The sequence below is a fragment of the Pelophylax lessonae genome (genome assembly GCF_965119305.1).
Source record: "Pelophylax lessonae genome assembly, chromosome: 1".
Classification (NCBI taxonomy): Eukaryota; Metazoa; Chordata; class Amphibia; order Anura; family Ranidae; genus Pelophylax; species Pelophylax lessonae.
The window spans coordinates 448,480,636-448,768,993 of record NC_138768.1 but is presented as its reverse complement, the minus strand read 5'-3'; the positions used below and the strand labels follow the sequence as shown (position 1 = coordinate 448,768,993).

At 44.4% G+C, this 288,358-nt stretch overlaps 2 protein-coding genes across 4 annotated transcripts in view; one reads left to right on the top strand and one right to left on the bottom strand.

Annotated features, from left to right (window-relative positions):
- Positions 1 to 13,373, top strand: part of TRABD2A (TraB domain containing 2A) — a gene marked incomplete at its 5' end in the record, with an annotated part of 160,586 nt that extends 147,213 nt beyond the window's left edge. The window contains one exon of the mRNA XM_082261235.1: positions 13,143 to 13,373. Coding sequence (XP_082117361.1) covers positions 13,143 to 13,326 — 184 coding nt within the window. The 3' untranslated portion in view covers positions 13,327 to 13,373. The remainder of the gene's footprint in view (positions 1 to 13,142) is intronic.
- Positions 13,374 to 63,845: 50,472 nt separating this feature from the next.
- Positions 63,846 to 212,832, bottom strand: HOOK3 (hook microtubule tethering protein 3). Of its 3 annotated transcripts, XM_082273736.1 has the most exons (24): positions 212,642 to 212,832; positions 186,406 to 186,491; positions 186,203 to 186,275; positions 184,981 to 185,031; positions 168,864 to 168,996; positions 154,422 to 154,489; positions 149,395 to 149,457; positions 149,208 to 149,291; positions 146,370 to 146,432; positions 140,386 to 140,549; positions 129,132 to 129,272; positions 127,452 to 127,653; positions 127,249 to 127,359; positions 127,025 to 127,112; positions 118,681 to 118,750; positions 103,324 to 103,464; positions 103,105 to 103,192; positions 83,470 to 83,504; positions 75,794 to 75,876; positions 74,390 to 74,490; positions 74,170 to 74,274; positions 72,707 to 72,778; positions 69,126 to 69,262; positions 63,846 to 64,224 (listed from the first exon to the last, which is right to left on the bottom strand). In XM_082273736.1, the coding sequence occupies exons 1-24, from the start codon at positions 212,696 to 212,698 to the stop codon at positions 64,209 to 64,211; spliced, it is 2,232 nt and encodes a 743-aa protein (XP_082129862.1). In that variant the 5' UTR covers positions 212,699 to 212,832; the 3' UTR covers positions 63,846 to 64,208. The 3 variants fall into 3 exon arrangements, with proteins under 3 accessions (XP_082129862.1, XP_082129863.1, XP_082129864.1); XM_082273737.1 differs by lacking the exon at positions 146,370 to 146,432; XM_082273738.1 differs by lacking the exons at positions 63,846 to 64,224; positions 146,370 to 146,432 and having other exon boundaries at positions 68,790 to 69,262.
- Between the last annotated feature and the right edge of the window lie 75,526 nt (positions 212,833 to 288,358).

Sequence of the window (288,358 nt, the reverse complement as noted above, 5' to 3'; positions counted from 1 at the left end):
TTCCTCTGCCTGCCTCCAGTCCAAAGACTTCGGGAGTTTTATAAAAGTAAGCTGTTCTCACTGCTGCAGCCATCCAGACATACATGACCCGTCCCCTCGCGCCCTGCCTTTACTCGCCTCAAGACTCCGTCTCCGGGAGTTGTCATTTCCTGCTGCTCAGTTCTCTCCACCCACCGCCACCAAGAACTTGAGCACTGTCCGGCGGCGGCCGTGGCAGCGGATTTCCTCAAAAAAAAAAAAAAATGTCAACAGACAGCGGCTGTGAGAGCGGCTGTTTTCAATAAATGTTAGCGGGCGGGATACTTGAATTCTGCGGCCGGTGGGCAGTATTGCCGGCGGCCCGCGGGCCGCAGGTTGGACATGCCTGATTTACACCATAGTTTGTAGACGCTCTAACTTTTGTGCAAACCAATAAATATACGCTTATTGAGATTTTTTTATCGAAGACATGTAGCTAAATACATTTTGGCCTAAATGTATGACAAAAATTGAGTATATTGGATATTTTTTTAAAGGAAAAAGTAGAAAATTAAATTTTTTCTGAAAATGTTTGATCTATTTTCATTTATATCGCAAAAAAAAATAAAAAATGCAGATGTGATCAAATACCACCAAAAGAAAGCTCTATTTGTGGGGGGAAAAAAAGACAAATTTTGTTTAGGTACAGCATTGCATGACCTCGCAATTACCAGTTAAAGTCACGCAGTGCCAAATTTAAAAAAAATGGCCTGGTCATTGAGGGGGCAAAACCTTCCGGTCCAGAAGTAGTTAAACTGCTGCAGGCTATACAGTGGCATACTTCAACAATATACAGTAGAGAATTCAACAATATGCATTAAGTTGCTTAAATCTGATGTACATCAAACAAGACCAGCAGCAACCTGTATCAACATGTGCTTGTCTTACAATCTCTTACATATGTCACTTTAAAATGTCAGGGTTTTAACCTAGAAAATATTCTGCAATAGAAAATATATAACATATATTTGTCCCTAGCACCGTTTTAAAATGGCACCTGGACACAGCAGCTTCTGCGGATCCCAGCTAGCATGTAGGCTGAAATGCTGACTATCAGTGACTGGCATGCTGCACTAAGCCCAAGAGCTGAAGCGATCAGCTTCTGGGCTTCAGATCTTGTTAAACAGCACTCAGTAGGAGAACTTGTAGCAGGTCATTATAAACACTCATTGGTAGTGTAGTGATGTCGCAGCATTTCCTCTTAATACAGAGCTGTGCAGTTCTGTCCTGCATCTCCATGCAGTAATAGTTCACTGATCTGTTGCTGCCAAATTGCAGCCAGCAGTAGATCACTATGAGGAATGATCTGTTGCGCATAGGAGGACTTGATCATATAATATATACAGTATCTCACAAAAGTGAGTACACCGCACACATTTTTGTAAATATTTTATTATATCTTTTCATGTGACAACACTGAAGAAATTACTCTTTGCTACAATGTAAAGTAGTGAGTGTACAGCTTGTATAACAGTAAATTTGCTGTCCCCTCAAAATAAGTCAAACACAGCCGTTAATGTCTAAACCGCTGGCAACAAAAGTGAGTACACCCCTAAGTGAAAATGTCCAAATTGGGCCCAAAGTGTCAATATTTTGTGTGGCCACCATTATTTTCCAGTACTGCCTTAACCCTCTTGGGCATGGAGTTCACCAGAGCTTCATTGGTTGCCACTGGAGTCCTCTTCCACTCCTCCATGATGACATCACAGAGCTGGTGGATGTTAGAGACCTTGCGCTCCTCCACCTACTGAGGATGCCCCACAGATGCTCAATAGGGTTTAGGTCTGGAGACATACTTGGCCAGTCCATCACCTTTACCCTCACATTCTTTAGCAAGGCAGTGGTGGTCTTGGAGGTGTGTTTGGGGTCGTTATAATGTTGGAATACCACCCTGGGGCCCAGTCTCCAAATGGAGGGGATCATGCTCTGCTTCAGTATGTCACAGTACATGTTGACATTCATGGTTCTCTCAATGAACTGTAGCTCCCCAGTGCTGGCAGCACTCATGCAGCCCCAGGCCATGACCATGACACTCCCACCACCATGTTTGACATTAGGCAAGACACACTGGTCTTTGTACTCCTCACCTGGTTGCCGCCACACACGCTTGACACCATCTAAACAAAATACGTTTATCTTGGTCTCGTCAGACCACAGAACATAGTAATCTATGTCCTTAGTCTGCTTGTCTTCAGCAAACTGTTTGCAGGCTTTCTTGTGCATCCTCTTAAGGGATGACAGCCATGCAGACCAATTTGATGCAGTGTGTGGCGTATGGTCTGAGCACTGAAAGGCTGACCCCCCCCCCCCCACCCACTTCAACCTCTGCATCAATGCTGGCAGCACTCATACATCTATTTCCAAAAGACAACCTCTGGATATGTCGCTGAGCATGTGCACTCAACTTCTTTTTTGACCATGGCGAGGCCTGTTCTCAGTGGAACCTGTCCTATTAAGCTGCTGTATGGTCTTGGCCACCGTGCCACAGCTCAGTTTCAGGGTCTTGCCAACCTTATAGCCTAGGCCACAGGTGTCAAACACAAGGCCCGGGGGCCGAATGCGGCCCCCCCAAGCCATTTCATGTGGCCCTCGCACCTCTCCTGCAGCTGCAGAACCCCCTTGTCTGTGCACTCACCTTGGCTCAGTAGTCGGCAGCAGAGGGGACAGAACTCCTTTGCCAGATCCTGTCCTTCTCTGTGCTGCTGCAGAAAGGCTCGTCTTTGCCCACCCCCCCCCCCTTTTTAGCAGTCTGCAGCAGAGAGGAGGGAAGAACTCCTCCTACAGATCCTGTACCTCTCTCTGCAGCCACAACATCTCCTTGTCTCTGCCTCCCCTGGTCTCAGCATTAAGCAGACTGTTAGCTGACTCCAGTCCTCCTCTGGTCGTCCTCCAGACCTTGCAATTTCTTCTTCCCTGATCCACCGCATCTTCTTTCTGGCAGTAGCACAAGGTAAGGGGGTGCATTGTGATGTAAGAAAGGGTGGGGGACTCTTGACTTCTGATAGTGTTGGGTCTTGACATCTCATGTAAGGGTGTAAGGGGGCGTGGGGTGCTCTGGACATCTAATCTTACAGATATAACCGGCCCTTTGGGGGGCAACCATAATGCTGATGCAGCCCACGATGAAATTGAGTTTGACACCCCTGGCCTAGGCCATCTTTATGTAGAGCAACAATTCTTTTTTTTTTTATTTTTTTTACATCCTTAGAGAGTTATTTGTCATGAGGTGCCATGTTGAGCTTCCAGTGACTAGTATAAGAAAATTAGAGTGATAACACCAAATTTAACACACCTTACTTCCCATTCACACCTGAGACCTTGTAAAATTAAAGCGGTTGTAAACCCCCCCCAAAAAAAAAAAAAACCTGCAAGACAAAGGCATAATGAGCTAGTATGCATCTTAGAACGAAGCCCCCCGTCACAGCTGCGGGCGCTGCCATGATCCCTCGGCGTCTCTTCCGGGTTCGGCGGCTCCGGCGCTGTGATTGGCCGGAGCCGCGATGACAACAAACAAACTGTGATTTTCCGGCAAGCTCCCGGCAAGGAAAGCTGAAGGTCCCCCCGGACCTTCAGAGCGCATGCGCCGCTCGAGTGAGCGGTTGCATGCACTGCAAATATCTCCTAAACCGTGCCGGTTTAGGAGATATTAATTGTACCTACAGGTAAGCTTTATTATAGGCTTACCTGTAGTTAAAAGTGTCAAAAAGCGGGATACTACCGCTTTAACCACTTAAGCCCCGGAGGATTTGGCTGCTAAACGACCAGAGGGCATTTTGCGATTCGGCACTGCGTGACTTTAACGGACAATTGCGCAGTCGTGCGACGCTGTACCGAAACGAATTTGGCGTCCTTTTTTTCCCACAAACAGAGCTTTCTTTTGGTGGTATTTGATCACCTGTGCGATTTTTTGATCACGCGCTATAAACAAAAAAAGAGCGTAAATTTTGCAAAAATAGCAATATTTTTCCCTTTTTTTTATATGAAATTCCCCCAAAAAAAAATGTAAAAATCAAAATTTTTTAATATTTTCGGCCAATTTGTTTTATGCTACCTATGTTTGGTAAAAAAAATCGCAAAAAGCGTATTTTGATTGGTTTGCGCAAAAGTTATTGCGTTTACTAACAAAGGGAAAGATTTTTGTCATTTTTGTTGTTTTTTTTTTTAACGCGTAATGGCGGCGATCTGCGATTTTTTTTGCGGTACTGCGACATTGCGGCGGACAGATCGGACCCTTGACTGACATTTTTGGGGTTACCAGTGACATTTCTACAGTAATCAGTGCTATATATATGCACTGTTACTGTAAAAATGCACTGGTAGTGAAGGGGTTAACTTTATTTGAGAGGGAGGGGCTGTGTGTGTCCCTAGGGGCGTGATTCTAACTGTGATTGGCTGTGGCTTCAACTGTATGCAGAGTGATCAATGGATCTACATAGTAGATCCATGTGATCATCTCTCATACAGAGAGGAGAATGACAGGCAGCTTGTTTACACAAGCTGCCTGACTATCTCCCTCTCCCCCGCCGATCGCAGAGTGGCCGGCGGCGATCGGGTCCGCCGGTCACACACGCGGGGGGGTCCGTGACCACGCGGGAGCGGGAGCGCGCCTCCGGCGGCGCGCGCTCGCTCCCTAAACCCTCACAGGCGAGCGACGTAGACCTACGTCACTTTGCCTGTGAGGGGCTGACCGCCGCCGTAGATAGTCGTGCGGCGGTCGGCAAGTGGTTAACGAGTCACATGACACTGGGGAGGGAAAATGGCTAATTGGCCCCAATTTCGACATTGTCCCCTAGGGGTGTACTCACTTTTGTTGCCAACGGTTTAGACATTAATGGCTGTGTGTGGAGTTATTTTGAGAGGACAGCAAATTTATACTGTTATATAAGCTGTGCACTTACTACTTTACATTGTAGCAAAGTGTCATTTCTTCAGTGTTTTCACATACCGTAGTGACAAGTTGGGGTTTTCTAGCTCATTGGTAGAATTTATTTAAACAAAAATAAAGTTTAATAATGAATATCTTACCACGCAGGGGGTTCTTACCATCAATGTAACAAAACCTAGAATTTAGCCTCCTGGCTCTTGATCAGCCCTGCGACTCATGCCTCGTGCCTCCAGACGGTCAAAAACAGACAGTCCCAGTGCTCGTGCACACATGCTTCCCAGCGGTTCGGTCTCTCATAAAATGTCTCACTCAGGATTGGGCCTTTGCCTGTTCTGACCTGGACAATATGGTGCAGACATGCACCGCTCACTGCTCCCTTCACACACAGACCCCTTCGGGAGGGTGGGGCACTGTTCTGTACTTTTCATTCTAACATAAAGCCAGCACACACCTGTGCCATTAGTGTGCCTGTTTCCTGATAAACCTGGCCCAGACAGCTATAATAAAAGGCTACAGTGTGGGCTTACATTGCCTGGAGGGAGTCCAAGGATGCCCTCCCTTGATCACGCTGCCCACGCGCTCTGTGATTACTGCATCCTTAGGACACAGCTGATCACAGATTGATGTAAAGGGCCAATCACGACGGTCCTTTACCACGTGATCAGCTGTGTCCAATGACAGCTGATCACAATGTAAACACAAGCCGGTTATTGCCATTCCTTTCCTCGCGCTGACAGCGTGAGGAGAGGAGAACTGATAATCTGCTTGTGTGAAAGGGACATCTACACTGATAATCAGGACACTGATTGGCAGAACTAAACGGGGCTGCACTGATAATCACCTATCAGTGTCCTTTTGTGCCGCCTATCAGTGCACATCAGTGAAGGAGAAAAATTACCTGTTTGCAAAATTCTATAACAAATATAAAAAACTTTTTTTTGTTTGTTTTTTTTTTTTTACAAAAATGTCAGTATTTTTTAGTTGTTTACCACTAGGTTTTTCTATGTTTTGCTAATTAAATACCACCAAAAGAAAGCTGTATGTATTTGAAAAAAATGATAAACATTTCACATGGGTACAGTGTAGCATGACCACACAATTGTCATTCAAAGTGTGACAGCGCTGAAAGTTGAAAATTGGCCTGAGCAGGAAGGGGGTAAAAGTGCCCAGTAGGCAAGTGGTTAAATAACAGCATGGCCTTGCCCTGCCAAAATATATATATATATATATATATATATATATATATATATATATATATATATACACACACACACACGCTTTTTTTTTTTTTTTTATAATCCCCAGGTCCCAACAATGAAGTTGAATGATCTGGATGGCATTTGTATTTACTGCATCAAATGTTTACACAAACAACACAATGTCATTTGGATTTTAAGTGATCACATTACACCCCCCCCCCCCCCCCCCGCATATGTCACAGTGTAGCATAAGAAGGTAAATGAAGCTCTGGTAAAGTAAAATGCAAATGTTTATTTAAAGATTTACAATTCCACTATGTTAAATGGAAATCACACTTTATTTGTGGTTATTTTTGGTGGAGTTCAATTACTGGAGTGCTCAAATTATGAAGATCTTGCATTAGGGAAAAATTACAGAAGAATTTATTTTTTTCTTATTTTTCACCATTTCTTAAAAAAAAAAAAAAAAAAAAAAAAACACCCTAAAACATAAAAATGTATTTACACAAATGTACTACCGAACCAAAGTCCTATCTTTCCCTAAAATAAAACAATGAGGTTTATTCACTAAAGGCAAATATACTGTGCACTGTAATTGCTCCAGTGCTTAGTAAATGAGGTAAAACTTCACGGTGCAAAGAATACCAAATCACATGCAAGGAAAATAAAAAAATTGGATTTTTGTACTTGCTGTAAAATCCATTTCTCTGAGCTCATCAACGGACACAGTGCTCCATAAATCATAACTAGTGGGACGTCCAAAAGCAGTGGCAAAAGGATAATGAGGGGTGGAGAAGATAACCCCAAGGCTAAACATAAGAGCCCTTAACTAGGACACAGGAGCCTTAACCTGGTCACAGGAGCCTCGTCTGAAAAATAAAGGTTTAAAGAAAAAACACTTAAAACTTAAGAGGGAACAGCCCCTCAAAGAGCAGCCAGCAAAACGTTGCGGCCAAAAGAAGCATCCGCAGATGCCAAAGTATCTTACCTTCAATTTTGTGAAGGTATACATGGACGACCAAGTGGTCACCTTGCAAACTTGTGATATTGAAGCCTGATGACAGAATGCCCAAGAAGCACTTAGCGCCCGAGTAGAATGCGCCGTGACAGGAATAGGTGGAACCTGGTCCTTAATGGAATAGGCCTGAGTCATCCTCAGTCTGATTGATCTAGAGATGGTAGCTGAAGAAGCAGCCAGCCCTTTTCTTGGTCCGTCCGTAACCACAAAAAGCGAGTCTGACCTCCAATATCCTGTGGGCCGAGGTAAAGGGATTCTCCCAAATATTTTCAAATGGAGGTTTCGAAAGTACTAAATTGAAATCCCATGCTGGCAAAAGAGACCGTACAGGTGGAGCCACATGTTGAAACCCCCTGAATGAAGGGACTTACTAAAGAGTGTGTGGCTAGGGGTCACTGAAAAAAGATTGCCAGGGCAGACACCTGGCCCTTGATGGTACTCAAGGCCAACTTCCGATCAACGCCCTGTTGAAGAAAGGTTAAGACCCGAGCCACAAAAAAGGATCGAGGATGAGCGACAATCGACTCAAACCAAGAAATGTACGCTTTCCACGTACAATAGTATATCTTGCTGGAAGACAACTTCCTCGCCTTCACCATGGTAGGGATCACTGATCCAGACAGACCTCCATCCCTCAGTACCTGGTTTTCAATAGCTAAGCCATTAAAAACAGTGACTGTAAAGCAAGATGGTAGATCAGCCCTTGGGACAACTGTTCTTCTCTGAGAGGAAGTCCCCAAGAGACGTTTACAGTCACCAGGATGACTGAAAGATCCTCGCTCTTGATTCCTCGGAGGAACTGCAGAAGAAGCCTCAGCCGAGGATATTACTGGCCTTACCATGGCTCTTGGACGCCTGCGGCGTCTGTCAGAGGACCCTGTGACCTCGCCAAGAACTTTGATATCCTCCTGCGGAGCCGAACCTGCTAAAGGAGCTGCATGTAAGACTGTGCAAAATGGGAGAGAGAACTATCTGTGTGACAGCAGCTGGTGAATCACGGCCTGTGGTCCCTGAAGTTTGTGCAGAGGAAGGACCACCCTGGTCAGAAATAGAATCAGACCTACATAAATCAATGCCCTGGACAGGGATAGGGGGGACCTTAGGTAGCTCAGACATCCCCTGAACCTTTGCAGGAATTAAATCCGCACAAGGAGACTCAGGACCTAAAAAAAACCTGAAAAGGACAAGCTTTATTCCCCTTTTTGGGTACCCCCAAAATAAACATTTTGCGGATCTCCTAGACATGCCTTTTCTGCCCCGGGATCCCCACCGGACTCTAGGTCCAGACAGGGGGGAATGGGAGGGGGGGAAGCCCAGCTCAGTGAGCGATTTAAGGATGGGAGGAGGGAACCTGCAGGCAGGTCTGACCTTCCCTGGAGGTTACCCGTGCCAGTCCCAAAGAAAACCACCAAAAGGGGAGAGGGGGGACTGTACTTAACCTTCCATGGTGTGGATAACGCTCCAGGCAGAACTCCTCACCACCAAAGTAGGGAAGCTGTTGGCCAGGGGACCGCTGCGACTCAGACCCAAGCCCGGTCATATGCGACCCTGCGAGACGTTTAACTCACGGGCCAGCCTCTGTCCGTGAGGCTATGTCGTGGCCGACCTATCGCGTAGCTGCAGTCTGCATGCGCTTGCTGGCTGGCTGGGCTGGGGGGACCACTGGTTTTAGATTGCCCAGCCCGGCAGATGCTTGTAGATCTCCCGAAAGAAAAAACAAAAAAGATGTTAGGAAGGAGAAAATAGATAGGACCAGAGATCCCAGCCGGGAGCCTAGGTCCTTACTCCTGACTAGACAGATTAAAACTGATTACCTAGAGCAGAGAGGCAGGTTATATACCTGCTGAGGACAGCTTGTGGGCGTAGCCAGGTGTTTTTTGTTCTGCCTAGTCCTACTCCTGGAGGAGGCAATATAACCCACTAGTTATTATTTATGGAGTGCTGTGTCCATCAATGAACGAAAGAGAAATATATGTCACCCCATTTTTTTTTTTTTTTTTACTACTGACCCTGCAACCAGAATGTGGATGTCATGGCTACACATTCGCAAAGTCTAAAGGGGACAAACAAGGAAAGCAAAACAGAAAACCTTCAGCACTAAGGTGTGAAATGACCCAACAGAAAAGCAGCTAAATCTATTATAGCCGCATGCATAGCTATGTGTGTGTTTTGTGACATAATACCTTGGTGTCAATTGCAGCTGTCCATTTAATGAACAAAAAAGTGTCTGCTGCTTACCTACACACTGCAGCAAGAACTGAAAAAGCCCTTTATGGAACATCCATTTTCTACATACAGGTATTTGTGACGAAATCAGTAAAATTTAGGATAGTAACACATTATAATTTGATCAACCACTAAACTACATATACGATGACTTGCACTAAAGACTTTAAATGTCAGGGCAAAATAATAAACAAAACAGAAACATATGTAAACTAAACTCTGGTTTAAAAGAAAAATTATATTCAAGTATGTATTTTTAATGTAAAAGTTCCTTCTATTGCTCTCATCCTCCAAATTCCTTTTTTTGTTGCTGTGATCTGACTTCCTGTTAGAGGGTGGCTACATTTGTTTTACATGGACCTATTGGTCCTAAATGGTCCCATTGTATGTTGGAATGTAGCCACCCTCTCTTGCTCACTCCCAAGATGGATTAGGGAATCAGGACTTTGGGGTTTGTATCATGCATAGAGCAGTGCACATGACCGCAACAAACGTTCACTGCTTGTTCCTATTGATGGAAATGGGGGAGAAAAGAAGAGCAAAGTCAGCTCACAGAGAACTTTAACCACTTAATCTCCGAAAGTTTTTACCCCTTTCATGAATAGGCCATTTTTTGCTACTCAGTACTGCGCTAATTTGTAATCTGTAGACAAATGAAATTTGTATTCTATTTTTTACACAAATAGAGCTTTCCTTTGGTGGTATTTGATCCCCACTGGCTTTTTATTTTTTGCACTATAAACAAAAAAAGACTGAAAAAAAATTCCGCATAAACTTAGGGCAAAATGTATTCTGCTACATGTCTTTGGTTAAAAAAAAAAAAAAAAAAAAACAGTACGTATTTTTTTTTTTAATACTTGTAATGGCTGTAATCAGTGACTTATAATGGGACTGTGATGTGCGGTGGGCAATCCAACATGGACATCACCAGTGACACTAATACAGTGCTAATAAATATACACAGTCATTGTACTAATGACACTGAATGGGAAGGGGTTAACATCTCAGGGTAATCAAGGGGTTCAGTGTGCGCCTAACAAGTGTTACTGTGTGCCATGAATCATTGACTGGGACCTGCTAACAAAATCACACTATGCCCAATCACAGCAGGAGTCGTGGGGGGCGTACACACCCAGGAGTAGGGAATGACATACAGGTACATTGCTGTGCCTGTAGGAGCCGTCCATCCTCAGCACAATGCGGGCAGGCAGTCCTGAAGTGGTTAGAGGTGGCAGAAAAATACAGTGAGAAATGGTTTCATTAAAAATAGATCACAGGGCCAATAACCAGTGGATTATTATGTATATGGGTTTTTTTTTTTTTATTGCAGAACAACAATATTGTATAGCGTCACTTTAACCACTTAAGCCCCGGAGGAATTGGCTGCTCAAAGACCAGGCCCTATTTTGCGATTCGTCACTGCGTGATTTTAACGGACAATTGCGCGGTCGTGCGATGCTGTACCAAAATGAATTTTTTTTCCCACAAACAGAGCTTTCTTTTGGTGGTATTTGATCACCGGTGCGATTTTTACTTTTTGCGCTATAAACAAAAAAAGAGCGACAATTTCGAAAAAATAACAATATTTTTCACATTTTTTTATATGAAATTCTCAAAAAAAATAAAAATAAAATTTTTTTAACATTTAGGAAAATTTGTTTTCCGCTACATATTTTTGGTAAAAAAAAAAAAACAATAAGTGTATTTTGATTGGTTTGCGCAAAAGTTATTGCGTTTACTAATTACGGGAAAGATTGTCATTTTTATTGTTTTTTTTTTATTAACTAGTAATGGCGGCAATCTGCGATTTTTTTTTGCGGGACTGCGACATTATGGCGGACAGATCGGACCCCTGACTGACATTTTTGACACTTTTGGGGGTACCAGTGACATTACTACAGTAATCAGCGCTATAAATATGCACTGTTACTGTAAAAATGACACTGGCAGGGAAGGGGTTAACTTTATTGGTGATCAAGGGGTTAAGTGTGTTCCTAGGGGCGTGATTCTAACTGTCAAGGGGCGTGGCTTGTTAGATCATAACCGAGACATACGATCATATATAGCAGGATCGCATAGCCTCTGTCATGATCTAAGGGAGAATGACAGACGGCTGTGTTTACATCAGCTGTCTGCCTTTCTCCCTCTCCTGTGGGAGATTGCGAGTGGCCGGCGGACATCAGAGCCGCTGGTCACACGCGCGGGGATGTCAGGAAACAAGCGGGGGCAGGAGCGCTCCGCCGGCGGCGTGCGCCCGCCCCCTACGGGCTCGTGGGCGAGTGACGTACCCATAAGTCACTTTGCCCAGGAGGGGCTGACACCCGCCGTATAAAGTCGTGCAGCGGTCGGCAAGTGGTTAACCACTTGCCGACCGCCGCAAGTACATATACTGCAGCAGTCAGCCGCTCCTGGGCAAAGTACTACGTCCGCCGGCCTCTCGCAATCTCCCGCAGGAGAGGGGAAAGGACGGACGGCTGATGTAAACACAGCCGTCTGTCATTCTCCCTGATGTAAGTGCAGAGGCTATGCGATCCTGCTATGTAGGATCGTAGGTCTCTGTGGTTTCATCACAAACCACGCCCCTAGGGATACATTTAACCTACTGATCACCAATAAAGTTAACCCCTTCCCTGCCAGTGTCATTTTTACAGTAACAGTGCATATTTATAGCACTGATTACTGTAGTAATGTCACTGGTACTCCCAAAAGTGTCAAAAATGTCAGTCAGGGGTCCGATCTGTCCGCCGCAATGTCGCAGTCCCGCAAAGAAAAAAAAATTGCAGATCGCCACCATTACTAGTTAAAAAAAATGACAAATCTTTCCCGTAGTTAGTAAACGCAATAACTTTTGCGCAAACCAATCAAGATACGCTTATTGCAATTTTTTTTTACCAAAAATATGTAGCAGAAAACAAATTAGCCTAAAATGGTAAAAATTTTGATTTTTACATTTTTTTTTTGAGAATTTCATATAAAAAAATGTGAAAAATATTGTTATTTTTTCAAAATTGTCGCTCTTTTTTTTGTTTATGGCGCAAAAAAATAAAAATTGCACAGGTAATCAAATACCAGCAAAAGAAAGCTCTATTTGTGGGAAAAAAAGGATGTCAATTTAATTTGGGTACAGCATCGCACGACCACGCAATTGTCCGTTAAAGTCACGCAGTGCCGAATCGAAAATAGGGCCTGGTCATTGAGCAGCCAAATCCTCCGGGGCTTAGTCCCCGTTCACACTGGGGCGACCTGTGAGGCGACCTGGTCGCCGTAGGTCGCCTTCCATAGGGAAGCTGCGGACCCGTTCTAATAGGAGCGACACAAGTCGCTCCTACTTAGATAAACGGTCCGGCCTTTCCGAGGTCACGGCGCGCTGCTCACACCGCGACCTCGGAGGTCGCCCCGGGAAGTCGGATCGCCCCAGTGTGAACGGGGCCTTAAGTGGTTAAGGCTTACATCACTGGCAGCAGAGCCGTGTAAACAACCTTTAGCCACTGCAAGTTTGTTTACATTTCTTCAGCTGGCTTTTTGTAGAAGTGATTTGGGAGTCTGTAAAGCGGTCTGGTCATTCTCACAGACCCCAGTAGTTACCACCTTCTTGACGTGTATACTTGGCTCTGCTGCCCCTTCTGGATGCCAGGGATGTCCCGATGTCTATGAGAACCTGTCATATTATATATTATTTGTAAAATGAAGCTTCTTTTTATATACACAAACCCTAAATCATGATAGTTTCCCCTTTTTATCTCCTGATTGTTTATTGGTCAGTTGAATTTACAATTTTTCCTGTCTTATTTTTCAGTGTTACAGATCCTCCTCCACAAATCCAAATTAAGAATGGATACAGTACAGCGGAGCCACAACCCAGAGGACTTGGAAATGTGCACTCTATACACACAACAAGCAGCAGTTCAGCCATTTTACCACTGCTACCTCATCTATGGTTTTTACTTTGGCATTTAAAGCAACTTTTATTAGTGCAATGAGGATGGGAAACAATAGAGCCAATACACAAACTGAGACGGAAGGGCAAGCTTGTAATGGATGATTAGGTGTTTTCAGGCACAGGAGGATGTCTAATGGAATACAAGTAACTTTCTCAGGTGGCCTTGCCCTAACAGCTTTACCCTGTACTGGACCTTTAAAATCACATACTTGGAAAATGTTGCCTTTTATTTGAAAAGTATATGTATTTTTCTCTTCTTTTTAAGAAGAATGATCCCATATTAATCCCATAATGCACTTGGGAAATGTAAAAATTCTACTGTGATATAGATTTACCTTAGATTTATAAAATGTGAGTAAAATGACTGTTTTCTAATAAGAAAAAATAGTATTTTTGAACAGATCACTTTATTTCTTAATGACAGTATATAATACATTACACAGAAAAAAAGAACTTTAAGATCCAGGGTACTTTTACTATAAAGGGAGCTTGTACTTTTTTTGCAGGCAGTTCCCTATGAGAATTCTGCCACCATGTGGTACTGATGTAATATTGCAGACTGAGAAAATGCAGAATTTACCTCTTTGGGAGGCAAAACATATTCTGTGCAAAGAAAATTATATGAATATATTTAAAACTTTTGGGGACACAGGTGAACTGTTTGCACTTCAATGTGATTTATTTTCATTTGTCACTGTTACTAAACATAAAAGTGGCACATTCTGTTTAGGGTCTTGTCACACCTGTGATTCTTGTGTGATGGTGACAGGATCCCTTTATAGGGCAGATATACACTCATAGGCCACTTTATTAGGTACACCTTGCTAGTACTGGGTTGGACCTCCTTCTGCCTTACACCAGGATTGGAAGTATTCCATGGGGCTTAGGGCTTCATTTACTGATCTGCAGTCGATAAACTGGCATATATTACTGATGATTGTTTTGTAAATTATTTTTAATGATCAAAATGTGTTATATCACAGCTTTCTGTTCTATCTGAAATAAAATCACTCTATTTTGCTAGCAAATGAAATGTAGGTTTTACAGTGTTTCTGACTTCAGTATGGCTGCCATGCAGCTCGCGCCATTGGAAAGGTTGAGAGGCACTAAATGAATTACCTTTATAAGAGCACTCATACAATTTTGGAATCATGTATGGAATAAAAATAACCGCTATGGAAGTTAACTGGACACCTTCAAATTGCCATTCAAGTTTTTATTTTTCCTTCGGGTTCTAGAAAAGTTCTGTATTTTATGTGACAACATGCGCTGCACTAAAGTGTCAACATTGATTATTTTAAATCATTATGCTGCTAGTATTAGTAAATAGATAGGAAAGTAGGAAAGTATATTATATTTACTTGTTTTTTAAAAAAAAAAAAAAAAAAAAAAAAAAAAAAAAATCGAATTTTTTTAGTTCCTTCTTGGTTTCTTGTCTAGGCAAATGATGTCATACATGTCCTCCCAGGAGATTTCAGGACAGGAGGAAGTGTTTTATCAAATTAGCACACCCTCCTGCATGCATTCTTGAGCTAAGGGCAGATGGATTACAGAAAGTCAATGCTACATGAACCATTTGCCCTTATTCACGATGGCCACAGCCAAAAATGCTAGAGAAGTGTTTTTTAAAGTAATTTCTCAACAAAATAAAGTATGTAGACATGAATAGATCAGGAGTTTGCTTTAAATATTAACCTCTTAACACTGACGTAATGCAAATTTGCGTCCTTCGGCTTCAAGGGGTTGTACCAGGGGGGGGATGCCTGCAGCTGCAAATATCCCCCTGCCACTGTTTTTTAGAGCGGACGGTTGACTTTCTTGTGAAAGCAACTGATGCGGCTAGGCAGCCGCTCAGCCATTATCACAAGCAGCATGAGGGGATGTACACCCCCCCCCCCCAATCCGCCTGGGTCTCACATGTGACCCCAAATCCCTCTTTCTCTGTCGCTCATTGACAGACTTAGTCCTCTTTGATTCACATCAATAGGGTTATGCTGCCCTCTACAGGAGTAGGACTAGGCAGAAAGAAAACGTTCTGGCCACACCCTAGGGGCAGTCCCAGAGGGTATATCCTCTTCCTGTTTGCTACAGGAAATCAGTTTTTTTCTGTCTAGTCAGGAGTAAGGACCTAAGTTCCTTGCTGGGATCTCTGGTCCTGGCAAGATTTTTTAGAAAAAATTTTTCCTTTTAGGTAGTTTTTTGTCTCCAGTTTTTCCTGTGAGATCTTCAAGCAAATCACGCCGGATCTGGGCGACGGGCTGGATGTTGAGATCCAGTGGTCACCCCAGCCGGCCTACGAGCGCGCGCAGACCATAGCTCCGCGCTGGGTCGGCCGCGACACATTCAAGTAAGTATGCGGGGCCGGGCGACGGGCTGGATGTTGAGATCCAGTGGTCACCCCGGTTCAGCCTACAAGCGCGTGCAGACCATAGCCCCGCGCTGGGTCGGCCGCGACATAGTCCCATTGGGGGACTGACCCTGCGAGTTAAACGTCTCGCTTGGACGCCAGGAACCAGAGAGTCAAGGCGTCCGTATTGGTCGACAGCCCCCCACCCCGGTGGAGAGGGTACTGTGAAGAGAGGGTGCCGTCAGCCGGTATGGTGAGTAAATGTTCCCCCTTCCCCCCTGTGGGGTCTTTGGGATACGGGCCCCTCTGTGTATGGTCGGATCCTTTCTGACATTAAAGTTCCCCCTTGTAGCCTATGACATGTTCACATATCCCCTGTGATAGTGTGATCTAATTTGGAAGCTGACACTCCAGCAGGCTTGGTTTGGGAGCTGACACTCTAGCAACCTTGGTTTAGGAGCTGACACTCCAGCAGGCTTGGTTTGGGAGCTGATACTTCAGCAAGCCTTGGGTTCTCTAGCAAGGAAGCCGAGTTCGATTTGCTATAGTAAACACATAGGAGGTATAGCCTACCTTAGATCGCCATACTCCCGCAGGCCGACAGGCCGCCATCAGCTGTTTTCAAAGCATGCAGGCCGCTGTACTGGAGGAGCCACGCTAGATCGGCAGTCCGCCGCCATTTTGTTGTAGACCACATGTCTGCATTGTCTACACAAGCCGCCCGCAGGTCACGCAGGCCGCCATTTTTTCGTAGCCTATTGTCTCCTTCATGGGGGCGGCCATGTTTGATGTGCCCAGCAAACCTCGAGGAGCAGCTGGAACGCCGGAAGGCGTACACAGGGGGCGGAGCCACTTCCTTTCACCCGGGAAACCTAGTGCAAGACTTCCCAGTCTGCACAAGACAACGCTGACAGAAGTTTTAATAAGAAACTTCTTTGCATCTGGTGGTGAGCCCTTGGGGTCTCTCTCTCTCTGTGGGGGTCCAAAGCAGGTACGCTGAGGGGCGCTATTGCGCTGGTGAATTAAAAAAGGTATTTTTCTATTTAAAAAAAAAAAAAAAAAAGGTATTTTTTTATTTATTTAAAAAAAAAAAAAAAATTTTTCTTTTTTACTGGCAAAGTGTCCGGGATTAACATGGACCCTGCCACACATGTATCTCCACCTGATCCCCTCGAAGTGGCTGCAGGACCCTCCAGTTCCCCACTTAATAGTGAGTCATTGTCAGCAGTTTTGGAAACTTTTTGTCTATCCCGGGTGGAATTGGCTTGTCAGGGACAGGGCGCAAGGAAGCGACCCCCGCCTACCCCCATTTTCATCTGAAACTTCAGATTCAGAGTCTGAGCCTATTCCTGCAGTTGCAGGTACCTCATCTGGATGTTTCGGCATCTACCATAGCCCGAGAGGAAGCGTTAGTAACGCATTAATTGTATCTGTTCGGAGGTTACACCATCAGAAGTAGCTGATACTGAGATCCCATTTGGTACTAATAAACGCACCAAAATGGCGAAAGTATTTCCCTTACCCAAGTGTTTCGGTAATGTAAGTAAGGAGGAATGGGGTCATCCAAGATGAGCCCCTACTATTTCCTAAACGCATTAATAGGCATTATCCGTTCGAGGAATCATTCCTCAAGAGATGGATAGTACCATCTGTGGTGGATTTTCCAATCTCCAGATTGAACAAAGCTACAGTTATCCTATTGGAGGATTCTCCATCCTTTAAAGATGATCGTAAGGTGGAAGCTGTGTCTCGCGCCATCTTTTCCCTAATTGGGTCAGCTTTCAGACCAGTAATTGCTATTGGTCTAGAATGGACCAAGTGGCTTAGAAGGGAGAGATATCCCCCAGGCGGTATCAGACCTGGTGGAACAGATGATACAAGAGTTACAGTTTGTCTGCGACGTTGCACTAGACGCCACTCCACTATTGGGGCGAGCATCAGTTTCAACAGTGGTCCTCAGGCGTACACTGTGACTAAAATATTGGTCGGCAGACCAAGGCTCCAAGTTAGATGAGATTATTAAGGATCTCACTAGAGGAAAGAGCACTTTCTTGCCACAAAGTACTAAGGGTAAAGGATCCCGTCAGAGACGGGCGCCTTCTTTTTCCGCTCATAAAAAGTTTTTTCGCCCCACGGGCGAAAAAAAGCAAAGTCCTCCAAAACTCCTTCGGGAGGTTTTTTTAAGGGGCGTTGGTCGGGCAAGCAAAAGCCCGGCTCTTCCAGACCTGAAGATAAGACTACTAAAGCCTGAAGGTGCGCCCCCGCCCATAGCTGGGGTAGGGGGACGTCTTCGCCGGTTTCCGGATCCATGGCTTTCCAGAACCTCGGACAAATAGTTCGCGAGGTCATACGGTCAGGTTACAAGATTGTATGTCAATCTCTCCCAGTGCGATTCTTCCTTTTCAATGTTCGACTATCCCCGGATCGCTTAAGAGCTTACAGGGGGCAGTCACGGATTTAATGCAACAAGGAGTGGTGGTCCACGTTCCTTGGACAGAGCATTTCAAGGGTTCTATTCAAACCTTTTCACAATACCCAGAAAAGAGGACAAGGTGCGTCCAATTCTGGACTTAAGAGCATTCAATCTTTTTTGTCAGGGTACAAAAATTCAAGATGGAGTCCATTCGCACAGTAGCGGCCTCCCTGCGTCAGGGGGATTTTCTGGCATCCATAGACATCTAGGATGCCTATCTTCACTTTCTTATTTATGCAGGACATCAGCGTTTCCTGCGTTTTTCCGTAGAAGAGTACCATTATCAGTTTGTGGCGTTACTCTTTGGTCTCGCCTCGACTCTCCGGGTCTTCACAAAGGTGTTGGCCCCAGTCTTGGCGTTGTTACGACAACGGGACATATCGATTCTAGGTCACCTAGACGATCTTCTGCTCCGTGCGGCTCTATTACTAAACTTAGAGATCACCATGACCTCTTTTGCAAGAGTTCGGGTGGCTGGTGAACCTGCATAAGTCATCTTTGGTTCCCACCAGGAGGCTGGAATATTTGGGTCTAATTTTAGACACATCCAGGCTTGCATGAGGGTCCTGGGTTTGAGGGTGGCTTCCTTTGAAGCAGTACCATTTGCCCAGTCCCATACCCGAATCCTTCAAGGAGAGATTCTTCTCAAGTGTAACCGGAATCCAGATTCCCTGGACAATCGGATCCGGCTGAGCGAGCGGACCAGGGAGTCCCTGGTCTGGTGGCTTCGGTCTCCGATGCTCAGCCAGGGGAAGTCATTCCTACCAATATTTGGACGCTTATCACCACGGATGCCAGTCTATCCGGGTGAGGAGAAATTCTCGGCTCAGGGGCTTTGGTCCCTGGAAGAGTCCAGGTTACCGATAAATGTATTAAAACTGAGAGCGATCAGACTTTGTCTGATTCACTGGACCGAGCAGCACCAGGGCAGCCCGGTTCGGATCCAGTCGGACAATGCCACAGCAGTGGCTTATGTCAATCATCAAAGGGGCACCAGGAGTGTCCTGGCGGCCATAGAAGTGGCCAGCATTCTTCGTTGGGCGGAACGATTGTTCCAGCTCTCTCTGCGGTATTCATTCCGGGGGTGAATTGGCAGGCAGATTATCTCAGCCGTCAGATTCTGGATCAAGGGGAATGATCTCTTCATCCAGGGATATTCCACCAACTGTGCCTCCGTTGGGGCACCCCGAATGGGAGCTATTGGCATCTCAGCTCAACAGGAAAGTGCGGAGGTTTGTGGCTCGCTCCCACGATCCTCTAGCAGACACCGCAGACATGCTGATCGCCCCGTGGGAGCAGTATCAGCTACTTCCCTCCTCTCAAGTTACTGCCGAAGCTTCTTCGCAGGATAGAGGTGGAGGGAATCCCAGTTATCCTGGTAGATCAGGACTGGCCTAGTCGGGCTTGGTACGCCGACCTGGTCAGGCTGGTCGCAGACGTTCCTTGGCGACTTCCTCTTAGGGAGGATCTGCTGTCGCAGGGACCGATCTTCCATCCTGCTTTACAATCGCTGGTTTTAACGGCCTGGCTATTGAGACCCAGGTGCTGAAGGACAAATGATTGTCAGCTTCAGTTATTCCTGCTCTAGTTAAAGCAAGGAAAGCGACTTCCAGAAAGATTTATCATCGCACATGGAAGTCTTATATTGCGTGGTGTGAATCCCTTGGGTTCCCTCCACGTTCTTATTCGGTGGCCCGAATATTGGTTTTTCTGCAACAGGGAGTTGAGCAGAAGCTGGCCTTGAGTGTTATCAAGGGTCTGTTTTCAGCATTAGCTATCTTCTTTCAGAAGTTTTTGGCTACTCATTCCTTGGTGCGGAATTTCATCCAGGGGGTGCGACACCTGGCTCCGCCAGTGAGCGCCGTTACCACCCTGGGATCTTAATTTGGTGCTGTCGGTTCTTCAGAAACCTCTCTTTGAAAATATCAGGGAGATTCCCTTGCTTACTTTATCCCAGAAGGTGGCCTTCTTGGTGGCTATCACTTCTGCACGCAGGGTGTCAGAACTAGCTGCATTATCCTGTTGTTCCCCATATCTGGTGGTTCATAGGGATAAGGTTGTTCTTCATCCGAATCCATCCTTCCTTCCTTCCTAAGGTGGTTTCAAAGTTTCATTTGAATGAGGACATTGTATTGTCCTTCCTATGTCCTAAGCCCAATCATCCTCGAGAATTTGCGTTGCATTCCTTGGATGCAGTTCGGGCGATCAGGATATATTTGAATACTACGGATTCAATTTGTAAGACGGATTCACTGTTTGTGATCACGGATGGCCCTAAGAAGGGGTTGCCTGTTTCTGCCGCGACCATCTTTAGATGGATCAGACAGACGGTGGTATAGGCTTATTCTATCTAAGGGTCGGGATCCCCCGTTCCCCGTTAAGGCGCATTCTACTCGGGCGCTTAGTGTTTCCTGGGCCTTCCGCCATCAGGCGTCAGTGGTTCAGGTTTTCAAGGCGACTACTTGGTCGTCGGTTCATACCTTTAGGCTCGGTTCACATATATGCGATGCGGGAAGGCTGCGAATTCGCAGCCTGTTCCCGCATCGCACACGCACCCCCGGCAGTTCACACTGCCATATGCGATACGCTGGGGGTGTCAATGTAATCTTAACGGCACCCCCAGTTTGATCGCATATCGCAGTGCGATCGTGCAGCTCGCACAGGATCGGATCGCACAAGTGTGAACCGCTGTGCGATCCGATCCTGATGCGGCTAGAAAAAAGGGTCCTGTGCGTGTTTGGTGCAGCTGCGGTGCGAATTTAGCCATACAAAGTGTATGGCTAAACTCGCACCGCACAGCCGATCGCATGTAATGTCGGAGCAGTGCGCTCCGATATTACATGCGAACCCCGCACACGCACAAGTGTGAACCGGGGCTCACAATATTGTATAAGGTTTATGTGAGGGCATCGTCAGATGCCTCTTTTGGCCGCAAGGTTCCTGCAGGCCGCTGTTTGAGGAGACTGTTGGTCTACCTCGAGGGTTTGTTGGGTAGGTCTCATCTGTTTGCTCGATGAGTCCCTTGATACTTCTGGTTGGCTCCGGTTGGGCCTTCTAGATTGGATTTTGATTTCTGTCAATCCCACCCCTCATTTGTGGCACTGCTTTGGGACATCCCTATTGATGTGAATCAAAGAGGACTACGTCTGTCAATGAGCGACAGAGAAAAAATGGATTTTTGTAAAATCTTACCGTAAAATCCTTTTCTCTTAGCTCATCGACAGACGTAGTCCTCGGTGATACACCACCTTCGGGTTATGTTACCTCCGCAGGAGCAGGACTAGACAGGAAATTAAAAAGCTCTGGCCACACCCTAGGGGCAGTCCCAGAGGGTATATCCTCTCTCTCTCTGCCTCAGCAAATCAGTTATGTGAAAAAGCAGTGCTTAGAGAATTTAACCCAACCCAACTCCAAAACAGAGGGGCGGGGACTACGTCTGTCGATGAGCTAAGAGAAAAGGATTTTACGGTAAGATTTTACAAAAATCCATTTTTCTCTAGCGCTCATCGACAGACGTAGTCCTCGGTGATACACCACCTTCGGGACGTCCCAGAGCAGTATCACAACTGAGGGGTGGGAAAATGGAAATCAAATCCCAATCTAGAAGGCCCAACCGGTGCCAACTAGAAGTTTACAATGCTCATCCTTAATGATGAGACTCAACCAAAAAAAGAGAAAACTATTTTTTTTTTTTTTTTTTTCAAACAGAAAAAAACCCTCGAGGTAGACCACCGGTCTCCTCAAATTGCGGCCTGCAAAACCTTGCGGCCAAATGAGGCATCCGCCGATGCCGTCACATCAATTTTATAGAATTTTGTAAAGGTATGTACCGACGACCAGGTGGCCGCCTTACATACCTGGACCACTGACGCCTGATGGCGAAAGGCCCAGGAAGTACTGAGCGCTCGAGTGGAGTGCGCCCTAACAGGGAACGGAGGACTCTGACCCTTAATAGAATAAGCCTGTACCACCGTTTGTCTAATCCATTTGGCAATGGTCGCGGCAGATGCAGGCAAACCCTTTCTGGGGCCATCCGTGATCACAAAAAGTGAATCCGTCTTACGGAATGATTCCGTAGCTTTCAGGTATACCCTGATTGCCCGAACCACATCTAAGGAATGCAACGCATGTTCCCGATGATGCTTGGGCTGAGGACACAAGGAAGGTAGTACAATATCTTCATTCAGATGAAAATCTGAAACCACCTTGGGAAGAAAAGATGGCTTAGGATGAAGTACTACCTTATCCCTATGAATCACTAGGTATGGTGACTGGCATGATAATGCAGCCAGTTCTGACACCCTGCGAGCAGAAGTAATAGCCACCAAGAAGGCCACCTTCTGGGATAGAGTAAGCAAGGGAATCTCCCTGATGTTTTCAAAGGGAGGTTTCTGTAGAACCGACAAAACCAAATTAAGATCCCAGGGCGGTAAGGGCGCGCGGACTGGAGGAGCCAGGTGCCGCACCCCCTGGATGAAATTCCGCACCAAGGATTTGGTAGCTAAAGGCTTCTGAAAGAAGATTGCTAATGCTGAAACTTGACCCTTGATGGTGCTCAAGGCTAGCTTCTGCTCAACCCCTTGTTGCAAAAAGGCCAATATTCGAGTCACCGAATAGGTACGTGGAGGAAATCCTAAAGATTCGCACCACGCAATATAAGTCTTCCATGTGTGATAATAGACTTTGCTGGAAGTCGCTTTCCTTGCTTTAATAAGGGTAGGAATGACTGAAGTAGACAAACCTCTGTCCTTCAGTACTTGGGTCTCAATGGCCAGGCCATTAAAACCAGCGACTGTAAAGCACGAAGGTAAATTGGTCCTTGAGACCACAGACACTCCCTGAGACGAAGTTCCCACGGAACGTCTGCGACTAACATGTCCAAGTCGGCCAGGCCGGCTTGAGGAGGCCAGCCTAGAATTTCTAGGACCACTGGCGCTGATTGGATCTGAACCAGGCGTCCCTAGAGCTATCTGGCCCCGACCATCCGAGAAAGTCTGGTCGTTTTCTGTTCCCACACATTTATCAGATACCTGATAGTTATCAGGAAAGGTGATCTTTTCTGGTTGAACCTCAGGGACCGAAGTCACCCGACTAGAGGCTACTTGGCCTATCTGGTCAACCAGATCCGATTCCTGTGAGGTATCGGGACTAATCTTAGGAAAAGGTAAAGGAAAAGATCTTTTCAGGGAACGGTAACTACCGCTTCCTGTGGTACTTAAATGTTGGAAGGGAAGAATCGCACCGGTAGTAGTGGTTGATGCTCGATCTAATGTCCTGAATACCGGTGAAAACGTCCCCCCACCCTGAAACCGGGTGGGGGCGCACCTTCAGGCTGTGTACTCCTTTGCTTCGGGTTTGGCTGGGTTGGTCCCCTTCTTGAACCCTCCTGGAGGAGTCTTGCCTTTCCCGCTAGTACCAGCCGGGCGCCCTTTATGGGCGGTAAAGAAAGGTCCTCGCTTGTTGCGAGGTCCCTTAGCTTTTGCAGCCTGTGGCAAAAAAGTGCTCTTGCCCCCAGTGGCATCCTTAATGATTTCATCTAGGTTGGCTCCAAATAGACGATTCCCCTGAAAGGGGAGATTGGTCAAGGTCTTTTTGGAACCTAGGTCAGCTGACCAGCATTTTAACCACAGCACACGTCTGAGGATCACTGCTAACTTAGATGCATGCCCTAATAGGGGAGTAGTGTCCAAGGCTGCGTCACAGATAAACCGTAGCCCTTGTATGATCTGTTCCATCAAATCAGATGTCTCCTGGGGAATATCTTTTCCCCTAAGATCTTGGCGTACCATTTTCGCCCATTCCGTAAGTGTCTGGGAAACTAGACCAATAACGATTACTGGTCTAAATGCTGACCCTATCAGAGAAAAGATAGTGCGGGACTCTGCTTCTATCTTTCGATCCACCGGATCCTTAAAGGACAAAGTGTCCTCCACTGGAATAACCGTGGCTTTATTCAGCCTGGAAATAGGCGGATCCAGGACTGGTGGTACCGTCCATTTCTTAATGATGGATTCCTCAAACGGATAGCGTCTAGCAATACGCTTGGAAATAGTAAAGGTACGTTTAGAATGCTCCCATTCTCCTTTAATCTGATTACCAAAACATTTAGGTACAGGAAAAGCCTTCGCCGTCTTGATGGGCTCATTAGTCCCAAAAGGCCTCTCTGTTTCAGTTGCCTCTGCCGGTAAAGCCTCAAGTTTTAAGGTTTCTTGCACTGCCACAACTAGTGCGTCCACCAATGCTTCTTCCTGAATTATAGCAAGAGAAGAAGCGTCCTCCTCACTGTCTGAGGGGGCTTTACCTGGGATAGCAGCCCTTGCAGAGGAACCTGCAACTGCCGTGACCATCTCTGAATCTGAGTCAGAGGTGTCAGATAGTATAGGGGTAGGCGGGGGTCGCTTCCTTGACCCCCGTCCCTGACAGGCCGCCTCCACCCGAGCCACCATAGACTCCAAAATTGCTGTAAATGACTCTATACTCTGTGCACCGGCGGGTCCCGAGGCCCCCTCGAGGGAAACAGGTGGGGGAATATGTGTGGCAGGGTCCATAATAACTCCAGTTACTTCCTGGATAATATAATTCAAAAGTAAAGAAAAAAACTTTTTTTTTTTTTTTTTTTCTTTTCTGACCCCCAGCGCCACAAAAAGCCCCTTAGTGTTACCTGCTTAGGGATCCCTATCGATCGAGAGAGAGAGAGATAGACCCCCAGGCTCACCACTTGATGCTCAGAGTTAAACTGCAACAGCTTACAGCGCTGTCTTGACAAACAGGAAGTCTTTTGGCTGGCTGCCCAGGAAGAAAGGAGGCGGCTCCGCCCCTCTGCACGCCTTCCGGCGCCTCCCCCAAGCTCCACGAGGTGTAGGATCACCTCAAACATGGCCGCCCCCATGCTGGAGACACGAGGCTACGCCAAAATGGCGGCTCGTGCGATCCAGCAAAAAAAATGGCGGCGGCCTAAACTGAATAGCGGTGTGCTGCAGGGCACACAACACTCTCTCTGCATGGGGATATGGCGTGGTTGGCGGTACCGGCCCTGGCGGACCGCGTGGCCGTTCGGGAGGCCTGCTAATAGCTGGAGATCTGATTTGGAAGGCAGTCTACATGTCCGTGGCTTCTGACTGGTAGGTAGCTTATACTTAACCCATAAGATTCCCAGAATGCCACAGATTACATCTTTAAAACATGTATACAATAGATTGTTAGCTCCCAAGCCAAGCCTCCTGGCTTTTGCACACATAAATCACACTCAAAGTAGGAGGATTTGTGACATGTTATAGGATAGAAAGGACTCTTTCTTACCATACAGAGAGGGGCCCGCGTTCACCACAAAACCCGTCAGGGAAAAAGGGGGAACATACTACTCACCATACCGGAACCAGGCGGGCACCAACTCCTGACAGTACCCCTCTCCACCGGGGCGGGAGGGCTGTCGACCGATACGGACGCCGTGACTCATGGTCTTTGGCGTTTCGGCGAGACGTTTAACTCGCGTGGACAGTCCTTTAATGGGACTTTGTCGCGGCCGACCCAGCGCGGAGCTATGGCCTGCACGCGCTCGTAGGCTGAACTGGGGTGACCACCGGATCTCAACATCCAGCCCGTCGCCCAGTTCAGCTTTCTTGCTTGAAGATCTCACAGGAACACTGGAGAAAAAAGCTGTCTAATAAAAAAATCCTTTAAGAAAAAATTCTTGCCAGGACCTAAGATCCCAGCAAGGTGTCTAGGTCCTTACTCCTAACTAGACAGAAAATAACTGATTTGCTGAGGCAGAGAGAGAGAGGATATACCCTCTGGGACTGCCCCTAGGGTGTGGCCAGAGCTTTTTAATTTCCTGTCTAGTCCTGCTCCTGCGGAGGTAACATAACCCGAAGGTGGTGTATCACCGAGGACTACGTCTGTCGATGAGCGCTAGAGAAATTGGATTTTTGTAAGATCTTACCGTAAAATCCTTTTCTCTTAGCTCATTGACAGACGTAGTACCCGCCCCTCTATCATTGAGTTGGGTTGGGTTAAATTCTCTGACACTGCTTTGTGACAGAACTGATTTCCTGTAGCAGACAGGAAGAGGATATACCCTCTGGGACTGCCCCTAGGGTGTGGCCAGAACGTTTTCTTTCTGCCTAGTCCTACTCCTGTAGAGGGCAGCATAACCCTATTTATGTGAATCAAAGAGGACTACGTCTGTCAATGAGCTAAGAGAAAAGGATTTTACGGTAAGATCTTACAAAAATCCAATTTTTGCACTTAAAAGCATTCAAAATGCAAGTTTGGCTTTTTTAACCACTTAAGCCCTGGAAGATTTTATCCCCTTCCTGACCAGGCCCTATTTTGCGATTCGGCACTGCGTGACTTTTAATGGACAATTGCGCGGTCCTGCGATGCTGTACCTAAACAAAATTGGCGTCCTTTTTTTTTCCCACAAACAGAGCTTTCTTTTGGTGGTATTTGATCACCTGTGCGATTTTTACTTTTTGCACTATGAACAAAAAAAAGAGCATAAATTTTGCAAAAATAACAATATTTCCCCCCCAAAAAATGTAAAAATCACATTTTTTAACATTTTAGGCCAATTTGCTTTCTGCTACATATGTTTGGTAAAAAAAAACAAAATCGCAATAAGCGTTTTTTGATTGGTTTGCGCAAAAGTTATTGCGTTTACTAACTAAGGGAAATATTTTTTTTTAATTTTTGTTGTTTTTTTTTTTAACAAGTAATGGCGGCGAGCTGCGTTTTTTTTTTTTGCGGGACTGCGACATTGCGGCCGACAGATCGGACCCTTGACTGACATTTTTGACACTTTTGGGGGTACCAGTGACATTACTACAGTAATCAGTGCTATACATATGCACTGTTACTGTAAAAATGACACTGGCAGGGAAGGGGTTAACTTTATTAGACATCCAGGGGTTAAGTGTGTCCCTAGGGGCGTGCTAACTGTAAAGGGGCGTGGCTAGTGGTGTAACAACAGAGACATACGATCCTACATAGCAGGACCATATGATCTCTGTTCTTACACAGGGGAGAATGACAGGCGGCTTTGTTTACATCAGCCGCCTGCCTTTCTCCCTCTGCACCGGACCATCACGAGTGGTCTGCCGGTCACACGCGCGGGGATGTGCAGGAGCGAGCGGGGGCGGGAGCTCGCCCCCTAAAGCCTCACAGGCTAGTGACGTAGTCCTACGTCGCTTTGCCTGTGAGGGGCTGACTGCCGCAGTAAATATACTGTGGGCGGTCGGCAAGTGGTTAAATACTTTCAGATTTTTAAAAATGGTGCCTTTAAGACTCCAGTAAACCCAGAAGTGACATTGTCGCTTCCGGGTTACTTTATCAGAGACCCGATCAAAGCCAATTGCGGGTTTGTTCGTGTCTCCGTCCAGCCGGCGGATGTGCCGGATGGTTGCTTGGGTCTCTGGGTGGGAGGGGAGATCCGGGACAGAGCGGCGAGGGGGAACAGGACATCCTCTCCCGCTGCTTGCAATAACAGCCGAGCGGCTGCTTAACCACATCAGTTGTTATTACGAAAAAGCTGACCGTCCGCATTAAAAAAAAAACGGCAGCTGCAGGCATTACCCCGATACAACCACTTGAAGGACAATGACGTACAGCTACGTGAGTTTACGGCAAGGGGTAAAGACTTTATAGACCCAAATACCGAGGCTGTGGGTTTCCTTTGGACATTAGTTATAATTTTTCTGTTATGGAAATATCTGGGCCTATCAAAATCAAATGTTGTTAATGATAAAGTTATAGAATTCATACAGGCATACGGTTTTGCCTCTAGTTATACTTCAACCACTTTAGGACTGCTCACATTGTTGCTACAGCAGCAACGCTGCAGCCCTGGGTCTGGCGACGTAGACGTACTTCACCAAATTCCCCCCCTGTCTCGGCGCCGCCTGAGGCTAGCTCCCGCTGTGTGTTTAGACACAGCGGGAGTCACACAGCGGGAGTTGGGCCATGGGAGGAGATGCGGTGATCCCCGTCTCTCCTCCACCATCATCATTGTGTAAACAAAGCGGGCGGATCTCCTCTGTGACAGGCAGGGACAGATCACAGGATTCAGCATAGCTGAACCTGCGATCTGTCTGTGTCTGTGTCACAAAAACCCCCTCCCCCCACACACGTCAGTAAGCATGAGGCACACATTTAACCCCTTGATCACCAACAATGTTAACCCCTTCCCTGCCAGTGTCATTATTAAAGCAACAGTGCATATTTTTAGCACTGATTACTGTAGTAATGTCACTGGTCCCCCCAAAAGTGTCAAAAATGTCAGTTAGGGGTCTGATCTGTCCGACGCAATGTCGCAGTCCCGCAAAAAAACGCAGATCGCCGCCATTACTAGTAAAGAAACAATAAAAATGACAAATCTTTCCCGTACTTAGTAAACGCGATAACTTTTGCGCAAACCAATCAAAATATGCTTATTGTGATTTTTTTTACCAAAAATATGTAGCAGAAAACAAATTGGCCTAAATGTTAAAAAAATTTGATTTGTAAATTTTTTGGGGGGAATGTTATATATCAAAATGTGAAAAATATTGTCTTTTTTTTTTCAAAATTGTCGCTCTTTTTTCAAAAATTAAAAAATCGCACAGGTGATCAAATACCACCAAAAGAAAGCTCTATTTGTGGGGGAAAAAAAAGGAAAATTGGATACAGCGTCGCACGACCGCGCAATTGTCCGTTAAAGTAATGCACTGCCGCAAAATATGGCCTGGTCAGGGAGGGGGCAAAATCTTCCGGTCTTAAAGTGGTTAAAAATACGCTCATTGAGAATTTTTTTGTCAAAGACAAGTAGCTAAATACATTTTGGCCTAAATATATGACAAAAATTGAATATATTGGATATTTTTTAACTGTCAAAGTAGAACATTTTTACGCAAATTTTTCGCTCTTTTTTTATTAATATCGCAAAAAATGAAAAGCGCAGAGGTGATCAAATACCACCAAAAGAAAGCTCTGTTTGTGGGAAATTTATTTTGGGTACAGCATTGCATGACTGCGCAATTGTCAGTTAAAGTCGCACAGTACCAAGTTGAAAAAAAGTGGCCTGGACGTTAAGCAGGAAAATCCTCCGGTCTTAAAGTAGTTAAACATTCCTTACGCAGACAAAACACCGCCATCACACGAGTGTATGCCTAAACTACAACTAAAAAGGCAAAACTTAGGTTTGGATAGAGTGGAGATGTGAATGGATTAGAAAACCTGTCAGTTTTTAGTTTGGTCGCTCCTTCTCCCCGCCCCACACCACACACACACTCACTTAGGGAGATTTACCCTCTTTATTTGTCCTGTTTCCCATTATCATTGAAAATGAAAGTTAAAAAAAAAAAAAATCCCAAATTTGGGGTTGTCCTCAGAAAAGTAATAGAGGGGAAATCTTCCAAAACTAAGGAGACTAGTTCTGGTGACCTAGGGGGGCCCAACGGATTCCTTTAACCACTTGCCGACCGCCGCAAGTACATATACTGCGGTGGTTAGCCCCGTGCAGGCAAAGTGACATATGTGTACGTTACTCGCCTGCGAGCCAATAGGGGGTAAGCGCGCGCCGCCGGAGGCGCGCTCCCGCCCCAGCTCGCTCACTGTGATCCCCGCGCGCGTGACCGTCGGACCCCATGTCCGCTGGTCACTCGCGATCGTCTGTTACAAATCGAGAAAGGCAGGCGGCTAATGTAAACAAAGCCGCCTGTCATTCTCCCTTGTGTAAGTGCAGAGATTATACGGTACTGCTATGTAGGATCGTATATCTCTGTAGTTACACAACAAGCCACATCCCTTCACAGTTAGAAGCACGCCCCTAGGGACACACGTAACCCCTCCTTCTCCAATAAAGTTAACCCCCTTCCCTGCCAGTGTCATTTTTACAGTAACCGTACATATGTATAGCATTGATTACTGTAGTAATGTCACTGGTACCCCCAAAAGTGTCAAAAATGTCAGTCAAGGGTCCGATCTGTCCGCCGCAATGTCGCAGTCCCGCAAAAAAAAAAAAAAAAAAAAAAAAAATCGCTGATCGCCGCCATTACTCGTTAAAAAAAAAAACAAAAAAAATGACAAAAATCTTTCCCGTAGTTAGTAAACGCAATAACTTTTGCGCAAACCAATCAAAATACGCTTATTGCGATTTTTTTTTTACCAAACATATGTAGCAGAAAACAAATTGGCCTAAAATGTAAAAAAATTTTGATTTTTACATTTTTTTGGGGGGGAATTTCATATAAAAAAAAGTGAAAAATATTGTTATTTTTGCAAAATTGTCGCTCTTTTTTTGTTTATAGTGCATGATCAAAAAAACGCACAGGAGATCAAATACCACCAAAAGAAAGCTCCGTTTGTGGGAAAAAAAGGACGTCAAATTCGGTTAGGTACAGCATCGCACGACCGCGCAATTGTCTCTTAAAGTCACGCAGTGCCGAATCGCAAAATAGGGCCTGGTCAGGAAGGGGGTAAATTCTTCCGGGGCTTAAGTGGTTAAATTGCAGGGATTTCCTCTCATCACCTGTTTTAGGTAAAGGACATGAGGTAAAAGGTAAACCTCCCAAAAAAAAATGCCTATATTTCTGCTTTAAAGGAGTTGTAAAGTCAGAAGGCTTTTTATCTTAATGCATTCTATAAATGGGATTTTTTCACTCACCGTAAAATCTATTTTTTTCCTCGACAGACACAGCGTTCCACAAAGCATGAAACAAACCAAGGGGTGATTTTATAAATCACGTGACCGCGCCTAGGAAATTAGTGTTAATTAATTATAAATTATACTAGTGATAAACCATAAATTATAAAATTGTTGGTGGGCTGCTAGTCCTAAAACAACACGTGTTTAATGAATATTGAAAAAAGGAGGGGGACAGCGCACACAAATTAATAAATTATCACTTCCCCTGGTTCAAAATTTGTGCTTATAATGAAAACAGTCCTTATGTGCAAAATTGCAAATGCAGTATCAATAACAAAAAATTAGTCCAGTGACTTAAAAAGTGCTCAGTGCTGTGAGAAAAGGTGCCTTCTCATGGCGAGGTAGCAGGAGGAAAAAGAAAATCCACCACCAGATGTCCAACACACTTACCAGATTCTTTTTCCTCCTGCTACCTCGCCATGAGCACTTTTTAAGTCACTGGACTAATTTTTTGTTATTGATACTGCATTTGCAATTTTGCACATAAGGACTGTTTTCATTATAAGCACAAATTGTGAACCAGGGGAAGTGATCCCTTTTGAATATAGAAGCACCTTAAGTCACTATATTGAATTTTGCTGCTAATATTGCATCTTTGCATATAAGTGTTGTCACCAATTTTATATATTTTTTATATATAGAGTTTATGCACTGTCACTTTTATTATTGCGACACTTGCACTGTCACTTTATTTGATTACTCAATTAAGAATATTTATCTGTGTAGATTTTGAATAATTTATTAATTTGTGAGCGCTGTCCCCCTCCTTTTTTCATTATGTTCCACAAAGCATAACTACAGGGATATATCACCTTCTGCAGGAGTAGTACTAAGCAGTAGGGATGATCAAACTTTTCAACAGTTCGGTTCGACCAGAACACCCGAACTTCCCGAAAGTTCAGCCCGGATTTCAGAACCCCATTGAAAACAATGGGACCCGAACTTTGGTAATCAAAAAACACCATTTTGAAGCCCTAAAACCCAATAAATGCCCCTAAAAAGTGCTTAGGGTTCTGGGTCATGCCCCATGGACTATTAATCACACAAAAAAAGTTCTTAAAAATTGTAATTTTTGATAGAGAGCCAATTATTGAAAAAATTATTGAAAAAAAAAAAAAAAAGATTTCTTTGGATTTAGCGTCTGGTGGGTCTAAAAAGTGTACCTGTGAAGTTTCAGCTCTGTAGCATGTTCAGAACCAGAAAAAAAAAGTTTTTTTGTATTAGAATTAATATAGAACAGGTTAGTAGCTTCGCTACTTTTACACCCGGCTTTTTGTTGCAGGCGTTTTATTGGGCTTTTTTGAGGACATGTTTGGAGTCAGGCATGACATCAGAACTTCTGTGTAGGGGTATATATACACACACACACACACACACACACATGTATGTATATATACACATACACATATATAGGTGTGAAAGTAGCAGAAACCTATGCCTGCGCTAATGAAATAATTAACATGCATATGGCTTCTCTGCTATAACACCTATATGTGTGTATGTGCATAAATGTGTGTGTATATATACCCCTATACAGAAGTTCAGATGTTATGCCTGCCTCCAAAGACCCCCAAAAAATGCCCAAAAAGAACGCCTGCTGCAAAAACACACCTGGGCGTTTTTGTAGCAGGTGTTTTTTTGGGCGTCTTTGGAGGCAGGCATAACATCAGAACTTCTGTGTAGGGGTATATATACACACACACACGTATGTATATATACACATATACATAAATAGGTGTGAAAATAGCAGAAACCTATGCGTGCGCTAATGAAATAATTAACAGGCATATGTCTCCGCTCCTATCACACCTATATGTGTCTATGTGTATAAATACATATAAGTGTGTGTGTATATATACCCCTATACAGAAGTTCAGATGTTATGCCTGCCTCCAAAGACGCCCAAAAAAACGCCTGCGCCAAAAAAAAAAACGCCCAGGTGTGTTGTTGCAGGTGTTTTTGGAGGCAGGCATAACATCTGAACTTCTGTATAGGGGTATATATACACACACTTATATGTATTTATACACATACACATATATAGGTGTTATAGCAGAGAAGCCATATGCCTGTTAATTATTTCATTAGCGCAAGCATAGGTTTCTGCTACTTTCACACCTATATATGTGTATATATATACCCCTACACAGAAGTTCAGATGTCATGCCTGACTCCAAACATGTCCTCAAAAAAGCCCTATAAACGCCTGCAACAAAAAGCCGGGTGACAGGGGAGAAGCCACCATCCTGTTCTGTAAGTGTTCTAAGAGAAACGATCTTTTCTCTATAGTGGTCACCCTGACATGGAAGGGTTTTGTCACCCTGCCATAGCAGTCAGAGTCAGTTAACCCTACACTACACTACAGTCACCCTGGCACTTAACACTTTCCCTACAGAAACTAGATTATTAAATCTAACTATAGTGGAAAATAGTACCCTAACTACACTAGATATCCCTTTCCTCACACCAATAATTGCTAAATGACACTTTGAGAGCAGAAGTAACAGAACTGCTTCCACTCTCTTCCACAGCCCTGTATTAAAATGCTAGAGATTTGGCGGGGCTATCTTATATACTGGGGGGCGTATTCACTAATGATTGGCCTCTGGACCCCCTAGTTACTCCAATCACATTCCTAGCATTCTCCTGCCCCTTCAATTGGCTTTTACTGATGGTTCTGGTCCAAACACGGGCTTTTAAAGCCCAGTTCCTGTCCCATCGCATTTTGGTCGGTTCTGGTTGCCGAATTCCGAACTTTTTCAGCAAAAAGTTCGAAATTCGGCCGAATTTCGAACAGTCAATGTTCGAGTCGAACCGATGGTCGACCCGAACCGTTCGATCATCCCTACTAAGCAGAACAAAAAACTTGGCCACGCCCATGGAATGTCCTCAGCTGGTATATAACCCCCTCTCTGCTATAGGTATTCAGTTTAGTAGCAAGCAGTATCAAACACTCCTTAGAGGGGTGGGTGCTGTGTCTGTCGAACTCAGAGAAATGGATTTTACGGTGAGTAAAAAAAATCCCATTTTCGCTTTCGTTCATTGACAGACACAGCACTCCATAACTCATACCTACAGGGATGTCCAAAAGCAGTGCCAAAAGGAAAATGAGGGGTGGGGAAAATAACCGGGTCACAGGAGCCCCATCTGAAAAAACTGAATTTTTGTAAAATCTTACCTGTAAAATTCCTCTCTCTGAGTCCTCCGACAGTCGCCGCCATCTTCATATTCGTCACAATGGGGTATTAGACTTTGCTCCGAAGGAGTAGCTAGGCAACAGAATATGTTAATATAAAAGCTTTAACACATCCCACCCCCAGGGGGTGGTCCCCTCAGTCAATACCCTCCTACTTCCTGTATCCATACTTCAGTTTCAGTGGAATAGCAGTAGAGTATACAACCAACCCCAAAAGAGGGGCGGGGGCGGCGACTGTCGGAGGACTCAGAGAAAGTAATTTTACAGGTAAGATTTTACAAAAATTCCGTTTTCTCTTACGTCCTCCGACAGTCGCCGCCATCTTCATATTCGTCACAATGGGGACGTCCCAAAGCAGTGCAAACATGAGGGGTGGGAAACGCAGCCGCGCCCAAGGCAACGCCGTCTCCACAGCAGAGAAAGGAACCTTACCAAAGGAAGGAAACCATCTGGGCAACAGGAGAAAAAAACTTGCTCAACAGAAGCAAAAACCCAGGAAAACAAATAACCCAGGGATAACAACATGTATCCCAAACAGCCAAGGAGCCCATACAAGAGGCTCTAAGGAACTGCCGCACTAAGAACCTTGCGGCCAAAGGAAGCATCTGCCGATGCCTGAACATCCACTCTGTCGAATTTTGTGAAGGTGTGAACGGACGACCAAGTCGCCGCCTTACACACCTGGGCCACAGAAGCCCCATGACGACAGGCCCAAGACGTACTCAGAGATCTTGTAGAGTGCGCCTTCACAGGCACAGGGGGAACTTTCCCCTTCAAAGCATAGGCCTGTTCCACAGTCTGTCTGATCCATTTGGCAATGGTAGAGGCCGACGCAGCCAAGCCCTTCCGAGGTCCCTCAGGAAGGACAAACAAGGAATCCGACTTGCGGAAAGATTCAGTCGATTTCAGGTAAACCCTAATCGCCCGAACAACATCCAAGGAATGCAGCTCCACCTCCTTCGGAAGTTTGGGCTTCGCGCAGAGCGAAGGCAGGACAATGTCCTCATTGATGTGAAAATCCGAAACTCTCTTCGGAAGAAAAGAAGGGTTAGGTCGCAAGACCACCTTATCTAGATGAAGGACCAGATACGGAGACTTGCAGGACAAAGCTGCCAGCTCCGAAACCCTGCGAGCTGAAGTGATCGCCACCAAAAAAGCGACTTTTTTAGACAACATGGACAACGAGATTTTCCTGATCTGTTCAAAGGGAGCATGTTGTAGCACGGACAGAACAAGATTCAAGTCCCAAGGAGGTAAAGGTTCCCTCCTAGGAGGGACCAGATGTCGCACCCCTTGAACAAAGGTACTAACCAAAGAGTTAGACGCCACAGGACGTTGAAAGAGAACGGCCAGCGCAGACACCTGACCCTTGACCGTAGCCAGCGCCAAACGCTGGTCGACACCCGTCTGAAGGAAGGACAACACCCTAGACACCGAGTAAGTGCGAGGTGAAAACCCCCTGGACTCACACCAGGCAAAATAGGCCTTCCAAGTACGGTGATAGACCTTCCCCGAGGAAGACTTCCTCGCGCTAATCAAAGTGTGAATGACCTCCGGAGAAAGACCCCTATCCTTCAGGACCTCGGTTTCAACAGCCAGGCCGTCAAAGCCAGCGACTGTAAAGCAGGATGGAATATCGGCCCTTGAGACAGGAGATCTTCTCGAAGAGGCAGACGCCAAGGAGCGTCGACCGCCAAATTCACGAGGTCCGCGTACCAGGACCGGCGAGGCCAGTCCGGTGCCACAAGAATCACCATGTGTGGTTCCGAGATCACCCTGCGAAGGAACCTGGACAGCAATTGAATCGGCGGAAACGCATACAGCAGCCGATACTGATGCCACGGGGCTACCAACGCGTCTGCCCGAGGATCGCGCGTTCTTGCCACTAACCTTTTTACCTTGTTGTTCAGACGAGACGCGAACAGGTCCACCTCCAGAAGACCCCACTTCGCGCACAACATCTGGAAGACATCCGGATGGAGAGACCATTCCCCCTGATCCAGGGTCTGGCGGCTCAGATAATCCGCCTGCCAGTTCTCCACCCCCGGAATGTGTACCGCTGATATCGCCGGGACATGAGTCTCGGCCCAGGAAAGAATGTCGGCCACTTCCCGAGCCGCGCGGGCACTCCTGGTGCTCCCTTGGTGATTGACGTAAGCCACCGCCGTGGCATTGTCCGTCTGAACCCGAACCGGACAGCCGCGCAGTCTGTCCGTCCAACGTTGAAGGCAGAGATTTATCGCACGCAACTCCAGAATATTGATCGGAAGGGAGGATTCCTCCTCCGACCAAGTTCCCTGGGCGGACAGAACGCCCAGAACACCACCCCAGCCCGACAGGCTGGCATCCGTGGTGATCACCGTCCATGAGAGAGGACGAAAAGACTTTCCCCCCCGACACCGCCGGGGACTGGAGCCACCACAGAAGGTCCCTTCTGGTGCGATGACTCAACGAAATCTGGATATCTAGAGATTGCGGACGCCGTCCCACCTGGACAGGATCTCCGCCTGGAGACCCCTCGTGTGAAACTGGGCAAAGGGAATCACCTCTAAAGCCGAGACCATCAGTCCCAGACACCGCATGCACTTCCGCAGGGATGAGCACGCAACGTCCCTGAGGGACTGGACTTCTCCCTGAAGAGTCTTGAGTTTGTCGTCCGGTAGGAAGACCTTCGCCTGGACCGAGTCCAGGATCATCCCCAAGTAGGGAAGACGAACCGACGGACACAGCGTCGACTTTGGATAATTTATCGTCCAACCAAACTCCTGTAGAGTCTGCACCGTGACGGACAGATCCGACTCCAGACCCTGGCTGGTCGCAGACCGAACCAGAATATCGTCCAGATACCCCAGGACAGAGATGCCCTGGGCCCTTAACAAGGCCAGCAGCAGTGCAAGCACCTTGGTGAAAACCCGCGGAGCCGAAGCGAGGCCAAAAGGTAACGCCACGAATTGGTAGTGATCCTCCGCAATGGCGAATCGAAGGTACCTCTGGTGACCCTCGAAAATGGGGATGTGTAGGTACGCATCCTTCCAGTCGATGGAGGCTATGAATTCCCCCGGAACCAGGGCAGCCACCACCGACCGCAGAGATTACATGCGGAACTTGCGGACCCGCACAAAGCGGTTCAGAGCTTTTAAGTCCAGAATCAGACGTACCTTGCCCTCCTTCCTTGGCACGGTGAACAGATTGGAATAGAACCCCTGAAATCTGTCCCGATGAGGCACCAGAACCACCACTCCCTGAGCCCTCAGGTCCCGCACCGCTAGGTGCAGATCCCACAAACGCTCCGGAGACAGTTGAAGATTTGAGGGAAAAAATCTGCTCTCCAGCCGAGAGAGAAACTCGATCTTGTTACCAGATCGAACGATTTCCTGAACCCACCTGTCCCGAACCCGGGACAGCCATGGTTGTGGAAAACCGAGCAAGCGTCCCCCCACCCCAGAACCGGGTGAGGGCGCCCCTTCAGGCCGCACTGTTGTGGGCAGCGGATCCGGACTGGCCGGACTTACCTGTCCACGGCTTCTTCTGGGAGCCCTGACCTTTGAACGGCTTGCCCTTATAGTGCGACCGAAAGGCACGAAAGGACCCCTGAGAGGGCCGAAAGGAAGCATGCTTCTTAACGGGAGTCGCCTTAGCCTTGTGGGATTGGGGCAAGAGCGTGCTCTTACCCCCCGTGATCCCCTTTATCAGTGTATCCAAGGATTCGCCAAAAAGGCGAGAACCTTCATAGGGCAGATTGGCTAAGGTCTTGCGCGAAGATTGGTCCACCAACCAACACTTCAACCAAACCAAGCGACGAGACAACACCGCCACACCGTGTACACGTGCGGCCAACGGGACCATATCCAAGTCCGCATCGCACAAATACATGACACCCTGATGGATTTGATCCACCATATCCAATGTCGCCGATGGGGCAGAATCAGCCACCAAAACGCGCCTAAGCACCTGCGTCCAGCTCGCGACCGCCAGGGCCGCCATAAGGGAAGCAAACAGAGCTTTCAGCAAAGAACCAATAATAGAATATGTATGACGGGCAAGAGACTCCAGCCTCTTTTCCGTGGCATCCCGGAACACCGGGGTATCCTCAGCAGGAATCGCAGTAGACTTATTCAAAACCGCTATCGCGTGATCCACCGGAGGCGGCACGCACCAACGCTCATCAGTAGCGGGCGTGAAAGGATAACGCAGTTTGAACCTACTGGGTACCGCAAAAGGCTTGCGGATATTACGCCATTGTTCCTTAACAGCGCTCTGGAAATCATCCGTGCAGGGAAAAACCTGCGATGTTTTGCGTCTTCTCTTTGTCCCATAAGCTGCCAAGGCAGTAGGACATGGCTCATCCTGCAAGCGCAGCGTCTGCTTAATAGAAGCAACCAATTCATCCATGAGTGCAAGCTCTTCAGACGAGCCAGGGGGAGAATTATCCACCCCTTCAACCTCAGCCTCCACCTCGGACCCCACAAGATCCAGGGAGGAACGGGACCCCGATAAGGAGACCCCAGCCATATCAGCCCCATCACCATCACCCTCTGAACCAGAGGAAATTGAAGCTCTGGACCTTTTTGTGGATTGAGCAGCCACAAGCATTTGCACTTGAGCAGCAAGGTTAGCCACAATCGCAGCCAAATCCCCCCCTGGGGGGGAAACAGCAGTCCCCTGGCTTCCCACCAAGGTGGCAGGAAATTTGCCCTCCTGAGAATCCATTGCCCCAAAAAAATCTGCCGGAGAATAAAGGGTTAACTGCCCCTTTAACAAGCGCGGCGAGCGCAGCCCACCGCACACACACACAAGCACAATGAGACCCCCACAGGGATAAAACAGAACACAGGCAATGGATATAGGAAGAACAGAAAGATAAAACCTGAGGGGACCCCTGCTGCTGCTGCTGCTGCCTAAATCGGTGCACACCAGGAAAGAGGAAGTGATGAAATCAGGGCGCTCTATCAAAGCCTATGGAAGGCTACAAGAAAATGGCCGCCCACATTGAAAACATGCGGCTGGGGCGAATGCGCAGGCAAAATGGCGTAGTTTGGCGCCGAAACCGCCGCTCCCCCACTCCTGTGATGTAGTACACCACCACCCATGCAAAAAAACATGGCGGATCGCCGCAGCGATCGCTGTATTGTGCCCCAACATGCCAAAAACATGCCCCACAGCACACAGCCCTTCACACTGTACACAGGCTGACACAGACAGTGCCACACAGCCCCCCCCCCCCCTGCAGCCCACAGCGTGCAGTCAGAGTGACAGGGAGCCAAACAGTGTGAACAGAGGCAGGTTACACAGTCCCAGACTGACACCCCCCCCCCGACAGACAGGTCCCCACATAGATACACTTACCTCCTAATGGCGTGGGGAACCCGCACAGGCGAACAAGCCGCTGCACATGAGGCAGGGAGAGTCGCATCCAGGACGCACAAAATCGGGGTTAAGAAACCGCACAGCGTCCAGTGAGGTAGCCACCTCACCGATCATCCCTGCACCGAACAGGGATGGGTCGTTCACTGTGCCAGGAGCGTTACCTGGCTGAATGCTCGATGGCAGGCTAGGAAGCCACTGACCCACAACCTGCGACCAGGGGGATCAGCCCGAGACCCAGCCCGCACGAATCCTCTTCATCAGAAGAACTAACTAATGCTGACAAAAAGAACAGCTAAGTAAAGAGAGAGAAAAAAACTCAAAACAAAAACTCAAAAAAGAGAAAGGCTGAGACAAAATGCCCCAGCATAGAGACATCCAGCTACTCCTGACAAGCTAGACATTGAAACTGGAGTATGGATACAGGAAGTAGGAGGGTATTGACTGACAGCAGCCTGCAAAACCTTGCGGCCAAAAGAAGCATCCACAGATTCCAAAATATCAACTTTGTAGAATTTGGTGAATGTATGCACCGACGACCAAGTGGCCAACTTGCAAACCTGAGATATTGACGGTTGATGATGGAAGGCCCAGGAAGAAGCCCTTAAGCAGAATGCGCCGTGACAGGGAAAGGAGGAACCTGACCTTTAATACAATAGGCCTAAGTAACCATCTGTCTGATCCAGCCCTTTCCTTGGTCCTTGTATAACCACAAAAAGCAAGTCTGAACTCCGTAAGGAATGGCTGTCAGATACACCCAAATAGCTCAAACCACATCCAAAAGTATGCAGAGCAAATTCCTTGGGATGAGCTGGCTTGGGACATAAGGAAGGCAACACAATGTCCTCATTCAAATAAAAGTCAGACACAACTTTGGGCAGGAATGATGGATAGGGACAAAGGACCACTTTATCTCTATAGACCAATAAATAGGAAGTACGACAGGATAGTGCCGCCAACTGATACCCTCCACCCTGAGGTAATAGCCACCAAGAATGCCACCTTCTGGAACAACATAGGCAAAGGAATCTTCTGAATATTCTCAAATTGAGGTTCTGGAGAACCGGGAGTACCAAGTTTAAATCCCATGGTGCCAAAAGAGACCGTACAGGTGGAGCCATATGTCGCACCACCTGAATGAAGGTACGAACTAAAGAGTGTGTGGCTAGGGGTCGCTGAAAGAAGACTGCTAAGGCAGACACCTGGCTCTTGATGGTACTCAAGGCCAACTCCTGCTCAACGCCTCGAAGAAAGGCTAAGATCCAAGCCACAGAAAGGGAGTGAGGATGAGCGCCAATCAACTCACACCAAGAAATGCACGCTTTCCACGTATGATGGTAAATCTTGCTAGAAGTCGACTTCCTCGCCTTCACCATAGTGGGGATCACTGATCTAGACAAACCTGTCTCCCTCAGGACCTGGCTTTCAACAGCTACGCCAATAAAACCAGCGACTTTAAAGCAGGATAGTAGATCAGCTCTTGGGATAACTGGTCCTCTCTGAGAGGTATCCCCAAGGGATGTTTACGGCCACCAGAATGATTGGAAGACCCTTGCCCTTGATTCCTCGTAGAAACCATGGAAGAAGCTTGAGCCGAGGATGATACTGATCTTACAGTGCCCCTAGGACGTCTGCCACATCTGCCAGAGGAACCTGTGACATTTCTTCCTGAAGGAGCTGTATGCAAGACATTGCCAATAGAACCGTCTTGAAGGTGTATACCACCAGACCAAGAACCTTTATGTAAGTCGGGAGAGAGACCTGTCTGTGTGACAGCAGCCGGTGAATCACGGCCTATGGTTCCGGAAGTTTGTCCAGAGGAAGGACCACCCTGGTCAGATTTAAAACCAGACCTAGGTAATTCAATTTCTTGGACAGGGATAGGGGGGGGGGGGATCTTCTATCCACACAAGGAGACTCCAGGCCTAAAAACCCCTGTATGGACAAACTTTGCCCCCTTTTTTGGTACCCCCAAAAGGATCATTGTGGATCCCCTTGGCACTCATTAAGAAGGTCCACAGGGCCGGAAACCAGCAAAGATGCCCCCCCCCCACCCTAGTTATGGGCTGAAGGGGTCTTGTCTGCGGATCTGGAGAAGCCAACTGTAGGCTTACCAGACCAAGTTTGCTTGGAACTGCCCGGGGAAGACTTGAAAGATCTATTTCCCTTACCTGTAGTCTCAAAAGCACAAAATAAGTTTGCAACGAGGCTCCTTCCCTTTCCTAGACTGTGGCAGGAAGGTACTCTTCCCTCCCGGGAGACCCTTAATGATGTCATCCAGAGTAGCCCCAAACAGACAATCGGCTTGAAAGGGCAGATCAATGAGAGCTTTCTTGAAGGCTTGGTCTGCAGACCAAATTCTTAATGCCCCATACACACGTGCAGATTATCTGCAGACTTTTGTCTGCAGACTTACCAAAACCATATAATATGAGGTCAAACCTAAACACTTTCAATTTGTATGCAATCCGGCAGGCCCTTGCACTACATAGAAAAGGTAAGTCTGCAGACAAAAGTCTGCAGATAATCTGCACGTGTGTATGGGGCATAAGCCACAGAATGCGCCTCATCATCACCGCTGAAACAGAAAGCTTGGATAGCACAAGAGCTGCATCACAAATAAAACTGCAGCCCCTGGACCAACTGGTCCACTAAATCAACATAAGCGGTGGCAACCTGCTCACTCCCCAGACCCTGGGGTAAGCGCTTTGCTCATTTAGTAAGGATCTGAGACACCAGGGCCAAGGTCAAGGCTGGTCGCAATGCCGAACCAGCCATAGTAAACATGCCGCATGCCACAACCTCTACTTTCCTGTCAGCCGGGTCTTTAACCACTAAGACCGGAGGACTTTCTGCTTAATGACCAGGCCACTTTTTTCAACTTGGTACTGCGTGACTTTAACTGACAATTGCGCGGTCATGCAATGCTATACACAAACAAAATTTACGTCCTTTTTTTCCCCACAGAGCTTTATTTTGGTGGTATTTGATAACCTCTGCGCTTTTTATTTTTTGCGGTATTAATTAAAAAACAGCGAAAATGTTGCGAAAAATTGACATTTTCAACTTTCACCGTTAAAAAATATCCAATATATTCAATTTTTGTCATATATTTAGGCCAAAATGTATTTAGCTACATGTCTTTGACAAAAAAATTCTCAATGAGCGTATTTTTAACCAGATTTTACCCCCTTCCTGACCAGGCCATATTTTGCGATTCGGCACTGCGTTACTTTAACCACTTAAGCCCCGGAGGATTTGGTTGCTCAAAGACCAGGCCCTATTTTGCGATTCGGCACTGCGTGAATTTAACGGACAATTGCGCGGTCGTGCGACGCTGTACGCAAATGAAATTGACATCTTTTTTTCCCACAAACAGAGCTTTCTTTTGGTGGTATTTGATCACCTGTGCGATTTTTATTTTTGCGCTATAAACAAAAAAATAACAATATTTTTCACATTTTTTAATATGAAATTCTCAAAAACAAAATGTTAAAAATCAAAATTTTTTAACATTTTAGGTCAATTTGTTTTTTGCTACATATTTTTAGTAAAAAAATCGCAATAAGCGTTTTTGGATTGGTTTGCGCAAAAGTTATTGCGTTTACTAACTACGGAAAAGATTTATGTCATTTTTGTTTTTTTTTTTTTCAACTAGTAATGGTGGAGATCTGCGATGCGGCGAACAGATCGGACCCGTGACTGACATTTTTGACACTTTTGGGAGTACCAGTGACATAAATATGCACTGTTACTGTAAAAATGACACTGGAAGGGAACTATTGGTGATCAGTGGGTTAAATGTATCCCAAGGGGCGTGATTCTAACTGGGGGGGCGTGGCTTGTGATGTAACCACAGAGACATACGATCCTACATAGCAGGATTGTATAGTCTCTGCACTTACGTCAGGGAGAATGACAGACGGCTGTGTTTACATCAGCCGTCTGCCTTTCTCCCTCTCCTGCGGGAGATCGCGAGTGACTGGCGGACATCGGAGCCGCCGGTCACACGCGCGGCGATCACTGCGAATGAGCGAGAGCGCGCATCCGGCGGCGGGCACTCGCCCCCTACAGGCTCCTGGGCGAGCGACGTAGCCCTACGTCGGTTTGCCCAGGAGCGGCTGACCAGCGCAGTAAATAGTTGTGCGGCGGTCGGCAAGTGGTTAACGGACAATTGCGCGGTCATGCGACCCTGTACCCAAATGAAATTTGTTCCCCCAACAAATAGAGCTTTCTTTTGGTGGTATTTGATCACCTGTGCGATTTTTAATTTTTGAAAAAAAAGCGGTACAATTTTGAAAAAAAAAAAAAATATTTTTCACATTTTAATATATAACATTCCCCAAAAAAAATTTACGAATCAACATTTTAGGCCAGTTTGTTTTCTGCTACATATTTTTCGTAAAAAAAAAAAAAAAATCGCAATAAGCTTATTTTGATTGGTTTGCGCAAAAGTTACTAACTACGGGAAAGATTTGTCATTTTTATGTTTTTTTTTTTACTAGTAATGGCGGCATTCTGCGATTTTTTGCGAGACTGACATTGCGGCGGACAGATCAGACCCCTAACTGACAATTTTGACACTTTTGGGGGGACCAGTGACATTACTACAGTAATCAGTGCTAAAACTATGCACTGTTACTGTAATAATGACACTGGCAGGGAAGGGGTTAACACTGTTGGTGATCAAGGGGTTAAATGTGTGCCTCATGCTTACTAACGTGTGTGGGGGGAGGGGGTTCTGTGACACAGACCGTAGGTTCAGCTATGCTGAATCCTGTGATCTGTACCTGTCTGTCACAGAGAAGATGTGTAAACAAAGCGGTAGGATTTTCTCACTCTTTCTCCGACGATTGGGGAAGAGATGGTGATCGCCGTCTCTCCTCCTCCTGCCCGACTCCTGCGGTGTTTAGACACAGCAGGAGCGAGCCTCCGGTGGCGTGCGCTCGGCGCTGAGACAGGGAGGAATCCAGTGACGTAGGTCTACCTCGCTGGACACAGGGCTGCCACCTTGCTGCAGTAGCAGCAACGTGAGCAGTCTTAAAGTGGTTAACCACTTGCCGTCCGCCACACGACTATATACTGCGGCAGTCAGCCCCTTACAGGCAAAGTGACGTAGGGGTAAATCGCTCGCCCACGAGCCTGTAGGGGGCGAGCGCGTGCCGCCGGCAGTGCGCTCCCGCCCCCGCTTGTTCCCTGGGGAGCCAGCGCGTGTGACTGATGGCTCCCATGGCCGCCGGCCACTCGCAATCTCCCTCAGGAGAGGGAGAAGGACAGACGGCTGATGTAAACACAGTCGTCTGTCATTCTCACTAAAGTAATCACAGAGGCTATGCGATCCTGCTATGTAGGATCGTATGTCTCTGATTACATCACAAGCCACACCCACCCACAGTTAGAATCACGCCCCTAGGGACATACTTAACCCCTTGATCACCAGTAAAGTTAACCCCTTCCCTGCCAGTGTAATTTTTACAGTAACAGTGCATATTTATAGCACTGATCACTGTAGTAATGTCACTGGTACCCCCAAAAGTGTCAAAAATGTCAGTCAGGGGTCCGATCTGTCCGCCGCTAAGTCGCAGTCCCGCAAAAAAAAAAAAAACGCAGATCGCCGCCATTGCTAGTTAAAAAAAAAAAATTACAAATTTTCCCGTAGTTAGTAAGCGCAATAACTTTTTGCATATTGCGATTTTTTTTACCAAAAATATGTAGCAGAAAACAAATTGGCCTAAAATGTTAAAAAATGTAGATGTTTACATTTTTTTTAAAAAAAATTTCATATAAAAAAATGTGAAAAATATTGTTATTTTTTTCAAAATTGTCGCTCTTTTTTTGTTTATAGCGCAAAAAAAAAAAAAAAAACGCACAGGTGATCAAATACCACCAAAAGAAAGCTGTTTGTGGGAAAAAAAGGACATCAATTTCATTTGGGTACAGCTTCGCACGACCGTGCAATAGTCCGTTAAATACACGCAGTGCCGAATCGCAAAATAGGGCCTGGTCTTTGAGCAGCCAAATCCTCCGGGGCTTAAGTGGTTAAAGGATGGAGATACCTCTACTGGAATCATAGTTGCTTTATTCAACCCGAGTACAGGAGGGTCCACCACTGGTGGACTAGTACACTTTTTAAAAAGTGGTTCCTCAAAGGGGTAACGTACTGAGAAACATTTGGGGACCACAAATGGTTGCTTTGGTTGTTCCCATTTCTTATAGATAAACCTGTCAAAAAAAGGAAGATAAGAAAACCCCTTAGTTGTGCGAGGTGACTTGTGTGTATCAAAAGAGACAGTCATGCCCATTGCCACATCCTCCATTTTTAAAGTCTCACGCATTACATTAATAAGTGCATCTACCAGCGCATTCTCATTCGCTGCTGCGACCATGGAGGAATCATCCTCACTATCTGACGTATCAGGAGGTGTGATATCAAGTCCCCTTAGACGGGCCATGTCCACGGCAGCATTAGGCTCAGAATCAGAGGCGGGAGATACTCCCTCCAGGCCTTTGCCCACACGCCACTTCCACCAGTGATACTAAGGACTGTAGGACCGCCATCAGCGCAACAATGGGGATCTGGGGTTCCGAGGGACCCGCCACCTCCATGAGGGTCAGTGGGGGGGATGTGACCCTGAGGCTTCATCAGGATAAGGGAGACCCTGCAGCACAAAATAAGTATTTTGGCACCACTAAGGATCCCCCTATGCTCAGTGGCACTTATTAGCAGAGAGAGAGATAGGGACCCCCAAGGACTAACCACTACCAGCCGGAGGAGTGCCGCAATTCGGACCCAGCAACCGCCATATGTGCCATCCAATTCATATATCCTGGGAGAGAGGAAGAGGTAGAGTCCCAGCATCACCACACAGCTCCGGCTGTCTTCAGCGTCCCGCCAAACTGAGGGAGAATGGCCGCCGTGGAGTAATGGACCACACAAACATGGCCGCAGGCTGGAAACCAAGAGAAAATGGCTGCCATGATATCACAGGCTTCTCAATCATGACCGCCGGCCACTCTGGACCCTAAGAACAGGCTGCAAGGATTCTCCCTGTGCGATCTGCATCACTGCGCCCTCTGAAATGGGACCCCCTCCCCAAGGTACTGTACATTACTCTGCACCAGACAGGACACACATTAAGGGTACTCCGCTGTGCCCTCTGCACCGGGATCTACAACTGCACCATATCCCACACTGCAAACATAAACAAAGAAAAGGGCGCACCAGCCTAGCGCATTATCCTCAGTGGGCTTTTATTAAAGAAGTGTTAAAAATTAGCTACTCACAAACATGTGATATAATCCAGCATATCAATTCCATAGAGCAACGTCCATATTATAAGTCCAATGTCTCGTAAAGACGAAAGGCTGACGCGTTTCGAGGCGATGCCTCTTCCTCCTAAGGGCCACAACTGAGTCCTTGGTTTAAATATAGTGGAGAAGACCTCCACATGACCTTTGAGATTGGGGGAGGAGATACCACCTGTAACGGATCTTTGTACCCCAGGTGGGCACATCCGCCGGATCTGTGTCTCCTGTCCTCCAAACGCACCCACAGCCTGCAGAGAAGCCATATCCAGCCCGTAACCCCTCAATCACGAGACAATCCACACAGGTGTTGAGGGTTAGCCATGCAGAGCTTAAACTGTTTATTACATTCCAAGACAACAGTTACACACAGCTAAGGGGCACTCCCCTTAGCCCTGCAAGGGGGGGGGGGGAATGAGACAAGGACCAACCAATGAGAACTGAACATTTGTACATTTGAACCAGGCAGTCTTAGTACACACCCCCTGCGGAGAGATGTCTCCAGCTCAGACAAGTGTCTGTGTCATGAATACACACCCTTAGACACAGGAACAGGAGGGGGGGGGGGGAGGGGCTGTAACATTACATTACATTAACACAATGCCATGAGTCCTGCCATCTTCCTTTGTTCTGGGGATGAATGAAGAGAAAATAAAATGCAATAAAAGGCCAATGTCCCAAACTCGTAGGAAAATGAAACGAAGGGGTTTACAATCCAGGGACAGGGTGATCCGTCACAGTGCTCCCCCCTTGTGGAACACTCCGGCAGACCCGGCTTGACCCTTTTCAGGTCAACTTGGGGATGTCCGTATTTAGGTTAGGGGCTGAGTTCCATTTGCTGGGACAACCCATCAGCGTTGCCATTTTGCTTCCCAGGGCAGTAGTGGATGGTAAAGTCAAAAGGCTGCAGCGCCAAACTCCAGTAGCTTCTGGCCCATAGTCTGTCGGTAGGAGGCTTGCGCACAGTCCCCTCCAAAACACACAGTGACAGTGGGTTCTGTCACACCACCCTTATGGGCGTGGCTACACATCCAATTGATCAAACCATAACATAGACATATATTCATACAAGACTATACATCTCTATATACATGGGTGCTGTGCTCCCACCTTGATGACTATTTGCACATATCTTACATGTAAAGTAGCAACAATAGTGATGCTTAGCAGGTTCATACCAAACCATATGACCATCCACACATATGAAATCCATAATCCCAAGGGACAGAAATTACTACATAACTCATAGCAATTAGTTGATACCCTCCATAGGGTCAACAAAAGCCAAATATGTATGCACAACATCGATATGAAGGGCAATGATTCAATGTATCCAAAGGGATGGAGGCAATTGAAGCAATTGAGACGAATGGTGGGCGCTAGATATAAGTCCAGCCACAGTGGCAAGGAAATTTTTACCTTTGCTGATCCCATGGTGTATTCAAGCTTTACTCAGCGCCGCTTTTCCCGTGGCACTACTACAATAATACAATGATTACACGAGGTGGAACGCACGCCGTCTAGGTCCGGAACAGCCGTGCGTTCCACTGCGATGACGTCACTTCCGCCTGCATCATGAGCCGGGCAGTGGAACGTAAGCTGTCGAACCCGGAAGAGCCATGCGCCCCGGAGTGACGCCAGCGGAAATAGCATTGCTGTCTAGCTACCCTCCAGGATTGGACATCGGAGCCATGACAGGGGCCTCCCTTCTATTATGTCCCATCAATAGTAACCGGACTTATCCTATCCCTTGGTAAATAAAGGAGTGCATATGTGAGAAGGGTACATATTTCACATTATAAAAGGGAATCCAACAATATATATATATATATGTATAAATAAAAATTATATATTTATATTAACAGTATGGCACACAATAAAATTCAATACAACAAAGTAAGAAAATAAATATAAATAGAGAATAATACTATAATAAATTCATTGGTCCCTAGTTGGTCCAATAAGGATAGAAGGACCCAAATATGCATTCACAATTAAAAATGTATTAAAATCATTCAATTGGTAATATGATATGAACTCTATACAGTATTAAGAATAATAATAATGTAAAAATATATAAAAATATAAGTAATAAAACCTCTCAATATTAAAACCATGGTTGGAAGCTAAAAAGGTGTATAGACTCTAGTATACAGTATATAATAATAAATGGATGAATAGACTTCAGCAAACCGACTTGGCGCACTATATCTCCTCCAAAGTGCTATAGTCTATAAATCAAAATGTATCAGCATGCAGTTGAAAATAAAGAACGACTCAATGGTGTATAAATCATATATGTGAAGGCCGAACAACCCACATAGATCCTTTTGGGTGCATTCCCATGCATATGTATGAACTCACACCTACCTATACTGCTATCATAAGTTCCACCTATTGGGGTTCCATACACATATGAAGACTCACCTACAGGATGGAGAAAACACCCTACCAGCTACCTGATGGTGTAATACCCTGGAACCAAGGAAATAATAAATTCCAATAGTAAAACACTTCCATATCTAAAGCTGAAGGGAAGGAGTGGGACTGATAATTGCCACTCCAAAGGAGAACTAATAGTGAGAACTGCCTAAAAGGAAATGAAAAATGTGCTCAACCCAAATATGCTTGGAGGCATATGTTAATATATTCAAGACTAAGTTAAACTCCGTACCTTTTTAGGAATACAGAGTTCAACCGGGGACATTGTAGAGAGTACTTAGATGGATGTCATACTCAGTGGCGGCTGGTGCTCAAAATTTTTTTTGGGGGGGGGCGCAAAAAGAAAAATGTAATAGGTATTGATTCGTGGCAAAAAATGCGGTAAAAAATTGCGTTCGCCACATTGTAATTGATGAGAAATGACTCTCGCTGGGATACCGGAACTTGGTGCACCTAGCCTTCAGTAGCGTTTTTAAAGGTACGGATGGATTTTTTTTTTACATGACAACGCCAATATATGACCCATGGAACTGTCTAGTTTAGTGGTCTCCAAACTGCGGAATGGGACCAGATGTGGCCCTTTGCTTGCTTTTATCCAGCCCTTGGGGCACTATTTCATCTACTGATACCAACAATGGGGAATAATTCCACCCACTCACACCAATAAAGGGACACAATTCCTCCTAATAACACCAATGATGGGGCACAATTACTCACAATGGAACCAACAATGAGGCAAAATTTCACTGACACCAAATATGGGGCATTATTTTTTCCCACTTCTATCGGGACTCTCAATAGCCACAGTCTGCCCCCCCTAAAGTCTGAAGGACAGTAAAATGGCCCTTTGTTTGGAGACCCCTGGTCTAGCTGGACACTGCACACAGACAAACAGACAGCGTGGCTGTACATAGCATACAGGCAGATATGATCAGAAGCCAAATCCAAAACAGGTCAGTCCAGAATACCAAAGACAGAAGAGATTAGCTCAAATGCAGGAACAGGCAGGCCTGTAATAAGTATATACCTGGCCACAGGTTCTGCTTTAATGCAGAAAACCAAGCAAACCAAATCCATTTTAATCCCAGACCAAATACCATACATACAGTATATGTGGTTACAGATACACACTAGTCAGTAGAGTAAATTCTTCAGCAGATCTATGTTAACAAACAAACAGAAGGAAGTGAGGATAATTAATATCTGCGGTCAGACAGGTATTAAATGCATGTTGATATCTTATCTCTTTCCTGGTGATAACTGCACTGCAGAATCACTTACCTCCTGTCCTGCCCTTGGGCTGGCCTGGCTGTCTCTCTCACGAGTCACGCCGACTGGACGACCGACACTGCCTGGAGGCTGGCGTGCTGCTGGCTGGCTGCTCTGCTCTCTCTGCTCCTGCCTGGGACTCGGAAGAATCGGTCAGGACTCTAGCACTCTGGTGACTGCTGCTGGTCTATCCTCTCACGAGTCACGCCGACCGGATGACCGACTGTGTCAGTGCCTGGAGGCTGGCGTGCTGCTGGCTGGCTGCTCTCTCTGCTCCTGCCCGGGACTCAGAGTCGGGAGACTCGGTCGGACTCTGGTGACTGCTGGTCTCTCCTGTCATCTGGACATCTTCTCTTCTTCCTTCTTCCTCCTCGTCGTCCTGCTGCATGCGCACCGCTGCCCTCCATCGCTTCCCTCCTCAGTCTGACGGCGGGCGGGAAGGCGACGTCGGGACGGTGCGTGACTAACGCACCACCCCCCACCCAACGTCACCCAGGATGTCCTCTATGATTGGTCCAGGCTGGAGTCTGGACCAATCACAGCCAGGACAGCGCCAAAGTGGGGAGTGTCGGGGCGCATTGCTCTGCGCCCCGATGACCCCCAGAAGAGCGCCAATCGGCGCCTCTGCAAGTCGAAGGTGGGGTCAAAACCTCCCCCCCCCATACCCAGCACTAGGTCCGGCGCCCCTAGTGGGCGAAAAAGACATTTTTTTTTAATCAAATCTTTTTTTTTTCCCTTTTTTTTGGGGGGGGGCGCCCCCTGCGCCCCCTATCGGCCGGCCGCCACTGGTCATACTACTAAAAGGAAAGGCGAGGGATGAAGAAAGAAACTCACAGTGAGAATCCTGAAAGGGAACAGGTGAATTAATTGGATTTGGGTGGGATCAAATCCAAACCCAAAATCAAAGGAGGAAAATAGGAGTACTGTTAAATACTATAGAACACCCTGAAGCTCCAGATCTTCGTTTAGGCCTCCTGGGGCCATAGACACTAGGATGAAGATCCAATACGATTCCCTCCTACATAATTTTTGGAATCTGGCTCCTTCATCTGGGTCCTTGGTTATTAATTTGATGCCAAAGACTCTCAGACCCATCGGGTCCCCATCATGGTACTGCTCGAAGTGACGAGGTATGGAGTAACTATTCCGATCCTTAGTGCCTGTTTTGGTTTTGGATCTACAGTAAAACCTTGGTTTGAGAGTAACTTGGTTTGAGAGCGATTTGCAAGACAAGCAAATTTTTTAAATACATTTTGACTTGATATACAAGCGATGTCTTGATATACAAGTAGCGTCATGTATAAAAAAGAAGAGAGGAGCCTCTAAAGTGTAGCAATATGGTTACATTTAATGGAGGTTCAATATTTAGCAACTCACATGGTTGATGATTAATACAGGCACATCTAAGTATGCAGGCATCTGGGGTAAAGCTGTCCACAAAGACCATCCTCCGCACTGCCATCTTCATCATCCCTTCCCCGCTGCACTCCACGAGTGATTCAAAGCCTCACTTTCAGATCACTCTACTGCAGGCTATTCTTCCCGGTCATGATTGCAGACTGACAGTGGTGAGAGCCGGTGGTTCAGAAGACACTCTATGTGGACAGCTTCACCCCGGATGCCTGCATACTTAGGCGTGCCTATTTTCATCATCAACCATGTGAGTTGCTAAATGTTGAACCTTCATTAAATGTAACCATATTTCTACACTTAGAGGCTCCTCTCTTCTCTCTTATATTCTGTAGCTCTGCTAGATTTTGCTTCTAATCCCCTTGAGAAGGCTGCATATTGTGGATGGACATTTTATGGTTACACAACCTATCACATTGCTATAATGTTTGTATATAGACTATAAACCGAAGGACTTGTGGAACGAATCATCTGAGTTTCCATTATTTCTTATGGGGAAATTTGCTTTGATATAAGAGTGCTTTGGATTACAAGCATGTTTCCAGAACGAATTATGCTTGCAATCCAAGGCTTTACTGTATGTGGGTTGTTCGGCCTTCACATATATCATTTATACACCATTGAGTCGTTCTTTATTTTCAACTGCATGCTGATACATTTTGATTTATAGACTATAGCACTTTGGAGGAGATATAGTGCGCCAAGTCGGTTTGTTGAAGTCTATTCATCTATTTATTATTATATATATTAGAGTCTATACACCTTTTTAGCTTCCAACCATGGTTTTAATATTGAGAGGTTTTATTACTTATATTTTTACATTATTATTATTCTTAATATAGAGTTCATATCATATTATCAATTGAATGATTTTAATACATTTTTAATTGTGAATGCATATTTGGGTCCTTCTATCCTTATTGGACCAACTAGGGACCAATGAATTTATTATAGTATTATTCTCTATTTATATTTATTTTATTACTTTGTTGTATTGAATTTTATTGTGTGCCATACTGTTAATATATATATATATAATGTTTTTATTTATACATATATATATTGTTGGATTCCCTTTATAATATGAAATATGTACCCTTCTCACATATGCACTCCTTTATTTACCAAGGGATAGGATAAGTCTGGTTACTATTGATGGGACATAATAGAAGGGTACATCCTGAGATTTTGTTCCATTTTAAGGCCACTTCGGGTTTCCTATACCTTATATCGCAGGACATGCCATATGACATGTGTTGCTACCTTATTTTAGCTGGCATGTGGCAACTCAATATAAATATCGATTTTAGGAAATTACACTCAGTGAATTGAAAAACTGTTTTACAATTTTTGAAGAAAAATGTAAAAGGTGCTTTTATATATCTTCCTTAAAATAGATGTAAAACCCAACAAAAAGTTATTTAAAATGTTCTAAACCCAGGACCCTGCATTCACTATAGCTGGTCTCCTGCAGTACACAGAACATGGAAATGCAATTATTTTAGTAAATATAAATTGCTAAATACCTTTTCTAATCAGTAGTACTGTATGTAGAAGTCTTGTGACTTTTTAGTGTCCAGCCGAGAACTGATTAAAGCTTGTAGGAGGAGTTTTCATTCTTCTCTGTCCTATGAGGCTGCATGACCCCTGACTGTCTAGCCAATGCTGATCACATGCACCCTCCCCAAAAACTTCCTAGCAATACACACCAAACTGAGCATGTGCAGAGCATCCCCAAGGCTCTGTTTTATCAGGAGATGGATTGGGGACAGTAAAAGGGCAGGATCAGAGAAGACAGTGAGTATAACAAGCATGCTTTATTACATACAGAGGAATAAAAGCTGTGCTGTGAAAGTACTTAGAAACAATTGACAAAATAGTGATTCTCAAAAAACGACACCATATAGTGAACAATAAATAAGTGTGATTAAAACAAAGGATGCAAAACAAAACAAACCCAAACATGGGATCTTTAACACCGCGTCATAAGAAGTCAAATCTAATTCTTGTAATTTAGATATTCAGACAGTGGTTGAAAATTGATTTAAAAGCTGCTGTCACTTTAAAAACAAATGAATAAGCCAGATCTATTTAAATGACATAACATCAAAGGTATAGACAGTAGCGCACTTAAATAAATGATACAAATGATGATTAAGAAATGTTCTAAATACACCTGTGACAGAGTATTAAGGTATTAAATAAAAAGTCCAAAAAGCAAAAGTTTTCAGAGTCTTGCTACACTTCCACCACACCAAGTGATTGAGATTAATTGTGACCGCTCCCCTTCAGCTGGGAACTCACCAACTGCAGGTGCCTAATATTTTCATATACGGTATAAAGGTGTAGCACCCTACAGGTAGGTGCTAGGCAAATGCATAGTGGGCCTTGTTTGCCTAACAGCAAGGCCATGATTTATTTTTGGTCAGGGTGTCATGGCTCTCAGGTGTGTATGCTGAAAGGGGAGTTTCCCCACTGGCTCTGTGAGAGGCTTCTCATAGGGCAGTGGAGGAAACCCAATCAGGGACACATTCAGGCTTGTAACTACCCCAGAAGGCAGATTCTGCCGCAGAGGATTCTGGGAGTGGGTATAAGTTTGAGGGGAGTGCATGACTCAGCGTCTTTGGTGGGAAGCAGAGTCCCAGGAGGGAGAGTACGGCTGTCTCTCCTCCTGTCAGAGGAAGTGGATGTCTTGGGGTGTTGCCTGAGGATCCAGAGGGTGCTGAGTTGAGCTGAAAGGGATCCGGTGTGCCGAGAACCAGTGGAGAGAAGGTGGTCCAGTCCTAGGAAAGCTACAAAGGTCGTAAATACTGTGGATTGCCCCTGGGGGTCTACCTAGTGTCAGAGGGGACCACTCCGGAGAAGGTTCTGGTATCCAAGAGTCAGCTAGCAGTAAAGGGGGTGCCTGTTTGGAGGACCCTGAAGCAGTACCTAGGTTGAGGACACTGAAGTATAGAGGGGGTACCTGCAGTTTGGGCCCTGAAGAGTCATTGTACAGTGTGGAGTGTACCAGTTGAGAGTTGCAGCAGCACAGGAATTTACAAAGAGCTACCTCAAGCCAGCGCAGAGCTGGAGGGAGCTATTCAATGACTTTTGAGCAAAGCAGTGTCAGGAGTCAAGTGTTCTATAATCCTGGATCTTCTGGATTAACCACTTGCCGACTGCCTAACGTAGATCTACGTCGGCAGTCAGCCCCACACAGGCAAAGCGATGTAGGTCTACGTCGCTAGCCTGAGGCTCTGGGGAGGCACACTCCCGCTCGCTCACGGACCCCCCCCCCCCCCGCGCGTGTGCCCAGCGGACCCGATGTCCGCCGGGCACTCGCGATCGTCCGTTAGAACGGAAGAAAGGCAGGCGGCTAATGTAAAGCCGCTTGTCATTCTCCCCTGTGTAAGAATTGAGATTCTACGGTTCTGCTATGTAGGACCGTTGATCTCTGCTCTTACACAAGTAGCCACATCCAATCACAGTTAGAAACACGTCCCTAGGGACACACTTAACCCCTCCCTCTCCAATAAAGTTAACCCCTTCCCTCCCAGTGTAATTTTTACAGTAACAGTGCATAGCACTGATTACTGTAGTAATGTCACTGGTAACCCCAAAAGTGTCAAAAATGTCAGTCAAGGGTCCGATCTGTCCGCCGCAATGTCGCAGTCCCGCAAAAAAAAAAAAAAAAATCGCAGATCGCCGCCATTACTCGTTAAAAAAAAAAAAAACCAAAAATGACAAAAATATTTCCCTTAGTTAGTAAATGCAATAACTTTTGCGCAAACCAATCAATATACGCTTTTTGCGATTTTTTTTTACAAAACATATGTAGCAGAAAACAAATTGGCCTAAAATGTTAAAAAATTTTGATTTTTACTTTATTTTTGGGAATTTCATATAAAAAAAATGTGAAAAATATTGTTATTTTTTCAAAATTGACGCTCTTTTTTTGTTTATAGCGCATGATCAAAAAAAATCGCACAGGTGATCAAATACCACCAAAAGAAAGTTCTGTTTGTGAGAAAAAAAGGACGTGAAATTAGTTTAGGTACAGTATCGCATGACCGCGCAATTGTCCGTTAAAGCAATGCAGTGCCGAATCGCAAAATAGGCCCTGGTCAGGAAGGGGGTAAAATCTTCTGGGGCTTAAGTGGTTAAGGTCGAGGTTCTAGCACAGTTTTCAGTGTTACAATATACCCAAGCGTCAGGAAGCATTGGCTAGCGTCAGCTGGCATCAAGACAGCGCTGACAGGCATTTTTCTCTAGAAGAGTCCTGAAATTGTACCTAGTTGAGCCAGAGGAGTATCCCACTCATTCCCTTCTCCTATCCCCAAAACATAATAAAACACACAAATCATAGATGCCGGAATTTTCATTGTCTCAGTTCTCACACCTGGAGTTACAGCTCAAATGGGCGTGGAGTGTTACCGGTAACAATGGCAGACCCACCGCAATGAATCCACGCTTACCGTGGAGGCAACACCGTCTCAAAGGTCATAAGCATGTATATGCGGAAGAAAGTTTAGACAATTTATTAATAAATCAATTCACACATAGTGCACTCACATTTAAAAGCATAAAGAAAAGCATGTAAGTCAGTCTGGCAAGAAGTCTGTCAGATCCTGGTCACAGTGGACCTAATGATAAACGTCATAATCTCACCCGACTCCTCTGAGCACTCCGGAGCGTCACTTCCAGTGGGCGTGTATGAAGAAAGGAAGAGTTGCCGTGCAGCACGTTTGCCAGCCGGCTTTTTACACAATGTCTGATGATTTTTCCTCTTGCTGTAAGTGCATTATCTATTTTTATATCAAATAAATCATCTTACGATTTTACACTATGGCGGTTTTTTTTGGGGACCATTTGATGTCAAGCTTAATACTTCACAAGGAGCACAGCGGAAATGCCCACTGGTCACATATTTATTTGCTTACCTCTGGCGTGTTTGACCCTCATTGGTTCTCTCCTTCTGGGACCATTTAATGCCAAGCTGAATATTTCACAAGGAGCACAGCAGAGAGGTCCATTGGTCACATAATTATTCTACTTACCTCTGGCGTGTTTGACCCTCTGGGTCCCTTTTTTCTGGTAAGCAGACATTCCGTGTGGTGGTGGATACACTTGCCAGTGGTGGACTACCTCTTAAGTCACCATTCTTTTTAGCGTTCAATTCACTGGAATTGTTTTTACCCTTCACTTATTTTGGACTTATTCAGTGCAAATATATGATTGCACACTTATTTATTGTTCACTAAATGCTGTCATTTTTTTAATAATCACTATCTTGTCAATTGTTTCCAAGTACTTTCACAGCGCAGCTTTTATTTCTTTTTTTTTTATATTTGGTGGTATCTCACTGTAATATCCGAGAGTTTTTATGTGGGCACTTAGGTCGCAGGATACCTAGGCTCACAGAAATAGTTAGGGGTGCCACATCCTTGATACTGGAATTGGAAAACAGAAAAGAAGAAATGGGGACTTTATAGGCACCGGTATTAAAAAAGTATATATTTTATTAAAGAAGATCACAAAGAAATATATTTGGAAACAAGAAAAAAAAAAAAAAAAACATACCAAAAATATACAGAAAATCACATATAAATAACATACAGAAGGAATCGGCGGTAAAGCCTCAAAATAGAGTATGCAGTCCTGGCCCCTGCATCTATCTCCACATTGATCCGTGGGTCTGGCCCGCATGTCATCCACCCAGGGCCACTGACACTTCCCGTTTTTCCATCCTGTCTACCTTCTCTTTTTCTGTCTTCCCCCCCCCCTCCCCTCTTCTCTCCCCCCCCCCCTCTCTCTCATGTCCCCTTTCCCATTCACCCTTTCCCTTTCCCACCTCAGTCCTCGTGTCTTTGCCATCCTCACTTCCTTCCTCCCCCCCCCCCTTTCTTTCCCATACCCCCCTCCCTGTGACATAATAAGCCTTTTTAACTCAGCCCCAGAATGTAATCATATGTTTTGGTCTACCGACATCTGTATTCAGATGTACGGCTATAAAACAATTTCTATGCATATGTTCAGGCCTATGTGTTTATGTATATACTAGGTTATTTATTATTAATGTTTTGTCGTTACACAGATGTTTGCTTATATCACGTGCTCCAGAAGAAGCTTGGCAAGCTAAGCGAAACATGTAGGGCAACTGGGATTTAATTCAACATCTGATTACCTATACTGTACAGACGACCTTCGGAGACGGCTACTATCCCTCTCCCTGGCCGTCTCATGTAACACAGGTTATTCTGTGATGTATGCGATTGTTGTTACAATTTTGTCTATCTAGTAGGTTGTGGTATCTCACTGTAAGTTGCAGCTATTTGGATTTCTTGTATTGATTAGCGCAGTTAGGTGTGATTACTATGCTTTACTACATATACAGACTGATTTTACTGTTGTGGGTTTAGGAACACTTTAAGCTGGCCATGCAAGGGATGAAACTTGGCCAGTTCAGCATGGACTGGCCGAATTCTGTTCCATGTATGGCCACTATGACTGAACAGATATTTATCCACTGATCGACTTCTATTCAACTACCCTGTTGAATTCTAGCTGCTAAATCAGTACTGCGGGCTTTAGACTGCAGCACTGATCTGTGTATTCTTGGGGGGGGGGGGGGGTGACAGCAGGAGGAATCCTTCATCCAACTCAAATGTGTGGATGGGGGAATTAGGTATGTTTTGTTTAACCCACTGGTTAAACAATACTATTGTATGGGCAGCTTAAAGCTGGATACACACTATCCAACTTTTGTGGTTAGATTTCCTTCAGATTTACCTTTTCTATGTAGTGCAAGGGCCTGCCAGACTGCATACAAATTGAAAGTGTTTAGGTTTGACCTCATATTATATGGTTTTGGTAAGTCTAAAGGAAAAAGTCTTCAGAAAATATTATAGTGTGTATGGCCCTTAAGTTTGCTATAAGCGTGATGCATAAATTACTCGGTTACCTTTTTGATCCTTTGCTTGCATGTCAGTGCTGCTAAGCTCTTGCAAACTTTTTATAGCCACTTCCTTCTACATGTATGCACTCCAGTGATAGATGCATGGTACTTCTCAGGGTGGGTTTCCTGAAGGAGACTATGCTTGTGTAATGTGTGTTGAAACAGACACTTTTAGCCTCCATCAGACATCTGACAACAAAGGAACACAAATGGCAAATCATAACAGAATGTGGTGACCCTGTAACAGGAAGTGCCTGAAAAAATACCTTCATTGCAGAATTACCAGGTATCATTTGAATAAAAGATGTTCAATATTGGGGGATGAAAAAGAAAAAAACGTTAGAAATGACTTTAAACATATTCATGGTTATATGAGATTTTAGCAATTTGGCTTACATCTACTGTAATCTAAAAATACAAAGTTGTGTTTGTATTTTTAAAGTAATTTCCAATTAAAGTGTTACTAAATCCAGGACCCTGCATCCACTATATCTGGTCTCCCACAGTACACAGAACATGGAAATGCAATAGTTTTAGTAAATATAAACTGATAAATACCTTTTTTAATCAGCAGTGTATAGCAGTTATTTGACTTATATGAGCGTCTAGTGAAATCTTGTGGTAGTTTTCATTTCTCCCATGATTGTCCTATCAGGCTTCAGGACTCCTGACCCTCTGTCTGGACAGTGCTGATTGACCCTGTGTTGATCACATGCAATCTCCCAAGAAAAAAAAAAAATAAACACTCTAGCAATTAACACTAAAATGAGCATGTGCTACTTGCCCCAAAGGCTCTGTTCTATCAGGAGATGGTTTAGGGACTGTGGAAGAAGGGGAAGATCAGAAAAGACAGGATCAAATAGCCTTTTTACACAATGCAGAGGATTAACCCCTTAGGTATCACAGTGAGTATAACAAGCATTCTTTACTACATATACAGACTGATTTTCCGGTTTTGGGTTTACATAGTTACATAGTTACATAGTTAGTGAGGTTGAAAAAAGACATAAGTCCATCCAGTTCAACCTATGATGTGTGTGTGTGTTTGCTTTTAACCGTACATTGTATACCCCTGTATGTTGTGGTCTTTAAGGTGTCCATCCAATAGTTTTTTGAAACTGTCAATGCTCCCCGCTGATACGACTGCTTGTGGAAGAGAATTCCACATCCTTACCGCTCTTACAGTGAAGAACCCCTTAGGTTTAGTAACACTTTAAGAAGTTCAGTATTCGTGTATTTTGTCAGCTATCTTGGTATTGCATTATGCATATGAACATAATAAAATGCGGGCCAAAAAACACATCAAAATGCAGATTCCAGGCACATTTCTTTCAAAATAGTTTATTTACAAGTTCCTTAACAAAAGTACACTTCTGTTTACACTGGAAGAATTGTGTGAAAAACTTACATTTTATGTTCAAAATGATAACCATTCATCATATATACATGAATCTCATCACTTCTGATTGCAACATCCCTGCTATGTACTGCTGACCACAGAGGCTGAATTGCTTATTACAGAAAATGAATTCTAAGACAGTTTGTCTAGATGATATCCAATCTGAGACCAAAATAAGAGACGTAGAACACCAAGGAACAATGCTTGTGAGGCAGCCCTAATCCATTATGCATGACTGTATATGGAACTACAATAAAAATGCTCTAAGCACTCCTAAGTGGACGGAAATTGCAGCTATATTTCACTAAGCCTCTATATTCTATTCCTAATACTAAAGGACTCTATGTCAGTAATAACTGTCAACCTTAGGTGAAATTTTCAATTTACAAATTTTAAAAAAAGCACTGACATTCCAGAGTAGTTGTAGATCACAAAGTTCCATTTTACATGAAGTGTCCCATAATTACAGGGCTTTTCCTGATTTGAGTCACAGTTGTATCTGTAGCAAAAGCAATCATTTTATCTGACCCTTTACCCTAGGAGACTTGACAACTTCTGATGTAGTATAATTGTGTAATACTAAGATTAACCACTCATAGGATTGTTGGACAGTATTTTTTACTGTATCGCCTTTATTACAATACTATTCAAATTTTGCCATGAACGCAACTAATTTGAACAATGTTGAGCTAGCCAAAGATGTCTTTCCTAGAGTGAAAAGCTGGGAGACATCCGCCCATTATCTGTAGTGCCTAGACTCAGCACAACTTTTCATATGGGTTGCGCAACAGACCTAAACTGTGGGCAAGCATGAACAAAAAGGACAGAACTGCGAGAAATACATGACATGGTAGTCTTACCATTACATGAAACGGTTAGGCAATGTGGACAGACTCTCAGGCAACCTTTCTTGATACAATGGGAGACAAATCTGTTGTGAATTACGCAGCTCTTCCTGCAGCTGCTCTCTAGCCCGCTTTTTCATCTATTGCCCATGATACAGTTATTCCGGTTACTAGAACTGACCCCTGATGACACCACCAATGTAATTCAGTAATCAGAAGGAAAAAAATAAAAGTGGCATGCCTATTCCAGATAGGCTATGATGCATCTAGCATAATGGAGAGTGTCTAGGCACTGTTATGTGGAAGTGCCCTGTTGCACCTATTTAGGAAATATATTCACCTACATTGTTCCTATTGCTTTTTTTTTTTTTTGCAATAAACTGTACTAATTAAGCTCCATTAGCCAGCTAGTACGAGTCCACTCTAACCTGCAAGCATTATTAAGCACTGGGCCTTGGGACACTGGGACTACCCATTATTCTTGTGCCAATGATTACCAAAATATTAAAAAATAAGAAATCACAAATTAACATTTTTTCCCTTTTCCTTATCAAAAAAAGGTTTACAGATCGTTCATTGCTCTTTAGTTTTAGAGCTTGAAATCTGCCAGTGCGTTGACTTTACTGTTGTAACAACTAATCTCCTACAGGGATACAAATTAGCAATTATTTTGATTCTTGGAGGCTGCACTAAAACTGGTGCATGCAAAATCTGGTGCAGTTCTGCATAGAAACCAAGCAGCTTCTAGTTTTTATTGTCAAAGCTTAATTGAACAAACTGAAGTTATAAGCCGATTGGCTACACCAGATTTCGAGTGCTCCAGTTTTAGTAAATCTTCCACAGTCTACATTCAGATCCGTGCACTTACTCCTGCTCGCATTTCAGATTTTGACATGTGACTTTGTCCGTGCAGCCGCTGCATCTGCATCCACTTCTGTAGGCTGCCTAAAAGCAGCTCCAAGGCAGATTCACAGATCAGAGGATGGGTCTCAGCGCCCATATGAGTAAGACTAAAAACACCATATGTAGCTCAGGCTTCAAATTGAAGCTACATGGGCAACTCTCACTGAAACTAGTAAAATAACTGAGACGAGTAGCAAATTAATCGCTGACAGAATAAAAAGCTCCCTAGGAGTAAGCTACATAGTAGCATGTAGTAGGGATTATTAGCACATGACTGCACATTGCTGCAATAATGACCGCTAAAACCATAGCCTGTTCATTGTCACATCAGTTAACGATCAAACGCTACTCTTCAGTACTCGGTACTCTTCAGTAATCAATCACAAGTGATTTTAGTCATTTGACTGAGCTACAAAAAAAAAAAAAAAAAAAAAAAAAAAAAACTGCCCTTGTAGCTTAGATCTTAAAATGTATCTGAATAGAGCCAAATTAAAACATTTTACTTTAAACAAAACTCACCTTAAAGCTTATACAACATAAAAGAATTTAACAGTAAGTGTTGAGGTTCTATACATAATACTGTCATAAAAAGTTTAATTATATTATACAATAAAATGGGCAAAATTAGAGCCTTCGGCTCCCTGTTTAGTTACAAATGCGTGGATATAAATATGATAGGTGTTAAGTAGAAATATATTAAAGTATGAGCACAATTTATTTAAATAAATGCTAAGGCAGCCAGTATATGCAAATTAATTACATAGAATATTGAAAAAAAAAGTAATCAACTTGTTATAATAACATACAATAGGCAATATCATATAACTTAAAATATTTTTTTTAAGAGAGGCTACTATGTAAACAAATGTAACAGGCATATGCACAAAATAAAAAAATTATCAGAGGGTGCTATACAACAAAAAGTGTAAAACAAGAATTGACCATCTCTAGATCCCTTCAGCTTGTTTTGAGTTGTTTCTTTATGTAATGTGGTCATATATAACACTGCTTTTCCAAGCATGTAGGCAGCCATGGCCTGAACTACTGGAGGCTGTATTCAGAAGGTGTCTACAGAACTAAGAAAATGAAAAACAATTATACTTTTAGTAGAATTGGTACCACTTTGGTACTTAGTTACTAAGTATTTCATGTAAATAGACTGATTTATGCCTTTCTCCAAAAAAAAAAAAAAAAGTCCCCCAGGACTGTAGCAATTTTTTTCAGCTTTAGGGCTCTTTCACACGGGCGATCAGATCAGATCCGCCTGTCAGTTTTTTAGGCGGATCTGATCGGATCCTCCATGCAGCTCTATGGGGCAGCGGATGTCAGCGGAGACACCTCCGCTGACACCCGCTGCCATCCGCATCCGATCCTGTGCGTGAAATCTGGACGGATGGAAACCCTATTTTTCCATCCGTTCAGTAATCGGATCGGATCTGATGAGAGCGGACAAGCGGTCCGCTCTCATCCGATCCCCCATAGAGGGTAGCGGGGGCTGAGACACCTCCCTCTCCGCTCTGCAAGCGGAGACGGAGCTGTCATCCGCCGGCTCAGCGGGGATCGCGGATCGATCCCCGCTGAGCAACACGGATCCGCCTACGGAGGCGGACCGTGTGAAAGAGCCCTAATTCACAGAACCAAAACCAGTGGTAAAAGATTTTTTGTAGTTCTTTAATTGGGTCTGTCCACCAAAGCTTCCATTCAGGTATGGATGAGAGCTGGTAGGCTTTATAACCCTTTAAATGTATCCCTATGACCCCAGGAAGATTCTTCCACTAGCATTCCTGACTTTGTTCTACCCCAGCACAACCTCAACAGTAGAAGTCATGCTCGCTCTGCTGCATTCAGTGTAATGCAAGATAAAGAAAAAGAAAACACATGAAAAGTAATGAATGGCATGTGGACATAACTGGGTACTGGGTGGTGTGGTCTTTTAGTGAAGTTCCTACTAAATTTTAGAATATAGGCAATTTTTTTTTAGTGCTACATGCACTGCATCCTTAAGGAAACCAGCTGATGGTGTGGAAAACATGACCTATCAATTGTTCCTGAAGACCAAAGTTAGAACACACAGTGTTAACCAACACCTTTAATTAACCAGAATGTGGCTCACTTGATGGACAGGCTACTATTACAAATAAGCTGTTATTAGTAAATTAAAAGTAAAATACACAATACCTGCAAAATCAGGATGTGACAACAGTATGGATCGCTTAATGTAGAAGCAGTAAATGTAAGAAAGCAAGCACTGTTAAACCACAACCCCTAAAGAAGTTGGTTAGTCTGCAGGTTAGGCCGTCCGAATATAATTTTCATGCAACGAGCAGTATTTGACTGCAAAACCATGCCGCGATCATGCAATCACATCACTGAAAATAAATAGTAAGGAAAATGTATTAATAGGATAGAAAAACAAACTCATTGTTAAAAACACTCCCCTGTCTAAAAAGACACTTTAGACACTATAATAAATTTCACCCATAGGCCTTAACAGCTTTTAATGCTTGCTTACCACATTTCCACCTAGCCACTCAGGTTCTCCTCTCCCTTTCCTCTTATTGTCTCTATGTTTCTCTATTCTCATATCATGGTTTAGGACAGCATGCTGAAATATATTTTGCTTTACAAACAGTTGCAAAAAGGTCATTACACCTGCAGGATTCCAAAGTCCTGCACACTGGTAATTCTTGTCCTTATGGTTATTCTGTACATAGTATTAAAAAAAAGTATAAGATAACCTCTGAAGGAGGTTCTCCCAACCCATTTCTCAAGAACTCTTCAAGGTCTAAGTTTGTTCCTCCTGCATACCAGGTTTCCTGTTGGGCACCCATCATCTATTCCAAAACCTTGGTCTTTCTCAATCTAGGCTACTTGCCCACCACATACTCTTACACTATTGCCTACAGATAGGGCTGCTGATAAGGCAGTACAGCTGGCCCTCTTGTAGCAAAGTCCGAGTCCCTTCAGTTCAAAAGGCACCTGCCAATCAGGAAGGCTGGCTGTACTGCCTTATTGCATACACTGATCATCTTGTGGCTCCCCGTGCAGCTCTGCCTGGTTTCCCCTCCTCTCCCTGCGGCTGCTCTGCAGGGGGTTCGGTTCTAGTAGCTGCACCCCCATGCTGTCCAGGCCTGTGTGTATCCTTTTCCCTTGCAGCGCTGTTGGCTTCCCTTCTCTTCTCTCAAACCGGCAGCTGCTGACAGCACACAGGGGGGTTAAGTCAAGGATTTCAGAGGGGGGGGGGGGGGTCAGCAAAAATGTCAAAATGTACAGGCCCCCTACTTTCCAGAAAGAACAGTGAGCGATCCGTACAGATCGCGCCTCTGTTGATCACTGAAACATAGTAAACTGTATGATTTCTAACAGCAGCCATGCCTACAGGCATCCTTATTATATTCATCTCTAAAAGGTAATGGGGGTCTACATTTTCTTCTTGTACCCAGATGCTCTACATTATGTTAAGGTGACAACTATCCCTGCATCAGACTACTGTGTTGTATATTGTGCCATCTTTTTACCACTCAATAAAAAAATCTATTGAAACAGTAAAGTTTAAGATACTGCACCAGCATCAGGTAACGTAGCTTAAATTGTGCTAATGTACCACATCTCAGCTGGGCAGACAAAGTGAACCAGCAAATAGAAGAGATGCACTTCTGTAGCATAAGAGTCAAAGACTAAAAAAATATATCTCCCAGTTTAGGTTTAACCATACAAGAAATGACACTGTCAATTGACACAAATATTACATTTCATGTCAGGTAAACAGTGAAGGCATTGTACATTTTGTCTATTTTTCTTGAAGCAGAATTGGAGCCATTCTTGTGTTTATTAAAAGTCAGCTGCTACAAAAAGTTTAGCTGCTGACTTTTAATAAACACACACTCACCTGTCCCATGGGCCAGCGATGTGACTGCCCCAAAGCCTCTCTCTCCCCTCGGCAGAATCACTAGTGTGGGCACCTGGCTGTGACCAGGATTGTCTCTCAATTTTGTCATACAAACTGAATGGCTTGTTCAGCTCAATATCCTAATAAAGAGAAGCTACTTAATAAAGTAGAAATATAAGCTTTATACCAAGCATGGTGATTACCTTTAAGAAGTTGGTTACAGGTTACTGTAAACGGCTTACTTAAAAGTGGTTCTAAAGCCAAAAGGTAATTTTACCTTCATGCTTTAACTGCATTGAGGTTAAAAAAAAAAAAAAACCTTCCATTAGATGTTTCCCCCTCCCCAAATACTTAGTCCTGTATCGATCCAGCGCTGTACCCCTCTGCAGTAGCGGTGGATCTCCCCCCACTCTCACAGAGAGAGAAACAGCAGCTGGAACCACTGGCTCCTGCTACGGTCAGTCAAATCCTGTGAGCAGGGAATGGGGGGCTGGGCCAGGCAGAGCCATGCTGTGTGCTTCTATGGGCGCACACAGCCTTGTTAGGGGACATGCTTGCACATCTGCTCCCACAGCATAAAGTTTGCTACACGGAGAACAGGGGAGAGTGCCTGCAGAGGACCCCAAATAGGAGGTATGGGGCCGCTCTGTGCAAATCTATTGCATTTTGTTTTATTTTAGGTAAAACATGATGAGCCTTTAGTATCAGTTTAAACATCCTATGTCTACTTGTAAATACATGGAAGCTTTAGAAAAGGTAACTGCTCTACCATCTTGAAATAGAGCATTGTACATATGTTACCTCAATGCATCACCATTAACAAAATGAAATGCTGTTTTGCATTCAGTTTCACTGATCTCAGATTCATTATTGCAAGATTAAAAAAAAAAAAAAATCTAGATTTGCACCATAAAAACTTTTCACACTTTTAAGTTCCATTTAAAGGTTTCACCAAGCGCTCTAGTACTTCAAAGGAAATACATTGTCAAAAACATTAAGGCAATAAAGTTTTAGTTAAATAAGAGGTATTATACCCTGCTACAAACTGCTTGTTTTCAGTTAACAGTACTTTTGTTTATTTTGACTTTATCCGAAGAAAGTCCCACATGGGTACAGCTATACTTCATCCCCTAATACCTTCCTTTATCAGTTGGTTAACTCACTGTCACTGCTGGGTTCTCCTGATACTAAACCCAGCCATAGGCGGTTTGAATCTTGGCCAGTTCAGTGAGTCCAGCCAGAGAATTGAACCCTGTATGGGCAAGGCTGAATGTATCCAAGTTGATCAATCGATAAGCTTTGGTCAAACCAGCTTGGATTTTACATGAAATTATTGCTGCTATTATAGACACTAGCAGTAATGATTGTGTTCTCCCGACAGGGACACTTCCCCTGTTGGGAAGAACACAATGGCTCTGTGGTAGGGATTCCCTTATCAACATTGACCAGTGGTCGCAAGTAAAAAAAAACGCTATGGCTGGCTTTATCTAGGTTTATCTAGATTTGAATCTTAATATTGCAGCCAAAGCGGTGAAACCCTGCAAGAAGCTTATAGGGGTGGTGTTCCAAAGAGGTCAATTCAACCCACTGTCCATTACAAAGCAGAAGCATACATTTCAGGTGGACAACCCTTTTTAAAAGTATATATACATACATATATACACACACAGTCGTTGTAACCATACTGCTGTGTGTGATATGAACTTGCATTGATTTTATTTGCTTTGTATAAAAGCATAGAAAGATATGAACAAAAAGAAAATAAAGAAAATGACTGCTCAGGATATGTAGTTGCCAGATAGGAAAATGGCTCAATGCCCACTAAAGAGAAGTCATATTTTTAAAGGAGAGAAATGATTTGGAAAGTCAGTCATCTAATTAGGTACAGTCTCCCGCTTTGGTTTGAATTCAGCAAGTAACTATGCTGCTAAATGTGTGAAAATACTCTTTAAGATGCCTCAGTTTTGCCCTACTGAAAAACATATTGGTTTCCTTACATTTGGTATTGTTGTAATTTATAGTCCATTGTTGCGCACACATAGCTTAGGGCTAAGTTTTCATTAAAAAGTAACCAATTAACTAAAGCAACCAGTGCACTTCCAGTGACCCACTTTATATTTCCATAAAAACTTGACCTTCTAAAAATTTTAGTTTCCTACACTAAGCACAATTAATATATATACCTTAAAGTGGCTAAATGGGTAAACAGCATTTGGCCATTTACAACTTTAAGAACTCAAATATTTAGGATGCATTCAACCATGTAAAGTGCTACTTTGACATTCATGAATCCTTTTTCAAGCAGACTACGCAAATACTACATATAGTGGCGCAAACTTCACAATAAACAAATATGAAATAAAGTAGTAAGATATAAAATTGGCAATTCAATTCTCAATCTATTTTTTCTTCGATTTTCAAAAAAGGGATTTCAATCAGTAAATTGTTTGAAATAATTCTTCCCTTGTGGTAGAAAACTGAAAAGGGAATGCAAAATTAAATGTAATGTCCGTTCACAAAATTTGTGTGGGGTATTTAAGTGGTCATACAGTACGGTGCATTCTCACAGGTTGCTTGTGCAATGGGCAACCTCTGAGCCAGCTCAAATGCAGCACTTTATTATGTACATATTCCTGAAAAATACACATTCTGTGTATATAATGGGCAGTGCTGGATTCAGTCCAACCAGTCTATGCCCTTCAAACACATTAAGAGATACCACACTGAAGACTGGGCACATGCTTGCATGTCTCTACATCCAAGGCAAGAATATGTACAAAAGAAATAGGTTAAGATGTCCTGAGCCGATGACCTCTATGTATACAAAGGTTATCTTGACTGTATGTATACGTCATCAGGCCACATAGAGACAAAGGCCTGCAGAGCACAGAATACCTTTCAAATGAAGCCACACTGCATGCATTTCATACGGTTACATTTCTTGTCATCTGTGACTGCTGCTCTGTGAAAGTCCTGCCTAGATAGGGTCAGGAGTCTGAGATAGTTAACAGTAAATTGTCCTCATAGCACTGCGGTGTTTGTTTAAAGTATACTTTACACATAAACATCATCTCCACATAGGCAAGTTTTTACTGCCAGTTTGTGTTCCTTATAAGAGTACACCGAAAGACATGTCAAAGAGTATTGTTCTTTGTTCTTAAATTAAAGATTGCGTAAGAAACATTTATGATGTTCTGGGTTTAAAAATTTGGCACAGTCAAAGCAACTTAAAATGGACACATTAATAGGACAAACAAGTCTAACAAAACATTTTAAAAAAGGTAAGAAACAGCTTAAAAGCACACTGGTGACATTTCCTGAAATGCAGTTATGTGCAACATAAGGGTGTGATGCAGATTTCCCGGCCTAAGGGTCTTCTACCTCGCTGTGGCTGACTGGACGTGTCCTGGGTAAGACCTCCTTGAGCTTGTAGCTTGCCGCTGCCTTGCAAGAAATGACTGTCCTGATCCTGTGCTTGCCAGTCTGTCCTCTGCAGCTTTTTTATGTAAGGCCATTCCCTGTGGAAAAATAAAAAAATTAGCAGTGGTTTTTAAAAAAAACAGCTGCACTAATCAATGAGCCTAACAGAAACATATGGTGTAAGGCCTTTAGCACGGATCTTAATTTGAGTAAGTCTCATGCAAGGTATTAAAGGATAAGGTAACCTTTGGGAACACGTTGCATGTTCCACCCGTTTTTAGGGTGGAACATGTAACATGTTCCCACTTCTGCAGCGTCTCCCCAATCCGCTGCATCTAGCAAGTGGGGTATCTTCTCCCCTTCTCGCGGATTACTATTTAAAAAAAAAAAAAAAAAAGAAGAAACAACAACACTCTGCCCGCCCACCTGCATCATTCATTAACAGTGTTCTGTGAATGTGAAAAATACAAGTACCGATAGCCTTTGTGGCTGTCGGCTTGTAGTTCTCAATGATCTACCAGCGCTCTATGTAGTGCATTCTCTCTTCCTGCCTGTGTGTATCTGCCTGCCCATACAGGTTACCAGCAGAAAGATACACGGATGAGGCTGTAGGAGTCCTGCATGGCATCCTGCGATCTGGTCGTCATGGGTGCAATGCTTTCCACGCTCCGATAAAAAAAAAATAACTAAATGCACATTTTTTACCTGCAAAAAGATGTGCATTCATTTTTTTTTTTTTTAAAGGTGAACTTATCCTTTTAAGTGGAAAAGCTTTGTCTTGTCTGTTTTGAAAGGTAATGTTACTGTAAGTAAAAGTATAAATGTACTCCGGGATGGGGTAAAAATGGAAGTCTATACCACAGAAAAAATTGCTTGCATTCGAGATTAGTTTGAGATGTATTCATGCTTGCGGAAGGAAAAGAAGTAAATACAAATGAATACTGCTCCATACTGATCTGAATTAAAGATTCAACCACTACATTTTTAGATCCATCCAAGATGATGGCATAAGCAAAGCATAAAATGTTGTGTACACAAATGCCTACAGCACAAAGATCTGGGACCATACAAAAGCAATCAACTAATATGAATTTTATTTAGAGACTGTTTTTTTGCAATGAAAGGTCTCAAGTTCATACACTGGCAAATGTGGAGGCTTCATACTGAAGCTGCCCCTGGGTTTTAACTGGCATATACCACTGAATTGAGCAAAATATTAGCCGACTTTGCTGTATCCAATTCAAAAAGATTAAAATTCTTCCGCTAACAGAAACAGTAGCAGCACCTCAAAGAATTTAAAACAAGCATCAATGGCGCACAATGGAAGTAGTAGTGCATTAAGGGGTCCATTTATAAAGCAGTAGTGGCCTAACCATGAAAAGCATTATGCAAAGAACATTCCATAGGACACCACAGACTCTCCGCTGTGCATTATATGAATAAAAATGAAAATGCAGAAACCGTGTAGTGATAAACACTGCAGTGTCGAATGAAGAACAGTATCTGCTCTTCCATAAAATAGAGCTGTAAGTGTACTTATGGCCAAATAAACCCCAAAGTAAGCAGTGTTTTGGTAGACACAGGCACAGCTCATTGATATAAAAGGGAATGGAAGGGGACTAAATATACTCAAACCAGTATTTAAGCTGTATAAACAGGATTTCATAAGAATTATAAGTTATTTAAGGAGTAGAAAAAAAAAAACATCTTTAGAGCGCTACAGTTATTAATTTTTCTGTGTTTTGTGTTTCCATTTCATAAAAAAAGATAAAAGATTTAATCCCAACTTTGCGAGTAACAAATAGAATGGACCCGTCAATCTAGAAGAGTTCATAGCTACAAGATACCCACAGGCACTCTAAACCAGTGTAGCTAACTTTAAGGCCTGCTGCACACAGGACGTTTCATTCCCTTCCTTGGACACCTTTGCTCCAAATGCAGCTAAAGCCCCCAAGGGATGTTTATGGCCTCCAGACTGATTGGAAGATCCTCGCCCTTGATTCCTCGCAGGCCTTACTGTGGCCCTTGGACACCTGAAGCATCTGCCAGAGGAACCTGTGATCTCTCCACGAACCTCGGTATCCTCCCGTGGAGTTGAACCTGCTAAAGTAACTGCATGTATGACTGTGCAAACATAACTTGAAGGTGGATACCACCAAACTCAGAACCTGTATGCAAAATGGGAGAGAGAAAACTATCTGTGTAACAGCAGTCGGTGAATCACGGCCTGAAGTTTGTCCAGAGCAAAGGACCACCCTGATCAGAATTCGAATCAGACCTAGGTAAATCAATTCCCTGGACAGGGATTGGGTGGAACCTTCGGTAGTTCGGACATCACCTGAACCTTTGCAGAAATTAAATCCGCACAAGGAAACTCAGGACCTAAAAACTTGAAAAGGACAAGCTTTGTACCCCTTTCTGGGCACCTCCAAAAGAATAATTTTGTGGATCCCCTTGACTCTCATTAAGGGGGTCCACGAGGCCGGAAACCAGCGAAGATGTCCCCCCCTCTCTGCAATGTTAGTACAGCGATCTCCCCTGCTGAGCTATTTTTTTATGAAAGGTGGCCATTCCCCCCCCCCCCCCCCCCCCGCCAGTGCTTTCAGCTTTTGGCAGAGAACGCTGATCGGCAGAGATTTTTCGGTCATGCCCCCTAAACAGAAGCAAGTCTAAGGGCCGGTTTCTGTTGCACCGTCTGAAATACACACGGGTCAAATGTTGGCTAATTCAATAGAAACAGTCGGCCCATCTGTAGCTTTTCTTTTTTTTTTTTTATTCAACCCAGTGGGTTTAACTAAAAAAACAAGTGTTAGTGTGGCAAACTCCCACGCTGTACTATTTTGTTCTGACACCCCCCCACCAGAACGCATTAATCAGCTGTGAGTGCTGATTGGATGCTGGTTTTCCAACATCCTTGTTTGACAGAAGCCGGTCGTGAGGCTTATATCGAACAGGGAGTTGTACACATGGGTTAAAAATCTTTAGCCCGTGTGTACCCACACACGGTACAGTGCCCGATTATTGTGCTCATCAGTGGTTGCCCACGCTTGTGTGTGCACTTACCCAAAGCAATCAATGAGGCTTTAGCTTGCTGCAGTCAGATTAATGTGACATGAGTTCGGATTGGCTGCTCTGAGTAAAGGGCCATACACACAGGCAGAATATCGGGCAGCATCGGCCAGCTCAATAGAAACTTGTAGACTTTTGGCCCACATGTATGGCAGCCGGTCCGACTGGAGGGGGGCTGAACCCGTGTCATAATGCAATAGCTCAGTTGGGGAGATTGCTGTATTAACATTGCATAGTTAGTACAGCGACTCCTCCTGAGCTCTTCAGTTTTTTTATTCAACCTGCTGGGTTGAATTAAAACAGAATGCATATTGTACTAGTCTTTAACATTGCAATGTTTTTAAGAAAACATGCACTAGTTGTGATCTATATTATCTATTGTAATCATTACTATGCAGCGCTGCTATAGATAGCAAACCAAACATTTTTAGTCGCAACCATCTTTACATTAATCTCCACCAAATCATGCTTACCATGTTATACCATGCACTGACAATCAGTTTCTCCTCCTGATCTCTCTGAGTCTTGGTTTTCTCAAACTCTTTCTAAAATGAATATACAAAAATACAAAGAATATGTAAGTTAACAACTATTCAACCACAAGTTTTGACTCTAACTTGACAAGCCAGTAAAGAAACCAAAAAAATAGGATTTTTGACTTGCCTGTAAATTCTTTATCCTGGAGAACAGTACACGACACAGGAGTTGTATTTATAAACCATTGGTAATATACAGCAACCTTCAGGTTATTGCACACTGGCAAAAAACTTGCAAGGACAGCCCACACAGCACACCATATAACCCCACCCACTGCATGAGACCCCAGTGCTTCAGATGGCAATAATGAGTGATCAAGACACAGAGCAGAGGGGCCTTAATCCTGTACTGTACTTCAATATAAGGAATTGACAAGAAAGTAAAAATTCCTATTATCTTAACCATACAGAACTTTTATAGTTCCATAATTTACTTATTTTTTTCCACACAAATGATGTGCGTCAGCCCACAAAAAAAAAATAATTAAGATCCGAGTGTAATTTTTACAGAACAGGTATTTTTTCTGTACCTGCTGGGCCTTCAACCCTTTTACTGCCACTGGCAGCGGAGGGGTTTTACACACGCTCCCAGTGACTGCAGCTACCAGGAGTACGTGTAAACCTGACAAGCTAACACACCAGGTAACATCTGCTCGCTGGTCTTCCCATCCTAATACTGACTGTAAAACTTCACTTCTGGGTCCCCATGTCACTTTCTCCAGAAACGAATGCAGTGCAGATAACTGGAGGGCAGGTGAGACACCTAGGGCTCCCTGATGTCCCATTAAAGAAATGCTGTAAAAAAAAAAAAAAAAATTAACCCCCCCCCCCCCCCTAAAATAGTGAGATACTAATGTTGCATATTGCCACACACGCCAAAGCGAGAGCAATAATTTTAGGCCTTTTTGTTCATGTTTAACTAAGCGTATTACCTGTTGGGGCTTTTAAAGCTAAGTTTTCCGCCATTTAACAGAGTGCATGAAATTTTACAGTTTGCCATTTGCTATTTATTTGGCGCAACCTCATGTTTTATACTTTACCAAATAATTGGGCAATATATTGCGTTTGTGTATCCTAAAATTCACTTTAGTGTATTTTTTACTAAAATTTAGCATTTTTAAACTGTTGCACTAATATTGTGTGACATAAAAAAATTTAAAACTACCATTATTTTATTCTCTAGAGTGTCTGCTTTCAAAAATATCATGTTTGGGGGTTTCATGTAATCTTCAAACCTAAATTAATTTTTTTAATGTGTGCAAAAAAAAAAAAAAAAGAAATGAAAAAACAACTCTGCAAAAAGGGTTAAATGGATAAAACAGAGCTTAAATGTGCATGCATTGCAGAAATGCACTGCACGTTTTTCCTTTGTAATTTCCTATACATATTTGTTTACTCACCTCTAAAGAATGAAACATTTTGTCCCTTTCTTGCAGCTGATTTTTTAAAGATTGTATCTCCGGTCCTGAACCCTGATTTTGCTTTGGATCTAATGTGCGAATAACCTGTAGTTAAGGAGTAAATGTGTAGTAAAACATTTACATTTTTTTGGAACCATGGATTATTACTTAAAACTTTCATAATGTACAAGAATTACAAAACTGGCAATATATTACTCACACTTTTTGCTTTCTCTAGATATTTTTTGTAACGCTCTTCCATCTGTTTCATATCTTCCTCTTTTTTCCGTAACGATTCCTGTAGCTCTTCAATTTTCATTGCTTAATTTTTTTTTGGGAAAAAAAAAGCCAAGATTAAGGCAATGATCTTTTAACATGGTTATTCAATATTTCCAACTTCTGAACTAATGCAGATTAAGAATAATGTGGCAGTACAAGGGACACCTTTACAATACAAGATAAGGCCTGGAAAAATAAAGCATAAACAACAAAGTGTACTAATGCAAAGCAACCAATCAGCTTTCCCTGATCGGTTAAAGCTCTGCACTTTATAGATCTTAATGATTCTTTGGGCTGGTTTGCAAAATAGATGAAGTGTTATGCAAAATTTACTTCACAAGTTCTCATACATTGGCTGTTTGACTTTCTGCTGTATGTTGTCCAAGTCCATTTCAAAAAGACAAATTTATACTATGTTAATTTAACCCCTAAAGAGACTAGCAAAACAACCAGATACAGGTAGTCCCCCGAGTTAAATCCATCTGACTAAAGGCCCGTACACACGTACCGATCGTCGGCATACAAACGTCGGCGGACGAAAGATCTGCCGATTGTACGCTTGTTAGTATGGTGCCTCCGACAGCTGTCTGCGCACATTCTGCGGACAAGAGTCTTTCTTGCAAGCATTTAAATTTTTGTATGCCGACACCAGAACGGACGATTGTTCGCCAGTCAGTACAGAATTCTGCCGACAGACCGCAGATTTGCAAGACTGGGCATGCTCAGAAAAGAAAAAACACAGGGAAAGTTAACCATTACATGACATCACTTCTGCAGTCGGCTGTAGTCGGCGGACAAAATTCTTGGGCAGTCTTTGCACTTTTCAACAGACACCGACATCCCGGGGAGAAAAGACGAACGTTTGTATGCCGACGATCGGTACGTGTGTACGGGGCTTTACATACGACTCATCTGACTTACATACGACTCATTTAACATAGGAAAAAGGTGTCTCCACCTAAGTTTTATCGCCAATTCTTGTTTCCACAACATACCAAAATTTTCAAAAGCCAATTGTCACAGGGACAGAAAGTGAGGTGAAATCTTCTGAACAGGGGCACAGACAGGAAAACAAACGTTACAGGGGTTTTGCTATACAAAAAGAAAACCTTTTTATTTTTTTGGGCTGGAGTTAGACATAAAATGTACCTGTTCCAACTTGCATACAAATTTACCTAAGAACAAACCAACAAAACCTATCTTGTTTGTAACCTGGGGACTGCATATATCCTGTTCAGATATCCTGTTCTTGTTACTTTAAATTCATCTTCTAGTTTAAACTCTGGGACATAAGTAAAGCCTGTGTCCACCTTCAGGTTGCCTTAAAAAATGAAATGCCACTTACAGCTGTTGTTGTAACGTGGCTCCAAATCTTCAATAATTGCACGTTTTTTCTGCAATTCATTGTTAGCTTCATGAAGCTTCTCCCTGTAAAAAAAAAAAAAAAAAACACATTACTTTTAAAATTTCTATTCTGAGTAAAAGTATTGTTCGGTAAAAGGCAAAACTGTACCAAGAGACATGATCTATGATAGTTTTTTCTATGTTTTTGCATTATATTTAGGACTAAAGAACTTTTTAAAAAATGCTACTTTATAGCCAAACATGAAATACTGAGTACGAATATTTCATACCCAACAGTAGACTAAGTAAAATGCAAGATTTAAAACACCCCCCCATTAAATACAATAATATGTATATTTACTTATTTTTGTAAAGAATTTTTCTTCTACCAATAGTTTATTAAAAGCAGGTATTAATTATAGGAAAGGTGCACTATTAGTCCACTTTTAACACCTGAGGCCAAATTGTTTGTGCTATGACTTGTAAGGCAGAATATCTGACAGCATTCACAAGCACATCTTACAAAATTTGCGTTTAGGTGCAGAGAACAAGCACAGAGTTTTCGTATAAGAAAGCTCAACATGCTCTGCAAACAAACAGAGTAAAACATTTTATCTATATAAAAGAACATAGGATGGCAGTTCACAAAGTTGAACATTAAAAAAAATGAAAAACAATTGACAAAACACCATCATCATATTTATTAGGCTAGGTATTTTAAATAACATTTAAAGTAGGTTATTAGATAACACGCTTAGCATTTTAAGCTTGGTGTAGAATTATAAAAAAGGTAGGCACACGCATACAACATTAAAGTGATTGTAAAGTTGGTTTTGCACAGAGTGGCCCAGGTCTTGTGTGTTCCTGAGCCCTCCCTCCTGTTGAGTGCCCCCACAGCAAGCAGCTTGCTATGGGGGCACCCAAGCCTAGTCACAGCTCCCTGTATCCATTCAGACATGGAGCCGCTGCCCGGACCCACCCTCCCACCTCTGATTGGCTAATTGACTTTGATTGACAGCAGGGGGCAACTGAGACACTCCTGCAGCATCGCTGGATAAAGCTGGATATGCTCAGGTAAGTATTGGGGGGGGGGGGGACTGCTGCACACAGAAGGTAATTTTTTTTATCTTAGTGCATAGAATGCATTAGGAGAAAAAAAACTTCTGCATTTACAATCCCTTTATTATTAAAGTTCTGGGCACACCTGGCACATAAACATGTGAATATCGCTCTACTCTTAAATTCTACCAAATAATCATTGGCTTTTGGTATTGGCATTAGACAAGCAGAAGTCAGATCTACAGACACATACCTATACGTTTATACATTTCTTTTTTTTGTTTAAAAACGTTTATTGAAAAAAATTTCAAATACAACATTAGTGATATACAAGTTAGCATTAGAAAGTCACAGTATAGTGAACAAGTGCATTTACATCACCATAAAAAATGGATTTTTGTAAAATCTTACCGTAAAATCCTTTTCTCTTAGCTCATTGACAGACGTAGTCCTTGGTGATTCAACACCCTCGGGTTATGCTGCCCTCTACAGGAGTAGGACTAGACAGGAAAGAAAACGTTCTGGCCACACCCTAGGGGCAGTCCCAGATGGTATATCCTCTCACTTCCTGCTCTAGCAAATAAGTTATGTCACAAAGCAGTGTTTAGAGAATTTAACCCAACCCAACTCAAAAACAGAGGGGCGGGTACTACGTCTGTCAATGAGCTAAGAGAAAAGGATTTTACGGTAAGATTTTACAAAAATCCATTTTTCTCTATCGCTCATTGACAGACGTAGTCCTCGGTGATTCAACACCCTCGGGACGTCCCAAAGCAGTACCACAAATGAGGGGTGGGAAAATGGAAATCAAATCCAATCTAGAAGGCCCAACCGGTGCCAACTAGAAGTTTACAATGCTCATCCTCAATGATGAGACTCAACAGAAATTTTTCAACAGAAAAAAACCCCCGAGGTAGACCACCGGTCTCCTCAAATTGCGGCCTGCAAAACCTTGCGGCCAAATGAGGCATCCGCCGATGCCATCACATCAATCTTATAAAATTTTGTAAAGGTATGTACCGACTACCAGGTGGCCGCCTTACATACCTGGACCACTGACGCCTGATGGCGATAGGCCCAGGAAGTACTGAGCGCTCGAGTGAAGTGCGCCCTAACAGGGAACGGAGGATTCCGACCCTTAATAGAATAAGCCTGTACCACCGTCTGACTGATCCATGTAGATATGGTCGCGGCAGACACAGGCAACCCCCTTCAAGGGCTATCCGTGATCACAAAAAGTGAGTCCGTCTTACGAAAACAAGTTCGTAGTAGTCAAGTGTATCCTTCTGATCCCCATCCAAGGAGTGTAATGCAAACTCCCAAGGATGGCTAGTCTTAGGACACGGGGAAGGTAACACAATACTTTTATTCAGATGAAAAACTCTGAAAACCACTTTACTTTAAGGAAGGATGGATTCGGAAGAAGAACCACCTTATCCCTATGAACCACCAGATATGGGGAACGACAAGATAATGCGGCCAGTTCTGACACCCTGCGTGCAGAAGTAATGGCCACCAAGAAGGCCACCTTCTGGGATAATGTAAGCAAGGGAATCTCCCTAATATCTTCAAAGAGAAGTTTCTGAAGAACCGACCACACTAAATTAAGATCCCAGGCGGTAAGGGTGCGCGCACTGGCGGAGCCAGATGTCGCACCCCCTGGATGAAATTCCGCACCAAGGAATGATTAACCAAAGGTTTCTTGAAAGAAGATTGCTAACGTCGAAAACCTGACCCTTGATCGTGCTCAAGGATAGTTTCTGCTCAACCCCTTGTTGCAGACAGACCAAAATTCGGGTCACTGAATAGGTATGTGGGGGAAATCCAATAGATTCACACCATGCAATATAAGACTTCCATGTGCTGGAAGTCGCTTTCCTTGCTTTAACTGGAGGTAGAAATAACTGGAGCTGACACTCCCTTGTCCTTCAGTACCTGGGTCTCAATGGCCAGGCCATTAAGCCAGCGACTGTAAAGCAAGATGGAAGATCGGTCCCTGAGACCGCAAATCCTCCCTGAGAGGAAGTCTCCAAGGAGCGTCCGCGACTAGCCTCACCAAGTCGGCGTACCAGGCTCGACGAGGTCAGTCCGGAATTTCCAGAATAACTGGAATTCCCTCCACCTCTATCCTGCGAAGAAGTTCCCGCAGCAACTTGAGAGGATGGAAGGCATGCCGTAGCTGATACTGCCCCCACGGGGCGATCAGCGTTTCTGCTGCGTCCGCTAGAGGATCGCGGCGCGAGCTACAAACCTCCGCACCTTCCTGTTAAGCCAAGGTGCCAACAGATCCACATCCGGGATGTCCCAATGAAGGGACAGCTAGTGAAAAACCTCTGGATGAAGAGGCCATATGCGATTGGATCCGAATCGGGCTGCTCTAGAGCTGCTCGATCCAGTAAATCAGACAAAATCTGATCGCTCTCAGTTCAGATACCCTTATTGGTAATCTGGATACTAATCGGAAGAAATGACTTCCCCTGGTTGAGCATCGGAGACTTCCTGGTCCGCTCGCTCAACTGGATCCGATTGTCCAGGGAATCGGAATTCTGATTCCATTAAAAAAGAATCTCCTTCAGGAGAATTCGGGTATGAGACTGGGTATACGGTACTGCCTCTAAGAAGGCCACCATCAGTCCCAGCCAATTGACGGACAGCAACATCCGAATCGTTGACTGAACCTTCTGGAGTTTCTCCGCAAGGAGAAACTCTCTTGCCCAGGATGTATCCAACCTTAGGCCCAGATAGTTCAGTCTCCTGGTGGGAACCAGGGATGATCTTTGGGAAAGCGAAAAAAATGCTGATGTCCTGCGATGATGAGGATATAAAGATAGGCATCCTAAATGTCTATGGACGCCAGGAAATCCCCCTGATGCAGGGAGGCCACCACTGTACGGATGGACTCTATTTCTTCCCAAGTCCAGATTTGGACGCACCTTGCCCTCTTTCCTGGGCATTGTGAATAGGTTCGAATAGAACCCCTGAAACCGTTCAATGTTAGAAGGGAAGAATCGCACCGGTGGAAGTGATCGAAACTCGATCCTGTGTCCTCCAGAAACCGGTGAAGACATCCCCCCCCCACCCCAGAGATGGGTAGGGGCGCATCAGGCTGTATCTTCAGGCTTGGCTGAGCCGGACTTTTTGTTTAGCCGACCAGCGCCCTTTGAAACCCCTCTAAAGGGGCTTTGGAGGGTTTCGCCTTATCGCCCGCCCTCGCGGAACGAACAACTCTTTATGAGCAGAAAAGGAAGGTCCTCGTTGTTACGAGGTCCTTTTATCCTAACAGTCTGTGGCAAGACAGCAGGTGGTACCGTCTATCCTATAAAGAGGAATTCCTCAAACGGATAGCACCTAGCCATGCGTTTGGAAATAACAGGGGTTCGTTTCAAAATGACCCCATTTGGGTAAAGGAAAATCCTTCGCCCTTTTGGTAGGCTAACAAGTACCAAAAAGGAATTTCAGTCTCAGCTACCTCTGCCGGTGTAACCTCAAGACTAAAGGTTTCCCGGACGGACACAACTAGTGCATCCACCACTCTTGTGCTATGGCGGAGGCAGAAACGTGCTCCTCACTGCTGAGGAGATATTACCTGAGACAACAGCCCCTGAAGTATCTGATAAACAATAGGGGTAGGCGGGGGTCGCTTCTTGACCCCCGTCCCTGACAGGCCACCTCCACCCGGGATACCAAAGACTCCAAAACTGCCGATAATGCATTAAAAACAAGTGGGGTACTGGAGGGTCCTGCGGCCACCTTGAGGGGATCAGGTGGGGATACCTATGCGGCAGGGTCAATGATTATACAAGACACTTGCCAGCGACAAAAAATGACAAAGTAAAAAACTTTTTTTTTTTTGTGTCCCCCAGTCGCAAGAGCGCCCCTCAGTGTTACCTGCCTTTTTGGACCCGAGAGAGAGAGAGAGAGAGAGAGAGAGAGAGAGACCCCAAGGCTCATCCCTGATGCACAGAAGTTTTCATCAGCTTGCTCAGTGCTTGTCTTGTTACAGACAGGAAGTCTTTGGCCCTATTTCCTGGGTAAAGGAGGCGGCTCCGCCCCTTAACACGCCTGCCGGCGCCTCCCCCTGGCTCCATGAGGTGTTTGAGTCACCTCAAACATGGCCGCCCCCATGCTGGAGACACGAGGCTACACCAAAATGGCGGCCTCGTGCGATCTACCAGGCAATGGCGGCGGCCTGCACAGAATAGCGGCATGTCTGCAGAAGGATCTCGGCCTCACAACCCTTCACCCTCATGGTGGTCAGCGTGGTCGGCGGTACCGGACCCTGGCGGGCCGTATGCGGTCCGTAGCCGTCGGGAGGCATCTGCTTAGCTGGAGGAATGATCTGGAATGCAGTATACATGTATAGACATCGCCCTGTGGCTTCTGACAGGTAGGATACCTTATACTATCACAGTAAAGTTCTAGTACTGCCACTGACTACAATCATTTTCACATTTTTACAATTAGATTGTCAGCTCCCAAACCAAGCCTCCTGGCTTCTTGTACACAAAAATCACACTCAATTAGGGGGATCTGTGACATGTTATAGGATAGAGGGTAACCCATCCTTACCATTACAGAGAGGGGCCCGCGTTCACCACAAGACCCGTCAGGGGGAAAGGGGGAACATACTACTCACCATACCGGAACCAGGCGGGCGCCAACTCCTGACAGTATCCCTCTCCACCGAGTTAGGAGGGCTGTCGACCAATACGGACGCCGTGACTCATGGTCTTTGGCGTTTCAGCGAGACGTTTAACTCGCAGGGTCAGTCCCCGTCCAGTGGGACTATGTCGCGGCCGACCCAGCGCGGAGCTATGGCCTGCACGCGCTCGTAGGCTGAACTGGGGTGACCACTGGATCTCAACATCCAGCCCGTCGCCCAGTTCAGCTTTCTTGCTTGAAGATCTCACAGGAACACTGGAGAAAAAAAGCTGTCTAAAAAATCTTTTCTAAGAAAAAAATCCTGCCAGGACCGAAGATCCCAGCAAGGTATCTAGGTCCTTACTCCTAACTAGACAGAAAAAAACTGATTTGCTAGAGCAGGAAGTGAGAGGATATACCCTCTGGGACTGCCCCTAGGGTGTGGCCAGAACGTTTTCTTTCCTGTCTAGTCCTACTCCTGTAGAGGGCAGCATAACCCGAGGGTGTTGAATCACCGAGGACTACGTCTGTCAATGAGCGATAGAGAAACAATATTTGAACCATATAGACAATATATATATATATATATATATATATATATATATATATATATATATATATATATTTTTTTTTTTTTTTTTTTAAATAACAGTATCAGAAAAATATAGAATTATTATAATGGTTTTACAGATGGTACCAATGCATAGAGTATCAAAACCAAATATGGAACTATGTATGCCCATAATAGAAAATTCTGGTTTACGTCTCCCTATAGTGGGGAGGGATGGTGTTAGAGATCTATCAAGTATATCTTTGAGTAGACAGTTGAGGAAAGCTGAAAAGGTCAGTATACGGGGAGTACACGAATGGTGATTTAGGCAGGTCTTATGAGACTAATGAGCATTTATAAAGAAACCATGGGTTCCATTTTAATTCGAATGCTTTTTTAGAATTGGTTATTGTATGATGAAGGTTCTCCATGGATCTGATCTCTTCCACTCTATTCAATACTTGGGAGTAAGGGACCTCGGTGTCTTTCCAGTGATATGCTATGGACCATAACATTGCAACACATATGGTGTGGATAAGCTTTGTGAGATGTGGGGATACCTCTGGAATGTTGTGAAACAGCAAGCATTGATTTTTTTGTCTGCCAGTTTCTCTATTAATGCGAAAATCTGAGACCAGCAGTTGGCAAGTTTATTACAATCCCAGAAAATGTGTTTGAGTGTGCCTATTGCGCCACATCCTCTGAAACAGTTTGGAGGAGTATCAGGAAAGAATTTATTAAGTTGTACTGGGGTGTAATACCAGCGGGTAAAAACTTTTAATGCCGTTTCCTTGATATTAAGGGACTTAGTAGATTTACGTATATTTTGAGACATTATAGACCATTCGGCTGGGGAGAATGTTAGTTGAAGATCAGCTTCCCATTTTAACATATATTGGAGCTTTAGTGAGGAGACATTTGTAATAAAATTTTTGTAAATAGCAGAAATAAGGCCTTTACCCGAGGGATTGTTAAGGCAGATGTGTTCACGTTTATACATTTCAAACTAATGGAATATAAAGTATTGCATCTACTCCCTAATTGGTAGTATTTTGTATTTATTTATATTCAACATTTAGAAAAATTCTGAAAATCCATTAATCCTATATGATCCTATATGGTCCTATATGATGAGAACCTTTTCTAACTGGACATGCACTGAATTTTCATGATGTGAAGCTTGCATGCAAGACTGAGAGGTCACTGAGGCGGCACTGAATATTCGATGCAGCATGGAAATCATTATGTTAATATAACAGATCAGTAAAACCTGTGTTTATTAAAGTTCATATATACCCATTATGTAAGCCATTAAATTATGAAGTTCATCTAATTAAAGTAGTAAATTAAAGTGCTGTGCAGCTGGTGCATAAAATTATAAATGTCACTCAACTCTTAAATGGCAAATTTAATATATTAATACTTACAGATGTTCTTCAAGCTTCTTCTTCAAAAGTAGTGACTAAATGAAGAGGTTGGGGTGAGACAAACACAAATCAGGTTACTCACATATCCTGCACATAAATATTATCAGTGTTAAGTGATATAATTATCAAATTTCACCAAAGTTTGCAAAACATGAAAGATAAAGACGAAGACTGCGACCGTGTGAAAGATCAAGACCGCAGTCACCTAGGTAAGGAAGACTTGGCAGATACTTTGACTGCCTTGATTGCCTTCCGTTATGAAAGATACTATACACATACACACACACACACATATTTACTATTCAAATGAATCTATTAAAGCACACCTATGCTCATATGTTAACATAAAGCTATGTTTACAGATTTTCAGAGATGGAAATCATAGAACAACAGGAAGGCTGAAATAACTTTCCAAAAGGAAATTCTGCTCCAGGTTTTTTCCAGTGCTGCTTACAAAACCAAATGTCACAAAATATTGCAAGCAGTATTAACCACTTGCCACACACATGACGTCATAGGACATTGTGGACTTTGAGTGGAGATATCTTGATGAGGTCTGCAGCTACAGGCATCATCCAGATATCTTTTTTTCAGCTGGCGATTCCCTGCAATGTAAAAGCCATCCTAGTGGCTGACCACTGGATTTCTTTTACAGGCAGCAGGAGGGGAGGGGACACCCCACCCTCTGATGTCTCTTCAGGCTCCCCTGTGCGATCAGGAAGCAAGAGATCTGATCCAAAGAGGGCATGGATTACGACAGAGCTGGCCAAGATGGTCCCCAGCCATCTCTATGACCCAGGAAGGCTGGAAGCGATGTCACCACCGGCTCTGGCAGATGTAAACAGCAATTTTTCCCCCTAGAAAGCAGCGATCAATTTTTATTTTTTTTTTATTTTTATCTCATGCTTTCCTTTTCTTATAGACCCCAGATCTCGCCATAAAGAAAAAACATTAAAAAGGGACAGTGTAAAAATAAAAAAAAATAAATAATAATTAAAAAAAATAATTAAAGCACCCCTGTCCCCTCATGCTCACAGCAGAAGGAAATGCATATGTAATATTGCCGCTATCGTCAGAGTAAGAGCAATAATTCTAGCACTAGACCTCCTCTGTAACTCTAAACTGGTAACCTGTAAAACAACTAAGCATCGCCTATGGAGATTTGTAAGTAATGTAGTTTGGCACCATTCCATGACCGTGCACAATTTTAAATCGTGACATCGTTATCTATTTATTTGGCGTAACCATCTTTTATAGGTCACAAAAATGGGTTATATATTGTGTTTTTTGCATTAAAAATCATTAAAGTGTATTCTATTTTCCCAAAAAATTGTGTTTGAAGAATCACTGCCCAAATCCGGTGTGACATAAATTGCAACTATCGCCATTTCATTCTCTAGGGTCTCTGCAAAAAAAAAAAAAACCCTATATAATGTTTGGGGGTGCGGAGTAATTTTCTAGCAAAAAAAATACAGATTTTTACATGGAGAGACATGTCAAAATTGGCCTGGATGAGGAGAACTGGGTAAAGGAATTTTCTCCAGGAATAGTATATCTGCAAGTCCCCCCCCCCCCCCCCAATACTTACCCAAGCCCGAGAGTGGCTGCTCTCCCGAATCTCTGTCTCTTCATTGGTTCCAGCTGCTAATCACAGCCAGTGATTTCATAAACCCATTTTTAATTCACAATAGAAAACATAATAAATGTTTAAACTGAGAAAATGTACCACTAAGACAAAAATAAGCAGTTTTGAAATTAATGGCAGAAACAGGTTTCAAAAAAGTTGGGACCGGGCAACAAAAAGCTTGCAAAGTAAGTGGTACTAACAAGAAAGAAGATGATTTTGCAACAGGTGAGTAACATGAGGAGTATAAAAAGGTCATCTTAGAAAGTCAGAGGTAAAGAAGTTTACCAATCTTTGGAAATCTGCATCTAAAAACTGTTGAACAATTTCAGAAAAACGTTCAACGTAAAATTGCATACTTTAAATATACTATCTATAGTAGACAATATCATAAAAAGATTCAGAGAATCTGGAGAAATCTCTGTGCACATTGAACAAGGCCAAAACACAATATTGGATGCCTGTGATCTCCAGGTCCTCAGACTGCATTGCATTAAAAACAGGCATGATTCTGTAATGAATATCACTTCATAAGCTCAGGAATACTTCCAAAAATTACTGTCTGTGAACACGTTCTCCATGCCAACCAAAAATTAAGGGTAAAGCTCTATCATGCAAAGAAGAAGCCATATCTCTCATCCTAAAACACAGCTAATCTTATCTGGGCCAAAGCTCATTTAAAATGGTCTGTTGCAAAGTGGAAAATTGTTCTGTGGTCAGACAAATTAAAATCTGACATTTTTGGAAACCATGGGTGCCGAGTCCTCCAGACTAAAAGAGGTTGTAAACCCATACAACTTTTTTTTTGCAACCTGTAATAGAAACACATAATGAGCTAGCATGCATCGCATACTAGCTCATTATGAAATACTTACCTTAGAACGAGCCCCCGCCGTGCCGCCCGCTTACCTGTAAGACGGGTGACATGTCCAGTCGCCCGTCTTCCGGGATCGCGGCATCCGGCCATCTGATTGGCCGGAGCCGCGGTGACGTCAGTCCCGCACACCGCGTGGGAGCCGACAGTCACGGCACGGGGCTCTGAAGAAACGGCACCAGCGGCCGTTCCTTCAGAGCGCATGCGCCAGCGACGTCACTGGCTGCATGTAAGGTAAATATCTCCTAAACGGTACATGTTTAGGAGATATTTACAGTACATATAGGTAAGCCTCATCATAGGCTTACCTATAGGTAAGAGTGTTAGAGGAGGGTTTACTTCCTCTTTAAGAGGGGAGGGATCTTCTGGCTTTTTATCAGCGCTCAGTTGAAAATCCTGCACCTCTGATGGTACGGGAGTGCATTTGTGCATATGGAATGGGCAGCTTGCACTTATGAAAAGGCACCATCAGTACTAAAAGATACATCCAGCTCTTAAAAGCAGCATACGGTCAAGCAAGAATGGGACAACATTCCTCCCCCACAACTCCAGTCACTGCTCTCTTCAGTTCCCGGATGTTTACAGTGTGTTAAAAGAAGAGAGGATGCTACACTGTGGTAAAAATGACCCTGTCCCAATGTTTTTGGAATTGTGATTGTACTTTGCCAGCTTTTTGTTGCCCTGTCCCAACTTTGAGACATGATGCTGCCATCAATTTCAAAATTACTTTATTTTTTTTCTTAAAATGGTATATTTTCTCAGTTTAAACATTTGATATGTTTTATATTCTCTATTGTGAATAAAATATGGGTTTATGAGATTTGCAAACCATTGCATTTTGTTTTTATCTAGATTTTACACAGCATCCCAACTTTTTTGAAACTGGGGTTGTAATATGGATAGAGACCGCATTGAAATTACTTTTCACTATACTTGACTGATTCTAATTTAACCACCTCAATACTGGTCACTTTCACCCCCTTCCTGCCCAGGCATATTTGCCGCGTTTAGTGCTGTTAAAGTTTGAATGATAATTATTCAGTCACGCAACACTGTACACATGACATGTTTATCATTTTTTTTCACACAAATAGAGCTCTTTTGGTGGAATTCAATCACCACTGGGTTTTTTTTTTTACTTTTTTGCGCTACAAATGAAAAAGAAAATGAATTTTTCTTAGTTTGTTATAAGATTTGGCAAAGAAGTAATTTTTCTTCATACATTTTGACTAAAATTTATACTGTTACATTTCTTTGGTAAAAATAACCCACATCAGCGTATATTATTTGTTCTGTGGGAAAGTTACAGAGTCTTCAAGCTATGGTACCAATCACTGAAAATTGATCACACCTGTTGTACTGACGGCCTATCTAATTTCTTGAGGCCCTAACATGCCAACACAGTACAATAGCCCCCAAATGACCCCTTTTAGGAAAGTAGAAAGTTCAAGGTAATTTAAGAAGAGGCATGGCGAGTTTTTTGAAGTTGTAATTTTTCCCCACAATTCTTTGGAAAATGAAGAAATTAAATATTTTTTTTTTTCTTCCCCACAAAAATGTCTTATTAACAAGTTGTTTCTCACACACGACGTAGGCATACTTGCAACTTCACTCTAAAACATATTCTGCTACTCCTCGTGTATTACCTTTCACAGCCTGGCCACATAGAAAGGCGCAACATCAAAGGAGTACCTTCAGGCATTATCCACTTTAAGAACAGGCCTTCTTCTGATACTTTTTGTTTACAAGTAAAAATCTGTATTTTTTCTAGAAAATTAGAACCCCCCAAACATTATATATTTTTGTAGCAGAGGCCCCAAAGAATAAAATGGTGGGTTTTGTAAATTCTTATGCCACACGGAATCTGCACAGCAGTTTTTCTAACGCAATTTTACACACTAATGCATAAATATATTTGAATGGACTTCAATGCACACAGACAATAGAAAAGCCACATTTTTGGTCAAATATAATTGGTTTTGCGCCGGGTAAATAGATATCAAACATGTCTTACTTCACAATCGCGCACGCTTGTGAAATGGTGCCAAACTTCGGTATTTAAAATTCTCCATAGTCAATGTTTTATAATCCTTTACTGGTTTCCAGTTTAGAGTTATACAGAGGGTCTGGGCCTAGAATTATTGCGATCTCTGACATACGCAGTGATACCTTGCATATGGTGCGGTCGCCATTTACATATGCGTGCAGGACCAATGTGCACGTTCGCCTTTGCACGGGGTGCTTTCAATTTTTTATTTATTGGTGGGACACTGGTACACTAAACAGATGTTTTTGTGCACTGGTACAGATGTAGATGTTGCAAATAAACACTTTTGCAGATGTTTTTGTGCATAGATACAGATGTTGATTGGACACGGTCAGAGATGTTCATGGGGCAAGGACAGTGGTGCTTGGTGTACTGTGTGGGGATGGCTGCAGTCTGTGTGATCTACGAAAGAACTCTGTAAAATCATTACTTACACAGAGAGCTGTCAGCACCCCCCCCCCCCCCCCCCACTGAGGTCAGCGGGGAGAATTGACACAGAGACACGTGTCTGTTTACACAGTGAAGGCTATAATTGGACACAGCACAGCCATCACGTGATTGGGAGGGCCAATCACAGCGTCCATATTCCAATCTGTGTTTGGCTGTGATGGAAGATCACAGCAATCACAGTATTGCATGACGGCGCACCAAACACCCATTCTGAGGTACGTACGGGTATGTCGACTCAGAGCAACAAAGCTCCCACCCCGCCCTTTAAGTACAGTGGGGGGGGGGGGGGGGGGGGGGAGCGGTTACAAGAAATAAAAATTTGTTTTTCTATGAATAACCATACATACTCCAAACATAATCACTGCATAACTGTATATAGAGCCAAGGTGACTGCTGTTATAGGAGTGATGGTAATCCTGTGTGATTTTTGTGTGTGTATTGTATTCGTGCACAAATCCCTAATGTAAACAAAGCAATGATATAATTCATAATTGACTTCTATATATTCCACTGTGAATCATGAATCACACTACATTTACATGGAATACAAACATTATTAAAGCGGAGCTCCAGGCAAACTGCTAAATATACATACAAATACATTTATGAAAAACAAATGAGAGAGCAGTTTTAGCCATTTAAAAAAAAAAATATTTTTAAGTTCTGAGAGTAATGCAGCTCTGCCACACAGCACGATTCGATCTGGCAGGGAAAGAGGCTTGATTTTTCTCTGCTGTAGTAAAAAAAAAAAAAAAAAAAACACGTGTTTCTCCCCAGCCTGAGACTGGACAATGAAAAGAGAAACAGAAGATGGATTAAAGTGGTTGTGAAGTCATTATGTCTACTTTCTAGTACCCCCTCAGTTTTATCGCGTAATATCACTCAGTGCCTTGGTTTTAAAAAAAATGAAGGGCCGAAATACCTTATTTTGCAGCACCGCTGTGCAATCAGCAGATGTCCCGGCGCTCTCATGCCCGCTCTAAGGACTACAGAGAGAGGGGCTGAGGTTCCCGTCGACGTCAGTCGGGAAGAGAGGAGAGCCTTGGGCGATCACATGACCGCCCAGTGGCGATCTTCAATAAGGTATTGCGCTACTTCATTTTTATAAAACAAAGGCAGAGAGCAATATAGCAGGATATAACAGGATAAAACAGTGGATTCTACTAAGGACACCGTTATTTTACCATAGTTTTATCAGCAGCAGGGGAGGGGCGGGAAGGAGATGGCTCACACAAACAAGCTGACAGGCATAGAGGGAAGGGGAGAGAGGACAGGAGGCGGCACATAAACTGACCTTGGTGCCAAGGCTTAGAGGTCATGATAAACCGTGGTCTGTTTACAGGGGGGTGAGAACCAGGCAGGATTAGCCAGGTATTTTATAAGATAGAAAGGGCCAAATTACACAGCACAAGCACTTTGCTGTATAACATGTGTTAAAGGAACAAGATCATATATATTTTTTTTTTTTTAGGGTTACAGCCACTTTAACTCGTCTCTCTGTGGCTCTGCTGTCTCCTACTATTAGCAGGTTTCTTGCTAGCTCATGAGCACAGCAGCACAACCGATTGGCTTCTTGTGCTGCTTCTCCCTCTCCCAGTGTGAACTCTGCTGCACAAGGGATTGCAAAAAGCTGATAACAGACAAAAATCAGAAACTAAGGCTGGCCATACACTATACAATTTTCTTGTTCAACTTTCCTTTAGATTTACCAAAACCATGTAATATAGGGTCAAACCTAAACACTTTCAATTTGTATGCAGTCAGACAGGCCCTTGCACTACATAGTTTAAGGTAAATCTAAAGGAAACTGAATAAGAAAATTGTATAGTGTATGGCCAGCCTTACATTGCACACATTTAAAAATACATTTATAGACATAATGTGCTGTATGACTGCACTCTTTAAAATAGATGGAGTTCAGCTTTAACCAGTAATAAATTACAAAAATAAAATACTTACTATTGCCTTGTGTGCAAAACAATCCAATTACCAGAAGCATTGAGAAAAAGATTTACCAAATTATATTTCACGTTAATTCCATACAGATGAATCATTGTGCATTAATATTAACTTCCAATACTCCCATACTTAAAAGGAAAGTTTTGCAAACCCTTGCCTTTTCAACTCATTAAACAAGTGATAAAGAATATTATGGTGCAAGGCAGAGATCTACAAGCAGCTCTTGCACTGTATAATGTGTGTTTATACAGTACATATAGTACATTTATTAAGAATACTAAAAAGGTGTTCATAGGAAAAACCTCAACTCAAAAAAAAAAAAAAATAAGGATTTTACGGTAAGACAAAAATCCAGGTTTTTCTCTGATGTTCCTTGACGGAAACACAGCTCCACATCTTGACCCTTGGGTTTATGCTGCCCCCTACAGGAGTAGGACACTAGGGGGAAAAAAAGTTTGACTACACCTATACAGCAGTCCCAGGGGGTTTACTCCCACTTCCTGCTATAGGTCTTCAGTTTTGAAACAAGCAGTGTCAGAAGAACATATAACCCAACTCAATAGAGAGGCGGGTGCTGTGTCCATCAATGAACATCAGAGAAAAGGATTTTACGGTAAGACAAAAATCTTTTCGTTCATTGACGGACGCAGCTCCACATCTTCTTGACCCTTGGGACTTCCCAAAGTAGTGTCAACATGAGAGGTGGGAAGAACACAGCAATAAGTACACTTCCCAAAAGGCTAAACATAGCCAACCAGGTAAAAAAGCTCAACCAGTAACAGGAGCTCACCTGAAAAAAATACACCCTCAAAGAGGAATAATCCTCTCCAACAGCAGCCTGCAAAACCTTGCAGCCAAAGGCAGCAGCCGCACATGCCAACACATCCACCTTATAACATTTTGTTAAAGTGTGCATGGACGACCAGGTGGCCACCTTGAAAACCTGTACCACTGTTGCCTGATGACGGAAGGGCCAGGAGGCACTAAGCGCCCTTGTAGAATGCGCCTTAACAGGGAAAGGAGGATCCTGACCCTTAATGGATTAGGCCTGCACCACCGTCTGCCTGATCCATCTGGAAATGGTCGCAGCAGACGCGGCCAGCCCCTTATGGAGTCCATCGGTATGGACAAATAGGGAATCTGATTTTCGGAATGACTAAGTCGCCACCAGGTACACCCTGATTGCCTGAACCACATTTAAAGAATGTAAGGCAATCTCTTTAGGGTGCTTAGGCTTAGAATACAAGGAAGGCAACACAATGTCTTCAGTTAAATGGAAAGCAGAGCTGACCTTAGGAAGGAAGTACTGGCAGGGGACGAAGCACCACTTCGTCTCTGTGAACCACCAGGTAAGGTGAACGACAAGACAACGCAGCCAACTCAGACACCCTGCGCGCAGAAGTAATATCCTCCAAGAAGACTACCTTCCACGACAAAGTAAGCAGAAGAAGCTCACGAATATTTTCAAAAGGAGGTTTCTAAAGAACCGACAGCACCAAATTGAGGTCCCAAGGAGGTAACTGAGACCTCACCGGGGGAGCCATGTGGCAGACCCCATTAACAAAGGTATGAACCAAGGAATTTGTGGCCAAAGGGCGCAATAAGAAAATTGCCAGGGTCGAAATCTCCCCTTTGATGGTACCCAAGGCCAAACGCTGATCTACACCTCTTCAGAGAAACTCCAAGACCCGAGACACCGAAAAGGAATGGGGAGAAACCCCCTTAGACTCACACCACACAATGTACGCCTTCCAGACGCAATGATAAATCTTCCTAGAAGTAGATTTTCTAGCTTTTAACAGCATAGGAATCACCGATTCAGACACCCCTCTATCCTTCAGCACCTGGCTTTCAAAAGCTAAGCCGTTAAAGCCAGCGACTGTAAAGCAGGATGAAGATTGGCCCTTGAGCTAAAAGATCTTCTCGGAGATGGAGTCTCCAAGGGGCATCGGTGACCAGCCGTACCAGGTCTGCATACCAAGAGCTGCAAGGCCAGTCCGGGGCCACTAGGATGACCGGAATCCCTTCTGCCTCAATTCTTTGCAGGAGTCTTGGCATTAGAGTTATCAAAGGAAACGCGTATATCAGATGATACCGGCCCTAAGGGGCCACCAGAGTGTCTGAGCCGTCAGCCAGAGGATCCCGAGACCTTGCTACGAACCTCTGCATCTTCCTGTTGAGACGAGAGGCCAACAGGTTCACATCGTGAGTCCCCCACTGGAGACACAGTTGATGACACACCTCTGGATGGAGAGACCATTCTCCCTGATCCAACGTATGCCCACTGAGGTAGTCCGCCTGCCAATTTTCCACCCCTGGAATATGCATATCAGAGATGGCTGGAACAAAGAGTTCTGTCCACCTTAGAATGCCAGCTACTTCCCGGGCTGCTAGGGCACTATTGGTGCCCCCTTGATGAATGACATAAGCCATGGCCGTGTCATTGTCCGATTGAATCCTTTCTGGGCGCCCCTGCAGACGATCCATCCAATGGGTCAGGCAAAGTATGATCGCCCAATTTTCCAGGATATTGATCGGCAGGCTGGAGTGGTGACCACTGTCCAGAACAGGGGAAGAAAGAATTTTCCCTGTCGAAATGCCGGAGAGCGGAGCCACCAGATCAGGGTCCCTCTCGTACCCCGGCTGAACAGTATCAGATTGTCTAGAGACTGTGGATTCTTGTTCTATTTGGCAAGAATCTCCTTTTGCAGAGATCTGCTATGGAACTGAGCAAACAAATGTGCCTCGAAGGTGGAGACCATCAGGCCCAGCAATTGCATGCAGGTCCTGAGAGATGACCGCTGGTTGGACAACAGGACCCGAATCGCATCCTGCAACTTCTGGAGTTTCTCCTCCAGAAGAAACACCCGGGCTAACGCTGAGTTCAAGGTCAGGCCCAGGTAGTCCAGTTTTTGGGAATTCAGTTTCCACCCGAACTCTTGCAAAGTTTGCACTGAAACGTCCAGATTGTCTTGGAAGGCATTTGGAGACTCAGCTCGCGGAAGGAGGTCGTCCAGGTACCCCAGTACCGCAATCCCTTCTATCATAGCAGTGCTAACACTGGGGCCAAAACTTTTGTGAACACCCGAGGAGCCAAGGCGAGACCAAAGGGTAACGCCACAAATTGGTAATGCTACTCGCCCACAGCAAAGCGAAGGAAACGCTGATGCCTGACATATATTGGTATATGAAGGTAACTGTCCGTAATGTCGATAGAGGCTAGAAAATCCCCTTGAAGGGATGCCACTACCGTGCGAATAAGACTCCATCCAAAATTTCTGAAACCACCCAAAGCAGTTCAAGGCCTCGAGATCCAGGATTGGACGGACCTTACCTTCCCTCCTGGGAACAGTATACAGGTTTGAATAAAACCCCTGAAAAAGTTCAGATTCTGGAACTGGTACAATGACCCCTTGTGAGAGAAGATCCTGTACCACCCCAAGAAGACCTCATAGGCGATCTGGGGAAAAGCGCAGGTTGGAAGGGAAGAACATGGCTGGAGGCAAGGACCGAAACTCAATCTTGTAAAGTGGACCCATTTGTCTTGAATGAAGGAGGTCCAAGGATCCAGAAAGAAGTGAAGACGCGCCCCCCCCCCCACCCCAGATACAGGTCAGGGTACCCCCTTCAGGCAGAAGTGGGCTTGTCTGCAGTACCGGAGGAACCCACTCTCGGCTTACTAGGCCAGGGTCTCTTGTAACCCCCTGCGGGGTTACAGGCAGATTTTGACCCTTAGATCCCGAGGGACGAAAGGACCGATTTTGGGTGGAGAAGAAAAGGCCACGTTTGCGACGAGACTCTCTGCTTCTGGTAGTCTGTGGAAGCAGAGTACTCTTTCCTCCTGTAAGCCCCTTAGTGATCTCCTCCATGGAAGCTCCGAACAGGCGGCCTCCTACAAAGGGGAGATCAGTCAATACCTTCTTGGAAGCCTGGTCCGCAGACATACTGCAACCCCTAGATCAACTGGTCCGCCCGCTTCGCCAGGGTCAAGAGGAGGCTGTCCCCCTTCCAAATCCTGGCGCAGGAGCTTAGCCCATTCCGTCAAGGTCTGGGAAACCAAGGTTATGGCAAATACCAGCCGCAAAATGGAACCTGCCATGGTAAAAAAGGTATTAGACCAGAGATTCAGCTCTCTTGTCAAAAGGGTCCCTAAAAGGACAGAGTCCTCCACCGGGAGAAGGATGGCTTTATTCAACCTGGAAACCTGAGAGTCCACCATAGGTGGTACTGTCAGTTTCTTTAACAGGGACTCTTTATAAGGATAGCGAAATGCGTAGTTACCCCAACCGTCTTTTGGGGAACCCCACTGACTCGCAACAATGCTGTCGAAATAGGCGGGAAAGGGGAATACCTTTGCTGCCTTTGAGGCTCTGCGGGTACCATAGTGCACCGACGCAGCTGTAGCTGTGTTCTCGAAGTTTCTAAGCTATGCGTGGGTGAATGGGGGGTGGTCTGCAGAGGGACCCCTATAGTGAGGGGGAGCATTATGTGGGAAGGAAGGGCGCTCAGGGGTGCACTAACCCAGAGAGGAGCCCGCATCCACCCCAAAAAGCCACCAGAAGGAAGGAAGACACTGCTCACCACACCTTGGGACCGCAAGGGCACCCCTCCAGGCAGACCACCGCACCATCTTGGAATGGGGGTGCTGCGGGCCAGAGGCATGCTGCTACTCAGGTCGTGACTAAGGTCGTGACCAAGGCTAAGCATCCTCATGAGGCGTTTCCTTGCCGGCCAGCCCCCTTTCAGTGGGGCTATGTCACGGCCAACCTAGCGCGGAACTGAGGTCGGGTCTAGCTCGCTTGCCAGACTGGGGAGACCGTAAGGATCCAGAATATCCATCCGTCGCCCCGTCCAGCAGTTGATTGTAGTTCTCACAGGAACATAAAAGCAGCAAAAAATTACATTTAAAAAGGGAAAAAAAATGCTGGGACCAGAGATCCCAGCAAGGAACTAGGCAGGAAGTGGGAGTATAACCCCTGGGACTGCCCTATAGGCATAGTCAAACTTTTTTCCGCCTAGTGTCCTACTCCTGTAGGGGGCAGCATAAACCCAAGGGTCAAGAATACGTGGAGCTATGTCCCCCAAAAAACGAAAGAGAAAAAAGCTAAAAGAAAGGGGTGGTGTGCTACTCAGGTGTGTGAAATAAATTAATAGTACTAACATAAGCAATACAATCTTCCAAGGAGTGCAATACACTGAAATAACAAATCAGAAAAAAACTGCAAAAATGTAAAAAAAATAAAAATAAATTATATATATATATATATATATATATATATATATATATATATATATATATATATATATATATAAAAATGTGTCCATGTGAATGTGAGCACATGGAACATGCTGCTGTGAATTCATTTGTGAGATTAGGGAAAGAGAAAATCTTTAACACTTTGGAGTCTGGTGTTTAATTCTCTTTGACCTCTTTGCAGCTAATGAGCAAAGAAACTCCAGTGTCAATACGAACAGATGCTTATGCTGAACTTGACCGACAGGTAACCCTCTCTTTTTCATACCAAAGGATGCCAACTACTTGAACATGACTCATAACAGTCCCACATGTCTACTCTTGACTAATCGATGATTCTAGGGATGCACCGAAATGAAAATTTTGGGCCGAAACCGAAAATGCAGGATGCCCTTGGCCGAAAACCGAAACCGAAAATTACTTTTTCCCCCAAAAAAATTTTAAATGGATAGAACAGGGGCATACACCAAAAACAGGCAGCGACGTACATCTGTAGCTGCCACCCTGTCACAGTATATGTACTGTGATGGGTTGGCAATAGGTTAATTTAATTACCAATGGTATTTGTATTATGAAGCATGAGGGGTTAATGTATTGTCACTGCAGGTCACTCATCTATTAGTGATCGACCAGTGGCAGGTAATTAAGCCCTTTGTGCTGCATTAGTGCAACCAGAGTTGTAATTAACACTGATACTGGTTGCACTAATGCAGCAAAAAAGGGTTGATTACCTGCCACTGGTCGATCACTAATAGATGAGTGACCAGCAGTGACAATACACTAACCCCTCATGCTTCATAATACAAATACCATTGGTAAGCTGCCTCGCCCACCCCCCCCCCCACTGCCTCAGCGTCCCCCTCCTCGGGTGTCCTGCATTCAAAAGTCCCGCCTCTCAATGACGTCCCTACTACGATCTGTGCATGAATGGACATACCAGGCGGGGGGGGGGGGGGGGGGGTTTGTAGGGCGGGGCGAGCGGCCGCTATAGAGAGAACTAATGTGATCCTTCACTGTCAGCTCAGCACGTCTGTGTGTGAATGAGAACAGAACAGAACTGAGCTGACACCGGGCGGGGGGCGGGCGGAGCGGCCGCTATTAGCTGTAACTATGTGAGAGCTTCACTTCCTTGTCAGCGGAGATACATGCCTGACAAGGAAGTGAAAGGCTCACATAGTTACAGCTAATATCGGCCGCTCCGCCCGCCCCCCCCGCCCATTGTCAGCTCAGTCCTGTTCTCATTCACACATTGACGTGCTGAGCTGACAGTGAAGGATCACATTAGTTCTATCTATAGCGGCCGCTCGCCCCCCCCCTGCCTGGTATATCCATTCATAATGCACAGATCGTAGTAGGGACGTCATTAAGAGGCGGACGGCCGGCCAGAGGCGGGACTTTTAAAACCTGCCCTGCGCTGCGCTGCGCCCTCCTCCTTCCCCACGGCGGCCATATTTATTTTCGGCACTGTTAACCCATTATCGGCCGAAATTAGATAGGCTCATTTTCGGCCGATAATTTCGGTGCCCGAAATTTCGGTGCATCCCTAGATGATTCTTTATAAATAGTTAAAGAAAATTACTGAAGAGCTAAATGATGCCTTGGCAGCAAAAGAAGAAATTTCCCAGCGGTGCCATGAACTAGATATGCAGGTTAGTATTCCTGTGCAAATGCTTACTGGCTACTATATCTGCAAAATGTTAAAATCAAGCACAATTTGTCATGTGTAGAATATTAAATTATATCATGTCTGGTGGGATGAAATGCCCACCAGCTTCTTGCCTTCAGATTCCTGGCAGTCTTCATAAGGTGTTGTATATATAGTCTTTTAAGAGACCATTGGAACACTGCCTACATCTGGCTGCACCCAGGGAAGCAACCCCCCAACGTGCTGCTTACAAGGTTCATCAAAAACATAAGCAGTAGTTCCTCTTTGTGTATGTGCCCTTGTCTGTTTTCCCAAACAAAATGCAAGAACATGCTGTATTTAGTTGTTTGTCTCTGCCCAGTGCAGGAAGAGCTTAGATGCTCTCTTTAGCCACTACCTTCCCAAGCCTATTCGGACACTTCGCTCTTACATGTAAAAATCTACCTTTTTTTTTTTTAGTAGAAAATTACTTAGAACCCCCAAACAATATATATATATGTGTGTATATATATATATATATATATATATATATATATATAATATAATTTAAATATATATCCACACGTGCAAACAATGAAAAATCAAAAGAAAAGTATTTAGAACTTGATGAAGGGTGTGAAGAAAAATATTTTTTAAGTTCATACATTCAATTGATTAGTCAGGTGTTCTCACCTCTACAATTTGAGAGTCAATACTTGTGAATAAATATAAAGTCTTCCACTCAGTTGAGTGACTTCTCCTCTCAACGTATTATCCCCAGATATGTGAATAAAAAGATAAACAACATATAGTGTAATATGCCAAAAAAGGAGCTAGTGACGTGAGGCTGTTCCACACACGGACCTGTATCACCAATAGCTGTATCTTTTAAAGGAGATACTACAGGATTTAAAGGCTTTTTTACTTTGTGCTTCAGGTGAACGCACATTTTAGCCACACACATTGGTGGAAGAATCTTACCCATTTTTTTGGGGCACCGCACAGTGTTCATAGCACATGTGGATTGGTTGTTTTCACTTGATACCACTTCACTTGCACGGATGTGCTATTAACAGCACGGTTTTTCACATGCACTGTTGGAATAGTGACTGATGATCCAATTATATTTATGTTTTTTTGGCATTTTTTATGACAATATTACACTATATGTTGTTTATCTTTTTATTCATATATCTGGGGATAATACGTTGAGAGGAGAAGTCACTCAACTGAGTGGAAGACTTCATATTTATTCACAAGTATTGACTCTCAAATTGTAGAGGTGAGAGCACATGACTAATCAATTGATGAATAAATGAGAATTAAAAAAATATTTTTCTTTATTCACACCCTTCAACAAGTTCTAAATACTTTTCTTTTGACTTTTCATCGTTTGCACATGTGGATATATGTACTATATATATATATATATATATATATATATATATACACATATATATATATATATATATATATATATATATATATATATATATATATATATATATATATATACACACACACATTTTTTTTTTTTTTTTTTTGGAAGAAATATTTTGCTTTTTTCAGTATATTGCCCTTCTTGGAAGATTTCATTGCTGTTAGTACCATTAGTTTTATTTCAAACACCTGAATAGCGCACCACACCACCCCTTTCTTTTATATTTTACCCTGCAAGCCTTTGAGTACTTGTTTTGGTGAGTGCTGCAGTTCGTCTATAGGTGTGGTTAGTAGCCATCAGAGCAGCCCACCTGTTCCTATACTTTTTTGAAAGAGAAAAATCACTTTATCTAAAAACTTTCTTTGAAGTACATCTAAGCACCAAAATAATGATGTTACATGTTGCAATTTACCAATCCTTAAATGTGGTAGCTGAATTAGTGTTCTGTTTTTAGGCACTTTTTTCCCCTTTATTTTCACCTGGTGATCCAACTAGTAACACACTTCTGGTCTTAAAGAGGATTTCTGTCCCCCACGGAAAAAATACTGTAGCTGCTGACTTAATATTAGGACTTACCTGTCCAGGGTTCCTGCGATGTCGGCACCCAAAGCCAATTTTCGGAACGGCTCTTAGGTGCTATTGCCGCCATTTAAGGTAAGGGAAACTGGCAGTGAAGCCTTTCAACTTCACAGTCAGTTCCCTACTGCACATGCGCAAAGCGTGCTGCCCTTTCTAATTGGCCCAGCAGCGGAGGAAGGAGGAGGGGAGCCGAACGTCTGAGGGACGGCGCTGTCTCCTGGAAGTGGGGAAGGGTACCTGTCAAAAACAGGTACACGCTCCTCCCTCCCCTATGACATCAAATGTGGCACTGGAGGGGGGTGGGGGGAATGGGGAGGGAGAAGAGGCATATAAAACGGAATTTCCACTTTTGGGTGGAACTTCGCTTTAAGGTAATTCCTCTATCTATTGAGGAACAACATATCAACTCCTGCACAAAAGTGCTGCCAGGGGAGGGTTGTTTTAGATGGATTTATAGACTTGTACCGATTTACAGACATTTACATAAGGGACTAATAAATTAAAGAAGAACTACATTTAGGTAGTAAAAAACTGAGTGGGGATTTCTTTATTGCATAAAGGCATGCCGGGTCTCTTCTGCAATATCAAATAACCGCCTGCTTGTTTGCAGTCTTCTCCGGATTACTGGCACACTCTGGCCATGCTAGAATCAATAACCCCCGTGTGCATACGCTAGATGACATCATTCCCCATTGGTCAATCAAGTGGTTAAAAACCTGACACCGAGAAGTGGTTGGGGAGAAGTTGACAGCAGCCAGCAAAGAATGTAACCTTTGCATTTCCTGGAAGGTGGAGGTTAATTCCACTTTAAAGCCTAACTTCAGCTAACACTTTTTTTTTTAAGACGTTACAGAAACTCTTTCAATCCATTTGGGATAAAAGTTTTACATGAATTTGATCATTGCAAGCAATCGTGACAGTGTTAACTGGTTTGTCTCAACACTGCAGGACAGTTTATTGTGTTGAAAAATAACAGATTAACTGGTTAGACCACTAGGTGAAAAAAAAGGAAGGAAAGCCTAAAAAAGAAAAATGAATGCATTCATCACATTGAGGAATTTGTAAGCTGCAATATATTTTCTTTTGGGTTTAATACGGCTTTAAACTTACTGTATAGAAATAGGGCACTCTCTTTCCTTCAATATGCTTGTGGTATCTCAACTGGAGTTTTTCTCAAGTTTAATTAAAGATCTTCTGCTCCTAAACTTTCAGAGAGCTTGCAAAAAGACAAAAAACTTTTTTTTTTTTTAAAGAGACCTTAAGTGAAACTGACCCAACAGGAAAATAGAGGAAAACCTGCACACAGCTGCAGGGACTTGCAAAGATTTTTTAAAGTGCACATTGCAAAGTGAAAGGTTCTTTGCAAAGTGAACATACAGCTCCAAACAGTCATGATGAGGTGTACCTGCCTATAAAGAGTCTTAATATTGTCATAACATATAGCCAAACAAACTAAGGTCTCTTTTAGGCCCCTTTCACACTAGTGCAACTTGTCCCGCGATTTTGGACCGCAAAATCGCATAACAGGTCATTTTCTATTATTTTCAATGAGCCCCATTCATATCAGTGCGTTTTGAAGTCGCGCCGACTTCAAAGTAGTTCCTGCACTACTTTGCCACGATTTGATTGCATTTTGAGCCATAGCCTTAGCTTTCAAAGTCGCGTCGCAATCGCGTCAAAGTCGCGGCAAAATCGCATCGCATAAGTGTGAAAGGGGCCTTAGGCAGAAACATCAGCATGGCTATTGGAAGTGGCGTGTTCGCTTTGCAATATAAAATAAACACAAGGGCCTACTGCTGTGTGCTAGATTTCTTCTTTATGGATTATGGGCTGGTGGAGACTAGGCTGAAATCCAATATTTTTCAATAGCCTTAGCAGAGATAAAGATGTGGAGCAGTGTCACCTTGGTTAAATTGTATTTTACCCCAACATTTCATATTTCTGTTAGGGGTCTGTTTTACCATGTACTTGTATAAAAAAAAAATCCTGTTCTCTTTGCATTGCTTATTTTGTGTGAAATACCTGATGATCCTGCCAGTCCCCCTGCTTTCTTACTTTAAACTGACCAGGTCATGGAAGCACATATATCCCAGCATGTGCAGTTTTCTTCTTTGCATTCTATTTGTGAAAACTTCCTGCCTATAATCCAATTGTCAGACTTCTGAGGACACGTCCCCTGAACAGCTAATCAATGGGTCAGTATTCTGCTGTTTCTCTGCTGACACCACCCCCCCCCCCCCCCACTGCACAGACCTTCACTGGAAGATTGGTGTACAGTATACACACCCCATGCCCAGCTCATCACAGTGTATTTTCCTTTCAGCATTCTACACTGGACTGGGTCTGTGTTCCATTCAAGCTGTTGCGGTCATGCTCCTGATCACCTCAAGCATTCTCCTGATCACCTTAAGCATTCTCCAACCCCACCTCTCTAAGCCCCTTCTGCAGCTGAGAACACTGTATGTGTGATCACTTTTGAACATTTGCACAACAGATACAATGAAGGTTATACAGAGAAAAGTTTTTGTCATCACACATTTCATTTCTCTTTAAATGATTTGCAGCTATGACCATACTGTGGTGTTGTCATGAAGTTGAAGGGCAAAAAATACAGTTATATGTAGACTAGAGCACAGTGGGCCCAATTCGATTGTAAAAAGATTCTACTTGCATCATATTACTTATCTCTGGGTGTTGCTGTTAAAGCCATTTCTACAGTAGTGTGTGGGGTAAGCTTTTTTCTTTTCATTGTAATGCCTCATGCACACTGGATGTTTTTACAACTGCTCCTAAGGGCATCTGGCATTTTTTTTACTGCCTCTAAACTACTCTCCATGTTAGCCTATGTGTCCATGCACAGATACGCTTTTAGCAGCGTTTGGTGTCAGGAGAGTTTAGAGGCAGGACAAAGAACCCCTATGTCCAGGAGTAGCAGAGTTTTGGCAGAAAAAATGCTTGACGCTGCTAAGCATGTCTTAAACACGCCTAAAAGCTAGGCGCATTTAGCATTTCAGCGATTATTCATTTCAATGGCCAGAATAATGGGCAATGAAATAAACGCCCAAATGCTGCTAAACGTTTTTGAAAAAATGCAGCTTGGGTGAATTTTTAAGGCCAATTTTCAGCCAGGAGAAACAGCATTTTACAATAAACCAGTGTGCATGAGGCCTAATGTAATCCAGGGATAGACAAGGGCTTTAAGGTTCAAGTTAGGCTATTTAAATGTAACCAGGGATCAGTAATGGATTACCCACCTTAAAGCATCCAAAAGATATTTGATGGATTATCCACACTTTCTCAGGATAAATCCAGGCATTACAGATTCATTAAGTACATTTAAAATAGGGAAGAAAAAAAAAAAAAGAGGCAAAATGGTCTTTTAAAATAGAGGTTCAATGTCTAGTTTCATAATTTAGGGAGTACCATTGTTTGTAACAAGAGGCTGTGAACAGTTACAACAGTCTATTTTTTTTTCCTATCTCCTACTGTAAATTACAAACGTGGGGGCATATTTAATGTGATATTTACCAAACATTCACTGGTGGTGAATCAATCACTGTATTTTAAAACTTATACACCTGGAAGATTCACCTACACTGGAGGTTTGGTAAAAGTCACATTCACTGCTTTATGAATATGGTGCTTTTAACAGCTTCTTTTATTCTAATTTATGTTTGTTGATTTCTTTTTTAAAAAAAAAAAGGATGTTCAGGCATATTTTCTAACATATACCAATATTCAGGTAACAAATCTGTAGCATAGCTTGGTGGAAATTTCACTTACATCTTCGGCTTTGGCCCCTTGTTCTTGTAATGATTTTTGAAGCTCTTCTACTTGTGACTGTACTTCCAAAAGCCTCTGATTTACTAGCCTAACAATTAAAAAAGAAAAGTACATGACAACCCAAAGATATTAGGTTATTAAAAAGAAAAAAAACAACAAATCAAAAAGTAAAACTATAAGCTCAGACAGAACACTAAAGCACAATCTGGCCTCTGGTACCTGTTTTCTGTCTCCAGCTCATTTTTCCGCATGTTTGCATCATCAAGCAAGCTTTGTAACAAAGCAATTTTTTCATTGTCTGATCCTTCTTGATTAATTTTTAACATCTTATTTTCATGCTGTAGGCGGATTAGCTTCTCCCTAAGGAAATTTAACAAAATGTGTCACACATCTGTTTTTTGTACTCACACATTACTGTAATGCAAATGTGTTCTACTGATCCAACGTATGAAAAAGGACTTCATTCACTTTAGCAACCTCTTAACCGCTTGCCGATCAGCCGCCATACTGTGGCGGGTCGGCTCTGTCCCGCGAAACGACGTACCTGTACGTCGTTTCCCAGGGCCGCTAGTGGGGGCACCAATCAGCAGGTCCAGCAGCCGTGATGTCTGCCGGGCACCCACGATTGCTCCCCGTGGAGATAGAACTGCAGCCTGCCGTCGTTAACAAGGCAGACTGCTGTTCTGTCAGTAAATGTACGCAGGGATCCTGTGTTCCTCCTATTTAGGGACACCAGTCTCTGTGTTCATTCAGCAAGCCCATCCCCTACACAGTTAGAAAGCCCCCCTAGGGACACATTTAACCCTTTGAATGCCCCTGGTGATAACCTCTTCCCTGGCAGTGTCATTAGTACAGTAACAGTGCATATTTTTAGCACTGATTACTGTAGTAATGTCACTGGTCCCCCCCAAAATTGTCAAAAATGTCAGTTAGGGGTCTGCTCTGTCTGTAGCAATGTCGCAGTCCAGCTAAAAATTGCTGATCGTTACCATTACTAGTAAAAAAAAAAAAAATAAAAAAATGACAAATCTTTCCCCCTAGTTTGTAGACGCGATAACTTTTGCGCAAAGCAATCAATATACACCAATTAGATTTTTTTCAATCAAAAATATGTAGCAGAATACATATTGGTCTAAAATGATGAAAACAGTTGATTTTAAATTTTATTTGATTGGGAACGTTTTATAGCAGAAAGTAAAAAATATTGGGTTTATTTCAAAATTGTCGCTTTTTTTGTTCATAGCGCAAAAAAAGAAAGTCGCAGAGGTGATCAAATACCACCAAAAGAAAGCTCTATTTGTGGGGAAAAAAGGACATCAATTTCAATTGGGTACAGTATCGCACAACCGCGCAATTGCCAGTTAAAAACGCAGTGCTGCATCACAAAAAATGGCCTGGTCATTAAGGGGGTAAAACCTTCCAGTCCAGAAGTGGTTAAACCACGTCTGAATCCCATATCACAAAAGGCTTGGGTATGCTAACAGTAAACACCGCTTTATATTGATCTACGATGCAATACCTTTGTGAGCCAAATCCCAGCAACGCATGATTTTTGAACATTTGACATCGCAAATTGCTTTCTTTACCTTCATGGCAGAGAGTTTCGCTATTCGTACATGTTGTTTACATTACAGCTCATAACCATTTGATGCTGTTTGTATGACTACTGGATAATTCAGTTAGCCGACATGTGCCATACAGATACAATATTAAACCATAGCTGCCACTATTTTTACCACATCCTAAAGCCATTTGCCACCCACGTGAGTTTGCATGGATAGTCCTATATGCTTCTACACAAAGTGCATACTATATGTAGAATATGTGTATTTTTCTAGTCAAGCTACTCTCCCTTGTCTCCAAAAAATAAGATCCTGAACAAGCGTATGTGAAACGCGTCAACCTCTAGACAAAGAAGCTATGTAAAGGTTACACTTTTTCATATGTGTTATTGTAAGAGATGTAGCTATATTTGGGATTTAATTTCCTGATTGGATTTTTATCCTTGTTTGTTTAACTTCATAAATAAACTGTAATAATGTAATGTAATAAAAATCTAATAAGTGTAATGTAATATAATAAACTAATTGGATTTTTTATGTGTGTATGTCTTCCTTGGCACCAGTAAAGTCCATTAGTCTCCTTTTGAGTTCATGGATGTGCCCTACAGAATTCCACCTGTACTTGATATGTACGTTGCTTATCATTCTTATTTAAAAACATTGTAAAAGAAAAAAAAAAAGACTTCATGTGGTTTTATAATTTCCACGATTGAACTATAATCACGCATTGTAATTTACGTATGTAGTACTACCTTCCACAGAGAAAAAAAAATACAAATGACACAAAAACATTACAGATGATGTAATCTTTTTGTATACATTTTCATCAATGCACTGGGCCTTTACGGTCTGCTTAAATGGGGCATGCATTACTCACTGTAAATGAGCAGGCCTGGGCATTTTTGAGGCTCAATTTGAACTTGTCACCTGTGAAAACATACTGAATACTGTTTTGTGGTTGGCTGACCTAGGTTTTTTTTTTTTTTTTTTTTTTTTTTTTTTAGGATAGACAGGCAGCTGAGTAATTAATGTGGTATGGCACAGATTTGGATTAACAGAGAAGTGTTTCAGATTATTACATTTATTTCCATCTTTAGCAATGTTTTGGAATGAGTCCCTATTTTTGCTTGGATAGCTATGCTGTATGTTGAACATACAACTCAAATGACCAAAGAAGAACTGTAGTCTATGTAAAAAGCTGTTGCTGTAATTAAAATAAAAAGCTTTTAAAAAATAACCAAACAACTGTTCACCTTGATTTATATCAACAAGACAATATCTGATCAGCCCAGTAACATTGTGTCAGTTTCCAGCCATTCCCTTTTATCATGCTTACTGACCAGCACAGCTTACAATTAGCATACCGGAAGTCTTCAGCATGGTATAAGAACCTTTTTTTTCTGGTTCACAGCACACTAGCAATTCTGTCACAAAAGACAAAATTTCCAGTTGATGGAATTACAAAGAATCAACCTACCTTCCCATACAGTTTTTCTTCCTTGGATGGCTAAAGCAGTCTGATTTTGCTCAGCTGCTACTTCCTAACAAGTTTTGTCTAAGGACCATTTCACCTGATTGGAGGCTCCATGCAGCTCTTTGGACAGGCAGATGTAAGACTTGTGTCAATTTACGCCCGCGTACCTTCCAGTCCGTCCAGCTCCAAAAAGGAGAATGGGTCCCTTTTTCATTTTTCTGGACCTAAACATGGTGTAAACAGACACTGGAGTCCATTTATATCAGTCTACTCACAGAGCTCTGAGTGGGAACATAGGTCAAGAAACTGACATCCATCCTGTTTAGCAACGAATCCCAGAAGAAGCTAGAAAGTAGCTTTGGTGCAGGGAGGTAAGCACACCCTTGCTGGCTGTATTTTCTGTACTAGAATGAGGACAGTCAAGAGTTTTGAGATCCAATATAGGGCAGATGTCCTCTTTGGGCATAGAAATGGTAAAACAAGTAGAAAAATATCCTAGAAACTGTATTGCTGCAGCAACTAAGACAATAAACCTCTAAGGACCCTCAAAGAGGACCAGGTCCTCTAAATAGAAGCCTGTAAAACCTTGCCACCAAAAGGAAGCATCCGCAGATGCCATCACATCCACTTAATAGAACTTTGTGAAAGTGTGCACTGACGACTAGATGGCCGCCTTGCAAACCTGTGTCACTAACGCCCAATGACGGAAGGCCCAGAAGGCACTGAGCGCCCAAGTAGTGTGTGTGCCTCAACAGAGAAAGGAGGAACCTGACCCTAGAGGGAAAAGGCCTGAATCACGTCTGTTTAATCCATCTGGGAAAAGTCACAGAGGAAGAGGACAACCCATTCCAAGGCCTATCCATGAGCACAAATAGTGAGTCTTACTTTCTAAAAGACTACATAGCTGCCAGGTACACCCTAATTGCCCAGACCACATCCGAGGCATGCAAGGCAATTTCCTTCAGGTATTTTGGCCTGGGACACAGGAAAGGCAACACAATGTCTTCATTCAAAAGAAAATCAGAGACAGCCTTTGGAAGGAACGACAGACAGGGGCGAAGAACCACCTTATCTCCTAACCACCAAGTAAGGTGAGCGACTGGATAACGCTGCCAATTCTGACAACCTGCGCGCAGAGGTGATAGCCTCCAAAAAAGCCACCTTCTGGGACAGTGTAAGCAGGGAAATCTCCCGAAGATTCTCAAAAGGAGGCTTCTGGAGGACAGAGAGCACCAAATCAAGCTTTCTGTTGAGCCGAGACGCCAACAGATTCACCTCGGGAATGCCCCACCAGAGACACAACTGATGAAATACCTCCCGATGAAAGGACCACTCCTCTTGGTCCAACGCCTGCCAAGTGAGGTAGTCCGCCTGCCAGTTTTCCACCCCGGGAACGTGTACAGTGGAGAGGACTGGAACAAACCGTTCTGCCCAGCTTAGAATGCTGGCCACCTACAGAGCCACCAGGACACTAAGCTAGGGCCGTGGCATTGTCCGATTGAATGCGCACTGGACATCCCTGAAGACAATCCATCCAATGTTCCAGGCACAGTCTGATCGCTCGGGGTTTCAAGACATTGATAGGTAGTTTGGATTCTTCCAGTGTCCAAACCCCCTGAGCAGAATGTTTGCCGAGGACGTCTCCCCAGCCGGACAGGCTGGCATCTGTGGTGACCACAGTTCAATACTAAAAGTTGAGATAAGATTTACCCAGCCGAAGCGCCTGAGAACAAAGCCACCATATCAGCGACTCTGGTTCCCCGGCTCAGCCAGATCCGATTGTCCAGAGACTGCTGCTTCTTGTCCCATTTGCCCAGAATCTCCCTTTGCAGGGACCTCATATGGAACTGTGCAAAACAGAACCGCTTCAAAGGTAGACACCATCAGATCCAGTGCCGGCCTGCAAGTCCGGAGGGATGATCATCTGCTGGAAAGCAGGAGACGAATTGCAGCCTGCAAATTCTGGAGGAACAAATGTACTTCGTGAACAACTCCAAGAATTTGCGAAAGAGTATTTAAATTGTCCAATTGCCCCTCGAAACAATGCCAGAACAGGTCAGAAGCACAGAGGTTAAGAAATGATAAGCTCAGAGTCCTGTCTACAAATGCTCGCAGTTTAGGTAAAAAAAATATATGAACTTGGGTCAATAATGGCATCTGAGAATGTAGATTTAGTGGCTGTTACGGAGACATGGTTTAATGAAAGAAATGACTGGGACATAACCATACCAGGGTACTCTTTATACAGAAGAGACAGAGAAGGCAAGAAAGGAGGAGGAGTGGCCCTGTATGTGAAAGATAGCATTAAATCTAACCTAATACAAGTTGGTGAGGCCAACAGAGTCAGTTTGGGTTACGTTGCAGTTTGCTAATCATGCAGTAACTCGTGTAGGTGTGATATATAGACCACCTGGTCAAGTTAAAGAACTAGATGATCTACTAGTTGAAGAAATAGCTAAAATGACAATGAAAGGAGAAGTTATTATGGGAGATTTCAATCTTCCAGATATAAACTGGAAAACCAAAATAGCAAGTTCTACCAGGAGTACAGATATTCTAAATTCCCTACTGGGGTTGTCTCTGCAACAAGTGGTTGAGGAGCCAACCCGGAGGGAGGCCATTTTGGATTTGGTATTCACAAATGGGGATTCGGTATATGATGTCATTGTAGGCGAAACCTTGGTATCTAGTGATCACCAGTCAGTGTGGTTTAATATAAGAACTGTGAAAGAGTCACACCACACAAAAACAAAAGTTTTAGATTTTAGAAAAACACACTTTTCAAAAATGAAATTAGTCATAAATGAGTCCTTATCAGACTGGAACGGATTACATGGAGTCCAGGAGAAATGGGACTACTTAAAAGGTGCATTATTGAAGGCAACAGAAAATTGCATTAGACTTGTCAGTAAAAGCAAAAAAAGGAAGAGACCACTGTGGTACTCAGCAGAAGTGGCCCAAATCATTAAAAATAAAAAGCTAGCATTTTGTAATTCTAAAAAAAACCCAGAGCAATGAACATAAGGAAATCTACAAGATTAGGCAGAAAGAGGCCAAGCAAGTTATAAGAACTTCTAAAGCGCAGGCAGAAGAAAAACTAGCTCAGTCTAAGAAAAACTAGCTCAGTCTATGAAAAAGGGGGATAAGACATTCTTCAGATATATAAATGAAAAAAGGAAATTAAAACAAGGAGTAACTAAATTAAAAACAAAGGACGGAAGGTATGTAGAAGAGAATAAAGGGCTAGCCGACTGCCTTAATGAATACTTCTGTTCAGTTTTTACAGAAGAAAAAGAAGGACCTCCACTTGAAAGGATGACTAATGAATCGTTTGATGCATGTGTCTTTACAGAGGAAGACGTTCTAAGATTGCTGTCTAGGGTGAAGACAAATAAGTCACAGGGTCCTGATGAGATACACCCAAAATTATTACAAGAGCTTAGTGGTGAGCTGGCAAAACCATTAACAGATTTATTTAACCAATCATTAGTAACAGGAGTCGTCCCGGAAGATTGGAAATTGGCAAATGTCGTGCCCATTCACAAGAAAGGTAGTAGGGAGGAATCGAGCAACTATAGACCAGTGAGTTTGACATCAATAGTAGGCAAATTAATGGAAACCCTATTAAAGGATAGGATTGTGGAACATCTTAAATCCCATGGATTGCAAGATGAAAAACAACATGGGTTTACTTTTCAGGGAGATCATGTCAAACAAATCTTATAGATTTTTTTGACTGGGTGACTAAAATAATAGACGGTGGAGGTGCAGTAGACATTGCATATCTAGATTTTAGTAAGGCTTTTGACACTGTCCCACATAGAAGACTTATCAATAAACTGCAGTCATTGAGCATGGACTCCCATATTGTTGAGTGGATTAGGCAGTGGCTGAGTGACAGACAACAGAGGGTTGTAGTCAATGGAGAACATTCAGAACAAGGTCATGTTACCAGTGGGGTACCTCAGGGATCTGTACTGGGACCAATTTTGTTTAATATCTTCATAAGTGATATTGCAAAAGGCCTCGATGGTAAGGTTTGTCTTTTTGCTGATGACACAAAGATATGTAACAGGGTTGATGTTCCTGGAGGGAAACGCCAAATGGAAAAGGATTTAGGAAAACTAGAAGAATGGTCAGAACTCTGGCAACTGAAATTTAATGTGGATAAGTGCAAGATAATGCACCTGGGGCGTAAAAACCCAAGGGCACAATATAGAATATTTGACACAGTCCTGACCTCAGTATCTGAGGAAAGGGATTTAGGAGTAATTATTTCAGAAGACTTAAAGGTGGGAAGACAATGTAATAGAGCAGCACGAAATGCCAGCAGAATGCTTGGATGTATAGGGAGAGGTATAAGCAGTAGAAAGAGAGAAGTGCTTATGCCGCTGTATAGAACACTGGTGAGACCTCACTTGGAGTATTGTGCGCAGTACTGGAGGCCATATCTCCAGAAGGATATAGATACTCTAGAGACAGTTCAGAGAAGAGCTACTAAACTAGTACATGGATTGCAGGAAAAAACTTACCAGGAAAGGTTAAAGGACCTTAACATGTATAGCTTGGAAGAAAGAAGAGACAGAGGGGATATGATAGAAACTTTTAAATACATAAAGGGAATCAACTCGGTAAAGGAGGAGAGCATATTTAAAAGAAGAAAAACTACCACAAGAGGACACAGTTTTAAATTAGAGGGGCAAAGGTTTAAAAGTAATATGAGGAAGTATTACTTTACTGAGAGAGTAGTGGATGCATGGAATAACCTTCCTGCAGAAGTGGTAGCTGCAAATACAGTGAAGGAGTTTAAGCATGCATGGGATAGGCATAAGGCTATCCTTCATATAAGATAGGGCCAGGGACTATTCATAGGATTCAGATATATTGGGCAGACTAGATGGGCCAAATGGTTCTTATCTGCCGACACATTCTATGTTTCTATGTTTCTAGGAAGGAGCACTATGGCTAAGGCCAAGTTCAGAGTCAGACCAAGATAGTCCAGCTTTGTGGATGGAACCAGAGCAGACTTCTGGAAAATTCAGAATCCAGCCAAACTCCCTTCATATGGTAATCTCCAAGTTTTCCACCAGAGCAATAGGAGACTCTGCTCACAGGAGGAGGTCGTCCAAATAGCCCAGTATTGCGATCCTCCATTGGTCTAACAATGCTAGCAACGGAGCTAACACTTTTGTAAAGCCCCGAGGAGCAGAAGTGAGACCAAAGGGTAACACCACAAACTGATAATGCTCCCCACCCAGCGCAAGGCGGAGGAAGAGCTGGTGACCGTCACCATATTGGAATGTAATGGTTAGTTGTCCTTGATGTCGAGGCAGGAAAATCCCCCTGATGCAGGGATGCCATGCACCGTGCAATGGACTCCATTCTGAACTTCTGCACCCGCACAAAGCAGTTCAGTGCCTTGAGGTCCAGGATTGGACACACCTTGCCTTTCTTCCTGGGAACTGTAAACAGGTTTGTGTAAAAACTTTGAAAATGTTCCAATGTCGGAACCGGGATAATCACCCCTGGATGTAACATGTCTTGCACCACCCCAAACAGACCCTGTAAGCGGTCCTTGGAAAGGCTCAAGTTGGAAGGAAAGAAACTTGCCGGGGAATAAGAGCGAAACTCGATCTTGTAGCCTGACTTTGTGGACCCACTTGTCTTGTACCAAAGAAGTCCACGGTCCGGAAACTAGTGAAGACATCCCCCCACCCCAGATCTGGGTGAGGGTGCACGTTCATGCTGAAGGAGCCATGTCCCTGGATCTGGAGTAGTCCGCACTCGACTAGTCAGACTAAGTTTGCTTGGATCCACCAGGAGGCGGCCCTGAAAGGCTTTGATCCCTTGTCAGTCACCCCTGTGGGACGAAAAAAAAACGTATGAGTTGAGAAGGATGGCCCACGTCCACGACAAGGGTCCTTGCTCTTACTAGCCTGCCGAAGAAAGGTACTCTCCCCCCCCCCCCCGTGGGACCCTTAATGATGTAATCTAGGGTAGCTCCAAAAAGGCAACCTCCTTGAAAGATGATGATCAGTCAAGGCCTTTTTAGAAGTTTGGCCCACACACCAGCAAGGACCACTGTTGAAACAAGAGAGCCTAGCGACTAGAGGTGCCGCATCCAAAGAGGCATCACAGATAAACTGCAGCCCCTGGACCAATTGGTCCGCCAGCTCAGCAAAGGCAGGGGGGAGCTGCCCCCCCCCCCAGGTTACGGTGTAAAAGCTTAGCCCACCCTGTCAGAGTTTGCGACACCAGTGCAATGGTAAATACCGGCCTCAGTGTCGAACCAGCCACAGTGTACATATTATGTGGGAAAATCCGCGCTTAGGATATATTAAGTTATCTTGTAGATAGTGGCTGCAGCCCCCTTCTGAAACTATATTCCGAAGATATATAGAAAAATAAGAATTCAATAAGAGAAGGAGTGTGGCGCTGCCAATTTGCTCTTAATACTCAATATATATCTTTCAAAGGTGCCGAAGTGCAAAAAATGTAAAAAAGGTTGTAAACGAATGTGCAATCGAATGTACTCCCCCGGTTGGGGGAGTACTTAGACAAATTTCTCCAACCACTGGTATCCAAAGGTAGATCTTATTTAAAAGACAGCACACAATTGCTAAAAGAAATTAGAAATATAAATATTGATGAATCTCAATTTTTGGTCACGATAGATGCAAATTCGTTGTATACTAGCATCAAACAAAAAGATGGGCTTAGTGCAATAAAGAAAGCACTTTATGAGGACAATAGCTTGAAAAGAACCCAAATACAGTACATACTAGAAGGCCTAAAATTGGCGAAGGAAAGCAATTACTTCTGGTACGGAAAGTCATTCTACGTACAAACCAAAGGGGTTGCCATGGGGGCAAGATATGCCCCCAGCGTGGCAAATGTTTTCATGAATATGTGGGAGGAACAGCAGATTTATAACCAAAATATACCGGAAATCAAATTCTATAAACGTTATATAGATGACATAATGATCTGGGAGGGGTCAAGAGACTCTTTACAAGAATTCCTGGAAGAAATTAATTCTAACCCATATGGGCTAACCTTTACTGGCCATTGGGACCTGGAAAAGATAGATTATCTTGATCTGCAAATTTTTAAAGAAGAGGGTCATCTACAAACAAGGAAGTTTTTTAAAACTACAGATAAGAATGGATACATTCCGATGACGAGCTGTCACCATCCGAAATGGAAAATTATCCCCAAAGGACAATTTATGAGAATGAGGAGAAATTGTGGGAGGTTGGAGGAGAACTATGATCAACAAACATCTATTTTAATGAAAAGATTTGAGGAGAAAGGGTATAGAAAGGAAAAAACAAGGGTGGAAGTCAGGAATATGAACAGGGAAAACCTGTTGGAAACCAAAACAAAAGAAAATAGAGGGAATTTTGACTGTGCTTTTATTTCGGGTTACCATAGACAATACAAAGATGTAGAAAGAATATTTAGAAGATACTGGCCAGTGTTGAAGAGTGATAAAACACTTTCCAAAGTACTCCCAGAGAAACCTAGGTTTATTTACCGGAGAGCACCGACCTTAAGAAACAGATTGGTCAAAAATGTGATAGACCCCCCTAAGGATGTAAAAATCTTCCCTGACATGAAGGGGTTTATCAGATGTAGAAAATGTTTGGCCTGCAGGAACAATCTCTCTCAGCCTAGGAAAATGTTAGATTTCAAATCAAAAGTGAATCATAAGAAATACAAAATCAATAATCTTATTACATGTAATAGTACACATGTTACTTATGCTGTGGAATGTACCTGCAATCTACAATATGTTGGGCATACTACCAGACCCCTCCATGTAAGGATTGGGGAGCACATAAAAAATATAAAAAACAGCTTTCCGAAGCATAGCCTCTCCAGACATTACCTAGAAGTCCATAATAAAAATTCGAAAGGCCTGATCTTCTATGGCATAGACTCAATTTCAGGACACTGGAGAGGGGAGAGCAAAAGGAGAAAAATCTCCCAGAATGAAACTAAGTGGATATATTTGCTGGAATCACTCCAACCTAGGGGACTCAATCTAGACATAGACCTGAATTGTTTTATCTCTAATTTTTAATATTCAGTAGATTTATAATTTTAACTTTATTAACATCAGGCTTCAGTCCCTTGGGGTCACCTGCGAGTCCATTTTTTACATGACCAGTACCCCCCTTTTCTGTTTACCAAGCTAGCATCCACAGCTACCACCAGGGTGCCACCCTAGCTCCTTTCTAATTTTTCTGGTACATTTACTCTTTAACACATCCTCCCCCATGAGATATATATATATTTTTTACCTTATTCTCATATTACACTATTTAGATGTATCTAGGCCATTAAGCACACGTATTATGTCATTGTGGATTTATTGAACATATGCATCTATGCACTTTATCTAGCCACACCTTCTAGTCCTCATCTGGTCCAAGCCATTGAGTTTAGGAGAACATAATTTTCCTATAGGTTAAGAATTGTGACCCATGTATTTCAATACCCTTTTAATAATTCTTTCAACTATTATTGGTCACCATCTGACTTATTAATTTTACTAGGGTTTATGACCATGAGATTCATCTTAATTTTTCGTATCCCATTTTATATATTTCACTGGATTGGTGGGTTGCTAAAACCAACCAATTCAATTTTATATTCTAGTTTTTTAGACTATATTTTTAATTACCCATATTTTGTAATTTTTTAATTCATGTCAATTTAGCCCATCTTATCCCTAATATTTCCAGTAATAATTAATCGTTTTAGAATATAAGAGGCGGACTATTCCTATTAGCACTCGTTGACCACAGGCATTTAATTAATTTATTATCATCTTCCAGCAATACCAAATATTGTAAATAGGAAAGGAGGAATTTTTCAATTTTATATTCATATTATATATTTTTATTTCCATTTATTGTCTGTTTTTATAGATTAAAATAGAGGTTTTGGCATAATCATATTAATATATTTCAGTACCATGGTATTAGGACCGGTCTAAATATTTCTACCACCGGGCATACTATAATGTGGAAACGTTCCGCTTTTTAATTAATGCGAAGTATGTATAATCCTATTTTGCCCACATAACGAGATAAAAAGTCTGGTGTTTACAGATTAGGGCAGCCAGCGGCTTCCTAGTAGTTGTGCACATACGAGTTATGTGAAGGGCACACAACCTTTTACCCGGCAACAAAGTGCGACATAAAGATTATTCCATTGGTTGCGCAGTCTGTTGTTGCGATTGGAGCGTTAGAAAAGGCCTGATTACCATGATACTATAAATAGGCGGAGATGGCGTGATGACGCTACTCCTGAAGATGTCATTCTGACAAAACGCATAGAGCGTCATCGCGTCACATCCGCCTGGTTGACACGCACATCCGGTCTGTGGAATGCACGGCATCCCGGAAGTGCGCGACCGCAACAGTGTTTACCTGCCGATTTTTTCCTGATTGTTTGGGAGTACCATTTTTTTGATTTAATAAAGAATTATCAGACGGTACTACCCTATGTGAGCCCTTTATTCCCCATACATACCCGTGGATAAACCCAATCTTAAGGATAGTGTGACGAGGACTCGGGCAGGTTACCGGACAGCACTCGTGTCCATAGGACCATCCAGGGAGACCAGAGGGGGACCCAGAGAATTACTTACCCAAGACTCGGTACCCCTGTAGGGGTGATTGACTCTGGTGAGTGCGGTCCTGGGGGTGCGGGGAGCACGGAGTGATCACCTGAGTTCGGGCACCTTTACAGAAATATCTAGAAGCACCTGCACTGAAGTCACCTTTTTTCCTGAAGATTTTTATTGCACTATTTTTCTATGGACTATTTATTATTGTAGTATTACCCAATCTTAAAACTATTTATGGACTATTTATTTATGTGAGGTTCTGGAAATTACTGCTACATTTATTTATGGTGGTTCTAATTATTTATATTCCATACACCTACTGAGAGGTTCATATACAATTCCCTGTTGATATATTGTTAGTACTTATTCGGTACATTTAAAGATAGATTTGCCCTATAACCACTTAATGCATTTTATCATACGTCACTACTGATTTATTTACTTATCTTTCTGTCACTAATTTGTGACCAGCTGTGGTATCATCATATATTTGCCATTTGACTTCACTAGTTCAAACTTGCACATTGTTGGCTATCACTTTTGTATATCCGGTAGCACGTTTTTTGCATACAACCACTTACCTTTTCATTTCACTTCACCTATTTATTCTCAATAATCACCTGAGTATATTAATTATTATTATTTACACAAAATAAGATTGTTGCACTTTGGCACTTTATAACACAGTCACCTTCTATTTACATCACTTTACGCATTAATTTATTATAGTATTAATCTTTTATTATGATATACATTGCACATTCGTTTACAACCTTTTTTACATTTTTTGCACTTCGACACCTTTGAAAGATATATATTGAGTATTAAGAGCAAATTGGCAGCGCCACACTCCTTCTCTTATTGAATTCTTACAGTGTACATATTCCGGGCCACAGCCTACGCCTTCCTGTCAGCCAGGTCCTTAAAAGCTGGGGACTCTTCAACCGGTATCATGGTATCCACTTTTTAAGAAGGGACTCCTCAAAGGGGTACAGCTTAGGAAATAGTTTAGGGACCACAAGGGGACGTTTTGGCAGTTCAAACTCTCTAGCAACAATTCTGTCAAAATAGGCGGGGAAAGAAAACACCTTCGCCGCTCTGGATGGCTTATGAGTGTCAAAGAGAAAGCCTCCATCGCAGCTTCAGCTGCATCCTCCATTTTAAGGGCCTCACGCAAAGATACAATCAGTGCATCCACCAGCACCTTTTCGTGTGCAGCTACAGGAGTGGAGGAATCATCCTCACTATCTGAGAACTCAGGGCGCGTGGTCGCAGACCCAGCAGAGTGACCCACGTTTGCAGCGACCGAATCAGATTCAGTATCTCAGGAGACAAATGAGGCAGGGGGCACTTTTTGCTAGCTCATCGCCCAAAAACCACTTCCACCCGGGACACAAAGGACTCCAGGACTGCTGACAGTGCATCGATGGATGGTTGAGACCCGGAGTGCCCCGCCACCTCTGAGAGGGGATCAGGTGGGGAAATGTGCTCCAAAGACTCCCATGAGTCAATAGGGAGACCCCACAAAAAAAAGGTGTAAAAAATACTGCTAAGGGCACCCCCACCGCTCCGGCAGCACCACTCAGTCACCAGTAACAGAGCACCTAATCGATCCTCAGCAGACTCACCATCCAGCAGAAAACAGGCACCTGGAGCCACCAGGATAATCTGCACTCCACATGGGTCGATCAGGAAGTGAAAAGACCCAGGAGTCAGCACCAGGGGATGAGGAGGAGCTCCCACCGCTGAAATCGCAGCCCATGGAGCTCCACTGTAATGGACGGTGCTATTTTTAATTGCAAACCTCCGCAAAATGGACACCGGACTACACAAACCTGGCCACCGTGCATTGAGCACACAGGCTACAGCAAAATGGCAGCCCCATGTGGCACCACGAGGCTCCAAGGGGCCCATGGGGGATCCCTAGGCCTCAGAAATTGGGACAGGCAGTATAAGGGGCCCCTGGCAGGAGCCCCTACTAGGTACAGCCCCCCATAGCCATATGCCTGGTCGGACCCCGCCCCAATCGCCAGCACAGCACCCTGCCTCCACCCCAGGAGGTAGATCAGGCCACCCCACAGCCCCAGCGCAAGTGGAGGGGGGGTGGGGAGCGAGATGGCCCACAGGGACCACCAAATAGGGGGCTGCCTAACGGGAAGGAGGTGAACCCTGGGGTCTGACTGTCCCAAGGAGGGGCCCATGTCCATCCCAAAACCCTCCAGGGGAAGAGGGGAGGACGGTTACCATGCCAGGAGGGCACCGGTTTAGACAAAACCTCCTCTTCATCTAAATGGGGGGCTGTCGGCCAGGAGGACCGCTGCGATTCTGGCCAAGACCCGGTTGTATGCGACCTCGCGAGACGTTTAACTCGCAGACCAGCCACTGCCCGGTGGGGCTATGCCGCGGCCGATGTAGAGTGAAGCAGAGTTCTGTGCATGCGTGCGCTGGCCAGACTGGTGTGACCACTGGATCTGGCAGTTGATTGTAGATCTCGGAGGAAAAAAACCAGGAGAAAAAATATCTAGCTAAAAAGAAAAAGATTGCCAGGACCAGAGATCCCAGCAAGAAACTAGGTCCTTACTCCTGACTAGGCAGAAAAAAAAAAAACTGAGTACCTATAGTAGATCAAGAGAGTATACCCCCTGGGACTGCCCATAGGCGTAGCTATACTTTTTTTTTGCCCAGTGTCCTATTCCTGTAAGGGGCAGTATAACCCAATAGTTAGGAAGATCAGGAGCGGTGTCCGTCAATGAACGAAAGAGAAATATAGTATTTAGAATCAAACCAAAGAGATAATGTCCCTTGAAGATCATGTAGAAGAAAAACAGTAAGTATGGACACAGTATTGTGCCAGTAAGTTTATACAAAGTATTTGGGAAGGAGATAGATGCAACACTTACTTTATTTCTGGTGTAACAATTTCTGCAGCTAGACTGTCAGCTGGTTCCTGGTTTCCTAGAGCCATCAAGCCTGATGATGCAAATACATAAATCAATATCAAAAACTTTTAAAAGTAAACTGAAAAAATCACTGTAAATAAAGATTTCAGGTGATGGTTTCAGTTTGGGGAGAGATTAATTTAGATAGTGTAAACATTTTAAATATTCAGTCCTTTATTTGTGTAGGCTCGCATTTTCAGTCTTCTTCTAGTGATGTTCTCCAGTTTGTGAAGGCTCAACAGTTTGTGTGTGTATATATATATATATATATATATATATATATATATATATATATATATATATATATATATATATATATATATATATACACACACACACACACACACACACACACACACACACACACACACACACACACACACACACACATATATATATATATATATATATATATATATATATATATATATATATATATATATATATATATATATATATACACACAAACACATTGGCGTTGATTTACTACAGGCAAAGAGGCTGTTCACTTTGCAATGGAACATGCAAAAAGAAAAAAGTTTGCTTTTGCAAGGAAATTGTCCCCAGAGCTAAGTGAATGTGATGAAGTTTCAAGTATACGAAATCACATGCAGGAAAAATAGAAAAACTGGATTTTTGTCTTACCGTAAAATCCTTTTCTCTGATGTTCATTGACTGACACTGCTCTATATCTTCTTTTGACCCTTGGTTATGCTGCCCCCTACAGGGGTAAGACACTGGGCAGAAATAATTGACTACGCCTATAGGGTTGTCCTCCCACTTCTGCTATAGGACTTCAGTTTTTTAACAAGCAGTGTCAGAAGAATACATAACCCAACTCAACAGAGGGGTGGGTGCTGTGTCCGTCAATGAACATCAGAGAAAAGGATTTTACAGTAAGAGAAAAATTCAGTTTTCGCTTTGGTTCACTGACGGACACAGCACCGTATCTTCTTTGACCCTTGGGACGTCCCATGTGGGGTGGGAAAAAACACAGCAACAAACATACTTCCCCAAAAAAAGCTGAACGTAGCCAACCAGGTAACACAGGAGCTCAACCAGGAACAACTGGAGCTCCCCTGACAAAAAAATTACACCCTCAAGAGGCTTAAGCCTCTCTAACAGTGGCCTGCAAAACCTTGCAGCCAAAAGCAGCATAAGCAGATGCAAATACATACACCTTGTAAAATTTGGGAAGGTGTGCACAGCCTTGCAAACCTGGACCACCGATGCCTGATGATGGAAGGGCCGGGGGAGGCACCAAGCGCCCTCGTAGAATGTGCCTTAACAGGGAAAGGAGGAACCTGACCCTTAATGGAATAGGCCTGCACCACCGTCTGCCCGATCCACACGGAAATGGTCACAGCAGATGAGGCTTGCACCTTACCAGAGCCATCCGTAAAAGGACAAATAAGGAATCCGATTTCTGAAACGACTCAGTCACCGCCAGGTACACCCTGATTGCCTTACATTCCTGTCAGGCAATCTCTTTAGGATGCTTAGGACACAAGGAAGGCAACACAATGTCTTCATTCAAGTGGAAACCAGAAATGACCTTCGGAAGGAATGACTGGCAAGGTGTAGCACCACTTTGTCCCTGTGTGAACCACCACGTAAGGTGACAATGCAGCCAACTCTGACACCCTGCGTGCAGAAGTAATGGCCATCAAGAAGGCAACCTTCTGTGTCAAAGTAAGCAGAGGAGCGTCTGTGGCGTCGGGCAGAGGATCCCAAGACCTTGCCACAAACCTCTGAACCTACACGGTTGAGACGAGAGACCAACAGGTCCACATCGGGAGCCCCCCCCACCGGAGACACAGTTGTTGAAACCCCTCCGGGTGAAGAGACCACTCTCCCTGATCCAGCGCCTGCCGACAGAGGAAGTCCACCCGCCAATTTTCCACCCCTGAAATATGCAGAGAGGGCTGGAACAAAACTTTCTGCCCAGCTTAGAATGCCGGCCACTTCTCTAGCCACTAGAGCACTTTTGGTGCCCCCTTGATGATTGACATATGCCACAGCCATGGCATTGTCCGATTGAATCCTTACGATCCATCCACGAGGACAGGCAGAGTCTGATCGCCCGAATCTCCAGGATATTGATTGGCAGACTGGACTACTTCAGAGTAGTGTAACGCAATCAGGATGTACCTGGCGGTGACTGAGTCATTTCAGAAATCGGATTCCTTATTTGTCCTTACGGATGGCTCTCGTAAGGTGCAAGCCACTTCTGCTGTGACCATTTCCAGGTGGATCAGGCAGACGGTGGTGCAGGCCTATTCCATTAAGGGTCAGGCTCCTCCTTTCCTGTTAAGGCACATTCTACGAGGGCGCTTAGTGCCTCCCGGGCCTTCCATCATCAGGCGTCAGTGGTCCAGGTTTGCAAGACTGTGCACACCTTCACAAAATTTTACAAGGTGGATGTATTTGCATCTGCGTACGCTGCTTTTGGCAGCAAGGTTTTGCAGGCCGCTGTTAGAGAGGCTTAAGCCTCTTGAGGGTGTAATTTTTTTGTCAGGTGAGCTCCAATTGTTCCTGGTTGAGCTCCTGTGTTACCTGGTTGGCTACGTTTAGCTTTTTTTTGGAAGTATGTTTATTGCTGTGTTGACACATGTTGACACTTCTTTGGGACGTCCCAAGGGTCAAAAGATATTGAGCTGTGTAAGTCCGTGAACGAAAGCAAAAACTGAATTTTTCTCCTACCGTAAAATCCTTTTCTCTGATGTTCATTGACGGACACAGCAACCACCCCTCTGTTGAGTTGGGTTATGTATTCTTCTGACACTGCTTTTTAAAAAACTGAAGTCCTATAGCAGAAGTGGGAGGACGACCCTATAGGCGTAGTCAATTGTTTTCTGCCCAGTGTCTTACCCTGTAGGTGGCAGCATAACCAAGGGTCAAAGAAGATATGGAGCAGTTCCCCTTAATGGACGAAAATGATTTTTGTCTTACCGTAAAATCTTTTTCTCTGATGTTCATTGACGGACACAGCTTCATATCTTCATTGACCATTGGGTTATGCTGCTCTTCCTAGGAGTAGGACACTAGGCAGAAAAAGGGTTAACAAAGTTAACAAGGCATTGGACTATGCCCATGGGCAGTCCCAGGGGGGTATACTACCACTTCCTGCTCTAGGATATCAGTTTTGTAACAAGCAGTGGCAGAAGAATACATAACCCAACTCCACAGAGGGGTGGGTGCTGTGTCCGTCAATGAACATCAGAGAAAAGGATTTTACAGTAAGACAAAAAAAAACAGTTTTCTCTTTCGTTCATTGACGGACACAGCTTCATATCTTCATTGACCATTGGGATGTCCCAAAGCAGTGTCATCATGAGGGGTGGGCAAGCAGGAAAAATTTTTTAAACAAAAACAAAAAAACGGCTAATAGAAAAATAGCCAACCAGGTATCAAGGAGCCCAACTAGGAACAACTGGGGCTCACCAACCGGGGAAAAGAAAAAAAAAAAAAAACACACCCTCAAGAGGCCGCAGCCTCCACAACAGCGGCCTGCAAAACTTTGCGGCCAAAACCAGGACGTCCACCTTGTAAAATTTGGTGAACGTGTGTACAGACGACTATGTGGCCACCTTAAACACTTGGACCACCGACGCCTGGTGACGGAAGGCCCAGGAGGCAATAAGAGCCCTTGTAGAATGCGCCTTGACAGGGAAAGGTGGAACCTGACCCCTAATGAATTAGGCCTGCCCCACCGTCTTCCTGATTCATCTGGAAATGGTCGCAGCAGCCCTTACGGGGTCCATCCATAAGTACAAACCTCACAGGAGGGGACACATGGCGAACCCCTTGCACAAAGGTGTGGCCCAAAGAGTTTGAAGCTAACAGTCGTTGGAAAAAAATTGCCAACGTAGAAATCTGGCCCTTTACGGTGCCCAGAGCCAAGCGCTTATCTACACCCCCTTGTAGAAAATCCAGCAGACGCGATATTGAGAAGACCCTCGGGGAGACGCCCCGGGCCTCACACCAAGTAATTTACGCCTTCCAAACCCGATGATAAATCTTCTGGGAAGTACATTTTCTAGCCCTTGGAGTAGGAATCACAGAATCTGACAATCCTCTATCGTTCAGTACCTGGCTTTCAATAGCCAGGCCATTAAAGTCAGTGACTGTAAAGCAGGATGGAAGATCGGACTTTGAGACAACAGATCGTCTCTGAGAGGGAGCCGCCAAGGAGCATCGGCAACCAGTCTTACCAACTCCGCATAACAAGATAGGCGAGGCCAGTCCAGAGCCACCAGGATCACTGGGATCCCTTCTGCCTCGATCCTTCGCAGGAGTCTTGACAGGAGCTGTAACGGAGGGACGGTATAAAATAGATGATACTGACCCCAGGGGACCACCAGAGCATCGGCTAAGGGGTCTCGAGATCTTGCTACGAACCTTTGAACTTTCCTGTTGAGAAGAGAAGCCAGTAGAGCCACATTGTGAGTACCCCACAAGAGGCACAATTGTTGAAACACCTCCGGATGGAGAGACCATTTGCCCAGACTCAGAGCCTGCCAGCTGAGGTAGTCCGCCTGTAAATTTTCCTCCTCTGGAATGTGTGCAGCAGAGAGGGCTGGAACATGTCATTCTGCACATCTCAAAATACCAGCCACATCTTTGGCTGCAATGGCACTCTTTGTGCCCCCTTGATGATTGACATATGCCACGACCCTGGCGTTGTCTAATGGAATCCTTACTGGACATCCTTGTAGACGATCTGTCCACTGAGATAGACAAAGTCTCATTGCCCAGATTACCAGGATGTTGATCAGCAGAATGGACTCCTCCCAAGTCCAAACCCCCTGGGCCGAGTGTCTGCCCAGGGTACCTCCCCACCCGGAGGAACTGGCGTCTGTGGAGATCACTGTCTAGTATAAGGGAAGGAAGGATTTCCCCTGACGAAGGTACAGGGAGTGGAGCCACCACAGCAAGGTGCCCCTCGTGTCCAGGGATCCAGGATTCCTGTCCCATTTTACAAGGATTTCCCTCTGCAGAGGCTTTGTGTAAAACTGAGCAAACAGAACCTCCTCGAAAGTGGAAACCATCAACCCCAGCACTTGCATGCAAGTCCTGAAAGATGACCAGCGGTTGGACAATAGAAGCTGAATTGCATGCTGCAACTTTTGCAGCTTCTCCTCCGGAAGAAACACACGAAACGAGACTGATTTCAGAGTCAGCCACAGATAATCCAACCTGTTTGACGGGGTCAGAGCGGACTTCTGAAAATTCATCGTCCAGCCGAACTCTTGTAAAGTTTGCACAGTGATGTCCAGATCGTTCTGTAAGATGAACGTGACCCTGCTCACAGCAGAAAGATAGTCCTGGTACCCCTGTACCGCAATTCCTCTCCGAGTACCGGGGCCAACACCTTCATAAATACCCGAGGAGCTGATGCGAGACACAAGGGTAACGCCATGAATTTATAATGTTCTTCTCCCACAGCAAAGCAAAGGAAGCGTTGATGGAGATAGGCATTCTGGATGTCGATGGAGGCCAAAAAATCCCCATGATGAAGGGAAGCCACTACTGTGCGAACGGACTTCATCTTGAATTTTTGGACCCTCACAACAGGTTTGAATAAAACCCCTGAAACCATTCTATTTCTGAACTTGTACAATGACCCCCTGTGAGAGCAAATCTTGCATCGCCCCCCATGAGGCCCTGCAACTGATCTGGGAACAGGTGTAGGTTTGAAGGAAAAAACCTTGCCAGAGGCAAGGATCAAAACTCGATCTCGTAACCGAATCGGACATATTTGTGAACCCATTTGTCTGGAATGTAGGAGGTCCAAGGATTTAGAAAGAAGCAAAGACGTCCCCCCTCCCCCTGAATGGGTGAGGGTGTCCCTTCAGGCCGAAGAGGACTTGTCTGCGGGGCCAGAGGGACCAGCTTTTGACTTGCCAACCCAGGGCCTCTTGGAACCCCCGAAAATGCTCGGGAGGGTTATGAACCTTTGTTCTATTTCGGACGAAAGGGCCGCTTGTGGGCTGAGAGCACCAGACCATGTTTGCGCCAAGGCTCTCTGTCCTTTGGGCTCTGCGGAAGCAGTGTGCTCTTACCACCAGTGAGACCTGTAATGGACTTTTCTATTGAAGCTTCGAACAGACGATCCCCCACAAACGGAAGATCAATCAGCACCTTCTTGGAAGCTTGGTCCGCAAGCAGGCGGCAGAGGGTCACCGCAGTAAGCAACGCCCTGCAGGCCAAACGGGCCGCATCCGGGGAGGCATCACAGATATACTGCAACCCCTGTATAAACTGGTCCTTCAATTCTGCCAGCTCAAGAGGATGTTGAGCCCCTTCCAAATACTGGCACAGGATTCTAGCCCATTCCGTTAAGGTAATGGTAATGGTGAACCTGGGCCTCAAGATTGAACCTGTCACAGTGAAAAGATGGTGGACCAAGGCTTCAGCCTTCCTGTCTGCAGGGTCTTTAAAGGACAAGACTTCCTGCACCGGTAGCAAGGTGGCCTTATTCAGCCTGGAAACCTGTGAATCTACCACCGGCAGAAACGTCAGTTTCTTAAGGAGGGACTCCTCAAAGGGGTACTTCCGAGCAAAATGCTTAGATATCTCAATCATGCCTTTCGGGGAACTCCACTGACTAGTGACAATCTCTTTAAAATAGGCGGGAAATGGAAACACCTTAAGCGTCTGACGGTTTGCGGGTACCAAACTGTACCAGCACAGCACCAGCAGGTTTTCCATCTTCAGAGTTTCTCGCACTGATACTATCAGTGCTTCCACAAGCGCCCTTTCTTGCGCAGAGGCCGAGGAAGAGAGCTCACCCTCACTATCAGAGCCCTCCAGTTGCGTTAATGCAGGCCCTGTGGGGTTGCTGGCGTCCGCAGCAGCCACTTCATCCTTAGAATCCGAGGACACAGAGGGGGCAGGTGAGGGCAGGGGGTGCTTCTTTCCCTGTCTTTTCTGCAGCGCTAAATCCACTTTTGATACCAGTGACTGCAGAACCGTCGTTATGGCCGCCAGTGCGGACGTAAATTCAGAGGGTCCCGCAGCCTGTGAGAGTGGGTCCAGAGGTGACACACTCTGAAGGTTCCATTGAACAGCCTGGAACCACAAAATGTTTTTTTTTTTTGCAAAAAATGTGTCCCACCACTTTAAACATGGCACTACAGGACCCAGCTAATGCTACAGCAGGAAAGATGGTTCGCATACACCCCCAGAGACTCGTCACACCACACAGAGTGAGAGCCAGCAGCGTCAGTCAGGCTGCTTCATGCTGTTCTAAGAGGAAATTGAATGGCTGTGTCACCACTAGAGGCCCCCGCAGCACACCACTCCTTTTGACTACAGGAAAATGGCTGCCTATAGACTTCTATGGGAGCCTCCAGAAACATGTCTGCCGAGTACAATAGAAAAAAAAAAAGCTACAAAAAAATGGCCGAGCCACATGGGAGTGTGGCACACTATACCCCAGGGCCTATTGCAAGTATGTTAGTCAGCAAGGGGGGGGGGGGGGCTTACCAGGGACCCCCAACCTGGACAAAAAGCATGCTACTTGTTGTGGGAACTACCGCATTGCGCTCCTAGCTTCTGCCAGCCACAGTTACCTATAGACAGCCTTCACCCCAGCCTAGCCTCCGAGAGGAGGAGTAATTTAGCACGTAGGCCCTTTTTTGGAATGGGGTACCAGAGGGACCGACTACCTCAGAATGAGCCCGCTTCCACCCAAAGTTTCACAGAGGAGAAAAAAAAAAAGGGGAGAACAAAGTACTCACCACACCTTTGGAGACCGCGCAGGCACCACTCCAAGCAGAACACCTCCCCATCTTGGTATGGGGGGAGCTGTGGGTCAGGGGTACGCTGCAGCTCAACGGCAGCAGCTTCCCAGTATAGCTGGCGTGCCATAGGTTCACCATCACTGAGCTAGGTCCTTACTCCTGACTAGGCAGAAAAAAAAAAACTGATATCCTAGAGCAGGAAGTGGGAGTATACCCCCTGGGACTGCCCATGGGCATAGTCAAAGCCTTGTTAACTTTTTTTAACCCTTTTTCCGCCTAGTGTCCTACTCCTAGGAAGAGCAGCATAACCCAATGGTCAATGAAGATATGAAGCTGTGTCCGTCAATGAACGAAAGAGAAAACTGCATTTTTGCTTTCACATGATTGGATGATGGAAATCAGCAGAGCTCCACCCTCATTCACTAAGCTCTTGGAAAAATTCCTTTGCAAAAGTGAGCAGTCCATTTGCATTTAGTAAATCCCATTAACACAACTATTTTTCTATTTTTGTAGTCGTGCACCATACAGAAAACAGACACAGGCTGTTGGAGTTTTACCTGCTGTGGTAAGCTGACCTTCCTGAGCCTGCACACATCGCAGCTCTTCAATAGTTTCCTTCAGAGAATCTCTTTCTGACCGTAGTCTCTGTGGTATTGAAAAAAATATAAGGGAACTAAAAGTAAACTGGGGGACCTCATTTTGTAGTAAAAGATTCACAGCACAGAAAGCTTGCAAAATTCTATGACACTTAAAGAGGAACTTGACCCTCCTCATCACTTACGTCCTTTTCTTTTTGCAAGCTGTCAATTTTTTCTTTCAGCCTTTTGTATTCAAACTCCAGCTTGTCTGCTTTTTTAGATTCCTCTGATAGTCTGTTCTGCAACTCAACAACCTGTTTACAAAGTTGTATACATTACAATTAAAACCAAGAACAGTATCAGTGCAGTTATTAGATCTAATAAAAGATGACTGTATAGGGTATACCTGTCTCTTATAGGTTTCCAGCTGACTCCGAGCAGCATTGGCTTTCCTGAGCTCCTCTTCTAGGCTGACTGTGTTCTGCATGTACATGGTGTTTTTTTCCTCTAACAGCTTTACTTGCCTTCTTAAATCTCCCAGATCTTCCAGCTTTTTCTTGTATGACTCAACCTGACTCTCCAATTTGGTAACTTTATCAGAAGAATGCCTGAAAGAATACATATAGCAAATTGTGCATGCGTGATTTTAAGACCAAAAATGTTACCGCAGAAGAAGAGATCAGTACCATTATACAACACTCTACTACCAACAGCAGGGAACTTGTCACAAAAGCAAAATATCTGATGTTTGAGAAGCCTCAGATGCAAGCTGCCATTCTTTGACACGCTACATATTAATAGAGGATGAAGCAACAGACACTGTAAACTAGTCTGCAAGTACTATATGGACACTACAAAGGAGGAGGAGTGCCATTTACAGTACAACAGGCTCAATATAATTAAACTTCTTAAAAGAATCCAGCCATGACAGAAATATAGAGGATGCCATTAGAGACCTGTGCTTCTGAAAATGTGAATTGCTTGCCTGCCATGTCGACCCTCTGACTTAAATTTTTTGAGTCATCTGCAAAAGTATGTAAATACATTCTGACTTTTGTTCTAACTTTTGTCTGATTTGCTGTATGTGCATGCTTGTTCTGGGTCACTGATTCAATAAAAAAAGGATACCCCCACAGGTATATGGGACTTTAGACATTTAAATTTACGTGTAAACATACATTTTTAAGTATTACAATTTTACAGTAGATAATTCAGGTTTCAAAAAGCAATTGGCTGAAGTTACATGCATATATTGAATATATGAAAAAGCACTTTCTCCACACCAACGACACGTTTCAGGAAGCGGTGGATCCTTTCTTGCGGGGTATGCGGGGGGAGATTCAAATATTCTACGTTTCAGTGATCAAAATCGCATTAAGCAGTATGATGTTAAAAGGAATCAAACTTGCTTTCGCCAGATGTAAAGACCAACGGTATGTTGCTGCCAGAGGGCCCTAATAGAGGCGACCTCTTTTGGGGACCCCCATGGGGTCGATTAGGGCCCTATGGAGGCAACATACCATTAATCTTAACATTTGAAAGAAAATTTGGTTTCTTTTAACATTATACGGTTGTATGCGAATGTGATAATTTTTACTGGTGTAAAATTGACCCGACATCTAAGATAAAAGCAGATAAAGGGCCTAGGTTTACTTAAACATAGCTCAAACAAGAAACAGCGCTACAGAAAACATAGTGAAATCTCTCTAATCAAGATATGAGCAGTCTTCAAAACTGGTAACTAGAAGCCCAAAACATAAAAGAGTCACTTATTAGACCCAAGCACACCATCACTGCAGGGATAACAACTTACGTAAAAGTTTAGCAAAAAAATGCTTGTTCATAGATATGTTTTAGGACCAGAGAATGCTGAATATATATAACAGATTGATATAAAACAAACAAAAAGAGGGGGTTCAATATCATGTGATGTACTCTACAAATTTTTTGCCCTATTTTTTTATATTAAAAACATTATAATTCCATTATTCCTTATGGCAACATTTTGAAATGGTTATATCTTAATATAACCCAATATTAATATAATGTTATATTATGTAATCATAAATAAGAAATGGCTATGTACCGAAGCACGTCCATTTCATCTTTCAATGACTGTGCCTCATCTGCAAGTGTGGTTAAGTCCTCATTTTGTTGTCTTAGTTCTGCAATCTCCTTCTCCAACTCTTCACAGCGTATTCTGTAATCATCTTTGGATGCTTCAAGCCTATAAAACATTAAAGCATGCTTTATAAACAACTTTTATAAGGCTTACAGATCAAAAGCATTTGACATCTTAACAACTTGAAAAAAAAACATTATGCAGAATACCCACTTGTGTATCTACTACAGTTTATAAACATCATGGACATCCTCTACACACCCAAGATATTTATATGAAAAGATGCAACCCATCTCTCCCTGAGCATGCGGTTACTGGGGCTTGGGGGCCACTAGGCAGCTGAAGTGACAAACTGCTGGTGCTAAATGAATCATGAATAATAATAATAATAATAATAATAATAATTTGCTTTATAAATCTGCACCATGCTTTGTACATGCAACCTGATTTTAATGTTGACAAACAAGACAAGTAGAATTGACTAGATCTATAGTAACACTAGTGTATTTAAAAACAGATAGACTAGGTGCACACTAGGCTACAGGCTAAAATGCAGTACTTTACAGTGCGGGCTAATTGTAGTGCCAACTCCAGCAGACAGTGGTGCAACGCGCATTTCAGCGCATCACAATTCTTTTTTTTTTTCTTTTTAAACTTTAAGAGTCCCATAGCAACGTTTCATTCCATGTAATTTCACAGCGCGTTGACAGAGGGCCATCCAGTATTCTGCTGAAAATTGCAGACGTGCACCACAAACTACAATAGCGTGGTGCAGAAAAAGGTGCAGATAGAAAACAATTGCTTTCTTTAGGTCCTAGCAGTGACCTGAATTTATTTAGTGTGCAAAAACACAGGTCATTTCACACAGTGTGGACAAGCATTTACTGGTCAAAGCTAGGAAACGTTTTTTTTCTTATTTATCTTTTAACCTCTTCCCGTCCATGTTCTAGTCATCTTTCAGCTATAGTGCGGGCTCACATTGCTGGGAGGGCGTCTATAGAAGTCTTCTTGTGATCGCGCTTAGGACACCGCTGATCACAGGTCAGGGTAAAGAGCCAATCACAGCAACTCTTTACCATGTGACCAGCTGTGTCCAATCACAGCTAATCAAAGTGTAAACAGGACTTGCGAGTTAGAGGAAATCCTCTCCTCATGCTGACAGCACGTGAGGAGAGCCAATAACTGGCAAATCCACAGAGGAGGATGTCCACAATGATAATCACAGCACCAATCATCAGTGTTCTGATTATGTCAATCTGTACCCATCAGTGCTGCCTGTCATTGCCCACCAGCGAAGCTTGTCAGTCCCACGTCATCAGTGCCCATCACTGCAGCTCATCAGTGCCACCTATCAGTGCAGCCTCATCGGTGAAGGAGAAAAATTACTTATGTAGGAAATTTTATAAACAAACTAAAAATTTTTTTTTTTTGTTAACTTTTTTGTTCACCAAGAAATAAAAAACAGCGGTAATTAAATACCACCAAAAGAAAGCTGTGTCTCAAAAAAATTCTAACATTTTTGTTTGGGTACAGTGTTGCATGACCTCAAAATTGTCATTCAAAGTGTGACAGCACTGAAAGCTGAAAATTGGTCTGGACAGGAAGGGGGTTAAAGCGCATAAAAAACATTTCCCTGAAAACAGTTTCACCATAAGAAAGCTTAGTTCATGTCATACGCAGAAAATATTAGTATGACTTAGACTTCCCCTGGTTGGACGTCATATGACGTCGTGGGGTTTAAGTGGGGGATATCTGAATGATAGCTGCAGGCATCATTCAGATATCATTTTTTTCTTCAGGCGATTCCCTACAACATAAGAACAATCATAGCTGCTGAACAGCAGCTTGATCGTTCTTACAGGCGGCGGGAGGGGACATCCCCCCCCTCCCGCTGCCTTCCGGTGCTTCTGCCAGCTCGTCCGTATGATCGGCGAGCCGGAGAAGGAATAGGCAGCCGGGCGGAAGTTTACCATAGTGACTGCAAGGAACAGATGGTCCCAGGCAGTCTCTATTACTCTCGGAGGCCCGGGCTCGACGTGATGATGTCCCGCCCGGCCTGGCAGTTTCAATACTGCCGAGATTTCGGCATTCAACTGAGATCGTTTTTGTTTTTTTCCAGGCTTTCTAGCCTGTAGGCGAGATCTGAGGTCTTATTGACCCCAGATCTCCCTATAAAGAGGACCTGTAATTCACTAATCCGAATACAAGGGATGTTTACATTCCTTGTAATAGGAATAAAAGTGATCCAAAAAATAAAAATTAAAAGGGAAAGTTTAAAAAAATAAAATAAAAAAATGTAAAGTGCCCCCATTAGTTTGCACGCAGAAGCAAATGCATGCGTACGCCTCAGCCACATATGTAAACGACGTTTAATCCATACATGTGAGGTATCGCCGCGAACGTTAGAGCGAGAGCAACAATTCTAGCCCAAGACCTTCACTGTAACTCAACTGGTAACCTGTAAAAAAATTTAAATCGTCGCCTATAGAGATTTTTAAGTACCGAAGTTTGGCGTCATTCCACGAGTGTGCGCAATTTTAAAGCGTTACATGTTGGGTATCTATTTATTCGGCGCAACATCATCTTTCCCACAATACAAAAAAATTGGGCTAACTTTAGCGTTTTGGTTTTTTTTAATTCACAAAACTGTTTTTTTCCCCAAAAAAACATGTTTGAAAAATTTCTGCGCAAATAACGTGTGACATAATAAGTTGCAATGACCGCAATTTTATTCCCTAGGGTCTCTGCTAAAAAAAATATAAAATGTTTGCAGGTTTCGAGTAGTTTTCTAGCAAAAAAATTATCATTTTTACATGTAGGAGCGGAGTGCCAGAATTCGCCCGGTATTAAAGTGGTTAAAGAAATCCTGTTGCCAGACCAATAAATTCAACAAAAAAAAAAACAAAAAAGGATATATGTGTATTTAGAGTATGAATATCATATACCTGTAAAAGCGACCCTTGTGTAGACATCTAAAATCTGCTAGACTGCTGCTGTGCTACTATCTTGGATGGGATATCAGCACCCAGAGAGCAAAGCGACACTCCACAGTATTCCCCTCATGCTGCTGCATAAAATGTTATGTAGGCAGATCACAAAGTAGCGGAGGAGCTGGGCCAGTACAGACAGTAATAAGATACTCCCAAAAGAAGAGTTGAGGACTGAAGAGGGAGGAGAGGGAGAAAGCTGTGCTAGGGAATTGACTTTACTTAAGTAGTCAAAGTTTTCTAGCAAGTAAGCATTAGAAATAACTGGATTTTTGTAAGAACTTAACATAAAATCTATTTCTATGAAGTTCATCGAAAGATGCAGCTCCATCATCTTTAGACCAATGAGCTATGCTCCTCCTATCAGGAATAGGCACTAGGTAGGAAAAAAGCTTAACCCTGCAGGCATAACCCCACACACTCTGCTATCAGCAATCAGTTTAGTTGCAAGCAGTGTTTAGAAGACAAAAAACACCATTCACTCAGAAGTAGAGGGGCAGGTGCTGCGTCTGTCGATGAACTTCAGAGAAAAGGATTTTACGGTAAGTTCTTTCAAAAATCCAGTTTTCTCCATCGTTCATCGACAGACGCAGCTCCATCTTTAGACCAATGGGATGTCCCAAAGCAGTATAATCATGATGGGTGGGGAAAAAAAACGCAAGACGGCGCAATTCCCCAAAGGCCAAACCTAGTCAACCAGGTAACATGGAGCTTAACCAGGAACAACTGGAGCTCACCTAGAAAAAACATAGACCCTCAAAGAAAAACAAAAAAAAGATTCTCTTTAAACAGCCAGCAAAACCTTGCGGCCAAAGGAAGCATCCGAAGATGCCAAAAACATCTACTTAGTAGAATTTTGTGAACGTATGCACAGACGACCAAGTTACCGCCTTGCAAACTTGCAGTACTGACGCCTGATGGTGAAAAGCCCAAGAGGCACTCAGCGCTTTAGTAGAATGTGCCTCCAATGGGAAAGGAGGAACATGACACTTCAGTGAATAAGCCTGAAGCACCGTCTGCCTGATCCATCTGGATATGGTCGCAGCAGACGCAGCCAATACTTTATGAGGTCCTTCTGCAAGGACGAAAAGAGCATTTGATTTTCTAAAAGACTCAGTGGCCTCCAGGTAAACCCTGATTGCCCGAGCCACATCCAAAAGGATGCAAGGCAAATTCCTTGGGACAGAGTGCAGGCAGCACAATGTGCTCATTCAGATGAAAATCAGAAACCACCTTAGGAAGAAATGACTGATTCGTACCACTTTATCTCTGTGGACCACCAGAAACCCACGGATGTATTTGTTGTTAAAAATGGTAATGCACTTACAGACAATCAGAAGATCAAATGCAGAGAGGAAAAAAGCCGCCGGCCGGACGGCTCCGCTCGCCCGTCCCTCGTGGACAGCAACGTGTAGGTGACGTCAGCACGCCGTGACCCGACGCGTTTCAAAGATGATATTCTCAAAGGACCTTTGAGAATATCATCTTTGATGAAACGCGTCAGATCACGGCGTGCTGACATCACCTACACGTTGCTGTCCACGAGGGACGGGCGAGCGGAGCCGTCCGGCCGGCGGCTTTTTTCCTCTCTTTGATCTTCTGATTGTCTGTAAGTGCATTACCATTTTTAACAACAAATACATCCGTGGGTTTTACACTATGGCGTTTTCCATATATTTTGCATTATCCATGGTTGACCCATTACCGTCTATCTGAGTTCCCTATCTGAGTGAGGAGACACACCGGATCGGTTCCCTACATATCCTTCCTGCCTCCAATCATCAGGAGTCGGTAAGGGTGTTTTATCCATCAGAGGTGTCCCCCCACTTGCTTGCATGTTCGAGTCACATCTATCCAGTTATATATAAGCTCTCCATACTCATCCTTGTGGTAAGCTGCTGTCCTATTGGGGTAATCCCCCTTCCCCCCCCTTTTTGGTGCATCTGCTATTTTCCTCTTTTTTTCGGTAAGGAGTACCTATTGGGGTTTTGTGGCATCCTTTATCACGTTTTCTTTCATTACGGGAGCAGTGGTGTTCCCATTGCACTTTGGGTGTTCTTTCTTTACTCATATTTTTTGGTTTTACGCTATGGCGGTATATTTTTTTGTATCACACATGTTACCACTCCATTGAGGGATCCGCGTTGGAACCCAGTAGTCCACTTGGATCTCATCCCTGGGACGTATTTGAACATACTGATGGGCCTTTGTTTATCTTATTTCCGGTAAGCGGTACCTGCACAAGTTACCCGTTTTTGTTTCCATATTCTGGACATTATTCGGATCTTTTACAATTTCACCATACAATCAACTTGTATACATCATCCACAGCGCAACTTATTTTATATTGGAAAAACACAGCCAGAGCCGACACTTGGCCTGTGATAGTGACCAAAGCCAACCGCTGTTCAACACCTTTTTGAAGAAAAGTCAAAATCCTAGCTACCGAAAACAAGTGAGGGTGCACCTTCAATGATTTACACCATGTAATGTACGATTTTCACGTACAATGATAGATCTTCCTGGAAGTAGACTTCCTGGCCTTCAGTAGTGTAGCAATCACTGAATCAGAAAGACCTCTACCCTTCAATACCTGGCTTTCAACAGCCACGCCGTTAAAGCCAGCAACTGTAAAGCAGGATGGAAGATCAGTATTTGAGACAGCAGATCTTCCCTGAGAGGAAGTTTTCAGGGAGCATCGGGGACCAACCTTATCAGGTCTGCGTACCAAGACCACCAGAATGACCGGAAACCCCTTCCACTTCTATCCTGGGAAGAAGCCTCAGAAGAAGTTTTAGCGGAGGGAATGCATAAATCAGCCGATACTGACTCCAAGTCACCAGTGCGTCTGTGGCATCGGCCAGAGGATCCCAAGACCTGGCTACGAACCTCTGAACCTTCTTGTTGAGTCAAGAAGCAAATAGGTTGACGTTGGGTGTCCTCCACCGGACACACAGGAGATAAAAAAAACACCTCCGAGTGTAGGGACCACTCCCCCTGATCCAACATCTGAAGACTCATGTAATCCGCCTGCCAGTTCTCCACACCTGGGATGTGCACGGCAGAGAGGGCTGGAACAAACTTTTCCACCCAATCCAGGATCTCGGCCACCTCCCGGGCCGCCAAGACACTCTTGGTGCCCCCATGATGATTGATGTAAGCCACGGCCGTGGCATTGTCCGATTGAATCCAAACCGGACAATCTTGCAGACAATTTGTCCAGTGGCTCAAGCAAAGCTTTATCGCTCTGAGCTCCTAAATATTTTATTGGAAGTTTTGGACTCTTCTACTGTCCAGTACCCCTGGGTGCAAACTTCCCCAGCACTCCTCCCCAGCCTAACAGGCTGGCGTCAGTGGTTACAATCGTCCAACGGAAGGAAGGACTTGCCCTGGCGTAGTGTTACCGAGTGAAGCCACCATAGAAGAGCAGTGTTTGTGTTGTGACTCAACCGAATCAAAGCGTTCTAGGACTTTGGATCTTTGTTCCATTTGACGAGAATCTTCCTTTGGAAGGGTCTCGTGTAGAACTGAGCAAACGGAACCGCCTTGAAGGTTGACACCATCAGACCAAAGATCCGCATGCAAGTCCGCAGAGAGGACAGATTGCTTGCCAACAGCAAATGGATCGCCCCCTGCAACTTGTGCAGCTTGTCCGGAGGAAGAAAGACCCTCGCCAAAGCGGAATCCAGAGTCAGGCCCAGATAATCCAGTTTTAATGAAGGTATCAGGGCAGATTTTTTTTAAATTGATGTTCCAAACAAACTCTTGCAGAGTCAGTACAGTGATCGGCAAGTTGCCCAACAGGGCTGAATGAGAGTCTGCCCTCAAAAGAAGATCTTCGAGGTATCCCAGTACTGAAATCCCCCATTGGCACAGTAATGTCAACACCGGAGCCAGCACCATGGTAAAGACCCTCGGGGGCGGAGGCGAGACCAAAGGGTAACGCTATAAATTGATAATGCTCCTCTCCTACAGGGAAGCGAAGAAAACGCTGGTGTCCAGCGTAGAAATGGGTCCTTGATATCCATAGAGGCCAAAAAGTCTCCTTGGTGTAGGGACGCCACTACCGTTCGAATGGATTCCATTTGAAACTTCTGTACCTCGGTTCACCTTGAGGCCCAGAATTTGACGTACTTTGCCTTCTTTTCTGGGCACAGTAAACAGGTTTGAATAGAATCCCTGAAAGTGTTCCCGAGAGGGAACCGTCACAATCAACCTTGCTCCCGCGTGCCGAAGGCACGAAGGGGCCACCTGTGTCCTGAAAAATAAAGGGCCCCGTCTATTATGCGATGACTCGCCCTTAGCGGGTTCCAACAAAGACCCAAATAGGCGGTCCCCTGTAAAGTTGAGATCTGTAGAGCTTTTTTAGAAGCCTGATCTGCAGACCAGCTTTTTAGTCGCACCATTATTGCGTTTAGAACAACGTCACTGAAGCGCGGCAATTTTGTCACAGTAGGCAGGAAAAGTGAGTACCCTTGCTGCCTTTAGGGGATCTGCGGGCCCCGAGGGAACAGGCGCCCCCCTCCCCATATTAAAATGTTCTGCACCGATACAATCATGCGCATGTGCAGTAAAAAAAAAGAATCATCCTCACTGCAGAGCACCCGAAGTGCGTGAATGCAGACCGATTAGAGTCGCTATATGCTAAGCTCACCCTGGGAGCATAACAAGCAGGGGAGGTCGCCGACCGCAGTCCCACAAGGAGACGCCGGCTAAAGACCATAAATGACATAAGAGGACATAGCTCCCTAAAAAGGGGAAGAGGGGGCCAGTTGTGACGCAGACACGCAGAGTACCCCCACACAAGAATGTCCCCACGGTGCCCCCTGGTTCAAGGGGGGCACCAGGCTGTCCATATGTCCACCCCCCTGAGGAGGGGGGGGGGGTGGGGAAGGACAGAAGCCCATCTGCTGCTCCATCACACTGGTCAGCAGCTTGGTCAGCCAGCCTCGAGTAGGCCCCAAAGCCGTGGCCTAAATTTGGGGTCCGATCCCTGTCGTGGGTCTGCCGTCAGCCCTATCAGCTTGACCAGCAGTTCGGACAGCTCAACATGGTACTCGGACAGCTGGACACGGTACTCGGATAGCCGCGAGTAGGCCGCAAGTCGCAGCCTCAATTTTCGGCTTGATCCAGCTACATGAGACGCAGACCCGCGAATGAAGAAACAGCGCTCCCCCTCAAGACTATAACCGCCACAGAGAGCCCAAAAGACATCCCTGCCCCAGTCACTCATCCCCAGGGGCCAGGAACTTGCTTAAAGACCCCAGGTGCCATGTCAGCAACAACTGCATCCATCCCCCCCTTACTGGAGCAAGTGGCAAAGCCAGCTCCTACCTAAACCCGGGAGGGCATGGAGGTAGGATGGGGCAAAAGGACCATCAAGACTGTTAGAGGGGCTGGGGGAATGGAAGGGAACCCGGGGGTCCAACCATCCCAAGGAGGGGCCCATGTCTACCACCGAGACCAACAGAGGATTGGGGGGACAGTATCAATCAACCTACCATGGTACCAGGTGGGCGACACTCCGAACAGTCCACCTCCCATCCGGGGTGGGGGGTGCTGCCAGCCAGTGGGTACGCTGCGACACAGGGCGTTCCAGGTCGATTGCGTCCCAGCGCAGGCTTGTCCTCTCCGTCGGGGCACTGTCGTGGCGAGGCCTAGTTCTGGAATATAACCTGCTCACGCTCGCTGGCCAGGCTGGGAGACCTTAAGGATCTAGATTATCCAGTGCGAAACCACAGCCGGCTGTTTGTAGTTCCTCTGGATCTTGGTCCTTCAGGAACTAACTTGTGAAAATAAAAAATACAAGCCAACACTTAAATTTCCCTATAAAAAGCAAAGGTCCTATTCCTAAACTAGTCAGATGTCAAAGCGCCAGAAAGATGGGAAAGCCGCGGGAGACATGCAGGCCCAAGATGGCATCCTCTCCCAGCGTGCTTCTCCCAAGGAGACTTACAAAGAGGCGGCTCAGAAATTCTTTAGTAAAACGACCCCTCGGGGTACCATCCACTGCGGCCGCCACGCCAGCTACATCTCCTGGATCCCTGTCGGATGCGGATGACACTGTACCGCTGGCTGACACCCCGGGCCGTATACCTGACTGGCACTCTGCAGGGTCGCATCGGGCCTCTCCCCTGCCTCCCTCTCCTGCACAGGATGCTGAGCCTACGCTTCGGGACATTATGATGGCAGTTAACACTTGCAATACCTCCATTGCGGCGCTGACGACTGAAATTAAGGGGGTTAAGGCAGACTTTTTTTTTATTAGACATGCAGAAGCTCAGGGAGCGGACTGCGGCGGTGGAGGGCAGGGTCAGTTCCCTGGAGGATGACATGGCGCTGCTTCAGCGAGAAGTGAAACATACTACGCTGCTCTATGCTGAACAGGCTGCTAAATTGGATGACTTTGAGAACAGACTGAGGCACAATAATGTTAGAGCAATCGGGATCCCAGAGTGGGCGGAGGGGAAGAACCCGATAGCCTTTATTGAAAACTGGCTTGTGTCAACGTTTGGGCAGGAATCCTTCACTACCATGTTTTCAGTTGAGCGGGCCCATCGTGTACCTATGCGCCCTCTACCGCTTGGCAGCCCCCCACGCACCTTCATATTCAAGCTTCTCAACTATAAAGACCGGGATGCTATTCTGGCTAAAGCTAGAGGGATGCAGGGGAAGCTGAGTGTGGATAACGCCAAAGTCTCCTTGTTTCCTGATTACTCAGCGGAAGTTCAGAAACAGAGGGCCAAGTTTGTAGAGGCGAAAAGAAGGCTGAGGGATTTGAACATCCAGTACGTCCAGTACGCCATGCTGTACCCCTCTAAGCTCCGCGTCGTTGCCAGGGACGAGGTCTTATTCTTTGATCAACCTGCAGCTGCAGCACGATGGCTAGAAGCGGAGGGAGGGGCTCTGCGGACCGCGGCCTCCCCACGGCGGGGTGCCCACTGAACACTGCACGCCTGTCTATTGCTGCCCTTTGCTCCCAAATTGGACACACCGGCACTTGGGATCGGGTGCCTCCATTTCTGGTTCAAGTACGGCGGGGGACTGTTGGAAAACTGTTAGTCCTGCCCAGCTCCCGACTGTCCCCGTTGGCTTTGGGAGTACGGGGGGCATTACACAATCCCAACCCCTGGTTGTGTTTCCCCAATGGCCCTTTCCTTCTGCTCTCCCCTTGACTCCACTGGGACTGGCAATTCTCCCATTGATAGGTGCATTCAGGCCCCCTGTGCCCGAAGCCAGTGCCTCTTATCTGATACACAGCTTCTTGACCGTCTTGGATGCCGATGCCCTGTTTCCGCCCTGTGGCCGGTGTGCGGTGACTGATGAACGATAGAGAAATTTTAGATTTTCTGTGCTTTTACTATCATTTTTTTTAAGTTGGTGATATGGCAAACATTACCAAAATGAAATAGGTAATAATTTTATTAACAATTCTGGATGAAATCATTTTTCTTTATAAACCACTAAGTCACAAGTTGGAACAAGCAGGCAAGGCCTAATTTTAGACTGTCTGCCCCCTTTTTTGGAGGTGATAGACTAACACTGCAAATGCAGACTATAAGTGCATTCCTAACATTTTACTGGTAATAACTTCTGCCACAGAATCCATCCTTCTTTAATGGGCACATCCAATATCATTACCATTTCCATTCCATTTTAGGATGTCATACCTACCTATCCCCCCTTTCTATTTGTCTCTGGTGTTCTGGATATATCACTACTGTACTCATGTATCATTACTAAACGTTCATGTGTGATCATTTTATGGTCTAGAGCAGTGTGTCTCAACTCCGGTCCTCAGGGCACACTAACAGGCCAGGTTTGCAAGAAGACTGAAATACATCACAGGTGATATAATTTGCTGCTCAATGATTGCAGTATTCTAGTCTGCATCTCCCCAAGGTAATACTTAAAATCTGGCCCGTTAGTGTGTCTTGAGGACCGGAGTTGAGAAACACTGGTCTAGAGCAGTGATGGCAAACCTTGGCACCCCAGATATTTTGGAACTACATTTCCCATGATGCTCATGCACTCTGCAGTGTAGTTGAGCATCATGGAAAATGTAGTTTCAAAACATCTGAGGTGTCAAGGTTGGCCATCACTGGTCTAGTGCTTTTCAATGTGTAAATACAAATTCAGAAAAAAGGCACAAGCATTACAGTATTACGTAATGCAAGATATTTTTAATAAAAAGATGAAACTGGAAAAGAAAGCACTAAGAAATAAAATACCTAAATGTTTCCTCCTGCAGCTGCTCAAGTTGTGTTTGAAGCTGTAAATGTCGCCTTCCAGCTGGGCTGTTGGGATCTTCTAATGAGTCAGACTGGTTCAAGCGTTCCATAAGAACCTGGTTCTCAGCAAGCAAGCTGCTCTTCTCTTCCTGGAGGCCTGCAACCTAATACAAAGCAGTACAACTCACACAATTGTTCACAGAGGTACTCTCCCATACAATCTGATACATGCCAGCCACACAGCAGTTGGGGATCAGCGTAGCATGTGTTATCACAACAGTTTCCTGGCTCACGGTAAAATAACCGAAAATGCATTATCTTAATAATTACATTAAACCAAACATCATCCCGATTTACCCTAAAATTCCACAGTTGTGGCTCATTCACTTCAAAGTGCCAATGTTAAGGTGCACAGAAAGCACACTGCTATGTGCCATGATGCATTGTTAAAAACGCATTGTAGTGTTCGCGTTTCCTTTTTTACCCAGTTGTAGTTCTTGTGCACGGCAGTGCATCAGAACATGCTGCACAAAAATGAAACATTCCACTGCTTTAGCATACACCAACACAGATGAGAACTGAAGCCACAGGACATACCTGCCTTATTTTTGCAATGTTGCCCAACACAGCAGGCGTGAACAGGCCCCAAGAAGCTAAATCCAGTAAAAAATAAATAAAATAATGATAATAGTGTTGTATGGAAATTGGTTTACTAGGATTCCATCTTTATGTCCCCTGAGGATGTCCCTTGCATTGCCAAAACCCATAGGGAGGGGCTAGTGGCCTATGACATCACCACACCTACTGGTGTACCACAGTGTGGTGTCTGTGAGCTTTTGTTACCCTGAGATGTTTGTGAGTATATTTGCTTGAAATAAATTTTTTTTGTTTTTTACCAATATTACTGTATGCTCCTTTGTATTTTCCTTTGAATCTTACTGCGGAGAATTGTACTTTCCAGGTAGCCAGCAGAGGACCTGGTAGGGGTGGAGGTTGTTACCATACCCTGGTGTGATTTGTATTTGGTGTACCCTGCTCTAGTGATCTCTTATAATGTGGAGATTCTGGTTATCTGGTAAGGAAATTCATCTATGTCCAAGGCGGTTGGGACTAAAAACACGTGGAACTGCAGCATTTCATTTTAACACAAGATTCTTGACTGGCCCCCTAATGGAGCCCTAAAATATTCTTTCGGAAGTGGACTTTCATTTTCACAGAAGATGGTTTACATTGGCCCCCCTATATATCCCTTTGGGAATGGACTTTCATTTCTATGATAACATTGTTTGATTTATATTGAATATGTCTTTATTTTTTCACTTTATTGGCATTTTTAATTTATTGATGCTGATATTTTTTATCACTTTATAGTTTGCTTTCATTGTAATTTTTGTAATGGTCAGGTGGTTTTGCGCACTTATTATATTAGGATTCCAGAACCTAGATCATATGCCGTGTCTCCTGGAAAGTACCTGTCCTAGTTATTATGGTTCTTGTCTTCAAACACTACACCAGTTTAGCTCTGTTACTTGAAGTCTCTGGAAATGTAGATAAAATTCAGAAGGGCGGGTAGGTTTTCTTCCTTACCTTCTTTTGCAAAAATCTGAAAGTAATATTAAAAATTGTATCCAAAGCCATAAACCATAGCCAAAATTTTGAACTGTCGCTACAATAGAAATAGATTGTATGACTTCCAATGGGGACATTTTATGTATCAACAACTGCTGAAGGGCCTGTGTTAATGGACTTTTGCTCATTGCAAATGGGTTCTGCATATGGGAGTGAAAAACCCACTTGAAACAGGTCAAATGCACCTGCCAAGGTATTCTGCATGTTCCCAGAAGCAAACAGATGTCAAACTGATGCCATCGAAACAAGACCAAAGCCTGTCAACACAGGCTCTCGGACAGGAGTTCTTGCACTTTGGGAAGTATTTCTCTCACTTCAAAAAAAGAAAGAAAATAAAAAATAAACACATCCATTCAAGTCTTCGCACAGCAGGGTGGTGAAATGCGGTGCCACTCATTACGCTGAGAAAAAATGCAGCAAGTTTTCATCTTTCTGCAACATACCACACAAGCTTTGCGGTTTGAACAGGGCACGTAGAAAACAATTGTTTTCTACAGTATATGCCCTTGCAGTGATGGGTATTTATCCAGTGCAGAAAAATGACAGCTACTGCAAAAAACGTACAAGCATTAAAGCAGAACTTAACCCACTAGTTTTAATAGTTTCACAACACAGTTACTTTCAAGGCACATTATGAATAATAACTTTCACAGTTGCTTGTGCTCCCAACTGAACTGCCAAGCCATCAAATGGTTGGTGTCATAACTGGTGTGCGTTACCATGGCAATTGCAGGCCAAACAGGCTAAGAGGCCTGCTTCCTTGGCTGTAAAGAAAAGGAGGGTTAAACTGCTTTACAAGCACTGCTGGTGAATCATTATGTATTATGTATCCCATGAATGCTTGTACAAGCCGGTTTCCACCCAAAAATGTTCACCAAAGCTGAATTTTTTTGTTACAGAGTTTCCAGGCAGAAAAAAAGCTCAACAGCCTGTGGGAGCAGCTTTATTGAGCTTCTCTGAGATGCACACTGCATGCGCTCTTACAGTGTTAACATTATAAGGCACAAGGGTATGTTCACTGTTATTGTTTTATTTTTTTGTACTTAAAGTGTTAATAAACCCAGGACCTTGCATTTATTATATCTGATCGCTCAGTACATAGAACATAGAAGTGCAATTATTTAGCAAAATACCTTTTCTCAGCAGCAGTTAAAGCAGTCTTGTGACTTCTATCAGTGTCCAGCCGAGGACTGGTTAAAGCTTGGAGGCGGAGTTTTCATTCTCCCCAGACTGTCCTATGAGGCTGCATGACTCCTGACCCTCAGTCTGGACAGTGCTGATTGGACCTGTGCCTATCACATGCACCCTCCCAAAAAAAAAAAAAACTCTCTAGCAATACACATCAAACCAAGCATGTGCAGAGGGCCCCCAAGGCTCTGTACGATCAGCAGATGGATTGGGGACTGTGGAAGAAGGGGAGGATCAGAAAATACATAATCAAACAGCCTTTTTACACAAAGCGCAGAATTAACCCCTTAGGTTTCACAGCGAGTATAGCAAGCATGCTTTACTGCATATACAGACTGATTTTACTGTTATGGGTTTAGTAACACTTTAATTAGTGGTGGCCTGTTGGGTGCCACTGTTTTGTTTTACAGATGTGTAATTGAAACATGTTTCAATAAAAAAATTACTTGATATTAAAAAAAAAAAAAAAAAAACTACAGCTGAAGGAAATCTCCATACTACTGTTGCATCCATAATTTAATCTAAATTACCCAACAAGAAGATTAAAACCCCCTTATAGCCATTAAATTAGTAGGGGAATTCAAACTGACAGCATTTACCAAAACTCAGATTGTCTGTTTTTGGCTAGCCTAACTTTTAAACATGAGTGGTCAGTTCATTTTATTACAAAAAGAAAGTCCTGGTCCAACTAACCTTGCAGCTTTACATAGCAAATATTGAACCATATAGTCTTTGGACACTGACGCAGGCTTTTACGTATTGTGTATAGCAAAGAAGCACAAAACAGCATGCTTTTGTACTGTTGTCCTCTTCATACATCATTGCTCATGATAAAGTACAATTTACTTACTGAAATTTACTTTGTGAAATATTGGCAGTCATTTAAGCCCCCATTCACACTAGGGCGACTCACGAGGCGACTTGTGTCGCCCCAGGTCGCCCCAGGTCGCTTGACATGACCAAACCAATGTAAATGAATCAGTGCCGTCTTAATTGCCGCTATTAAGGTCGCTCCGACTTCAGAAAAGGGTCCTGTACTACTTTCAGGCGACCAGTGATCCGACCTGTCCCATATACTTCAATGGGAGTCGCCTCCTTATCTTAATTGAAGCGACCTGTAATCCGACTTGTCATCCGACTTTGCTAAAAAATGGTAGTGAACAAGAAAAGAGCATAATTTTCTTGCAGGCATTAGCGGTCATTTTTTTAGGCAGGCATGTCATTTTTTGGATTTCGTTTCTGGGGGGTCTAAAAAGTGTCCCTGTCAAGTTTCAGCTCTGTAGCATGTCCAGAACCCCTAAAAAAAAATCATTTTTCTTTTAATTTTTTGTAGTGTCTTTACCAGCTGTCTTTTATTCTTGCTGGCATTCATGAGTGGTCATTTTTTTAGGCAGGCATGTCATTTTTTGGATTTCGTTTCTGGGGGGTCTAAAAAGTGTCTCTGTCAAGTTTCAGCTCTGTAGCATGTCCAGAACCCCTAAAAAAAAATAATTTTTCTTTTAATTTTTTGTAGTGTCTTACCAGCTGTCTTTTTTTCTTGCAGGCATTTAGCGGGCATTTTTTTTAGGCAGGCATGTCATTTTTTGGATTTCGTTTCTGGGGGGTCTAAAAAGTGTCCCTGTCAAGTTTCAGCTCTGTAGCATGTCCAGAACCCCTAAAAAAAAACATTTTTCTTTTAATTTTTTGTAGTGTTTTACCAGCTGTCTTTTATTCTTGCAGGCATTTAGCGGGCATTTTTTTAGGCAGGCATGTCATTTTTTTGTATTTAGTGTCTGGGGGGTCTAAAAAGTGTACCTGTCAATTTTCAGCTCTGTAGCATGTCCAGAACCCCTAAAAAACATAATTTTTACTATATTTTCAGGGATACGGCTTCTCTGCGGCTGGCTTTTTTTCTTGCAGGCATTTAGCGGGCATTTTTTTAGGCAGGCATGTCATTTTCTGGATTTAGTGTCTGGGGGGTCAAAAAAGTGTCCCTGTCAAGTTTCAGCTATGTAGCATGTCCAGAACCCCTAAAAAAAATCATTTTTCTTTTAATTTTTTGTAGTGTTTTACCAGCTGTCTTTTATTCTTGCAGGCATTTAGCGGGCATTTTTTTAGGCAGGCATGTCATTTTTTTGTATTTAGTGTCTGGGGGGTCTAAAAAGTGTACCTGTCAATTTTCAGCTCTGTAGCATGTCCAGAACCCCTAAAAAACAGCATTTTTACTATATTTTCAGGGATACGGCTTCTCTGCGGCTGGCTTTTTTTCTTGCAGGCATTTAGCGGGCATTTTTTTAGGCAGGCATATCATTTTCTGGATTTAGTGTCTGGGGGGTCAAAAAGGGTCCCTGTCAAGTTTCAGCTATGTAGCATTTCCAGAACCCCTAAAAAAAAATCATTTTTCTTATAATTTTTTGTAGTGTCTTACCAGCTGTCTTTTTTTCTTGCAGGCATTTAGCGGGCATTTTTTTAGGCAGGCATGTCATTTTTTTGTATTTAGTGTCTGGGGGGTCTAAAAAGTGTACCTGTCAATTTTCAGCTCTGTAGCATGTCCAGAACCCCTAAAAAACAGCATTTTTACTATATTTTCAGGGATACGGCTTCTCTGCGGCTGGCTTTTTTTCTTGCAGGCATTTAGCGGGCATTTTTTTAGGCAGGCATATCATTTTCTGGATTTAGTGTCTGGGGGGTCAAAAAGGGTCCCTGTCAAGTTTCAGCTATGTAGCATGTCCAGAACCCCTAAAAAAAAATCATTTTTCTTATAATTTTTTGTAGTGTCTTACCAGCTGTCTTTTTTTCTTGCAGGCATTTAGCGGGCATTTTTTTAGGCAGGCATGTCATTTTTTTGTATTTAGTGTCTGGGGGGTCTAAGTGTACCTGTCAATTTTCAGCTCTGTGATTGGCCAAATAAAAAGTTGCCTCGCGATTAGGTCGCGTCAAAGTCGCGCTAAGTCGCGCTAAGTCGCGCCAAAGTCGCGTCAAAGTCGCGCCAAAGTCGCGTCAAAATCGCGTCAAAGTCGCGCTGGAAGCGACGCTACTTTAGTGGTAGCGGCAGTGTGAACCAAATTCAAGTGTTAAAAGTATATTAGTATTTCTAACAAAAATAAAATAAGTCAGTACATATGCAATCCAAAGCAACATTGTGTTAGTAGGTGTAGATGCTGTGGGGGTGAACATTCACAATTTACCCTTTCTTCTAGATCATTACATTCATATCTCAGTTTATCTCGCTCCTCCTGGATAAAGTACACCTTCAGATCCACAGGAAGCAAAGTAAAAGAGTAATTAACTAGATTTTCATCAGTGCAACCACAAAATAACTGAGGTTGATTCTACGTACAGTTCAACATTTTTTTTTTTATTATACCAATCTACAAGCTCCGTAAAACAATTATATTTAGACATAGTTCAGTTACGATATAAAAACACTTGTGCTTTAATACGTTATTTTTAATGGAGGGGCTGCACACTGATCTCCTGACTGTGCTTCATTACTATATTTATCTATGAGGGCAAACATAATTATTTTTAGAATAGAGTAACAGAACTTAGGCATACAAGCCAACAGGTATGCATGCAACATGTAATTTTTCTGAGAGATTCAGCACCAAAGTAGGGATAATTTTCCACTTCCACGTATCTTCCCAACAAATATCCACCCAACAGTCGATTTTTTACATAGACTTTTGTCAATCCATGGTGCATGTGGATGTACTCACAACTCAAATTTTGGTCGGTTCAACAGGAATCTGCAGAAATTTGAGCTGCATATGACCAGCCTTAAAGCAAGAGTAAATTCCGCTTTTATCTTGTACCTACCGGTAGGGCTTACCTGTAGATACATAGGATGTCTAAAACTTGCAGCATTTAGGAGATATTCACACTTGACGTCACTGTCAAACCTGCTCTAAATTATCAGCACACGCAGTGTGCCGTCAATTCAGAGGGCTGTGCTGCAGTAGTGACATCATTGCAGCCTGCCAAATCAAATGGACGGGGAGCGCGAACCCAGAATGACTGGGTAAATATGTAAGTGTCAACAACCGTGACAGCGCACCGCTGGATGGCTTAGTTTTAGGGAAGGCGATTATAATGTGCTGGTATGAGGTGCATACTAGCACATTATGGCTTAAACTGTCCAGGAGCCCCACATTTTTTTCCAGGTGTTTACTATCTCTTTAAGCAGGTTATACACAAATCCCTGCATCCGCACAAGCGATGTGGATTAAGTGATCTCCCTGGCTGCGCTACTTATCAGCGCTGATCAAATGCTAGTTTTCCAGTAGGACCACAGAACATGCATTTCAAAATTCGCTGGTTCCTGCTGAACCGGCCGACTTTTGGTACATGTTTAGCCAGGTTTAGTGCTTATGCAAATGGCCTTTAACCACTTCCCACCCAATGACGTACCGTACGTCCTCGAGTTACAGGGGTTATACCGGGATGATGCCCGCGCCGACAGGCATCATCCCGGTATCATTGTTCGCAGCCAGCAATCCTCTTTCAGGCAGAAGTGATCCGAGTGGCTAATTAGCCACTCGGATCACTTCTGTGGGTGGTGGAAGGGGGCCCCACCCCCTTCCCGCCACCTCTCCTGGGATCTATGGTCCCATCGCGATATGGCCTGCAGCAATGGCTGCCTGGGACAGAGAGAGGGGAACTGATGTCTTTCCCCTCTCTCTGTAACCCTGGCAACGACAAGTATTCGCCACTTCCGGTTCGGTCTCTTTGTTTACCTGGACACCAGCGGCCAAAGAAGCAGCCGATCGGACCGATCTCAGTCTGATCGGCTGCATGGAGGGCCAGAGGAGAGATTTAATAGACCACAAATATCTCCAGAAAGAGGACCTGTCATGGTCTATGCTATCACAAGGGGTGTTGTTCATCCCTTGTAATAGCAAAAAAGTTTGTACAAAAAAAAAAAAAAAAATATATATATATATTTTTTTGTATAAAATAAATGTAAAAAAAAAGCGCTCCTGACCCACCGTGCTTATGCGCAAATGCGAATGCATACGTTACTCCCGCAAGCATTTGTAAACAGTGATCGCACCACACGTGAAGTACTGCCACGAGAGTCAGAGCGAGAGCAATAATTAAAGCCGTAGACCTCCAATAATTAAAGCAGTAGACCTCCTCTGCAACTCTAAACTGGTAACCTGTAAAGGCTTTTAAAACGTCGCCTATGGAGAATTTAAGGCACCTTAGTTTGCTGCCATTCCACAGGCTGATATGTTCGGTATCTATTTACTCGGTGTAACATCTTTCAAATTATACAAAAAAATTGAGCTAACTTTACCATTTTGTTTTTTTTTTTTATTCATGAATGTGCTTTTTTTTCCAAAAAATCGCGTTTGAAAAACCACTGTGCAAATTCCGTGTGACATAAAAAATTGTAACACGCCATTTTATTCTATAGGGTCTCAGCTAAAAAAAAAACTAAATATATATATATATATATATATATATATATATATATATATATATATATATATATATATATATATATATATATATATATATATATATATATATATATATATAATGTTTGGGGGTTCTACGCAATTTTCTAGTAAAAAAAAAAATGTAGATTTTTACACGTAGGAGCAAAGGGTCCGAATAGGCTTGGGAAGGTAGTGATTAAAGAGAGCATCTAAGCTCTTCCTGCACTAGGCAATGACAAACAACTAAATACAGCATGTTCTTGCATTTTGTTTGGGAAAACAGAAAAGGACACCTACACAAAGAGGAACTACTGCTTATGTGTTTGATGAACCTTGTAAGTAGCACATTGGGGGGTTGCTTCCCTGGGTGCAGCCAGATGTAGGCAGTGTTCCAATGGTCTCTTAAAAGACTATGTACACAACACCTTATGGAGACTGCCAGGAATCTGAAGGCAAGAAGCTAGTGGGCATTTCATCCCACCAGACATATTATCATTTAATATTCTGCACATGACAAATTGGGCTTGATTTTAACATTTTGCAGATTTAGTAGCCAGTAAGCATTTGCACAGGAATACTAACCTGCATATCTAGTTCATGGCACCGCTGGGCAATTTCTTCTTTCGCTGCCAAGGCATCATTTAGCTCTTCAGTAATTTTCTTTAACTATTTATAAAGAATCATCTATTAGTCAAGAGTAGACATGTGGGACTGTTATGAGTCATGTTCAAGTAGTTGGCATCCTTTGGTGTGAAAAAGAGAGGGTTACCTGTCGGTCAAGTTCAGCATAAGCATCTGTTCCTATTGACACTGGAGTTTCTTTGCTCATTAGCTGCAAAGAGGTCAAAGAGAGTTAAACACCAGACTCCAAAGTGTTAAAGATTTTCTCTTTCCCTAATCTCACAAATGAATTCACAGCAGCATGTTCCATTTGCTCACATTCACATGACACACATTTTAGGAAAACAAGAAGGAACGGCATAAATTTTTTAAGTAGCAGCATGTAGTTAATATAAGAAGGTGAGAGCTTAGCCAGGGCTCTGGCCTCATGGGCCCTGAATTAGAATACATGCTGAAAAAACAAGAAAACCATATCCAAAGTCTGGCACCATTTACAGTGTAGGAAAAAGAAATGACTGGTTACTAGGGGCAAAATACATTAATTATGGACACTCTTTATACTCAAAACCCAGTGTAGGGTCTTTAGTACTGATGAAAAACCATGCAACTTTGATGCTATAATTATAAAAAAAAAAAAAAAGTATCACATTTCTGCTAATCATTTACCTTTCAAAACTATAAAACTTTACAAGTTTAAAAAAAAAAAATAAACTCTGCCTATATTTTTTGGGATAGGGTCAGAGAAACAATTGTTTCTTTGTCAATTGTTACCAAGGGCAGTACTTCCAATAACACAAGGTTATCTTTAATCTGGTTAAGCCAATGCTAATACTTTTCATTTTCTCAAGTTTTTAATGAGTCAGAAGCGCAGCAGACATTAACATTTTTTTTTTTTTATATTAAACAAAAATGACGTACACAATTATACAGTACTGTCATAGCTGCTAACATTTGAAACAAAGTTCCAGGGACACTTTGCAGCACAGCTATCAATTACTTATCACACCCACTTCCATGAAGCTCCGCCGACTCTGCATAATTAATCTCCGCCTACTTATCAGATTATAGGGTCTACTCAATAAAGAGAGAATTAAAGGAAATTGAAAAGGGAATTTAAAACTTAAGGCCAAAGTAGCAGAGTAAATTACCCGGAACAGGGTACCATTTGCCGGGACTGTCCCGGCAAAAAAACGGGACAGTTGGCAGCTATGTACTGTGCATTTAAAACGTGACCTGACAAATATGCAAGGTGCTCTTTTAGTGGTCAATATTGATATGCTGTTCCACGTAAATTTCACATGGAAAATATTGGCACACACCACTTAGGGTTACTTTCCAAATAGACTCAACTTAGACAGCGGGATCTGGTTACCATAGGTCCATGCTGCACCTTTTTCCTTTAAGGGGATATACTGTATGCAATAGCACCACCTTGTCTCTTGCACCACACAGTAGGTCCTATTAGCCCCCTTTCCCTTTAAAGGGTGGCTGCAATAATACTTCTCTGTCCCCTCCACACCACAGATGGCAACAGATATATTCTCCAAAAATAAAAAGAACACCGAAGGAGATAGAGGTAGGCACTGAATGAGTTTTATTTATGTGCACAGAGGTTTTTGGCACCTTTTGGGTATCTTGCGAGTATCTTTCATATTTTATATATACAGTGGATATAAAAAGTCTACACACCCCTGCTAAAATGTCAGGTTTCTGTGATGTAAAAAAAATAGACAAAGATAAATCATTTCAGAAATGTTTCCACCTTTAATGTGACCTATAAACTGTACATCTCAGTTGAACAACAAACTGAAATCTTTTAGGTGGAGGGAAGTAAAAATAAAAAAATAAAATAAAATGGTTGCATAAGTGTGCACACCCTTAAACTAATACTTTGTTTTAGGTGGGAGGGTTGAGCTCAGGCCAGGTGTCAGCATACCAAGACATTTTGGACAATTTCATGCTTCCAACTTTGTGGGAACAGTTTGGGGGTGGCCCCTTTCTGTTCCAACATTAATTTGCACCAGTGCACAAAGAAAGCTTCATAAAGACATGGATGAGCGAGTTTGGGGTGGAGGAACTTGACTGGCCTGCACAGAGTCCTGACCTTAACCCCATATAACACCTTGGGGATGAATTAGAGTGGAGACTGTGAGCCAGCCCTTCTCATCCATCACTGCCTGACCTCACAAATGTGCTTCTGGAAGAATGGTCAAACATTCCCATACACACTCCTAAACCGTGTGGACAGCCTTCCCAGAAGAGTTGAAGCTGTTTTAGCTGCAAAGCGTGGGCCAACTCAATATTAAACCATACGGACTAAGACTGGAATGACATTTAATGTGCCCCAATACTTTTGACAATATATAGTGTGTCTGTGCCTACCCTTCGATGTGGTGGAAACTGAGTGGTGTTTTTGCAACTATCCTTTAAAAGGGAAGGGGCGCTAATAGGACCTACTGTGCAATGGAGGTGACTAGGTGGTGCAATTACATATATATAACCTTCAAGGAGTTGTAAAGTCAGAAGGATTTTTATTCTAATGCATTCTTTGCATTAAGATAAAAAACCTTTTGGGTGTAGCAGCCTCCCCAGCAACCCCTAATACTTACCCGAGATCCCTCTCTGTCCAGCAACATCCATGAGTCCCTTGGCCGTCCAGGACTCTCCCTCCTGATATGCTGGGACACAGCCATGGCACCATTGGCTCCCGCGGCGGTCAAAGTCAGCCAATCAGGAGAGAGTGGGGGCAGAGCCAAACAGGAGATCCCTGTCTGAACTCTGAATAGACACATGGAGCTGCAGCTCGGCTCAGGTACCCCATAGCAAGCTGCTTACTGTGGAGGCACTCAAAAAGGAGGGAGGGGCTAAAAGCAGCAACGAGTGGCCCGAGAAGAGGAGGATCCAGGCTGCCCTGTGCGAAACCAACTGCACAGAGAAAGTATATGTAGCACCCTCCTAGAAAGGTGCTAGGTTAAAAGCATTGTCTTGCTCCATCTGCTTATCAGGGGAGCCTGATCTATTAGTTTCCCTGTTGCATGTGTGATTCACTTGGTCTGAGGGAGTGTCCCCACTGTATCCAATAGTGTCCGTGAGTACCAGGGTGCTTGCCAAGGGGTCTGCCCAGGAAGGGGGACCACTCCAGTGAAGTCAGAGGGCAGAAGGTCAGCTCACACAGCAAGAGTAAAGGAGGTGCCAAGTGGGGCCCTGAGGAGTAATTCACTACAGAGTTCGCCTATTAAATACTTCATTTCAGTGGCAAAGTGAAGCAGCAGCCTTGCCGCACTCAGTTCAGCTAGAAGTCCTTCAGTTGTGCATAGTTCATCAAGTTGGAGTATCCACTCATCCCTTCTCCCATCCCAAGTTCTAATAAAATACAGAAAAAAAAATAAAAAATTCCCCTGGACTGTTTCCTGACTGAGCCAAATATTTAAAGTACTAAGGATTCATAAGTTGTTGCTATGGGTAACCCAGGGGGATCCGTTTTAAGCAACTCCCATGGGGCAGTGCTACATAACATGTTTGTTATTTTTTATTTTTAAAACACAACTTTTAAATCACTTTAAAAGATAAAGGCGCAGTATGGACCTATGGTAACTAGGTCCCACCATAGAAAGTTCACCAAAAAAAAATGAAGGTACATGATTTTACAGGTGAAAAATGTGCATTTATACTTTTTTTTTTTTTTTACAGGAGTCTGAAAAGCACTGCACCCGCAATAAGAAGATCACAGGTGCAGTGTCAGGCCCCTGCATAGTCTTCCTCTAGTTTTGCTGTTACAAAGCAAGAGGAAGAATGAATGAATGACCCATAAGCGTGCTGATTAGTGGTATCGCAGCCCATTCAAGCTGCAAGTACATCTGCCGCAGTGGACGGGACTTGTAGTTCATTCATTCACAGAACTCTGAAGGAATGACGCAGCTGTGTGGGCGGCGCCCTGCACAGCCTTACTGTTTTCAAAATGTTACAGTGAGTGCGTTGGGGGAAGAGACGGTTTGCGGGAGGTTAAGCACTTAACTTAAACCCAAAATCTTATAAGATGAAGAGTTCAAATCATTTATAAATTGGGAAAGGAATCCAAAGAGGTGGTGTGTGCCATAATTTTCCATGCAGGATTCACATAAAACAGCATATCATGATTGAGCACTGAAGAACAGATTGCATATTTATGGGTCACATTTTAAAAGGGGTGGTATTGTATAATTTTAAAATAATATGGTGCGATTGCACCGATTTATGTACGCTTTTTACTAGGGTGATTTTTTGTTTATGGAGTACAATATGTTTTCAACACTTAGCCCCCGTTCACACTGGGGCGACCTGTCAGGCGACCTGGTCGCCTGACAGGTCGCCGTAGGTCGCCTTCCATAGAGAAGCTGCGGACCCATTCTAATAGGAGCGACACAAGTCGCTCCGACTTAGAAAAAGGGTCCGGAGCTTCTTTGGGGCGACCAGGAGCGACCTGCATAGACTTCAATGTTATGAAGTCCGTGCCGGCCGCTCCGAGGTCGCGGTGCGAGCAGCGCGCCGCGACCTATGAGGCCGCCCGGCAAAGTAGCGTCGCCCCAGTGTGAACGGGGCCTAAATGAGTGCTGCACTTAACTTTTGTTTGTTGATTGATTTGTGTTAGGGCTCTTTTACACGGGCGTTCCGATCAGATCCGCCTGTCCGTTTTTTAGGCGGATCGGATCGGATCCTCCATGCAGCTCTATGGGACAGCGGATGTCAGCGGAGACACCTCTGGACGGATGGAAACCCTATTTTTCCATCCGTTCAGGGATTGGATTGGATGAGAGTGGACAGGCGGTCCGCTCTCATCCGATCCCCCATAGAGAGAAGCGGGAGCTGTGACAACTCCCTCTCCGCACTGCAAGCGGAGACGGAGCAGTCATCCGCCGGCTCAGCGGGGATCGGCGGATCGATCCCCGCTGAGCAGCACGGATCCACCTACGGAGGCGGACCGTGTGAAAGAGCCCTTAGAATAGCAACTCACACTGGAGTTCATATACCTGTATTTTTTGGCTTTAGCTTTTTAGAGTAGGAGGATCTGCCTATATTTTTTTATATTGCCACTTTTTTCTTCACAGTAAACAGATAGAAATCTCATTTTCTCATGCGGGTTCAGAAGAAATAAAAAACTATTAATTCTGTATCAAGTATGTTTTTTTTTTAACTTACCTCTTGGATGGCAGTCATCACCATATGTTGCACAGATTCCTCCATCATCATGATGGTCTGAATATACTCTGGAAGTAGAATAAATCACACTTGAATTAAAAATAAAAAAACAAAAAACGAAAGACCTAGACTAGATGAAAGCTAATCTCCAGGTATGGTTTTCATTGCATAGTCACATAGGTCCAGCTTAGACCAGTGTAAGTATACATATTTCATACCTGTGGGCAGAGCTGCTGTTAGAATCATGGGGCCCCCCTCCTAAAATATTAGAATATTTTAGTTACAAATACACTAAAATCATTATTCGCGAGAACAAGCACAACATAATGTACAAAATTCCTGCTAAATATAAAACTGTATTGCATTATGAAAAAGTGCTGTCTGTGAATGAGGTCTTGGGGGCGCTGCAACCTATACAGTAGAGCTGCACAATTCTGGATAAAACGAGCATCACAATTTTTTTGCTTAGAATAAAGATCATGATTTTCTCACGATTCTCGCTGTAACATCATCTCTCATATTATACAAAAAAAAATTGAACTTTACGGTTTAGTTTTCTATTTTTTTTTTTTTTATTCATTAAAGTGTATTTTTTCCCCAAAAATTAAGTTTGAAAGTCCGCTGCGCAAATACGGTGCGACATAAAATATTGCAATGATCGCCATTTTATTCTCTAGGGTCTCTGCTAATTCTATATATGTAGCACTGCCCCCTAGGGAGCTGCTGAGAATTACACTTCTTGGGTTCCCCTGGGTTACCATTAGCAACTGGCAGCAGATACACAATATTAAACGTTCTCTGCTCAGACATTGAACAGTCCAGGGGATTTGGGTTTTTTTGTGTTTTTTATTGGAACTTCGATGGGAGAAGGGATGAGTGGGATACTCCAACTTGAACTATGCACAATTCCTGAGGACAACTGACTGTAGAATGCAGCAAGGCCGCTGCTTCACCTTGCCACTGAAGTGAAGATAGAGAATATGTACTCTCATTTAGGTTCCACTTCAGGGTCTAACTTGGCACCCCATTTCTCACTGACTGGGTGCGCTGACCTCTTGTCCACTGACACTCTACTGGAGTGGTCCCCTTCCTGGGCAGACCCCTGGCAAGCTTCCCGGTACTCATGGACACGGTTCTTCCCTGGGTCACTCTGCCTCCAACTCCCTTGTCAGCATCCACTGGACCTCCTGGCTCAGCACCACTTCTGGTCCACAAGCCCGACTGCCTGTGACCACCTTCCTCAGCAACAGGAGAGACAGCCATCACCCTCCTCCTGGGACCTGGCTTCCCGCCCAAAGACAACCTGTCACATGAGCCCGTGGCTTTTATAACATATCCCAGGATGCACCACTGGTGTGCCAACCCACTGGGATAGTCATAAAAGCCTGTGTGTCAATGGCTGGGTTTCCTCCACTGTCCAACAGGCTCCCCTATTGGATACAGTGGGGACACTCCCTCAGACCAGATGAATTAAACATGGACACATGCCAACAGGCCTAACTACTGATCAGGTATATATATATTAATGCTTTGATGTTTTGGGGTTCTAAGTAATTTTCTAGCAAAGAAATTGGATTTTTGACTTACTGTAAAAGTCCTTTCTCTGATGTTCATTGACAGACGCAGCTCCTGATTCTTCTTAACGATTGGGTTATACTGCCTCCTACAGGAGGACACTAGGCATGAAATAGCTTGACTATGCCTATGGGCAGTCCATGGGGGTATACACCCACTTTAAGCTATAGGCACTCAGTTTTGTTACAAGAAGTGTCAGAAGAAAGCCAACTCCGCAGAGGGGTGGGTGCTGTGTCCATCAATGATCATCAGAGAAATGGATTTTACGGTAAGTCAAAAAATCCCATTTTCTCTTTCGTTCACTGACGGACACAGCTCTCGATCTTCTTAACCATTGGGACGTCCCAAAGCAGTGTTAAACATGAGGGGTGGAAAAAAAGCAGAAAAAAAATTCCCGAGGCCAACCAGGTAACATGGAGCTCAACCATAAACAACTGGAGCTCACCTGAAAAAAACAATACAACCTTAAAGAGGACCGGGTCCTCTAAACAGCAGCCAGCAAAATCTTGCGGCCAAAAGAAGCATCCGTAGATGCCAACACATCCACTTTATAAAAGTTTTGTAAAAGTGTGCACCGATGACCAGGTGGCCACCTTTCAAACCTGCGTCACTGACGCTTTATGACGGAAAGCCCAGGAGACACCAAGCGCCCTACTAGAGTGCTCCTTGACAGGGAAAGGAGGAACCTGACCCCTTATGCAATAAGCCTGAACCACTATCTGTCTGATTCATCTGTAAATAGTGGCAGAAGAAGCAGACAGCCCTTTGTGAGGTCCGTCCGTGAGCACAAATAGTGAGTCTTATATCCTAACTGACTCAGTAGCTGCAAGGTACACCCTAATTGCCCAGACCACATCCAAGGCATGCAAGGTAATTTCCTTCGGATGTTTAGCCTGGGACACAGGGAAGGCAACACAATGTCTTCGTTCAAATGACAGTCAGAGACCACCTTAGGAAGGAATGACAGACAGGGACGAAGCACCACCTTATCCTTGTGAATCACCAATAAGGTGGACAGGATAACGCCACCAGTTCCGACACCCTGCGCATGATAAACCATCAAAAAAGGCCACCTTCTGGGGCAGCACAACCAGGGAAACCTCCCGAATATTTTCAAAGAGAGGCTTCTGTAGAGCTAAAGGAACCACATTAAGATCCCAGGATGGCAATGGAGCCCACACTGGAGAAACCAAATGATCAGATCCACCGAGAAGGAGCAAGGATGAACCCAAAAGACTCACATCATGCAATGTACGTCTTCCACGTACGATGATAGATCTTCCTAGAAGTAGATTTCCTAGCTTTCAACAGCGTAGGAATCACTGACTCAGAGAAACCTCCATCCTTCAGCACCAGCAACTGTAAAGCAGGATAGAAGATTGGTCCTTGGGACAGCCGATCCTCCCTGAGAGGAAACCCCTAAGGAGCATCGGTGACCAGCCGTACCCGATCGGTGTACCAAGACCGGCAAGGTCAGTCTGGACGGAATACCTTCTGCTTTGATCCTGCACAGAAGTCGTGACAGAAATTTTAGCGGGCTGGAACGAAATGGTCAGCCCATCTTAGAAGGCCCGCTACTTAACGAGCCGCCAGAACACTACTTGTGCCCCCTTGGTGATTGGACAATGCCACGGCCGTGGTCTCTGCCAAACAAATTCATGCCAGACACCCCTGAAGACGAATTGTCCAATGAGCCAGAAAAAGGCCGATTGCTCGGAGTTCCAGAACAATAACTCGGCAGTCAAAGCCACAAAGCCAGTTCGTATGTGCCCTCACGAGACCTATAACTCACAGGCCAGAGGCCAGCCCCCGTCCAGTGGGGCTATGTCGTGGCCGACCTAGCGCAGAGATGCAATCTGCATGCGTTTGCTGTTCGGCCTGGGGGGACCCTAAGGATCTAGTGTGACGGTGTTCACAGTCACTGGAAGTGAAAGACAGATACTTAATGGTTTGGATTGCTTCAAGTGGGACAGTAATATTGGTCAGCAATAGCTTCATACAGATTATCCAGTTCATCGCCCAGTCCGAAAATGATTGTGGATCACCCAAAATAATAAAAGAGGGAAAAAAAATTGCATTTAAAAAGAAAAAATTGCCTGGATCAGAGATCTCAGCAAGGAACTAGGTCCCTACTCCTGACTAGGCAGAAAAAAAAACTGAGTGCCTATAGCTGAGAGTGGGTGTATACCCCCTGGGATTGCCCATAGGCGTAGTCAAGCTTTTTCCTGCCTAGTGTCCGACTCATGTAGGGGGCAGTATAACTCAATGGTTAAGAAGAATCAGGACCTGTGTCTGTCAATGAACGAAAGAGAAAACTGGACTTACCGTAAAATCCTTTTCTCTGAAGTTCATTGACAGACGCAGCTCCTGATTCTTCTTAACCATTGGGTTATGCTGCCCCCTACAGGAGTAGGACACTAGGCAGGAAAAAAACATTTACCACGCCTATGGGGCAGTCCCTGAAGGCATACCCTCCTATAGGATGCAGTTTGGTTGCAAGCAGTGTCAGAAGTAAAAAAAAAAAAACAACCCACTCAAAAATAGAGGGGCGGGGGGCTGTGTCTGTCAATGAACTTCAGAGAAAAGGATTTTACGGTAAGTCAAAAATTCAGATTCTCCATCGTTCATTGACAGACACAGCTCCATATTCTTCTTAACCATTGGGACATCCCAAAGTAGTATATGCATGAGGGTGGGAAAGCAACACAGAGAAAGAAGGTAATTCCCCAAAAGCTAAACTTAGCCAACCAGGTAACATGGGGCTCAACCAGGAACAACTGGAGCTCACCTAGAAACAACATACACCCTCAAAGAGAAAGAAATTGCTCTTTTAAAACAGCAGCCTGCAAAACCTTGCGACCAAAAGAAGCATCCGAGGATACCAACACATCTACTTTGCAGAATTTAGAGAATGTGTGCTTCTCGATTCAATAGTACACAAGGTCAACCGCTGCTCAACCCCTCTTTGGAGGAAAGCCAATATCCTAGCCACTGAAAAGGAGCATGGATGCACCTTAATCGATTCACACCATGAGATGTTCGATTTCCCCGTACGATGATAAATCTTTCTGGAGGTAGATTTTCTAGCCTTCAACAGTGTAGGAATCACTGAGTCAGAAAGACCTCTAACCTTCAATACCTGTCTTTCAACAGCCACGCCATTAAAGCCAGCGACTGTAAAGTAGGATGGAAGATCAGCCCTTGAGACAGCAGATATTCCCTGAGAGGAAGTCTCCAAGGAGCATCAGCAACCAACCTTACCAGATCTGCGTACCAAGACTGGCAAGGCCAGTCTGGGGCCCAGTAGAATGACCAGAGGGTGGGGTTTTTTGATCTAAGAGGTGGTTGAAGTAGGTTTTTGCCTCCGTCCCTATAACTGATGAATCAAGGGGGTTTTTTGGTGTCTCACGCCAAGGTAATGGGACTTTATGGGCAAGTACTATGCAATTCAGAAGATAATAATGGAGGTAAAAATAATAAAAAATTATATAAAATTCCAGATTTATTAAACAATCTCGTGAAAACAAGGATAATGGTATAAATGGTATCTCAATATGTGAGCATTAGTGTTGGGTATAGGCCCAATGTGATAAAGATAGAAAGGCGATTCTAAGTGAATCAGTGACACATGTGGTAATTGTGACAGTTCATATGGATTCTTGTCTCTGTGCGTCCCGAGTGAATCAGGAAAAATATATTACAGAGTTTCATCCATAGTATTCTGACGCGTTTCGGCTATATCAGCCTTTTTCAAAGGTTTCTGTCACCCAGCTGAAACAATATGAATAATAATATTAATATTTCCATTTGGAAATATGCATATAATTATGGGTATATCGAAGTACTGGAAAGTACATACTTATTTTTCCATCCTGTTTCTGCAAACCAAACGGAAAAACTCTCTGCCTCCTTCAACCTGCAACAAGGAGCCGTAAGATGCCACAGTCTGAAAGGATATATTGGATTGTTGTAAATAGAGTATATATAGTATAAATAGTATAATAAGGGTAATTATTACCGTTATTATTTCTCACCTACCAAAAGTTAGAAAGTGTTCATATATGAGTCTCCACTCAAAGTTCCAGTGATGTCTCAGATAAATTCTGAAATAATATATAATATATATATATATGTATAGATTATAGATTATAGGGTATCTCCCAAATCAGTGATTTATATATGTATAATGTCCGAATTCAAAAACACTTACAAATGCAGAGTTTGAATGAGGACGAAGGGGAGGTGTCTCTTCCGCTATTTCACTCAAGGATGAGCTATTACCCCGTTCTGAAAATACCATGGTGTATGTCCATAAATTGACTTAAGCAACAATGATTGTGGATACAAAATATTTTTATTTTGTGACTTCAAGGATTGCAAGATGAACACTTACATTTGGGGGAGGTATAGGAAGAAAGAGTAAGAGTAGGATCCTTTCACGGCTTGCAGCTCCACGTCCGTCCTGTTCCCTCAGCAAGAGGGAAGTGAGGAGAGACGCCGGCTCCCCGGCCTTATAAAGCCGCTCGCGCATGCGCCCAAGGTGCCGCGCTTGGTCGGCTTTTTCCGTCAGTGGCTCGGGTGCTTCGTACTGCGCATGCGCCTGGGTGATGCGCGCGCAGTACGAGCCGGTCCTGACAGTGCGGCCGCCGACACGGGATGACGAGATCAGGGAAACAGCCCGCCGTGTCCGGCGGGTGAAGGGGGAAAAAAGATCTTAGACAACCTCCTTCCCATCTCAGTGAAGCCCCTGTCACTGGAGGGTGGCAGGGGCTTACCGTGCCAGGTGCAAGTTCGAGGAGATGCAGAGTGGTTTGTCAATGAAACAAGATATGCTTATCTACATTACAAAAAGAAAACATTTTCAATCGTATCAGCAATGGTGCAGTAATTTGCTAATAAAGCAAGATATACATATCTACATTGCAAAGGCATTTTCCATCCTAACAACAATGGTAGTGAATAATAAATAATAAATAATCATTTTCCATATATATAAAATTCTTAGATGCATATTAACAGCAGTAAGAATATAATACCCAAAAGGATGTCCCTCAGGGGAGATGTTGAAGAAACAATTACAGGTCTGGTACATCAAAAAGAGGGGAAGGGGGGGAGGGGGGGGGAAAGGGGGATTTTGGGCAAATCTTGTAAGAATTTTATATATATGGAAAATGATTATTATTTATTATTCACTACCATTGTTGTTAGGATGGAAAATGCCTTTGCAATGTAGATATGTATATCTTGCTTTATTAGCAAATTACTGCACCATTGCTGATCCGATTGAAAATGTTTTCTTTTTGTAATGTAGATAAGCATATCTTGTTTCATTGACAAACCACTCTGCATCTCCTCGAACTTGCACCTGGCACGGTAAGCCCCTGCCACCCTCCAGTGACAGGGGCTTCACTGAGATGGGAAGGAGGTTGTCTAAGATCTTTTTTCCCCCTTCACCCGCCGGACACGGCGGGCTGTTTCCCTGATCTCGTCATCCCGTGTCAGCGGCCGCACTGTCAGGACCGGCTCGTACTGCGCGCGCATCACCCAGGCGCATGCGCAGTACGAAGCACCCGAGCCACTGACGGAAAAAGCCGACCAAGCGCGGCACCTTGGGCGCATGCGCGAGCGGCTTTATAAGGCCGGGGAGCCGGCGTCTCTCCTCACTTCCCTCTTGCTGAGGGAACAGGACGGACGTGGAGCTGCAAGCCGTGAAAGGATCCTACTCTTACTCTTTCTTCCTATACCTCCCCCAAATGTAAGTGTTCATCTTGCAATCCTTGAAGTCACAAAATAAAAATATTTTGTATCCACAATCATTGTTGCTTAAGTCAATTTATGGACATACACCATGGTATTTTCAGAACGGGGTAATAGCTCATCCTTGAGTGAAATAGCGGAAGAGACACCTCCCCTTCGTCCTCATTCAAACTCTGCATTTGTAAGTGTTTTTGAATTCGGACATTATACATATATAAATCACTGATTTGGGAGATACCCTATAATCTATAATCTATACATATATATATATTATATATTATTTCAGAATTTATCTGAGACATCACTGGAACTTTGAGTGGAGACTCATATATGAACACTTTCTAACTTTTGGTAGGTGAGAAATAATAACGGTAATAATTACCCTTATTATACTATTTATACTATATATACTCTATTTACAACAATCCAATATATCCTTTCATACTGTGGCATCTTACGGCTCCTTGTTGCAGGTTGGAGGAGGCAGAGAGTTTTTCCGTTTGGTTTGCAGAAACAGGATGGAAAAATAAGTATGTACTTTCCAGTACTTCGATATACCCATAATTATATGCATATTTCCAAATGGAAATATTAATATTATTATTCATATTGTTTCAGCTGGGTGACAGAAACCTTTGAAAAAGGCTGATATAGCCGAAACGCGTCAGAATACTATGGATGAAACTCTGTAATATATTTTTCCTGATTCACTCGGGACGCACAGAGACAAGAATCCATATGAACTGTCACAATTACCACATGTGTCACTGATTCACTTAGAATCGCCTTTCTATCTTTATCACATTGGGCCTATACCCAACACTAATGCTCACATATTGAGATACCATTTATACCATTATCCTTGTTTTCACAAGATTGTTTAATAAATCTGGAATTTTATATAATTTTTTATTATTTTTACCTCCATTATTATCTTCTGAATTGCATAGTACTTGCCCATAAAGTCCCATTACCTTGGCGTGAGACACCAAAAAACCCCCTTGATTCAGTAGAATGACCAGAAACCCTTCCATCTCTATTCTGCACAAAAGCCTCGGCAGGAGTTTCAGCGGAGGGAACGCATAGATCAGCCGATACTGACCCCAAGGAGCCACCAGTGTGTCTCAGCCAGAGGATCCCTTGACCTGGCTACAAACCTCTGAACCTTCATTTTGAATCGAGAAGCAAACAGGTCGACATTGGGGGGCCCCCACCGGGCACACAGGAGGTGAAACACCTCCAGGTGCAGGGACCACTCCCCCTGATCCAACACCTGACGACTCAGGTAATCCGCCTGCCAGTTTTCCACACCCGGTATGTGCACTGCAGAAAGGGCTGGAACAGACTTTACCTCCCATTCCAGGATCTTGGCCACCTCCCGGACCGCCAAGGCACTCCTGATGCCCCATTGATGATTGATGTAAGCCACAGGCGCGGCATTGTCTGATTGAATCCGGACTGGACAACCCTGTAAACGAGTTGTCCAGTGACTCAGGCAAAGCTTTATCGCTCTGAGTTCCAGAATATTGAGTGGAAGTCTGGACTCTTCTATTGTCCAGGACCCCTGGGCACAGAGCTTCCCTAGCACTCCTCCCCAGCCGGACAAGCTTGCGTCTGTGGTTAACACAGTCCAATACAGTGGAAGGAAAGACTTTCCCTGGCGTAGTTCTAACGAGTGAAGCCACCATAATAGGGCAGTCCTTGTGTTGTGACTCAACTGAATCATAGTGTCCAAGGACTTCGGATCTTTGATCCATTTGACAAGAATCTTCCTTTGTAAATGGTCTCGTTTGGAACTGAGCAAATGGAACTCCCTCGAAGGTTGACACCATCAGACCCAAGGCCCGCATGCAAGTCTGCAGAGAGGACAGATTGCTGGCTAACATCAAACAAATCGCCCCCTGCAACTTTTGCAGCTTTTCCAGCGGAAAGAAAACCCTCCCCGAAGCGGAGTCCAGAGTCAGGCCCAGATAATCCAGTCTTAAGAATGGCATCAAGGCAGATTTTTTTAAATTGATGTTCCAACCTAACTCTTGCAGAGTTCGTACAGTAATTGTCAAGTCGCCCAGGACTGAATGTGAGTCTGATCTTAAGAGGAGATCGTCCAGGTACCCTAGTACAGTAATCCTAGTACAGTACCCTAGTAAAGTAATGGCAACACCGGAGCTAACACTTTAGTGAGGACACTGGTGGCGGAGGCGAGACCAAAGAGTAACACCACAAATTGATAATGCTCTTCTACAGTGAAGCAAAGAAAATGCTGGTGCCCAGCGTAAATAGGGATATGTAGATATGCATCCTTGATATCCATGGAGGCCAAAAATTCTCCTTGGTGTAGAGACGCCACTACCGTGCGAATGGACTGCATTCAAAACTTCTGTACTCGCACAAAGCAGTTCAGAGCCTTGAGGTCCAGGATTGGACGTACTTTGCCTTTTTTCCTGGGCACAGTGAACAGGTTTGAATAGAACCCCTAAAAGCGTTGCCGAGAAGGAACCAGCACAATCACCCCTTGCGACAGAAGATCTTGTACCGCCTCTCGTAGATCCCTTAACTCAGTGGTCCTCAACTCCGGTCCTCGGGGTCCACTAACAGGCCAGATTTTAAGTGTTACCTTGGGGAGATGCAGACTAGAATACTGAAATCACTGAGAAGCAAATGAGATCACCTGTGATGTAATTTAGTTATCTTGCAAACCTGGCCTGTTAGTGGGCCCGAGGACCGGAGTTGAGGACCACTGCCTTAACCGGTCTGGAGATAGGCGTAGATTGGCGGGAAGAACCTGTCCGATGGTCGAGAACAGAATTCGATCTTGTAACCTGATCAGATCAGTTCGTCAGTTCATTTGTCCTGAATCAAGGAAGTCCATGGTTCCGGCAAGAAGCGAAGACGTCCCCCCCACCCCAGAAATGGGAGAGGGCGTCCCTTCCTGCAGACGAGGATTTGTCCGCAAATCCAGGATTGGCCTGTTCTCGGCTTACCTGACCATATCTTCTTGGAACCCCCGGAAGACCTGAATGGCTTAGCTCCTTTCTCCTACGATCCGGAGGTCAGAATCTGAGAATACTATAGAGGCAAGTGAAGGCATAGGGCGCTTTTGGCTAGTGGCATTTTGTAAAACTAAATCCACTTTTGACAACAGGCTTTCCAAAACTGCTGTAAAAGTAGACAGGGGCTACGCCACTGCACTGAGGGGGTCTGTAAGCAAGATTTGGTCCTGGGACTCCATAATGACTGAGTACAAAAAAAGGCAGTGTTAGTTTAAGAAAAGTCGCAAAAAACGAGATCTGCACTGCTGCACCAGCAGTACCACAAGTTCCAGCCCTAACACAGCCTGCTGCAGGGTGAGTGAGGAACACCTACAGGGACCCCAGGAACATACCACCAAAACGGTCTGGAGGCTACAGGAACGGTCTGTGCAGAGATGAGAAACGATCTGACACAGGAACAGAAAAACACCTGGGACATGCCTAGAGTCCCTAGCTTCTCCCTTGCTGTCCAGCAATCGTGGACTTCAAGAAAATAGTCACCCCATGCATTCCTATGAGGGAACTACCAAAACATGGCCTCCCATGCATTCCAATAAGAATTTTTTTGCATTGATGCACAGCAAAAAACTACAGCAAAATGGAGGGCCCCGCGGCACACCATGTGGTCTCCAGGACCCCCTAGGGGAGTTAACAGACAGTGGCATTGGGGGGGGGGGTCCCCGGGAGGAGACCCGCAGAACCGCTGCAGCGGCTTCAATACATTTGTCTCCCAGAGGTAGGAACCTGTTTGTGGGGGAGGGGGGGGGAGACAGGCCTAAGGGGGCCTGGTACCACTGAGAGGCCAGGGGAACCGAGGAATACCTGAGGGTCCGAACTTCCCAGGGAGGGGGCCAACGCCCACCCCAAGACCACCAGAGAAATGGGGGGGGGGACACTTACTCACCATACCACGGCATTAGGTGAGTGCCACTTCGAACAAACTACCTCTCCACCCGGGGTGGAGGTGCTGACAGGCAGGGGGTACGCTGCGACTCAGGGCATTCCAGGTCGTGTGCGTCTCAGCGAGGGGTTTCACTTGCAGGCCAGCCCGCGTCCATCGGGGGTCTGTCGTGGCAAGGCCTTCTGCTGGACTATAACCTGTTCACGCTCGCTGGCTAGGCTGGGAGACCTTAAGGATCCAGTATATCCAGTCTGAAACCCAGCCGGCTGTTGCTTGTAGTTCTCTCAGGAACACAAACAAAAAAAATAAAAAAAAGTCTTACACAAAGGTTCCCAAAAAAAAAAAAAAAACAGCCAAGACTGAAGTCCCAGCAGGGAACTAGGTCCTACTCCTAAACTAGGCAGAAACAAACTGAAGGCGATAGAGTGTGTGGGTTTATGCCTGCAGGGACTGCCCCATAAGCATGGTAAAGCTTTTTCCTGCCTAGTGTCCTACTCCTGTAGGGGGCAGAATAACCCAATGATCAAGAAGAATAATGAGCTGGGTCTGTCAATGAACGATAGAGAAATACTGATTTTATTTTTAAGCAACAAGTCTCAGAAAAAGGCCTGGTCTTTAAGAGGTTAAACTGCCCTCAGAGATTCCTTTGATTTCATTCCTTTGATCTAAAAGAATGAGATGATACATTGTAAAGCTAAGTGTTTACAGTTATCTCCCAGCCTTGGCAATGTTGATAAAAAAAAAAAAAGCCTACGGCAAATGTTTAGCAGCTGTGACTGTGCAGAGAACAGCTCTGTATGAATGGAGAAAATGCAGTTTTTAGATTGTGGGGGGGGGCGCGCGATTTTTTAATATTTAATCGTGCAGCAGCTTTTTTTTTTTTTTTTTTTTTTTTTTTTTTATGTAGCTGGAGCTGTATGCAGGCAGCCTATGTTGTGCTATGGAGATGCAACATAGCTGCAGGTCCTAATTTGACCGGCGTGTGAGTATGAGATGTATGGTCCAAAGCATAGACAGTGTGCATTCAGGTCCACTCACTTGCACATCTGTCAAAACAGGGCCTGCATGTGTGTTCATACAGTCACTGCATCCTCAGAGTAACAGGCAGCTCCAGCTGCACAAACCACTCATTCACATTGCATAGGCTAGAGAACCCATGTGAATGAGCACTTTGGGGTTTTTTTTTTTATTATTTTTTTACAATTTTTCTATTGTTTTTACAATGTATTTTTTTACAACCCTGTAAGGGGGAGCTTTAGCGAAATATCAGGCCTCTAAAGGACCCCTGAAGTCTCACTTTTGAGACAGAAAGGTATGGAGGACATAGATCACCAAGCTTTTCCTGCAGCCTTAGCTGCACTGCAGATAAACAGATGGTGTTCTGTACAGAGGCTTCCTGTTCATTCACAGATTAAGAGCCCTTTCACATTGGCGGACCAATTGGGTCCATCTGTTAGTTTTTCAGGCGGACCCGATCAGACCCTCCAGTCTCTTCTATGGAGCAGCGAGAGGTCAATGGACATGTGTCCATTGACACTCGCCAACACTCAATCTGATTTGGTCCACTAAAAGCCACCATGTGGATGGGGAGGCGTTCCACATTTCTCTGGTTGATGGGATGGCAGTCGGGCTTAAAAACAGACAGGCAGAGCGTTTACATCCAGCTGCCCATAAGGGAGAACAGGCTGTGTCTGTGTCCGCTCTGCATAAGCGGAGCAGACATGAACAAGCCATCCACCTGCTCAGCGGAGATCAGCAGACAGATTCTCTGCTGAGCAGGCTGACTCCCAACGGAGCCCCCCCCATGTGCAATTGGCCTAAAGCATAGAAGACAGTTTACTATGCTTCAGTTGTGAACACAGTGAGTGATCAGTACTGGCAACAACTTTTTTTTATGTAGGCTACTCCCAATGGGTGCAACTATGTTCATGTGTGTGCAGACATGTGGGCAGGGCAGGCTAAAACATTTTTGGGGCGATATTAAGTGCTTGAGTGTAACTTTTAATTTTTTGGACTTTCACTAAAACTTTATTTTATTATCAGATAGGGGACAAAAAGTCCCTTATGTAATATAATATTTTTAAGACGTTTTCTTTAATGAGAAATCAGGGGCCTTTTAGACCTTCCACTGAAGTACATGGAGCACAGTTTCCACTCCATTAGTTTCTTCCTTGGCCACGAAGACCAGAGAAAGTGAAACCAGACACCGGAAGTTATGTTTTAAACGTCACTTTCAGGTTCATTCTAGCAATAGGAGAACAGATGTGGTTTCATTATAAAGATGACCCAGCTTGTAGAGTGTAGTGTGCATATGCTTGTTATGCTAAAAACATGATGGCTGCCAATGCAGGAACTCATTTTAAAAATGCTTGTTGCCTGGCTGCTATGATGGCTCACTGTCTTCAAAATGTTTTATGTTTTTTGATTCAGAACTAATATGCAGATCAGTAAAGTCTGAAAGAATGTAAAAGTCCCTATCTGCATTTTTTCCCAGGTCTGTAACTTAGGCTGGCCATACATGTTTAATGTTCTTGTACAATTTTCTGTTCGATTTACCAAACACCATATTATAAGGAGGTCAAAACTAATCATCACTTTCAATTGTATCCAATTAGGCAGGCCTTTTTACTACATAGTTGAAGGTAAATCTAAAGAAAATTGTATAATGTATGGCCAGCCTTAGGGCTTTTGTTCACACCATATCCGTTAAGCGGGGTTAATTTTTTTTTCCTCGTTTATAATGCCTATTTAGGTGTTTAAAACAGAAACAAAAAAAAAAAATGCCTTTTTTGAAAAAGTAAAAAAATCAATCTGATCAATGGATTAGATAGATAAAGGCACACTAGTTGTGAGGTATGAACTATGGTGGGTGGTAACAATCTAAGACGTGTACCTTTTTCCAAACTTTGCACAGCTCGGCTGATGCAATAGTTACTATGAAATTTGAAACAAATCCTAGTTAAACCCTGAACAGGTACAATCCAATCTGGATGTATCAAGGTCTTTTAATATGTAATATAAGCATACACTGTAATTATACAAGGCACCTCCTTCAAAAACTAAAGACATGTAACATTTAAATAAATAAAATAAAAAAATAAACAAAACACATCATAAGATACTTTTCACAAAAATGCTTTTATGAAAGGATAAATGCTGTTAAAACCTCAAAGGAATTACCTTGCTTTTGCTCACATTTTACTGCACAGCCTAAAATAAGTTGTAACATTCTTCCAAGTTCTGAGGCATCCGAGTGTTCTCCAACCAAAGTGACATCTGGAAGTGTGAAATCATTGATCTGATGCCCCAAAATCTATAAACAGTGCACATGAAACTTCTATTATTAAAGGTGTTCGTCCGTGTTTCAATTAAAAATGTAATTGAACCAGTCCATTCATAAAAATGTATTTAAACCTATCTATTTAATAACACTAAAAAAGGCACAGCTAGGTGTTTTGGGTTTGACTGCCAAATGAACATTGCTTTGTAATTCTGTTTATCTAGCATTAGATGATAAATAACTGCTACTATAGCTTCAAATATGATTCAAGTCTTAGCTGTTTGAAAGTAGGCAGATTGATTTCTACAGAATATATGGAGCATATATGTAGAGTACGAAGCCTAAGGTGAAAACTCTCAGGAACTTAACCACTTAAGCCCCGGAAGATTTTACCCCCTTCCTGACCAGGGTTTTTTTTGCGATTTTTTACTGCGTGACTTTGACAATTGCGCGGTCGTGCGACACTGTACCTAAACGAATTTCACGTCCTTGTTTTCCCACAAACAGAGCTTTCTTTTGGTGGTATTTGATCACCTGTGCGATTTTTTGATCATGCGCTATAAACAAAAAAAAAGAGCTTAAATTTTGCAAAAATAACAATATTTTTCACATTTTGTTATATGAAATTCCCAAAATAAAATGTGAAAATCAACATTTTTTTAACATTTTCAGGCAATTTGTTTTATGCTACATATGTTTGGTAAAAAACATTTTTTGACACTTTTGGGGTTACCAGTGACATTACTGCAGTAATCAGTGCTATACATATGCACTGTTACTGCAAAAATGACACTGGCAGGGAAGGGGTTAACTGTATTGGAGAGGGAGGGGTTAAGTGTGTCCTAGGGGCATGCTTCTAACTGTGATGGGACATGTCTACTATTGTAAAAACAGAGATCAATGGTTCTACATAGTAGAACCGTCTGATCTCCATTTTTACACAGGGGAGAATGACAGGCCGCTTGTTTACATAAGCCGCCCGCCTTTCTCCCGCTCTACCGACGATCGTAGTGTGACCGGCGGACATCGGGTCTGCCGGTCACACGCGCGGACTCCTCACTGAACTCCACTTCTGTGGGGAGAAAAACATGTCCAATAAAAATAAAAAATATATAACATATGCAATTGTATATGAATGTTATGAAAAATAACCTTTACTTTTAAATCTGCAGAGCTGTAATTTTCTGTAAAATTCAATGCAATTTGGAAACCTGGAGGCATTCTATACACCACTGGTGTACGGAACACACCCAGAAATGTAATTTCCTGCTTGTGTGATTAGCTCAGTGAATTTCCCAGAAATTTTCATTATATTACAATTCACATTTTAGGCTTCCTTGGCAAAAAAAAACTGCCCCCTACAGATGTAGGACACTAGACAGAAAAAAAGTTCTGGCTACACTATGGGCAGTCCCAGAGGGTACACCCTCTCTCTTCCTGCATAGGATTTCAGTTTTGTATCAAAGCAGTGTCAGAGAAGTAACACCAACCCAGCTCAAAATAGAGGGGCAGGTACTGCGTCTGTCAATTAACTTAAAAGGATTTTATGGCAAGTCAAAAATCCAGTCTTCTCTATCGTTCATTGACGAATGCAGTTCCTGATGCATATCAGTAGGAACGTCTCACAGCAGTGCCACAAAATGAAGGGTGGGAACAGCAGAAAAAAAAAAACAAGTCCCCAAGGCTAAACATAGCCAACCAGGCAACATAGGACTTATCACCTGAAACAAACCGTAAACACCCTCAAGGAAGGCCAAAAGGCCCTCCAAACAGCAGCCTGCAAAACTTTGCAGCCAAAAGAGGCATCTGCAGATGCCAGCACATCCACCTTATAAAATTTGGTAAAGGTGTGAACAGACAACCAGGTAGCCGCCTTGCAACCTGAAGCACAGATGCCTGTATGGCGAAAAGCCCAGGAAGCACTAAGCGCCCGAGTAGAATGCGCCGAAACAGGGAAAGGTAGAACCAAACCCTTAATTGAATAAGCCTGCATCACTGTCTAACTGATCCAACTGGAAACAGTCCCAGCAGACACAAGCAGCCCTTTCCTTGGGCCATCCGTGAGTACCGAGACAAATCTGACTCACGAAAAGACAGTAGTCGCCAAATACACCTCGATTGCCTGAACAACATCCAGAGTATGCAGTGCACATTCCTTAGGATGTTTGGGCTTAGGAAACAAAAGATGGTAATACAATGTCCTTGTTTAAGTGAACACTAGAATCCACCTTCGGAAGGAAGGACAGATCCGGACAAAGTACCACTTTGTCTATATGAACCAACACATAGGAAGGACGACAGGACAATGTCGCCAATAACGACACAATACGCACAGAATTGATAACCACCAAGAAGGCCACCTTCTGGAATAAGGTGGGCAGGGGAATCTCCTGAATACTTTCAAAAGAACGTTTTTGAAGAACCGACAGTACCAATTTAAGGTACCAAGGTGGTGATGGAGGTCGCACCGGAGGTACCAAGTGTCGCCCCCTGGATGAAGTTACGCACCGGGGAATGGGCAGCCAATGGACTTTGGAATAAATTGCCAAAGCCGAAAACCTGACCCCTGATAGTACTCAAGGCCAACTTTTGATCAACTCCCCGTTGAAGGAAAGTCAAGATCCAAGCCACGAGTAAGAGCGAGGGGGAGCCCAAAGAGACTCACACCACGCAATATACAACTTTCACATACAATGATAAATCTTCCTAGAAGTCGCTTTCCTTGCTTTAAGCAGAGCGGGAATCACTGAAGCAGACAATCTCCTTTCCTTCAGCACCTGGTTTTCAACAGCCATCAAAGCCAGCGACCATAAAGCAGGATGGAAGATTGGCCCTTGAGACAGTAGATCCTCCCTGAGAGGAAGTCTCCAAGGAGCGTCTGCGACTAGCCTGACCAGGTCGGTGTACCAAGCTCGGCGCAGCCAGTCCGGAGCCACATGAATAACAGGAATCCCTTCCGCCTTGATCCTGTGAAGAAGTCTTGGCAGCAACTTGAGAGGAAGAAAGGCAGACAGCAGATGATACTGACCCCATGGTGCCACCAGTGCATCTGCCAGAGGGTCCCGGGAGCGGGCTACAAACCTCTGCACTATCCTGTTGATTAGACGCCAACAGATCCACGTCTGGAGTGCCCCAATTAAGGTACAATTGCTGGAACACCTCTGCATGTAGGGACCATTCCCCTGCATCCAAGGCATGTTGACTGAAGTAATCCACCTGCCAATTTTCCACACCTGGAATGTGAACAGCAGAGAGAGCTGGAACAAGCCGCTCTGCCCAACGAAGAAAGCCTGTCACTTCCAAGGCCGCGAGGACACTCTTGGTGCCCCCTTGGTGAATGACTTAAGCCACAGCCGTGACATAGTCTGATTGAAAGCGCACTGGACAACCTGCAGGTGCCGTTCAAAGGGATGACCATGTGCTGGACAGCAACAGCTGAACCGCAGTCTTGAAGTTTCAAGAGTTTTTCCGGATGGAGAAACACCCTGGCTGAGGACAATTCCAAAGCAGGCCCAGATAGTCTAGTCTCATGGAAGGGACCAGGGACGACTTCTGAAGGTTCAGAATCCACCCGAAGTCCACCAGAGTTCTCATGGTGATTTCCAAATTCGTTGTCAGCACCGTAGGGGACTCCGCACGGAGAAGCAGATCGTCCAGTTAACTCAGGATCGATATCCCCCGCTGTCGCAACAGCGCCAGGACCTGGAGCAAACACCTTTGTGAAGACCCAGGGAGCAGATGTGAGACCAAAGGCTAACGCCACAAACTGATAGTGATCCTCTCCCATGGCAAAATGGAGAACCTGTTGGTGTCCTGCACATAACGGGATGTGAAGGTAGGCATTGTTGACGTCTATGGTGGCCAGGAATCCCCCTGATGTAGGGAAGCCACCATCATGCGAACCGATACCATCTTGAATTTTTGATTTGCACGGAGCCACCCAGGGCCATTAGGTCCAGCCTTGTTGAACCAGATCCTGTACTGCCCCTTAAGGCGCCAGCAAGTGATCAGGGGACAGCCATACATTGGAAGGGAAAAACCTTATGGAGAAACGGATCGAAACTTGATCTTGTAACCAGACCGTATGACCTCCTGAATCCAGCTGTCTGGGATCTGGGCCAGCTGCAGGTCCGAGAACTGGCAAAGGCGTACCCCCCACCCCAGATACGGGTGAGGATGCACCTTCAGGCTGAGTAGGCCTTGTCCGCAGGTCTGCAAAAAACGGAATTTTTGTAAAATCTTACCTGTAAAATTCCTTTCTCTGAGTCCTCCAACAGTCGCCGCCTCCTCTAAGTCATCACTATTGGGTATTGTCATCTGCTCCGCAGGAGTAGCTAGGCATATAGACTTAGTTAAAAACAAAAGGCATTTGCATGTATACACCCCTGGGGGCTGTCCCACCTGGTCAATACCCCCCTGCAGTGTCCACTCCCAACTCAGTTAGGTAGCATAGCAGTAAGTAACAAGAACCCCATAGAGGGGCGGGGGCGGCGACTGTCGGAGGACTCAGAGAAAGGAATTTTACAGGTAAGATTTTACAAAAATTCCGTTTTCTCTTACGTCCTCCGACAGTCGCCGCCTCTAAGTCATCACTATTGGGATGTCCCAAAGCAGTATAGACATGAGGGGTGGGATACGCAACCGTAGAAGAGGCAACGCCGTACCCATATCAGAGAAAGGAACCTTACATACACTGTAAGAGAACCCACTGGGCAAACAGAAAAAAACAATGCCCAACAGGAGCAACCGCCCAGGAAAGCAAACACCAACAGCCAGGGACCCATAAAAAAACAAGGGTCCTTCATGGCACTGCCGCACTAAGAACTTTGCAGCCAAAGGAAGCATCAGCTGATGCCAGAACATCTACTTTGTAGAATTTTGAGAAAGTGTGCACCGATGACCAAGTCGCAGCCTTGCACACCTGGGCCACCGAGGCCCTATGCCAACAAGCCCAGGACGTACTCACAGATCTAGTAGAGTGCGCCTTAACCGGGAAGGGTGGAACCCGTTCCTTCAAAGCATAAGCCTGTTCAATGGTCCGTCTGATCCGACTAGGCACCACGAACGGACGCTTTAACGTGCGCCACACCTCATTAACAGTGTAATGAAACTCAGCGGACAGGGGAAAACCTGCACCGACTTGCGGGTCCTGTGTGTCCCAAAAGAAGACAACACCCGGGGGACTGGGCTCATCCTCCAAATGTAAAGTGTCCTTCACAGAAATAATTAATTCATCCATGGTCGCCCGTTCCTCGGGCGACCCCGGCGAGGAGGTATCAACCCCCTCTACCTCCGCCTCCCCCTCAGACCCCTGTAGGTCCAAGGATGAGTGGGACCCTGAAAAAGGCACGCTCGCAGCAGCAGCCATATCACCATCTGAATCAGAGGAGAGGGACAATCTGGGCCTCTTACGAGCAGCACGTTCAGCCATCAGCATTTCCATATTAGACACCAAAATCGCCACCACAGCGGCCAAATCAGGTCTCAGAGGGGCCACAGGAGAACTGGGGGCCCCCACCAGGGCTGGTGGAAATTTGCTATCCTGAGAATCCATGCTCAAGTGAGGAAAAAAAGGACAGTGCAAGAATTAGGTGCTGTCCCCTTAAAAGCGCTGCGAGTGCGCAGCCCACCGCTCCAGCTATAAAGATAGAAAAAGACCCCCAAACAGGAATAAGACAAAACTGAGCCAAAAGCGACAGTACAGAGATATATTGAGAGCAATAACCTGCAGAGCCCCCGCAGAGTGTTGCCACCGCTGCCTACTTCAGAGGAAAGAGGAAGTGCTGTAAAAGTAGGCTGAACCATCTGCTGCATGACCCAGGGAAAATGGCTGCCCCATAGGAACTTATGGGAGACTCCACCAAAATGGCCGCCGACATGCGGCCGAACCGATCGGTCACCGCAAAAATGGCGGCGATTGGCGCCAATTTAGCATGTAGATTAGCCCATAGAGAAGCTCACACGCTTGCCCAGTGTGTAAAAAAATAGGCGGACCGCGCGGTGACACCCCGCCGCGGTCTATACACAGTCTGCACCCCCAAACACCTAAGTGACCCAGGGAAGGGGACCCCTTAAGCACACACACAGCGCCGCAGCGCCTGTACAAGCGATCCCCGCAGGGATCGCAGCAGGGGTTCACACAAGGCACAGACATGGGGAACACACAGCAACCAGGACTGCCACCCCACACAGAGGCCCCACACAGAAGCACTTACCTGTACCCGATGGCGTGGGGAGCCTCACAGAACGGAAAGCCGCTGTCCTCTTCTGACAGGGAATGCCGTTTGCCAGGGACATTGCACTGCTGAGTCGCAGATGCGTCCAGTGAGGTAGCCACCTCACAGCTGCATCCCTGTAGCGAACAGGGATGGGTCGTTCATAATGCCAGGGCGAACCATAGCTGAACGCTCGATGGCGGGCTGGGGGTCCATCTGACCCTCTGTGCCCTGGAGAACCAGGGCGGCCAGTCCGAATCCCAGCACTGCATGTCCATCTTCGTCCGAAGAGTCGACTAAAAACTAAAGCTGACAAAATAAACAGCTAGTAAAAAAAGAAAAAAAACTGACATTTTCCAGAAAATCAAATAAAAAAGAAGATAGGCTGAGACCGAAGCCCCAGCACATGGAAAGCCTAACTACTCCTGATGCTAGGCAAATTAAAACTGAGTTGGGAGTGGACACTGCAGGGGGGTATTGACCAGGTGGGACAGCCCCCAGGGGTGTATACATGCAAATGCCTTTTGTTTTTAACTAAGTCTATATGCCTAGCTACTCCTGCGGAGCAGATGACAATACCCAATAGTGATGACTTAGAGGAGGCGGCGACTGTCGAAGGACGTAAGAGAAACTGGGCTTTTGTTTGTCAGACCAGGGTTGCTTGGAGTCACCCGAGGAAGTCCTGAAGGACTTCTCCTCATCGACTGTCCCCAAGGGACGAAGAAACTTTGTAAGCCGAAAAGGAGGGACCCCGTCTGCGACGAGGGTCCTTACCCTTGTTAGCCTGTGAAAGAAAAGTACTCTTCCCCCCGTGAGACCCTTATATAATGTCATCCAGGGCAGCGCCAAACAGGCAATCCCCTTGAAAAGGGAGACCCGTTAAGGCCTTCTTAGAACACTTAAGCCAAAGAATACGCCGGATAACCACTGCTAAAACAGGTAACCCAATAAAAGGAGCCGTGTCCAGCGTGGCATCGCAAACAAATTGCAGCCCCTGCACCAGCTGGTTCAACAGCTCCCCCAAGGCGGAAGGGAATTGCTTCTTTACCAAGTCACGGCGTGTGAACTCCGACCATCAGTCAGAGTCTGGGTGACAAGGGCAATCGTAAACACTGTTCTCAGTGCAGACTCCGCCAGGGAGTACATATCGCGGGCCACAACCTCCGCCTTCCTATCCCCCAGGTCCTTAAAGGACGGGGATTCCTCCACTGGAATAACGGTAGCCTTATTCAGTCTGGAGACCAGTGGGTCCACCTTAGGTGGTACAGTCCACTTCTCTTACCAGAGACTCTTTAAAAGGGTAACGTCTAGCAAGCCGCTTAGACACCCCGGACGGTCCCATACTTTTATGAGCATGCTAGCAAAATAAGCTGGGAAGGGGAAAAGCCTTTAACGCTCCGGATGGCATGTGAGTGCCAAACGCAACCTGCACCCAAGTTCAGGGTGTCACGCACAGAAACAACCAGTGCATCCACCTGCGCCTTATCTTGCACTTCAGGGGAGGTAGAAACGTCATCTTCATTATCCGCGGAGGCAGGGGGCGAAGTAACAGACCCAGCAGGGAGACCCACGTCTGTGGCGGCTGAGTCAGACTCAGAATCCAAGACATCAGATGAGGCAGGGGTAGGTGGATGGAGATGGAGTGTAGTGAGGCACTACTACCCTTGCTTATTTTATTTTAGTTTTGTTTTATTTTGGGGGGGCTGCTGGTATTTTTTGATGGAGTTTGTGGGGCTCCTTCAAATGGGTAAGTGTGTATGTGAAATACCGCGCCTGCCCTTTTGATTGTAAAAATTCAACACTTCGGGTAATTTCGCCGTCAATTTAAGTGTATGATTAAATTCGGAAATGGAGTGTAGGTGGAGGTCGTTTCTTTGCACCTCGCCCTCTCAAGGCCGTCTCCACCCGGGACACAAATGCTTCCAGAACCACCGAAATTGCATTGGTGGATAGTGGAGATCTGGAAGGCCCTGCGGTCTCCGTGAGGGGGTCAGGTGGGGACACATGTTCTGCAGGGTCCATACTGCACCAAAAAAACTCGCCAGCAAATTAAAAAAAAAAAAAAAAAATGGTCCCACTGCGCTACAGCGCCCCCCCCCCCCCCCCCCCCGAAGGTCAGAACCGGCACAGTTGCTTGTATATCTCACAGGAAAAAAATCCGGAGAAAGCAAAACTAAAAAAAAAAAAAATTAAAACTAGAAAAAAAAAAACTTCCCAGCAGGGAACTAGGTCCTTACTCCTGACTAGACAGATTAAAACAGACATGCTATGCAGGAAGAGAGAGGGTGTACCATCCAAGACTGCCCATAGGCGTAGCCAGAACTTTTTTTTATGTCTAGTGTCCTACTCCTGTAGGGGGCAGTATAACCCTACTGATATGCATCAGGAACTGCGTCCGTCAATGAACGATAGAGAAACTTTAATTTTGGTCAAACTCCCAAAGGGGTTAACGGATAGGTTCACCCTTTGAACATGTTACACCCGTATTTAGGATGCAATATACGACATGTTAAAGCAGCCCCCACCTTTTTCCCTTAGCCCACCTTTCCCTGTGACAGCAGATCGGGGCTTCTCTCCTCCGCAGCCACTGTCACATTTAAAGAGGAAGTAAACTCCCCTTGTTTGTAGCTATAGATAAGCCTTATTATAGGTTTACCTATAGGTACTGTAAATATCTCCTAAACTTGCACAGTTTAGGAGACATTTACTGTATACATCGCGGCTCGAGCCAATAACAGTGCCGGAGCCTGCGACCCAGGAAGAAACACCGGGGAAGATTTGGCCGTGTCAGCAGTGTTTGAAACAAGATCAGGAATCAAACGATTACAGTCAGCGCAAATTATGGGTAACAAATTTTAAATTACTATCCGCATGTTTTAGGCAGGAAAACAAAATGAAAAATGTACACTATTGTTTCTGGGCTGTACTACGGGTGCAAACAACAACATACACATATGGTGGTATTGCTGAGATCGTCAGGAGCAGGAGAATTTATTTTGGGTTGTTCTTTGATAATAAATTAAGGTAATAGCAAGAACTATATAGCTAAATTTAAAAATATATATATATATATTTCTTTTACTATTTTGGGCTAATTTTCCTTTGATAATTAAAAAAAATAAAATAAAATCATCATCAGGAGATATCAAGTTACCATTTACCACCAAAAGAAAAATGGATTTTTGTAAGAACTTACCGTAAAATCCTTTTCTCTTAAGCTCATTGACAGACGTAGTCTTCTTGATTCTCAAGAGCTGGGTTATGTTGTCTCCGCAGGAGTAGGACTAGGCAGAATGACAAAACGTTCTGGCTCCACCCTAGGGGCAGTCCCTGAGGGTATATCCTCCCTCTCTCTGCTACAGGGAATCAGTTCTGTTTAAAGCAGTACAGAGAATTTAACCCAACCCAACTCAATGATAGAGGGGCGGGTACTACGTCTGTCAATGAGCTTAAGAGAAAAGGATTTTACGGTAAGTTCTTACAAAAATCCATTTTTCTCTATCGCTCATTGACAGACGTAGTCTTCTTGATTCTCAAGAGCTGGGACATCCAGAAGCAGTGCCACAAATGAGGGGTGGGATTGACAAAATCAAATCCAATCTAGAAGGCCCAACCGGTGCCAAACTAGAAGTTTCAAAGGCTCATTATAAACAAAGAATGAGGCTAAAGAAAAATTTTCCAACGGAAAAAAACCCTCGAGGTAGACCACTGGTCTCCTCAAATTGCGGCCTGCAAAACCTTGCGGCCAAATGAGGCATCAGACGATGCCATTACATCAACTTTATAATGTTTAGAGAAGGTATGCACCGACGACCAGGTAGCCGCCTTGCACACCTGGACCACTGACGCCTGATGGCGAAAGGCCCATGACGCACTAAGTGCCCGAGTGGAGTGCGCCTTAACAGGGAACGGGGGCTCCCGACCCTTAATAGAATAAGCCTGCACTACCGTCTGTCTGATCCATCTGGAAATGGTCGCGGCAGATGCAGGCAACCCCTTTTTGGGTCCATCTGGGATCACAAAAAGTGAATCCGTCTTGCGAAACGAGTCTGTCGTTTTCAAGTATACCCTGATCGCCCGGACCACATCCAAGGAGTGTAAAGCAAACTCCCGAGGATGACTGGGCTTAGGACACAGGGAAGGTAATACAATTTCTTCATTCAGATGAAATTCTGAAACCACTTTTGGTAGGAAGGATGGATTCGGACGAAGAACCACCTTATCTCTATGAACCACCAGATATGGTGAACGACAAGATAATGCGGCCAGTTCTGACACCCTGCGTGCAGAAGTAATAGCCACCAAGAAGGCCACCTTCTGGGACAACGTGGGTAGAGGAATCTCCCTAATATCTTCAAAGGGAGGTTTCTGAAGAACCGACAACACTAAATTAAGATCCCAGGGGGGTAACGGCGCGTGCACTGGCGGAGCCAGATGTCGCACCCCCTGGATGAAATTCCGCACCAAGGAATGAGTAGCCAAAGGCTTCTGAAAGAAGATGGCTAATGCTGAGACCTGACCCTTGATAGTACTCAAGGCCAGTTTCTGCTCAACCCCTTGTTGCAGAAAAGCCAATATTCGACTAATCGAATAAGACCGAGGACGGAACCCCAAAGGTTCACACCATGCAATGTAGGACTTCCATGTGCGATGATAAATCTTTCTGGAAGTCGCTTTCCTTGCTTCAACTAGAGTAGGAATAACTGAAGCTGACAAACCTTTGTCCTTCAGCACCTGGGTCTCAATAGCCAGGCCGTTAAAGCCAGCGATCGTAAAGCAGGATGGAAGATCGGTCCCTGAGACAGTAGATCCTCCCTGAGAGGAAGTCTCCACGGGACGTCCGCCACCAGTCTGACCATGTCGGCGTACCAAGCTCGACGAGGCCAGTCCGGAGCTACCAGGATTACTGGGATTCCTTCCTCCTCTATTCTGCGAAGAAGTCTTGGCAGTAACGCGAGAGGAGGGAAGGCATATATTAGCTGGTATTGTCCCCACGGGGCGATCAGTGCGTCTGCGGTTTCTGCTAGAGGATCGCGGGAGCGAGCCACGAATCTCTGAACTTTCCTGTTGAATCGTGATGCCAACAGATCCACATCCGGGGTGCCCCACCGTAGGCACAACTGGTGGAAAACGTCTGGATGGAGGGACCATTCCCCCTGATCCAGGGTCTGACGGCTGAGATAATCTGCCTGCCAATTCTCCACCCCCGGAATGAATACCGCAGAGATTGCTGGAACAAATCGTTCCGCCCAGCGAAGAATGCAAGCCACTTCTTTGGCCGCTCGGACACTCTTGGTGCCCCCCTGGTGATTGACATAAGCCACGGCCGTGGCATTGTCCGACTGGATCCGAACCGGGCTGCCCTGGAGCTGCTCGGTCCAGTGAATCAGACAAAGTCTGATCGCTCTCAGTTCCAATACATTTATCGGTAACCTGGATTCTTCCGGGGACCAAAGTCCCTGGACAGATAACTGACCAAGAATTCCTCCCCATCCGGATAGACTGGCATCCGTGGTCACTATCGTCCAATATATTGGCAGAAATGACTTTCCCTGGCTGAGCATTGGAGACCGAAGCCACCAAACCAGAGACTCTCTGGTCTGTTTGCTCAATCGTATCTGATTGTCCAGGGATTCCGGATTCCGATTCCATCTGAGAAGAATCTCTTGCTGAAGAATTCGGGTATGGGACTGGGCAAATGGAACTGCTTCGAATGAAGCCACCATCAACCCCAGAACCCTCATGCAAGTCCGAAGGGAAGACCAGCTGTTGGACAGTAACAACTGGACTGCTGATTGAATCTTTCGGAGTTTCCCTACCGGAAGGAAAACTCTTGTCCTGACTGTGTCTAGAATTAGACCCAGATATTCGAGCCTCTGGGTGGGAACCAGAAATGACTTTTGCTGGTTCACCAGCCACCCGAATTCCTGTAAAGAAATCATAGTAATTTCTATGTTTTGTAGCAAGGTCTGAGGAGACTCTGCATGAAGCAGAAGATCGTCTAGGTAACCTAGAATCGATATACCTCTTTGGCGCAGAAGTGCCAACATTGGGGCCAACACCTTTGTGAAGACCCGCGGAGCCGTGGCGAGACCGAAAGGTAACGCCACAAACTGATAGTGGTTCTCCTCTACGGAAAAGCGTAGAAAACGCTGATGTCCTGCGAAAATGGGAATGTGAAGATAGGCGTCCTTGATGTCTATGGACGCTAGGACATCCCCTGGATGCAGGAAGGCTGCTACCGTGCGAATGGACTCCATTCTGAATCTTCTTATGTTGACGAAAGAATTGAGTGCTCTTAAGTCCAGAATTGGACGCACTTTGCCCTCTTTCCTGGGTATTGTAAACAGGTTTGAATAAAACCCTTGAAACCGTTCTGTCCAAGGAACGTGGACTACCACTCCTTGTTGTAGTAAATCTGTGACTGCTCTCCGCAGATCTTCTAAACGATCTGCGGATAGACGGATATTGGAAGGGAAGAATCGCGCCGGTGGGAGAGATCGAAACTCGATCTTGTACCCTGACCTTATGACTTCGCAAACCCATTTGTCCGGGATTCTGGAAAGCCATGGATCCGGGAACCGGCGAAGACGTCCCCCCACCCCAGTTATGGGTGGGGGCGCACCTTCAGGCTTTGGATGGTTTATCTTCAGGTCTGGAGGGGGCGGGCTTTTGCTTGCCCGACCAACGACCCCTGACGCCTCCTGCAGGAGCTTTGGAGGACTTAGTTTTTTCACCCGCTGGACGAAAAAACCTCATGTGAGCAGAAAAAGAAGGCCCTCGTCTTTGACGAGTTCCTCTACCTTTAAAATTTTGCGGTAAAAAGGTGCTTTTTCCACCGGTGAGATCCTTAATGATCTCATCTAAGTTGGCTCCAAATAGACGCTCTCCTGAAAAGGGGATATTAGCCAATGCTTTTTTGGAACCTTGGTCGGCTAACCAACCTTTTAGCCACAGTGTACGCCTGAGAACCACTGCTGAGACTGATGCTCGCGCCATTAATGGAGTGGCGTCTAACGCCGCATCGCATACAAACTGTAACCCCTGTATCATTTGTTCCAACAAATCTGATACCGCCTGAGGGACTTCTTCTAAGTCCCGGCGTAACCACTTGTCCATTCAGTTACAGCCTGCGAAACCAGACCAATAGCAAATATTGGTCTGAAAGCTGATCCAATCAAGGAAAACATGGTGCGAGACATAGCTTCTATCTTGCGATCCACTGGATCTTTAAAAGACGGAGCGTCTTCTAAAGGAATAACCGTGGCTTTATTCAATCTAGCAATAGGTGAATCCACCACAGGTGGTTCTGTCCATTTCTTAATAAGGGTTTCCTCAAACGGATAACGCCTGTCAATGCGTTTAGAAATATTAAAAGTGCGTTTTGGCAGACGCCATTCTTCATCGATTGGATTGCCAAAACATTTGGGCAATGGAAAAACCTTCGCCACTTTGATGCGCTTTTTAGTCCCAAAAGGGATCTCAGTTTCAGCTATTTCTGATGGAATACCCTGTAACCTTAAAGTCTCTTGAACAGATACAATGAGTGCGTTTACCAACGCTTCCTCTCGGGCTATGGCGGATGCCGAAACATCCTCCTCACTGTCTGAAGAGACAGGACCCGAGACACCAATACCAGATGAAGTACCTGCAACTGCAGAAATAGGCTCAGAGTCTGAATCCGAAGTTTCAGATAATAAGGGTTTAGGCGGGGGTCGCTTTCTTGCGCCCTGTCCCTGACAAGCCACTTCCACCCGGGACACAAAAGTTTCCATAATAGCTGACAAAGATTCAATTGTCAATGGGGTGCTGGAGGATCCCGCAGACCCCTCGAGGGGATCCGGAGGAGATACATGAGTGGCAGGGTCCATGTTAATACAGGACACCTTTGCCAGCAAAAACAAAAAAAACTTTTTCTTTTTTTTTTTTTTGTGTGTCTCCCCCTAGCGCAATAGCGCCCCTCAGAGTACCTGCTTCTCGATCCCAGAGAGAGAGAGAGGGACCCCCAAGGCTCACCAACCGATGCAGTGCAGTTTCCAACAAACTGCAGTCAGCGTCTGTCTTACACAGACTGGAAGGAGCTGTTTGCTTTTTCCCGGGCAGAAGGCGTGGCTCCGCCCCCTGTGTACGCCTTCCGGCGTTCCCAGCCCTCCACGAGGTAGCTGGGCTCACAAAACATGGCCGCCCCCATAGAAGAGACATAAGACTCCAAAAACATGGCGGCCGGCGTGACCTGAGGACATACATGCATTCGGTCTACGGTAAAATGGCGGCGGACCGCCGATATCGTCTTCCCAGCACATCCACCTGCACTCTGCTAAGAGGTGACATATGGATCTACAGAGATACACTGCACATAAGGTAGGATTATACCTCCTATGTCTGCTGTAATGTTACAGTCTGCTGGGTAGAGTGTTAGCTCTTGAACCAAGTCCACTTCCCACAAACACATGCTGTATTACAAGGGGGACTTGTAAGTATCAGATATATACTGACCATATATGGAGGGGCCCATAATATATACTGCCTCATAATGAGGAAAAAAGGGAACGTTTACTCACCATACCGAACCGACAGGCACCCTCTCTTCACAATACCCTCCCCACCGGGGTGGGGGTTTGTGGACGCCTCGACTCTCTGGTACCTGGCGTCCAAGCGAGCTTTTAACTCGCAAAGTCAGTCCCTTTACTGGGACTCCGTCGCGGCCGACTCAGCGCACTGGTCTGCACGCGCTCTTAGGCAGAAACCGGGGTGACCACTGGATCTCAACATCCAGCCCGTCGCCCGGCCCCGCATACTTACTTGAATATGTCGCGGCCGACCAAGCGCAATGCTATGGTCTGCGCGCGCTCGTAGGCCGGCTGGGGTGACCACAAGTGTCGCCCAGTCCGGCATTTTTGCTTGAAGATCTCACAGGAAAAAAACACTGGAGAAAACTACCTAAAAAATGTATTTTTCTTAAAGAAAAAAAGTCTTGCCAGGACCAAAAGATCCCAGCAAGGAACTTAGGTCCTTACTCCTGACTAGACAGAAAAAAACTGATTCCCTGTAGCAGAGAGAGGGAGGATATACCCTCAGGGACTGCCCCTAGGGTGGAGCCAGAACGTTTTGTCATTCTGCCTAGTCCTACTCCTGCGGAGACAACATAACCCAGCTCTTGAGAATCAAGAAGACTACGTCTGTCAATGAGCGATAGAGAAAGCCCCATTTGTCCTTAAAAAACAAGGTATAATCAACCTTGATGCACAAAGTAGTTGTGATGATATTTAAATATTGCGTTGGGCTAGCAAGTTTATATAAACATTTAAGTGTTAAATTTCAGTGCTCCAAAAGTGGATGAAAAAGCATTCTTCACACCTGCACAGTGCACATCCCACTCACTAGTAGCTTACCAGCTAATTAAGACCCCAGGATAGAGGTCAGGCTGCGCCTTACCCCAATATCCCTATAGGATGGATGGATGCCAGGATTCCAAAATGGACAAAGCTTTCTTTATTCACTTTGAGATTTTATATATATATATATATATATATATATATATATAATCTTGTTAGATTGTTAGATTGTTAGATTGTGACAATTTGTATGGAGACACTTTTGTGCAACTTGTTTCCATTTTTTTTAGTTGTGATGACATGTACAGTTTTAACTAACACACGTCAAAGTTGCAAAATTGTGCTTAGGCATTAACATTTGTTTTACCCTTAGGCGGGAAGGGGTTAAGCAATGAAGCAGCAGCTCTCAACAAATTCATTTTTAAAGGCATAATAAAATGCTGAATTTTTCTTCTTTCAGCATTTACCTCGTGATTGTAGTCCAAAATACCCTTTAGAATCTTCTTCAGATTACTGATCTGCAAAAGAAAAAAAAAAAAAAAAAAAAGGTTAAACTTGAATAACTCTAGGTAACTTAGAACCTCTAGAAATCAGCAGCACACAAAAGTGGAGATAAAAACCCAAGGAGACTAAATAAAATATGAATAATTTAATATCACATACTGCATGGGTAATTTATAATGAGGGTGTACAATTCTGGGGCCTAAACAAAACAACATTTTAGACTGCTGGGTGTAACAACTAAACAAAACTTTTAGCCAGTATCAGAACTACCTTCCAGGGAAACCTAGCACTCTTGTACATAAGGACTAAACCTTTTACTTGTGCAAGCTGAAGCCGAAGGACAAAAAGGACAACACCTGCTGATTTAAACATAAACCTTTGGCTAAACCTCAGACCCATATGCAGCCAAGAAAATAGATTATTGCAAGACTACAGATCCTTACTTGATAGGTCTAGCTGGCTAATCAACTGTATGGTTGGCCAGTATTCAGCACCTGTAATACTTCAGTCCATCAAAATATACACATAACATTTACTAAAACTGACTTTAGGATATTGACCAGTATTCTTTTTTTTTAACACAGCTGCACACCAGGGCAATGTTTTTTAGAAAAGCAATGGAAAAATTCCATATGAATTGACTTGGAAGGCAAATTATAGGTCAACACCCAAGCAAAATGCACAATGCGTTTGCGTAAACAATGGATTTTTTAATGTTCATGCGTCCATCTTCTTGTGGTTATAAATCCCTTATATATGAAGTTTCAGAAAAAAAGAAAAACAGATTTTTTTTTTCCTGCATTCTTAGCTTACTCTTTCCCAATTTCAGATTTACAAACACACATATAAAATCCAATTAAAGCTGTAAATGCTTTGGGCATGCCAGTTATCTGTTTTTTTCCCCATGCACCCTGCCCTGAATTATTGTAATATACAATACAGTATGGGGTCCATTCATACTTTTTTTTTTTTTTCAAATAACCATCATACATTTTTCTTATTGGCTTCAATTAGAAAAATGTGTGAATCCTGGGTAAAAATGGTGTGAAAATATTTATAAATAGACATCTTCGAGTATCATGACAAAATCAACAAATCATCATAAAATGTAGAACAAACATGCACCGACGAGTGACACTAGAACTACAAACTGTCAAGTAGATACTGGTCTGAAATGAGCAGCACCTTGAGCCTCCAGTTGTCTCCCACGTCTGTTTTAATCCTGATTAACCAGTTTTCATCAAAGTATGCTGGGTCACTGTTGAAGACAAAATAAAGTCACATTCTTCAAGAAAAAAAAAAATGATATACATTTTAATTTATTTACTGCTTTCAAATCAACCTTCTGCGTCGTTTAAGTTTTGTTTCATACACATGAATTTTCTTACATTTTTTGGAGGACCATGGCCATTGCTACACCGGTTGTAAGGTCTTCTACTGTTTTGCATGGTGCATCTACATGAAATGTCTGTATCTATAAATAAGAAACAAAGGTTATACTCAAAAATATATATGAGTGTGTAGTACACATTAGTTGCCTAACGTTGTCTGTGGATTTTACACAGCCAATGACAATCAGATGCCCATTTTAGAGCATGCAGATGACAAAACAGTAAATGGGTGCAAGTTGTTGATTGGTTGTGAGCCAAGGTATTACACAATATATGATCACATATCAGTTTTGAAGTCACACAGCTGAGTTCCTGGGACTGTACACTTGCTGTTGAGTTGTCACCATTTGTTAGATTTCTTTTTTATATGTATAAAAGAATGAAATTTAAGGGGCTTTACTTAGAATAAGGGTGAAGGAACACCTAAAACTCCTAATTGGACAGAAACAGAGCTTGGAATTACCATATACTTTGGGGAAAAGAAAAAAAGAAAAAAATAAAGAAAGACCAGGGACTAACCCAGTCTACCATGTAGAAAAATTCACGTTCTAAGGTCCAACTCTAACCCTAGGTTCACATCTATGCGGCTGATGCTTTTTCCAGCGCATTTTAGTTTTTAAACCCACATTTTTTATGTGTCTTGCATGCATTATTTATGCATTTTTGCGGGCCGGGAAGCCTTAAACAACCGATGATTAACCGTTAGCAGGAAACCCCGTTGACAGCAAAAAAATCAATAAAAAAAAAAAAAGGCATGGGGTCCTGGTCTGGCATAGATTTTGAGGGTAACCCCATGCCAAAATGTAAATTTAAAAAAAAAAAAAAATATGGCGTGGTCATGAGCAAGCGAACCCCCTTCAGCATGAGGGGGGGGGGATCTTTGGGGCAGGGGGGCTTTGTCCCCAACCTTCCTCCATGTTGATATTGACAAGGATCTCTTAAGCCCCCCCACAACCATCAGCCTGGGTTGTGGGGGGGCTTATCGGAATCTGGAAACCCCCTTTAACCCCCTGATTCCAGTTCCCCCATGTGAATGAGTATGGGGTACATAGTACCTCTACCCATTTATCAAAAAAAAAAAAAAAAAAAGTGTAGTGTAAAAAAATTACAGTAGGCAGTTTATTTAAATCCTTTATTTAAAAACAAAAATAAAAAAACAACAACAGCCCCCAACGTAGATCCATCGCCAATCACGACCCCCCCCCCTCCGCCACTGCCGACCTGTACAACAATTCTTAACTAAGGGTGCGGTCACCCGCTAACATCAGTGGGTGGCCCCGCCCCATCATCGGCCAGGGGCGTGGGTTCCCCTCAAACTCCAAACCAGACCAGGATAGTTTTTTCCCCGGTTTTTTTTATTGGAATTCTTTTTTTTTTTTATATTCAGTGGTCAGCATGAAAGCCCGCTGACAGCTGATTACTCATTGGTTGTTAGGGACGCAGCGGGAAGCTTCTCAGGCCCCTCAACAACCAGCTATTTAGTTTGTTAAAGTGAACAAAAATGCATGAAAACTGCATGCAAAACCACATCAGAAATGGGGGTTTAAAAACGCAAAATACTTCGGAAAACCGCATCAAAAAGCACTTGCGCTTTTGGTGTGGGTCCATTGAAGTCTATTACACACAAAACACAATCTGCTGTGTGAAAAAAAGTCCCTGACCCTTTCCAAAAACCGCACTGGCTGAAAAATGCATAGACGTGAATGTGTACCATAGGAAACCATGTTAAATGGACTGTAGTGTGTTTCCGCAAACTGCAACACACTAAAAAATATGCATAGGTGTGAACCAACTGTAAAAGGGCTTTTTTACACTTGTGGCAGTCCTCTGAAGAGCGATGCAGTAGATTCTCAGAGGGTTTGATAGGTGGTGAGGAGGCACCAAAAGCATGTGCATTGCATGTGCTTGTGGGGCAGTTATAGCGCAGCCCCACTCACTTGGTTTGGCGGGTGGTACTGCCCATGGAACACGATGGAGGGGATCATTTTTGCCACAGCATGTGTATACCCTCATTATGGATACCTTTGGTCAACAGTTCGTTTTTACTGCCCACAGCCATAAGTGTATACTAGGCCTAAAGCCGACTTAGTAAAGAATTTGTGAACCTTTACTCAATAAAGATTCACTTAATGTATTCAAACATGTGAAAAGCAATTTCTGTTTATTTTTTCACCTTCACATGAACACAGCTAGTCAGCTACAATTTACTAAGTGAATATTCTTAAACCCTAAATCAGTAAAGCAGCTTGATTGCAACTTCCGAGCAGCTTTATGGAAAAGTATTTGATTAGAATTAAAGACATTCAAATATCTTTTTAAAAAGTACAAAAGGTTTCTGAAGATTCCAGGCTGGCATTCCACACCATGATCCTGCCTCATATACGAGATATTCACGGTAATGCTCTCCCCTAAGTTGTTGAGCACATCAGTAATAACACGAGATGGCATGGTATGCTGTCACCCCAACAGCTGTGTGTGTGTCTTTTCAATGTGTGTCATAATGCAACATAACAAAGCTAATGTAAAATGTAGTACATCGTGAGTATGGACCTGGGTAATCACCACTGCCTCCCACACTGATGCCTACTATCAAAGAACTAGCTAGTGGTGACTGTGGGAATCAAAGCATGTAAGTATAAATACGTTTGTGTTGAATCATTTAAAATGCTGAGAAATGCATATTGCATTGATGGAAAAACTTCAAACCAAATTCTTTATAACAAAATTCTGACAATTTACAGCACTAAAATGCATCCATACAATGAAAAAGTATACAGTATTATACAGGATTTATGGCACCAACAGTTTATGCAGCACTTTACAATAAAAAGGGGGACAGTACAATTACAATACAGGAGGAATAGGAGGGCTACTATAAATGGTATACAGTTGTGCTCATAAGTTTACATACCCTGGCAGAATTTAGGATTTCTTTGCCATTTTTCCGAGAATATGAATAACACAAAAAAACTTTTTTCGTTCATGGTTAGCGTTTGGCTGAAGCCATTTATTATCAATCAACTGTGTTTACTCTTTCTAAATCATAATGAAAACAGAAACTACCCAAATGACCCTGATCAAAAGTTTACATACCCTGGTGATTTTGGCCTGATAACATGCAAACAAGTTGACACAAAGGGGTTTGAATGGCTATTAAAAAGGTAACCATCCTGACCTGTGATCTGTTTGCTTGTAATTAGTCTGTGTATAAAAGGTCAATGAGTTTCTGGACTCCTTACAGACCCTTGCATCTTTCATCCAGTGCTCAACTGACTTTTCTGGATTCTGAGTCATGGGGAAAGCAAAATAATTGTCAAAAGGATCTGCAGGAAAAGCTAGTTGAACTGTATAAAAAAGGAAAGGGATATAAAGAGATATTAAAGGAATTGATAATGCCAATCAGCAGTTTTCAAGCTCTAATCAAGAAGTGGAAAATGAGGGTTTTTGTTGAAACCAAACCACGGTCAGGTAGACCATCTAAAATTTCAGCCACAACTGCCAGGAAAATTGTTCGGGAAGCAAAGAAAAACCCACAAATAACTTCAGGTGAAATACAGGACTCTCTGAAAACATGTGGTGTGGCTGTTTCAAGATGCACAATAAGGAGGCACTTAAAGAAAGATGGGCTGCATGGTCGCGTCGCCAGAACAATACACCAAACAGCACAGAGAAAAGCCTCAAACCTTCTGGCACAAAGTCATTTGGAGTGATGAGACCAAAATTGAGCTTTTTGGCCACAACCATAAATGCTACATTTGGAGAGGCACCAACAAGGCCTATGATAAAAGGATGTTTTGAGGATGTGTGAGCTACAAAAGGCACAGAAAATTTGGTCAGAATTGATTGCAAGATAAATGCAGTATGTTATCAAAAAATACTGCAGGAAAATTTTCATTCATCAGCCCGGAAGCTGCACATGGGACATACTTGGGACATACTTGGGACATTCTGACAGGACAATGATCCTAAACACAAGGCCACGTCAACCTGTCATTGGCTACAGCAGAATAAAGTGAAGGTTCTGGAGTGGCCATCTCAGTCTCCTGACCTCAATATCATTGACCACTCTGGGGAGATCTCAAAACATGCAGTTCATCCAAGACAGCCCAAAAATTTACAGGAACTGGAGGCTTTTTGCCAGGAAGAATGGGCAGCTTTACCATCTGAGAAGATAAAGAGCATCATCCACAAATACCACAAAATACTTCAAGCTGTCATTGATGTTAAAGGGGGCAACACACGGTATTAAGTGGGGTATGTAAACTTTTGATTAGGGTCATTTGGGTAGTTTCTGTTGTCATTATGATTTAATTATGAGTGAAAAAAACGTTTTTGCGTTCTCATTCATATTCTCTGAAAAATAGCCAAGAAATCAAATTCTGCCAGGCTATGTAAACTTATGAGCACAACTGTAAATAATTTGTTGAAATAAAGTAGAGATTCTACTGCCACCTTATCACAGACAAAATGCATACAGCAGATTGAAAGTGGCTCTATGCCTTGTCATCACTGTGATGGCGACAAAGTTTAGGTTTACATCTGAGATCCTGCCTCTTTCTTCTCTGTGGTCTATCCTCTCGATCACCTTTAGGGCAGATTTACACTAGTGTGGTGACTGGCATTTTAATGCACTATAAAAGTCCAATCATTGCTAGGACACACAGCAAACATTTGTTTTCTATGTGTCCTATTCATATTGAAACACAGCCCGGCCCTGCATTTTATTGCAAGGCACTGTACATGATCGCATGTCACTGAAGAAAGAAGAAAAAAAAAAAGGAATTTTGTGATGCACTGAACTGCACACCACGTAGAACCATTTTGGTGGTTTTTCCTATATATAGTTAAAAAAAAAAAAAAAAGTCCCCTGGAAATTAAATGCTACCAAAAGAACAAAGTTCACAAGAAATTATAAAAAATGTATTTGTGTGTTGCATAATACAGTAACTGTTAAACTATCACAGCGGTGAAAACTAAAATAATTGTTTGGTAAGAAAAATAATAGATAAATGCTAGTATTCAAGTGGTTAAAAGAGAATTCTGGGCAAAAATGTAATAAAAAAGAAAAAGAAAAGGGTCCTGCACCATTTTGGTCTGAATGCGATGCGATTTCAGCTATACAAATTGTATGGCTGAATTCGCACTGCACAGACAGCTTATGATGTGCACAGGCATGCGGTGCGAATCACATGCAATGTCTAGCATCGTACCAGTGTAAACCCAGCCTTGCAGCAGAAAAACTGATTGGCTCTTTGTGCTACTTCCAGCTAACGCTCAGCCCTGCTGTACAGAAACTGCTAATAGAGAGGCTAATACGAAGATACATTCCAGTACAATACACTGCTTGCATTAAAAAAAATATATACGGTATAGTCTGCTATAACTGGTTGGCGTTCATCTTTTAACCAGTAATTTGTTTCTAGAAATATATTTTATTCAATGAAACATTTAAAAAAAAATATGTATATGATGCTTTTATGTCCCTCAAAGCTGAGTGCAAAGTACACATCATCTTTGTAACAGAATACAATACATGTGCATTCAAGTAATGGCTCATGGCCAAATTGTAGATGTCGTGGGAAGCTGGGTAAAGCTCCTCCCATAAAGCTCAATTTTCGGGAGAACACTACATGCATGTCGAGTTTGTGTTCGTCCTTTACTTCTCATTATGACCCCCCCCCCAATAACTAACCTTAGTGAGGCAACTAATCTCATAGCTTTGCCAGGTAGCAGCGTAGTGTGACTAGATCTAATAGTCTGTAGCATCACTGGGAGACAACCCCAATGTGATGAATGTATCAAAAAGCAGTGGAGACTACAACCAACATGAAGTAGCAAGCAAGCTTTAAAAAGGTTGCATTTTGTATAAAACATGCCAGGAAGCAAATGTAATCCCTAAATAGGGCGGGCGATTCTGTTCTGTACCAACACATTCAAGCTTCAAACCTTAAGTTAATTTAAATTTTGTTTTAAAAAAAAAATAAAAAATGCAGGGGAGATGAAAGATGCTGTAAACTGGTATTTTAAGGGTAATGAGTTTAATAAGCATTATTTTATGTGTTAGAAAACAAATCTGGACAAGGCAGCCACAGTTTTAAGCAGTTGCATCATTTTTATTTTTGTTCTGACTCTCCTGTGATCCCAGGACAACATCTAGAAGTCTGACACTGTCATTAGCTGGCAGACACCCAGCAAGCTGCATACTTCCCTGACATACTGTAATTACATGCACTTGACTTCAGCATTATACAACTTTGCTATGAAGGTATTCAGTAGGGGTCAGGAAACAAATGCTGCCACTCACAAAAGGTTTTCATACCACACACACACAGAAAATGATGGGATGTTTGTACCTTCCGTACAATCTATTTCTTGGAGAGTTTGAGGGACACAGGAGTTCAGACTTCTGTGGGAATGGGGGAACAACTATGAAGCAGTGGCAGTGAGGTACACAAACACAGCACAAATGTCATCCATGCAAACAGAGGGAGACCCCCTTTTGATCAACTGGAGCCACACAGGACAGAAAAATGGTGAGAATGGGAAGCTAGTGGACTTTGGAGCAAGATGGAAAGTGCTGAGATCTGACTCTCGATGGTATGAAAGCAGATGCTGATCAGGCTTGTTTACAGAAAGGCCCTTGCCTCGCACAATGAGAAGTATGCCTTCCATATGTGATGGTAGAAATTGCTGGAAGCAGACTTCTTAGCCTTTAACATTGTGGGAATCGCCAATTTAGAGATTCCTCTGTCCCCTCAGCACTTGGGCTTCAACAACCATGTTAAAACTAAAGCCCCGTACACACGTACCGATCGTCGGCCAAATGATCGGCCGTCTTTTGTCCCCGGGCTGTCGTGTCCGCTGAAAAGTGCAAAAGACTGCACACGAATTTTGTCCGCCAACAACAGCCGACTGCAGAAGTGATGTCATGTGATGGTTAACTTTCCCTGTGTTTTTTCTTTTCTGAGCATGCCCAGTCTTGCTAATCTGCTGTCTGTCGGCCGAAATCTGTACTGACTGACGAACAATCGGCCGTTCTGGTGTCGGCATACAAAAATTTTAATGCCTGCACGACAGATTCTGTTCGGCCGAAAGTGCGCTGTCGGCTGTCGGAAGCATCATACTAACAAGCCGAAAATCGGCCGATCGGTCGTCGGCCGAATCTTTTCGGCCGACAATCTGCACGTGTGTACGGGCCTTAACACAGGATTACAAAACCAGTCTCTGGGCGAGATGGTCCAGATGACCGGGAAGAGCCCATGGAGCATCTGATCAAGTAGGATATCATATCCTTCTGAGCCAGTCTGAAGCCTTGAGGATCACTGGAATGTTCTCCATCTTGATCCTATGGCACGGAAGAAAGAAGTTGCAAAAGGGGGAATCGGAGGTACCTGAATCTGGCTAAAAGCCTATCCAGTCTGTTGTTGAACCATGATGCCATGAAGTCCACATCTGGTTTTAGGACACAGGTTCTGAAACACCTCTGGCTGTCCAGATCATTTCTCTAAGCAACCCTCATTCCCTGCGGTTAGAGTCAGCAATCAAGGTTGCAATTTGATAAAAATCCATAAAATCCTGCATGACTGATGAAATTCCAAGCTGTCCAAGTCAGGTCCTTGAGGGAGTGCGCTACAGGCAGCATAGAAGCTGTTGGTGGATAGCGAGATGGGTCCTCAATGTGTTTAGGGTCTGACATGATGCCTTGCCAAGCCCAGGGTATGCTTTAAACGCTCATGAACTTGGTGCTAGCAGCAGGAGAGGATTAGGCAGACAGAGGTGATCAGATGACTGTAGGTGGGCTACAGAGGTGAACTGAGGATAGATCCACATGCCCATCAGTAATGTCATAATAAACAGGCAAAAAATTTTTTTTTTTTTTTTTTTTTGGGGGAGCATACCCATGTATTTCCAAAGCTGCTGCAGCTATGAACCAAAAGACATGTATATTAAAAAAGAATAGCGCGCAAATGCAAAAGAAATTACTACCAAATCTGAAGAGAGTCCATAAATAAAAATGGGGGTTTGGTCCCACCATATGGCCATATCGTGCTCAAGCCCACTACTGCGTCAAAGTACCCCATTATCAGTGGGTCCTACACTATCCATAGAAAAGAGATGAATCCAGCCCTTCTAACCCTTGGAGATAACACTCCTTGCTGGGAAAAATGTGCAAATGCACTACAGGGGACTCCTCCTATATCTACTTGATGGTGGACACTGATTGAGTACAGGTGTGTGTGGGGGGTGGGGAGGGCTGCTCAACCTCGATGGTACCACCGCAGCTGTTAGGTGGTTTCAAGTTCCCCCGGCAGGTGAGGGCGTGGTCTTAGGGGGGCTTGACACCTGATAGGTTCAGGTATAGAGAAGATGCTAGAAGCTGCTAGAACAGGGCAGAAAGCTAATAAATAAGGGTTTCTGACTGGAATTAGTGCCAGTCCTCACGGGAAGATTAAGAAAAGCAGAGCTCACCCAACCCCCCCTCCCTTGTCGCGGCCTTGTTAATGTGGTGGGTCACCTTTTCGTTAGAAAAGGGGGACAGTTTATTTAATAGTAAAATGTGGTTATTCAACTCGAGCTGTGATAGCCGAGTTGGAATTGTTATTGAAGTAAAGTTAAAAGTGAGTTGTGATACATATAAGTTGATGTCTGAAAGGAATACCTTTAAAACCAATTAATAAAGGCCGCGGCCATAAGTTTTGCCAATAAAAAGTAGTTGCGTTATTCATTGAGCTTGTTTGGAGGTTGTTTGGAGTATGAATGCTGCGTGTGGTACCATTACGTCTACGAATAATTACAACTGAAATTAATGGGCGATGGGGAAAGCTCCAGACAATATTTTATTTATTTTAGGTTTGGAGTATACAAGCTTCTCGTTAATGGTGTGCCCTCGTTATTGGGTACCCAGAACAGAAAGAAAAATTCCCAACAGTAGCAGACAGCATAACCTGAAATAGGTTATAACTTTGCGCCCCCCCAGAAAAATTGTTACAGTCAAGTCTGCATACTGATTCATAAGTTATCATTTGTGTTTCCAAAGACAAAAAAACATATGCCTGCATTTACCTCTATTATTAGCGAGGTAAACTATTCAGATAAAGAAATAACAGACCAGCAGTCTACAACAAGCTACAAGTTAAACTATTTCAACAATCTTAAAAGGCATTCCAGGAATTTTCTGTCGGATGGAACGTGGCATCTTACGTAACAAACTTCTCATCTCGGATAAAGTACAAGAGACTTGTAAAGTCCTCATTGCTTTCCTTTCTATTTCTTCAAATTCAGACCGGCTTTAATTCAAGCTAAACATGACAGTTTAGTGTCCTTCATCAATATACTTTGAAATAAACATGGAGTTCAGAGAGATAGATAAGAAAGCAGTACAGTATGAAGGACAACTGGAAATGCCACAAATAAAGTGGTTGTAAACTTCTGACATTAATATGAACAAAGCGTATTCCTCTATATAGTGTGTACTTGTCTCAATTATGAGAACGAAGTGTTATTTCTGTCTGCTGCGTCTTTACTCTGCTATCAGCATGAATCTCTTCGGATAAGTTTTCCTGACACCAACAGAAAAATGGTGACAAGGGAGGGACCTCCAATCAGCTCTCAGAGCTCTTCTCACTGAGCTCTGCAGTGTAGCTTCAGCTCTCCACTGCCTTTTTTTCTGAATTCTCAGACAACCTTTACAAGTTCTAGACTTTAAAAAGTAAACTCTCTGATGTGAAAAAAAAAAAAAAAAAAAAACCCTGTAAAGACAAAGGCATAATGAGCTAGTATGCATTGCATACTAGCTCAATATCAAGTTCTTACCTAAAAACGAAGCCCCAGCAGTGCCGACAGGACGGCCGACATGTTCGGCCATCCTGCTTCCCGGATCGCGTCCCCCGGCCACCTGATTGGCCTGAGGCGCGATTACATCACTCCTGCGCATGCGCGCAGGAGCCGCCGTTCAAGCCACAGGGCTCTGAAGGAACGGCACGGGTGGCCGTTCCTTCAGAGCGCATGGCATCATCGGCTGCATGCACTGTAAATATCTCCTACACGGTGCATGTTTAGGAGATATTTATAGCACCTATAGGTAAGCCTTAATATAGGTTTACCTATAGGTAAAAGTCTTTAAAGTGGGTTTACAACAACTTTAACCACTCGCCGACTGCTCACTAGAGCACTATTGCGGCAAAGTGGCTCGATAACGTCTGGCGACGTAGTACTACGTCACCAGACATTCCCCTTTCTCGGCAGCGCGCGCCGCTGGAGGCTTGCTCCCGCTGTGTTCAGTCATGGCGGGAGTCGGGCCAGGGGAGGAGCAGCGGCGATCGCCGCCGCTCTTCCCCGATCGTCGGGGAATCGAGTGTGGAGATCCGCCCGCTTGTGTAAACAAAGCGGGCGGATCTCCTAAGTGACAGGCAGGGTCAAATTGCAGGGTTCAGCATAGCTGAACCCTCGATCTGTCCTTGTGTCACATAGTCACCTCCCCCCACACATGTCACTAAGCACCAGGCATACATTAACCCTTCCGCCTCCAATAAAATTAACCCCTTCCCTGCCAGTGTCATTTTTACAGTAACAGTGCATATATATAGCACTGACTACTGCAGTAATGTCACTGGTACCCCCAATAGTGTCAAAAATGTCAGTCAAGGGTCCGATCTGTCCGCCGCAATGTCGCAGTCCCGCAAAAAAAAAAATCGCAGATCACCGCCATTACTCCTTAAAAAAAAAAAACAAATAAAAATGACAGAAATCTTTCCCTTAGTTAGGAAACGCAATAACTTTTGCGCAAACCAATCAAAATACGTTTATTGTGATTTTTTTTTTACCAAACATAGGTAGCAGAAAACAAATTGGCCTAAAATGTTAAAAAATTTGATTTTTTTTGGGGGGGGAGGGGGAATTTCATATAAAAAATGTGAAAAATATTGTTATTTTTTCAAAATTTACACTCTTTTTTTGTTTATAGCGCAAAAAGTAAAAAAAAATTGCACAGGTGATCAAATACCACCAAAAGAAAGCTCTGTTTGTGGGGAAAAAAAAAAGGACGTAAATTTCGTTTGGGTACGGCGTCGCATGACCGTGCAATTGTCAGTTAAAGTCGCACAGTGCCGAATCGCAAAAAGTGGCCCAGACGTAAGACAGCAAAATCCTCCGGTGGTAAAGTGGTTAAACAGATGAAGGGAAGAGAAGACTGCAGATAATTTATGTAGGAGGATTTGTTTTACTTCTGTGTATCACCAGAGGCCAGTCATTCCCCTGGGTACATGTAAAGGTTTACAACAACTTTAAGGTGTTCATTAACATGCGGAATGTTTAGGCCCCTTCAAAACAGCGCTATTTAAGTGCATTGTGCCAGGAAGCGACAGGTGCACTGCAGGTAGCCTGTCGCAGTGTATAGCATGCTGTGAGTGGAAGAAGCTGAACACTGTACCAAGTGATAGCCCTGTATGTTCAGATATGGAAAACAGAAGACCTGCATTCCTAAGGGGCCTGCCATAAACAGTTCGAATCTCAGCCCGGTTCAGCAAGAACCGGCCAAGATTTGAACCATGTATGTGCAGGCTGAACGTACCAAGTTTGATTGATCAACTTGGGTACAACAAGCCTGCTGTATTTTACATGCGATTATTGCTAGCTTCTGGTATAGCGGCTAGCAACAATCACTGTCTTCTTCTCCCAGCCAGGAAGGCTTCCCCTCCGCCAGGAGAATACAATGACTCTGCAGAATGGATTCCCCTGTCAACACTGTCTGTGCTGATGGGGGAATCAAGCAAATTTCTTTAATGCAACCTGTGGTTGCAGGAAAGAAATTCACACCGTGTATGGTCAGCATAAATTTCTGTGTGAGCTACAACAGTGCCTTTTCTGCACTGAGCTTCCAACCAGCATCATCAGCCCTGCCTGCTGGTCTTCAAAAATTCTGCCATTCTTTTAGCCCCATCTGCCCCACTACATTTGTATACAACAATTTTTCCCCAGTAAAAAAATGCTGTTCCCAAACTGCCAACACACTACATGTTGAGAATGTGCTCTTGTCGTTCTGGAGTCATGGCTACATCATAGTAAAGGACCTTCCAGCAACTACCCCTGCTAGGATTTTACAAGCCTTGTGATGATGTTTCTCACTACATGAACAAGACAGAAAAGAACAAAATTGTTGGTGCAGGGTCTACTGGGATTGGGGGAGGGAGAGATCTGAGTAATAGGTAATGCCTGGACATACAATAGAAGTGGCCATTTACGTCTTAGAAAAAGTAAACCTATCGGAAATTATGTAGGCTGCTACTGCTGACCTCCTCCCAAAAATGCCTTGCTGTCATAGACGCTATACATTTACTGACCTAGAACTACACTGCATACTTGTTTCAGTAACTCAAGGGGCTAGAAAGTTAGTAGAACAGCCAGAACAATAGTATTTCAGAAAGAAGGCAGACATTTACTTTAAAAATGTGAATGTGCCCATGCTAAAAATGTGAATGTGCCCTGCTCAATCCATATATATGTGCTACTCTCAAACAAATCACTCATGACAAGGCTACATTTACACATTTTTAAATGGGGAGACAATGTTTTCTGTTTTGATTTTCTCTAGAACAACCTTTTAATAGCGTTTCCCTCACAAATGTCACACATTCAATTAAGACTGAAGTACAAAACAGGGTTTGGCTTCCTGTATTACAATAACACAAGGCCGACAAAGCACATGACAGCTTGGGAAACTAATGAATCAGGAAAACAGCATCTACATGCATGTATGCATGTCTACATGTAGAAAAGAAACTGAGCAGGAGGCATTTAGAAAGTAAAAATGAGTCCACTTGATATCACAATCACAACTATTTTGTCTGCTGGTGCAGAGTGTAGAAATCTACCCAGGTTGCCAGCAGACAGATGTGGCAGTGATAGGCCATGTGCACACTAGTTTAGACCAGCCTTTTTCAACCAGGGTGCTTTGAGGTTTCTTCAGGGGTGCCTTTGCAAAATGCCTAAAAATAACCAAAAAATTGGATACAAGCTGGCGTGTAGGTGAAGGCTGTCCTTTTAGTTACACCAAGTCACAGGTTTTCATTGTGCACCATTACAACCTAAGGCTGCCACTGTCCTAATGACCAATGACATCAATTGAAGTCAGTCACCTACATAGCATCTTTTGTTTGACCCTCCCCTGCCCCTCTCCATCAGCGTCGGGGGTCACATTAGCTGAGTGATGGAGAAGAACTGAGGGAGAAGAGAAACTTTGGCATACTAGTCAGTACCAGTTTACAAAAGTGTATTTGCTTTGGAAGGATAAACCGCTTCCAATGTTGGGTGTCCTACTTGGACTTGTGGATGTTGCTGGATTATGTAAAACTATTAGAATAGCTTTTAACATTTTAGAATGGGGTGCCTCAAGACTGTCCATAATTAATAAATAAAAGGGGGCTTTGGCTGAAAAAAAGTTGAGAAACACTAATTTAGATCATATGTGTCCAATCCATGTGTTTTTACTGCAGCCTGTCAAAGCCTATGGCAGGCTAGGGCCTCTTGCACACAGTACTGACGTTTAGCCCCGGTTCACACTACTGCGTGTGCGGGGTTCGCATGTAATGTCGGAGCGCACTGCTCCGACATTACATGCGATCGGCTGTGCGGTGGGAGTCTAGCCATACAGTTTGTATGGCTAAATTCGCACCGCAGCCGCACCAAACACGCACAGGGACCCTTTTTTCTAGCCGCATCAGGATCGGATCGCACAGCGGTTCACACTTGTGCGATCCGATCCTGTGCGAACTGCAAGATCGCACTGCGATATGCGATCAAACTGGGGGTGTCGTTGAGATTACATTGACACCCCCAGCGTATCGCATATGGCAGTGTGAACTGCCGGGGGTGCGTGTGCGATGCGGGATCAGGCTGCGAATTCGCAGCCTTCCCGCACTCGCATAAGTGTGAACCAGCCCTTAAGCATCTGTTTTGGACGTAATTTCAGGCGTTTGTTTCACGTTTATTTATGCGGTATATTCACATTTGTGCACACAATACATTGCTAGGGAAAATTCATAAATATTTATGCTCATATGCGTGTATTTGTGCACATTTCCATGTACCAGCGCAAAATAGTGACTGAGAACGCAGATTTTTAAAGTTTTTTTTTTTTTTTACTCAGGAATACACAATGCTTGTTTACGCGACTATGTGTGCAGGCACATTGTAAAAAAATGGGCTGCATTTTAGATCGGTAAAAAATGCTGTACTGAGCTTTTTCAAGCTGCATGTGGAAGAGGCCTAAAAGCCATTACCGCTGGATTGATCTGAACACTATCGAGTGGTATTTGCTTTTAGGGTCGTATGCATTCACGGACAAATGACCATACTGTAGAATAAATATGTTTAGGACATTAAGCTCTAAACGCATAGGGCACAATTGGTGTGTGGTCAGAGCCCAACTACATGAAACCCAGCTTTCATACTGCTAAACTCAGTTGCAAATGCCGTGAAAAGATCCGTTTTTTTTCCTACACAAAAAAAGAACCAATTTCCTTTACTGAAACTGATGACACATCTGTTAAAGAACAGTCAGAATTACTCTTCCCTATTTCTTTTTGACACAGTTCTCACTAGAGAGTTTTCACCACCATAAAAAAATATCAGTGTTCCAGAGTTTCTTTAAAACTAGTCTTAAAGCTGTGAAGTGTAATTTCACATTTGCAACCACAATGGGGGTAACACCTACTTTATATTTGTTACATGTTCTCATTAGCATAACCTTTTTTTCCAGGTAATGTTTACTTGCCTAAAGTCCTAAGAAGAAGAAAGATTTAATGTCAGACTTTCCTGGTACCAAGAGAGGAATGGCCACATCTAGTTATAATAAAGTATCAAAGTTTATTACAAAAATTTATTTTAAAAATGACATTCATAAAAATGAAGAAGAATGCTCTCATTAGATAACATTCACCATGTGATGCACCAATATATCTTTGCCAATTGTTCCAAGAGGTCAACGCATTTCCCATTTAATCGCTTCATCAAGACCTTGATAACTTGGCAGCAAAGAAATGTATCCCCTACAACAAAAAAATGTTGTATAGGATAAATTTCTTTGCTGCCAAGTAATCAAGGTCCTGATGAAGCGATTAAATGCAAAACGCGTTGACCTGGTGAATATTATTTAATGAGAGCATTATTCTTTGTTTTTAGAAAAGTACATTTTTAAAAGAAATTTTTGTAATAAAAATTTTTATACTTTATTATAACTAGATGTGGCCATTCCTCTCTTGGTACCAGGAAAGTCCGACATTACATTTTTCTTCTTCTTTTTATGATATATATGGATGAGGTACCTTTTCCTAGCCTTTTTTTTTTTGGAAATTTGCCTTAAATTCTATCAATCACTCCCTATTTTTAATATTTAGAAATAGCTGTGGAATAATGATCTAAAGCAGGAGTTCCCAAACTGTGGGTCGGGACCCACTGGTGGGTCACAAGCTGCCTTTAAGTGGGTCGCGATGAGCCGGAATTTACTGAGAGAGGGCCCACTTAAATTGTGCTGTGCGAGCCTACGCAAATTACAGAGAGCCAGAGCAGTCAAATCACGATGGATTCAGGACCCCGCCTATGCAGTTTACGGAGGCTGGTCTGCATTTCCCACGAGGAGGATACTTGCATTAGTGAGTAACCATTTCTATGGCATTGTAATGTATTTGTACATATGTGGGCTGTTTTGTAGGATAGGTTCATGGGGTGCAGAGCCAGCTCCTCGGTCCTGCTGGCAGCAGTGGTGGTGGCTAGACTGGTGGCGGGATTCTCTCAGCTATAGCGGGCAGAGACTGCAGCGTCGGTGTCATAGGAGGACCAGGTGGCCCGGCGGCGTCAGGAGTTCATGGCAGCTTCTGTGACCCCAGTAGAGGATCTGAAGGAGAAGAGCCAGGACGCCAAGACCAGCATAGAGCTCCTCATCATGGAGACTCTGGGTGAGGTGTGCTGGGCCCTGGAGAGGGCAAACAGGGGCTTCACCTTCACTGTGGACCACTGGGAGAGGAAGGAGGGTGAGTGCTATATAGCCTGCTGATCACTGTCTTGCGGTGGTTGATTTCTGTCCTCTGCCTGCCTTATACTGTCTATGAGGGTGCTGATTACGTACAACTATTATTTGCATTAATATAGCGGCCCAAAAAAGTTTGGGAAGCCCTGATCTAAAGGGATCAGTGGGAAAAACTACACCATTACAGACAGCGAAAAGAGATCATTGGTGTGATAACTATACAAAGTAGCGCTAGATCTGAAACAATGCAAGCACCATTGGATGAAAGAACAGTCAACCACAGCTCAAGTAAACCCTAGCAACCTCTGGAGGAACCCGGATTTAGAATGACTGGTAATGTAGAAGGTGAAATACTGGCGTATAAGAATACTTTTGAACCTCAAAAAAATCCCCCAAAAATGGGGGGTCGTCTTATACGCCGAGTATAATATCTCCAAGGTAACCCAAGTAGAAGTATTACTGGTAGATGTAATCTCTCAAGACGCCAGTATACCAGTACAGGATTCCCGCACAGCCAGCGTTTCGAGATTACATCTACTGGTAATACTTAGGGTATCTTGGAGATATTATGAGAGATTACATGTATTACAGTAGTCGGGTGTCTTGGGGATCTATGAGAAATCTGATGTTTTTCAATAGTGTTGCATTGCTTCGGAAGGGGGGTAGTCTTATACAGCGAGTATAGCCCAAAACCTATGTTTTAACTTGAAGATTAGGGGGGTCGTCTTATACACCCAGTCGTCTTATACGCCGGAAAATACGGTACCTTATTCTTCATTCACCTGGCAGCTGCCATGCTGCTCTACCTTCTGATGCTCCTGGTATGGGGATGGGCTCTCTGCAGCTGTATGTAAAATGTAGAATTGCTGGTGCTGCAAAGTACACAATGGTGTCAGAGCTGTGACTGGTCAAGTGGGGAAGAAGAATGGCCTTACTGAGCTTCATAGGAAAGCAGGAAACCTCCTTAATTCTAGAAACACAAGCAATTAACCCTTGCAGTTTAGGGTTCCACTTCAAAATATACATAAAGCCAAAACATTTTGTTTATTTTTACATAAAATGGGAGGAGGGAAAAAATAAAAACCCATCAAGCTTTTTTTTTTGTCTCAATGGGGAGATTTGTACTGCCTATTTAGTAGAAACATCAGAAAGATAAAAAAAAAAAAAAAAAGACCCAAACACTCTCCAAAGTTGACAATGCTTCCCTGCTTAATCGAAAAAGACTGTCGCCTAGAGACAAATGCCCATAACTCAGACTTCCTGCATTGTGGGCATTCATCTCTGGGTGCATACAGCCCTAAACAGTCCATACCACTATTCCCCCCCCCCCCCCATTTTATCTAAAACTAAGGCTCCATTCACACCTGGACGTTTTTGAGCGTTTTTCAGCTCCAAAAACACTCAAAAAAAACGTTCCAAAACGCCCAACAAGTAAAACCCCATTCATTTAAATGGCCCCTGTTCACATCTGAGCGTTTTAACGCCTGAAGCACAATGCCTGTAGCTGAAAAAAAGTACACGAGCTTCTTTTTGGGCTGATTACCAGCATTTTTGATAGATGGCAAAGTCTGCCTCCAAAAACGCCTGAAAAAAAAACGCCTGAAAATCGCGGTAAAAATCGCAGTTAAAAAAAACCGCACGAAAACGCTACGCTCAAGTGTGAATGCAGCCTAAACAAAATGTTTTGGCTTTAGGTATACTGCCCAACCTCAGCAGCTGTCTGCCTCTCCGAGTTTGTCAGGCTGTTGGCAGAGGGGCTGGATGGGACTGTTTTCTCTGCCCACAGCTAAACCACAGAGCCCCATGCACGGGCACTAAACACCCAGCACGCATGGGGTGTAACACTGTCTTGGTCACCTCTCTCCAGCATATATGAATGCTATAAAATAAGTGCAATCCTCCAGCTCTACATGCAAACTTGCAACCTAACTGTTGCAATGCATTTATAAAAATATATATTTATCACTACAAGGCATAGTCAAAGCTGGGAAATCAATTCACCTGCAGTGAATGTCAATCACTGAAATTTAAAACACATGCCGCATTTAAGAAAAGCCTCACCAAGCACCATTAATGCCAGCATTTAGAAACGGACAGTAGTGTATAAAGACCACTTTAGTAAAGTTTTATTGAATAAATCTAATCTGCTGACAATTATCACATATATAGTGTGAAAACAGATTCCATATCTGGATGTTATGCACCTGCTTCAAATGTTTAAGGCCTGAAGGGAAAAAAAAAGCTGTTCCGATTTGGCCATTATACAACCTCCCATCCCATCCAGGCCATTTAAATATATTAGCAAACATCCCTCAGTTTCACATCTTGGCGTGAGACTGAACACAGCCAGCTCCCTATTGTGTACATATTTAGACTTTTTCAATAAGAAGAAAAATTCTGTGGGACTAAGGCCAGCCCAGACACAGTGCAAATTTATTTCTTGCAACCACTGGTAGCAGGAAAGAAATTTGCATGATTCCCCCATCAACACAGACAGTGCTGACAGGGGAATCCCTCCTGCTGAGCCATTGGATGCTCCCAGCAGGGTCAGGGAAGCTATCCCTGCCAAAAGAAAACAGTGATTATAGCAGCCGCTAGTGACAATTGCAAGAGAATCTTGTAGGCTGGTTGTACCAAAGTTGATTGATGGGTCAACTTGGTACATTCAGCCTGTCCATTAACAGTTTGAGTTGTGTATGCCTGGCCTCTAAGCCCCGGTTCACACTACTGCGTGTGCGGGGTTCGCATGTCATGTCGGAGCGCACTGCTCCGACATGACATGCGATCAGCTGTGCGGTGCGAGTTTAGCCATACAGTTTGTATGGCTAAATTTGCATCGCACCCGCAGCAAACACGCACAGGAGGCATTTTTGCTGCCGCATCAGGATCGGATCGCACAGCGGTTCACACTTGTGCGATCCGATCCTGTGCGAACTGCACGATCGCACTGCGATATGCAATCAAACTGGGGGTGTCGTTAAGATTACATTGACACCCCCAGCGGATCGCATATGGCAGTGTGAACTGCCGGGGGTGCGTATGCGATGCGGGAACAGGCTGCGAATTCGCAGCCTTCCCGCATCGCATCAGTGTGAACCGAGCCTTAAGGATATGACTTGTAAGTTATATCTGACTGATTGCTGTAGGTGAATGTATTACGATTTAAAGCTTTTTCCTTAACCCTGTTTCATTTCTAAGCACACATTTAAACAAATTGCACTTGTGCCCTACTAAGCTAACCTAATCCACTTTACCTTTTCCATCCTATTCTTCCATGGGGCCAATCTCCTGAGGCTGAAGATGCTAAGGAAGGGGCTCCATTGAACACCCCACTAAGCTAACCAGCCCATCTAACCATTTATCTCCCTCCCTTCCATGTGGCCATCTAAGGAGGCTAGGAGATGTTAAAGGACACAGCCCAACTGAACCCCCCACTAAGCTACCTTAGCCCACCTTACCTTTCTCCCTCCTACCTTTCCACAGGGCCATCTCATATTGACGAAGATGCTAAGGAAGGGGCCTTATTGAACCCCCATTTGGCTAAATTAGCCCACCTTACCATTTCCTTTTTACCCTTTCAAGGGGCCATCTCCTGGGGCTAGAGATGACAATTTTGGGGTTCCCCTAAATTCTAGCTAAGCTAACCTAGCCCAACTAAACTTTACCCTCCTTTCCCTCCATGTGGCCATCTCCAGAAGCTGGATATGCTAAGGAAAGAGCCCTTACTAAACAATAAGGCTAAATTCACACCTGAGCATAGCGTTTTCGCGTGTTTTTTTACCGCGATTTACAGGCGTTTGATTGAATAGAGACCAATGGAAAACGCCTGTAATCTGCCCAAAAAGAAGCTCATGTACTTTGAGCGTTGGGCGTTTTGCTCAAAGCGTCAAAATGCTCAGATGTGAACAGAGGCCATTGAAATGAATAGGATTTGTCTTGTTGGGCGTTTTGAGAGCTGATCCTAGAGCAGAGAAACTCCCCAAAACGCCTACATGTGAACGGAGCCTAAAGGAAGCTACTGTACAAGTGCAGCCAGTGCACTGTGGTTGGCCAGGATGTGAATCCATGAAAGCCAAGGCAATTCCCTGGAGGGGATGGGTTAGGCTGTTTTGAATGTGCACTCTATTTTATTTCTTTTTAGGACCCCCTCCATTTCATCATAATACACATACCTTTCCATTTATTTAGAATGGCAAAGCAGGTGCCAACGGACTTGCATTGCATCATGCCAAACTGCATTAAAAGAAAAAAAAAAAGTGTAGGTCCAGTTTTTCTTCTGTTGATGTGCATTGGCAACCCATTCACAATTCACACAAATCTTCAAGTGATATTGCATCACAATGCAATCAGGAATAAAACCAAATATGTCTTTACAAAATCTAATAGTTGTGGTTTGCATGGATAACTTAATCTGTGATAACCCGGCAGCGCAGTGGTGTAGTGATTAGCACTTTCCCCTAGCAGCAAAACGGTCGCTGGTTCGAATCCCAACAACGACGCTACCTGCCTGGAGTTTGCATGTTCTCCTTGTGTGGGTTTCCTCCGGGTACTCCGGTTTCCTCCCACACTCCAAAGACATGCTGGTAGATTAATTGGCCCTAGTATGTGTATGTATGAATGTGATTTAGGAACCTTAAGACTGGAAGCTCCTTGAGGGTAGAGACTGATGAAAATGTACAATGTATATGTAAAGTGCTGCATAAATTGACGGCGCTATATAAGTACCTGAAATAATAAATAATAATCATCATTATTAGATGGAGGACAATGAATACATCATAACTGACAGTATCAAACATAATGCTTTTACCACAAGAAATCTAGACTAATACAATTAGGTGAGAAACTGAACTGGACTGCCTGCTAGCAATCAAAGAAAGCCAGGCAAAAGGCAACACTGTTTATATCTTGCCCTAAGAAAACACACAGACCTTGTCATGTCTTTAGAACAAAGAACAATGACTTATACACGCTATGTGTTAGAAGCATCAAAAGAGAAACAGAGAACGTCTAACAGGCAGAACAATGGACTGAAGTGACAATGCTCCGAACTGCTTTCTTAATTGTACGCAAATTATAAAGATACCCACATCATTTAGTTGTGATTTGTTTTCTACAGAGAGTTCCGTTTTCAAACACAAAAAACAAATAGAGGCAAGATGGAATCATACAGATGGGGGTCCATGGTTATCACCAATTTCTACACACTGAGGCTCGGTTCACATATATGCGATGCGGGAAGGCTGCGAATTCGCAGCCTTTTCCCGCATCGCACATGCACCCCCGGCAGTTCACACTGCCATATGCGATACGCTGGGGGTGTCAATGTAATCTTAACGACACCCCCAGTTTGATCGCATATCGCAGTGCGATCGTGCAGTTCGCACAGGATCGGATCGCACAAGTGTGAACCGCTGTGCGATCCGATCCTGATGCGGCAGCAAAAATGCCTCCTGTGCGTGTTTGCTGCGGGTGCGATGCGAATTTAGCCATACAAACTGTATGGCTAAACTCGCACCGCACAGCTGATCGCATGTAATGTCGGAGCAGTGCGCTCCGACATTACATGCGAACCCCGCACACGCAGAAGTGTGAACCGGGGCTCAAAGACCATCAATTTATGGGGTACATAAGAGTTTGTCCCAATATATTTAATAAACCTTTATTCTGGTAAAAAAGAGGTTACCTCCCCCAAGGCTTAAAGGGTGTCCCCCTGTCAAAACACAATAGAACAGTAGTGTAGATTGCTGTACTAACATTGCATTGTTAGTTCAGCAGTTCCGGCCTGAGCTGTCAGTTTTTTTCATTCAGCCCGCTGGGTTGAAAAAAAAAAAAAAGAACTAGCAGTATGTACTAGGCTTCAGTACGCATATTTGTATAATTGCAAAAGAAAACAAAGTCTTCCAGTAAGGGTCCATTCAGACTAGCGTGACTTGTCAGCCTGACAAGTCACACTCGGTCGCTCGCCATTGAATAGTACAGGACCCGTTCTAATAGGAGCGACACAAGTCGCTCCGACTTAGAAAAAGGGTCCTGTACTACTTTGGGGCGACCTGGAGGCGACTTGCATTGACTTCAATGATATGAAGTCCGTGCAAGCGTGCACCGCGACTTCACAGGTCGCCCCACAAAGTCGGATCGCACCAGTCTGAATGGGCTGTAAAGCTTATTGTTTTCTAATGTCTGTTCATTGTTTATGGTACCCCTTGAGGCTTGTTCTACACACACTTCAGACAGATGACATAAACATCAATAGAATCCAAGATCTTGGGCATCAAATAAAAGTCTAGGCCACTTAGTCAGAAGAGAACAAGCTCTCAGCTGATTAGGCCCAGGAGGAGGTTTATATGCAGCATATGATGCAACCAAGCTAAGCTGAAACACAACACGCAGGGCAACCAGACTGTGCACCCACATCTCCACTGAAGAATTCATAAGCTTTTAAAATGTACAATTAAATCAGCAACTTTGTAAGTTCATTTATCAAACTTGTCTTTTCCAACTGTCCAAACCGTTCCAGCTGGTCATACGCATATACACTATATTACCAAAGGATGAACTAGAGCAGAGACTGCGAGCCAGGCATTCTCGTCCAACATCAGCGCCTGCCCTCACAAATGCGCTTCTGGAAGAATGGTGAAACATTCCCATACACACTCCTAAACCTTGTGGACAGCCTTCCCAGAAGTGTTGAAGCTGTTATAGCTGCAAAGGGTGGGCAAACTCAATATTGAACCCTACGGACTAAAGCTGGAAACACATTATACAACTTTTGTTGCTCGATTTACCTTCAACTATGTAATGCAAGGGTCTGCCTGATTTCATACAAATTGAAAGTGTTTAGATTTGACCTAATATTATATGGTTTTCATAAATCTAAAGGAGATTGTATAGCGTGCATCAAGCTTAAGACTGGGATGCCATTAAAGGTCATGTATGTGTAAAGGCAGGCGTCCCAATACCTTTGACAATATAGTGTATGTGAACTGGTTCCATTGAAAGCCGGTGTTCTATCACAATACCGTTACCTATCAGATTCTGCAACCGGAAGGGACGTTCGGGCGAGAACTTACTGCGCATGCATTCCAACATGGACGCTATGCGTTCCAATAGGTTTCCTAATGTGACAGAACATGAAGCCACAGCAGACACTTTCTTAAAGCGGAGTTCCGGCCATGAAAAAAATGTTTCAATAAAAATACCCCCGGGACAGTCAGGGCTAGTACATTCCACAATGGATAGCCTCTAAACTGTCCCGGGTCGCACTTACCTGCAAGAAGAAAATACTTACCTTTAAAATTTCTTCTCCAGCACTGCCATCTCGGATGTGGGCAGCTGAAGCCAGCGCGTCCTCTTCTGCGTCCTCTTCTCTACTGCATTCCTCCACAGCTTCTGGGCATGCCCAGAAGCTGTTTAGCAGGGAATGAGGCGCCGCACCGAAAGTGACGAGTGGGGCCGGTGCCGGCGCATTGATTCCTGGAAGCGATTACATTCAGCTCCCAGGAATCATTGCAAACCGGAAGTGACGGAGCGGGCCGAGGCCACCGAGGGAGGAAGTGGAAGAAAGGTGAGTATATTTTTCTACAATACAAGGGAAGTAAAAAAAAAAAAAAAAATCGTAACTATCCATTTCCTTTTATTTCCTTTGATTATGTCGATTTTGTGGCTGGAACTCCCGCTTTAAAGAGGTTATAAACTCTCTTTTGGAAGTTGTACCTATAGGAAAAGCCTTTAATAAGGCTTACCTATAAGTACTGTAAGTATCTCCTAAACTTGCACCGTTTAGGAGATATTTACTTTTAATGCAGCCGATGACGTCATCGGCGCATGCGCTCTGAAGGAACGGCCACCCGTGCCCATCCTTCAGAGCCCTGTGCCGTGAACGGCGGCTCCTGCCAGAGGAAGCGAACAAGGAAGCAGGACAGCCGAACATGTCGGCTGCCCTGTCGCTGAGCGGGCGGCACTGTGGGGGCTTCGTTCTAAGGTAAGTATTTCATAATGAGCTAGTATGCATACTTGCTCATTATGCCTTTGTCTTACAGGTTTTTTTTTTTTTTTATGGAGGGGGGGGGGTTACTTCCTCTTTAAACCCATGCAAGTCTTGAATTTTGCATTTATTCTAGCAGTAAACTCACCTTACATACTGAAAGAGACTGTTTCACCGCGACCGAGTGAAAAAGTCTATTTCAATATATAATCAGATTGTCGCTGAGCAGTGTGGGGTGTACCAAGATGGCCGTCGCCACTTTCTACCTGCAGATTTATCGCTAGATTACAATAATAATAGAAATGTAATTCTGTTATTCAGTCTAAAAGGCGAGTTTACTGCTAAAATAAATGTAAAATTCAAGACTTGCCTGGGTGTAAGATGTCCATTGCTGCTTTGTGTTCTGTCACATTAGGAAACCTATTGGAACGCATAGCGGCCATGCTGAAACTCATGGTGCATGCGCAGTAAGTTCTCACCCAAACGTCCCTTCCGGTTACAGAATCTGATAGGTAGCGGTATTGTGATAGAACACCGGCTTTCAGTGCTGGTTCACATTATTGCGGCTTGCGAGATTGCATGTAATTCGGAGCACACTGCTCCCTCATTACATGCGATCTCATGTGCGGATGCAAATTAAGCCATACACTTTGTATGGCTGAATTCGCACTGTATCCGCACCAAAGACGCCCAGGAGGCATTTTTTGAGCCGCCTCAGAATCGGATCGCACAGTGGTTCACACTTGTGCAATCCGATTCTGTGCGTACTGTCAGATCGCACTGCGATATGCGATCAAACTGGGGGCGTCGTTAACATTTAATTGACACCCCCTGCGTATCGCATATGGCAGTGTGAACTGCCAGAGGTGCGGATGCGATGCGGGAACACGCTGCATATTCGCAGCCTTCCCGCATCGCACAAGTGTGAATTGGCACTTAATGGAACCAGTTCACATACACTATATTGTCAAAGATATTGGGATGCCTGCCTTTACAAACACACACACACACACGACCTTTAATAGCATCCCAGTCTTAGGCTGGCCATACACTATACAATTTTCTTGTTCAACTTTCCTTTAGATTTACCAAAACCATGTAATATAGGGTCAAACCTAAACACTTTCAATTTGTATGCAATCAGGAAGGCCCTTGCACTACATAGTTAAAGGTAAATCTAAAGGAAATTGAATAAGAAAATTGTATAGTGTATGGCCAGCCTTAAAAGTGAAGTTCCACCCAAAAGTGGAACTTCCGCTCTTTTGCTCCCCCTCCGGTGCCACATTTGGCACCTTTCAGGGGGGAGCGGGGGGGGGGGGGACGGGTAGCTGTTTTTGACAGGTACCCTCCCCCACTTCCGAGAGATGACACTGCAGCCCCATCCCTTTGAAGTTTGGCCCCCTCCTCCTTCCCCCGCCGCTGGGCCAATACGAATGCGCAGTAGGGACCCGCCCGTGAAGTTGCAAAGCCAGGTTCCCTTGCTGGCAATGGAGGCGGCAGCACCCGACAGTTGATGGAAACATTGGCTGTGGTGCCGACATCGCTGGATTCCAGGACAGGGAAGTGTCCTAATATTAAAAGTCAGCAGCTACAGTATGTGTACAGTATGTGTAGCTGCTGACTTCTAATTTTTGGAGGGGAGGCGGAACTCTGCTTTAAGCTGAGTCTTATTCTGATAGAACACCGGTTTGGCTCACACATCATGTAAATCGAAAGCGGTTAAAGACGCATCCAATTTGCATATATGTGAACCAGGGCTACCGAGTTGCATTACACATGTTTTTTTGTTTTTTTTTCTTATGAGAAAAGGAAAACAAAAAAGCGCAACCTGTATTGTTTACATTTTAAAACGCACAAATAAAATGACCACAATGGTGTAACCAAAGCTCATTATACAGTTATTTTTCTCCCACATGCGCTCAGACTGCGCTTCAAATCTCTGTGGTGAGCCCTAAATTGGGTGCAGTCTTAGTTTAGGTCCATTGGCTGGCAGACCTGGGGCCCCAAGAATAGAAAACTGGGGGGGGGGCGTCTGGCTGCACTGTAGGGCCCCAACATGGCTATGAAGTGCCAGCACTATACAGGCTGGATCCTGACAAAGCTTGTCTTGTGCAGGGCTCCCCACAGACACACAATGATAGGGGACCGGTGAGAGGAGTCAGGGCCTGTGTGTGTGAGGGGGGAGGGGGGGAGAGAGCTCAGAGCCCAGCAGGCAGCACACTTACCCACGTCAACAGACTCTCACATAGATCCACCCGGTCCATCCTCTCCACGTTTAACATCCTCTCAGCACTCCGCTAGCCGCTCTCCGCTCCTCACAGCCTTTCCTCAGGGAGGTGCCAGGCACTGATCACATGGACTGGACGATGCTCTCCCGTTATACGGCGATAATACAATGTACACTGGGTGACGTGTACCAGGCAGGAGATGGCCGCTATGCCCGGGTGTCCCTTCCCTCCGGTGTAGCCGTGTCTGATAGGTCCGGTTGAGGCGGGGTTAGCCCGGTAGTGTTTCTTTTTTTTCCCCCCTCACCCGTGGGCCGCTCCTGTTCTTGCTGGGGGGATGGGTGGTCGGTCTCCTCCTCTTCCCCCTGCTCGCTGTGTGTGTCTATGGATGACAGAGAGAGAGCTGTGCACAGCTGACACCCAACCCTCACTGCGCACAATCACAGCATCCACCGGATATTTACCACAGGCCAGCTATACAGTACTACACATTCTGGGGGCTGTCACCTCATCCCAAGACACGTATTCATTACACGGGTTCTGAGGCTAATATACTGCACATAATGCACGGAGTTTAATTACCACTTTATTCAGCCACAGAACTTGTGTAAGTAATTTGTGTCCTGGTTTAAAGGGATGAGGTGGCAATCCTAACTGTGTGACACCAGGCAGTATGTACTCCTCATTGTGAGGGCTGTATGACACCAGGCAGCCTGTACTCCTCATTGTGAGGGCTGTGTGACACCAGACAGCCTGTACTTCTCAGTCTGAGGGCTGTGTGACACCAGGCGGCCTGTACTCCTCATTGTGAGGGCTGTATGACACCAGGCAGCCTGTACTCCTCATTCTGAGGGCTGTATGACACCAGGCAGCCTGTACTCCTCATTGTGAGGGCTGTATGACACCAGGCAGCCTGTACTCCTCAGTCTGAGGGCTGTATGACACCAGGCGGCCTGTACTCCTCGGATTCAGGGCTATATCTCACTGGACAGGCTGTACTCCTCATTCTGAATGCTGTATGACACCAGGCAGCCTGTACTCCTCATTCTGAGGGCTGTATGACACCAGGCAGCCTGTACTCCTCATTCTGAGGGCTGTATGACACCAGGCAGCCTGTACTCCTCATTCTGAGGGCTGTATGACACCAGGCAGCCTGTACTCCTCAGTCTGAGGGCTGTATGACACCAGGCGGCCTGTACTCCTCGGATTCAGGGCTATATCTCACTGGATAGGCTGTACTCCTCATTCTGAATGCTGTATAACACCAGGCAGAATGTACTCCTCATTCTGAGGGCTGTATGACACCAGGCAGCCTGTACTCCTCATTCTGAGGGCTGTATGACACCAGGCAGTTTGTACTCCTCGTTCTGAGGGCTGTATGACACCAGGCAGTTTGTACTCCTCATTCTGAGGGCTGTATGACACCAGACAGCCTGTACTCCTCATTCTGAGGGCTGTATGACACCAGGCAGCCTGTACTCCTCATTCTGAGGGCTGCATGACACCGGGCAGCCTGCACTCCTCATTCCGAGGGTTGTATGACACCAGGTGGCCTGTACTCCTCATTCTGAGGGCTGTATGACACCAGGCGGCCTGTACTCCTCGGATTCAGGGCTATATCTCACTTGATAGGCTGTACTCCTCAGTCTGAGGGTTGTATGACACCACGCGGCCTGTACTCCTCATATTCAGGGCTATATCTCACTTGATAGGCTGTACTCCTCAGTCTGAGGGCTGTGTGACACCAGGCAGCCGCATGTACTGCTCATATTCAGGGCTATATCTCACTGGATAGGCTGTACTCTTCAGACTGAGGGCTGTATGACACCAGGCGGCCTGTACTCCTCGGATTCAGGGCTATATCTCACTGGATAGGCTGTACTCCTCAGTCTGAGGGCTGTATGACAACGGGCGGCCTGTACTCCTCGGATTCAGGGCTATATCTCACTGGATAGGCTGTACTCCTCAGACTGAGGGCTGTATGACACCAGGCAGCCTGTACTCCTCATTCTGAGGGCTGTATGACACCAGGCAGTTTGTACTCCTCGTTCTGAGGGCTGTATGACACCAGGCAGTTTGTACTCCTCATTCTGAGGGCTGTATGACACCAGACAGCCTGTACTCCTCATTCTGAGGGCTGTATGACACCAGGCAGCCTGTACTCCTCATTCTGAGGGCTGCATGACACCGGGCAGCCTGCACTCCTCATTCCGAGGGTTGTATGACACCAGGTGGCCTGTACTCCTCATTCTGAGGGCTGTATGACACCAGGCGGCCTGTACTCCTCGGATTCAGGGCTATATCTCACTTGATAGGCTGTACTCCTCAGTCTGAGGGTTGTATGACACCACGCGGCCTGTACTCCTCATATTCAGGGCTATATCTCACTTGATAGGCTGTACTCCTCAGTCTGAGGGCTGTGTGACACCAGGCAGCCGCATGTACTGCTCATATTCAGGGCTATATCTCACTGGATAGGCTGTACTCTTCAGACTGAGGGCTGTATGACACCAGGCGGCCTGTACTCCTCGGATTCAGGGCTATATCTCACTGGATAGGCTGTACTCCTCAGTCTGAGGGCTGTATGACAACGGGCGGCCTGTACTCCTCGGATTCAGGGCTATATCTCACTGGATAGGCTGTACTCCTCAGACTGAGGGCTGTATGACACCAGGCAGCCTGTACTCCTCATTCTGAGGGCTGTATGACACCGGGCGGCCTGTACTCCTCAGATTCAGGGCTATATCTCACTGAATAGTCTGTACTCCTCAGTCTAAGGGCTGTATGACACTGTAAGATTCTGGTACCTTCGGTACCCTTCCAGCCCAATTCTTCCGCATATAGCTACCTGTCCCTTTAAATCTCGTGACCTCATCACTAGGCGCCGCTCTGAGCGGCTATTTCAATCGCCGGTTTTCACTCACAAGGTGTTCGTACAAACCGCTTGTTACACAGCCTTGTCTGACGCTGCCGAAGCCTCCAGCTATTTCCTGTATCTCGCTACGGATCCTGTATCTCGCTACCGATCCTTCTCCTCATTACCGGACCCCTCATCTCTCTAAAACCAACTAGTGATAAGTACCCCGCAGGGGATTCCTTCCTATCAACTTGCACTATCTACTCTTGTATACTAAAGACTGTTGCTATCTATGCATTACTATTTCTATCATCTGCACTGTTACATAGATTGCTAGCTCTTGAGTCTACTACCATCTATATCCTTGCACTTAGTTAGCAATTCCTGTACACTTCATCTGCTGTCCCCTACCACCTGTTAATTGTACATGATTGCTAACCTATCTGCATACTATCTATCACCATCTGCTAACACTCCTGAACATTACTATTGAGTGCCTATCATTGCTATCACTACTCACGCCTGTCCTTTCAGCACATCACTCTATACTATCGTATACAACCTATCACTCCAGGAACATCTTAACTGAGTGCCTGTATATTTGCATGCTGAGGCAGGCTGGGCCACAATGATGAGTCTGGAGAGTTGGATATAGCCATTCAACACATCTCTGCACGACTACTGAGTGGAAATTCTGCAGCTGCATATCCATTTCACTAAACAAACGCCGGAGCGTTACAGATTGTATGAACCAGAAAAAAAAATGGATTCAGCAGAATTAGCCACTCATGTGTTACACCTAACACAAAAAGTAGATGCACTAATCCTTTCCCTTACCGAAGTGAAAAATGAAAATCAGACTTTGAGACAGCAGGTAGCTCGTATTTCACAGCTTACTGCTGCTCAACCTCGTGAGCCCAAAATAAACCTTCCTCTAGTGTTTACAGGTGATCGAAAAAAATTTAGTGAATTTAAAATCGCATGTCAATTGCTTTTTAATCTAAAACCTCGTACTTACACTACAGACCAAATTAAAGTCTGCACCACTATCTCATATTTGTCGGGTGATCCACGGGCTTGGGCAGACTCTCTCTTTGAGAAAAATGACCCTCTTCTTAACTCCTATCCTTTATTTTTAGCAGAACTCGCTAGCCTATATGAAGACCCAAATAGGCAGAGTACTGCTGACAGCCAATTGAGGGCTTTAAAACAAGGAAGGAGACCTGTTGAAGACTTCGTAGCAGAGTTGAAAAGATGGACCCTTGATTCAGGGTGGAATGATGCATCTTTGCGAACCCAGTTCAGACTCGGGTTATCAGAAGCCGTTAAAGACGAGCTCGCCCGAGCGGATTTACCTGGCCCTTTGGATGCCTTAATACAACTCAGCATCAATATTGACAGGCGACTGCGAGAAAGAAAGGCTGAGAAAATGGGAATACCATTATCCATTCCTTCTCGGGTTTCGCCCGTTGACCCTACTCCTATGGAGGTAGGAACCATACGCCCACCATTATCGTCTACTGAACGAGCCAGGAGAAGATCTGAAAATCTCTGCATGTACTGCGCCTCCCCGGATCAATTGATAAGCGTCTGTCCCCTTGTCCGCAAAAAAGAGGGTGAGTGTTCACATGTCTTGCTGGGGGGATTAACGACTTCTTTTTCTAATCCCTATCTTTTTATTCATTTGACCTTACAGTGGGACCATAATAGGATCACCACCAAGGCTATGATCGACACAGGATCTTGTGGGAACTACATTGACTGTAGTTTTGTTGCTTTAAATAAAATACCTATTATTTCAAAATCTAAACCTGTCTCTGTTAGTTTTATTAACGGTATTCCGTTATCTTCTGGTCCAATTACCAATCAGACACAAGCACTCCTTGCTACTGCTAACGAGTCTCATGCTGAGACCACCACTTTTGATGTATTACCTTCACCCCATTTTCCCATTATTTTGGGACTTCCCTGGTTACACATACATCAACCAATCATTGATTGGAAAACCCGGACTTTAACCTTCCCCTCTCACTACTGCGAGACCACGTGTAACCTTCAATCATATAAAAAAATCCTGTCCATGGTGTCAGATGAAATTTCACCACCACCATGTTATCAGGATCTATCAGAAGTCTTCCTTGAGAAAAATGCTCATGTATTGCCTCCCCATAGGGACTACGATTGTTCTATTGATCTACTCCCTAATAGTAAACTACCTTTTGGTCATGTTTATCCTCTTTCTCAGGATGAACTTTCTCATCTCAAGGAATACTTGGATGAGAATTTAGCGAAAGGGTTTATTAGACCCTCTACTTCTTCCACAGCTGCAGGACTTTTCTTTGGCCGCAATAAGGATTTAAGTCTCAGGCCTATTATTGACTATAGGCAATTAAATACCATTACGATAAAGGATCGCTATCCTTTACCTCTCATTCCCGAACTTATTGAACAAGTGCGTGGAGCTACCTACTTTTCAAAATTGGACCTAAAAGGGGCATACAACCTTATCCGAATCCATAATGGAGATGAGTGGAAGACGGCATTCAGAACCAGATACGGATTATTCGGATATCTAGTGATGCCTTTTGGGTTGTGTAATGCTCCCGCAGCATTTCAACGATTCATAAATGACATCTTCAGAGACTTACTTGATGTTTGTGTTGTGGTATATATGGATGATATACTCATTTATTCTCAGTCCTTGTCCGAACATGTAAGACATGTAAGACTTGTGCTATCCAGATTACTCACACACAACTTATACGTAAAATTAAAAAAATGCCTATTTCACAAGGAAGAAGTACTATTCCTAGGATACATCATATCTAAGAACGGTATCAAGATGGATATGAGCAAGATATCATGTATACTGGATTGGCCTGTACCAACAACTCGTAAGGCATTACAACGATTCCTTGGATTTTCAAACTTCTATAGGAAGTTCATCAAGAACTTCTCTTCTATTGTGAGACCACTCACACAACTTACAAGTGTAAAGAAACCATTCAAATGGTCTGAAGAAGCAAATAAAGCTTTCCGCTTGTTAAAATCAATCTTCACTTCTGCTCCCATACTACGCCATCCAGACCCATCCCTTCAATACATCCTGGAGGTAGATGCGTCAAATATGGCTGTAGGAGCAGTTCTTTCCCAACGACCAACGAATACTTCACCACTCCACCCAGTTGCTTTTTTCTCTAAATCACTAAGTAGCCCAGAGGTGAATTACCCAGTGGGTGAAAAAGAGTTGCTTGCCATAAAATTGGCACTAGAAAATTGGCGACATTTACTTGAAGGTACTCGATTGCCAATACTCATATATACAGACCTACTCATATATACAGACCTAGTGACCTACACGCCTGCAGACAAAAACAAAAAAGCGGATGCGCTATCACGGCTAACCGAAGATAACTGCGCCAAAATCCCTTCACTTCCTATAATACCCCATGACCGTATTATTGGTGTTGTTCGTTCCTTGAAGGAAGAGATTCTGCACAGTATAGGACTGGATTCACCACCACCACAACTAAGTGCTGATGCAGAAGGCTTCCTCTACTTTAACGACAAACTCTACATACCTCCTGGTATGCGTACCAAGATCTTGGAATTATCACATGACGTACCTATGGCAGGACATATGGGTATGACTAAGACATTCAATTTGCTCACCAGGCAATTTTGGTGGCCTGATATGAAGACGTCTGTACAAAAATTTGTTTCCTCATGTGACATCTGTGCAAGGTCCAAAATTGACACTACAAAACCATCTGGTCTACTTTGCAGTCTACCAATACCCAAAGTTCCATGGGAAGTTGTGTCCTTAGACTTTATATTAGAATTACCACCTTCCAAAGGATTTACTACCATTCTAGTGTCAGTGGACCATCTGACAAAGATGGCACATTTCATTTCTATTCGCAGACTACCTTCATCTAAGGAAACAGCGGAATTACTAGTGAAACGTGTTCAAGCTACATGGAATTCCAAAGACTCTTTTATCTGACCGAGGTTCACAGTTCATCTCCAAGTTTTGGCAAGCTCTATGTCATATACTACGAATTGAGCGAAAACTTACTTCTCCCTACCACCCTCAGACCAATGGACAAACTGAAAGAGTTAACCAGTGCATTGAACAATATTTGCGTGGCTACACCTCATACCTACAGGATGATTGGGTGGACCTCCTCCCTCTGGCAGAATTTGCTTACAATAACGCAACCCACAGTACTACTAAGCAAAGTCCATTCTACCTAAACTATGGGTTTCATCCCACACTTCCACCACGCATCCTGCCATCAAGTAACCCAGTAGCCTCTGACTATCTTACCCAAATAAAAGACTCTCTGGGTTTACTTAACACCACCATCTCACATGCCCATAGCCAACAAAAAAGGTACTACGACCTCCGTAGAAGACCTTCTCCTCAATATGCTATTGGGGATCTCGTTTGGCTATCTACGAAAAACTTAAGGTTAAAGATCCCCAGTAAAAAGCTTGGGCCTTTGTTTCTAGGACCTTTCCCAATTGAGAAGCTCATTGGGAGAGCTGCAGTTCAACTCACCTTACCGGCAGATCTTAAAATACACCCCATCTTTCACGTGTCGCTACTGAAACCACATGTTCCCAACCAAGGAATAAGACCTACCATCTCGCCTCCACCTCCAGTACAAGTTGAAGGCGGGGAAGAATTTGAGATTAAGGAGATTTTAGATTCTCGTATCCACAGAGGGAAACTCCAATATCTCATAAGATGGAAAAACTATGGACCCCAAGACGACACCTGGTTGGATACTTCTTCCGGAGACGGCCTTAAGGGGGGGTACTGTAAGATTCTGGTACCTTGGGTACCCTTCCAGCCCAATTCTTCCGCATATAGCTACCTGTCCCTTTAAATCTCGTGACGTCATCACTAGGCGCCGCTCTGAGCGGCTATTTCAATCGCCGGTTTTCACTCACAAGGTGTTCGTACAAACCGCTTGATACACAGCCTTGTCTGACGCTGCCGAAGCCTCCAGCTATTTCCTGTATCTTGCTACGGATCCTGTATCTCGCTACCGATCCCTCTCCTCATTACCGGACCCCTCATCGGTCTAAAACCAACTAGTGATAAGTACCCCGCAGGGGATTCCTTCCTATCAACTTGCACTATCTACTCTTGTATACTAAAGACTGTTGCTATCTATGCATTACTATTTCTATCATCTGCACTGTTACATAGATTGCTAGCTCTTGAGTCTACTACCATCTATATCCTTGCACTGAGTTAGCAATTCCTGTACACTTCATCTGCTGTCCCCTACCACCTGTTAATTGTACATGATTGCTAACCTATCTGCATACTATCTATCACCATCTGCTAACACTCCTGAACATTACTATTGAGTGCCTATCATTGCTATCACTACTCACGCCTGTCCTTTCAGCACATCACCTCTATACTATCGTATACAACCTATCACTCCAGGAACATCTTAACTGAGTGCCTGTATATTTGCATGCTGAGGCAGGCTGGGCCACAATGATGAGTCTGGAGAGTTGGATATGGTGATTCAACACATCTCTGCACGACTACTGAGTGGAAATTCTGCAGCTGCATATCCATTTCACTAAACAAACGCCGGAGCGTTACAGACACCAGGTGGCCTGTACTCATCAGATTCAGGGCTATATCTCACTGGATAGGCTGTACTCCTCAGACTGAGGGCTGTGTGACGCCAGGCAGCCTGTACTCCTCAGATTCCCATTCAAAGAGGATACAAATTGAGATAATAATATAAAGAAGGGATGATGGCAATTACACCTTCAGCCATTTGAGTTTTCTCTATTTTCTTAATTCTGATCTCTGAACTCTCTGTTTTTTTTAATCTCTGTGCACTAATTAATCCTGATCCCTGAACTCTCTGCATTACTTAATGCTAAACCCCTGAGCTCTGCGCGTTACCTAATCCTGATCTCTGAACTCCATGCGTTTCTTAGGCCTCATGCACACAGGGCATTTGAAAAAATTAGCTTCAAAGCTAGTTCTGACGCCAGGAAAAAGAAGCTGTAAAAACTTGCTTTTTAGAAGCATTTTGTATTGGCGTTAATGCACGTTTTAGCAGCATTAGCATTTAACCCTTTCTATGCCCTCTTCTATTTTCCAACCTCATATCCAATTACTACAGCTTAAAAACGTCTCACGGGGCCTAACACTGTATGCGACGGTAAGCAGCCTTTAGCAGCGTCAGTCATTTTTACAGCCTAACGCTGCTGCTCCAAAACACGCTTGCCCTGAGTTTTTTTTACAGCTTAAAAACGCCTATGCCACTTACATCTCCTAAATGCCTGTGTGTGCATGAGGCCATAGAATAACATAAAGGGGGAAAAAAACGCCTGACACTCCTAAAAGTAGCTGTTAAAATGCCCTGTGTGCATGAGGCCTTAATCTGATCCCTGAACTCTGTGTTACTTGCTCCTCGCCACTGAATTCTGTGTGAAAAGCTAGATACACACTATACAACTTTCGTTGTTAGATTTCCTTCAGATTTACCTTCAACTATGTAGTGCAAGGGCCTGCCTGATTGCATACAAATTTAAAGTGTTTAGGTCTGACCTCATATTATATGGTTTTGGTAAATCTAAAGAAAATTGTATAGTGTGTATCCAGCTTAAGGCCCCTTTCTCACGGGCGTTACTTAAATTTGATCCCTGAATTCTCGACGTTACATAATCCTGATCCCTGAATTCTGTACATTACTTAAAGCGGTTGTAAACCCTAAAAAAAAAAAAAAAAAAACCTGCAAGACAAAGGCATAATGAGCTAGTATGCATCGCATACTAGCCCATTATGTGTAACTTACCTTAGAACGAAGCCCCGACACGGACCCCCGGACATCGCTGCGGGCGCTGCCATGATCCCTCGCTGTCTCTTCCGGGTTCGGCGGCTCCGGCGCGGTGATTGGCCGGAAGAGACGGCTCCGGCGCGATGATTGGCCGGAGCCACGATGACATCACTCCCGCGCGCATGCGCGCGGGAGTGATTTTCCGGCAAGCTCCCGGCAAACATAATTGAAGGTCCCCCTGGACCTACAGAGCGCATGCGCCGCTCGCGTGAGCGGCTGCATGCACTGCAAATATCTCCTAAACCGTGCCGGTTTAGGAGATATTATTTGTACCTACAGGTAAGCCTTATTATAGGCTTACCTGTAGGTAAAAGTGTCATACTACCGCTTTAATTCTGATCCCTGAGCTCTCTCTTCATTACTTAACCACTTCCATAGTGGGCCAATTCTGGCACTCCCCTCCTACATGTAAAATCATAGTTTTTTTTCTAGAAAATTACACAGAACCCCCAAACATTATTTATTTTTTTTAGCAGAGAACCTAGGGAATAAAATGGCAGTCATTGCAACATTTTATGTCACACAGTATTTGCGCAGCAATTTTTCATAGCCTTTTTAAAAAAAAGAAAAAAAAAAACAGTTTCATGAATTAAAAAAAAAGCAAAACACTAAAGTTAGCCCAATTATTTTGTATAATGTGAAAGATGATATTACGCAGAGTAAATCGATACCTAACACGTCATGTTTTAAAATTGCGCACACTCATGGAATGGCGCCAAACTTCGGTAATTAAAAATCTCCATAGGCAACGTTTTAAAAAAATTTACAGGTTACCTGTTTAGAGTTACAGAGAAGGTTTTGGACTAGAATTGTTGCTCTCGCTCTAACTTTCGCGGTGATACTTCACATGTGTGGATTAAACGCCATTTACATATGTGGGTGCGACGTACGTATGCGTTCACTTCTGCATGCGGAAATGGGGGCACTTCAAATTTTTTTATTTTTTTTTATTGTTTATTTTATTTTTTTATTTTTACACTTTAACTTAAATTTTTTTTTATTTTTTGATCATTTTTATTTCTTTTACAAGGAATGTAAACATCCCTTGTAATAGGAATAGTGCATGACAGGTCCTCTTTATGGAGAGATCTGGGGGTAAATAAGACCTCGGATCTCTCCTCCAGGCTGGAAAGCCTGAGATAAAAAAAAAACGGCAGTATTTACAAATGCCAGGCCAGGCGTGGCGTCATAACGTCGTGCCAGGGCCTCTGAGAGTCATAGAGATTGCCGGGGACCATCTGGTTTTCTGTTTTTTTGCGATTCGGCACTGCATTACTTTAACAGACAATTGCGCAGTCGTGCGACACTGTACCCAAATAAAATTGACGTCCTTTTTTTCCCACAAATAGAGCTTTCTTTTGGTGGTATTTAATCACCTGTGCGATTTTTATTTTTTTGCGCTATAAACCAAAAAAAAGAGCGACAGTTTTGAAAAAAAAAAACAATATTTTTCACATTCTGCTATATAACATTGCCAAAACAAAATTTAAAAATCAAAATGTTTTAACTTTCTAGGCCAATTTGTTTTCTGCTATATATTTTTGGTAAAAAAAATCGCAATAAGGGTATTTTGATTGGTTTGCGCAAAAGTTATTGCGTATACTAAATACGGGAAAGATTTATGTCATTTTTATTGTTTTTTTTTTTTTTTTTTTTACTAGTAATGGAGGTGATCTGCGTTTTTTTGCGGGGCTGCGACATTGCGGCGGACAGATCGGACCCCTAACTGACATTTTTGACACTTTTGGGGGTACCAGGGACATTACTACAGTAATCAGTGCTAAAAATATTCACTGTTACTGTAATAATGACACTGGCAGGGAAGGGGTTAACACTGTGGGTGATCAAGGGGTTAAATGTAAACCTAGGGGAGTGATTATAACTGTGGGGGGGGGGGGGGTTGGGCTTCTGAAATGATCATAGAGACATGCTATATAGCAGGATCGCATGGTCTCTGTGATTATTGTAGGCAGAAGGACGGACGGCTGTGTTTCGTCGGGTGTTAGTTTTAAGGTAAGTATTTCATAATGAGCTAGTATGCAATGCATACTAGCTCATTATGCCTTTGTCTTGCATGTTTTTTTTTTTTTTCGGCAGTATACAACCGCTTTAATCCTGATCCCTGAACTGTCTGCAATATTTAATTCTCATCTCTGAACTCTCTGCTTTACTTATACCAGATCTTGACACTCTCTGCATTTCTTAATCTGACTCCTGATCTCTGTGCGTTACTTAATCCTAATCACTGAACTCTCTGCATGCTTTAACCCTCATCTCTGAATTCTCTGTGTTACTTAACCACTTGCCGACCGCTCACATGGAGCGTACTGCGGCAAAGTGGCTCGTTATCGTCCAGCGACGAAGGCCCGCTCCCGCTGTATTCAGACACAGCGGGAGTCGGGCCAGGGGAGGAGAGGTGGTGATGCACTAAACCTGCAGGTAATTAGGAGAACCAGAACCTTTGCTAAGGGGAACAGTGGGTTTAAAAGTGAATTTGATAGTGCCACCACCTAGGACAGGGTATCTGTGAGCAGCAAGGATTGCTTTTCCTAGGAAATTTACCAGTAATCTAAGTAAAGTAATTGAAAGGAATTGCTTCTAGCATACAGAAATAACCATACGTTTTACATAACTTTATAGAATAAAAGATTAGTAAGAGTACATACATCCAATATACAAACATATGATATTACCAAACAAGTCCTGGTATATAGAGTTGTATACATATACCCAGGTATATACAGTTACTTAAAAAAGATACCTCAGTATAAAAGTGGCAACAACGTCCAGTTGCAGGGGCCCCTGGGAAAGATTATAGGTGTAGTGTTTGTTCTGATTCCAAAGAACTGAATACTGGATCAATGGTGATGGGGTGTCAGGACCTGAATCACCTGCTGATGGCACTGTGATTCCCGAAGCTAAAAGGTGCAGTTCAGGTGGGCACCAGAGGGTGTCTCCCAGCAGCCAGCAGATCCCAGTAATTAGGCTCCATTCAATACTGGCTGCTGGAAAAGTAAATAACTACTCCCTTGATTTCCATCATTGCTTCAGTGTTTTGCCTGATACCCATTTTACTGCTTGCTGATCCCTACCTTATCCTGTACCTTGCATCCTGTACCCTGTGTCTTGTTATCCCATCTCTGCTCCCCTTGTTGCCAGACCCATGCCCGCTTTATGTCTGCTTCCCTCCGTTTGTAGATAGTGTAAGTTAGGCTGTTGGTTTTGTTTCAGTGTCACGTTTATTTTTCACTTTTACTCTGCTTATGGTTTTGGTGTTGGATTGGTGTCGTGTGCATCATTATACTTATTTTACTCTCACTCAATCTGATTCCAGTTTCCTAAATACTGGTAATCCCTGCTGCTGCTAGAGACCTGCACTCTGTATCTCTTGGGGAGATCCTTGTACCGCTACTGGATCAGCTTAAGAAGCAGCTTCTTACCGACAGCATTAGTGGTGTGACACTGGAATTCAGTGTCAGCTACTCTGCCTTTCAGTCCCTAACAGTATTTAAAGTGTTATGCAACCAGACCTCTAGCTACCTATGGGGTATTGGATGCCTAACCTAGCTGTCACGTACCTGGAGATGGAGCCTGACGTGGAGAGGAAGGCTATCTCTTACACCTCCAGCCTGGTACCCCTGATAAAGTAAACAGGAGACATGGAAGCCTGGAGTGGCATGAGTGCCTAGATGTTCAGACGGTAAAGGCTGCAGATGTGAGGTCTGTGCATACTTGGATGCAGGCTGGATCGTGACACAGGGCAGCAGATACTTGGCAGATGGCAGACAGCAGGTACTTGGAAGGCTGACTGGTCACAGGCAGCAGATATAAGGATGTCTGGACACAGAGCAGAGTCAGGCAAGCTGGGTCGGTAACTAGCAGGCACGTTCAGAACAGAGCAGTAGGCAGCAGAGTAGTTAGGTTCAAGCTGGAGTTGACAACAGCAAACAGGCAGACAGAAGGATCAAGCAGAGATGTGGTTGAAGAGCAAGCCAGAGGTCGGTTTAGGCAGAGTACAAGCGTGGTCAGATGGATCAAAATAGCAACAGAGTTTAAACACCAAGAGCAGGTAGTAAAATGCTCATCTCTGAAGTCTCAAAACGCCCAACAAGCAAAATCCCATTCGTTTCAATGGCCTTTGTTCACATCCGAGCGTTTTGTCTCCAAAAGAAAAATGCCTGAAGTACACAAGCTTCTTTTTTGGTTAATCACAAGTGTTTTTGTTAGATGTCAATGCCTACCACCAAACACCTGGAAAAAACGCCTGAAAAAAAGCCCCAAAAAACGGCTGTAAAAAGCCCCAAAAACGCCTGTAAAGAGCTGAAAAAAAAAAACCGCCTGAAAACGATACGAGACATAGCTATTTGACTGTACATATGAGATAATGTCAATATGACAGAGACACTTTGGGCTCTTTCACACGGAGCGGACCGTTTTATTTTATTTTCTTTTTTTACGGACACGGATGACACTTGTGTCATCCGCTCCGTATGTCCGCATATCATCCCATCCGTTTGCAGATGATATATGAACATAATGTATGTCTATGGGCATTGCGGATGTCAGCGGATGACACCGCTGACATCCGATTTTGCATCCGTTCCGTTTTTTAAACGGAACAAAAATAGGGTTCTGTTCCGTTCCAAAAAATGGAACAGAACTGAAAGGACGAAAATCGGATGTCAGCGGATGGTCATCCGCTGGCATCCGCAATCCCAAAGACATTCATTATGTCCGTATATCACCCGCAAACGGATGGGGTGATTTATGGACATTTATGGTCCGTGTGAAAGAGCCCTTTTGTCACCAGACTTTAGATACTCACAGAAGTTGCAACAATTAAAGTATTAGGATACATTATTTCTGTGCAGAAATAGCAGACTTCGTAAATACAGGGACCCACCTTAGCCTTACACCTAAAGTTTGCTTGTTGGGCCTGGTGGAAGACAGGGCTCCCACTCTTACTGAAAGGACACTCTTAGGCCTACTACTCTTTTACTTCAGGAAGGCAATTACAATGAGCTGAAAAAGCAACCCCCCCCCCTGCAATTATGGAGGAACATTGTTACAGATCTGGCCTTTCTTTTGTATGGTTTATACTGAGACTTGCAACGGGTTCTTTATCTCAACTTTGCCCTCTCGGGTAATCCCAGGAACAAGATGATGGTATATTAATATCAATGCTATGGACTGTGTGTGAGCCAGTAGGTTTTGTTTTATACACTGATATTTGTGCTGATGTAATTGTAAGTTATCAAAAGTGACCTCCTCCTTCTTCCACTAGACATGTGCAGAATGGAATTTTTTTTTTTTTTTTTTCGGATAGATTTGTTATGTTACTAATTTAGTTTTGTTGATTTGTTTAAGAATTTGTTTAGTTTAGTTTTATAACAAATTCCAAATTTTTGGAACATGTCCAATTCGGAAAAATTTTCGACCGATTCAAATTCTGTGTGAAGAATAGCTGGTTGTTAAGGAGTGGGCCGGGAAACCGGCCTCCACATCCTTAACAACCAATGACTCATCAGCTGTCAGTGGGCTTCCCAGCTTAGAGTTGAAATATAAACAAAATAATTTTGGCAATAGAAAAATCAGAAAAAAACAGCATGCACCCCCCTACCCTCATTCCATACCAGGTCCTTTGGATTCTAAGGGGAACCCTACGCCAAAATTAAAAAAAAAATAATGGCAAGGGGTCCCCCCTAAAATCCATACCAGACCCTTACAAACTTACAACCTGACAGGCCAGGAAAGGAGGACATATGCTTTGGGGCAGGAGCTCCTCCCCACAACCCTGGGCTGTGGTTGTGGGGGTCTGCGGATGGGGGGCTTCAAAGATTCAGACATTGTTCTGCTGGCCAAATGTTTACATGCTAAAAAAAACAAAAACAAACAAAAAAAAAAAAACAGTGTTGCCTTATAAATATATAAAAAACAAAAAGGCAGTAAACTAATCTAAATATATACACACAATTTTAGACTAAAGGCTCAATTCACAAAGCTCTTACACCAGGATAAGTTATTTCCAAAAAGTGTCAGTTATTTACTGCTGAGCCTAATTAGATCTGAAAATTACCGGAAGGGGGGTGTGGCTTGGTAACGACGCCATGAGGACGTGAAGCCTCGGAGCTCAGTGACCTAGAGCGGTGTTTCAGCCTCTGCAGCCAGCGTGTGCCCTACCCCGCATCTTCGCATATGCCCGCACCTGACAAGACGGTGAAACCTCCTGAGACGGGTAGGAGACCGGACATTGCGGCATATTTCCTCTGACGTCCTTCCATACAGACAGGCTTAGCGCTCCCTAAGATGGCGCCGCCTCGCCTGCCTACCGCCGGCCCCGCTACTCAGAAGAAACCCTCTAAAACGATTCAGGGGCAGGCTATGGCTCACTCTCCCTCTGCCCAGGGATCCCCGTCCCCGCGGTGTACAGTGGACAAACCGCCAGAAGACACCGCTGAAGCTCCTGCCTCCCCTGGTCGACCTGACTGTCCGACAGCTTCTGAATGGAAGTAATTCCTGTCTATCATACCGACCAAGCAGGACATGAACGAAATGGGCGCCTCAATTGTGAGTAATCTTTCATATGAAATAAATGCCCTTAAACATCAAATTAATCAAGCGGACGGCAGGGTAGGAGCTGTGGAGGAAGTCCAATATCTATTAGACTCTAGAGTTATTGAGTTAGAAAACTCACAGGCCTTCTTACAGAAGCAATTGATTACATTACAACTACAACAGGATGACAGTGAGAATTGCAGCCGTAGAAATAATATTAGGATGCAGGAACTCCCAGAGGCCATTTTGGGCCCTGATCTTAAGGCGACAGTAATTGGCATCTTTAATTAACTAATGGGCCGTCCCACTACAGAGGACATTGAAATAGACAGAGTACATAGAGTCCTGGCTCCCTGTAGCGCAGGAGTGGATCATCCCCGTGATGTATTGTATATACACTTTTACGCCTTTAAGGAAGACATCATGCGCCGAGCAAGGAAACACGAATCGCTGGAATTTGAAGGGGCCTCAATAAGTCTAATGCCGGATCTTTCCCACCGCACTTTGAGGATGAGGGCCATATTAAAACCACTGTTAGCAGTGATCCGAGATGTTGGTGCTACGTATCATTTGGGTCACCCATTCCTTTTGATGGTCCTAAGGAACGAAAACTAATTTGCCTTGAGGTGACATGATCAACTTCCTAAGTTATTTACCTTTCTTGAGGCCTCGCCAGTGCCGATTCTTGACTGGCTAAATAGCCCTGGGAGCCGAGGTTCATTGGGACCCTACTCTCCCCGGTCCCGGCATAGACGGAGAGGACGTGTTGGCTCGGTAGCGGAGAGAATCCCTGTTGAGCACATGGTCCCCAATAAAGTATAGGTCCTACACAGGAGGTCCTATATAATCTTGCCCACCCTCAAGTAAATTGCCCGTTGGTCTGTCCAGGTTCCCCTTGTTGTTATGTTGTCTCTTTCCTATTGTGTCCAGTCCCCAGCCACCCAGGGGGTCTAACCCACAGGAATGGGCGGATGGGGAAGGGGCACTCTGGGATCTACGGTGATATCTCCCTCATTGTGTGTATTATGTACCCCTGTTTTTGTGGATGGACCTTCAGATTCAGTCTATTTTGAATATTCATCACGGACTTTTGAGGGTGGGTTAATGATCTTTGGAGGGGGTGGGGAGGGTGGAGGGCTAGAGAGTATATTATTCCCGCAAATATGCGGGGGCTCTGAAGGGGTGGACGCATCTGTAGACCTGGCTGGGGGGACCTAGCCTGAATGTTAAATTAGTAGGCTGGCACCCTCTAGTCACGTCTCTTGTTATCTAAAGTGTTTTACTAACAATATTTCTTCCTTATTAGGTTGTGCCTGGTTGCGCTTGGTTACGGTTTAACCATGTTTTAGTGTCTGTACTGATATACAGCTTGGCGTGTTGTTTTTTTTTTTGGTGGGCTGGGGCGCGGCCGTCGGGGAGACTATGCTGCCTCGTGGGGGGCGTGTTGCCTCGGGCTGTAAGGTAACCACTTTTAATGTGAGGGGGCTATCTACCCCGGAAAAATGTGCACGCGTCCTGTTGGATTTAAAACGTAGCCATACACAGGAGACATATTTCCGGAGGGACTCCCTTATCTCTAAGGTCCTTCCTTGGTCGTTCAAAGAGGAATTAGCAGACCCTATGTGCAGATTCTTACTAGTCAAGGGGAATGTTGGTAGGGTGGTGCTAACTTTATTAAATGTCTATATGCCTAATTCAGACCACATATCTTCCTTGCAGCAACTGCTTCTGGTAGTCTTGGGCTTTCGAGAGGGGCACCTCGTGATGGGCGGAGACTTTAATTATGTAGCTGAACCACTTTTGGACGCTTCCAGGGGAACTTCATGTATTTCCCATACACGGTTGCACCTTCTACAGCGGGGGCTCTCTCTCCTTGACCTGACTGACCCTTGGCGACCCTTGCACCCAGGTGAGCGGCTGCGGGACTATACTTATTATTCCCCGACCCACAACGTCTACACCCGAATAGATCGTATCCTGATTCCACAAACTGATCTACCTTTAGTAATCTCTGCCCATGTTGATGCATTTTCGATGTCGGATCATGCTCCTGCCCATGTTATCATTGCATGGGACTCTAAGCCCGCCAGACCTTACACTTGGAGTCTTAACGAGTCGCTAATACAGATCCCAGAAGTTAGGGCAGAGATAGATATGTCGCTTTCCAACTATTTCTCAGATAATGTGGATGAGTCTTTGTCTCCGTCAGTAGTATGGGAGGCTCATAAGTGCGTTGTCCGGGGTGTCCTTATCCGAATCAGAGCACATCGTAAAAGGGAACAGGAGAGTGTATTGATAGCTCTCTTCTCTCAGGTAGAATCTCTCAGTAAACTGCACAAACAGTCCCTTGGCGCAGAAAACCTTGCACCTTTTACTCGAGCCAGAGAATAACTAAACCGCCTCCTGTTTCAGAAGACCATTTGGGGAATGGCTTGGGCTAGGAGGCATTATTATGAATTTTCAAATAAACTGGGGGCGATGTTGGCACGGGCCCTTAGGGGCCCAAGGAAGCGTACAAATATTCCTCACATACGGATGGCTGGTGGACGGGAGGTACATACTTCGTCAGCTATTGCAGAAGAGTTCCGCTCTTTTTATCACTCCTTGTATAACTTATCCACTGTTGACAGGCACCCCCGAAAGGAGAAGGTACCGGCAGAGGTTTATCTACGGGAATAGGGAATGCCCTGTCTCACGGCGGAGCAGGCATCCGCGTTGGAGGGGGAGATTACTATTGAGGAATTATCCTCTGCCCTTTCGCAATCGAAACCCCAGAAGGCTCCCGGCCCAGATGGGTTTACCCTCCCGTTCTACCAGCAGTTTTCTGCACGTTTAGGTAAGCCCCTTCTAGCTCATTTTAACACGATGCATGGCGGAGGTTTGCCATCCACCGATTCTCTTAGGGCTTACATTACCCTCATTCATAAGGAGGGGAAAGTTGCTCTGCTATGTGGCAGTTACCGCCCCATTTCCCGCCTTAATTTTGATACTAAATTGTTCGCAAAGATACTTGCGAACCGTCTCCTGCCTCATATCACCCGTCTCGTGCATTTCGATCAGGTGGGTTTTGTGCCATCTCGAGAGGCCAGGGACAACACGACCCGGGTCATTGATCTTGTTCATATGGCCCGGATGTCCCGTAGACCGTTGGTGTTACTATTAACGGACGCGGAGAAGGCCTTTGACAGGGTGGCCTGGAGTTTCATCCGGGCCACCCTGTCACATATTGGCCTGGGCCCTCAGATGATGCAAAGTATATTGGCTCTTTACTTCACACCGTCGGCGGCGGTAAGGGTGAATGAGTGGCGGTCGGATTTTTTTCGAACTTTAAACGGCACCCGGCAGGGGTGTCCGTTGTCGCCCCTTATTTTTATTTTGACATTGGAACCCTTTTTATGTTCAATACGGCGGTCAACTGATATATCAGGTATGCAGGATGCTGGGGATAAACATAAGGTGGCCGCATATGCGGACGACCTGAGGTTTTTCTTTACCAACCCGATCATCTCACTTCCAAATATCTTAACGGCCCTACACACTTATGGGGCTTTATCCAATTATAAGATTAATCTCACTAAGTCGGCTGTACTCAATATATCTACTCCTGCGCATGAGGAGCGTTCTTTGCGCGTATCTTTTCCGTTCCAATGGGCTGTAGGCTCATTGACATACTTAGGTGTTCAGATTACGGATGACCCTTCAGAGCTATTCAGTAAAAACCACATACCTATGTTGGGGATAATACAGGCAGAGATCCGTGCCTGGCAAGCCCTAACCTTGATGTGGTTTGGGCGGTGCAGTGCACATAAGATAAACATCTTGCCCCGACTTCTCTATATACTGCAAGCCCTGACGATTATTGTCCCCTTATCATTTTTTCAACAGATTCGGGTACTGTTCCGTTCCTTTATCTGGGCCTCCAGGTCCCCCAGGATGCGGTTACAGACGTTGTTTCTGCCAAAGTCGAAGGGTGGAGTTGATCTCCCGGATATCCTTCGATATTACCGAGCCTCGCAGCTTGTGTGAGTCTTGGATTGGCACAGTAATGCTGCATCCAAGCGTTGGGTTGGCTTGGAGGTCGGCGAAGTAGGTCAGCTGACTCCGCCGGCCTCCTGGTCCTCGTTCTCTCCCTCAGATGCCGTGTTTTCTCACCCCACGATTGGGGCTACTCTTCAAGAATTGTGGCGTGTTAAGCAACACCCTAAGGTGGCACCCACGCCTTCTCCTCTTACGCCCTTATTGGGTAACCCGGAATTTTCGCCGGGTAGTACAAGTGCTAAGGTACGTGGATTGGCCCTCATGGGCAGGATACGCCTATTAGATATATGGCAGCAGGGCCCATTACCCACTCATAGAGAGATTGCCGCATGGGCTGAACCATTGTTGGACTATCTGAGCATCTGCCAACTGTGACATTTTCTTCTTTCTTTTCGACGACAGGGCTATGAACCACGAGCCTTAACCACATTTGAAACCATGTGCAGAGCAAGAAATCCCCTTAGACATACCCTGTCCCTATGTTACTCATTGCTGGCAGATGAATCCGAGGGGCAACATCTGTCATTTATATCTCAATGGGAGAGGGAGCTTGCAATTTCTTTGACGTTCGTGCAAAAGGACAAGATCCTGACAATGGTACAAAAATCCTCTATGGCAGGGGTAATGAATTAAAATTCAAGGAGGTCCGGTTCGCTAAAATTTTCTTTGGGCTGAGGTCCAAATCTGAAGTCTGTGCTATGACTCAGAAAGATGGGCAAAACAAAACGTGTCCATCAGCGTTGCTCTTAACATAAAATATGCCCATTTGAGTGCCCCTTAACATAAAATGTTTCCATCAGCGTGACCATTAGCATAAAATTTGCCCTTAACATAAAATAAGGGGCACACTGATGGGCACATTTTATGTTAGGGGGCACGCCAATGGGCACATTTTATGTTAGGGGGCACTCTGATGGGCACATTTTATGTTAGGGGGCACTCTGGGCACATTTTATGTTAGGGGGCACTCTGATGGGCAAAACAAAATGTGTCCATCAGCGTTGCTCTTAACATAAAATATGCCCATTTGAGGGCCCCTTAACATAAAATGCTTCCATCAGCGTGACCATTAGCATAAAATTTGCCCTTAACATAAAATAAGGGGCACTCTGATGGGCACATTTTATGTTAGGGGGCACGCCAATGGGCACATTTTATGTTAGGGGGCACTCTGTTGGGCACATTTTATGTTAGGGGGCACTCTGATGGGCAAAAGAAAATGTGTCCATCAGCGTTGCTCTTAACATAAAATATGCCCATTTGAGTGCCCCTTAACATAAAAAAATGTTTCCATCAGCGTGACCATTAGCATAAAATTTGCCCTTAACATAAAATAAGGGGCACGCTGATGGACACATTTTATGTTAGGGGGCACGCCGATGGGCACATTTTATGTTAGGGGGCACTCTGATGGGCACATTTTATGTTAGGGGGCACTCTGTTGGGCACATTTTATGTTAGGGGGCACTCTGATGGGCAAAACAAAATGTGTCCATCAGCGTTGCTCTTAACATAAAATATGCCCATTAGAGTGCCCCTTAACATAAAATGTGACCATCAGCGTGACCCTTAGCATAAAATGTGCCCATCAGCGTGCCCCCTAACATAAAATGGGTGTTGGCGTTGTGGGTCGGGAGAGGGGTTAATGCTCCATGTTTTCTGGGCTTGCCCCTCTTTATGTTCTTTTTGGACAAAAGTAGCTTCAGTTATTAAACAACTGACTGCGTTCGAGGTGGGAGAGGATCCTGGCATCGCTTCAAAAGCCTGTATCCCAGCCATGTGGGACAAACCCAACCGCCTATTTGTAAGCTATGGTTCTCCAAAGTTAATGAGATTTATAGGATGGAGGAGTTGACTGCTACTCTAAAGAATATGGAGGAACAGACTAAAGAGCGGTGGAAGCCCTGGGCGCATTTCATTGGTACTGATGCCTATTTGTTACAGAACACCTGATTCGACCCGTTGGGGAATAGGGGGGCTGCCCTGACGACCTCCCCCCGGTCCTTTTTTTTTGTCTCTTCTTCCGTAAACATACGTATGACTCAGAGCCAGGCATATGAACAAGCACCCATTTAAGTGGGTTTTGGGGATGTCATCTGGTGTAGGTTCTACTAAAAGGGGAGGATTTCTTTTTTTTTTTTTTGCTTCCCGGCTAGTTTTTTAGCGTGTATTTGCCTATTTTTTACTGGTAAAGACTCGCCATATCACTTTGTTACACGTGGTATCACTCCATATTTATATAAATTAATTGTAATAATATTTGAATTTTCACTGTATTTACAAGCACTGTTTGTTGTGTGAGGTTGAAGGAATCGGTGGGGCAGGTGCCCCTTTTTTTTTTTCCTCCTTTCTCCTTGCGGAACCTTCATGTATAGCAGTGTATTTGTTTATTGGTCTATTGGTTTATTGGTTAACTGTGTCTGCCTTGTCCGGGAATACGTAATGTTTACTTTTATGTCATTGTTATATTTTTTGTTTGTATGGAAAAATCAATAAAAAAGATGTTAATTCAAAGAAAGATCTGAAAATTACAGTCACATGACCGAAAATTAAAATTCTTATCCTTTGTTTAAGCTTTAATTGAACCTGATGTCTTGCCACTCTACAACGCATAGCACATAAATATCCCTAGGAAGGAAGCAGATGGCCATCACTTTCCTTGTTAATCTACTCCTGAAAGCTGAGCTGTCCCCCACTTGTTTATTGAAGATAAAATACTTATTTCATCCCTATATCCCATCTAGAGCTCAAGTGACATCTACTCACAGTGTGAAACATTTGTTTTAGTTTATGATGAAAGATGTTCTAAATCAGCATAGAATATTGCATCATGGCAGGATATCAAGTGTAAAATTCTTTGCCCATTTTGGCATTTTATTTAGATCTTTGTGGTTTCATTGAATGCTAGGGTCAGATAGGGCTAAATAACATTGACTGCCCATCATCTGCTAATCTTCACACAGAGTATATTACTTATCACAGTTATTATAAGCATCGGCAGCAAGGGGGAATACACATACATTTTTAATTTCTGCATTTTCTGCATCTTCTTCTTTTTGGTCTGTTAAACATTACAATAAAACCATTTCTTATCTATTTAAAATTAAAGAAAAAAAAACTGTCACTTTTTTGTGGATATCACAGCTGCCCTGGATCCTCTGCATTCTTCTGTGTTATCTCAAGATGTCCAGTTCTTAAAGAGGAGCTCCAGTCATATTTGAGTTTATTAAAAGTCAGCAGCTACAAAAACTGTAGCTGCTGACTTTTTAAAAACAAACACTCTCCTGTCCCAGGATCCAGCGATGTGCTCACCCGGCTGTTACAGCTTGCGACTTCAAAGCCAGGCGCTCACTGTGCATGCATGAGCCGCACTGCACATTGCCCAAGAAATACAGACTGGATCAACATGTAACACAAACAGGGAGCAAGAAAGTTTAAGAGTTGTAAACCTTTCCAAGGTTCAACTCTCAATTGCCCAACAATCACTTTTGCTGAAGGGACTCACTTTCTGCCCCACACTACGGGGTGCATTTTTAAGGTGGTAAAGGATATCGCTAGGAGCTTGGTAATACGAGTCCTTACATGAAAGGAAAGTACAAGCATCCTCGTTAGGACCTTTAGGAAAATGGATACTTTTAAGTAGATGGGAATACAGAGGGATCCTATTGATCTCTGGAAGGAAGGAGCACTGGAACAAGAAGAGGAGTTGATCGATGAGGAATTCTCTAAAATGATGCTCGATCTGGCTCTAGAGGTGAGTAGGGATTTTTCCCTGGCACAGAGTCAAGAGACTAACAGTGTTGCCTTGAAGGAGGTAAGCTTGTTCAATCGATCAAGGTAGTTTCCCACCTTGTCCGTCATAGCCAGGGTGTCTTGCTTTCTTAAATCGGTCACTAAGGAATTTAGACAACTAAGGTGGAAACGTGTCTCCAGCAACAATTTGACACCTGCGGAACACAATGCCTGCAGGAATTACGGCTGAACCCCGACTTAATCATCAAGATGGCAGACAAGGGGAGGAACATTGTATTAATGGATAAAATAATATACATTGATATGTGTAAACGTATTTTAAATACTGGTATACCCCTATACCTAGTAATAATCTAGAGAGAGAGAGAAGGCCCGGTTATTTACCATAACTGATGAAGCCTATCTTGGCAATACCATCGATAAGGATCCCAATGTTCTACGCCCTTCCCAAAATCCACAAATCAGTCAGCGACCTCCTGGGATGCCCCATTTTTTTGGGGGTGGGATCACTCACCGAGCGAATGAGCAAATATATAGACACTAAATGTACTAATGTACTAAATCAGTTTTCATTTGTTCAGAACACTTTACACCTCTTGACTCTTTTACATGACTTGACTATTCCTAGAGACGCGATTCTGTTAACTCTCGATATTGAAGCTCTCTATTTATCAATTCCACATTCAAAGGGCCTTCAGGTTATTTGATAAAACACTCTCCAGCAGAGCAGTGGCACTTTTTAAAGGGGGACTCTTCAGTTCAAAAATTCACCACATAGGATCCACATTTAATCTATAGAAAAGCCAAATCACTAGGAAAATTATTAGTCCATAGTGATATTAAATGGGATACCCCCCAGGTTACAGACACATGCAGGAAAGCATAAATGTGGGAGATGTACATTTTGTACCTTCATGATTGAAGGGCTTACTTTTCTTACCAACGGGGAGGACATTAAGGTGTAGGCAAAGGTCCGACTGCAACACTATAGGGGTGGCCTATGTGATTATCTGTGCCTGTGGATCGTTTTACATTGATGTGACGATACACACAATACGTAAGAGATTACAGGATCACCTATATGAAATTTCGATGTATCACCTTAAATTCCCTCTAGCCAGGCATGTTTGTCTGGAACACTATAGAGACCCTAGATTCCTTAAATGTTGGGTCCTTGAGGTCGTCCCCTGGAGTACTGGGGAGGACTTTAACAAGTTGGTCCTTCAACATGAAAACCAGATGAACCTGGGAATTGGAGGCGACCAAACCTCTGGGATTGAATGACAGTCTTAGTTTTGCCCCCTTTCGAATAAATAATTCAGACTATGCTCTGGGGCCCTACAATGTTTTTGTTCTAGATGATGTTGCCTTCCCCCCTTTTCTCTTCCTTTTTTTTGTATATACAAGGTTTTGGATTGGGTTCTTAAGATATAAAGGAACGACACCTTCCTGGAAGATGAATCTGTCTGAATATTAGATATAAGGTAGCCAAGGCACTGTTCAACATGTATAGTTGTAAAAATGTATACTATTTGATTTTTACAAACATTTGTTGACATGCACCCACCTAATGTTCTTTAATGAGTGGATGTGGTGGATTGAGCACATCAATAGGTATGCTATTTGCACTAGGTCTAAGGAATTGTACACTGTGTTGTACACTGCATTACTCTGACACAGTTTAGATGGGCTTATTTCATTTTCTCCACTACATGGCACAATTTGCGCTTATGTGGAGACATTGTGTGGTGTGTCTATTCTATGTATTACTCAGGTCTAAGATGCGCATGCGCGTTCGCATATAGGCCATTGTGTACGTGTTTTTTGCTAGTGACGTCATGCCGTGGTGTGCATGCACAATGGTGACTGAGTGGCCATTTTAGGTTCAGATGGGATGCATGCCAAACATGGTAGTTGTACCTCTGAGGCTGCTGGTAGATCCGACAAAACCAGTCAGGTTGGTGTTCAGTCCTCCACTTTTCTCAAGTTGGATGACCCGATGACTTAACTATGGAAGCAAGTATGCCTGAGCGATAAGTATACTGACTATTGAATACATGCATGGAAGCCCAGGACTGTTTTTGTTTGGTGATGCCCAGACTTTGAGTCCCAAGGGGACTGATAATCTCTCAGTGGATGTTTAAATAACATGGGGACACCTGCAGTGCACACAAGAGACTCTGTGTGCCACAGATGGATACGTAGTTAGTTACAATAGGCGTGTGAGGGAGGTATAGAAGATTTCTTTGGTTGGAGTCCACCTCTATATCATGCCTCTACATTAACCTACAACAGGATTTGCATGTGCAATCAATGTGCTCATACAATGCATATATGCATGAACAAGCCTTTCAATATAACGTGTGGGGGAGGTTGTATGGATTCAAAATCCTCCCCTGGATCACACTACTGCTCATTAGCCATCAACCTATGTATGTGTGACCACGCTACTGCTCATTAGCCATCAAGCTGTGTATATGCAATCATGCTATTGCTCATTAGCCATCAACCAATGTGTGTTTTATCTATATTTTTTACACTAAGGACTAACAACTTCCTGGAAACAAACTTCATTATTACCATAGTGTGCGAGGGAGGTGTTTGTATGTCTGCATATCCTTTCCCCTTATTTAGTGGGCCCTCCTCCAGACCACACTACAGCACTTTCATGCATTCACGGTGACTTTCAAAGTTCATGAACTTATATACCACTATATAGACATGGGCCTCTATATAGACACTACATGTGTTGTATTTGATCCATCAATAAAGGCTACTCAAATGGACACATTTTCAACATTTTTGCTGCTTGGGCATCACAATATGTGTACAAGGGTTTATCCTTATAACGTCAAATACTTTATAAACACTTTTTTGAGAAAGCACATAATGGGACTTTTTTGGGGTGCTCATAAACCTTATGTCTAAAATCAGTTTTTCTTTCAGATAATAAAAGTTAAAAATTACATGTTTGTTAAAACCATTATTACAAATTCATACGGTCACTGTACAGAGGTTTTCGCTCAACATGTTTCACCAACAGTTATGGCTTCTTCAGGAGACTTATTAAACCTTGTACATAATGTCACTATAAGTAAATAAAAACAATATAAATTCATTGAATAAATATAGACCTTTAGCAGTCTGCAAGTAAAACTAAATTAACACATGAAAACACATTTCCAAATAATTTTTCATTGTTATACAATCATTTATAGCATCCTAATATCTATAGGACATCTGATGAAAAGTTCTCACCCCAGATGTAAAATAGGAATTCAAACACTTCGATGAAAAACATGGATGGATGGACCTGTGGGATATCAGTGACCCATAGAGAAGGTATGCCCTCTAAAAGAACCTGCAGATATATAGGATCAATCCCCATTAGAAAGACGGAAAACGTGTTTTAGAAAATGGAAATGTGTTGTCATGTGTTAATTTAGTTTTGACTTGCAGACTGCTAAAAGGTCTGTATTTATTCAATTAATTTATATTGTTTTTATTTACTTATAGTGACATTATGTACAAGACTTTATATGTCTCCTGAAGAAGCCATAACTCTTGGTGAAACATGATGAGCGAAAACCTCTGTACAGTGACAGTATGATTTTGTCATAATGGTTTTAACAAGCATGTGATTTTTAACTTTGATTATCTGGAATAAAAATTGATTTTAGACATAAGGTTTAATTTCGCTGTCTTTAAGCACCCCAAAAAAGTCCCTTTATGTGCTTTCTCAAAAAATGTTTATCAAATTTGGGATGTGGTACATTTAGTAATAAAGTCACATCTCTAGCAAATTTATTCAAAATGTCATCAAATACGTTATGTTCAACCTATACTGTATACAGTATGCACTTGGTCATCCATTTTCACTATAGTGGAAGTTTTAAAAATAGTTTTTAAGAATATTTTTGTGTATAATAAAGTGGATTTAAAGTGCTTTGGCTATCAGGATTGTTGTATATATACATACCCTTTCCCTGTCTGGTTGAGTCTGTAACTTGTATTTTTATATTCTTAGGTAATACATTTTGAATTGTTCTGCAGTCTTCTGGAACTTGTGACGTTGCCGCAAAAAAAGTGCCATTTTGTGAAGAGGAAGACCTTAAAGCAGAACTTCCCCTCTTGGGTGAAGCTCTGCTTTACTTGGGACTACAAGTCAATTATTGCTTTGGAAATAAAACAATGGAATGAATTGTGTCATTTAACAAAAAAAAAAAAAAAAAAGAGAAAAACATTACAGCAGGGAGGGGAGAAAAAACATCTCCTTTTGATGACATGCTTGGTACACGCTTTAACGCTTTTATCCTGTAGCGTTAGGAAACAGTATAATTTTCATGAACAGTGGCAACAACACCTAGATTGTCTTTGGTTTTGATTTTCTATCATTTACATTTACCTTGGCTTAAATACAGCAATAGCTCCTCAATGTTTTTTTCTAACTTTAAAAAAGGCGTTTTAGGTAGTTTTGGCTGTGACACTAGATTTTTTTATCAACTGGTAATAGGCCCAAATTCAATGGAAGTGGTAGCCGCCAGAACAGATCTAAAGGCAAGGTTTACTCTTAAAAAAAAAGCTAAAACCCCTCCAACTTCATACAAATTGGCCAATGGCAAAACAGTTTAATAGTATAGTTTGTGAGCTTCTTTTTTCACAGTATCACACTGCCTTGTCTTGAAAGTTTAATAAAATGTCCAAACAGTGTGCAAAAAAAGGTTAAAAACCACAACTCCAAGGGGGGCGTATCCTGGCTATGGACAGGTGAAGACGCACGGCCCGTAGCTCCGCACCCGCTCAATCTTCAGCTTACCGGGATCACCTGGCCTCCAGCTAGCTCCTGTGATGTCCCACAGATGCAGTACAGCCTCCCAGCCGCTGCGGCCCAACCGCTCAAAGCAGGGCCGCTTGCCGTCCTTCTTCCCGGAGACCCGCCGCAGGGACACCCATGCCTCCAAGATGGCGCCGGCAGCGTTTGCCTCTCCACACCATGAGGCAAGCCCCTCATGGAGCACAGCCCCCGGACTCTCCCCGCATCGGTCCGTGAGTACACCGGCTCCCCCTGCCTCCCCTCATCCTCCGGAGTCACAGGAGGGGGGGTTTCTCTGATGTGGCCGGGGTCCTGGGGGATGGCGACCTAGGGAGAAATATTTGGGCCTTGCCCACTAAAGCAGACCTGGATAGATTTATCTTGAGGGGAGAAAATGCTTTTAAGGAGGACATTGCTCAACTTAAAGCAGACATCTCTCACTTGGGATCCCGTATGGAAACTTTGGAACAAAGATTGGATGACACTGTCCCTGTTATCTCCCAGCTCCAGGCTCGCTGTGTACACCAAGACAGGAGAATAGAAACCCTGTTGTCTCAGCTGGATGATTTTGAGAATCGCAGCAGACGGGGTAATATACGTATCCATGACCTCCCGGAAGCCACGGCACCAAGAGACATTGTCCCCACTCTGGTTGACATCTTCAATCCTGGAACTCCTGGCTACTGCCCCTATTGAAATTGATAGGGCTCATAGGGCTCTGCGGCCTCCATCACAAGATGTGGATAACCCGCATGATATTATTTGTAAGCTACACAAATTCACTCTCAAGGACAGTATTATGAGTAAAATGCGGAATAAACACTATTTTGACTTCTTTGATGGTGCATGTTTGTATTTCTATCTGGACTTATCACGCCACACTGTCATGCAGCGCAGAGCCCTCCGCCCCCTCTTGGGGTCTCTTAAAGCTGAAGGCCTCACTTATCATTGGGGCCTCCCCTTCTATTTGCAAGCTTCCAGGAATGGTACATCTGCTACTCTTCGCACTAAGGATGACCTCCCGGAGTTCCTGTCCACCCTGGGCCCAGATCTTCCTGCGGTGCAACTTCTACAGCCCTGGCAGCCTGTCTCCCACAAGCAACGCAGGCAGAACTGCCCACGTCCTGCGGTGGACCCTGCTCCTGCACCCACTACTTCGAGACCCTGATTGACTGCTGTGTTTGTCCTCTACACTTCCACGCTTGCCCTCAGCACTTGACAATGGTTTCCTGTCTCCTTCGCCCCTCCCTCCTATGTTTTTGTTTTTCCACATCTGACTCTGGCCTCGGATGGCTGGGAGGGGAGGCCTCGTCTGGACTTTGCTTTATAGTCCTGGGGGTTCCCTACTGCTCCCTGGTCCTGATGCACTTTACCTATGGGCTGGGCTGGCGGGTGCGGGGAGGATTTCCCTTTTCGTTCTTGCCCACTCTCTGATGTCCGTGATTCCCCCCCTCGGGCTGGTTCACGTTTCCCCCAGTAGGCCATACCTTTACGGTTTTTGTCCCCATTGTGGGACCGGGGCTGCGACTCAGGGCGTCACTCCGTTTGGGGTGGCGCACTTGGCCCGGCCCTTAGAAACTCTCCCCTAGGGGGTGAGATATGTTTGCCACTCGTCATGGCTTGCCTAAACTGTTTACTGCTATATTTTTGTTATTACATGTACTGCTCTTCACTCATTTTTCCTTTTCTTCTACCTTTTCCCATTGTGCCTGCTGATCTGGACGTGTTCTCCTCTCCACTGTCCGTGCCTTGCCCGCCGCCTCCTGAATGGCCTTCCTCCCTGCTGGACTGCCGATGGCATCACTTAAGGTAATATCCTACAATGTACGTGGCCTCTGCTCCCCGCACAAGCGCAATAGGCTATGGTGGGAACTGAAGAAACTTAAGGCACAAGTGGTCCTCCTACAGGAGACCCATTTCACCCCCAGGTCCCTCCTGAAGCTCCCCACGCACCTCTTTAGCCAGTGGTATCACAGCCCTTCCCCTGTCAGCAAATTCCGGGGTACTGCTATAGCCATCCATAGGGTTTGCCCCTTTCAACCTACGGACCACTTGGTGGACTCTCAGGGTCACTATGTGTTCCTGAAGGGCACAATCATGGGTAAGCTGTTTACGTTTGCCTCTGTATATGCCCCCAATGCCGGTCAGCTTACTTTTCTAGATGCAACGCTCGAGCGCTTGGCTGAGTTCAGGGAGGGGTCCCTGGTTGTCAGGGGCGACTTTAATGCCTGTTTTGACCCCCTGTTCGATACTTCCCATGGCAGATCCTCCCACTCCTTTGCCTTTCTTAAGCACTACCGTAAGACTCTGCAGTTCCACCTCCTCGTGGACTCCTGGCGGATTCTACACCCCCAGGAGAAGGATTTCAGCTACTACTCTTCTATGCATGCAGTCTATATGCGGATAGATGTTATTTATGTTGACCATCCCACCCTGGAGTGCCTGCTGGAGTCATCTGTCGAAAATATTACGATCTCTGATCATGCGCCTGTCACGATGGAGCTTGCCCTGCCGGTCGGCTCCCATAGGTCTTGGACCTGGCGGTTGAACGAGAATTTACTAGACGACTCCCAGGTGGTCTCCAGGGTTTCAGAAGTCTTGCGGTGTTACTTTGCGGAAAATAGTGGGATCTGAGTGGGAGAGTGGTGTGGGAGGGTCACAAGGCCGTGGTGCGAGGGGAACTAATTTCCCTGGGTGCTAAGCTTAAACAGGAACGACATGCTGACTTTCGTAAAGTGCTGACCTCCCTCCAGCAGCCTGAACTGTCCCATAAGCAGACGGGTGACCCTGTCGCCCTGACGCGACTGACTTGCGGATGCTCTTCTCTCGTCTTCTGGACCGACATACCCGTGCCCGACGTGTCTCATAAATTCTACGAACACGGCAATAAGTGCGGCCGGATGCTTGCCCGGGCCTTGCGTAAGAAACTGGTTCAGATGTGCATGCCTACGATACGATCCCCTTCGGGCAGGCTGGTTTTTAAACCATCTGAGATTGCGGAACAGTTTTGCGCTTACTATGCCATTCTCTGACTTGTCTGGCCACGGCACCACAGACTCTCTGACCGCGATCCAGCATTACATATCGGACCATGCCTTTCCCCCCTTGACTGCGAACCAACGTTCTGACCTGGACTCCCCGATCACGATAGCTGAGCTGGAACGAACTGTACTCTCCTTATCCAATGGCAAAAGCCCTGGCCCTTACGGCTATACTAAGGCCTACTATAAGATGTTCCTCTCCCTTTTACAATGGCCCATGTGTGACTACTTTAATTCGTTGGCCACGGGTGGGGTGATACCCTCTGAGGCATTGTTGGCTCATATCCCGAAAGAGAACAAGGATCCGGCGGCTCTGCAGAGTTACCGTACTATCTCTCTGCTCAACACTGACGTGAAAATATTGGCCAAGATATTAGCGAACCGTCTGAAGCATCTCATGCCCCAGGTCATCCACCTCGATCAGACTGGGGTCATTACCCGGCAGAGAGGCACGGGATAACGCTATCAAGGCGGTGCAGTTGATACACTGGGCTACCTCCCGATTCTCCGCCCTACCTGATCCTCTCAGCCGAAAAGGTGTTTGACCAGGTGAATTGGGGCTACCTGCATGGGGTGTTGGAATCACTGGGCCGGGGCTCCCACATGATGACCTGGATCATGGCGCTGTATGCGGGTCCTAGTGTTAGGGTCCGCGTTAACGGATGCCTGTTCGCAACGTTCCCGATCTGGAACGGCACCAGGCAGGGGTGTACGCTCTCGCCTCTCCTCTTCACCCTGGTTCTGGAACCCTTCCTGAGCAAAGTGCGCGCGAATATGGACAGTAAAGGTGTGACAAGCTCTCTGCTTACGCAGATGATGTGCTGTTATATCTCACTGACCCCCTGGTCTCCCTGCCGGTCCTGATGTGTGAACTAGAACAATTTGGAAGCGTCTCAAATTTTAAAATTAACCTCATGAAATCTGAGATTCTCCCTATCTGTGTGCCTTCGTGTTTATCTAGACCCCCTCAGGCTGTCTTCTCTTTCACTTGGACCACCGCCTCTCTGACGTACCTAGGGGTTCAACTTACCGACCGTTTTGACACGCTGTACCCGGCTAACTACCCATGTCTACTGAGCGCTATCAAAGAGGACCCTCTACATTGGACCAAAATGGCCTTTACCTGGTTGGGAAGGGTGAATATCATCACAATGAATATCCTTCCATGAGCACCATTTTACCTGCAGATGCTGCCTATCCCCCTGCCCCGAGGTTTCTTTCTCCTTCTCAATAGCCTGATCACGGGGTTCGTTTGGAATGCAAAGCATCCTCACATAGCTCTAGCGAGGTTGAAGCGCCCAAAACATCTGGGGGGTCTTGGACTGCCAGATGTCCAACGTTATTATAGGGGCGATCATCCTTCAACGGATCCTGAACTGGCGCTTTCATACCTATTCCAAGTTATGGGTCTCGATGGAGAAATTTATGGCGGGCAGGAACCCGTCTTACGCCCCTTGGCTTTTCCGGGAATTCAGGGGGTTGTTGGAGTACTTCTCTCCCCTCACGGTCCATGCGCTCGCTGCATGGGACCGGGTGAACAGGCTTCTGGACCTGGCACCCCCTGTTTCCCCGTTGGCACCACTAGGGGGCTACCTTTGGTTCCCCCCTGGGGAGCAGGTGGCCTTTTTTGGCCCTTGGGTGGATGATGGAAATGCCAGTTGTGGTAAGCTGCTTGAGGGGGGCAGGCTTCTGCCCTATGAGACTCTGAGAGACCGCCATGGCAGTTCTCCCATGAACTTCTGGAAATACAGACAGTTGCACCACTTCTTTATGGCCCATGGCTCCTCTATCCGTCCGCCTGCCTCCCTCAAGCCTTTAGAACGTCTGTTTATACAAGATGCTTCCGTCCCCCATATGACTCTGAACTGTACCAACTGTTGGGTGCAGCATCGTCCATCTCTAAGCCCACATACGTTCGGTGTGGGAAAGGGACCTAGGGTTGGAGTTCTCAGACACTCAGTTGGCCCATTTGTACCAACTCACTCACTCAAGCTCGGTCGACTCTAAAATGCAGGAGACAAATTACCAACTGCTGACACGTTGGTACCGTGTAGAGGCGGACCTGACCCGCATCTACCCTTCTGCCTCCGCCGCCTGTTGGAGGGACTGTGGGGGACGTGGTACCCTGCTCCATCTGTGGTGGGAATGTCCAGTTATTGCCCCTTTCTGGCGCAATGTTCAGGACCAGATCAAATCCATACTGGATGTCGATGTCCCATTCTGTCCCCTCCACTTCCTCCTGCACATTCTCTGCATGCCGCTCGGCTGTTACCGGCGTAGCATACTACCTCACCTCCTCAATGCTGCTAGGAGATTGATCCCGATTTACTGGAAGCGGCCGCAGGTCCTGGGCAGATCGGAGTGGAAGAGTGTGGTGGACGGCATAAGGGATGCAGAGAACTGGATAGCTAAATGTAGAGGGATGTGGGAACGCAACAATGAGAAATGGCGGCCATGGCTTGACTATGCCGGCGACTCGGCCCTGTAGCCCTCGAGCCTCGACCAGGCCTTATTGGTGCTGGCCAACCCGTCCCTCGGTGGGCCCTCTTTGCTTCCTGCTTAGACCATCTGCACACGGTGTCTTGAACTTCTAGATGTTGGGGATGGCCACGGGGGGGGGGGGGGGGGGGCACGGCAGTCGGGGAGCTCTGGATGTCGACAGGTACCATACTTTTTTCCTTTCTTTCTCTTGCTTCCTTTTCCTCCTCTTCCTTTCTCTCTTCTTCCCTTTTCTCCCTCCTTGCTTATATGATGTTTATACTATCTAAGGATGGTTTGTTTTTGGACTTCGTTGATTGCCTTCTATTTGAGCCACGAGGGGCTGCCCTAGAGCTGCCTGTGTTTCCCACTGGGACCCGGGCTGCTACTGCGCTCCTCCTTGCTGCCCATCTTGGGTTGCGGGGATGGGATTGGAGGTGGTCCCTGGTTGGGGGGACCACGTCGGGGGAGGTTTTCTGGAGGCTGATTGGCCCCCCTCCCTTGGGGTGGGCCCCTGCCCGGGGCCGCCTGGAGCTAGCTCTGTGTCATGGACGGCGCTTGAGGCTGCCCACGGTTGCTACGTGATTTTGATGGCCGGCAGCCTGTCCTCTGTCCTGTGCTGCTACAGTTATGCTATTCGCCAACTATGTGCCTTGTTTTTTTTTACCTGATATGCTGTGTTCATGGGTGTGTGGCACTGTTTGGCCTCCACCCTGTTCATATCCTTGTGTTTGGTTGTTTCTTTCAATGTGTTTTACATGTAAAACGAAATAAAGTTTCCTTAAAAAAAAAAAAAACACAACTCCACATTGAATAAACACCCTCCCCTCCCCATATCCCTAATCTTTCCAAAAATCTTAAAAATATAGATTTTAGATATATGTTTGGTAGAAATTGTCTAGCATCAGGACAGTACATGAGCACTTAAATAGACTGCAAATAGCATTATTTGACACACAGTAGCTACAAAAATTGTTCAGTAGTTGGACAGTATGTAAGCAGCCTGGTTAGGCCGCAGTATAGGGGAAGGGACAAGAAATAGAAATTAGAGTATATTCTTTGATAGACAATTTCTACAAATATTGTCCAGTGGCTGGGCAGTTCAGTTTAAGATGGCATCAAACATCAGCTGCCATCTGGAGCTACAAATAAAGCTTCACTATAACCACCACCAAATTAGGCAGCCTGGAACTTCACTCTGTCTAAGCCCTTTGTGCTGCAGCATCATTCCCTATATAATCTAGTGAAATTTCCCTAGCCTAGGATGCCCCATAGTGGTGGATTCCCATCTGCAATTTTGTTTCTTTTCTAATGTTTTTTTTTTTTGTTATTGTTTTTTTATATGTAATCGTTTTTTTTTCTCTCTGTATTTTTTGGTATTAATGCAGTGGCCTACACACAGCAGCGACTAGGCACATCTGCAATTCTGCTTAGTCAGCACTCAGTAGACAATTGTATTCCCTTTATTTATTTAATTAATTATAGTCAGGTCATTGGAGGCATAGCTGTAGGGGAAAATCTACGTTCAAAGCCTGCCCACCCTTCCACAATGTAGGGGGAGGGGCAAACAGCAGGAAATGGAGGGGTTCTACAACCAGGGGGAAAGGGCAGGCGGCAGCAAAACATAACTGTAGAACCCTACAGCCATAAACTGCCTACCCTTCCCCAAATAAAAACTGTCAGAAAGATAATAAATAACAGGCAATGATAATAATGATAATGAACTTTCGAAAACAGTCACCTCCTACCAGTTCATGGCCTAGGCAATCCCACATTAAAATATTTCTGCCCTCCATCACATTTTTTATTTTTATTCCTGTAAGGCTGTCCCTGCCTTGGTCAATCACACAAGGGCACGGACAGCAAGGCTTTAACTAAAATGCTTACAAGCATTCCCTGCAATAGACTGCTGGGTGTCAAATATGTTTCACTGCCCTGCTACCCATGTCATGTCAGAGAGGGCCTTCAGCGCAATGGGGGATTTTTGATTGAGAAGCTGTTTTTTGTGTAGCCAGGCCCTTGGCATATATGCATATAGCAATTAATGACACTGTGCTGCAGATCTCCCTGTGCTGCCAATGTATTTCAGCTGAATAGGTTAATACTACATCACCTCCATCCACCAGGGGGAGCTAACAAGCAGAAGGAGCTCAAGAGACTTGATGACTGGCAGCATTGAATCATGGGATATGATGTTCAGGAAAGTAACTTTATTGTGGCAGTCTATGGACCATTGGGCTACAATTCCAAATGCAAGCCAGGTATAAAGGGAGAGAGAATTGTATTTTCCCAGGCTGAATACGGAAGAACTTTTTCTTTGCTGAGAGGAAGACGAGGTGTGCATATCGCTGCTTCTGTAGGTAGAAGACCGGAGAAAGAAGACCACAGGGAGAAGAACAGAGGGAGAAGACCGCCTGTCTTCCCCCCCCCCTCGTTTGTTGGGCTCCGATGGAGAGGCTGGGTAACGTCGCTAACCCTGTGGTGGAGCCCCTGTTCCTCTCCCATGCCTGTGTGACTCGGGTGGAAGGGGTGAGGCAGTGGCGTCACTAGGGTTGGTGTCACCCGGTGCGGAAAATAACGGTGTTACCCCAACCCCTTTTAATAATGTTTTTTTTTTTTACTAATGTAACTCGTAAATCATAGCTCCCATATAACACTAAATGTAATGTAGTGTAGTAGTGTAGTGTCAGTGCAGTAGTACACTACACTGACCACTACACTACACAGTCCACTACACTAAACTGACCACTACACTACACTGTCCACTACACTGCCCACTAGACTACACTACACTACACTACACTGACCACTACACTACACTGACTACTACACTACACCGTCCAGTCCACTAAACTGTCACTACACTGTCCACTACACTAAACTGACTACTACGCTACACTGTCCACTACACTACCCACTACACTACACTGTCCACTACACTACCCACTACACTGTCCACTACACTACACTGACCACTACACTACACTGTCCCCTACCCACTACACTGTCCACTACACTACACTACACTGTCCACTACACTGCCCACTACACTACACTGTCCACTACACTACACTGACCACTACAATACACTGTCCACTACACTGCCCACTAGACTACACTACACTACACTGACCACTACACTACACTGCCCACTAGACTACACTTCACTACACTGTCCACTACACTACACTGACCACTACACTGCCCACTGGACTACACTACACTAACCACTACACTACACTGTCCAGTCCACTAAACTGTCACTACACGGTCCACTACACTATCCACTACCCTAAACTACAAACTACACTGTCCACTACACTACCCACTACACTGTCCACTACACTAAACTTTACACTGTCCACTACACTACACTGTCCACTACACTACCCACTACATTACACTGACCACTACACTACACTACCCACTATACTGTCCACTAGCCACTACACTGACCACTACACTACACTGTCCCCTACACTGCCCACTAGACTACACTACGCTACACTGTCCACTACACTACACTGACCACTACACTACACTACACTGCCCACTAGACTACACTACACTACACTACACTACACTGACCACTACACTACAATGACCACTACACTGCCCACTAGACTACACTACACTACACTGACCACTACACTACACTACACTGACCACTACATTACACTGTCCAGTCCACTAAACTGTCACTTCACTGTCCACTACACTATCCTAAACTGACTACTACGCTACACTGTCCACCACACTACACTGTCCACTACACTACCCACTACACTTCACTGTCCACTATATTGTCCACTACACTACACTGTCCACTACACTAACCACTACACTGCACTGTCCACTACACTGACCACTACACTACACTGACCACTACACTACACTGTCCACTACACTACACTGTCCACTGCACTGCCCACTAGACTACACTACACTACACTGACCACTACACTACAATGTCACTACACTACACTACACTATGCTCTACACTAAACTGACTACTACGCTACACTGTCCACCACACTACACACTACACTGTCCACTACACTACACAACACTACACTGTCCACTACACTACACTGTCCACTACACTGACCACTACACTACACTACCCACTACACTACCCACTACACTAACCACTCCCCACTACACTGTGTAGTGTAGTGGTCAGTGTAGTGTAGTGGTCACTGTAGTAGTGCACTACACTGTCCACTACACTACACTGTCCACTACACTACACTGACTACTACATTACACTGACCACTAGACTACACTTCACTACACTGTCCACTACACTGCCCACTAGACTACACTACACTGTCCACTACACTACACTGTCAACTACACTACACTGTCTACTACACTACACTACACTACACTAAACTGACCACTACACTACACTACACTGTCCACTACACTGCCCACTAGACTACACAACACTACACTGACCACTACACTGTCCAGTCCACTAAACTGTCACTACACTGTCCACTACACTATCCACTACCCTAAACTCACTACTACGCTACACTGTCCACTATACTACCCATTACACTACACTGTCCACTACACTACACTCTACACTACACTACCCACTACATTACACTGACCACTACACTACACTACCCACTACCCACTACACTGTCCACTACACTACACTGTCCATTACACTACACTGCCCACTACACTACACTACACTACACTATCCACTACACTACACTGACCACTACACTACACTACCCACTAGACTACACTACACTACACTGTCCACTACACTACACTGCCCACTACACTGACCACTAAACTGCCCACTAGACTACACTACACTACACTACACCACACTACACTGACCACTACACTACACTGTCCAGTCCACTAAACTGTCACTACACTGTCCACAACACTATCCCCTACCCTAAACTGACTACTACGCTACACTGTCCACCACACTACCCACTACACTGTCCACTACACTACCCACTACACTGTCCACAACACTGCACTCTACACTGTCCACTACACTACACTGTCCACTCCACTGCACTGTCCACTACACTGTCCACTACACTACACTGTCCACTACACTGCTCACTAGACTACACTACACTGACCACTACACTACACTGCCCACTAGACTACACTACACTACACTGTCAACTACACTACACTGTCAACTACACTACACTGTCCACTACACTGTCCGCTACACTACACTGTCCACTACACTACACTGTCCACTACACTACACTACACTGACCACTACACTACACTGTCCACTACACTACACTGTCAACAACACTACACTGTCCACTACACTACACTGTCCACTACACTACACTGTCACTACACTAACCACTACACTGCACTGTCCACTACACTGACCACTACACTACACTGACCACTACACTACACTGTCCACTACACTACACTGTCCACTGCACTGCCCACTAGACTACACTACACTACACTGACCACTACACTACACTGTCACTACACTACACTACACTATGCTCTACACTAAACTGACTACTACGCTACACTGTCCACCACACTACACACTACACTGTCCACTACACTACACAACACTACACTGTCCACTACACTACACTGTCCACTACCCACTACACTGTTCACTACACTGACCACTACACTACACTACCCACTACACTACCCACTACACTAACCACTCCCCACTACACTGTGTAGTGTAGTGGTCAGTGTAGTGTAGTGGTCACTGTAGTAGTGCACTACACTGTCCACTACACTACACTGTCCACTACACTACACTGACTACTACATTACACTGACCACTAGACTACACTTCACTACACTGTCCACTACACTGCCCACTAGACTACACTACACTGTCCACTACACTACACTGTCAACTACACTACACTGTCTACTACACTACACTAAACTTACCACTACACTACACTACACTGTCCACTACACTGCCCACTAGACTACACAACACTACACTGACCACTACACTGTCCAGTCCACTAAACTGTCACTACACTGTCCACTACACTATCCACTACCCTAAACTCACTACTACGCTACACTGTCCACTATACTACCCATTACACTACCCTGTCCACTACACTACCCACTACACTGTCCACTACACTACACTCTACACTACACTACCCACTACATTACACTGACCACTACACTACACTACCCACTACCCACTACCCTGTCCACTACACTGACCACTACACTACACTGTCCATTACACTACACTGCCCACTACACTACACTACACTACACTACACTATCCACTACACTACACTACACTGACCACTACACTACACTACCCACTAGACTACACTACACTACACTGTCCACTACACTACACTGCCCACTACACTGACCACTAAACTGCCCACTAGACTACACTACACTACACTACACCACACTACACTGACCACTACACTACACTGTCCAGTCCACTAAACTGTCACTACACTGTCCACAACACTATCCCCTACCCTAAACTGACTACTACGCTACACTGTCCACCACACTACCCACTATACTGTCCACTACATTGTCCACTACACTACCCACTACACTGTCCACAACACTACACTCTACACTGTCCACTACACTACACTGTCCACTCCACTGCACTGTCCACTACACTGTCCACTACACTACACTGCTCACTAGACTACACTACACTGACCACTACACTACACTGCCCACTAGACTACACTACACTACACTGTCAACTACACTACACTGTCAACTACACTGTCCACTACACTACACTGTCCACTACACTACACTACACTGACCACTACACTACACTGTCCACTACACTACACTGTCAACAACACTACACTGTCCACTACACTACACTGTCCACTACACTACACTGTCACTACACTACACTATCCTCTACACTAAACTGACTACTACGCTACACTGTCCACTACACTAGACACTACACTGTCCACTACACTACACTACACTGTCAACTACCCACTACACTGTCCACTACACTACACTACCCACTACACTGTCCACTACACTACACTACCCTACACTAGTCATTCACCGAAATTTCGGCAACCAAAATTTTTCGGCCGAAAATGGGCCTATACCATTTCGGCCGAAAACGGGTTAAAGATGCCAAAATTAATGGCCACCGCGAGGAAGGGGGCGCAGCGCAGGTGAAGTGTGTATGAAGTAACACACCGGGCGGGCGAGTGGCCGCTAATAGCTGTAACGAAGTGAGCCCTTCACTACCCTGTCAGGCAGGTATCTCCGCTGACAGGGAAGTGAAAGGCTCACTTCGTTACAGCTATTAGCGGCCGCTCGCCCGCCCGCCCGGTGTGTTACTTCATACACACTTCATTTGTGCTGTGCCCCCTTCCTCGCGGAATTGATGTGACGTTTTAATGAGTTCTGGCAGAGTGGGGAAGTGCTGGGTAAGTGGTGTGCGGGATCTGATGTCACTTTAGTGAACCAAGTTACTGCGCCCCCATGTTTTATCACCAGAGCCGTGTATACACAAGAGACTGCCCTACTGCGAGATTACAGCTCTCCGGTGTCATAGAACGGCTCTATACACTTCACTGATAGGCAGGTGCAGGCTGAACTGTGCAGGGACTGACAGCTCCTATCATAGGACTAGTAGAAGACCAGGACGGCCAACTCCTGTATTGTCTCTGTCTCTCTATTGTACTGGAGTTATGGCATTCTCCTCTAGAACACAATACCAGTACAGTGCCCTCTAGACCCAGTATAATGTCTCCTATATCCAAGTACCAGTATAATGTCTTCTATATCCCAGAACCAGTATAATGTCTTCTATATCCCAGAACCAGTATAATGTCTTCTATATCCCAGAACCAGTATAATGTCTTCTATATCCCAGGACCAGTACAATGTCTTCTATATATCACAGCCAGGACCAGTATAATGTCTTCTATATCCCAGGACCAGTGTAATGTCTTCTATATCCCAGCGAGGACCAGTATAATGTCTTCTATATCCCAGCCAGGACTAGTATAATGTCTTCTATATCCCAGCCAGGACCAGTATGATGTCTTCTATATCCCAGCCAGGACCAGTATAATGTCTTCTATAACCCAGTACCAGTGTAATGTCTTCTATAACCCAGGCGAGGCGAGGTTAATTACCAATGGTATTGGTATTATGCAGCATGAGGGGGTTAATGTATTGCCACTGGTCACTGATGCATTAGTGACCGACCAGTGGCCGTTAATTAACTCTTTGTGCTGCATTAGTGCAACCAGTATTAATTAACACTTAACTGCCACTGGTCGGTCACTAATGCATCAGTGACCAGTGGCAATACATTAACCCCCTCATGCTGCATAATAAAAATCCCATTGGTAATTAACCTCGCCTACTATTTTAAAATCATTTGGGGGAAAAAAGTCATTTTCGGTTTCGGTTTTCGGCCAAAGGCATCCTGAATTTTCGGTTTCTGTTTTGGCCCAGAATTTTCATTTCGGTGCATCCCTACCCTACACTACACTACCCACTACACTACACTACCCTACACTACACTACCCACTACACTGCCCGCTATACTACCCACTACACTACATTGACCACTATACTACCCACTATACTACACTGACCACTACACTGTGCTACCTACAGTATTCCTATACTAATCACTACACAGCGTGACCCTAACTGCTCTGTCCTAACTCACCTTAACTCTGACCCTAACTCACCTGTCTAACTCTCTGGCTGCTGCCTCTGATACACTGCTAGATTGGGAATGGGACGTACCTGAGATCCAGGAGGGGAGGAGGTGAAGAAGATGGTGGAGGAGGTTCACAGCAAGCCGGAGACAGGACTCCCGTGCGCATGTGCCACCTGCGATCACGAACAGGCCAGCCCCCCTGCCGCACATGACCCTATTCGCCCAATAACAGGGCAGGGCACAGCGGAAAAAAAATTAGGAGAACGGGCAGGAGTGACACACGGGCGTGCACCCCCCACGCTACGCCACTGGTGTCACCCTCCCCCGATGGACACCCTGGTGAGGTCCGCCCCCCCCCGCAACCCCCTTGTGACGCCCCTGGGGTGAGGTATAATAGGGCAAGAGAAGATACATTCCTAGGGACAACAGATTTGGTTTTAATTTTCTTCATGTTAAATAAATGGTTCTAGAGGCAAATATATTTATATTGCACCACCTTAATCAGTATTTTTGTAACCTGATATACACATTTTTTGAGTAATATTTAATGTTGATGTACCTGTTGATTTTTGTTCTTACTGCTCTTTGTTAAAAATCTCAATAAAAACTATTGGAAAAGAAAAAGAAAACCAATTAAAATATAACATTATTATCAATGATGGTTCTGTTGTTGGATAAAGGTCATAAGTGAGTAACAATCACATAGTACACTGGTTACCATAGTTACTTAATATACGGAAATAATCAACACTGACAGCAAGGGTCCGCTGTGGAGAAAGGAAAAATGTATATTTTATATTACATCTTAAAAGGTATTGGAAATAATATCACTAAAAATTACAGTAAGGAGTGCACCTCAATTTCTTCACTGAGTCCCCCTGGCGTGAGGGTATTTAAGGAGTATATCCAGTAAGTTTCCTGCTGACACAGATGTTTAAAACGCTCTGCAGCAGGGAGACTCTCAGGGATGGCCTCAATGACCCAGACTTGGAGGCCCTCTGTGGATTTCTGATATTTTCTAATATATGTCTAGGAACATTGTGTCGCACCCTTTTTCGATGAACCGTCTATGTTCACTGAATCGATTACGTAAGGTGCGAATGGTTCTGCCTACACAGAAAAGGCCACAAGGGCATGTCAGGAAATATACAACATAATCGCTGGAGAAATTATGGAAATCCTTGATGGTGTAAGTGTCAGGATCTGTGTCATTACATGGGTCATCTGCTGGTGGCACTGTTGTTCCTGGAACTGAGGGGCGCAGTTCCAGGGCCCACCAGCGGGTGTCTCCCAGCAGCTGGACTGTTCTTTTAATTAAGCTGCACCTGAGGAGGACTGCTGAGGGAATATAAGCCCGCCCTTCACTGAGGCTCAGTGCTTCAGTATTTTCTCTGCTAGCCGTGTCCCTGTCTGAACCTGTATCCTGAAACCTGTATCCTGAAACCTGTATCCTGAAACCTGTATCCTGAAACCTGTATCCTGAAACCTGTATCCTGATCCTGAGTCCTGTTCCCTGCATCCTGCTTCCTGTACCTGGCTCCCTGCTTTCCTTGTCTCCTGTCCCTGTCCTGTCCTGCTATTGTTTGCTCCATCCCTTTGTATATAGTTTGTTAGGTTCTATTGGGGTTTTGTACTGTTATCATTTATATTTTGTTTACTTGTTTATGGTCACTGGTGTTGGTATTGGAGTGTGTCATTTTGCTTAATAAACTTATTTACATCTTTATCCATCTGGGTCCTGATTCCTTGGTGCAGCCAACTGATCTGATCACCCTTGCTGGATGCCTGCATGTGGTATCCCTGACAGAATACTGAAGCCACTAACGATCAGATCGGTTGCACCTGGGAATTAGGAATTTTCTGGTTGTTGCAAGATGCAGTCAGAGGAGGTCTTTTATTTTTCTTTGCTTGTAACAGAAGACAGGGAATATTGTCGCCAAATTTTGAAAACTTACACTAGCGAGCAGTTGTTGGAATGCATCCGTCTGGCCCACTCGTTTGTTGACAAAGGCAGAGTTTTGTTCAAAGAGATTCAGCCACTTATTCAGCTCTGTGCAGAGTTGGCTTTATCTAATACCCCTAAGGGTGGTGATGATTATTCTCCTCCTTTTAGTGTCTCTCAGGTGGTATCTCTTGTGTGGCTCTTGGAAGATGATAAACCCTATTTTATTGAACATTATTCAGTGTATTCTCCAGAGGCCCTGTTGGATTGCATGAATGCTGTATATTCTCTAATCAGACAAGGGGGTTGTAAATTGAGTTTTGTTCAGGCCTTATTGCAAACCTGGTCAGATCTTTCCAATTTAGCATCAGCTAACTCACACCAATCCACTTCTGCCTCTGGACACCAGTTTTCTCAAAGTTTATCCTCTCCGTAGCAACCACAGCTGCAGTTAGGTATGGTTTGCTTTCCACTGCTTGTTCATATCCTGGCTTAACGAGTTGCACTTTTCCTGCATTTAACTCTGTGAAAACTTCCTCTACTACTCTGTTGCCTCTAGCAACCTCTCAGAAATTCTCCTCTGTAACTGTCTCTCCTTTTCCACCATCTCCCAATACTGCCATTTCGCTTCCATCTACTTCACAATCTATTCATAGCCCTGCAACCACTAGCAAGATTTCTGTATCTAAACCTAAAAAGAAAAGGAGATTTTTCCCAACACATACAATTATACCTGTTACCCAGCCTGCTGATCCAGTGCCCGCTGATCTGGTGCCTCCTACTGAGCCTGTTGATCCAGTGCCCACTGATCCGGTGCCTCCTACTGAGCCTGCTGATCCAGTGCCCGCTGTTCTGATGCCTGTTGTTCCAGTGCCTGCTGATCCAGTGCCCACTGATCCGGTGCCTCCTACTGAGCCTGCTGATCCAGTGCCCACTGTTCTGATGCCTGCTGTTCCAGTGCCCGCTGATCTGGTGCCTCCTACTGAGCCCGCTGATCCAGTACCTGCTGTTCCGGTGCCCGCTGATCCGGTGCCTTCTACTGAGCCTGCTGATCCAGTGCCCACTGATCCGTTGCCTTCTACTGAGCCTGCTGATCCAGTGCCTGCTGTTCTGATGCCTGTTGTTCCAGTGCCCGCTGATCCAGTGCCCACTGATCTGGTGCCTCCTACTGAGCCTGCTGATCCAGTGCCCACTGTTCTGATGCCTGCTGTTACAGTGCCCGCTGATCTGGTGCCTCCTACTGAGCCTGCTGATCCAGTGCCTGCTGTTCTGATGCCTTCTGATCCAGTGCCCGCTGATCTGGTGCCTCTTACTGAGCCTGTTGATCCAGTGCCTGCTGTTCTGATGCCTGCTGATCCAGTGCCCGCTGATCTGGTGCCTCTTACTGAGCCTGTTGATCCAGTGCCCACTGATCCGGTGCCTCCTACTGAGCCTGCTGATCCAGTGCCCGCTGTTCTGATGCCTGTTGTTCCAGTGCCTGCTGATCCAGTGCCCACTGATCCGGTGCCTCCTACTGAGCCTGCTGATCCAGTGCCCACTGTTCTGATGCCTGCTGTTCCAGTGCCCGCTGATCTGGTGCCTCCTACTGAGCCCGCTGATCCAGTGCCTGCTGTTCCGGTGCCCGCTGATCCAGTGCCTTCTACTGAGCCTGCTGATCCAGTGCCCGCTGTTCTGACGCCTGTTGTTCCAGTGCCCACTGATCCGGTGCCTCCTACTGAGCCTGCTGATCCAGTGCCCACTGTTCTGATGCCTGCTGTTACAGTGCCCGCTTGTCTGGTGCCTCCGACTGAGCCTGCTGATCCAGTGCCTGCTGTTCTGATGCCTGCTGATCCAGTGCCCGCTGATCTGGTGCCTCTTAATGAGCCTGTTGATCCAGTGCCCACTGATCCGGTGCCTCCTACTGAGCCTGCTGATCCAGTACTCGCTGTTCTGATGCCTGTTGTTCCAGTGCCCGCTGATCCAGTGCCCACTGATCCGGTGCCTCCTACTGAGCCTGCTGATCCAGTGCCCACTGTTCTGATGCCTGCTGTTCCAGTGCCCGCTGATCTGGTGCCTTCTATTCCGGTGCCCTCTGATCCAGTGCCTCCTACTGAGCCTGCTGATCCAGTGCCCTTTGATCCGGTGCCTTCTACTGAGCCTGCTGATCCAGTGCCCGCTGTTCTGATGCCTGTTGTTCCAGTGCCCACTGATCCGGTGCCTCCTACTGAGCCTGCTGATCCAGTGCCTGCTGTTACATTGCCCGCTGATCTGGTGCCTTCTACTGAGCCTGCTGATCCAGTGCCCACTGATCCGGTGCCTCCTACTGAGCCTGCTGATCCAGTGCCTGCTGTTCTAATGCCTGCTGGTCCAGTGCCCGCTGATCCGGTGCCTCCTACTGAGCCTGCTGATCCAGTGCCCGCTGTTCTGGTGCCCGCTGTTCTGGTGACCACTACCCAGTCTGCTGACCCAGTGCTTGCTGTTCCAGTGCCCGCTGACCCAGTGCCTGCTGTTCCGGTGCCTGCTGATCCGGTGTCTCTTACTCAGCCCGCTGATCCCGTGCCCGCTGTTCTGGTGACCACTACTGTGCCTGCTGATCATGTGCCTGCTGATCATGTGTCTGCTGATCATGTGTCTGCTGATCCTGTGCCTGCTGATCCTTTGCCTGCTGACCCAGTGCTTGCTGTTCCAGTGCCCGCTGACCCAGTGCTTGCTGTTCCGGTGCCTGCTGACCCAGTGTTTGCTGATCCAGTGCCTGCTGAGCCACGGTCTGCCGCCCTGTTTGATGTGCCACTGTCTGTTGCCCAGCCTGGTGTGCCACTGCCGGATATCCTGCATGCCGCTGGCGCTCCCCTGCTTGATGTCCAGGTTGCCTTCAGTCCCAGTGTTGGGACATGTGTTGCAATGAGGGCAGGTGTATCCCTAATGTTACGCCTCTTCAGGAACTTGACCGGTGGGGTGCCAAGACGGCTTCCAGACCCTGGTGGTGGGGCGCATGATCAATTGCTGGACTCTGGTGGCACGCCTTCCGGCAAGTTAAAGGACTTTGGCCTAGAGAGTGCTAGAAGACCCGCAGACATGGAGGGGAGACCTTTTTGGACTTTTGGGGTAGAAGCACAATGGAGCGTCCGGAGGCCGCTCCTTAAAGGGGGGGAACTGTCAGGATCTGTGTCATTACATGGGTCACCTGCTGGTGGCACTGTTGTTCCTGGAACTGAGGGGCGCAGTTCCAGGGCCCACCAGCGGGTGTCTCCCAGCAGCTGGACTGTTCTTTTAATTAAGCTGCACCTGAGGAGGACTGCTGAGGGAATATAAGCCCGCCCTTCACTGAGGCTCAGTGCTTCAGTATTTTCTCTGCTAGCCGTGTCCCTGTCTGAACCTGTATCCTGAAACCTGTATCCTGAAACCTGTATCCTGATCCTGAGTCCTGTTCCCTGCATCCTGCTTCCTGTACCTGGCTCCCTGCTTTCCTTGTCTCCTGTCCCTGTCCTGTCCTGCTATTGTTTGCTCCATCCCTTTGTATATAGTTTGTTAGGTTCTATTGGGGTTTTGTACTGTTATCATTTATATTTTGTTTACTTGTTTATGGTCACTGGTGTTGGTATTGGAGTGTGTCATTTTGCTTAATAAACTTATTTACATCTTTATCCATCTGGGTCCTGATTCCTTGGTGCAGCCAACTGATTTGATCACCCTTGCTGGATGCCTGCATGTGGTATCCCTGACAGTAAGTTTTATCCTTGACCATTAAAGGTTTTTTTACCATGATGGACAAACTGATAAGATTGGCACAGTTGTTTCCGGCATTGGTACACGCCGACTAATGGGATCAATGGAGTATGGCAGATAGCAGAAGAACACATTTTTTTGATTTTACTGGGTGCTACCTTACTTTTGATGTTCTTAGCTTTGCAATAGGATTCCTTTGGTTTCTCAGTGAGGGATGTACCTAAGAACAGATCTTCAAGTAGAATCGACCAGTGCTTAGCTAAAATGTTCACCATTTGTTTATAGCTATCATGGATCTGGGTTGTGAAGCGTATAGGTTGGGATTCGTCTGATACATTGGACCTGGGAGGGGGTTTGGAGGCATAGTGTTGAAAAAGCCAGTTTGCTGTCCTTCACACTTTACAGGGGCTGGACTGTGGCCAGTTGGAATAAACAATACCCTATCTTTCATATTAGGGGGAGGACTAGTGCCGCATCATTGGTGTCAGTAGAAGTAATAGTGCCTCAACCTTGGTATTGGTAGGAGGAATAGTGCCCCATCAATATTGCCAGTAAGAGGAATAGTTCCCTATCATTGGTTTCAGTGGGAGAAATAGTGCCCCATCATTGATGTCAGTGGGAGAAATAGTGTCCAAAGAGCCACATAAAAGCAAGCAAAGGGCCCCTGGGCCACAGTTTGGAGACAACTGGTCTAGAGCGCTAGACTGATGCATGGTAGCAGACATACTCCGGTATCAGTGAAAGGGTGGTTATCCCTGGCAGCAAGACTTTTCAGTCAGCAGAGGCGAAGGGAACATTTGGAAACTGAACGCCACCATGCTTCTCTCTCTTTGTGCATCTGCATGCAGCACATGACTACAACTGTTCACATAGGATGAAACTTTTCTTCTTCAACAACAGGACAGCTCTTCCTACACTGTTGATTGGTCCAGCAGCTTTCTGGAACCTTCAGGGTGCAACCTGGAGTCTTCTAAAGTCCATTTTAACCTTGTCAGCACTGGTAAAAGTGACCAAAAATCAGGTACTTCCCCATGATGCATAGAATGGTGATAATACATTCCTTGAGGTTCTAGAAGATGACCACAGAGCTAAAACAAAATATCTTAACCATTGCAGTTCATGACTAATGGAAACCACAACAAAAATAGCATCAAGCCCAATGAGCTTGATCACCGAAAATATAGCACCTCCCTGACCACCAAAGGCTAGTGGTACCCCCAGGGACAGGGTGGGCTAGTATTTCACCTCAGGGTGCAGTCCTCTGCAATAGTGGAGAAATGTGTATGGTGGGACACCAGTCACTTTTATATGCCAAACAACAGGAGTTTATTGACTCTCACTCAGTACTATAGGGAGAGAGGGTAAATACATCGTACACCTAAGGACTAGCAGACTCTAGAAAGGGGCAAAACGTACTTACAGTCTTCACAGGTGGAAAACCTTTAAGCTGACCTCCACTCTGTGACTGTAACTCCTGATTGTAAGGCATTTATCAGTGCAGCTGCCAACACCCTGGGAAAAAAACAGTATACTCCAGTGAGGTCCTAGCTTTGATCCAAGCTTCTTCAGCCCCTTGAGACATCTTGAGTTCCTCCATGGCTCTGAAATCCACAGGTTACACAAGCTAAGCCTCAAACGCAGGTCTTTTATCAGCCACAAGGTCACCCTCTCATGCTGCAGATCTAAGAGAATTCAACAGCCAACACATACCTCCTCTATGCATGAGGCATAGGGGAGAACTGACCTTCCAAGGTCACTGCCTGAATATTTATACCCTTTCCCAGCCTGCACCACTGGCAATAAACCTCCTAGTGGTTGGCCAGAGAGAGATAAATATTCCTAGCCCTGATTAATGCAGCTCTTATACTATTGACCGGGGCTTCAGTGACGCCTACTTGCAGCAAATGGAAACCTAAGAAAACTGAACTATCAAATCAGTAATGCTGACTGCAGTTTGTCACCACTAAATTTAAATAGACACACCTGCCTTTGGCAGGGTACCTGCAGTGAGAAAATACAATGTATTGGGCTATGAATACTTATTCTGCCCTGACCAATCACTGAGGGTTTTTTGGCAGTGACATGTACTGGGCAAGAGAATACGTGTTTGGGGAAATCTTTTTGAAGGGCCCTTTGCCTGGAGAGTCCAGTTAGGTCCTTGACTCCGCTCTGGCCTGAGACTCAGAAGGTAATCAGAGAGGAGCTCTTTTTAGACTTTAAAAGAAAAGGCTTGCAGGTTGATAAGAAGACAGTGACCTCCTACCCTCGGGTGATACTGGTTCGGGTCCCAACTCCAGTCTGATAGTGATATAACTGTTCTGCGACACCTTGAGAAACTGGGCTGCCATCTAGTGAATCACTCTCAAGCCATTCTAAATTGTGTAAACACATTCTGGACATTTCAGGAGTTAGCTGGCCATGGAATTCCTCTGCCCGATACCTTCTCTTATGATTTATGCTCGAGCCTGACATCACTATAAGCCTGTATTGGAGTCATATCTGCGTGGACGGGGAGGCCACACTGCTCATTTTACGTCTGGATTTATATGCAATTCCATATTTGATCCGGTAAGAGGCTTTTAGATTGGTGGTGGATCTCACTGGCCCCTGTTTGCTGGCACTACCTTGGCATACCCTGATGTCCTAACTTTATAAGCGGTGTTTATTTAACTTCTGGTAAGAAATATCCACACATGATTTACACTCTTGGTGTTTCCTATGCTACTATTGGTGAAGGTGGTACACTAATGGCGCTTTTCCACTGCATGGAACCGTACCAGTTCGGCACGCTTTTGTGCTTTTCCACTGCTGGTACCGCATGGTATAGGGTCGGAACGGTTCGGTACGGTATAGGTTTGCTTTTCCACTGCATGGAACCGAATGGTACGGTACGGTACGGCTCTGAAAAAACAGTACCTACTCGATTGTGGTTCCAACAGGTACCAAACTGGTACCATATCCCACAATCCTTTGCATGCAGTCACTACTAGCCACTGATTGGTTAGAGAATCCCACCCACCCCGTTGTTATCCCACCCACTTAACTTTAGTACTACTTTAGTGGAAAAGCAAACCTATACCGTACCGTACCGAACCGTTCCGACACTATACCAGGCGGTACCAGCAGTGGAAAAGCAAACCGGGCCAAGCAGGGCCGAGTAGAGCCGAGCCGGTACTAGCCGGTACTTGCAGTGGAAAAGTGCCATAATTATTATGAGTGCACCTCTTTCATTCACACATCTTTGTCTGTTTGGTTTTACGCTATGGCGTTTTTGTTTTATTTCCAAGAATTTTAATGCACTATGGTCCTCTGAGAATCTACATTTCAAGAGGCTTCCAGGCTTTCATCTCCATTGGGACATCTTGAACTCTATTGGCACCATTCACACATCGTTTTGGTAAGTACATTACCATAGGGATTCCAGTGTGGACATCTTTATTCAATTTTATTTGAAATTATCACTACATATGGACACTTATATGGACAATTAATTTAGTTAATTTGTCACTTTTTTAGTGTGACTTAATATATATTTATTCCTTGACTCCCAAACCTGCTGCTTGGGGAGTTTGTAGCTTCACAGAGGTCCAGTCTTTGTCTTCCAGGCCAAAGAAATATTTGTTTACCAACTGCCGGTCTGGGTTTTGAGTGTCCTTAACTGGAATTTGAGAGCGGTTTTAACCGCTTGCCGACCGCCGCAAGTAGATATACTGCGGCGGTCAGCCCCTCACAGGCAAAGTGACGTATATATACGTCACTAGCCTGTGAGGCTCTGGGGAGCGAGCGCGCGCCGGCGGCGGCACGCTCCCGTGCGGTCACGGACCCCCCCAGCGTGTGTGACCGGCGGACCCGATGTCCGCCGCTCACTCTGCGATCTTCGGGGGAGAGGGAGAAAGGCAGGCAGCTTGTGTAAACAAGCTGCCTGTCATTCTCCCCTGAGTAGAAACACTGATCATACGGTTCTACTATGTAGGACCGTTGATCAGTGTTCCTACAGCTCAAGCCACAGCCAATCACAGTTAGAATCACGCCCCTAGGGACACACACAGCCCCTCCCTCTCAAATAAAGTTAACCCCTTCACTGCCAGTGTAATTTTACAGTAACAGTGCATATATATAGCACTGATTACTGTAGAAATGTCACTGGTAACCCCAAAAGTGTCAAAAATGTCAGTCAAGGGTCCGATCTGTCCGCCCCAATGTCGCAGTACCGCAAAAAAAATCGCAGATCGCCGCCATTACGCGTTAAAAAAAAAAAATGCCAAAAATCTTTCCCTTTGTTAGTAAACGCGATAACTTTTGCGCAAACCAATCAAAATACGCTTTTTGCGATTTTTTTTTACCAAACATATGTATCATAAAACAAATTGGCCGAAAATGTTAAAAAAATTTTGATTTTTACTTTTTTTTGGGGGGAATTTCATATAAAAAAATGTGAAAAATATTGTTATTTTTGCAAAATTGACGCTCTTTTTTTGTTTATAGCGCATGATCAAAAAATCGCACAGGTGATCAAATACCACCAAAAGAAAGCTCTGTTTGTGGGAAAAAAAGGATGTCAAATTCGTTTAGGTACAGCGTTGCACGACCGCGCAATTGTCTGTTAAATTCACGCAGTGCCGAATCGCAAAATACCCCCTGGTCTTTTAGCAGCCAAATCCTCCGGGGCTTAAGTGGTTAAGAATCCCAACCTGGCCTGTGACAGAGGACAAAAATATATAATGGTAGTCACCAGTGTTGCCAAACTCCCACAGCATTTTTTTACTGACAAAAAATGGAAACTTTATTGACAGAGCACATTTTTTATTGACAACCTGAAAAATGACAGAATTCCTATTAAAAACTAAGACAATCGATATTTAAACAGTATAAACACAATATGGAAACATTGACAATACTCATAACAGGTAATTTTCCTAGTTTACACTTAAAAAGTCAACACAACGTGATAAATTATCAACCCCTGATATTTACAGACAGTTGTAAAAATAACAGATTTTTACAAACTGTCTGTAAATTTACTGACAGTTGGCAACCATGGTAGCCACCCTTCTGCGTCCACAGAGTTATACATTATCCTGTGGCAGGGCATAACGATTTCTAGATTAGTCTGTGGAAGATGCATAACGATACTGGATGATAAAAGCCCATCTGAGTGTATAGTTCACTAAGAAGATACTACTGGGTGGAAAGATTTTTGCTGCTGTTTTTCATAACTGCTATCTCATAGGCGTGCAGAGGTGTGTCAGGTGTGACTGGTCACACCCTAATCACTCCCCCTACTGCCTCCTCCCTTCCGCAGTGCTGCTGCCTTCCCTCCTATTCTCTCCTCTCCCTTGCCTGCTGCGGAGGGGTGTTTAAGGATGTAGAGCAGGGGAAAGGGCTAGTCAATATGTATTTACTGGCCTCATCCTTTTCTAAATGTACACAGTGTTCACACTCAATCACTGTGTCCATTCATAAGTGAAGCATAGAAAACTGTGTTTACTATGCTTCGGTTTGTGAATGAACAGGAAGCCACTCAGCACAGAGCACTTCCCATTCATTCACTGTCCAGTGCAGCCGTGGCTGCAAAGAAGGGCATGTGTGCTTCAGCTTTGGGGTGCACACCCTAATGCAATAGGCTGCACACTCCTACTGTATGTGCTATCTAGTGATTGCTTACAGCAGCCTCTATGCACAGGTTTTATTGGTTGGAATAGTGTGGGATCACTTTAAACCTTTGCCATCTACAATTTATTGGTTGAGTTTAGTATCTGGGCAATGCTAGGATCATTTAAGTCCAACATACTCTAGCTGGAATATCTTTCTATGAAGGGGCTCATCATTTCATCTTCCCATGAAGACAGATGTCTTTCAGACTATTATTTTTAGAAGCACATCTACTTATTAAATTTAGCCCTCACAATAATACACTAGTATATAATATATACTGTATATAATACAGTATAACCCAGAGATATCACATTACCATCCCCCCATAAATGCCTGTTTTGCCAGAATCAGGTGACTATAATTGAAAACTAGCAGACCTCAGCAGATACCTATGGCTGCTGGAAGACAAATGCAGAAGTCAGATATTGTTCCTACTTTTAAAATAAGGAACTTCTTTGTCTATATCCTTTGGATAAATACAAACCCGATTCCAAAACAGTTGGGACACTGTGCAAATTGTGAAAAAAAACAGAATGCAATGATGTGGAAGTTTCAAATTTCAATATTTTATTCAGAATACAACATAGATGACATATCAAATGTTTAAACTGAGAAAATGTATCATTTTATGGGAAAAATAAATTGATTTTAAATTTCATGGCATCAACACATCTCAAAAAAGTTGGGACAAGGCCACGTTTACCACTGTGTGGCACCCCCTCTTCTTTTTATAACAGTCTGCAAACATCTGGGGACTGAGGAGACAAGTTGCTCAAGTTTAGGAATAGGAATGTTGTCCCATTCTTGTCTAATACAGGCTTCTACTGCTCAACTGTCTTAGGTCTTCTTTGTCGCATCTTCCTCTTTATGATGCGCCAAATGTTTTCTATAGGTGAAAGATCTGGACTGCAGGCTGGCCGTTTCAGTACCCAAGCTACGCAGCCATGATGTTGTAATTGATGCAGTATGTGGTCTGGCATTGTCATGTTGGAAAATGCAAGGTCTTCCCTTTGTCTGGATGGGAGCATATGTTATTCTAGAACTAGGATATACCTTTCAGCATTGATGGTGCCTTTCCAGATGTGTAAGCTTCCCATGCCACACGCACTCATGCAACCCCATACCATCAGAGATGCAGTCTTCTGAACTGAGCGCTGATAACAACTTGGGTTGTCCTTGTCCTCTTTAGTCAGGATGACATGGCGTCCCAGTTTTCCAAAAAGAACTTCAAATTTTGATTCGTCTGACCACAGAACAGTTTCCCACTTTGCCACAGTCCATTTTAAATGAGCCTTGGCCCAGAGAAAACGTCTGCGCTTCTGGATCATGTTTAGATATGGCTTCTTTTTTGGCCTATAGAGTTTTAGCCTGCAACGGCGAATGACACGGTGGATTGTGTTCACCGACAATGTTTTCTGGAAGTATTCCTGAGCCCATGTTGTGATTTCCATTACAGTAGCATTCCTGTATGTGATGTAGTGCCGTCTAAGGGCCGAAGATCACGGGCATCCAGTATGGTTTTCTGGCCTTGACCCTTTTGCACAGAGATTGTTCCAGATTCTCTGAATCTTCAGATGATATTATGCATTGTAGATGATGATAACTTCAAACTCTTTGCAATTTTTCCCTGAGAAACTCTTTTCTGTTATTGCTCCACTATTTTTCACAACAGCATTGGGGAATTGGTGATCCTCTGCCCATCTTGACTTCTGAGAGACACTGCCACTCTGAGAGGCTCTTTTTATACCCAATAATGTTGCCAATTGACCTAATAGGTTGCAAATTGGTCCTCCAGCTGTTCCTTATATGTACATTTAACTTTTCCGGCCTCTTATTGCTACATGTCCCAACTTTTTTGGATTTTGTAGTTCTCATGAAATCCAAAATGAGCCAATATTTTGCATGACATTTCAAAATGTCTCACTTTCAACATTTGATATGCTATCTATATTATATTGTGAATAAAATATAAGTTTATGAGATTTGTAAATTAGTCTGTTCTTTTTTTACTGAGAATTTGTACTGTGTCCCAACTTTTTTGGAATTGGGTTTGTATATAATTCTCTTTTGCAGTCAACATAGAGTTCCTTAAGCCCAAATCACTTCACTGACTTGTCATGCCCTGTCTTTTTTTCAGCCTCTTTTGTGCTGTGTATGAGGTGGGAACTCTCAAATATTTGATTGCAAAACACAATGTAATAACAGCATATATAGTATCTCACAAAAGTGAGTACACCACTCACATTTATGTAAATATTTTATTATATCTTTTCATGTGAGAACACTAAAGAAATGACACTTTGCTACAATGTAAAGTAGTGAGTGTACAGCTTGTATAACAGTGTAAATTTGCTGTCCCCTCAAAATAACTTAACACACAGCCATTAATGTCTAAACCACTGGCAACAAAAGTGAGTACACCCCTAAGTCAAAATGTCCAAATAGGGCCCAAAGTGTTAATATTTTGTGTGGCCACCATTATTTTCCAGCACTGCCCTAACCCTCTTGGGCACAGAGTTCACCAGAGCTTACCAGGTTGCCACTGGAGTCCTCTTCCACTCCTCCATGACGACATCACAGAGCTGGTGGATGTTAGAGACCTTGCGCTCCTCCACCTTCTGTTTGAGGATGCCCCACAGATATTTAAAAGGGTTTAGGTCTGGAGACATGCTTGGCCAGTCCACCACCTTTACCCTCAGCTTCTTTAGCAAGGCAGTGGTTGTCTTGGAGGTGTGTTTGGGGTTCTTATTTTGTTGGAATACTGCCCTGCAGCCCAGTCTCAGAAGGGAGGGGATCATGCTCTGCTTCAGTATGTCACAGTACATGTTGGCATTCTTGGTTCCCTCAATGAACTGTAGCTTCCCACTGCCAGCAGCACCCATGCAGCCCCAGACTATGACACTCCCACCACCATGCTTGACTGTAGGCAAGACACACTTGTCTTTGTACTCCTCACCTGGTTGCCACCACACACGCTTGACATCATTCTGAACCAAATAAGTTTATCTTGGTCTCATCGGACCACAGGACATGGTTCCAGTAATCCATGTCCTTAGTCTGCTTGTCTTCAGAAAACTGTTTGCAGGCTTTCTTGTGCATCATCTGTAGAAGAGGCTTCCTTCTGGGACGACAGCCATGCAGACCAATTTGATGCAGTGTGCGGCGTATGGTCTGGGCACTGACATGCTGACCCCTGACCCCCTTCAACCTCTGAAGCAATGCTGGCTGCACTCATACGTCTTTTTCCCAAAGACAACCTTTGGATATGACGCTGAGTACGTGCACTCAACCTCTTTGGTCAACCATGGCGAGGTCTGTTCTGAGTGGAACCTGTCCTGTTAAACCGCTTTATAGTCTTGGCCACCGTGCTGTAGCTTAGTTTCAGGGTCTTGGCAATCTTCTTATAGCCTATGCCATCTTTATGTAGAGCAACAGTTCTTTTTTTCAGATCCTCAGAGAGTTCTTTTCCATGAGGTGCCATGTTGAACTTCCAGTGACCAGTGTGGGAGAGTGAGAGCAATAACACCAAATTTACCACACCTGCTCCCCATTCACACCTGAGACCTTGTAACATTAACGAATCACATGACACTGGGGGAGGATGGCTGTAACGCTCCTGCGTTTTACGTATGATGTGGATTTTCAGCTGCAGAAATATTCCACTTCAGTAGTCATGTAGAGAAACGCTGAGACACCAATCCCAACTCCCAATGACTCATCATGTGTGGATGATCTCAATTCAGCAAGTAAATACACACACTCAATAAGATGTTTCCTAGAGTGACTTATGTATATAGTAACACAGTGATGATAGGCTGAAGAGACAGGTTGGGTAGAGATGGTAGATGACAGACACTTGAAAGGAAATGTTCTTGAAAGTAAGATAGTAGCAGATGGGATGCAGATAGGTTTAGCAATCATGTATGGTAGCAGATGACAGAGTAGCAGGTGGACATACAAGAGAGATCAACCCAGTGCAAGAACAGGTGGTAGTAGGCTCAAGAGCTAGCAATCTTAGATAATGCAGATGTAGTTATAGTCCTTAGTATGCAGAGCTAGATAGTGTAAGCTTTAGTATAAGGTTATAGAGGTTTCCCCTGTGGGGTACTTATCACTAATAGCAATGTAGCAGAGGAGAGGTTCGGCAAGAGCGGATGATCCGGTAGCGGGATACAGGGATCAGCGCAGCGTGGTTCCGACAGCGAGGTATGCTTGCAAGCATGAGAGCTTCAAGACAGGTTAGCATCAAGGCACAAAGCAGTTTGAACGAACACATGTGAGTGAGAGCCGGCGATCTAAATAGCCATCCAGTTCGGCGCTCAGCAGAGGCGGCTCTAGACTTTTTGAGGCCTTAGGCGAAATTAAAATATGAGGCCCCCCTTGCACGATAAAAAAAATAAATAAGCAGGCTATATTATTAACTGTATAAATTGCATATTTTAAGGCAAACATTAATACATCTCAAAACCTCGGTATTCAACGCACTGTGAAGGTGTTGAACGTTTTTTTAATAATAATAATGATTGAAAAAATATATATTTTTTTTAATAATTGAAAAAAAAGAAAATAATTATTATTTTTTTTAAATAATTTAAAAAATAAATGAATAATAATCATAATAATAACCACACTCCCTGTCTGTCCACTTACCTTTAAGCAAAGGTAAGTGGACAGGGAGATGAAGCCTGCAAAAACTTCCCTCTCATCTCCTCTTGGGAAGGAGATGGACAGGCATTGAGAACAGGCAGGGGAAACAGAGCCATTAGTAACTTCTTGTCAAACTCCCGGCCACCACAAGAGGGCGCCAGTTCCCCGTTCTCTCACTGAAGAAGGCCGAAAAGCTGCAGCCTCAATTATCGGATGGCGCGGTAGTCCGTGCACTCGGTGAGTGGTTGGGGGGGCGCAAAAGGGACAGAACACCTCCTGCAGTGCACCCCAGGCGCCAGGTCGCTAATTCTAGTCGCCAATGCGACCTGGCACCCGGGGTTTGTCAAGCCCTGTGTTAATATTAATATATTATCAATATATGAATATATTATAATAATTAATATAATATAATAAAAATAATATATCCACCATCCTAAAGTCTGTTTCTGATTGTTTAGTCAGACATTCACACCAGTGGCCTGCTGGAGGTCATTTTGTAGGGCTCTGGCAGTGCTCATCCTGATCCTCCTTGCATAAAGGAGCAGATACCGGTCCTACTGATGGGTTAAGGACCTTCTATGGCTCTGTCCAGCTTTTCTAAAATAACCACCTGTCTTCCTGGTATCTCCTCCGTGCTCTTGAGACTGGGCTGGGAGACACAGCAAACCTTCTGTCAATGGCACGTATTGATGTGCCATCCTGGAGGAGTTGGACTGCCTGTGCAACCTCTATAGGGTCCAGGTATGGCCTCATGTTACCAGTAGTGACACTGACCCTAGCCAAATGCAAAACTAGGGAAGAATAGTCCTAAAAGATGAGTAGGGGGAAAAAATTCAGTGTCCTCCACCTGTAAAACCATTCCTGTTTTGGAGATCAACTGTTGCCCATCTAGTGCCCCTGTTGTTAATTTCATGAACACCAAAGCAGCTGAAACTGATAAACAACCCCCTCTGCCATTTTACTGACCAAATCAATATCCCAGGAGTTTAATTGACTTGATTGCTATACTCTGATTAAAAAATTGGTCCTTTCTTTTTTTTGAACAGTGTATATATCATAGTTTGTAGACGTGATAACTTTCACACAAACCAATCAATCTACACTTATTGGGATTTTTTTTATCAAAAACATGTAGCAGAATACGTTTTGGCCCAATTTAATGAAGACATTCTATTTTTTTCATTGGATAGGTTTTACAGCAGAAAGTAACACATATTTTTAACACCAAAAGAAAAGCTCTATTAGTCCCGGGTCACACTTGTGCGATGCGGGAAGGCTGAGAATTCGCAGCCTGTTCCCGCATCACAAAGCACCCCTGGCAATTCACACTGCCATATGCGATACGCAGAGGGTGTCAATGAAATGTTAACGACACCCCCAGTTTGATCGCATATCGCAGTGCGATCTGACAGTGCGCTCAGGATCGGATCACACAAGTGTGAACCACAGTGCGATCCGATCCTGATGCGCCTGGAAAAAAGGGTCATGTGCGTTTTTGGTGCGGATACAGTGCGAATTCAGCCATACAAAGTGTATGGCTGAATTCGCATCCGCACCTCCGATCGCATGTAATGAAGGAGCAGCGCGCTCCTAATTACATGCGGATCATCGCACTCGCAAAAGTCTGAACCGGCTCCTCAGTGTGATAAATTGTATTTAAGTATAGCGCTGCAACTGCAAGAGCTGCAATAGCCAGTTAAAGTAATAATGCAGTGCCGAAATGGCAAAAAATGGCCTGGTCATAAAGGGGGTAACATGTTCTGGAGCTGACATGGTTAAAGGAGTTAGTGAATTGTTAATTTTTTTTAAAAACCAATAAAAAAAGGCTGCAGAGACGTTATTAATCCAGTTTGGTGTGTCCAGTATTCTTTGTATATTTGGAGTATATGTAATACCACCTACCGTCCCCTGTTACATCACTTCTGCTTTGAACGCAAAACATGTCGTCACTTTGACACCTGCGATTCATGAAGTGTATCCATATTTTTGACCAAACTCTGTGTGTGTGTGTGTGTGTGTAAATATATATATAAAAATAAAGTATATCAGACGGGGTTTCTCTTTTCCCCCCTATCTTTTACCACTTGCTGACCAGCCACCAAAACATATACTGCAGGTTGCCAGATTCCCGCAAAATGATGTGCCCATATGTCGCTTTGCAGGAGCGCACGCACCCATTTGCTAGGGCAGAGGGGGAGCTGATCTTTGAATAAAATAACTGGAAGGTACCTCACTATGGAGATCTCCTTTTTTATACCCATGGGGGGAGCTATGTAAGAGGCACCGTGACCCAAGGACTCGCAGAACTTCTGCTGAAGATAAGACCGTGGCATAAACATGGCTCTCAGTCAAGTCCTTGGGTCACGGTGCCTCTTACATAGCTCCCCCCATGGGTATAAAAAAGGAGATCTCCATAGTGAGGTACCTTCCAGTTATTTTATTCAAAGATCAGCTCCCCCTCTGCCCTAGCAAATGGGTGCGTGCGCTCCTGCAAAGCGACATATGGGCACATCATTTTGCGGGAATCTGCCAACCTGCAGTATATGTTTTGGTGGCTGGTCAGCAAGTGGTAAAAGATAGGGGGGAAAAGAGAAACCCCGTCTGATATACTTTATTTTTATATATATATTTACACACACACACACACACACACACACAGAGTTTGGTCAAAAATATGGATACACTTCATGAATCGCAGGTGTCAAAGTGACGACATGTTTTGCGTTCAAAGCAGAAGTGATGTAACAGGGGACGGTAGGTGGTATTACATATACTCCAAATATACAAAGAATACTGGACACACCAAACTGGATTAATAACGTCTCTGCAGCCTTTTTTTATTGGTTTTTAAAAAAATTAACAATTCACTAACTTTTTTAACTACTTCAGCTCCAGAACATGTTACCCCCTTTATACAGAAGTGCAGGCAGTCTACACACCATTCATCTGGGATCTGGCACCTTAATGCTGTGACACTGTGACAGGCGTTTTTCCCTTGAGGCCCGGTTCACACTTAGTGCCGGTTCACACTCATGCGGCTGCGGCGTTTGCATGTAATGTCGGAGCGCACTGCTCCTTCATTACATGCGATCGGCTGTGCGGTGTGAGTTTAGCCATACAAAGTGTATGGCTAAATTCGCACCACACCCGCAGCAAACACGCACAGGACCCTTTTTTGCAGCCGCATCAGGATCGGATCGCACAGCGGTTCACACTTGTGCGATCCGATCCTGTGCGAACTGTCAGATCGCACTGCGATATGCGATCAAACTGGGGGTGTCGTTAAGATTACATTGACACCCCCTGCGTATCGCATATGGCAGTGTGAACTGCCAGGGGTGCGTTTGCGATGCGGGAACAGGCTGCGAATTCGCAGCCTTCCCGCATCGCATAAGTGTGAACCGGCCTTATGCGATGCGGGAAGGCTGCGAATTCGCAGCCTGTTCCCGCATCGCAAACGCACCCCTGGCAGTTCACACTGCCATATGCGATACGCAGGGGGTGTCAATGTAATCTTAACAACACCCCCAGTTTGATCGCAGTGCGATCTTGCAGTTCGCACAGGATCGGATCGCACAAGTGTGAACCGCTGTGCGATCCGATCCTGATGCGGCTGCAAAAAAGGGTCCTGTGCGTGTTTGCTGCGGGTGCGGTGCGAATTCAGCCATACAAAGTATATGGCTAAACTCACACCGCACAGCCGATCGCATGTAAGGAAGGAGAAGTGCGCTCCGACATTACATGCAAACGCCGCAGCCGCATGAGTGTGAACCGGCACTGAATTGTACAGTGAGAACTTGGGGGGGGATTGAGAGGGGAGCACTGAGTGGATGCACTGGATAAAAAATAAATTGTGAGGAATCTATGTGACTGAGCAGCACAGAGCACTTATATAAAGAAAGAAAAAAACCATACCATTTGGTTGTCATAAAATAAGAACTAGCATGATACATGAAGCAGAAGCACTGAGACTGAGCACTTTATTATTATTATTTTTTTTTATCTCATTTTTTTCAATTGCATAGCGTTTCGTTTCCCCATACATATAGACGTTTAATTTCAAGCCAGCCTGGATGGTAAGGTATTATTTAATTTATTCATTCAGAATTTCAGAATAAGGATGACAGGACTGACAGTCGGACACACAGTACTACTAGTCACTGCAGCTGCAGGGCCGACGGCGGGCTGGCTGCCTCTTGGACAGGACACTACAGGCCTTGTTTTTACAGTCATTCACCCTCAGCTCCAGACTCCAGTCCTTACCTTTCGTCTTCTTCTTCTCATCTGCTGTTCTCTGCAGGTTCTCCTCATGGTACCGAAGCCGGGAGAGAATGCAGGGGTGGGGTTACGTGACATCACGTTGTGACGTCATCGCAATCCCCGACCATGATTCGTTGAATGCAGCCTGAGGCGGAGACAGTGCAGCAGCAGCCAGAAGAAACCGTCCGATGTGAGTGTGTGCGGGGCCGGGCCTGGCTAGAGTTATGCACTATGCAGACAGTCTAGAGACACTGACACCCAGTCTACTACGCTAGCGCGTAGCGCCGCAATGTGTGGAATGTGGAGTGCGGATGCGGCCCCCGGCGACCTGGCGTGTCGCATGGTGAGGTCAGGACAGGGCTAAAAAAAAAAAAAAAAAAGTTTGGGAAAGATGCGAGGCCCCTTTAAGTGCGAGGCCTTCGGCGGCCGCCTTACCGGCCTAATTAGAGAGCCGCCTCTGGCGCTCAGTGATGACAGCATCAGTCTTAAAGGTGTATGCGCACCTTACCAAAAGAGAATGGTGGGGCGCATACACTTATGAAAGAGTAATTAGGGTACCCAAAGGTACCAGAACATTACAGTACCCCCCCCTTAAGGTCGGCTCCTGAAGGCCTCTGGAGCTGGTTTGTCTGGGTACTTCGCATGAAAATTGCGGATTAATCTGGAGGCATGTATGTCAGAGGTGTTTAGCCAGGTGTCGTCTTGGGGCCCATAGTTCTTCCATCGAACCAAGTACTGAAGTCTTCCTCTGTGGATACGAGAATCCAGAATCTCTTTTATCTCATATTCTTCTCCACGTTCAACTTGTACAGGAGGAGGAGGTGGGATAGTAGGCCTTATTCCTTGGTCAGGAACATGGGGCTTCAGTAGCGACACATGGAAAATGGGATGTATTTTGAGGTCTATTGGCAATGTAAGCTGTACTGCAGCTTTTCCAATAAGTTTCTTGATTGGGAAAGGTCCCAAGAACAGAGGTCCAAGCTTTTTGCTAGGGATTTTCAGTCTTAAATTTTTTGTTGAGAGCCAAACGAGGTCCCCGATAGCGTACTGAGGAGAAGGTCTTCTGCAAAGATCATAGTACTTCTTTTGTTGACTATGAGCGTGTGCAATGGTAGTATTAAGCAAACCCAGAGAGTCCTTTATTTGGGTAAGATAGTCTGAGGCTACTGGGTTATTTGAAGGAAGGATGCGTGGTGGAAGAATAGAGGGATGAAACCCATAGTTCAAGTAGAACGGACTCTGCTTGGTCGTACTGTGGGTTGCGTTGTTGTAGGCAAATTCTGCCAGAGGGAGAAGATCCACCCAATCATCCTGTTGGTAAGAAGTGTAACAACGTAAATATTGCTCGATGCATTAGTTGACTCTTTCAGTCTGTCCGTTGGTCTGCGGATGGTAACGAGAAGTGAGCTTCCGCTCGATCCCGTAGTATGTGACATAGTTCTTGCCAGAACTTGGAAATAAATTGTGATCCACGGTCAGACAGAAGAGTTTTTGGGATACCATGTAACTTAAAGACATGTTTCATCAGGAGTTCTGCCGTTTGTTTGGACGAAGGTAGTCTGCGAATAGCAATGAAATGTGCCATTTTTGTCAGATGGTCCACTGACACTAAGATGGTATTAAATCCTTTGGAAGGAGGCAATTCCACTATAAAGTCCAAGGACACAACTTCCCATGGAGTTTGGGGTATTGGTAGACTGCATAGTAGACCGGATGGTCTCGTAGTGTCAATTTTGGACCTGGCACAGACATTGCATGAAGAGACGAATTTTTGTATAGATGTTTTCATGTCAGGCCACCAGAATTGCCTGGTTATCAGATTAAGAGTCTTTGTCATACCCATATGTCCTGCCATAGGCACATCATGCGATAATTCCAAGATCTTGGTGCGTATGGTAGGTGGTATGTAAAGTTTGTCGTTGTAGTAGAGGAAGCCTTCTGCATCAGTATTTAGTTGTGGTGGGGGTGAATCCAAACTTATACCATGCAAAACCTCTTCCTTCAAGGAACGGACAACTCCAAGAATGCGTTTGTGAGGTATTATAGGAACGGAAGGGATTTCGAAGTAGTTTTCTTCAGTTAGTCGTGATAGTGCATCCGCCTTTTTGTTCTTATCTGCAGGTGTGTAGGTCACTAGGAAGTTAAACCTTAGAAAGAATAGTGACCATCGTACCTGTCGGTGAGAGAGAGTTTTGTTAGTCTGAAGATATTGGAGATTTTTATGGTCCGTGTATATAAGTATTGGTAATTGGGTGCCTTCGAGTAGATGTCGCCAATTCTCCAGAGCCAATTTTATAGCAAGCAGTTCCTTTTCACCCACGGGGTAATTTATCTCTGGACTGCTTAGGGATTTAGAAAAAAAGGCGACTGGATGAAGTGGTGAAGTGTGAGTTGGTCGTTGGGAGAGTATTGCTCCTACTGCCATGTTTGACGCATCTACTTCCAGAATGTATTGGAGGGATGGGTCTGGATGGCGTAATATGGGAGCAGAAGTAAACCTTGTCTTTAACAGGTGAAAAGCTTTATTTGCTTCATCTGACCATTTGAATGGTTTTTTAATGCTAGTGAGCTGTGTGAGGGGTCTCACAATGGCAGAGAAGTTTCTGATGAACTTCCTGTAGAAATTCGAAACTCCAAGGAATCGCTGTAGCGCCTTGCGTGTGGTTGGTGTAGGCCAATCCTGAATGCAGGATATCTTACTCATGTCCATCTCGATTCCTGTTTTGGATATGATGTAGCCTAGAAACAGTACCTCTTCTTTATGAAACAAGCATTTTTTCAGTTTCACATAAAGGTTGTGTGCAAGCAATCTCGATAATACTAGTCTTACATGTCTTATGTGTTCAGACAGGGATCGTGAATATATAAGTATATCGTCCAGATATACCACAACACAGACATCTAGTAAGTCTCTGAAAATATCGTTTATAAATAGTTGAAAAACTGCAGGGGCGTTGCATAGCCCGAATGGCATTACAAGATATTCGAACAATCCGTATCTGGTTCTGAATGCAGTTTTCCACTCATGTCCAGCACGGATTCGAATGAGATTGTATGCTCCTTTCAGATCCAATTTTGAAAAATAGGTAGCTCCACGCACCTGCTCAATGAGCTCAGGGATAAGCGGTAGAGGATAGCGATCTTTTATTGTAATAGCATTCAATTGCCTATAGTCGATGATAGGCCTGAGAATTGAGTCCTTATTGCGGACAAAAAAGAGTCCTGCTGCTGTGGAAGAAGTGGAAGGTCTAATAAAACCTTTCTTCAAATTCTCATCTAAATAGTCTTTGAGATGGGAAAGTTCATCCTGTGAAAGAGGATAAACATGACCGAACGGCAATTTGCTATTTGGGAGTAGATCAATGCTACAATCATAGTCTCGATGGGGAGGTAGTGCTTGAGCATTTTTCTCAAGAAAAACCTCAGAGAGATCCTGATAACATATTGGTGCAATCTCATCTGTCACCACAGACAGGATCTTCCCGAAAGGCAGGAGGTTACACGTACCCTCGCAATAGCAAGAGAGGAAGGCCAGGGTCCGTTCCTTCCAATCTATGGTTGGTTGATGTGTGTGCAACCAGGGAAGTCCCAACACAATGGGAAAGTGGGGTGAAGGTATTAGATCGAAGGTAGTGGTCTCCATATGAGACCCGTTAGTAATGACTAGGAGTGCCTGTGTCTGATCAGTGATCGGACCAGAGGATAAAGGAACACCGTTAATAAGACTTACTGAGACAGGTTTAAGTTTAGAAATAATAGGAACTTTATTTAAAGCAGCAAAACGTATGTCAATATAATTTCCACAAGATCCTGTGTCAATCATGGCCTTAGTAGTAATCCTGTTCTGGTCCCACTGTAATGTTAAGCAAACAGAAAGGTAAGGGTTAGTGATTGAAGTTGTCAATCCCCCTAGGAGGACATGTGAACACTCACCCTTCTTTTTGTAGACTAGGGGACAGACGTTTATCTTGTGATCCGGGGATGCACAGTACAAGCAGAGATTACCAGATCGTCTTTTGGCTCTTTCCATAGTTGATAGAGGTGGGCGTATGGTTCCTACCTCAATAGGAACGGGGTCAACGGCCGAAATCCGAGAAGAACTGGATAATGGCATTCCCATTTTCTCAGCCTTTCTTTCTCGTAGTCTTCTATCTATGGTGATACTGAGTTGTATCAATGCATCCAGGGTTTTTGGCAGATCCGCTCGGGCGAGCTCGTCTTTAACGGCCTCTGATAGGCCAAGCCTAAATTGGGTTTTTAGAGATGCATCATTCCATTCTAAATCAAGGGTCCATCTCTTGAATTCTGCGACAAAGTCTTCTACAGGTCTCCTACCTTGTTTCAAGGATCTTAATTGAAGATCGGCAGTACTCTGCCTATTGGGATCATCATATAGGCTAGTGAGTTCTGCTAGGAACAAGGCATAGGAGTTGAGAAGCTGGTCGTTTTTCTCAAAAAGAGAGTCTGCCCAGGCCCGAGGATCGCCTGTTAGGTAAGAGATAATAGTACAAACCTTAATGTGATCAGTAAGGTAGGTACGGGGTTTTAGCAAGAAAAGTAACTCACATGCGTTTTTAAATTCGCGAAATTTTTTGCGATCGCCTGTAAATACCAAAGGAGGATTTATTTTGGGTTCAGGGGACTGAGCAGTGGTAAGTTGTGTCAGTCTAATTACCTGCTGCGACAGAGCCTGATTGTCTTCTTTTAATTCAGCAAGTGCGTGTATTAACGCAGTTACTTGCTGTTTTAATTGTGTCATCTGAGTGGTTATTTCTGCTGAATCCATTTGTGGTTCGTTCAATCTGTAACGCTCCTGCGTTTTACGTATGATGTGGATTTTCAGCTGCAGAAATATTCCACTTCAGTAGTCATGTAGAGAAACGCTGAGACACCAATCCCAACTCCCAATGACTCATCATGTGTGGATGATCTCAATTCAGCAAGTAAATACACACACTCAATAAGATGTTTCCTAGAGTGACTTATGTATATAGTAACACAGTGATGATAGGCTGAAGAGACAGGTTGGGTAGAGATGGTAGATGACAGACACTTGAAAGGAAATGTTCTTGAAAGTAAGATAGTAGCAGATGGGATGCAGATAGGTTTAGCAATCATGTATGGTAGCAGATGACAGAGTAGCAGGTGGACATACAAGAGAGATCAACCCAGTGCAAGAACAGGTGGTAGTAGGCTCAAGAGCTAGCAATCTTAGATAATGCAGATGTAGTTATAGTCCTTAGTATGCAGAGCTAGATAGTGTAAGCTTTAGTATAAGGTTATAGAGGTTTCCCCTGTGGGGTACTTATCACTAATAGCAATGTAGCAGAGGAGAGGTTCGGCAAGAGCGGATGATCCGGTAGCGGGATACAGGGATCAGCGCAGCGTGGTTCCGACAGCGAGGTATGCTTGCAAGCATGAGAGCTTCAAGACAGGTTAGCATCAAGGCACAAAGCAGTTTGAACGAACACATGTGAGTGAGAGCCGGCGATCTAAATAGCCATCCAGTCCGGCGCTCAGTGATGACAGCATCAGTCTTAAAGGTGTATGCGCACCTTACCAAAAGAGAATGGTGGGGCGCATACACTTATGAAAGAGTAATTAGGGTACCCAAAGGTACCAGAACATTACAATGGCTAATTGGGCCCAATTTGGACATTTTCACTTAGGGGTGTACTCACTTTAGCTGCAAGCGGTTTAGACATTAATGGCTGAATGTTGGGGGGGGGGGGGGACAGCAAATTTACATTGTTATACAAGCTGTACACTCACTACTTTACATTGTAGCAAAGAGTCATTTCTTCAGTGTTGTCATATGAAAAGATATAATAAGATATTTACAAAAATGTGAGGGGTGTACTCACTTTTGTGAGATACTGTACATTTGATGCTTTGAAATGCACCTAAAATACTAAATCCAGGTAGGTTCTTTTGCTTCTCCTATTTAGAAATACAATGTGAACCTCATCAAAAATTGAAACATATCATTCAAGAGTGTTATTTTCCTCCTGTTTGAGACTTGTTTGTAGGGAGTGTGGAAGAAGGGTCACCTTGTTACTACCTAGAGAAGTAACTTAACCACTTTAATACCGCTCACGGTAATACTACTGCGGCAGAGCGGCACGATACCGCTCAGCCACGTAGTATTAACGTGATGCGCGATCACGGCTCCAGAGCGCGCTCCCGCGCGCCGCGGGTCCCGATCCCGATGTCATTCGGTAGGGAACCGATCAGTCATCAGATACTGACCAATGATTTTTGGTCAGTGTCTGTAGATCGGTCCCCACCAATGGCAATCTGTCCCCTGTCTGTGTAATGTAAACACAGACAGGGGAAGTGATGTCACTGTCCTTCCTGGAGTCCTTTCGGTTCCAGGAGAGAGACAGAGACACACCAAAAACGTGAGTTCCACCAACACTACACTGACACACCTCACATAGGTACATTTAACCCCTTCATCACCTCTGATCACCCCCTGATCACCCCCAAAACCCCTCACAGTGAACACTATATACAGTGGTATACAGATATTTTACTGATCACTGTATAAGTGTCACTTGTGAGCGTAGTTTGCGCCTGCGTTAGGCCCAAATAGGGTTAGAGTACCCGCCACCTATCCCCTAATAAAGTTTTTACCCCTTGATCAGCCCCAGTTAACCCCTTCACTACCTATTACTCTGTGCACTAAATACAGTATATAGGTAAATACTGATCACTGTATTTAGTGTCACTAGTGACCCTAATTTGCGCTTGCGCTAAGCCCATATAGGGTTAGGGCACCCGCCACCTATTCCCTAATAAACTTTTAACCGCTTGATCTTCCCCAGTTAACCCCTTCACTCCATATAAATCAGTGCACTAATATATACAGTATATCAGATAACTACTGATCACTGTATTTAGTGTCACTGGTGACCCTAATTTGCGCTTGCGCTAGGCCCGAATAGGTTTAGGCCACCCGCCATCTATCCTCTATAAAGGTTTAACCCCTTGATCTCCCCCAGTTTAACCCCTTCACTTCCCTGTCACAGTGTTCACTATATACAGTGATTACCGATCACTGTATTAGCGTCACGGGTGACACAACTTAGGCTAGCTAGTTAGCGTCAGGGTCCCACTACACCACCGTTACTTAGCGTCAGTTAGAGTCAAGTACACTAACACACACACACCACCGTTACTAGTATAGTGTTTGAACAGATCAATATCTGATCTGATCAGAACTATACTAGCGTCCTCATAATTTAGTGTTCCCCAAACGCAGTGTTTGCACAATCAGCACTGATTCCTGCTAGCACCTGCGTTTAGCCCCCCTGCCCAGCCCACCTTACCCAGGCAAGTGTAGTAATCAATAGATTACTGACACTTCCAAAAAACACAAATCACACAAAACCGCTGCGTTAGCAGAGTCAGGCCTGATCTCTGTTAGCACTAGCAGTTTTTCTTTGTAGCGACCAAATAGTCCTCGACAACCAGGTGCTTTTATTACCTAGTAGTCGCATCACTGTACGAGTAAATTTAGCTACCAAAATGACAAAACGTTCGTTCAGTGATGATGCTATATACAGTATAATGGCCATGTCAAGTGAGAGCGATGGGGAAGCCTCACTGTCAGAATCAGGGTCAATATACGAACCAGATGACGGCAGCGGCTCCCTGACAGATAGCTCCGACAGAGGGGTCCCTGCTAGGGTCAGGCGTACCCGACCCCATTCTGGAGTTGTTGACTTGCAAGAACTGGAGGTTTCTGGTATGCAGCAGAGTGCCAGTACTAGTGCCGCTCACACTTCTCGTGAACTGGCAAGCACGAGCGGCCTAGTACACCCTGGACCTTCAACCAGCACTGCAGTATCACCTGGTGACGTGGCGAGTCACCTGAGTGCAGTTGAAGCTGGTGCGGTGGCTAGCACGAGTAGTGGCCCGCAGCCACCGCGTATCCGAAGACAGGCCCGTAGAGCCCATAGTGTCCTCCCTGAAGCGCTGGCATATCCCAATTGGCAGCCCACAGATTCCACAGCGCCAGTACTTCCCCCATTCACCGCCCAACCCGGAATCCAAGTGGAAACAGCTGGTTTTAATCCCATAAACTTTTTTGAGCTGTTTTTCACTGAAGATCTTTTCAGATCTATTGTGGACCAATCAAATTTGTACGCTCAACAATTCATCGCCGCCAACCCAAATTCACCCCTTGCCAGACCATTCGCCTGGAATCCTATTACGATTCAGGAGTTTAAAACCTTTCTGGGCCTTTCCTTCAACACGGGCATTACAAGAAAGAATGAATTGCGGTTATATTGGTCCACTGACCCAATTCATCAAATGTACGTGTTCTCTGCTGCTATGTCCAGGGCTCGATACCAACAAATATTTTGGTTCATGCATTTCAACGACAATGAACTCTGTCGTCCTCGGGGAGACCCTGAATATGATCGGCTCCACAAAATTCGGCCCCTCATAGACCACTTCAATCAGCGGTTCGCAGCCTTGTTTACCCCCCAACAAGATGTCTGCGTTGACGAGTCCCTGATTAAGTTTACTGGTCGCCTTGCTATCAAACAGTACCTCCCCAGCAAGCGTGCCAGATACGGGGTCAAGTTGTATAAGCTTTGTGACAGGGCCACAGGCTATACAGTTAATTTCCGTGTCTATGAGGGAAAAGATAGCACTGTGGAGCCCCCCGACTGCCCAGGCTACATAGGGAGCAGCGGCAAGATAGTTTGGGACTTGGTGTCACCCTTATTCGGAAAGGGGTACCACTTGTACGTGGACAATTTCTATTCAAGCGTGCCACTTTTTAGACACCTCTATCAATTGCAAATTGGCGCTTGTGGCACCGTGCGATCTAATCGCCGGGGCTTCCCCCAACGGCTAGTGAATGCCCCACTGAGCTCGGGGGAGAGAGCCTGCTTGAGGTGCGAGGAATTGCTTGCAGTGAAGTGGAGGGACAAACGAAACGTTTACGTGCTGTCCTCCATTCACCCAGACACGGCAGTCCAAATTACTACGGTCACCGGTGTTGTTGTTGAGAAACCCCTCTGTGTCCACGACTATAACCGTAAAATGGGAGGAGTGGACTTCAACGACCAGATGATGGGACCGTACTTAATTGCCCGTAAGGCCAGACGCTGGTACAAAAAAGTGTCTGTATACCTATTTCAATTGGCTGTTTACAACGCTTTTGTCTTATACAAAGCTTCTGCTGGAACATTATCCTTCTTTCAATTCCAAGAAGAGATAATCAGAGCCCTTCTGTATTCAGCTGGTGCTCCTGCCCAACTTCCCCAACCAGATGCAGTGAGGCGGCTGCATGAGAGGCATTTTCCGCAATACCTCCCGAGTACCGATACCAAACGATACCCCCAAAAAAGATGCCGTGTCTGCAGCAAGCGCGGATTTAGGCGTGACACCCGGAATTATTGTCCCGACTGTCCTGACCGACCTGGTCTTTGCCACGGTGACTGTTTCCGTCGCTACCACACACTAGTGGATTATTAGCATAGGGTACAGCACGGCACAGTTTAGGGCACATTTACACAGGGTCTCAAAAGATGTTCGATGGCTATCGTCATTTTGAGAGACCCGAACCTGGAACCTGGAACTCGACGTTTGAAGAAAAAAAAAAAAATACATAAAAGCCAAAAATAGTTGTCGTCTCAGTCATTTTTTATGTTCTTCTACACTTCCTATGTACTTTTAATGTACTTTGTTTGTTTTTCATTCTTTTGTGACCTGTTTCTCTTGCAGGTACTCGTCGGCTACCACGCATTGATTTCATATATTCTGACACAAACAGTGTTTGCGCTCAGCATACATGGATACCTTTGCTGATAGCAGCTGTGGTGATTTTCTGATTTCAGCACTGCAGTTAAAATCCTATTTTGGTATACGTGGATAGCGCCGTGTATACCCATCATTAAATTCAGTGGGTGGTTGTTTGGGCGGTTAATGATGAGAATCCAAAAACTTTTGTTGTGTCAGTCATTTTATATGTCCTACTCTTCCTAATGTACTTTTTTTTTAATGTACTTTGTTTGTTTTTTCATTCTTTTGTGACCTGTTTCTCTTGCAGGTACTCGTCGGCTACCATGCATTGATTTTATATATTCTGACACAAACAGCGTTTGCGCTCAGCATATATGGATACCTTTGCTGATAGCAGCTGTGGTGATTTTCTGATTTCAGCACTGCAGTTAAAATCCTATTTTGGTATACGTGGATAGTGTCGTGTATACCCATCATTAAATTCAGTGGGTGGTTGTTTGGGCGGTTAATGATGAGTAATACTACGCATTATTCCTGTGCTGATTTCTGATAGGTTCTCTTTTTTTTCGTTCAGCCCACAGGCTGCATGAAAAAAAAAAAACCTATATGCCAAACAAAGACCAGCAATGTACTGGTACGTTGCTGGACTTTGAGTGGTTATACCAGGATGATGCCTGCAGATTTAGGCATCATCTTGGTATCGTTTTTTACAGCAAGCGGTCGGCTTACATGTAAAAGCAATCCTAGCGGATAATTGGCCGCTAGACTGCTTTTACATGCAGTGGGAGGGGACTCCCCCCCCCTCCTGCCGCCTTCTGCTGCCTTCCACGGTTTTTCTCGGGCTCTCCTGTCCCACCGGTTAACCCGAGAGTGCAGCCGGTGGTTCAATTATCTAACCATAGAGCTGATTGGAGATGAGAATGGCTCCAATCATCTCTATGGCCTAAGATGCCGGAGGCTACGAGCATTTCATAACTTCTGTTTCGCCAGAAATAAACAGCGCCATTGGGAAATAGGGAAAGTATTTTATCACACCAATTTTGGTATGGTCAGATGCGTTAAGGTCAGAGGAAAGATCTAGAGTATAAAAGACCCCAATTTTTTTTAAAAAGAGTACCTGTCACTACAGATTGCTATCATAGAGGAAATTTAAATTCACCGTGATAACAATAAAAATGATTAAAGAAAAAAAATGAAAGAAAAGGTGTCAAAATAACATAAGAAAGCAAATTAAAAAAAAAAAAAAACAAAAAAAAAAATCAAGCCCCCCTGTCCCCCCGTGCTTGCGCGCAAATGCGCGCACAAGCGTTGGTCTAGTGTCATATGTAAACCGCAATTTCAGCATGCATGTGAGGTATCGCCGTGAACGCCAGGTCGAGGGCAGTAATTGTTGTGGTAGACCTCCTCTGTAAGTCCAAAGTGGTAACCTGTAAAGACTTTTAAAGGCTTTTAAAACCGTACGTAGTTTGTTGCCGCGGCACGGGCGTGCGCAATTTTTAAAGCATGTCATGTTAGGTGTCTATGAACTCGGCATAAGATCATCTTTTAAATTTTACCAAACAATTTGGAATTATATAGTGTATTTCTGCATTAAAAATAAAAAAAGTGTTTTTTTACGCAAAAATTGCGTTTGGAAAATGTGTGCGCAAATACCGTGTAACAAAAAAAATTGCAACATCCACCATTTTGTTCTGTAGGGCCTCTGCTTTAAAAAAATATATAATGTTTGGGGGTTCAAAGTAATTTTCTTGTGAAAAAAAAATATTTTTTCATGTAAACAAAAACTCACAGAAAAGGCTTGGTTTTCAAGTGGTTAGAAGAGTGGGTGATGTGTTGCTAAAATTGAGCATAAAATGCCAGGACTGTTCAAACACCCCCCAAATTACCCCTTTTTGGAAAGTAGACACCCAAAGCTATTTGCTGAGAGGCATATTGAGTCCATGGAGTATTTTATATTTTGCCCTAAGTTTCAGGAAAATGACAATTTGTTTTTTTTTTTTTGTTTTTTTACACAAAGTTGTCACTAAATAATATATTGCTCACGCATGCCATGGGTATATGTGAAATGACACCCCAAAATACATTCTGCTGCTTCTCCGGAGTACAGGGATACCCCATGTGTGAGACTTTTTGTCAGTCTAGCCGCATACAGGACCCGGAAAACCAATCCGCACCTTCTGGCTTTCTAAGGGCGTAAATTGTTGATCTCACTCCTTACTACCTATCACACTTTTGAAGGCCATGAAATGCCAAAATGGCACAAAACCCCCCCAAATGACCCCATTTTGCAAAGTAGACACTCCAAGCTATTAGATGAGAGGCATGATGAGTCCATGGAATATGTTATATTTTGCCACAAGTTTCAGGAAAATTATTATTTTTTTTTTTTTTTTTACACAAAGTTGTCAGTAAATGATATAATGCTCACACAAGCCATGGGTATATGTGAAATGACACCCCAAAATACATTCTGCTGCTTCTCCTGAGTACAAGGATACCCCATGTGTGAGACTTTTTTGCAGTCTAGCCGCGTACAGGACCCGGAAAACCACTCCCCACCTTCAGGCTTTCTAAGGGCGTAAATTGTTGATCTCACTCCTTACTACCTATCACACTTTTG

Coding starts and splice junctions, on each gene's coding strand:
- HOOK3 (XM_082273736.1), bottom strand. CDS start 212,698: ATGTTAAACGTGGAGAGGATGGACCGGGTGGATCTATGTGAGAGTCTG. Junction 127,654..129,131: donor GATGAAATGGACGTGCTTCG/GTACATAGCCAT, acceptor GTATTCTTTCAG/GCATTCTTCTGATAAAGTTA. Junction 127,360..127,451: donor TGGAAACCTATAAGAGACAG/GTATACCCTATA, acceptor CTTTGTAAACAG/GTTGTTGAGTTGCAGAACAG.